General features: G+C 44.0%; 2 protein-coding genes across 9 annotated transcripts; both read right to left on the bottom strand.

The window, feature by feature from the left end:
- Positions 1–46,756: 46,756 nt before the first annotated feature.
- On the bottom strand, positions 46,757–178,142 carry ATP13A3 (ATPase 13A3). Of its 6 annotated transcripts, XM_030215582.1 has the most exons (34): positions 164,246–164,333; positions 162,770–162,841; positions 160,491–160,588; positions 158,743–158,916; positions 156,818–157,003; positions 154,333–154,403; positions 152,358–152,438; positions 145,244–145,313; positions 144,338–144,472; positions 137,961–138,033; positions 134,986–135,117; positions 125,214–125,390; positions 123,687–123,844; positions 122,356–122,544; positions 121,757–121,818; positions 120,126–120,276; positions 115,844–115,960; positions 113,839–113,856; positions 111,782–111,935; positions 111,578–111,698; positions 104,890–105,014; positions 98,417–98,592; positions 96,385–96,504; positions 96,193–96,272; positions 93,252–93,294; positions 79,590–79,699; positions 78,168–78,264; positions 75,213–75,285; positions 72,909–73,086; positions 67,649–67,836; positions 66,856–66,944; positions 58,756–58,836; positions 51,391–51,480; positions 46,757–47,693 (listed from the first exon to the last, which is right to left on the bottom strand). In XM_030215582.1, exons 3-34 carry the CDS (start codon positions 160,536–160,538, stop codon positions 47,496–47,498), a joined length of 3,765 nt encoding a protein of 1,254 aa, XP_030071442.1. In that variant the 5' UTR covers positions 160,539–160,588; positions 162,770–162,841; positions 164,246–164,333; the 3' UTR covers positions 46,757–47,495. The 6 variants fall into 6 exon arrangements, with proteins under 6 accessions (XP_030071442.1, XP_030071443.1, XP_030071441.1 ...); XM_030215583.1 differs by lacking the exons at positions 162,770–162,841; positions 164,246–164,333 and adding an exon at positions 178,063–178,142; XM_030215581.1 differs by lacking the exons at positions 162,770–162,841; positions 164,246–164,333 and adding an exon at positions 177,644–177,922.
- Positions 178,143–228,466: 50,324 nt separating this feature from the next.
- On the bottom strand, positions 228,467–269,425 carry TMEM44 (transmembrane protein 44). Of its 3 annotated transcripts, none has more exons than XM_030216957.1 (11): positions 269,108–269,425; positions 265,604–265,730; positions 261,868–261,961; positions 257,722–257,888; positions 255,577–255,663; positions 252,288–252,458; positions 245,450–245,605; positions 243,542–243,640; positions 237,583–237,747; positions 230,501–230,533; positions 228,467–228,841 (listed from the first exon to the last, which is right to left on the bottom strand). In XM_030216957.1, exons 1-11 carry the CDS (start codon positions 269,347–269,349, stop codon positions 228,629–228,631), a joined length of 1,554 nt encoding a protein of 517 aa, XP_030072817.1. In that variant the 5' UTR covers positions 269,350–269,425; the 3' UTR covers positions 228,467–228,628. The 3 variants fall into 3 exon arrangements, with proteins under 3 accessions (XP_030072817.1, XP_030072819.1, XP_030072818.1); XM_030216959.1 differs by lacking the exon at positions 269,108–269,425 and adding an exon at positions 268,360–268,465; XM_030216958.1 differs by lacking the exon at positions 230,501–230,533.
- Positions 269,426–269,629: the final 204 nt, after the last annotated feature.

The raw sequence follows: 269,629 nt of genomic DNA, 5'->3' as shown, positions 1-269,629 counted from the left end.
CAGTGGTGTGCACCCGGGGTGGACCGCCCCCCCCCCCCCCCCCTTCCTACGCCACTGCATCTGAATCATGTTACCCCTGTTTCTCCTTTCCTCCAAGGTATACATGTTCAGGTCAGCAATGCAAATCCCATACCATTTTCGTAGCTTTTCTTTGCACTGCTTCCAGTCTTTTTACATCTTTAGCAAGATACAGTCTCCAAAACTGAACACAATACTCCAAGTGGGGCCTCACCAATGACTTGTAGAGGGGCATCAACACCTCCTTTCTTCTGCTGGTTATGCCCCTCTCTATGCAGCCTAGCATCCTTCTGGCCATGGCCGTCGCCTTGTCACATTGTTTCTTCACCTTTAGATCCTCAGACACCAACACCCCAAGGTCTGTCTCCTGAGTCAAGCTTAGTAATCTCTCCCCTCCTATCTGGTATCTCTCTTTTTCCGCAGAAGTCTTGCAAGGTCACTGCTTGAACTCTCAGCAGCCATTTTGAATCAGCAGTGGGAGCAAAAGAGGTCTACAGTCACACCAGACAGGAAAGAGGGGGCTCTTTCCTGCCCCAAAGGGGCCACTAGACCACCAGTGCACTACAGTAAGGGAGGGGAGGAGAGGGGAGGGGTAGTGAATGGAGTCATGTGGGTGGAGGGAGGCTGGAAAATTGGGGAGGGGATATAAATGGGAGGAGAGGGGGGGGGTCAAAGTAACAGGGGGCGGGGTTGGGGTATGACAGGGTGTGTACGGTAGGGCAGGGTGTGACAGGGGGGCGGGGCATGTGTCCTCTTTTTCCTTAGGGCAAATGTGATAAACTTAGTCACAGGGTAACTGCAGTCAGAAAGCCTCTGTCCTGTTCACTTTTTCCAGTTGGGGAGTTGGAAACATGAAATCAGGTGGTTACATTTTATCTTCCCCATCCATTCCTTGTATACAGCTACTGATTAATGTTTTACTGTGGTTTGTTTAATGTGGTGTTGGTTTTTATTTTGCTTTCTGTACATCGCTTTCAGAATGTTTAGTACCTGTGGGTCAAAAACTGAAATGAACCCCACTTAATTCCAAATTCTGTTGTCTGACACATTTCTAATCCATTCCCCCCACTTCTGTCTCCCCAATGCACAAATTGTTCAGTTATTTAATTATTCTCCTCTCTGGGACAGTATCAAAGGCTTTGCTGAAATCTAAATACTACTACTACTACTACTTATCATTTCTATAGCAGCGCTGTACACTTGAACATGAAGAGACAGTCCCTGCTCGACAGAGCTTACAATCTAATTAGGACAGACAAACAGGACAAACAAGAGATAAGGGAATATTAAAGTAAGGATGATAAAATAAGGGTTCTGAACAAGTGAATAAGGGTTAGGAGTTAAAAGCAGCATCAAAAAGGTGGGTTTTTAGCTTAGATTTGAAGACGGCCAGAGAAGGAGCTTGATGTAATCACAGCCAGCGCTTGTTCCCCTTTTAATTTTCTGGTCCCTCAATCCAAGAAAACTCTCAGATTTCTCTAACACAATCCCCCTCTGATAAAACCATAAGAACATAAGAATGTCCATACTGGGTCAGACCAATAGTCCATCTAGCCCAGTATCCTGTTTCTAACAGTGGCCAAACAAGGTCACAAGGACCTGGCAGAAAACCCAAATGGTGCAACACTCCCTACTACAAATCCCAGGGCAAGCAGTTGCTTCCCATGTCTGTCTCAATAGCAGTCTATGGACTTTTCCTCCAGGAATTAGTCTAAACCTTTTTTAAACCCAGATATGCTAAGTGCTGTTACCACATCCTCTGGCAAAGAGTTCCAGAGCTTAACTGTTCGTTGAGTGAAAAATATTTCCTCCTATTTGTTTTAAAAGTATTTCCATGTAACTTCCTCAAGTGTCCCCTAGTCTTTGTACTTTTGGAACAAATAAAAAATCGATTACTTCTACTCATTCTACACCACTCAGGATTTTGTAGACCTCAGTCGTATCACCCCTCATCTGTCTCTTCCAAGATGAAGAGCTCTAACCTCTTTAGCCTTTCCTCATACGGTGAGCTGAGCTGATTCAGTCAATGGACACTCAGTTCTACATCTATGCGGATGATGTGCAGCTACTCATACCCATTGAACCTGACTTACCTACAGCCTTGAATAAACTGATTACTTGTCTATCATCAATTCAAAAATAGGCTAAACACAACAAACTTTGCCTGAACCCAAGTAAAACTGAGCTTCTCTGGGTCCCTAACACAAGTGGATACATACCTGACATCAAATTCCCTTTTGGGAAGTATGAACTCCCCCTCAAATCACAGTCAGGAACCTTGGAATACAGTTAGGTTCAACACTTACTCTGATTCCCCAAATCCAAGCAACTTTCAAGAGCTGCTTCTACTATTTGCGAAAGCTACGCTGCCTCCCTCCTTACATCGAGAAGGTAAATCTTATCCCAGTTGTGCTTGCCATGATAACATCAAGACTGGATTACTGCAATGCACTATACAATGGTCTGACTATAAAGGGCCTGCACCAGCTCCAGTTGATTCAGAAAGCAAGACTCATAGAAGGTTGCAAGCGACATGACCACATCACTCCATTTTTGCAAAAACTTTATTGGCTACCAGTACAATACAGGGCTAAATTTAAAACTCTATGTCTGATCTTCAAGGCCCTGAAAGTGAATGGCCCCGAGTATCTGAAGAATAGGATGATCCTCCACACACCGCCAAGGACACTAAGGTCCTCCCAAGGACTTTCACTAACTACACCCTCTCCAAAAAACATTACACAATGTGATACCCGCAAGCGAGCCTTCTCCGGAGTAGCCCCCACACTCTGGAATGCATTGCCTGAAAGGCTCCGCTTAACACAAGACTATCTCTATTTCAGGAAGCAGGTGAAAGCTTGACTCTTCAACCAAGCCTTTAATGGAAGAAGTAACTAACTTGTTAGTATCACTCACACACACAAGGATTGACTTGGGCTGCACATACTGCAGTGGGACATGTTCATCCACTCCTACCCTAGTTGAGATGATATTTAACCATCTCTCTGACCTCATGTACAGCTATCTTCAAATCAATCACCTTACTTTCTAACTCGTCCTACTTTCTTACTCAGTCTATATGTTACAACTTTGCCTTACCCGTCGCTATCAATTATAATGTTCTATTACGTATTGTGTTGACGTTGTAAATAGTATACCATGCCATACTTTGTATTGTTAGTTGAATATTTTCACTGCTGTAATTGCCTATTGCTCATGTTTGATCTATTCTTACTGTACATCGCCTTGAGTAAATTCCTTCAAAAAGGTGGTAAATAAATCCTAATAAATAAAAAATAAATACGAGAGGAGTTCCATCCCCTTTATCATTTTGGTCACTCTTCTTTGAACCTTTTCTAATTCCACTATATCTTTTTTGAGATTTGGTGACCAGAACTGAACGCAATACTCAAGGTGCGGACGCTGCCTTCCTGCCTCTGATTCTAGAACCCAATGAATGTGCCCCTGGAAAGTTACTACTTTCTCTTACCAGTGCAGCACAAGGCAGAACTGAACATTTCTAATACATCTGTCGGCACATAGCACATATGTTGTGCCTTATATTACAGACTGAACATATGTGCCATTATAATGTAACCCTGGTTTTTTTGTTTGCCTAGGCAACTGCCTGTGGATTGCCTCGTGGCGTGGGAACAAGCTCACAACCAATTTTACTGATTTCAGGACTGCACCTATTTGCAGGCTCAATGTGGCTTACATAGTACTGTCAAAGGCATTTGCCCAGTCGGTGGATAACAAATACAAAGTTTTATAGTGATCGTATGAGGTATTAGTGGAGGGTCGGAATGGATGAAGATTGCGTGTTGTCCTGTTCGATCATAGTCATGCTGTGTTGGTAGGTGAAGAGGGTTACGTGGGGTCGTTGGGGTAGGCCTTTTTGAAGAGGTTGGTTTTTAATGATTTCCTGAAGTTCAAGTGGTCGTGGATTGTTTTCACAGCTTTTGGGAGCCCATTCCATAGTTGTGCGCTTATGTAGGAGAAGCCGGCTGCGTAAGTTGTTTTGTATTTCAGTACTTTGCAATTTGGGTAGGTTTAGGTAGGATCTTGATGATCTGACTTTGTTTCTTATTGGTAAGTCTATAAGGTCTGTCATGTATCCTGGGACTATGCCGTACATGATTTTATGGACTAAGGTGCAGATTTTGAAGATGATCCATTCTTTGATTGGGAGTCAGTGCAACTTTTCTTGGAGGGGTTTGGCATTTTCGAAGCGTGTTTTGCCTGGCTGCTGTATTTTGGGCGGTCTGGAGGTTTTTTTATGAGTTGTTCTTTGCAGCCCGCGTAGATTCCGTTGCAATAATCTGCATGGCTTAGGACCATTGATTGTATTAGGTATCGAAAAGTTGCTCTTGGGAAGAAAGGTTTTAATCGTTTGAGCTTCCACATTGAATAGAACATTTTCTTTGTTACAGAGTTTACTTGGCTCTCGAGGGTAAGTTTGTGATCGAGTGTGACAGAGTATTTTCAAACTGTCCGAGGTAGGGAGGGTATGTCCTGGAGTATTTATGGTTGTGGGTTTGTATTTGTTATATGGAGAGGAGAGGATGAGGCAATGTGTATTTTCGGTGTTCAGTTTCAGTTGGAATGAGTTTGCCCAGGAGTCCATGATGTTCAGACTATCGTTGATTTTGTTGGTTATTTCTGTCAGATCATTAAACAAAGAGAACTTTAAACTGTAGCAAAGATATATGCAAAAGTCTCTCCCATATTTCACCCCTGTATTTCAGCAGTGTTTCACTCTTTCCAGAAGGTTAGACACTTGGATACAGCAGAGAATACGAGCACAAACCATGCAGAAAAGGGATTGAGTGCAGGTTTACCTCACATGGACTTACGTGGTCACACATTGCATTCAAATAAATGCATATGAGGTCATTAACTATGCCGTAGTGGTGCAAAAATAGAAAGTGGCTTTCGATATGTGGTTACAAAGTAGATTTTTTCACCAGATCCAGAGTAAGTGTAGCTCGATTTAACTCCGTGCCCGGTTTGCTTTCTGCACTGACACCCTCCCCTGACCCTTCCAGACCCAACAGACATTTCCTGGTGTCTAGGGCAACCCTCCCACCTGACCCTAGGGTCTAGGTCAACCACTCAACCCCCTTCCTCTACTTTTTTTTTTTAAATCCCTAATGTCCAGCACACCCCTCACCCATTACCCCTCCTTCCCACCATTAAACAAAAAAAACAAATTCCCTGGTGTCTAGTGGCACATTTCCCTCCCCCCGCCTGATGAGACTTTTTTTTTAAGTTCCTGGTGTCTAGTGGGGACTCCCCAACCTCTTATATGGCATCCTGGCCCCGCCCTGTTCATCCCAAAATGCACCTTGTAGGCAGGGCACCTCCATTTTGAAGATGATGGCGCCAATGCAGGAGTAAGTGAGCATCATTCCTGCCTCACTGAAGGAATGGATATGGAGGGGGGCCTGAGCAAGGGATCAGAGGATCTCCACTAGATACTGGGGACTTCAAAAAAACAAAACAAGTCAGGTCAGGTCAGGCGGGGGGGAAGAGAAGGGTTCCATTAGGCACCAGGGAATTTTTTTTTTCTTTAGTCAGGAGAGGGAGGATAATGGGTGGGAGTGCTCTAGACACCAGGGCAATTTTATGTCAGGAGGGGGCTATTATTATTATTATTTATTGCATTTGTATCCCACATTCCCCCACCTATTAGTCCTGTTATGGGGGTCCAGTGCAGGTCATGTCGAGGGAGGGGAGTGGGATCAGGTCAGATCAACCAGGATGGGAGGGGAGATCAAGCCAATGCTGACTGTTGCAGGGGCGTAGCTACGGGTGGGCCTGGATGGACCCAGGCCCACCCAGTTTAGCTTCAGGCCCGCCCACCCAGAGGCAGAGTCCGTGTCTACCCTCTCCCACCGCTGCCGCAGCCCGCAGCGCTTCATTTAATGCTGTCGGCGCTGCTGTTGCACCTCACAATCTCCCACCCCCGCGGCGGTGCTTACACTTCACTATGGCGCTGCCTGACAGCAACTCTACAGATGCGGCACTGACGGACGTCTTGCTCCTGGGCCTTCCGCGTCCCGCCTCCGTAAACAGGAAGTTACATCATCGCAGCAGAGGGACGGCCCCGGAGCAAGACGTCCGTCAGTGCCGCATCTGTAGAGTTGCTGTCAGGCAGCGCCATAGTGAAGTGTAAGCGCCGCCGCGGGGGTGGGAGATTGTGAGGTGCAACAGCAGCGCCGACAGCATGATTAAACCTGGAAGGGTTTCCTCTCACTTACAAAACATGACAAAACCGGCAGTTGAATTTAAAAGAGTGACAGGAAATCTTCTCAACAAAACCTTCTATGCCACCCTGGACTGGATGCCTTCGGGGGCAGGAAACTTTCTCTGCAGTGCCCAGGTAAAATTATATATATTATAAAATGGTAGTGGGCTTCTGGGTGGGGGTGGGCTCTGCAGTGCTCAGGCAAAAAAAAAAAACCTTTTGTTGGGCACCTGGGTAGGGATGGGGGATTGTGAAGAGCAAGGCTGATGCCATGCTAAAAGGAGGGATGTGGGGGTTAGGATTGGGCAGAGCTGATCCCGGGCTAGAGGGAAGGATGTGGAGGTAAGGAAGGGCTGATGCCAGACTAGAGGGAGAGATGGAGGGTGGAGGGAAGGGCAGGGCTGATGCTGGGCTAGAGGGAGGTTATTATTTAGTATTATCCCAAGAAATACTACTCATACCTATATACATAGTGCCCACCCATATTAGCTCTGGGCCCACCCAAAATGTCAGGTCTGGCTACGCCACTGGACTGTTGGCAACTTTTTTTTTTTAATGTCACCCTTCCTGTCAGTCCTGAGCTGTCAATTACTTCCACAATTGTATCATGACAGTAATTTGCATGCTCATTGCTTATAACATGCCACGGTAGGTTTTGCAAGCTAATTTCACAGTAGAGCTATGGCTCTACCATGAATCTTTTTGCATTGGCCCCTCAGTTCTCCTTAGCACAGTTCCTGCTGCCGGGTTCAGGTAGGATTAGCACCTCTCCTTAATGAGAAGAACACCAATGCTCTTTTCAATTAGTTATCACTTACAGTTTGCTGACACTCATGATGGAATAACCAGGGAGACTGGGCTCCAAATGATGATTTTCCGATTAGGCTCCTGTTAGATGTACCTGAATCCACACAATAGTCCTGCAGACTAGCACAATCTCTGACCACAAAATAATACTGGGAGTGGAAACCAGTCACAGAGCCTAGAAAGCTGCTGGACTGCTTCTGGTGAACCCCGTAACGGGGAACCGCTCCATTGCGGCCTCCTATAGAGAGAAGTAAAGGATAAAGAAAAAGAGGTGCTATTCAATCCAGCCAGAGAAGAAGGAAGCAGGGACTAAGGAGATGCCTAGAAGATCAGCCAAGTTAAAGCCTCCAACACTAGACACCCTTCTGGGGACAGCCAGATTTACATTGAGTCTATTAACAAACATAGGAAGTGGAGGAGTGGCCTAGTGGTTAGGGTGGTGGACTTTGGTCCTGGGGAACTGAGTTCGATTCCCACTTCAGGCACAGGGCAGCTCCTTGTGACTCTGGGCAAGTCACTTACCCTCCATTGCCCCATGTAAGCTGCATTGAGCCTGCCATGAGTGGGGAAAAGCGCAGGTGTACAAATGTTAACAAAAATAAAATAGATACTATTGGAGATTCTACATGGAATGTTGCTACTATTGGAGATTCTACATGGAATGTTGCTATTCCACTAGCAACATTCCATGTAGAAGCCTGCGCGGCCACATGGTGATCTGCAAGGGCCGACTTCTACATGGAATGTTGCTAGTGGAATAGCAACATTCCTTGTAGAATCTCAAATAGTCGCAACAGTGGAGGAGTGGCCTAGTGGTCAGGGTGGTGGACTTTGGTCCTGGGGAACCGAGGAACTGAGTTTGATTCCCGGCACAGGCAGCTCCTTGTGACTCTGGGCAAATCACTTAACCCTCCATTGCCCCATGTAACCACATTGAGCCTGCCATGAGTGGGAAAGCACAGGGTACAAATGTAACAAAAATAAAATAGATACTATTGGAGATTCTACATGGAATTTTGCTACTATTGGAGATTCTACATGGAATGTTGCTATTCCACTAGCAACATTCCATGTAGAAGGCTGCGCAGGCTTCTGTTTCTGTGAGTCTGACTGCGCGGCCACATTGAGCCTGCCGTGAGTGGGAAAGCGCGGGGTACAAATGTAACAACAAAAATAATAGAAGTTCAGAGAGGAGAAAATAAGAGCCTGCATCTATTTATGGATAAAATTCCTTTAAATAGTGGCCATGAAGCTTTGTCCCAGTTATCTGAACTCCAAATTTGAGTAAACCCTTCGTGGTTTTGAACAGATATCCATGTGTGAACCTTCATTGGTCGATAGAGATATAGTAACATGAGTAACATAGGAGATGACGGCAGAAAACAAATCTGCACTGTCCATCCAGTCTGCCCAACAAGATAAACTCATATCTTTTTGTGTATACCTGACCTTGATTTGTATCTGCCATTTTCAGGGCACAGACCGTAGAAGTCTGCCCAGCACTAGCCCCGCCTCCCACCACCGGCTCTGCCACCCAATCTCGGCTAAGCTTCTGAGGATCCATTCCTTCTGAACAGGATTCCTTTATGCTTATCCCACGCATGTTTGAATTCCGTTACCGTTTTCATTCGATGTGCTGAGTGTGCGAATTAAAGTACCAGCTGGCCTCCTTGCTTTTGCTAGTTCTGGCCCTGATCCCAAACCAGTCCAACAATTCTAAGTAACTTGTCCTGATGCTCACCAACCAACCTAGGGTTGCATACATAGACATTGCACTACAAATGTACCTCAGCCCTGCTCTGAAAAGATAAGCTCTGGGGGGGAAAGGATAACAGCTGAATCTGTTATCATTTAATCTTTAGTTTACTACTGAGAGAGTCAGAAAAGAGTTGGTTTAGTACTAAAGAGGTAACTATTCCCTGGCCACTAGTAAGAATATATAGCATAGAACTGAATCCCTGTGCTATTTCCTCCTAGTAGCCTAGTGGTTAGTGCAGCGGACTCTGATTCTGGGGAACTGAGTTCCATTCCCAGTGCAGCTCCTTGTGACTCTGGGCAAGTCACTTAACCCTCCATTGCCCCTGGTACAAAATAAGTACCTGAATGTATGTAAACCGCTTTGAATGTAGTTGCAAAATACCACAGAAAGGCGGTATATCAAGTCCCACTTCTCTTTCCCCCTTTCCCTTATGACATCACAATATCAGAAGTGAGCCAAGTATCGGGCAATCAAGCCATTGTGACATCACTAAAGAGGTTGGCTCTTATTGGTGGAATGAGTGGAGGAGTAGCCTAGTGGTCAGTGCAGTGGACTCTGATTCTGGGGAACTGGGTTCGATTCCCACTGCAGCTCCTTGTGACTCTGGGCAAGTCACTTAACCCTCCATTGCCCCAGGGATAAATAAGGAGGTATATCCTCCCATTTCCCTTTCCCTATTTGAGATTCTACATGGAATGTTGGTAGTGGAGGAGTAGCCTAGTGGTTAGTGTAGCAAACTTTAATCCTGGGGATATGGGTTCAATTCCCACTGCAGCTCCTTGTGACTCTGGGCAAGTCACTTAACCCTCCATTGCCCCTGGTAAAAAATAAGTACCTGAATATATGTAAACTGCTTTGAATGTAGTTGCAAAAATCTCAGAAAGGCAGTACATCAAGTCACAGTTCCCTTTCCTTAAAAATTTACTTTTAATATTTAAATTAAGATGATGCGGAATAAAAAAACCCACATTTTTCTTCCTGTCTCTCATCATCCCATCTCTCATTACATACGAAGCAATTTGATTGGTTCAAAGCAATCATATGACTATGCCAAGGGGATCCAGGCACAGACCGGTTCCAAAACAGTTAAACTTCAATTGTGTAACCAAATGCTCCACAGATCACTGCACTTCAATGTGGCTGAAAGTATTTGGTAATTCAACACAATTTCACCCAAGGCTGAATCTTTCATGTCTTGCTGCCTACGTAAGAACATTCAAGGTCATCTTACCATGCCAATATTAGCCTGTATATATGGCTTAACCTCATAGCTGACACAAAAATCCCTCTGATCTCAAGGAAGCAGTCTGTATTTCAATAATTTAGCACACGCCACAGTAAAGAGTCGAGAGTTGTCTGCCACAGCTGGAGATTCAATTTTTGAGGTGGCCTTTATTTATGTAGCATCTGACTCTGTCTCCGCTTTCTATATCTTTTCCAGAAATACACATTCCTTGCATGTTCTCAGCTGACCAGCTGCCATATGAGAAAGGCCAGCTTCACACAGTTCCAAACCATTTTAGTACAATGGCTCCGAATATCATGGAATACAGTATTTTTATTTATTTATTTATTGCATTTGTATCCCACATTTTCCCACCTATTTGCAGGCTCAATGTGGCTTACAATATTACAACATGACGTGGAGGGGCATAATGGAACAGAAACGCCTATCTCCATGGGCGTTCATCTCCGAGAACGGGTCCGTGAAGGGGCGGACCGAACCGTATTATCGATAAAAAATAGACGCCCATGTTTTATTCGCCAATGTGTGAGCTGGGCGTTTTTGCTTTTCAGCGATAATGGAAAAGGAAAGCGCCCAGCTCAAAAACGAATAAATCCAAGGCATTTGTTCGTGGGAGGGGCCAGGATTCGTAGTGCACTGGTCCCCCTCACATGCCAGGACACCAACCGGGCACCCTAGGGGGCACTTTTACAAAAACAAAAAAAAAGGTAAAAGAGCTCCCAGGTGCATAGCACCCTTCCCTTGTGTGTTGAGCCCCCCAAATCCCCCTCAAAACCCACTGCCCACAAGTCTACACCATTACTATAGCCCTAAGGGGTGAAGAGGGGCACCTACATGTGGGTACAGTGGGTTTGGGGGGGGTTGGACGACTAATAAGCATTAAGCAGCACAATTGTAACAGGTAGGGGGGATGGGCCTGGGTCCACCTGCCTGATGTCCACTGCACCCCCTAACAACTGCTCCAGGGACCTGCATACTGCTGCCTGGGAGGAGGGTATGACATTTGAGGGTGAAAATAAAAAGTTGTGAACCATCATTTTTTTGTGGTGGGAGGGGTTAGTGACCACTGGGGGAGTCAGGGGAGGTCATCCCCGATTCCCTCTGGGGGTAATCTGGTCATTTAGGGCACTTTTTGGGGCCTTATTCGTGAAAAAACAGGGTCCAGGAAAAGTGCCCTAAATTCTAGCTACAAACGCATCCATTATCGGCGAAGGGCGCCCATCTCTGTTCGGGTGATAACCACGCCCCAGTTCCGCCTTCGACACGCCTTCGACACGCCCCCGTCCACTTTGTCCGCATCCGCGATGGAGTGCAGTTGAAAGCGTCCCAAATTCGGCTTTTGATTATACCGCGTTATTCGTTTTTGTGAGATAAACGCCCATCTCCTGATTTAGGTCGGAACTTGGGCGTTTTTCTCGTTCGATTATAAGCTGGATAGTAACATAGTAGATGACGGCAGAAAAAGACCTGCATGGTCCATCCAGTCTGCCCAACAAGATAAACTCATATGTGTATACCTTACCTTGATTTGTACCTGCCTTTTTCAGGGCACAGACCGTACAAGTCTGCCCAGCAGTATTTCCCGCCTCCCAACCACCAGTCCCGCCTCCCATCACCGGCTCTGGCACGGACCGTATAAGTCTGCCCTCCACTATCCTCGCCTCCCAACCACAACCTCTCTTCCCCCACCTGCTCCGCCACCCAATTTCGGCTAAGCTTCTGAGGATCCATTCCTACTGCACAGGATTCCTTTATGCATATCCCCACGCATGTTTGAATTCCGTTACCGTTTTCATCTCCACCACCTCCCGCGGGAGGGCATTCCAAGCATCCGCCACCACAAGCATCATTAAAGAGTAGGGAACAATTAATTACCTACTGAATAAGTGTAGCAGAATGGATGTGATCAGTACAGTAAACAGTGAACAGTCAGAATATCAAGTGACTAGCGACGTGTTAGAATTCCTAGTATTGATTGTTAAGGTAAGTCTTGTTGAAAAGATCAGTTTTTAATGATTTCCGGAAGTTGATTAGGTCGTGAATAGTCTTCAGGTCAGGTGGCAGTGCATTCCACATCTGCGTGCCAATGTAGGAAAAGCTAGACGCATGCACTAACTTGTATTTTAGACCTTTACAGCTTGGAAAATGGAGTCCTAGGAACGTGCGCGATGATCTTTTAGCGTTTCAGGGTGGAAGATCAATAAGGTCTGACATGTAGGCCGGCGCGTTTCCGTGAATAACCTTTTGATAGCTGATGCCAACCAATGGCATTTTGTTCCCACATGCAGAAGATCAAACCTCCGGCGCTATTCTGAATAGCACCATAAAAATAGCGCCGGAAGAGCGCAGAACAACACCCTAATGCTCAAAGCTAATGAGATGCGTGCTGGTAGCTTTCAGCATTAGGGTGTTCGGTGGGTGGATTGTGCTTCGTGCACGTGCAGAAGAGTTCCGTGGTCAGCTCAGCTCCTGTGCGCATGCGCCTGGGCAAAAGCCGAACGTTGGCGTCTGTTTTCTGCAGCCTAAATGTAAGCGTTTTTAATTTTTTTTTTCTGGATGCTTGTATTTAGATGCAAGTAACAGACGCCAATGTGGTGTGCTTTAGTTTAGTTTGTTTTGTTTTAAAGCATGGCCACTTTAAATTTAGAAACAGGACAAGAACGCCAAGGTGTGCTTCACGTTCGGGTCTGCTGTTTCTTACAACCAGCGCTTAAAGGCTTGCACGGGCTTCCTTCTGCTTCCAAAAGCAATCAAAACTGGCAGATTTTGCAGAAAGAATCGTGAGAGAAGTGTGAGATCATGGGAAATCCTCTCTTCCAACACCCTTAACGCCTGCTCGGACCTGGCGTTATTTTCTACAGCGGTAAGGCACCTTTGTTTTGGGCGCTTTTTTTCTGATCATTTGAATACAAAATGACTTCATTTAAATGAGCTTGACTACATTTGCATGCTATCTGTGCTAATGCCTGGCACGCTCGTTGTTTGCCATGCTAGACCCCTCTGATCATTCTGCACTGGTAAATGCGGGCACTAGTATGGTGTTAATCAGGGCCGCCGAGAGGGGGTGCAGGGGGGACAAAATTCCCTGGGCCCGGGCCTCCAAGGGGGACTCGGTGCCGGGGTCAGGCCGCCGGAGCTGCAGTTCCCGGTCTCACCTGCCTGCCTCCTCAGCTCCGGGCCCCCTGCATTCGAAGCGACAGTCACAGATCGCCTCTCTTCTGGCCTTCCCTCCCTGTGTCCCGCCCTCATGGAAACCGGAAGTTACATCAGACGAGGGCGGGACACAGGGAGAGAAGGCCAGAAGAGAGGCGATCCGCGACTGCCGCCTTGAATGCAGGGGCTCAGAGCCGTGGAGGCAGGCAGATGAGACTGCGGACTGCAGCGGCAGGGGGAGTGACGGGGGGGAGCGGAGGCGGGGCGGCCTTGCCCCAGGCCTGGCCTAGTCTCTCAGTGGCCCTGGTGTTAATGGCACTCTAACGCCTACTTGTACTTTTGATCACTGGCACCAGAGTTATCAAGGAAACTGTGGCTTTGGAGCTATGTTAAATTGTCCAGCACGGATTGTTGTTGTTTGGTTTTATTTGTAAATGCGCAACATTTTGCCAAATAGAAAGAGGTTACTAATATCCACTGGACTAAAGAGCACAGCCTAGATATTGTCTCATTGCGGTGGCATTCTCAGATGAGAACCCAGGCAGACCGACTAGTGAAATGTAATACCTCAGCAGTGTTCCCACTACAGAGGAATGGCAAGGTTACGTCAGCCCCTGAGGTTTGTCTGGATCATCTGTAGCAAAGGGGAGGGTGTCAGAAATGAAGCACTGCTGATCTTGCAAGCATATGGTTTCTGCATCTCCAATATCCAAGGGCAAGACCCTGAGGAAAGGAGAATAATCATAGAGCAGATCACAATGCATTGTTATAGTATAATTCAGGTCCTGGGATCCCAAAATGCTTTTGTGATATAATTATTGTATCATGAAAATGATGTGTAAAATATGAGGAAGTAGATGAGAGCTCCGGTGTATTGACAGAGTGGGCGGGGCTAGGATGGATACTGGCACAGCGCCTACAAAGCAATTAATTCAGCACAGAAAGAGTGTAACAGAATAGGGAAGCTTGCCAGGTGCCCTTGGCCTGGATTGGCCGCTGTCGTGAACAGGATGCTGGGCTCGATGGACCCTTGGTCTTTTCCCAATATGGCATTACTTATGTACTTATGTAGGTATATACAGGTATAAAGGGCATTAGGGAAAGTTCTTTAAAGTTCTTTAACTCAGGGACGTAGCCAGGCCTCAAGGTGGGAGGAGGCCAGAGCCCAAGGTGGGGGGGGCACATTTTGGTCGCCGCCTCCCTCCGCCATCTCGCTGCCCTCCCCCTCCGACACCCACTGTCGCCGCTGTACATCTTGGCAAGCGGGGGTCCCAAACCCCCGCCAGCTGAAGACTTCCTTCAGCGCTGTTCTCCAGCACCACTGCATTGCCTGCCCCGCTTTCCCTCATGTCCAGCACGCTCCTTTTAGTGAAACTGAGCATGCTCAATTTCATTAAAGGGCGCGTGCCCGATGTGAGGGAAAGGGAGAGCAGGGCAGGCAGGCAACGCAGTAGCACCACCGCAGACCAGCGCCGGATGACGTTTTCAGCTGGCGGGGGTTAGGGACCCCCACCAGCCAACCAGGGGCCCAGAGCAATTTAGGGGGCCCCACCTAGCTGTGCCACTGGTCTACTACTGCCCTATTTCTGACCTTTAGTTTTATCTCTAAATTAGCTGAGAAGATAGTCTTCCAGTGACTCTTCCAGCATGTTGAACAAAGTCTTGCATCTATGTCAAACTGGATTCTGCCCAGAGCACAACACTACTACTACTACTACTACTACTACTATTTAGCATTTCTATAGCGCTACAAGGCATACGCAGCGCTGCACAAACATAGAAGAAAGACAGTCCCTGCTCAAAGAGCTTACAATCTAATAGACAAAAAATAAAGTAAGCAAATCAAATCAATTAATGTGAACGGGAAGGAAGAGAGGAGGGTAGGTGGAGGCGAGTGGTTACGAGTCAAAAGCAATGTTAAAGAGGTAGGCTTTCAGTCTAGATTTAAAGGTGGCCAAGGATGGGGCAAGACGTAGGGGCTCAGGAAGTTTATTCCAGGCGTAGGGTGCAGCGAGACAGAAGGCGCGAAGTCTGGAGTTGGCAGTAGTGGAGAAGGGAACAGATAAGAAGGATTTATCCATGGAGCGGAGTGCACAGGAAGGGGTGTAGGGAAGGACGAATGTGGAGAGATACTGGGGAGCAGCAGAGTGAGTACATTTATAGGTTAGTAGAAGAAGTTTGAACAGGAAGCGAAAACGGATAGGGAGCCAGTGAAGGGTCTTGAGGAGAGGGGTAGTATGGGTAAGCAACCCTGGCGGAAGACGAGACGGGCAGCAGAGTTTTGAACCGACTGGAGAGGGGAGAGGTGACTAAGTGGGAGGCCAGCAAGAAGCAGATTGCAGTAGTCTAAATGAGACGTGACAAGGGTGTGGATGAGGGTTTTGGTAGAGTGCTCGGAAAGAAAGGGGCGGATTTTACGGATGTTGTAAAGAAAGAAACGACAGGTCTTGGCAATCTGCTGGATATGAGCAGAGAAAGACTGTTTTGGCTGCATTATTACTGGAACTTCATAAGGCCTTTGATGATGTAAAGATTACCCTGGCAGTGTCCCTTGATCTGCCAGTGGCCCACAATTTATTACTTATACAACTAATGAACATTGGAATCGGTGGTGTTACTCTGCAATGCTTCAAATCTTTCCTTGCTAATCGTCAACCATCAGTTATCTTTTCAGGATTTATTTTCTATTCGGATTTCAGACATTTAGTGCTAGCTTTTGGTATGTGCAGGCTGTGAGGCTATGCAAGCCACCGTGCACTGGGGGGCAGTACGCCCACAAATGTTCCCTCTAAACAATCTGTGTATGAGGCTGTGAGCAGCTTCTTAGTCTACATACTGAGGATGTGCACAGCAAACGTTTTCAGTTTGATTCCTCTTCAGTCAATCATTTGTTTAGTTTTCCTTCGGATTCTGAATTATTCAGATCTGTTGACTCAGCTCTAGGGAGTTTCTGTTCAATTTTCAGCAAACATGCTTAAAACTTGATGGCAGGCATCTGTTACAGAGGAAGCAGCACTCGAAGACATCACGAGCAGCACAAAAATACAAAATGAAGACTGTAGGACACTAACAATGGCATGAAGACTCCAAACCACTATGATAAGGGCAAAACACAATCATTGATTGGAAGGCTCCAAGATAGTAGAAGTGGGAGAGGGGCACAGCAACACTAGCATTGGCGTGAGGACCCCGAATTCTCTGGGCTTGAGACAAAGAAGCACCAACACAGTTAGGTCATAGCTGGAAACTGAGCCCTTTGAGGGGTGCATGAAGGAGAATCCATGTGTCTCCATAGATGGATTTGCCTGGGAGAATTTGATCACATGGGTCTAGTTTCTGTCCCACTGCCAGAAAGATCCCATGAAAATGCTTAGGGCCCTTTCTTTCAAATCAAAAAAAGGTTGGAATGCAGCCTAAATACTCATCTATACTTCGTCAGGTTGTCACCAACTAGTTGCTATTGATCAGTCCCAAATACAGCTCCTGGTACACTAGGATTGTTAACATGTACGTGGGATAAACATAAAGGAATCCTGTTCAGAAGGAATGTAGCCTTGGGAGCTTAGCCGAGTTTAGGTGGCAGAGCCGGTGGTGGGAGGCGGGGTTAGTGGTTGGGAGGCGGGGATAATTCTGGGCAGACTTATGTGGTCTGTGCCGGAGTTGGTGGTTGGGAGGCGGGGATAGGGCTGGGCAGACTTATGCGGTCTGTGCCCTGAAGAGGACAGGTACAAATATAAAGTAGCACATATGAATTTATCTTGTTGGGCAGACTGGATGGACCGTGCAGGTCTTTTTCTGCCGTCATCTACTATGTCACTATCCTGCTTATAATCGAATGAGAAAAACGCCCAAGTTCCGACCTAAATCGGGAGATGGACGTTTATCTCACAAAACCGAATAAAGCGGTATAATCGAAAGCCGATTTTTGGACGTTTTCAACTGCAATCCGTCGCGGATGCGGACAAAGTTGATGGGGGCGTGTCAGAGGTGTGGCGAAGGCGGAACTGGGGCGTGGTTATCTGCCGAACAGAGATGGGCGCATTTCACCGATAATGGGAAAAAAGTATGCGTTTTTAGCTAGAATTTAGGACACTTTTCCTGGACCCTGTTTTTTTCACGAATAAGGCCCCAAAAAGTGCCCTAATGACCAGATGACCACTGGAGGGAATCGGGGATGACCTCCCCTGACTCCCCCAGTGGTCACTAACCCCCTCCCACCACAAAAAATGAAGTTTCCCAACTTTTATTTTCACCCTCAATGTCATACCCAGCTCCCTGGCAGCAGTATGCAGGTCACTGGAGGAGTTGTTAGGGGGGTGCAGTGGACTTCAGGCAGGTGGACCCAGGCCCATCCCCCCCTACCTGTTACAATTGTGCTGCTTAATGCTTATTAGTCGTCCAAACCCCCAAACCCACTGTACCCACATGTAGGTGCCCCCCTTCACCCCTTAGGGCTATAGTAATGGTGTAGACTTGTGGGCAGTGGGTTTTGAGGGGGATTTGGGGGGCTCAACACCCAAGGGAAGGGTGCTATGCACCTGGGAGCTCTTTTACCTTTTTGTTTGGTTTTGTAAAAGTGCCCCCTAGGGTGCCCGGTTGATGTCCTGGCATGTGAGGGGGACCAGTGCACTACGAATCCTGGCCCCTCCCACGAACAAATGCCTTGGATTTATTCGTTTTTGAGCTGGGCGCTTTTATTTTCCATTATCGCTGAAAAACAAAAACGCCCAGCTCACACATTGTTGAATAAAACATGGGCGTCTATTTTTTCCCAAAATACGGTTCGGTCCGCCCCTTCACGGACCCGTTCTTGGAGATAAACGCCCATGGAGATAGGCGTTTTCGTTCAATTATGCCCCTCTTGTAACATGTAAAATTAATATATATAAAAAAAACAGTGGACTGAAGACCTCGAACCACTACAAATGGTTAAAGCAGCACCAATATTGGCAGGAAGACCCCAGTGGAATGAGGCCAAAAGGTTTGGGCTTTTGTGTTCTACTGGAGGTGGGGGTGATCCCAAAGATTTGGTTTTCATAAAGCCCACAAATAAGAAACTCTACTTTCATTTGCTGTTGACATCTTACGTCAAGGATTAAACCATCGTCTCCATTTTTTTTTCTATAACCCTTGATTCTTCAACATCATTTGACACACTTGATCGGTCTTTCATGCTGCAGTGTTTAGAATCTGTAGGACGTACTGGTTCTTCTCCTGCTTTTCTGTGGGTATGTGTAGGTATGTTTTCAAGATTCATATACTCATCACCTTATCCCCTTGTGACTGGTGTACCCCAAGGCTCCATCCCGTTGGTGTTGCTTTTCAATATATATTTTGTACTCCCTTGCCAGCTGTTTTAAGAGTTGTGAAGTACAGTATTGGATGTATGTACATTTGATTGTTTATGCACCGATTTAGACTGCATGTCTGCTTTGATATGGACGGACACGAATAATCTTGCCTGGAACCTTTCCAAAATAGCTGTAAGTAGGTTACTTGCATAGGATACCCCCCTTTTGTGAACTTTCAGGATACTCAACTGTCAATTAGCTCTTTGAGCAGGGCCTGTCCTTTTATGTTAAATTGTACAGCGCTGCGTAACCCTAGCAGCGCTATAGAAATGTTAAGTAGTAGTAGTAGTAATTACGCAGAAGTTCTGCAGCTTGGGTGTTGCACCGTTATCCATGAAAAAACAGGTCACAGCTATTATTCACTGTTAATTTTTTCATTTACAAATGTTAGATCCGTTGTTCAGAGACTTGTCCTGATGGTTAGACTATTGTAATGCTTTATATTTATTTATTATTTGTAGCAGGTTCAGTGCGGCTTACAATGTGTGTGTACAAAGTATAACAGAGATAATACAATGTATGGGTACAAAGTATAAATAAACTTCCTGAGCCCCTACGTCTTGCCCCATCCACGGCCACCTTTAAATCTACCTCTTTAACATTGCTTTTGACTCGTAACCACTTGTAACCACTCGCCTCCACCTACCCTCCTCTCCTCCTTCCTGTACACATTAATTGATTTGATTTGCTTACTTTATTTTTTGTCTATTAGATTGTAAGCTCTTTGAGCAGGGACTGTCTGTCTTTCTTCTATGTTTGTGCAGCACTGCATACACTTTGTAGCGCTATAGAAATGCTAAATAGTAGTAAATAGTAGTAGTAGTAGGTAACATGTATGGGTACGAAGTATCGCATGGATAACACAATTGTATAGAGAAGGATAAGAGGGAGAGATGTAAGGGGAAGGAATGAGTCATAGTTAGTGTTAGTGGTGTGGATTAGGTTCGTGAATTAAGTTGGGTCGTTTGGGTAGGCTTTACAACTTGTTCAAAATGCATTAAGGCTTTACAACTTGTTCAAAATGCTGCCACGCAATTGGTGTAATTAAACTCTGGAATTTGTTGACAGCAAATGAGGTAAAGGCGGTTAGCTTAGCGGAGTTTTAAAAAGGTTTGGACGGCTTCCTAAAGGAAAAGTCCGCAGACCGTTATTAAATGGACTTGGGGAACATCCACTATTTTTGGGGATAAGCAGTTTAAAATGTTTTGTACTTTTTTGGGATCTTGCCAGGTATTTGTGATCTGGATTGGCCACTGTTGGAAACAGGATGCTGGGATCGATGGACCTTTGGTCTTTCCCAGTATGGCAATACTTATGTACTTATGAACACTCCATCATCATACATAGTCAAATCTTTACACTGGCTATCCATATGATATTAAATTTAAGATCTTAAACACTGATTCATGGAGCACTTCAGCATGGTGCCCCCCCCCCCCCCCCCCCCCCCCCCCCCCCCTTTGTCAGTATAATGCCAAAGATCTAACCAGCCCATTCTCTTAGATCAGATGGGAGACACCAACTCTCAATCAATTTTTAACCAAGATCTACTTTGCGGAGACCAGAGAGCATTGCAATTGTATGACCATTAGAATGGAACAAATTACCCTCATCACTCTGGTTGACAACAAACATGACAAATCTTTTGTCATAGTTGCATCGCAGAGGGAAGTAAAAAAAAATAATCGCCTGGCACTGAACATTTAAACGGGACCGCAAAAAACTCCAAATCATTTATGCAACCAGGCCCTATAGTGGACCGTGATAATCAGCAGTAGGTTTGTCGAATGAGCAAAGCATAATACTGTGAGTACGACTGGGTAGCCTACAAATTTGGGAGAAGGTTAAGTAAGGTCTGGAAGATGTTTCCTTTACTAGAAATAAGAAACCTTGTATAACTCGTATATATCAAAGTGGGAGCTCTCCTGTGAAGTGCGATTTGACAGGAGCCAACAGTAAGACTGTAGAGCTGTAAATATTGCCAGCAAAAATTGAACCTCGTTACCTTCCTCCCAAGATCAGCCTCTGGGGTTTCTGTGCTACTGACCCTTTGGTAACTGTTGTATAAAAGAAAGTGACTAAGCTTTCGGCTTTCTGTCTGTAGTTCTCTGGGAATTGCACAGTTATGAAAAGCTTTAAATCTTCTGGTCTCCTTTGAAGAAACCCTTGAGCAGTATTATGAAATGGAACATTTTACTATCCAGCAGTAGGCCAGTGCCCTTTGCCGGTAGTCTGTTCAAATGTTCTCACTGGAAGGAATGAAGAGATCCTTGGCAAGTCGTATTATAGAGATAAGCAAAAAAGCAGTATGACAGCCAAATGTCTCTTTCTCACCCACCCCTGCTTGTCACATGTCGGTCAGAAGGCGTGCTGAAGAACTCACAGATTCACAGGGCCAGTATAGCTGAGTGGGGAAGCCGTGTACTAGTGCTGTGGCTTCCACTGAACAACAGTACGAGCCGGCAGCTCACGGTCCGTGGCAGCAGGACCACAGTGGCTAGGTGGGAGAGAGAAGAAGCATTTCACGCAGGGCGGCCACTTCTCCTGCCTCCTCCCCTCATAGCAGAAGGAGCACAGAACAGTTTACCTCCCTGAAACTCCCCTTACTCTCTTTCACCACCTCCACATGGAGACAGCAGCTGCTGTGCACCCTGGACTCCAGACTCCATCACTGGTTACCAGTACAGAAAAGAGAAAAGGCCAGCTGCCAAGCTGTGAAAAACACAGGGTGAGGGAGGGCAGTTGATTTAGGGGAACTTTTACCAAGCTGCGTTAGGCTTACAGGCGCCTAATGCAGCAAAAATGGCCTGACACGGGACCCGCTAAGGACCCCCACTTTAGTTTTTTCATGTGCACGCGCTAACCGCACGATAAATATTTTTTTTAAGGGGGTGTGTCAGGAGAGGAGAGTTGGGTGTTCCTGCACTAACCAGTTAGCACATCTATGTTACTGCATGCTAACTGGGTAGACCACCTCTTCATTATTTTTGATTGGCACAACCAGGGGCGGACTGACGGCGAGCTGGGCCAATGGACAATAAGGATCTTGGGCCCCTAACCACCTAGCAAAAGTGATTAAGCTAGAAGGACCCTAGGGGAGAGTGGGCCCCCTACTGTTGTGGGCCCTCGGGCACTGCCCTACTGTCCCAGTGGTCATTCCACCCTTGGGCACACCTACTCAAGCACGGACGCAGAAATGCCTCCTGTTACTCAAGAAAAGACACACTGTACTACCCTACTACAGACTTTTCTAGAATTTCCTCTATAGGGCTTCCAATTAAGCACTTGAGAGATTGCAGACAATCCAGAATGCAGCAGTCCAGGTGGTTGCAAGTATGGGATGAAGACAGAGTGTTTGCAAGTATTAATGAGCTCCACTGTTACCATCATGGAGCAGGTGCAGATCAAGTGATGTCATTCTTCTTTAAAGTGCTTTAGACAGGAAATCTTTTGTTTCTCGGGGAAAGAATACAATGGTGTGACATCTGCTAGACTGTTGAGATCAAGTCAAGGACAGTCTACTGGATGTTTGTACTAGATTGCAGGTTACATAAGAAACCATAAGCCTTGCTAAACTAGGACAGACTGAAGGTCTATTCAAATATCAACATCCTGTTCCAACGGTGGCCAATCCAAGTCATAAGTACCCTGGCAAGATTCCAAAAACAGTACAATACATTTATGCTGCTTATCCTAGAAATAAGCAGTGGATTTTCCCCGAGTCCATCTTAATAATGGCTTATGTACTTTTGTTTGAGGAAATTAGCCAAATTTGTTTTAAACCCCGCTAAGCAAACTGCTTTTACCATATTCTCTGGCAACAAATTCCAGAGTTTAATTACACGTTGAGTGAAGAAATATTTTCTCTGATTTGTTTTAAAGTTACTACTTTGTAGCTTCATTGTGTGCCTCCAAGGTTGACATCTACCTGTTCCACTCCACTCATTATTTTATAGACCTCTGTCAGATCTCCTCTCAGCTGTCTTTTCTCCAGGCTGAAGAGAGCCCTAGCCACTTTATCCTTTCCTCATAGGGAAATCATCCCATCCCCTTTATCATTTTTGTCCCTGTTATCATTTTTGTTCCCCTTCTCTGTACCTTTTCTAATTCCACCTTTTTTGAGATGCAGTAACCAGAATTGCACAAAGTATTCAAGGTGCGGTCACACCATGGAGCGATACAAAGGCATTATAACTTCTTTTTTTTGTTACATTTGTACCCTGCGCTTTCCCACTCATGGCAGGCTCAATGCGGCTTACATGGGGCAATGGAGGGTTAAGTGACTTGCCCAGAGTCACAAGGAGCTGCCTGTGCCTGAAGTGGGAATCGAACTCAGTTCCTCAGGACCAAAGTCCGCCACCCTATCCACTAGGCCACTCCTCCACTGTTGCTACTATTTGAGATTCTACATGGAATGTTGCTATTCCACTAGAAGTCGGCCCTTGCAGATCACCAATGTGGCCGCGCAGGCTTCTGCTTCTGTGAGTCTGACGTCCTGCACGTCAGACTCACAGAAACAGAAGCCTGCACAGCCTTCTACATGGAATGTTGCTAGTGGAATAGCAACATTCCATGTAGAATCTCCAATAGTAGCAACATTCCATGTAGAATCTCCAATAGTAGCAACAGAACCTCAAATAGTAGCAACATTCCATGTAGAATCTCCAATAGTATCTATTTTATTTTTGTTACATTTGTACCCTGCGCTTTCCCACTCATGGCAGGCTCAATGCGGCTTACATGGGGCAATGGAGGGTTAAGTGACTTGCCCAGAGTCACAAGGAGCTGCCTGTGCCTGAAGTGGGAATCGAAGTCAGTTCTTCAGTTCCCCAGGACCAAAGTCCACCACCCTAACCACTAGGCCACTCCTCCACTCCACTTCTAATTTTTGTTTTCTATTCCTTTCCTAATAATACTTAACATTCTATTTGGTTTCTTTGCTGCTGCTGCACACTGAGCAGAGGGTTTCAAAGTATCATCAACGATGACACTTAGATCTTTTTTCTGGTCGGGGACTCCTAATGTAGAACCTTGCATCACGCAACGATAGGTTTCCTTTTTCCTGCATGCATCACTTTGCACTTGCGCACATTAAACGTCATCTGCCATTTGGATGCCCAGTCTGGTAAGGTCCTCTTGCAAGTTTTCACAATCCTCTTGTGATTTAACAATGAATAACTTTGTGTCATCAATAAATGTAATTACCTTACTAGTTATTTCCATGTCTAGATCATTTATAAATATGTTAAAAAGCAGTGGTCCCAGCACAGACACCTGGCCTTCTCCATTGGGAATGCTGACCATTTTACCCTACTCTCTTATTTTTTAACCAGCTTTTAATCCACAACAGGACATTGCCTCCTATCCCATGACTTTCTGATTTCCTCAGGAGGCTTTCAAGAGGTACTTGTCAACTGCCTTTTGAATATCCAGATACACAATATCGACCGGCTCACCTTTATCCACATGTATTCACCCCTTCAAAAAATTTAGCAGATCGGTAAGGCAAGATTTCTCTTGACTAAATCCGTGTTGGCTTTGACTCATTGCTCCATACTCATGTACATGCCCTGTAATCTTGTACTTTATAATAGTCTCTACCATTTTCCCCAGCACTGACGTTCATTCAGAATTGCTGGAGGTTCCCTGCATTCTCCATGATCTCAGCTACACTGTGGAACAGGCCTTCTGCTTACTTTCAGGAGAAAAACTGATCCCCAGCTTTCCACAAGAAATGAAAAGCTTTCCTCCCTCGCACGATAGGTCTTTCCTGTCCGTGTTGTCAGTGCAGAAGGGACAGACATTTGTTTGTATTATGTTTTTCTGTATGGCATTGCATATTTTTACAGGAATGCAGTCTAAAAGTTTTGTTCAAAAAAGCTGGAGGTGGTGTTAGGATAAAGAGAGTGCAGAGATGAGGAGAAAGGAAGAGGCTATGTGAGAGAGTACCAAATGTACTAATGGACAGTGAGTTGAATGAGAGAGAGAGGTGATGGAGTGTGGGGGGGGCGGGGGTATAACCAGTGGCATAACCAGACAGCCAACATTGGGTGGGCCTGAGCCCAAAGTGAGTGGGCACAACATTTTCTCTCTGCCCCCCCCCCCCACCATGCACCATCTCCCCCACCATGCACCATCTCTCCCTCTCCCCATACCCAACAATTTTACCTCTCCTCCCCCCCCCCCCCCCCCAATGCAGAGGGAGATGCAAGACAGCAGGAGGAGCCTAGCTTCCTGCTGTAGGGCTAATAAGGTCACAGCCGGTGTTAGGGGGTCTAACACCAGTCCTGAATAAGCTAATTAGCTAATAATTACTCTGGTTAGAGTTTATGGCTTGTCTCATCTGTTTGGAGTATGAGGGGAAAGTAAGATGGAGAATAAACCAATGGGAGAGGAAAAAACAGGGCCAGACTTCCCTTTGATCAATTGTGTTTTTTGCACACAATGCTCCCACTAAGCAATTTTGAACTAGATGGGAACAGTCCACCAGTGTTCCTACCAGTTGGGGACAGGACTCCTGTGCAGCTCAAAGCTGTTTAGTGGGAATCCACTTTTTTCAGCCCTACTTATGCAAGTGAGCCCCTGCGATGAGTCAGTACATTCTCCCACATGCCTCTGCATCTCTCTTGGGCTGCTACTGGAAGAAAGACATCCTCCTTTTTTAAAAAAACTTTTTCACTGAAGCAGAGGCCTCAAAATTATATCTCGCTGGAAAATAGTTAGTCACTCTCCTCCCTACCCTTCTGCTTCATATCATTATTTCTCCTAAATTCATGACGAAAAGAATGTATTTCCACCAAAAATAAATTATCTAAGTTGAAGTTTTGCTTTCTTTTCCTCAGGATCACCCTAGTCTTAGTCTCATTAATCAGCCTGAAAAGCGAAGCTAAGTGGACAATCCATGCATTTTTTCAGCACAGATAATTATCCTGGAAAATGATGATGTGTTTTTGCTGTAGCGGGCCAAGATCCCAAGGGTTCCAGAAACTATTTGAAGATCTTGAGAAAGTTGGTATTAAGGAAGAAGTAGGTTGTTTATTTCCCAAAGAGCCTTGAGTGATTTATCAGTCACATCCCTGGCCTCTGTTTAATTATACAGTGGGATATATTACAGCAGAGCTTCTGTTCTGAAGAAAATTGTTTGTGATTGTTTGATATCTTGAGTGCAAGTCTGAGGCCCAAAGATGGAATGAGAGTTGTTCACCCTTACAAGGCATCAACAACGTTCTGTCCAGAAGAGACAAACCCCTATTGCCATTTAAAATGTATGTTTCATATCCCTGAAGGATTTAAAAAATATATATAAATTTAAACAGAGAAATAGAACGCATGAATGTTCTGAAGACTTAAGTTTACGAAACAAGGTATATTGCTTGCACGTTTATACCTTATAACCTAATCATCCTGGTGCCTTGACTCCTACTGAAGAGCAGATGAGTGTAACATCATTAAGGGATCAAGTTATCATCACGGAATAGGCAGCCAAGCATAGAAAAATACAGAACAGTTCAGAGTCGAACTCCTAAGTTTTCATAAAGGTAACAAAACGGAATGATAGCGGATGACAACAGGGTTTGCTATTCTGCGCTGGCTAAGCTTGTAATGGGTTAAACCCATGTTGAGCTAGCTCTATGTGGTACAGATTTCAAAATTCAAATGGAACCTCATACGTGTACAGGGGAAGGAATTCAAGAACTGTATTTCAAGGAAAAGCCTCATTCCTCTGACCACTACTGGCTGGATTCTTTAAAGAGATAAATGCGCTGTTTCGTTCTGATTTATCTGCTTCCTTCTTTGATTCTCTTTGTACTGCTTTCGGTAAAGACACAAAGCAGCTTACAGATAATAAACTAAAACATAAATAAAGAAGAAAAGAAAAGGATCAATCAACAGTTAACTCAGAAGAGCTAAACCACTGTATGTCTTCCAAAATGCCCGACTGTAAAACCTCGTCTGAATTTTTTTTTAAAAAGAAGGTTCAGATGTAAGATCAATTGAAAAGGCATTTGACAGAGTACCTTATGAAAGATTCCAGAGGAAACTGGAGAGTCATGGGATAGGAGGCAGTGTTCTACTGTGGATTAAAAATTGGCTAAAAGATAGAAACGGAGAGTAGGGTTAATGGTCAGTATTCTCAATGGAGAAGGGTAGATAGTGGGATTCCGCAGGGGTCTGTGCTGGGACCGCTGCTTTTTAACATATTTAGAAATGATCTAGAGATGGGAGTAACTAGTGAGGTAATTAAATTTGCTGAGGACACAAATAGTTATTCAGAGTTGTTAAATCACAAGAGGATTGTGAAAAATTACAAGAGAACCTTACAAGACTGGGAGATTGGTCATCCGAATGTCAGATGACGTTTAAGGTGAGCAAGTGCAAAGTGATGCATGTGGTGTCATCATTGATGATACGTTGAGACCCTCTGCTCAGTGTGCAGCGGCAACTAAGAAAGCAAATACTACTATTACTACTACTATTAAACATTTCTATAGCGCTACTAGACTTACGCAGCGCTGTACAAATTAACATGAAAAGACAGTCCCTGCTCAACAGAGCTTACAATCTAAATTGGACAGACGAACAGACAGCTAGGGGTAGGGAAATTGCAGTGGTAGGGGTGATAAGTGAGGGTGTTGAGTAAGAGAGTCATGGTTAGGAGTCGAAAGCAGTAGCAAAGAGGTGGGCTTTAAGCCTAGACTTGAAGACAAATAGAGTGTTAGGTATTATTAGGAAAGGAATGGAAAACAAAAATGAGGACATTAATAATGCCTTTGTGTTGCTCCATGGTGCGACCGCACCTCGAATACTGTGTGCAATTCTGGTCACCGCATCTCAAGAAAGATATAGTGGAATTAGAAAAGGTACAGGGAAGGGTGACGAAAATGATAAAGGGATGGGATGACTTCCCTATGAGCAGAGCAGGTGGTGGAGATGAGGACTGTATCTTAATTCAAGAAAGCATGAGATAAGCACAGAGCTTAATAGCTGGTATGAACAGGCAAACTTAATAGGCCATATAGTCTTTATCTGCTATCATTTTCTGTTTCAGATCACAAAGTTCAAGAAAAGGCCTAGTAAGTCCAATTGTCTGTAATGCTCAGAAAGACATTTTAGCTGCAGAGGCAATTTGAGCTTGAGGATACAAACCTGAGTCAATATATACAGCAGTACTATGATGCCGTCCCTTAGCAGAGTGAATATTTCTGAACTATTAGGAAATAGAGAGGCAGGCAATTTCTTGGTGAGTCAAATTGCATTGCACTTGGAAAACAAATTAAGTTTATAGACTGACTACACATAAGGGGAAAGGGAAGGGATTTGATGTAATGCCTTTCTGTGGTACCATTACAGTGGTTCATATATATTATATATGGTAATTTTTTGTACCTGGGGTAATGGAGGGTTAGGTGACTCATGGTCACACGGAGCTGCAATGGGAATTGAATTCAGTTCCCCAGGATCAAAGTCTGATGCACTAACCACTAGGCTACTCCTCCACTAGCAACATTCCATGGAGAATCTGAAATAGGGAAAGGGAAATGGGAGGATATACCTCCTTATTTATCCCTGGGGCAATGGAGGGTTAAGTGACTTGCCCAGAGTCACATGGAGCAACAGTGGGAATTGAACCCAGTTCCCCTGGTTCTCAGGCCACTGCACTAACCATTAGGCTACTCCTATGTTCTGTTATAGAACACTAGAGAACCTGGCGTTAACCTGCCTAATATTTAAGGGACCCTTTTACAGAGATGCAATAAGTGCAACGCAGGCTTACCGCTTGCTCTTCTGGGACTACCACCGACCCAATGCGGCTGCCGGCGATAGTCCCACCCCAAGCGCGTGCCATTTCCAGGGAAAAAAGAAAACCCCTGGAATGGCTTGCGCGGCTGTAATCTGGCAGTAATCAGGCATTGCCGCGCACTTACCGGTTACCGCTGGGTTAGCATTGGGAGCCCTTATTGCCACCTCAGTGCATTGACCATTAGGTACTCTTCCACCCCATAACATAAGCAGTTATTCAAAGCTATTAAACTGGAGCCATGGGAACTTGTTGAAGCTACAAGCAGAAATCTTCATAGCTATATATGCTACATAAGTATTGTCATACTGGGAAAGACCAAAGGTCCATCGAGCCCAGCATCCTGTTTCCAAAAGTGGCCAATCCAGGTCACAAATACCCGGCAAGATCCCAAAAATGTACAAAACATTTTATACTGCTTATCCCAGAAATAGTGGATTTTCCCCAAGTCCATTTAATAACGGTCTACGGACTTTTCCTGTAGGAAGCCGGCCAAACCTTTTTAAAACTCCGCTAAGCTAACCACCTTTACCACATTCTCTGGCAACGAATTCCAGAGTTTAATTACACGTTGAGTGAAAAAAAAATTTCTCTAATTCATTTTAAATTTACTACATTGTAGCTTCATCGCATGCCCCCTAGTCCTAGTATTTTTGGAAAGCGTGAACAGACGCTTCACATCTACTAATTCTAGAGGACTGAATAAGTGTAGCTAAGGAAGCCATAAAGATATTAAAAAGGACAGGAATAAGAATTGATCCTTGAGGGGCTGGGGAAAAAATCTCAATAGCAATTCACCTTAAAAGAATGATTCATGAGGAAGGAGTAAAACCAATTTAGAACAGACCCTCCCAATTCTGCCAAATGTGAGCACGTCAGAGGATGATCTACACTTATGTCTAAGGGCACAACAATAGCAGCCTCTATCCTATCCTGATATAGCCAAGCCTCTTTTAATAGGACTGTCAGACGTGCCCTCCATAATATCACCTACCTGAGAATCTGACTGTCTCGGCTCAAGAATCTCATTCAAGAAGTCAGAAATCAGTTTTATTATAACATAACTTAACTCTTCCCCCTTTCGATTCCCTAATGTGTCTGTCACACTTGATCTTTACCACAATATCACTATGTATTTGTCATACCGGAACTGGCAACTGCCTTCACGGTACTATGTAAGCCACATTGCGCCTGAAAATGTGGGATACAAATGCAATAAATAATAATAATAATAATAATTATAGATGATTTTATTGCAAACCGCTGAGGAAGTTTTAATTGGATGAGCAGTCTAACAAATGTTTCATGAACTACATGCCAGTTTTTCAAGGATAAATAGATAAAGTGGTGCGGTAGCCATGTTAGTCCACTTTTAAAGGTAATAAGCATGATCAGCTTCAAATGTGATATATAAATCATTCAATGCACGCAAAGAAGGGCGCTATATTAGAGAGACAAGCCAGATGCTAAAGACGAGAATCATTTCAATGCCAACCAGGATGTTACCTCTGTGGGACAGCACTTTACAAAATCAGAACTCTGCATCCATGATTTTATGATGAGAATACTAAAAGCAGAAAATACTGGACACAATTTCAGCAAAAAATCTGCACTATAACGTCAATGATGAGCTGAACTCTCTTCAACACTTAATCAATATACAGTGTGGTATCCATCCTTTTTTTTCTTTTCTTTTCTTTCTTATTTTCAATTCAATTAATTCAAAGTGGAGAAAAAGACCTCAGCAGTCCTTGCATGGCGATGCTGTGCTTAATGTGCTCAAATGCCAGCGTTCTTTGGACTCCATTATAATCCTCGGTCTTAAAAAAACTCCACTTCTATGTAATAAAATATATGTAATACTCAATCGTGATATTACTTTCCTCAAATTATAATATTATAAATGTTACTTAGCTTTTAATCTTGCCCTACAGGGCTCTCCGTCTCGCTATATAATATAAGCTTCCTCAGGGGGCCAAGTAACTGTTGGCAAATCACGATACCTTACAACATGGCGTCTCTTACTCCTATAACACCGGCAGGACGTTTTAAGACAATCCAGGAACATAAGACCTTTGAAGTCAAAATGACGAAATATTTGTACCCTGCACTTTCCCACTCATGGCAGGCTCAATGAGGCTTACATATTATATACAGGTACTTATTTGTACCTGGGGCAATGGAGGGTTAAGTGACTTGCCCAGAGTCACAAGGAGCTGCCTGTGCCTGCAGTGGGAATTGAACCCAGTTCCCCAGGACCAAAGTCCACCACTCTAACCACTAGGCCACTCCTCCACTTGGGCTTGCTGCCCCACTATAAACCATAAACTTCTACTGCTTTGTCACCCTCTTATCTACCATCCATCTCTCCCTGTTTCTCATCTAACCCATCCCCTCCCTCTTCCTGAGAGACTGTCATTGGAATGAGTGGCCTATTTAGTGCTAGCTAGTGGGGATCCCAAGCTTTGCCAGCTGAAGACCTCCCCCCCCCCCCCCCCCCCCCCCCCCCCGATGGTGCTGAAAACATTGCTTTTCCACTTCAGCAGTCTAAGCTTCCTAAGCGGCTGATACTGGCCTCATCGCGGTGGGGGTGGGGGGAGAACACTTGGTGCCCACCCAAAATCTGCTGTCTGGCTACTACGCCCCTGATTGGAATGCTTTTGTGTTTCACTTTATATTCTGATATTTATCAACATTTGCTCATTTCTGATCTGAAGATGAAGGATTACCTTCAAAAGCCAATCAAAAAAATGTATTGTCAGTCCAATTAAAAAAAAGTATCATCTTATTTTTTTTCTACATTTTATTTCTATTTATTACCTTTAAAAATAAATGGTAAATTTGGTACAGAACAAAAACGTGTAATGTCCGAGGAGTCCAGTGAGGACTTTTCAAGGAGCAGACAAACTATGGCCTCTTTGCAACAGCTAGGGGAAACAGCCAGATACAGTCAACATCAACAATGTAATTGGATTCAGGCCCAGAGCCGGATTCTTAATACATTCAGCTGGCAGAGGATCAGCTGATGAAGTGGTCGGCTTCAGAGAAGTTATGATTTTTTTCCACGTCCAGTAAGGTTGTACGGTTGAACGGATGCCATGAACTTCTAAGATTTCTAATATATGAGGCCTCAGGCATTGGCCTAATCCCAATAGTACTAAAGAAAGGAATCGGTTTCCTCTTGTGCATTACGGGTAAGGCTGCCAGGTAGCCAGGTCATCTGACTGCGTAGGTGATTTTTTTTCAATGGAGCTAAGAATTCTGATCTAATCTTATAGGAATCCATTTGAAAAAAAAAAAGTCTGCAGAAGCATCGGGGAAATGCCTGTATCCTGTGTTGTTCAGGGGGACCAGAACATTTAGAAACCACCCCAAATTTATTTTAGGGTTGTTTGCATTCTTCGGCAGTGTATACCCTTTCCTTATATGCATGGCTCATGGAATTATTTCCAGCCCCTCTGTGCATGTGTCTGCATCAGTGAAGTCTCTCTGTCAGTCTTTTGACCTGGGAGGGCTCTTTGAATGCAGCAATACTGAACACTCTGTTTTGGAAAGAATAATAAAATGAAACCAAGTGTGTTATTTCAAACCATTTACAAGTCACTGTCAACATATTTAAAAGGATAAATTTTACAGTTTAACCTCAAGGTGCTTCTGCCCCACAGCAATACACAAAACCATTAAGAAAATTATAAGAGTCAGTCACTAGTAGAATTTACAAACAGAAAAATGAAATACACATCTGAATCACTAGAAGGCAGTGATAGGAGAGATTCCTTTTCTAATACGTGTTACTCCCTGGATAATTGAAAAACTATGGAAATTAAACATAGGTAACTGAAATTTTATGGGTAGATAGTGTTGATAAGCAATCCCCTATATTTTGATCTAAACCCATTTGAATCTAAGGGCCCTATTTACCAAGGTGCGTTAGTGTTTTTAGCATACCTACACTTAGCGTGCGCTAAACTTGTAGTCGCCTATGGGGATATTGTAGGCACGTACATGGTTAAAGCACATTAAAAGCATTAGTGCATCTATAACGCTGCTTAGTAAACTGGCCCTAAGTCTTTAAAAAATGGCAGATTTGTGCTCTGGGGATAATTATTGATTCTCCCTTTAGCAACAGCAACTCTGGTAACAACACCCCCCCTCCCTTTCGCAGCCCCTGCCACACTTGGAATCCCCTTCTCTTCCCCCCCCCCCCCCCCCCACCCCACCCAACTTCTCCTGATCTAGCAGCACCCCTGTCTTTATCCCCAAACTCTCACATCTTTCCCCACAGTCTACCACATTTCTCTCCCTCTCACTCCCGCTCTCTGCTCTGTATTCTCATCTCTCTTTTGCCTATCTAGCAACATCCCCTTCTCTCTTCTACCCTGCCCAGTGGCGTAGCTAAGGGTGGGCCTGGGCGGACACAGGCCCACCCATTCTTGCCTCAGGCCCACCCAGTCAGCAGCCCATGAGGCCCCCAAAAGTCTTCAGTTGCAGCGCCTCACTATTCTCTCGCCCTCTTCTCCACTTGTGGCCTGGCATCTGCCTGTCTCTCTACTCCCCTCCCAGTCTACCTCAGAGACTGCCGGTGGCATCCTGCACCGGCCCTGCAGGCTTCTCTCTATCATGTCCTGCCTTCAATGATGTCACGTCTTGGTAGAGAGAAGCCTGCAGGGCCAGCGCAGGTTGCCTATAGGAATTGCTACGGACAATGGCTCTGAGGTAGGACCGGGGCAGGGGTTCAGAAAGAAATGGGCAGACGTCGGGTCATTTAAAAAAAAAAAAAATACTATATTGTATGTATGTACAGGGGTAGGGGTGAGAAGGGCCCACCCAGGTTAACTCTGGGCCCACCCAAAATGTCAGGTCTCCCTACGCCCCTGACCCTGCCCATCAACATTCACACACTCTTCTCTTTTGTTCCCTAGCTGCCTTTCTCTTCCTTGACCAGCAACCTACTCCTCTCTGCCCAGCATCCCCTTCTCTCCAAATTTCTCCTCTGCTTCCCCTTCTATACCCAGCAGTATCCTACTTCTTAGCCCTAGGAGGCTGATCCATCCCACAGAAATCTCCTTTCTGCCCTCTTTACTGACAATGGCTGTGGCACTGTATACTGAACCTGTCCTTTTGCAAATTAGCAGTGGTGTTAGCTCCAGCACAGTGCTGAGGAGTATGCTAAGTTCTCTTCCTCAACTCCTACACGGCATACATAAGTACATAAGTAATGCCATACTGGGAAAAGACCAAGGGTCCATCGAGCCCAGCATCTTGTCCACGACAGCGGCCAATCCAGGCCAAGGGCACCTGGCAAGCTTCCCAAAAGTACAAACGTTCTATACATGTTATTCCTGGGATTTTGGATTTTTCCAAGTCCGTTTAGTAGCGGTTTATGGACTTGTCCTTTAGGAAACCGTCCAACCCCTTTTTAAACTCTGCTAAGCTAACCGCCTTCACCACATTTTCCGGCAATGAATTCCAGAGTTTAATTACACATTGGGTGAAGAAAAATTTTCTCCGATTTGTTTTAAATTTACTACACTGTAGTTTAATCGCATGCCCCCTAGTCCTAGTATTTTTGGAAAGCGTGAACAGACGCTTCACATCCACCTGTTCCACTCCACTCATTTTATATACCTATATCATGTCTCTCCTCAGCCGTCTCTTCTCCAAGCTGTATAGCCCTAGCCTCCTTAGTCTTTCTTCATAGGGAAGTTGTCCCATCCCCGCTATCATTTTAGTCGCCCTTCGCTGCACCTTTTCCAATACTACTATATCTTTCTTGAGATGCGGCGACCAGAATTGAACACAATACTCAAGGTGAGGTCGCACCATGGAGCGATACAATGGCATTATAACATCCTCACATCTACCAGTTTTACTGCACAGTTTTGATTGAGGGCTCAAAATGGTAGACTGAGCAGCTGAGGTATACTGGTTGCTCCACTCTTGCCCTGATACTGCAGGTAAAGTGCCTCCTCCTGCATTGCTTCTTGTGAAGGTGCACAATTTACACCCCCCCCCCCCCCCCAAAACCTACCAACGGCCTTTAGCCAGGCACAATAAACTGCTAGACTGCATCTTACTCGACAGCCTACCATGGATATCACAGATATGTAATGAATGGAACTCAGTCCCCCCCCTCTCCCCCCCCCCCCCCACCCAATCACCACCACAAACTGTGAATGTTGCCTCCACAGCAGACCCAACTAGCCTGTGGGGTCTGCTATAACTAGTATTGGAGTCTTAAGGGAACCAAGGTAAAAGCATTACTATATACTCTTTTTTTTTTTTTTGGTGCATTTTTTTTCTGCCCATTTGGACTTTCAGCTCAATCACGAACAATATTATAATCTGGCACCTTGAGCCTTCATTTGCAACTAGCTAGGGGATTCATTTCCCCGCCCTCTCCTCTGTAGCTCCTTTAACCCAATCACTGTAATGACAGCTCTGGGCCAGGGGCATGTAACCAAGGCCAATATTGGAACCTTGAACTCATCAACCCACAGCATCCCAGCCTTGGCCAACCTATGCAATGGATCAGATATAACTTGAGGAAGTGCTTGCTGTAACCTGGCATAAATATTTTCGAGTGACCATAAAGAAACGTTCTTAAAGGGCAACGGAATGTCATGTAGGAGACATCATTTTTCACTTTTCGTGGGCCATCTTGAAGCCATTGTATGAAGCCCTTCATCTTGTATTTCCAAGGAATGATTTTATGGAGGACGTCTTGGAGGTTCAGTAAAGAGAAATCTCGAGGAAAGTTCCCTGGTCTAGCATTTAGGTAACTCATTGCACAACGTATAAGATTAAGAGAAAGATTAGCTGAGAGAACCTTGAAAGATGTGCTGCTCCTGAAAAGAACCCATTTTAGAGGGTGGTAGGCTTATTTGAATGCATAATTCCCTAAGTTTACCTAGGTTGGTAAAAGTCCAAGCTGCAGTCGTTTGTATGGATTTTTGGGAGAATGTTCGAAGGTATAGTTGGGTAGAAATGTATGAAAATATTCAGAAGTGCTGTCAAACCCCAGATATGGGCGAAGAAAGGTCTAAAAACATTGGGACAGATTTGGGCGAACGGGGAATTCCGGGCATACAAGGAACTGCAGGAGGAATATGGATTAGAGGAAAGAGATCTAGTATATTACAATTGCCTCAGGAATTTTATTTTCAAGCGGGCAAGGGATGAGCTAGAGGTGGCCGAGACAGAATTGGAAAAAGCTATGAGAAGGGGAGGGGGTAGAGGTGGTATAACACGAATATATAGGGCTTTATTGTTGATCTCCTCCCCACAAGGCCTCTATACAAGGAGATGGGAGACAGAGCTCCAGGCGCATCAAACGGGAGAGTGGTGGGCAAGCAGCTATAGGCATTTGTTGAAGCCATCCATCACCCAGCCATTAGCCGAAAATGGATATAAGATCTTTTACTGGTGGTATTATACACCGGTGAGACTACAAAAGATTTACCCACTAATGTCAACAGATTGCTGGAGGGGCTGCGGGGGGAGAGGAACATTTTGGCACATCTGGTGGGAATGCCCAAAGGTTCAAAAATATTGGACAGAGATCGTGGGAAAGGTCAGAGAACTGATTAAGATAGACTACCCAAGACAAGCTGAGCATTGTCTTCTACACATACGCCCCGGGAAGACCCCAATACATTGTCATAAGCTGGCCATACAAGTATTCGGGGCGGCTAAAATGGCGCTGGCAAAAGCCTGGAAACAGAAGGAGACCCCAGCGATGCAGGTGGTGGAGGGTAGACTACACCATTTGTATCAAATGACGAAGCTGACTGCAATACGAAAGGGGCAACTCCAGAAGTTTCAAAAAATATGGCAGGTATATGAGCAGTGGAAAGGAATTTGAATATCAAAGCAAAATAAAACAGTAACAATAACAAACTGAAATATGACTGAGGATGGGGGACGGGAGGTGGGTGGGCTGGTAGGGGAAGGAAGGAGGGAAAGAAAAGGTCAAACGAAATATTTATGCTATATGTTGTTGCAATATGGTTGTTTAATGATTGCATCTGGATGATAGAACTGTACTGTTATATCTTTTTTGAAAATTAATTAAAAAAAAATTTTTTTTTAAAGAAGTGCTGTCAAACCAATATCAGAAATGAAGTACATCATTCACAAAAAAATATCCAGAAAAAAAAGTACAGTAAAAAGTGTGATGCTGGAACCACTGCATCAAAAAAAAAACCCAAATTCCATGAGACAATCTAACTGGATGTCCTCATGGGGAAAACCAGTCTTACATTCCCATGTACAGCTGTTTTGTTTCTCCACAGTAAACCACTCCTATTCAAATACTACTGTCCAGCATTCCCTGGAATTACCATCCTCCCCCCCCCCCCCCCGACTTCCAAACTAGAGTCAGCATGATCTCTGACCTAGCTCAATAATTAAAAGTCAGCACTGCATGAATTCTCATGACCTTGAGCAGGAATACTGTAATACCTCATCTTTGCTATGCAATTACTTTCCTGTGAAATCATGCTGTCTTGTCCAGCATTACAACTTTTTTTTCTCTGAATTATTTTGAATGCTTTTTGGGGCTTCAAGTTCAATCAAGACCATCCTTGGTGGGATTTTTCCTTTATTCTACATCCCCTTTCCAATTCACTTAGGTCAATCATTGTAGCAGCATTCCCTCTCATGTGGGATGAAAGGAAAAGGAACTTGATATACCGCCTTTCTGAGGTTTTTGCAACTACATTCAAAGTGGTTTACATATATTCAGGTACTTATTTTGTACAAGGGGCAATGGAGGGTTAAGTGACTTGCCCAGAAGCACCACAACCACTGCACTTGTGAGTTCAGCCCAGGCACTAGGGGGCCCTTTTATAGAATGGTGGTAAGCCCAACACGGGCTTACTGCTCGCTCTTCTGGGACTACCGCCGGCGGCCGTGTTGTCACCCCAAGCTCGTGCCATTTCTAGAGGAAAAAGAAAACCCCTGGAAATGGCTTGCACAGCGATAACCTGGGGGTAATCGGGCATCACAGTGCGCTGCCTGGTTACCACGAGGTTAGGGCGGGAGCCCTTATCATCACCTGAATGGGTAGCAGCAAAGGCTCCTCACCGCATGGCCACGCAGTAAGAGTTATCTCACCGTGTGGCCATTTTTTTTTTGAGGGGGGGGGTTACCGGCTACAGAAAAAAATGACCCTGGTACGTGGGAAAAATAGCCCCTACTGCTAGTGAGGGCCCTTTTTCCTGCAGCTTACTAAAGGACCCCTAGGTGTTGTCATTACATAATAAGTCTTCTCTCCAGTGAGGGCCAACTTAACCATCCATCAGTCCAGTGGCGTAGCGAGGGAGGCTGCCACCCGTGGCGGTTCGCCACTGCGCACCTCCCCCCTGGGTGCAGCATGACACCCACCCCTCAGCGCATCAACCCCCCCCCCCCCCCCCGAGTGCATTCTTGCCTGTGCCGTGTGCACGCCGCTGGGGTGGGTGTCAGTTCCGCTGGTTCCCTGCTCCCTCTGACCCGGAACAGGAAGTAACCTGTTCCAGGGCAGAGGGAGCAGAGAACCAGCGGAGCCGACACCCCCCCCCCCCCCCCCAGCGGCGTGCACCCGGGGCGGACCGCCCCCACCGCCCCGCCCTTGCTACGCCACTGCATCAGTCTAAGCCTTTGGTCTTCACACTCAGTCCTTGAGGGCCGCAATCAGGTTATGTTTTTAAGATAGTCCTAATAAATATGCATGAGAGACATATACAGACAGTGGAGGTAGTAGGCAGGCAAAGACATTGGGGTCCTTTTACTAAGATACCCATAGGAATATAATGAGCTTCTTATCATTTAGCGCACTCTAATCATTCGCACACCTTTCTAAAAGGACCCCATAGTGTTGTGACCAATTTTTGCAACATTTTTACATTGGGGCATTTTATTTTTTATCTGGACTAATTTAACTTTGCATTTTAAAATGTCTTATTCTCTTATGATGCTTTTTCTGTTACTGTTTTTAATGGTCTTGTACCAGGTTTTTCTGGCTAAAGCCGCATTAAAATTGTGCACCTCATCTTCACTATCCCAGCATGTGCCATGAAGTAGAAAGGTAGACTTGGGAAAGCCCACCTGCCCTTTCTTCCAAAAAGGGTAGCCATTGTAAAGAGTTCCTTAAAATTTGAGCGTTCTTATAAAGTTAAGAGAGTGATCAAACTAGGCACACCTGTTTCACCTCTTCAAAGCATCTCCCTAGTTGCTCCCATTTGGTTGGTTAAAAAAAAAAACCCTATGCCATAAATTGAATCTAGCAGCACGACCAAATAATTTCAAGAAGCCTGAGTACATCACAAACGCAATACTCTTAAATCACCATTAATAAAACCAAAGCAGGTATCTGTAACTTTGCTGCGTATGCCTTGTAGAGCTATAGAAATGATAAATAGTAGTAGAATATGCATTTAAATAGTCTCAAGGGAGTTTTTGGGGTCCTTTTACTAAGGTGCACCGCAAAGTGGCCTGCGCTAGTGTAGACGTGTGTAATGGACGCTCGCAGGTCCATTTTTCAGCGCACCTGCAAAAAAGGCCCCTTTTTTTGGGCCGAAAATGGACATGCGGCAAAATAAAAATTGGCGTGCATCCATTTTGGGCCTGAGACCTTACTGCCATTCATTGACTTAGCTGTACAGTCTCACATGTTAACCAGGCGGTAATCATCAGCATGCGTACAATGCTGATTACCGCCCGGTTAGCGTCGCACGCTGGAAATTTTCCAGCGCTCGTAGTGGACGCATGATAAAAAATGAAATTACTGCACGGGGTCAGATGGTAGCCGGGCAGTAGTTCCAAATTGGTGTGCGTTGGGTGCGCAAAGCTGCCTACGTGGCCTAGTAAAATGACCCCATAGTGACAGTAAATCTAGAACACAGACAAAATACAACCATTTTTAAAGATGATTCATGCACTACTGCAATAAACTTAGTTAACATAAGAGGAGACCATGATCACCATCCTATATAATAAAAATGCACCTCCAACATTCTGAAGCTGACTGCATGGCTGAGGCATTCCTGCTGTCTGTATCCATCTCCTGAATTGACATCACTTACTTCCGGGTTCGTCACAAGCAGAAGTGACCAATCACATGAGGTTTCTCGGCTTCAGAATGTTGGAGGTGCATTCTATTAAATAGGATTGGTCAGTTCCTTTCCTATATAATAAAAGGCACCTCCAACATTCTGAAGCTGACTGCATGGCTGAGGCATTCCTGCTCTCTGTATCCATCTCCTGAATTGACATCTCTTACTTCCGGGTTCGTCACAAGCAGAAGTGACCAATCACATGAGGTTTCTCGGCTTCAGAATGTTGGAGGTGCATTCTATTAAATAGGATTGGTCAGTTCCTTGAAGCACAGCCAGAGCTCAGCGTCCTGCACAGTAACGCTCAGACACCAGAGAGGGGGGGGAGGTATCTCTGTCACACACACACACACACTCTCTCTCTCACAGTCAATGTCTTTCTCTCACTCACACACTGTCTCTCACACACTCTATGTCTCACACTGTATCACATTCACTCTCTATGTGTCACACCGTCACTCACACACTCTCTTGGTCTCATACACTCAGTCTCACAGAGAGTCTGTGTCTCACACACACTCTCTCTCTCACACAGTCTCACATTCGCACTTGCACACACTCTCATTCTCACACACACACTCTCACCCAGACTCACTCTCTCTCACAAACACAGTCACTCTCACATACACTCTCTCAAACATACACGCTCCGAGGAAAACCTTGCTAGCGCCCGTTTCATTTGTGTCAGAAACGGGCCTTTTTTACTAGTTTTGTAATAAAATATCACTGCATGATAGCGATCCAAAACTAGGACATAGTTCTTGGTAAATTGCTGAGTGAGAGAGATGGTAATGTTAATGTAAAAACATACCCATAGGACAGAATATGAAATCCGATTGATGGGGAAACTGTGGTTGCAAAACACATTCAAAAAATAATGAAAACAAGAACGGTTGCTCATATGTTTTTATTTCAAATTGTATCAATCACAAATAATGGTTTTTGCAAGACTATTTACAAAGTTACATTTACAATAATGTATTTCTGCTTTTCAACAGCAGCAGTACTTTTTCAGTGAAAGATGCAGCCTCACAACCAGATTAAAGATGGAAAGTCTAATACCAAGGAATTAAAATAAGAGAGAGAGAGAAATAGATATTTTCTGATATGCAGAAAATACAGGTCCTTTGATACTCCTTTTACAAAGCCGCGCTTCCGATTAGCGTGCACTGAATGCAAGGAAGCCCCTGGGAATTGAATGGGCTTCTTCGCATTCAGCGTGCCGCTAATCAGCAGCACCACTTTGTAAAAAGAGTCCATGATTCTGGAACTGCAGAAAGCACAAAATAAAATACAACGCACCATCATAACAAGGTTTTAAAAGTGACTAAATGTGGCTACAAAAATTCACTGGGGGAAACAGTGTAACTTTCAACCTGCAACTTCCACTTCAAATTCAGCAAAACAGGAACGAGTCATGCTTCTCAAAACTGTTCCTGCTTCTGTTCGACCAGGGGTGTAGCTACGTGGGGCCACAGGGGCATGGGCCCCCTCAGACTTGGCCCTGGGCCCTTCTTCCCCCCGCCGCCGTCGGGTACCTGTGCTGGTGGTGATCCCAAACCCCCGCCAGCTGAAGTCCTCTTCAGCACCAGTCTCTGAGCCGGCGCGTTGCTGATCTGGATGGAAGGATTCTGTTTCTGAGTCGTCCTGACGTCCTGCACGTTCCTACGTGCAGATCCGGCCTGGAGACCGGCACTGAAGAGGACTTCGGCTGGCGGTCTGGATGGCTTCCTAAAGGAAAAGTCCATAGACCGTTATTAAATTAACTTGGGCAAAATCCACTTCTTATTTTTGGGATAAGCAGCATAAAATGTATTGAATTTTTGGGGGCTCTTGCCAGGTATTTGTGACCTGGATTGGCCACTGTTGGAAACAGGATGATGGGCTTGATGGACCTTTGTCTGTCCCAGTGTGGCAATACTTATGTGCAAACTTAACATCTTCAAGCATTATTTGCACCTTTCTTTTTTTTTTCCAGTAGAGTTTTAGTGGCATGAATGACCTACAGACTATCAATTCTAGTTAACAACTCTTTGTTTAACACATAACCCTGAGAGACACGTATATATTATCTCCATATAGTATCGCTTTCCTTTCACCATCACTCACCGTTGGACACGAAACCAGATATTGACCTTGCTCGTCTGGCCTCCAATTGGAATAAAGACTTATATGCTGATTTAAGAGAGGATACTCTGCGGTCCTTTCTAATCTCCATTAAGACTACTTCTTTAATGCAACACACTGGGAGATGCATTATAAGTTCGTCCATCGCCTTACTACTACTACTACTTGACATTTCTAAAGCGCTACTAGGGTTACGGCTTTACATATCACCCTGACGAGCGTTCCAGGCAGGGATTGCTGCTCAGGATTGCTGCCCCAAATGTTCTCAACAAGACATGTTTCTTGGGCACATGTTTTGGTTTTGCCCCAAAGTGCTGTCCTTTTGGCAACAATTAACAAACTACTTCAAGAAAATGTGGAACAGAACATTACGATGTGAACCTCAAATCCTTTTTTGGCTAATTTGGGTTACCTTCTCCCATAGTGCAAGGTATGCAGGGATTCCTGGCTAGGGGTCTTTTGATGGCTAAAAGAATCATATTTCTTCTATGGCTGTCTTCAGAAGCCCCATCATTGTCTCTTTGGAAACAACAGGTCTTATTCTTGCAGATGCAAAGATCTGAAGTTCAGGACTTTCAATCACCGAAAGGTATCCGATTCCAAAGGATCTAGGAAAGATTTTGGTCCAGTCTTACCGCATGAGCTCACATGTGAGGGGGGAATGGGTTGGTGGAAAAGCTGATTCTGTTTGGTGGGGGGTGGGGGTGGGGTTAAGTGATCTTGTTATATAAGCAGTTAAAACATTATGACTAAGCCTATGTACCGTACTGCTTCTGTTTAATAAACACAATTTAAACAATCTCTATATATTAAAAGAAGTAAAAACAAAAACATTTATTCCTTTGTCTCTGGATAAGCCAGTCTTTCCATTTCTGCACTAATATTTAATATGTACAAACTTTAACACACCACAATAGCACAAAGGCAGTTTGCTTTAGAACTGGAGCAGTGTTGCTGAGTTTTATAGCAGAAAAATGGAATAATGTTTAATAGAGGCCACAAAGTCAATTTGCAATCGGTCTTGTGACTGGCAGGAAGATAACGTACTTGGCTGGAAACTGTTTTCTGTGCTACCGCTTGCAAAATGGTTGAAAGCTCAGCACAGCAGAGGGTGCCCGAGACTATTAAGAGCATTGACATTATGAGGTGATCACTTGTTAAATGGCCAGAAAAAAATGGCTGCTTTGAGCGTGATGTCAAATAGTTTAATGGATATTGACCACAAGCCACACCAGGGGTAATTGAGGGACTTTGGCAGTAGCAAAAACCACAGTTTCCCTTTGAAAACTGTCTACAAGGTTTGCATCTGTTTTTTTTATTTTTATTTTTTTACAGGCTATAAAATAAAGGTAACACAATGCACACAGTTTCCTTCCTGCCAAACACCATCTTGCAACTTGTTAAACTATGATTTGTGGCGGGGGGGGGGGGGGGGTGGAATTTTCAACCAAGATAATAGATCCAAGTAATATAACTAAAGACTCATTTACCTGGCTAGATGCCTTTGAAAACAGTCTTATGCACGTTGTTAGTTTAGTAACTGTATAATTTCATTTCTTACTCGGAAAAAAATACAAAGGGCTGTCTTGGAAGGTAATGTGAATATAAATAAATTCTATGTTTCTACAACTTTCTCCGACACACACACACACACTAGAAAAAAAGGCAAATTCAAAAACAGATTTTAAAACAACTGTTAACAATCATATATTCAATCAGTATTTTTTTTTTTTTTTTAATGTGTGGTTCAGTAGCATCCAAAAGGCTTTAAGTTTCAAGTTTATTAAGATTTTCTACCCCGCCTCCCGGGTGCTTCATGAAGGCGGTTTACATTCTTATAAAAAGGAGAAAAGAATTGTACTTGACAAGAGACAGAGGAGCTCATTTTCAAAGACTTACAAAGTTGCATAGCAACCTATGGAACTTTGCAAGTCTAAGGGGTCGTTTTACTAAAGTGCACCAAAAAATGGCCTGTGCTGTTATAGGCACATATATTGGATGTGCACAGGTCCATTTTTCAGCTTGAGAGGGCTTAGGCTGAGGGTTAAAAAAAAAAAAAAAGTTAAATAATTTAAAACTCTCAGTCCTTGGATTATCTGGGTACTCTCTGATACCAAGGTTGGCCAGATCAACTTAATCAGGAATAAACTGGCAAGGTACTTGCCCTGCTACAGATCTTGTGCTGACAAGCAGCTTCCAGAATTTGGTGCGTCTCCTAGTTCTGATGGCCTCCAGGTGGTTGGTCCCTAGTGCAAGGGCTCATTTGGGACTTCCTCAGTAATCTCTGTAACAGACACACAGGACGTGGCAGTTGCAGAGTTTCAAAATCAGTCTCTACTTTTCTGCTCTCCTTATGGAAAGCTTGATTTGGTGGTCTATCCCCTAAACTCCTTTGAAAGAAATGGATCCCATTTGAACTGCAGTCATTTTAGAGAAAAACCTTGGTAGCTGGAATGTTCACCATTTCTAAAAGGACTTTGATCCAAATACAGCAACCCAGGTGCCATAAACAGCATTGTCATGGTGCTAGCTTAAGTGACCAAGTATAAGGTATGATGATATCTCACACAGAGCACCTCTGGTTCCACTGGCTGAACCAAAGTCTCATAGCATAAGTAGAAAACATCCAAATTGACTTTCTCAGTGAAGAATACCAGTGTGTGTGAACTGGCCAGGTCTTTTGGAAAACAACAGGCCTGTAGAGCAGTTCTTGCATGGTTCTGATGACATCTCAAAAGCACTCCAAGGTTGTCTGATTCTGCAAGAGCATAATTCCAGAGGCAACAGTACTTCAGTAAGCCATAGCCAAAGGATAGACTACTTAGATTTTTTTTGTGTGTGTGATCCTTCACAAGCATAATTCTCAAGAAAAAAAAGAAATTGGAATGTCATCCACCAAGTCTGCAGGCTCTGTCCTGACCCAGACAACCATGGTTTGCAGACCTAGTGTGGCTGTCTTCTTTCCCATTCCTGACCAGTTAACTCAAGACATGATCATGATGCCACTGTAGCTCCCTTTTGCCTTATAGTCCCTTAAAAGGTTCAACTATACAGGTAACAGGAGGGTTTTCTTTAGCAATTTTTTTTAAACACCTAAGAATTCAGCTTTGTTGGTGATTAGAGTGGGAAATCTCTGGGAAAATAGTTGCTAGGTTTCAGCCATGTCATTTATCCAGAGTATTCTCTATAGGTTTTTGGACAGGAGTTGGCCCTTCAGGGTCTGAGGGTCTTGCCTGCTATTATATCTTGTAGAAGGTGGATTCAGGGTCCCTCTTCTGTTCAAATAATTAACTCCCCTTAGTTTTCTAATGGAATGTACTGATGGTCTTCCTTTTGAACCTATCAAAAAGGGTGTCTTTGGCGGATCAGATTCCTAAGCAATTTGGCCTTATAAGCAGTCTGTTCAGCCCAGTGTGATTTGGAGTTATTGCAGTAAGTTGAGGCAATGACAGATTCCAATTTGTTTTTCTAGCATTTCATTTCCCTTTTGCCCTATATCATTCTGACCTATCGTGGTGGTCTCGCTATTCCATTTAAATCAGATTCTCTCCTAACCTTTTCTAAGGAAAAATATTGTAGGCTTGACAAACCTTCCTCAAATATCTGAAAGTGGCTAATCCCTTTATAGCGTTAGCTATCCTTTTAAGTTGGCACTCATTTATTTCATTTTACTTTTATTTATTATGACATTTATACCCCACATTAGCCCGAAATAGACTCAAGTTCACAGGGGAGAAGCAGTTATCAAATCATCTTTGTTCTGGTGGCTGAGGGGCAATCTCTTCGGTGTGCTTGCTGAAAGGCTACAAAACTGTGGGAGATCTTCAAGTTCATTTGAGAGCACAGAGTTCTTTCTGCATAATGCTCAGAATCTTTCAGAAGCATTTTTGTAAGGAAATCGCCTGGTCATTTTAACGTTCGTTATTAAACACTAGTTAAAAAAAAAAAAAAAAAAGGCCCGTTTCTGGAGCCAATGAAACGGGCGCTAGCAAGGCTTTCCTGTGGCCCCCCCCCCCCCCGTCGATGTGGGTGAATTGCTCCGCCTTCAACATCATAACGTTTGACACGAGGGCGGTGAATTGCTCCGCCTCCGCCCTCAACATCATAATGTTTGACGCGAGGGCGGGGCCCAGAGACTGTGATTTTCGAGGCTTCAGAGCTTCGAACATACGAACCTTGGCTTCAGTGACGTCAGCAGCCAATAGAACGTTGAGGGTGAGTTTTATATATATAGATTATATATTAGCTATGCTGACTCAGGAAGAGGCTGCCTTTGAGAGTTGGCATTTTTCAGAACAGTTTTGGCTTCTTCCAGATTTGGTTACAAAGCACTTGGGTACTTCTCATGCATCTAGGTTCAAGGATAAAGAAATTAGTTTCTTCTTACCTGTTACCACAGAAACTTTCACAGAAGGTTGCAGCTGCTTGCCTCTCGTTGTGAGAATTTCTCATATGTTGTATGGAAGGTTTACTGTATCTACATAAGCAGCTGGGGGACCCTTTATTTCTAATTCCTGCTGTGATCTGTTTTTCCCCTGGTGGAATTCTTAAGAGGCTGGGGATTGTTATATGATGCCATTGTACTCCCCCCTCCCTCCCCCCCCCCCCCCCCCCCCCCACACACCCCTGCTTTGATATTCAGACACTCGCAAATGTCTATCCTTCAACAGTTCTAAAGCATAGTGATGTCACTGAAACATGGTGGTCCCCGTCTCCATCCACTGGCAGCGTTATAAACCCTGGTCCAGCAGGATTCTCCATATGCACACCAACGCTACATCGTGAGAGCCTATTCTATAACAGCATCTAGATACCCAGATTCACTAGAATAGCCCAGTATTGGCACACCTTGCATTTATGCACCTGCAAAACACCAGCCACTGACCTGGCAGAACTGAGCACATAAATGAAGCAGGAACAAGTGGTGGGCATCTAAATCTAATTTTGGAATTTTGCTGAAAACGTCCAAAAATCAAGTGGCGAGCATGGAGATTTTCAAACCAGAAAAACATCTTTTTGTTTCGAAAATGGACATTTCCCAGGTGTTTTGTAGACCTTTTTCTACTCAGTATGTCTATCATTTTGGACCATTAAAAAAAATCATCCAAGGATAAAACACAAAAAAAACAAAACCACTTCAATCCCATTTTTTCTTCCAAGAACAGTAGTCACTTTAATGTACAGGTGAACTTCAAATGAATTTTGGTACGTGATGTCACAGTTATAAACAAGATAAGAACACGCAGCATAAGCAAGTCAACATTAAGATCCTGTTCTAAAAATGTATTTTTTGCTGATGTTTATAACATATGGTAGGGCGAATTAAAAAGTCAATATTACACAGATCAAATGTATTCCTGAGTCAGTGGCTGTTAAAAATAATCACAACCAATAGCACAAAATAAATACACATAAATAGAAAAATCTTTTCAAAGGATTAATTTCTTTTCTATTTTTACAAAAACATAAAATGCATAACAGTGACGAGCAATGTCCTTGGCTTTGATCACAAGCTTCCAATACTGTGTCTCTGCAGTCTTTGCCACTCAGCATACCACACTGCTGGAAACAAGCACTGTTACCAAAAACATGGGCACATTTTTAGTCACCCTGCTCTGGTTCATTCTGACCACTGTGCCAGTGCTGAAAAGGTTTTTGATAAATTAAATGCTTCTGCTTCAAGTACAACATGTGTGTTCTACAAGACTCTTTCAAAACTTGGAATTCAAAAAGTTAAAAGTCAGATATTACATATACAAACATTGTACAGTTCAATGTGTCTGTACTGGAATTCCAGATGCAAAATGTTTATGTTGAAGTAGTATCAAATAAGGACTTTCCCCCTGAATACCTAGGTTAAAAAAAAAACCACTTGGTTTGGATTAATTGCTACGTAACAGTGATGATCTGATACGAGCCATTTTGCTGGGGTATCATCTTGGCTTCCGTAGTAGTTCTCGGTTTGGGCGGCCACTCAGGATCAAACAACAGCTCTTGGGCCAAGTGCATATACTTGGCTTTTGGTGTCTTCTTTGTACAAGTGAAAAGGCAGGACAAGAATGAGCCTCCCCATCGGTCCACAGTCTCCTATAAGAAATGTGAAAAAGAAATGTGTGGTTATAACATTCAACAGTCAAGAGCAACAAATATTTACAGGACTGCAGAAGCTATTCCTGATATAATTTTTTTTTTTTTTTTTTTATTGGGGGGGGGGGGGGGGGGTGAGGAGATGAAATGGGCAATAATTATGCAACAAACTGTCAAAACAAAACAAACAATGATCCAGTCCTGTCCCAGTGAGCTCAAGGATTGGGAGTCAAGACAGTGCACCAAAAACACAGATGAACTGACACAAACAACTTAAATTGTGCTTTTATCACTGCAGCCTTATTCTGTATATGCATAAGCTAAATCCAACATGCAGTTACATCGGCTGGAGCATAGGGGGTTCACACACTAGAAAGGACTTGCACTTAATTAAATGATGTGTTCAGAAAGCAGAGTTACTTACCTGTAACAAAGGTTTCTCCATAGACAGGGGATGTCTCTGCCCGATCCTGCATGTCAGCATTTTCCTCTTGCTTAGCCTTTTGGCATACTGGGCACATGCAGGAGCTTCCCGTCTTGCCAGTTTTGTCTTCAAGCTGTTTGGGTAACTGCTAGTGGGGATGGAGGGCGGATAACTGTGGCTGCATTCACCTGCTGTCTATGAAGAGCCCCTGTTACAGGTAAGTAAATCCACTTTCTCTGGAGACAAGCAGATATGATGCAGGCACACTTTCTGGTGAGTTCCAAGCTGCAGTGAATGATGGATGGTTGGCCATTATCTCAGCAGGCAATATTCAATCTTCATACCGTGAGCCGATATGGCGTGTGAGGTCTGGCTTCGATGTTGCTGTTTGGCTGGATCCTTTTCTCTAAATTAGCTTGTTAAAATAAGTTCTTTTTCTTAATACAGGGCTTCTACTATCCTTGCCTCCATTCCACTGCACTGTTGCTTTGGTTTACTTAGCTAGAGGACAGCACCAACATAAAAGATCAGTCAGAGACTTCACCTGCAAGTATGCCTACATCTTCCCTGCTTGCCTCCGGAGAATGTTCAAGACAGCAGCTTACTTTACAAACACTAACACATACTACATGTATAACATGGGTGTTAACAGAGTTTAACAGCTAACATGCCACGTAGGTCAGCATACATTAACTGCCACATTAAACAACTAATCTAGATATTCCAAATATGAGGCATGCAATAGGTGGGGATTGTGCCTTGCAATTAATGTGAGTGTTATTTCTATGGGTAACTGCTAATGGTTCCAAAACCTGGTCCTGGAGGCACCCCAGCTACTCAAGTTTTCAGGACACCCACAATTAATATTCATGAGAGAGATTTGCATGAACTACCTCCACTGCATACAAATCTCTTTCATGAATATTCATTGTGGATATCCTGAAAACCTGACTGGCTGGGGTGTCTCCAGTACCAGGTTTGGGAACCACTGTTCTAGAGAGTCACCTCTAGAGATGTAGCTCATTGTATTCAGTTTCAGCTGTTAGCACATGGTAGTAACCAGTGCCCTCTGGCTGCTCTCCCCAAAGTGCTGGAAATACTACAGGTTCTTTTTTGCAGTTAGCAGGCAATAGGTGCAAATGCTTAAGCAGTCTAGTAAATAGGCCCCATAATGCCTTAAGTTATCTAGAGTCAATGCTCCAGAAATCTTACAGGGGTTGCCCTTCGGCATCAAGTGTGTGATTATACTGCTCATCTTCAGAGGAAAAGCATGTCCTTTATTTTTTTGTGTCAATTTACAAAATAAAACTGGCATACCTTGGAATCATGTTGCCAAACATTTACTCTAAAATGTTATGCAACAAGAAGGTATTTCATACTCAGTAGGGCCACTATTAATATCTAAATAGTTATGTTAGTTTCAATGCTAAAAAATGCAGGGTTATGCATTTGGACTGCAAAAACCCAAGAGAACAGTACAGGTAAGGAGGTAAAGCACTTTTGTGCATGAAAGTGCGGGACTTAGGTGCGATCGTATGTGATGTTAAGGTGGCCAATCAGGTAGAAAAGTTAAGATGCTCGTGTGCATAGGGAGAGGAATGGCCAATATTAAACAAAGGAGGTGGTGATGCCCCTGTATAAGACTCTGGTGAGACCTCACTTTAAATACTGTGTACAATTCTGGATACCGCACCAAAATAAGAGATACAAACAGGATGGATTCAGTCCAGAGGGTGGCTACTAAATTGGTTTGTTATAAAGTGTACAGGGACAGCGTAAAAATCTCAATATGTATTACTTTGGAAGAAAGGTGGGACAGGGGAGCTATGATAGAGGCGTTTCAATACTTATGTGGCACAAATGCACAGGAGGTGAGTCTCTTTCAATTGAAAGGAAGTTCTGGAATGAGGGGGCATAGGATGAAGGTGAAAGGGGGCAGACTCAGAAGAAACCTGAGGAAATACTTCTTCACAGAAAAGGTGGTGAATTCATGGAACAGCCTCCCAGTGGAGATGATAGAGAGGAAAACTATCTGAATTCAAGAAAGCTTGGGACAAGTACATAGGATTTGTAGGGAAAGGAGGGGAAAGTAAATTGCATGAATGTGCATAGGCCATGTGGTCTTTACCTGCCTTCATTTTTCTGTTTTTATTACTCCAATCACTGGGAGACTTTCCAGTTAGTTTACTTAGTATAAATATGACCCTCTACACACCTCCAAGGACACTAAGGTCCTCCTAAGGGATATCCCTAACCACACCCTCTCCAAAAGACAATGTGATACCCGCAAGCGAGCCTTTGAGTAGCCCCCACACTCTGGAATGCACTGACTGAAAGGCTCCGTTTAACACAAGACTATCTCTACTTCAGGAAGCAGGTGAAAGTTTAGCTCTTCAACCAGGCCTTTAATGGAAGAAGTAACTAACTTCTTAGTCTCACACACAAGGAGTGACACAAGCTGCACATACTGCAGCAGGACATGTTTAACAACTCCTATCCTAGCTGAAATAACATTTAATCATCTCTCTGACCTCATGTGCAACTTTCTTTAAATAAGTCACCTTACTTTCTAACTCTTCTTATTCTCTTACCTATCTATATGTTCCATCTTTGCTTATACCCTATGCAGTCTATTAAAATGTTCTATTACATATTGTGTTGACATTGTAAGTAGTATACTATGCCAAACTTTGTATTGTTATTTGAATGTTTTTACTGCTGTCATTGTCTATTGCTCATGTTTGGTTTATTCTTGCTGTACACCACTTTGAGTGAATTCTTTCAAAAAGGAGGAAAATAAATCCTAATAAATAAATTAACATCCATAAAACCTTACACAGTACTGCAACCCACCTGTTAAGCAATTCTGACTCTTGCCCAACAGCAAGTAAACTGTCCTACTATCAACTATAAAGTAAAAGATGCAAAGTCTCAATAATTTTTAATAGTTGTACTCTTGTGTTAATATTAATTGTTTTGTAATGCTTCTTCTTAATTTGTTACGTAAGCCGCATTGAACCTGAGCTTTTTGGGAAAATGCGGGATAGAAATGTCATAACAAAAAAATATATATCTCAAAGGCATTACTCAATTTAGCAGATGCTGTTGTAAGGAATATTGCTTAAGTAATACAACTATGTTGTTGAGATTTCAGTTTATAATAGAAGTTTTTAAAGAAAAGGGCTATTTTTTTTTTCCCAAAAAGGCAAAACCGTGTGTTTATCTTTCTTTCTTGTGATCACAGCGATTTAGAGTAAATCTGCCAATTCCAACCTGTTGTGGCTGAGAGATGGGATGCCGACACTCTCCTTGCTTGTCTCGGCTGAACACAAGCTTCCAAATGACCTTATCAAGGAACCAATTCTGTGAGACATTGCAATGGATGGAAGGAATTAAAAGAAATACCAATAATTCATCATTAACAAGCAAATCAATTTTTAAGTAGTGCTTATGCTACTGAAAGTAACATTGAAAAAAATGAGACAACTGGGTTCCACATACGGTGCCAGATTGATTTAAGGGGAGCTGTCTAGTCAGAAACAATGCACATAACCCCTCTTGGCTACTGAAACACAGAATATGGGCATAGAGGAAGATCAAAAAGTCCCTCTAGTCTGCCGATTTATACTAAGCATTGCAGTACCGCAGATCTCTAGCTTTACCTTCGCTTCCTTACAACAGAAGCTCTTCTGTTCTTATCCCATGTTCTTGATTCTTGCTAATACTGTTACTCCACCACCTCTGTTTCATGCATAAACCTCCCTTCCCACCTAGTAAAAATGTACTGCCAGTATTTAGCTCCGATCTCCCTATTCATTATATTAGAAAACTAGCTGCTCATAGTCAATTACCTTACAGAGGAGAATAAATATCTGAATTTCACCATCGATTTTCATATTAAGTATATATGCGGAACCCATCTCATTTTTACAAAAGTGACTTTAAGCAGAATGCAGTCATTCTAAATCTGAAGTTATATAGCAAAAAATTAACAACTTTGGTGTTCATTCGTTAGGAAAGGCTCTATTATAGTGATAATGTGAATATTCATCTTATTCAAAATGCTTACAATAAGGATTGCTTAATGTACATGAGCACAGTGAACATCTGTACTTCAAGGACTTTTAACATGATCACTAGGGTAATTATCAAGGTCTTATGGTCAAGCTAAACAATTTCTTTGCAAGAAAAAAAAAATCCTTTGTAAGCATTATGATTTTTAAGATTCACCAGATTTTTAATCATCACTTCAGAAATGCTTTTTGAATTATTTTGACCAGGTAGGATAATTTGTTGTGTTCATTTGCTGTGTTAATAAAAGCAAATTAAAATAAATGTTTGGGATCTAAAGGATTATTGCAGGTTTCAAAAATCAACATTAAGAGATTACTTGAAAACAGGATGAAGGTTTCTCATACTTTTTATTTGTTCATGTTTCATGATTCCTTTTATTATGACTAAAAGAAGGGTCATTGCTTAATTCAGTTAACATTGCATAAAAAATAAACAAAGAACACAATAAACAGAAAAACAGAAAAAGAAATGAAACTCAGAAGCCTGCACAAAACCTGTACTGCTAATATTAAATTGCTTTTTTAATTCTTTACAACAAGCTATGCAGGCTACAGTGCAGCAAGATCTCTGCATTCTTTGTTTAAAAGAAGCCTACGGTAAAACTGGGAACTTTTTTGAAGAACCTTTTCTCTCACTAGCTCTCTTCATAGGGCAGAAACGAAACCTAAAGTATGAACAGGACTGCCTTCTGTTCAGAACAGCTTGCCTAAAATCTCTCCCTCGCCTTCCTCACCCATCTCAGTGTTTTTCAGGTGCAGTCATAACTTCTTGCAGCTTTACCCCAATTAGATTATGTGGTCCTCATCGCAAAAGCCAGCACCTTGCCACTTTAGCTAAATACCTTGTATTTGTTTCTTCTTGTGCCTCTTGACTAGATTTTAAGCTCAGAGTAATACAACTGCCCATTTTATTCTCTGTACAGCAATTCATACATAACATGAACACAAACCTAGTGAAGGCCAATGTACCTTAGTCATTTTCATTACATTAGCAAGTTAATGGCCCAAGACCTGAAAATGAGTTTTGTGTTAATTTACAATCATTAAAGTTAGCATGTTAATGCTAACATCAAAAACTTAAATCAGATTCCTCTGATACTCTGTGCCTTACAGTTTGCCATGTCTCTTCTTATATGTGCACAGCTTCTACTTCTGACCCTTGTAAATTATGATGGACGACATTCATTCTGCCTCAAAAATCTGACGTAAAGTTAGAGCTACAAGCTCCGCAATAGATTTACTAAAGTGTGCTACATCGTTAGTACACACAATCACAGTGCCAGGAAAAACCCTACAATTGCAGGGAAGGGGGTAGGAATTCTCTGTCATCAACAGATACTAATGAAGAATAGGACACACCATTGATAATAATTCCCCAATACTGAAAATCAAACACATACAAAAAAATCCCATAAATCACACGGGAAACAAAATGAAGATTTTTGGCTTGAATACCCTTAGTAATTAGGTTCCATTAGATAAAATGGGATCCATGGTAAATTATGTGTGGTAATGCCTTTTAGTAAACCTAGCACTTAGTGTAAAATAAACAGAATAACATTTAGCTATTTGACTCAAGTGGTAACATCTGTTAATAGTGTTTTCTTTCTTAGTACTAATGTCAACAACACAACCTGGAGGTGAGTGGAAAGTCCATCTAGTTGCACCATCTAGCTGGATCATGTTAAAATAAGAACTAGACAGAAGTAATATCTATTAAAAAAAATAACACAACCCACATCAGAAGTTCACAGCCCCAAGGTAATGCTTAAAATCAAAGAACAAGATTTGAAAATTAGATTTATTTATAAATAAATGAGACTGCATTCATGGTGAGTGCTACAATAAAATGTTGCATGGTGCTTGCGTTCATGCAGTATTGTTTTGTTTGCAGTAAAGGTGCCAAAAGGGCAACGACATTTCATAATCTCTCTATATAAAATAGCTTGCTTTACAATGTTTATGAAAAACTGCATTCCAGCAATTAATACAATGCAGATACAGTCAGCCATCAATACAGGAAAACACTAAACATGTAAATATGAAAAGTTGATAAAATCCAATTTTATACTGACATGAAGTCTAAAGACAAAGACACGACAGTCACCCTTGTTGGCAAGCTACACAAACATCAACCTTCCAGGCAGACTGAGTTCTCTTGGGATGTTTGAGATGGAAATCTGCTATTGCTGAAACGGACACCAGCATTTGAATTAACCCATTAGTGCCCAAAATTCCCATACTAAAATCCCATATGAGAACGTTGGGCACTAATAGGTTAAAAGATGAGATGCAGCCATTTCAATCCAGGAAAATGAAATGTTGAATATGGAAGGTCAAGGAGAAATTAGGTCTTAACAGTTAATTTTCTTTCAATTAGTCCTTCCCACTAATTCAGAACCTGTGGGATAGTTGCGACTATCAACAAGCAGGTGGAGACAGAGAACTGAAAACTGAGCTGAGACCTCTCTCTTGGCATCCAGTCCAGCTCCTCAATATTTACATAGACAAGCAGTAACGAGAAACTCAGAATAAAAACAACCACTTTAAACAACTTGTAATCTAACACTAAACAGATAAGCAAACACCTGTGGACTTCTCTCATCTCTGGACAACTTGTACAGAACAAGGGATATGCAGGTATTTCACCCATTACCTTCACACCAACTGGGGAGTCCACGTGATGCGATGAGCTGAGCAGACGTGCAGTGCTGCAGCTCGTGGGCCTCAACCCCGTACTCTTAAAAATACTGCTCAAAAAACATTAATAAAATAGCCGCCGGCTACAGCATAACTGCATGGACAAATACCTGAACAAAACCCCGATTGGAATGGCGCTTCGGACCGGGAAAAAAGAGAAAGAAAAGGTTAAGTTGCCTGCCTCCGAGTCTAAAATGGCGGGCGAACCACAACAATGTGAACAAGCATTTTCGACGTCGCAACTGGAGCAACTAACAGCCGCGGTGGCGAAGGCCTGGCAGCCTCGGTGGGACACTGTTGAACAAAAAATAGACACTTTCCACGCTAAGTTGGAGGGACTGGAGACCCGCGCGGAAGATCTCTCTGTGCGGGTTTCGGCTTTAGAAGATGACTCACAGGCCTATAGCGTGGACATCCGCGAAATTAAACAACAGCTCCAGGAGCATTACGATAAACTGGAGGACTTAGAAAACCGCTCCAGGAGGAACAATGTGCGCATTGTAGGCATCTCGGAAAACATACCGGACAGAAATTTAGTGCCTTGGCTCACAGACTGGCTATCTAAAGAATTGGCCTTATCAGACTCCCTTGGGCCTTTAGTACTTGAGCGCGCACACCGCGTGGGACGCAAAACTGATAGTCAAAAGAGACCTCGTGTCATAGTGGCGCGAGTGCTCAACTACCGCTCTAAAATGGAAATACTGAATGGATTTAAGATTAGGAGGGGAGACTTAACACACGAGGGGCGCCCAGTTTTGATGTTTCAGGACTACTCCTTTGGCGTACAAGAGCAACGGAAAAAATTCCATCAGATACCTTCACACCAACTAAACATCTCAGAAGCTTTGGGCAGGCCTCTGAATACTGGGAAGGACTAATTTCTCCTTCCATTTCGTAGCTTCCCACTCACTATTCCTAAACCTGTGGGATGTTCAAAAGCAATCCCTAGAGTGGGTGGGAACTTGGAGCCGAAGCCCCAAAACTGGCTTCTGAGCATGCCGCAACGGCCACCCTGTAGTGTTTGGTAAAGGTATAGGGCCTCGACCATGACTCCATCTTGCAAATATCCGCCGGATACATTAAGGTAGTCTCCACCCAGGATGTCGTGTACATCTCCTAGAATGAACTTAGGCCTGAGTAGTCTGCTGCCCAGCAAGCAAATAAGCTGACCCGATAGTCTCCTTCAGCCATTTAGAAATTGTGGGCTTGGAAGCCAGGAGGCCAAGCCTCTGTTTACCAAAAAGCACAGTTTGTCCAATTTGTGAAACTCATTTGTGACTTCCAAATATCTAATGAGGATGCAATGCACATCGACAAGCTTCAAGGAAGAATACTGAGCCTCTTTATCCTCTCTGCAAAAGGACAGAAGCTTCACAGATTGGTCGAGATGAAATGCTGATATCACTTTTGGAATAAAGGAAGGAACCGTGCACAAGGAGACCCCGCCTCCAAAAAATAATCCCGACAAAAGAGAGTCTGAAGCTCCGAAACCCTATGTGCCAATGCAAAAGCCACTGTCTTTAGTATAAAATCTATCAAGGAAGCCTTCCAGAGTGGCCTCAAAAGGCGGCTTCTGAAGAGTCAGAAGGACTAAATTAAAGTTCCACTCTGGTCACAGCATACTCCAATTTGTAACCTTCTGTAAGAATATCCAGAACCCATTGGTCTGACATGATTTTGGTCCACTTCTCCTGAAACTCCTGAAGACATCCTCCCATCAGAAGAGAAAAGTGGACCGGCCTCATCACTGCAAAGCTCAGGAGACACTGGGTGCTCTAGCTGACAGAGGACAACTTCCTGTCTACACAAAAGGAAGATTGGCATGCCTGAAAGCGGGACTTCTGACCACATTGCTGATGACAAAGCAGGTACAGTCTGCTGTTTCAAAATCGAGATTGAGAGCCCCCTAAGGGCAGGTGACCAGAAGCTTTCGGGTTATCCTCTGGCAACTGCTGTGGCTTAGTTTCCCCTAGTTGTTTCACCAAGTTACCGAGATCTTCTCCAAATAGCCACTTGCCCCGAAAGGGCAGTTTACCTAGACATGACACTGATGCCACAACCAGAATTGCCGATGTGCCTTGACAAATGCATACTGCAGGCCTTAACCTGTAACGTCATAAATAGTATCCACCAAGTAGGCCTACTCAGCTTCCAGCTGGGTGTTATGGTGTCCATCTTGTGTTACCGACTACTAATGCCACTTTAGGCATGCTCTTGCCATGAACGAGATGCACACTGTCCCTTGAAGGCCCAAAGAGGCCACTTCAAAGGCTTGTTTCAGCGAGCCTTCTAGTTTCCTATCCTGTTGAACTTTTAGGGCAATGCCCCCTTCCACCAGCAAGCTGGTCTTCCCACTCTCAGCCCTGCATCTGGTAAGACCCATTCATCTGTAATCAGGGCCTGAAAGTCTAGATGCATTGGGAAGGCCTCAGGAGGACCTTTAAGTCACCTCATGATCAACGAAGATGGAACTCCTAACACCAAAGCAAAAGCTCCTCAACAGAGAGCACTGCTAGTGCCTCAGAAATAAAAGTACTGAGCTCCTCTTTATGAAACAACCTCAGTACTTTCAGATCATCCCCTGCCTTAGAAGGGAGCGCTCCCTCCTCCAACAGCTCCTTCAACAATGACTCCTCTGAATAGACCGCATCCATTAAGGAGGGAGAAGCAGAGATAGCCTCATCTGCCTACTCCTGGAGGTCTAAATGAGATCTCTTAGGAGTCAGAGGCTGACAGTGGGGCGAGAAACTGAAGCACGTTACAGCAATTCTGACTGTCCCTTTCTCAGTAAATAGGGCTGGCAAAAAAACAATATAAACTCCGGGGAAAAAAAAACAAAGATCCTGATGCAGCTGAATGCTCTGTTGGGCCCTGAGGCAGTAAAACGGCAGCTGTGCATGATCAGAGGTTGCTCCTCAATGCTAGTCAGCCATGACAAAATGGCACCCGTTACCACGCTCTCCTGCATCAAACTGCACACCAGCCCTGCTGGAGAGTGCAAAGATCAGGCATATTTGGATGATGTAACAAATCCGATGATGTGCTGCCGCCCACCGTTTCCTCAGAGTCCTACAGGATTATTAGAGAGTGTGCACACTAATACCCTGACACCAGCCGGAAGGGGGTCCCACAACAGAAACACTGCTTAACTGCCTCTGCAGGAGTTGCTTTTCACCCTGTCACAAGCGCAGCACAAAGTGTACCCAAGCAGTGAGTCAGGATCCCTCCCCTACACCAAGTAGAACTTGCAGCCCTCCGAGTGGTTCAGAGTCAAACTTACCACTGCTGGCTGCTCTCCCCAAGCTCACAGTCTCTACAAGTCTTACAACAGATGAGAAAGGATCAGGACTGATACTCTGTCTCATGCTCTCCAGCAAACCTCTTTCCCTCCTTTCCTTTTTTTTTTTTAAGATTGCTGTGCTGGAAAAGGAGAGCTCCACAGAAACAGGGGCGAGGTGAAGAGAAGGGAAAAGTAAATTTGCAGCCACCAGAGACAGGGACCTGAAGACCTCCGGATATGACTCTGCAGACTCAAGCCACCCACAAAACGCAACTGGGGACCAGTTGACCAGGAGGCATATTTTCAAAGCACTTAGCCTTCCAAAGTTCCATAGAAACCTATGGAACTTTGGAAGGCTAAGTGCTTTGAAAATGAGCCCGCAAGTAGACCAGGAGCAAAAAGTGTGTCTGTCCACCTGCTGGAGATAGAAAATACTGAGGAACAGGACTGGATGCCAAGAGAAATATGGTCTCAGCTCAGCTTTCAGTTCTCTATCTCCATCTACTGGTTGATGAACACAACTATCCTACAGATTCTGAAGTACTAGGAAGTTATGCAATGGAATGGTTAGTTTGAATTACTTACCTCCACTAATAAAGAAACAACCGAATTGACAACGATAAGGATCAGCATTCTGATACGCCATTCATATGGTACACAAACCAGCTTCAAAGAAAAGTTATTAAACAGTGTGAATTTATAAGTATGAAAATGATACATACTTCACTGCACAAATTACTTAATACAACTGGATAAATCTAAAGACAACGCACTAAAAATATGTTTTGTTGCTTCAAAACTAACACAGAACTAGACTTTTCACTAGGCTGGATGCAAGAAAGGTTCACCTGTGCCATTCCTCATTTGCAAAAAGCACCACAAAGCTACTGCAGGATCCAAGGACCTTTCATGAAGATCAAGAAATTTGGTTTAACTTGACTATTTTATTCTGAATTCTGGTAGATATGTGGCCATGAAACACTAATATCGCTAAACTCCTTATGTTTGCTGCTTTTCTACAGCAGGACAAGGTCCTGCGCCCTCTTGTTTAAGTAGCACATGTCCACTCAGCTATCTGTTGAATAAGATTTACTTTATCTTTTAGATCCTTATACATAGTAACATAGTAGATGACGGCAGAAAAAGACCTGCACTGTCCATCCAGTCTGCCCAACAAGATAACTCATATTTGCTGCTTTTTGTGTATACCCTACTTTGATTTGTACCTGTGCTCTTCAGGGCACAAACCGTATAAGTCTGCCCAGCACTATCCCCGCCTCCCAACCACCAGCCCTGCCTCCCAACCACCGGCTCTGGCACAGACCGTACAAGTCTGTCCAGCATTATCCCCGCCTCCCAACCACCAGTCCCGCTTCCCACCACCGGCTCTGGCACAGACCGTATAAGTCTGCCCAGCACTATCCCCGCCTCCCAACCACCAGCCCCGCCTCCCGATCTTGACTAAGCTCCTGAGGATCCATTCCTTCGGCACAGGATTCCTTTATGCTTATCCCACGCATGTTTGAATTCCGTTACCGTTTTCATTTCCACCACCTCCCGCGGGAGGGCATTCCAAGCATCCACTACTCTCTCCGTGAAAAAATACTTCCCGACATTTTTCTTGAGTCTGCCCCCCTTCAATCTCATTTCATGTCCTCTCGTTCTACCATCTTCCCATCTCCGGAAAAGGTTCGTTTGCGGATTAATACCTTTCAAATATTTGAACGGCTGTATCATATCACCCCTGTTTCTCCTTTCCTCCAGAGTATACATGTTTAGTTCAGCAAGTCTCTCCTCATACGTCTTGTAACGCAAATCCCATACCATTCTCGTAGTGATATGACTGGGGCCAGGGAAGTGTTGAATGGAGATGGGGGGGTCTTGATTAAGATGTGGGGAGAGCCAACTTGGGATCCGGGATGGGGGGGGGTGTCCAGCCTGTAACAGGGACAGCTCCACTGCAACATTTATCTATCTACAGTGGTCACTACCTCATTAAGTATGGTGCCTGATAGCACGAGTGCTCCCACTCTGTCTGGCAATGGATGTAACGCTGCGCCCTGTGTGCTAAATGCAGAACAGATGCGAGGCACACCCCCTGCATACTGCAAAGGCTTTGCTCTTTCAATGCATTCAGTTTTGCATATGGTGCACAATAAGTGCAAAAACTTACCACTCTCTAGTAATCATGCCTCACTGTGCCACTGCACAGTATGCTTTAGATTTTACTTTATTTGCTACTAATTACACTCCTAGAGACATAAAGAGGTATTGATCTGGTAGAAACTGTTACATCTGGGAAACAAAAATAGATTTTTCATTTAACAAGTTTGGAATCCGATTGGTTAAATTCATCCATTGGACTTTCTTCTGGATATTGGTAGCCAATTGGCTGGTTCTTATCATGCGTTTCCTGATACAATCCTTTATATACTCCTCTGCCATCCTCAGAGAGGGGATGTGGACAGAGTGCTGCTATAAGGTCTGGATGTGGAGAGTTGTGCCTGTTTGGGATTCTTTGCCAATCTTTTTGATGATATTGCTTGATTTGCAGAGTTAAAGGGAGGCTTTGGAACCCTGAAGACTTCCATTTTTGAACCTGTCTTTTCTCCCATGCCAAATATGATTCTGTTACGTTTTTAGAGCTATTTTGCTAACAGATAGCCAGACATTTTCAACCTCTTAAGTATAATTTCTTTTTAATGCTCTTTTTGGTTGAAAGAATAAAGATGATTTTTTTGGTATGTTAGGCACTCTCTCTATAACTGTGATTAAAAAAAAGTCTATAAACTTACCTCTTTTCTTTTTATAAAAATGTCTATTTTATGCTTTATTAGCCAACTAATGTATAGAAGGAACCAACAGACCCTACTTGTTAGATTTTTTTCCTTTAGGGGATATGCAATTGGGAAATGTTGAATAATGTAATCAGGAGGGGTTGGGAGGAATCAGGAAGGGGGTTTGTGCATATGGGTAGGGCCACTGCGGCAATATCCTGTTTATTTATTTTATTTGGGGTCGTATCACACTATCTAGAACTGCATGCAACACAGTGCCTCAGCAGTATGGCTCTACCCTGTGTGGTAAATGCAGGGCAGATGCTGGGCATGCTTCCTGCATTTACTGCATGGTAACTTTTGCTTTAACATGTAAGTGCTAAATCTTGTCATACTTTAGTAGAAGATTGCCAAAGTATCTAGTTTCTGTAAATAAGATTTTTCTTGGTCCTACAGTTTCATAGCAGTACCGCAACAAGAATCTTATCAAATAAAGAGAAACCTCTGTCTCATTTTCTGATCAGAATTTCCTGTATAAATGTATAATCCAGCTTGTGCCAGGCACTTTACATCTTAATCAGTTAACAGTCATCATTAAATAGTACCAGCAATTCTGACTAATGTAAAACATTCTTACTACCTCATTAATAGATTTCAATTCATTCCCTAAGTCAACTCTTCAGTTATAATTCACATAGAGGGGCATAATCAAACGGCGCCGGCGATCTATTTTGGTGGCGCCGCAACAGCTGGCCGGAACCGTATTATCGAATAAGATGGCCAGCCAACTTTTGTTTCGACAATACGGTTGGGGCCGGCCAAATGCCACAGATCGCCGGGTTTGAGATGGCCGACTTTGTTTTTCAGCGATAATGGAAACTGGAACCGGCCATCTCAAACCTGGCCAAATCCAAGGCATTTGGCCGTGGGAGGGGCCAGCATTCGTAGTGCACTGGTACTTCTGGATGTTTAGATCTTGCTGATCAGTTATGTCATGACTCACTTGTTCAGGAGTGCTGCACCCTGCGATACCGTCCCGAGAAACGCCCAAGAAAGACCTCACACAAATGTGTTTCCCCGAAAATAAGACACTGTCTTATATTTATTTTTCCTCCCCAAAACGCGCTAGGTCTTATTTTCGGGGGGATGTCTTATTTTCTGGGAAACATCGGTGGCCCCCCCCCCCCCACCCGAGGTCGCCGGGCCCCCCCTCCGTCACTCCCGGAACTAACCTGAAGCTCCTTTCACCTTCACAAGTTCGGATTCGGAGCAGCAAGCAGCAGTGCAGACCTCTCCTTCCTTCCATGTCCCGCCCTCGCCTGACGTTACGTTACGTCAGGCGAGAGCGGGACATGGAAGGAAGGCAAGGTCTGCCCTGCTGCACCGAATCCGAACTTGCGAAGGTGAAAGGAGCTTCAGGTTAGTTCCGGGAGCGACGGAGGGGGGGCGACCTCAGGTGGCTCTCGGCAGCCCTGCTTAAAAAAAAAAAGTTTGGTAGGTCTTACTTTTGGGGGGATGTCTTATATTTTAAATTTGCAGGAAAACCCCGGTAGGTCATATTTTCGGGGTAGGTCCTATTTTCGGGGAAACACGGTATGGCACTGAAAATTGCCCTGAGCTCCAGCTTGTTGATGTGAAAGTCTTTTCTTGCTTGGCCAGTTATCTTCAGTATGGTATATTGAGATGAGCTCCCCAGTTCTTGTTGAAGCATGTGCACTAAGTCTAATCTGGTACCAAGGACGAAGAAAGGGAAGGCCAGTAGTCAAACTGCTTGGGACCACCTACTTGCAAAGAGCAATACTTATTGCTACAAAAACAATTGTGTGAGCATGTAGCTTGATCCCACTGAAATTTTAATTCCCACCAAGCTCTTTGCATGTGGAGATAAGCAAACAGCACTACAATAACCATGAAGGCTATATGGCTCTGTCCTCATAAAAACAAGCAGACACTTCTATTGCTGAAGATACGTGTTGGATATCTATTAAACTGACATGTTCTATCTGGAGTCAGAAAACCTTGTTCTAGATTGTATTTGGTACGGCTTTTATGAAAAAAATGTCTGGGATGGTTGAAGATGATTTTTGGTAACTATAAGAAATCTCAGCAATTCTAAAAGTTAATCATTGCCTGAGGGGCTACAATGACCCTGAGACACAAGGTCCCCCTGTTATAAGCCAGTCATCCAGGTAGGGAAAAACATTAATCTTAGTGCTGCAAAATCAACTCAAACTACCAATAGGCACTCAGTAAACACTCCTGGAGCAGCAGACAGTAGTACTTTATATTATAAATAGCTAGAAATCAATGTAGTCTAAGGTGTTCCTATAATTTAGGTGCATCATACACATACAGGCATCTTTTAAAATCCAGTAAACACACCCCATCTCCCTTACTGAGAAATTCACAATCCTTCCCTAAGAAATTCATATTGAAATTTTCCTTTACCAGAAATCTGTTGAGGAAAACAGATCTAGAGTAAGGTAGAGATTTCCTGAAGTACTTTGAATAGAATCCCTCATTTGTTTGAGATAGAACTGGAATGCAGGAGAGACTAGCATTCTATCTGTAGACGTTTGACTGACTGAGGATTGATTGCATCAGCTGAGTAGCCGGAATTTGGCTGAAGCACAACCATCTTCCTTGCCAGTTCCTGTAAGAGATCAGGCAATCTCCCATGGGCCAAGCATGAGTGAACCAGCAAGAAAATGTGGTGCTTTCTGAACCCTTGCATCAAAAGGACAATTTCTTTACTTGAGGAAGCAGCTGAAGCTCGCCTCGTCCCTCTACCTAGACCTTTGAAATGCTGAGTCTGGCTGTCATCTGATACTTTCCTCATAGAAGGCTCATAAATAAACTGAGTGGCTTGGGGATGGGACCTGAGGTGTAAAATTGGATCAGAAACTGGTTGACTGTTAAGATAGCAGAGGGTGGTGGTGAATGGAATCTACTAAGAGGAAAGAAAGTTTGAGATCCTGATATACCACCTTTCAACATCTGTGAGGATATATCAAAGTGATTTAGAATTAACAACAAGTTGGAAAAGAAAAAGACATTATAATGAATCAAAGGAAAGAGTGCAGGGTCGTTGCTGTAATTCTGCATACCACCAGTGGCGAGTAGCAGAGTGCCTCAGGGATCGGTACTGGAGCCGATTGTATTCAACGTATTTGTAAGCGACATTGCCAAGCACTAGAAGGATTTGCCTTTGGGCAGATGACATAAAAAGATTTGCAACAGAGTAGACATCCTGGAGGGAGTAAACAACATGAGAAGCGATCTACAAAAACTAGAAGAAGGTGTAATGTTTGGCAGTTGAAATTTAATGCAAATAAGTGCAGAGTGAGACACTTGTATGAATAAGGAGGCAAAAGACTGACATGCATGGAACAGGAGAGGGACCTTGAGGTGATATTGTCTGAAGATCTCAAGGTAGAGAAAATGTGATGAAGCAATGGCCAAGCCAGAAAGATACTTGGCTGCATAGTGAGAGGCATTACCTGCAGAAGAAAGGAGGTGTTAATACTCCATGTTAAAGTAGTTGTTGACCTACTTGGAGCATTGTTTTGGAGGCCATAATCTCACTAAGGACATAAAAACTTAAGCAGTTCAGAGAAAGGTGAAAAAATGGTATGGGGTTTGTGCCAAAAGATGTATGAGACTTGAAGACCTGAATAGGTATACCCTAGAGGGAAAGGAAAGTGATAAGAGGAAATATGATACAGACGTTTATATACTTAAAAGGTATTAATATACAAATATTTTGTACAGACAGGTAGGTGGTAGAACTGGAGGACATGATGAGGTTGCAGGGTAGTAGTAACATCAGGAAAGGGTGGTGAATGCCTGGAATATCCTTCTGGTGGAGATGGTGGTGACAAACAGTGATGGAACTCAAAAATGACTGGGACACACACAGAGGATCCCTATATAGAAAGGGAATAGAATCAAGACAAAATGAAGGTGACCTTAGGACTGCTAATGTGTTATAATGGGCAGGAGCGATACTTAAGACAGCAACTGCGGTAGTCGGGAAGTAATACAAGTGTTGGGCAGACTTCTACGGTCTGTGTCCTGAAAATGGTAAGACAGACCAGGGTGGCCTGCAGTGAGCTTCAACAGCATCTCCAGTAGTTGGGAAATACAGCTAATCAGAATCAAGTACGGGTATTTTATATCACATTCATATCACATGCTATGAGTGCAGGTGCTGTCTCAGTGGGAGAGGGGAAGACATCATAAGGTTGAAATTAGCGAGTAAAATGATGTTAGCAATACTGAATCTCCATTACCCCAGCTGAAAAGGACTAAAATATAAATCAACATATGCATCCAGCTTCTCCTACATAAGCACACAACTATGGAATGTACTACCAAACATCATGAAAACAATGTACGACCTAACAAACTTCCAAAAATCACTAAAAACCAACCTGTTCAGAAAGGCATACCACAATGATCCATCCTAAATACCAGACAATGAAACTTATACCAGAACTGGACAAAACCGAACCCTCTATACCTGACTGCTTCATTTACTCTGTCACTTATGAACTTTAATGCAATACCACTTTGTATTTCCCATTCCTGGAATAGCGATCGCCATTACGGCATAATGTAAGACACATTGAGCCTGCAAATAGGTGGGGAAAATGTGGGGTACAAATGCAACAAATAAATAAATCTTGTATTCATAATGAATGTGACTATGCTGCAGCCATAATAATAATAATGTGTAGCATGGTTGATAGACTTAAGTTTTACCTTGCAGCACTTGGGTGCCGGTTTATTTGGAAAAAGCGACAATGTGGTGTTTAATTTTACATTTTATTCCATGGTTGGACCTCCAGCCCCCCCCCCCCCCCCCCCCAAAGCAAAGAGGTTACCTGGTGGTCCAATGAGACCCTACTAGCCGCCCCAACCCTGGTGGCCTACTGCCCCCCCAACCCCATACCTGGAAGCAGGAGGAGGGAATAGCACTCCCTTCTCTGCGAGCACCACCTCAAAATGTCGGTGCCTTTCCTGGTGCATCCTGGAATGCGCTGGGCAGGGCTTCATTACCATATAAGGGACAAACTCCTGGGCTGTGTTTGACAATTCTGGGCTGTTTTTTATTTCTTTTTTGACAGCCCAGACCTGTTAAACAACTTCTGCAGGAAAATTGTGCCTTGAATGAATGCCCAGGCACAATCCTCCCAGATGATCAACGTTAACCGTGCACATAAATTTGCATGCTATTAGTGTTGATCATAGGGACATTATTTCCCCAAACTGTTCCGATGCTAATTTTACAGTGCTGTTCAAAACAGTGCAGGGTTTTTGATCAATGGACCTCTAGCGTTCCAGCTTTTTCCAACCCTTAGGGACATCATCAGTTGTAGCATCATATGAGGTTCCAAAACAGAGTACGCGTACCTCCTATGAAGCCAAGAGGCCTATTTTTCTGTCATAAATTGGCACCTCATGAACCCTGGTTTAAGTCACTAGTCATGTCTTTCCTCCTCTTAAAAAAGGAGCTTAAGAAAAAAAAAAAAAACACTTTGGGGACTGAGACCAGGTTAACTTCTGTCCAATCACTATATGAGAAAAAATACTGAGGAGCTCCTGCAGAAACTCCTATGCATGCTCATAAAACTTTGCTACCTTGGCTCAGACCTCCAAAAAAAGAGCTACTTTATTTTGGAAATGGCAGATATCACTCACTTGGTGTGGCTGATTTAACTGCCCATCATAACCTTTAAAAAAAAAAAACACTTAACAAGCAACCCTTGGGTTGAGCTTTTAAGCAAATGTTGCAAGCACGATTCCAACCAAACTATTTCCAAGAGCCACTATTGGTGGTTAAGTCTAGCAGGCAGAAACTGCAGTTGCTCCCTCAATTTTGTGCTGGATAGAAAATGTTTCTCACCTCTAAAAAGCTGTCAATTGATGCAACTGGATGCAACATAATGAATAGGATCAAGGTATAAAGAGCCATCGCAGATATTACAAAAAGAACTGTTAAGACAAAAAAAAAAAGACACATTACAATTGGCAGACCACATACCTCAGCTGGGAGTACAAGTGAGGCTTATTATTAATTCACACTTTGGGGTGGGGGGTGTGCAATGAAGGAAGCATCAGCAGGCACAACAGCATGCCGAAGCAGAAGTGGAGGCACCTACCACGACATAATGCAGATTGTAGCATTTAACACAATCCATGTTAAACTTTATGCAGAGTAACACACTGCTTTTGCATGCAATACAGTTCATTAATTTGCTACACATTGTGCCCGATTTTTTGTAGTAAACAACACATGCAGAATTTCAAATAGGACACAGGGGAAGTCTCTTGAGAAGCCAAATCTTCTATTGTTGCCACTATTTGGGTTTCTGCCATGTACTTGTGATCTGGCTTGTTGGCCACAGAATACTTGGACCATTGGTCTGACCCAGAATGGCTATTCTTATGTTCTTAATACAATTTGGGTAAAGGGGATTACTCCATGTTATAAAATCAGCCTGACTGCTGTAGCCTGTGGTCCCCTGTAACAGTACACCAGTGCTGACTGCATATATTAATCCATACTTCTAGACAGCTACTGGGTAAAAGTTAGATAAGCAGTAATGTTGGCTACTCAATTAGTGGTTTTAACATTTGCATTTCTGACCAAATATGCACTGAAACGTGAAATGAAAAAGAGCCGGATACACACTTACAGTTTTTGTAGCAGGGCTGTCTAAAGGGTTTCCCTTTGGAAAATACAATTGCTACTATGAGGTACTGAAAACTGGAGATAAAAAAGAGAGTTGTGTTTTCATAATTCTGGATGTTGTGCTCATCAATGTGCGTGTTATTCATATCATGTGAAGAGTTGGTGAGGGAGCTGCTTGATAGATTACAGGCACTGGAAAAGAAAAATAAATAGTGCCTCAGTAACACATCGGGGTTCTCATTTTATCTTTTTCAATGTTACAAACCAATTTTATACCTAAGAAAAGAATTGCCACACAATCTGTATAAGCACTTTTTTATTGGGAAATATCCATAAGTTTTATGGGAAAACATTTTGATTTCTAGCTTGTGCCTTGGATTTAAAAATGCTACCCTCTCTGATGAACTTGGATTCAGGACCATTTGTATCCTGTACGGATGCAGGATTTTTGGAAAGGAAGAATAGTGGGCTGAGAGCCAGGAAAGTCAGGGTTCAAATCTCACTGCTGCTCCTTGTGACCTTTGGCAAGTCAATTACCCCGGATTCTATGTAGCACGACTTACGTTGTGCATGCAAAAACAGTCATATTCTGTATTTCTGCGCACAACTTAATTAGTAACTTAATTAGTTAATAAGTCTATCAGTGCCAATAATTGCCAATTAGTAAACAATTGACACTCATTGGCATTTAGAATTTACACACAGGACTAAGCCTATTTTATAACATGTTGCACATAAACTAAGTTGCATAGTTGAAAAGTAGGCGTGGCTACGGGTATTTCTAAAATCTACGCAACTTACAGAATACACCCGGTCCACACCTAATTTGGGCATCGGGATGTACACCAAGTTTTACTTGGTGAAACTGGCAGCGACTATATTTAGTCGCGTGGACCAATGCTTATTCTATAAAGTATGTCTAAATTAAGGTGTACTTTATAGAATACGCTCAGGTAAATTTCATAAACTTAGGGGCCCTTTTACGAAGTGGCAGTAGCCGTACCACCACACTGCTACTCACCACATCAGCCCTATGGCCAGGCTCACTCAGGAGCCCAGCGGTAGCTCCGGCTTCCAGCGAATGATTATAGTGCTAGAAAATACTTTTGTATTTTCTAGTGCAGAGGGCATGCTGCCTGGTTACTGCCAGAGTTCCTACCACTCCTAAATAGGAGGCGGAAAGGGCTCCCCCAGGAAACGGCCATGCGCCAATGCTTTAGCTTAGTGTACGGCCACTTCCTTCCAGGAAAAAAAAAAAAAACCAAAAAACACCTTTTACCAGCGGTGGTAAAAGGTGTCCTCAGAACGCGGCAAACCTATCTGATGTTTGGTAAAAGGACCCCTTAGTTTGTGAGTTCTCTCTACCGTACCTAGATGTAACTTGTGTTGAACTAAAACTTAAAAGCGTGAGCCAAATCCAACTAACTGAATAAGTACATCTATCCTGAAAATATAATTCATCATCTTAGGTTGAATGCTTTGAGAAGTAGTATGTACAGACAGCAATTTCACAAGTTTTTTTTTTGTGTACGAGTCATGCAAAAAAAAAAAAAAAAAAAGTTTATCTGGGTTGCCTACTTTGTAATTTTACTTAACTTTCTGTAAGCCACATTGTGCCTGCATGAGTGGGAAAATGTGGGATATAAGCGTACAATAAATAAATAAAAATAATCCTTCAAAAATGTAAGGGACAGGCTCAATTTTGGCATGGAACTAAAACCAGTGAAATTACATCGTTTGAAAATGAGTCTATTCAGAAAAATGAAGGACCCCCCCCCCCCCCCCCCCCCCAAAAAAAAAAAAAAAAAAAAAAAAATTGCCTAATGCATGTCTATGAGGGAAGCAGTTCTAGTAGCAGCAGTATAAACACAGCTACACTGAAACAGTGGTTAGATAGCTGTGAGATCATCCATCCACTAACACATGCAGAAGGGCTGGAAATAGTTCTATGGGGCATACTCTGCATTCTTTCTCCTGCTATATCCTTATCCCTGCTGGGCTGACTTAGGGGTCCTTTTACTAAAGGTGTGTTAAATGCTATGTAACCCATTATATTCCTATGGGCAGAATGGCATTTACCACACCTTAGTGATTTGGATGTGCATTTCATTTTCTCTCTTGTAAATTCTACTATGAAACCTAGTAAATGAACTTTTTATTTAATTTATTGCATTTGTATCCCACATTTTCCCACCTATTTGCAGGCTCAATGTGGCTTACAGATTTTGGTTATGACAATCATTCCATGATATCAGATACAATTAGTAAGGTACAAAGATTGGTAAGGGAAGAGTGAAGGAAGGTGTTAGGCAGGATAGAAGGTTGACTTTAATAACTGGGTGGATTGGTGAGGTATTTTTGTAAAGCTATGGGTTCTTTTTGTAGGCCTTGTTGAAGAGATGTGTCTTCAGAGATTTGCAGAAGTTAGATATTTCGTCGATTGCTTTCAGGGCTGTAGGTAATGCATTCCACAATTGCGTGCTCATGTATGAGAAGGTGGTGGCGTGTATCAGCTTGTATTTTAGTCCTTTACAGCTGGGGAAGTGCAGATTGAGAAATTTGCGGGATGATCTTATAGCGTTTCTGGGAGGCAAATCCACAAGGTTTAGCATGTAGGTTGGGGCATCTGCGTGAATGATTTTGTGTACAATCATGCAGATTTTGAACGCAACGCGTTCCTTGAGTGGGAGCCAGTGAAGTTTCTCTCTTAGGGGTTTTGCACTTTCATATTTAGTTTTTCCAAATATGAGTCTGGCGGCGGTATTCTGGGCTGTTTGGAGTTCTTTGATAGTCTGTTCTTTGCAGCCAGCGTACAGTGCATTACAGTAGTCCAGATGACTTATTACCATTGACTGTACCAAGGTACGGAAGATGTATCTCTGGAAGAAAGGTTTTACTCTTTTGAGTTTCCACATGGTGTGGAACATCTTTTTTTGTTGTGTTCTTCACGTGAGCATCGAGTGTGAGGTTTCGGTCGATGGTAACTCCAAGAAATTTTAGGTTTTGTGCGACGGGGAGAGAACAGTATGGTGTGGTTATAGTATAGTAGAGAATGACACAGGGATGGGGACCCACAGTAACAGAGGGGACGGGGACAAAACAAGCAAACATGCTGGCCACAACTAGCAAAATTTGCATGGGGGATCCTGTAAATTCCTACCAGCACATCTTCTAAGAAGACATCTTCTATTGCAGGAAGGACTGTGGAAGACAGGAGAGCTAGACTGAATCCTGAGATTGTTGATGACTTATTGATACACAGATTTAAAAAATCGTAATACTGCTTCATAGGGCATATTTCTCCCCCACTACGGCAAACAGAACAGGTTGTATTTTGTATGCCTGGACATTTTACCAGGGTGGATTAGGATTCCTTGGGGTAGTAGAAGTCAGCGATTGATGGGGCTGGAAGGGTAGAGGGTGGTGGTGAGGAGGGTTATTATAGTCATTCTTATTGTACACCGCCTTGAGTGAATTCCTTCAAAAAGGCAGTAAATAAATCCTAATAAATAAATAGTTGCCTGTTGTTATTGTTTTCTATTTGTGATTTATAAACAGTTGCACAGCATATTGTTCCTTTTTATACTTAAGCGTTCGAGGCTTCTGCAGATAAGGACAGAACCCGCGGGGACGGGGCAGGGACGGAGACAGAACCCGTGGGGACAGGGCAGGGACGGAGACAGTACCTGCGGGGACAGGGCGGGGATAGAGATAGAACCCGTGGGGATGGGGCAGGAACAGAGACAGTACCTGCGGGGACAGGGCGGGGATAGAGATAGAACCCGCGGGGATGGGGCAGGAACAGAGACAGTACCTGCGGGGACAGGGCGGGGATAGAGATAGAACCCGCGGGGATGGGGCAGGAACAGAGACAGAACCCACGGGAACAAATGTCCCCATGTCATTCTCCATAGCAACCATTAAGAAAACTATAAACAGAATGACATAGGGACAAAGTTTGTTCCCGTGAGTTCTGTCTCCGTTCCTGCCCCATCCCCAAGGGTTCCACTGTGACACCTGGTGACTATACCATGTAGTTTGCCAGTAGTTGTGTACCGGCTCCAAGTAGTGAAGAACTAATTATCTATTGCCTTGGGACAGTGGCACCCTATAGTTAAAATGTAAAAAAAGCATCCTTTGAAATCTGTTGCCAGCAACACCTAATGGTTTGATTATATCATACTCTGTTTCATTTTATTTTTCTTTCAAAAACAGAATGTTTGAAAACTGCTCCATTTAAAACCACCCCTCCCCTCTCTCTTTCAGGTAAGAGACAGACAACACAGACAAGCATCAAGCATATGTTATTTTTATGTATTTTCTGTTACCCACTCAGAACAGTGGATTATGAAAGATAAAAATATTTTTAAATAAGTGTGTGAATGTGCACATGCACATAGGAATTGGATAGAATTTCATGAGCCATGCTCTGGATGCTTTCCCCACCTTTTCTTAATTAAAGAAAAACATGCCAATATAGCACATCACATACATTAATGAAACAGTTATACTGCCCATACTACTTTTGGTATCATAGTGGAGGTTTTTATTTTATTTTTTACACCATGGCTTTTTAATGTATGTTTATAAGCTGTACTGATGCAAACTCACCTCTCTATATAAAACGCACCTCCAACATTCTAATGAAGCCTCAAGTTTCCCAACATTCTAAATGTGTCATGGTGTAGATCGCTTTTTCTCCATGAGTGTCTGCCCCGCCCTCGATCACAACGTGACCCCTTGGGATCTCCTGCTTCTTTTCAAAAACACCTTGACAGAGGGGGGGCCCCTGCCGCACACTCTCATTCTTTATCACACACACACTCTCACACAGACAGCCTCAAACTATGTCACACACACCCACACAGTCACTCTCACACACTCTCTCTCTCTCTCTCTCAAACATACACACTCCACTGAAAACCTTGCTAGTGCCCGTTTCATTGGTCTCAGAAACAGGCCTTTTTTACTAGTAAGTAAATAAACTTCAAGCATGAAGGAAGATAGTATGTTGTACACCCTCCTTGATATCTGTTGAAAAACAGTATAACATATTTTATTAAATAAATAAATGTTTGTTGAACCTGACTTTTCCAAAATACCTTTTCTCATTCCTAGTTTTTTTAAATATACAATATCTTACATATTACATTCTCAACTCACAATCCTCTGTCAGAAAAGGCTGCGCAGTAATAGTAACTTCTCTCCTACAAAAACAGCATAACAGGAGATTAACAAAATGTTTCTCTTTATAGGTTACTTACTCAGAGTCTGGCGTCCACGTTTCATACCAAGGTTGCTCCTTCACCCACAGGAAAGCTATTGTTTGGAAGCCAATGCAGATGATAATTTGACAGAGAACCGAAAGGAGCAGTGGACCTGAGATAAGACCTGATGGAGGCCTTTGTGCAACAAGCTCCTGCCAGGCTGAATTTAAACTCACTGCAATGAGATTCAAAAACTCATCAACAAGTGCTAGAGTTTCATTGGGATTCAAACATTCAATTTCAGATCAGTTGTATCTACTCCTCTATTTAAACATTCATGTGTTTTTTCTAAGTGCAATATGGCAACAGATACCAGTTATAGTTTACTGATGTGTTTAAATGCTGTATTTAGTGGACCAGATGTATGAAGCATTTTTCTAGTAGGCGAAGTGGGGAAAACGCCTTAGTACATCTGGCCTTGAATGATCTCCAACAGCATGGTATGAATCCAGAAGATATAACCAGAAATATGTAAGTTTTAGTAATCTAATTGTTATTTAAAACAAAGCCTCACAATATGTTCCAGAGTAAAAGAAAATATTCCAGTCTGTAAACCACTGCAACATTAGATATTTTTGAAGAGGAACCTGGCATTAAAAGTAATTATATTTTACTTAACCTGTTCCCAATTTATTTCATATAAATACTGTTTACTGTGCTGGAAATGTAAAGAGACATTGGTTTCATCTTTTTTTGGGGGGGGGGCGGGGAGCGTAGCATAGCAATTTCCTCACACTTCTTTGGACTTTCAGCTTAGTTTGAACCAGGGTTGGGTTTCAGCACCATGAACTACATTTACAATTCCCAGGCATTTTCTCCCACAGTTTACATCCCTCCTCCCAGCTCCTGTAGCCCAGTCATTATCAGTGGCTATGAACCAAGGCACCCTCCAGAATCCTATGACTAGGTGTTATTGCCCTAGTAACATTCCCCGTTCTAGCCTGCTAGGGGTACAAAAAAAAAAAAAACACCTAGAAATTGAGTCATCTATTTTACGTATACTCAGCAAAACAGACTGGGATAAAAATGCGTCAATCAGCATCCAGGGCTGACTGGGCATTCACTTTTCCTGCCTACTGTCCTAACCTGGAGCGTTATACGTCCATTATGATAGCTTCAAACTGTTCCCGTCCTGCTCCCCACCTTCCTTTATGTATTCTGGGTCTTTTCTATGTCTGCCTCTATACCCCTTGTTTTTATTATTGTAAAATGCTTTGTTATTTTTTTAAATAAAAGGGAGGTAGATCAAGTTAATAAAATAAACATATGAAAATCATTTCATTTGTCACTACTGACAGCACATGTCTCTTTGTGACTACAAATACATACAGTACATGTAATAACTAAGACAATACCTGATTAGTCACAGTCATGAATCATATGACCTGCCATATGTAACTAATCAGGATGATTCTTTGAAGGAAGTATTTTGTTCCCTAAAGAAAGCAAAGAAAAACTTTTGTTGCCAACCAAGGCAGTAGGGAGTGGAGGGGTTAAGGCCAAATAAGTTGTGATCACAGACTGTTACTGCTGGGAGCTGCAGCCACAGGAAACTCAGACTTAAAAGCTGTATTCCCTCAAGACTAAATGGAGTCAAAAATGGATCTGTCCAGTTGCAAAGATCCTTCACATGGGCAGAAAATAAAATTTTGCTTTCATAAGTCCATAAAACTTCTACTTTATACAAAAGAGCTGTGTCTTATTGCAATGCATGTTGCTATTTCTACTTACTGCCAAAAAACACCATCTGCATTGCCTCTTTTCAAGCAGGGAAGACAACAGCAACAGATACCCAAGTTCCTCTCAGTGAGGCTTTTTATAACCTGAAGTCAAAGCTCTGTCAATTCAGAGCATAATGGACTAAATTATCAGTAGCTATGTTTTGAATATGAACTGTGCTGTGAGGAATCCAGTTTTCCAAAGATGATTTTTAAAAATCTGCAGTCAACACATTAAGAATATGTCTTGGGTCAATCCATTCAATACCTATTTTCTTGACATGGAATAGGTAATAGCAGATAAGGGCCTGATCTGTTGCTCCCATCTGCTGCCTGCAGGATATCACTCCTCACCTAACAGTGTAGTTTTCCTTTTAAGTACTCGACCATCCTTGGCAGACGAACAAGTTTCCATCAACATCCAGGCCTCCTCCCACAACCACTTCCCTTACCTAACCCTCTTCTCTATATGGCTTTCACTGCTGCCTTTTCCACCTAGTCCAAGCATGCTTAAATTCTGCTGGTAGGCTACTCTGAAGCATCCATCATCATAGCTTACACAAGTTACTGTAGCAATACTCACTAGTGAAGACAATCACAAGGATAATTGCCAGGTCAATGAAGAGGAACTGGAAGTCTCCTAAATTGCTGAGGATCTACAAAACAATTAAAGGCTCAAATCACAAAAAATACAGGGGCAACTGATGTGCTTTCAGCAAATCACTAGGTACTTACAGAATATCTTTCACATATGCCATAAATTCATTTTGAACACAGATTTATATAATTTCTTTTTCTGACACAGAAGTTCCATCTTGCCCATCTTGCATCTAGGATCTAGCGTCAGGAGCCTTCACTTGCAACTACCAGGATTTTTCAGGTTTCATTTTTATTTTACATACTACATATCAAAATAACTTCTAGGCTGTTTATACTATCAAGCTTATTTTTGAAAGAGGACGCCCATCTTTCGACATAAATCGCAAGATGGGCGTCCTTCTCACAGGGTCGCCCAAATCGGCATAATCAAAAGCCGATTTTGGGCGTCAACTGCTTTCCGTCACGGGGACGACCAAAGTTCCCAAGGGCATGTCGGAGGCGTAGCAAAGGTGGGACTTGGGCGTGCCTAACACATGGGCATCCTCAACCCATAATAGAAAAAAAGAAGGGCATCCCTGACGAGCACCTGGACGACTTTACTTGGTCCTTTTTTTATTACGACCAAGCCACGAAAAGGTGTCCGAATTGACCAGATGACCATCAGAAGGAATTGGGGATGACCTCCCCTTACTCCCCCAGTGGTCACTAACCCCCTCCCACCCTCAAATAATTCTTTAAAATTATTTTTTGTCAGCCTCTATGCCAGCCTCAAATGTCATGCTGGAGCAGTGTTAGTGGGTGCAGTGCACTTCAGGCAGGCGGACCCAGGCCCATCGCTCCTACCTGTTACACTTGTGGTGGTAAATGTGAGCCCTCCAAAACCCACCACAAACCCACTGTACCCACATCTAGGTGCCCCCCCCTTCACCCATAAGGGCTATGGTAATGGTGTACAGTGGTGGGTAGTGGGTTTTGGTGGGCTCAGCACACACGGTAAGGGAGCTATGCACCTGGGAGCAATTTCTGAAGTCCACTGCAGTGCCCCCCCTAGGGTGCCCGGTTGGTGTCCTGGCATGTGAGGGGGGACCAGTGCACTACAAATGCTGGCTCCTCCTACGACCAAAGGGCTTGGATTTGGTCGTTTCTGAGATGGGCATCCTCAGTTTCCATTATCGCCGAAAATCAGAAACGACCGAGTCTAAGGACGACCATCTCTAAGGTCAACCTAAATTTCCAGATTTGGGCGTCCCCGACCGTATTATTGAAACGAAAGATGGACGTCCATCTTGTTTCGATAATCCAGGTTTCCCCGCCCCTTCACGGGGACGTCCTGCGAGGACGTCCTCAGAAAAACTTGAGCGTCCCCTTCAATTATGCCCCTCCATATTTACCATATAACCTAGTCTAGTCACTGCAGTGAGGGTGCTGGGCAGGAAAATTATCTTAGAATCATGGCCCTGAATCTGGTCAATAGGTTTCAACCTCAAGCAATGACTTCCTTCCCTCCTCTCCCCTTCCCTGGTTGCTGTGAATACTACCTCTGCGGCACCCAGGGGACCTTCTGCATGGCAGTGCACAGTACTGCTACCAGAGCCAGCCCCTTGCTCTCATTTTAGTAGCATGCAACCAGTTAATATTCAACCATTAACAGGCAACCTTTTTAAAATGCAAACTGCAGAATTAGGCCCCGATATTCAATGCCAGACCATATCCAGGCACTGGCACTGAATATCTGGGTCCGACTGCAAAATAACACACCCCCTAGGATTTATGCAGGTCCAAGCTGATATTCAGCTGGGACCTACAAAAAGGAATCAGTCATTTCTCCCCCACCTGCACCCCTGTTCTGATCCCCCTCCCTTCCACCTCAAAGAACAGCAGTATCACGAGGCTGATACTAGAGTTCTCAGTAACCATTCTGAGATCATCATTGCTCCTGCCCTTGGGACCCTATGATACTTGCAAATAGGCACAGGTGGGGTGGAATTGGGAGGAAGGGGGAGCACTGCTGTTTGGGAGGAGTGGGGCCGGGAGGTAGGGGATCAGAACAAAATCAAAAGGGGAGTGGCATCATCGGATCAGTGACCTGAAGGTTACATGGGTGCCGGCCTAAATTCAGTGCCAGCACCTGCATAGCTAAGCGACCAAAGTTAGCACAGCCTTTTGTGCAGTCATAGTTTGTCGTTTGTATGCAGTGGCACTAAATATTGCTAGAACCTACATAGATCTAGTCCTTAGTGGAATGCAGGGTATGGTACAAGAGGAAACTGTGTTTAAGCTGCTGGGAAATAGTGATCATAACATGATCAAATCTGAGTCGATATCTGGCGTGAAGTCACTAAGGAAATCTACTGTAGCAGCATTTAATTTTCGACAAAATGAGGAAAATGGTTAAAAAGAAGCTAAAACGGTCAGACACAAAGGTTAAGACTTGAAAGCAGGCATGGACATTGTTTAAAAATACCATCGTGGAAGCCCAGACCAGATGTATTCTACGTACTAAGAAAGACGGGAAGAGGAGAAAACGACAGCCAGCATGGTTAAAAGGTGAAGTGAAAGAGGCTTTTAGAGCCAAAAGAGCATCCTTCAAAGAATGGAAAAAGGATACGAATGAAGAAAATAAGAAACAATATAAGCACTGTCAAATTAGATGCAAAGCATTGATCATGAAGGCTAAAAGAGAATATGAAGAAAAACTTGCCACAGAGGCAAAAACTCATAACAACAAATTTTTTCAGGTACATCATAGGCAGAAAGCCCGTGAAGGAATCCATGGGACCCTTAGATAAAGAAGGAGCAAAAGGGGTACTCAGGGAGGACAAGGCCATAGCGGAGAAACTGAATGACATGCCATGAAAAGGCTGCAATGATCATTAAACTCAGGACACATATGATAAACATATTAACAAGTTCAATGTCTGCAGATAAATATACTCACAGAATACAGCAGAGTAACACTGAAATACTGGATAATGCTGTACAGAGCCATGTACTTAAACACACAGAAGGAAGTTATTAAAGCAGCACGTCCTTCCCTGTGAAAACAAATACTTACAGATCACTCTGAATATTCAAACCCGTAATTATATCCAGCTTAGCCAACAAAATTATACAGCACAATGAAATATTTTCTTGAAAGAGTCTATAGAGTCATACCAAATTATTCATAAAATAAAATGTGTTTTTCTATTGTTTCATCTTCTAAGCTGGACCCTTGTGTGTATCTGCACATAGGACTTCAGAACTATTTTGTCATCTCAGGACAGTCAATTTTCAATAGGTTTAGATGCCCAAATTAGACATCTAAGTCATTCCCTTTGAAAACTGACTAGGACCAAAACCTCAAATTTCAGAGGCTATAATTCACTAGTGCATTAAAAAGTAGATGGCTACTAATGTGTGCTAACTAGTTAATATACATTAATGTGATTTAATCTGTGTTAAATAATATAAGCCCCATTGCTCTCAATGAGACTTACATACTAACTATGTCCTTAACTCAAGTTAATGCATATTAACAGGTTGATTCACATTAGCAAACAGAGCCCTTATCTTCCTAATAAAGCAAATAGATTCATAGGCCTAAATTTAGGTGAATTTTCTACCCAAAGCCTAGGCTCCTAAATTAAAGTTCTGAAAAACTCCCTGTAGTCCTGTAGAGGACAGTTCCGAAATGCTATTGTTCCCCACGTCACTCTCCTTCCAAATTATTATATTTTTAAATAAAGCTCCTGCTGGAAGGTACAGCACGCGTATAAATCCGATGAAGGTACTAATCAAACTCAAAAGTTGTGGGTAAAATGGCTGTTTATGTGCATCACACCATTTGAATATTATGTTTCCCCACCCACCACCCTCAGACAATGTGGGTAAAAAGCATGTATGCTGTTTCACAGGGCATATACTTTTGCTCACTGGGAATAAAGGGTGGGATTAGGCCAGGGCAGGGGAAAGAATGCACAGTGATTTCATTTTCAAGTTACATGTACTTTGAACCTACCCCCAGGTGCAAAGTATGCGGATATGAAAGTACCAATAATATACAAACCACCCAAATTTTCAAAGGAACTCTGCAACAAGCTCCCTTTGAAAATTTGTATATGCAGACTTGCAAGCAATGTATCTGCAGACCTGCAAGTTGCTATCAGGGTTTCATTATTGTTCTCCATATATTTTGCTTTAAAGAAAACAAACAAAAAAAAAACATGGAGAGGGGTGCTTTGAAATCTTTCCTTAAAGATTTATAATTCAGATTTCTACAAATTCTGACTTACAAATCCATTAATTATAAAGCCTGTGGGGATAGTATAAGCAGTGGGAGATATGCAGAAGAAAAAAAAGATTCTCATTGACACATTACCTAATAAGGTTTGGCACACATGATATACTGGGAGTCCTGGAGGTGAAAGGTGATGCCACAGAAGCTTCAAGTTCAGACAGTGATATGCCACTGTGTGCCCTCTTCAGTGCCTACCAGTTCAAAAATGGTAAAAGAATAATGTCTGCTGAGTAGACATCCCATTTTTGATGTTTCAAGAGAGGATTTGCAAACTAGGAATCAAAATTCATGTGAAATACTACCAAAAGATGTACTTTCAAATATATAGTTATTTTTCCCACGTATTCTGGGGCTTGCTTTTAGGTTGACTAATACTCAACTGGTTCTCTGTGAAGTGAAATAAGCCCCTCCAGGAACACACTGCTCCATATGCAGGGGACTCTGAATGCTTTTGAAAAGTGCATGCTGTCCTGACATGCGACCAGCAGAATTATTCAAAAGATATTTTCTCCTTTTGTAATTGTATTATAATTAACATGATACACCTTCCAGGATCATCTAAACATAAGGTCACTAGTCAGCAGCTCGCTGTCTGTTTAAATCTAACTGGAAGAATTATTTGGTTATCTGCATGTGGTCAAACCAACCCACCAAATATGTGCTCCTAAACTTAACTGGATAAACTAACTATTTAAGACAGCTTTGCACATGGTCCAACCTCACTGCATAAAATTAACTGGATAGCACAGAATATCAGCACTTTCTAGTTAACTTTTAGCTCCAAACCCAGAAATGCCTTCTAGTTTCCCTACTCCCAACCTGAAACCTTTTGGCCAGCGATCTTGATAGCCAGCTAAACGTAGCTCCAAATTTTCAAGCCAAGCCATTTCTGCACTTAACTCCAAAGTTAAATAACTATATAAATGGTTATGAATACCAGCCCCAACATTTAAAAGTACTGTATTAAAAGCGCCTGGGGAATAAATACTCTTTCCATACTTAAAAATTGGGTAATACAGACATAAATCATTCTAGTACCAAATGTCAGAATTAATACACCATTCATTGACACATTACCACATAACTAATATTTTAGTATCACAGTTCTCAAAATGATTAAGAAATCTCAAAGTTATATAAATTACAATGAAAACACTTAAGAATAAATACTGGTATTGAAAATATGTCACTCATTGAACAAAAACTGCAATACATTGGCAAAATAAGCCAACCATTTTGCCACCATTTCTTTTTCATGCTAGCAGTAACTACACATCCTGATTTCCAGTTTAAAAAAAAAAATTAGAAAATGCAGTTTGATTTTAACTGGGTATCAAACAGTGCCAGCTACTGGCTGAAGTGAGTAGAAAACCAACATCCATGTAATGTTTAAAAATGTTTCTCCCAGTAAATTTGTTATAAGGTACTAAAACATGAAGAAACATTGATAGTAAAGTTAACTAGCATTTAGGAAAAATGTTTAGTGCAGCACCTCCCTCTTGCCCGCCCCCCCCCCTCCCCCGATCCAACGCTTGTAACAGGACAATTCTGTTGTCTAGTCTACAGAAAACTTCAGGCACACAAATGGGTGATGTCACTGCACAGCACCAGGACAGCTCAGAACTAGTTTAAGCTTAGCATGCTTGGCCCTTCCAATGTGCAGCAGTCCCCTCTGTCCCCTCATTTAGTTCCATAGCTCGAGAAGTTAACACAGCTCTCAGGATCATCAGAAGGATTGTGTACCTGATTCATCCTGCTGACACACACTGTCCACTACAGGTAAGAAACTCTGCTTATTCCACTAACAGGATGTAATCAGGCTTACACAGTGACAACTTATAAGCTCAGCCTTGCTCAACTATTTAGGCAATTTTGTTCATTATTCGTGAGCGGCTCAGATGAAGCAAGAGTTGCACAGATCAGGACAAATTGGTCAGTGCTGTTTCACTAAATGCACTCTCTGATGAGCGACTGGTCCGAGCTGTAGCGGAAAGTTTGAAGCAAGGACCAAGTAGCTGCTTTGCATACGCTGTCCAGCAAAGCAGATTTCAAGAGAACTATGGTAGCGGTGTTTAATCTACTGGTTAAAGGGAGGGAAAGAGAGCAGAACTAGATTCAGAAGCTAGCCAATTAACTATGGTTCAGTGGAACAACTGTGAGGATTCTGATGGATTCTGTTTCTTAAGGTAAGCTAGAGCCCATTTGTAGTCCAGAGTGTGCAGGCTTTTCTCATAGATGTTTCTGCGGTTTAGAATTAAATGTGAGCAGCACTATTTCTTCATTTACATGAGAGGCTGACCATCTTTGGCAGGAATTTAAGATGAGTATACAGCGGAACTACTTTATTATGATAAAACCGAGTGTAAGGTTCATACTTGACTAAGGCTTCTTCTAGCCAAGGTAACTTATGAGAAAAACTACCTTCCAATTCAGATAACAAAGACGAGGATTCCATGGGCTCAAATGAAGGGTTCATGAGATGAGGCCCTCTCTATGGGAACATGATAGGTTGGATGTGCACCAAGATGTACTCTGATAAAGGATATTTATAGCCTTAGATGAAAAAAAAAAAAGACAGTTTACGTAGTGTAATATTTTATTTATTTGTTACATTTGTATCCCACATTTTCCCACCTATTTGCAGGCTCAATGTGGCTTACATAGTACCGTAAAGGCATACGGTAATTCCGGTATGAACAAATACAAAGTGATATTATGGTAGAATAAGGTTCATGTGTGACAGACACATTAGGGGATCTTAGAGAGGAAGAGTTATTTTATGTCCATTACGAGCTTTGGTTTCGTTGTGTTGCAGGGAGTCAGGCTTTTAAGTTGGGTTGGTGGAGTATGCCTTTTTGAACAGGTTTGTTTTTAGTGATTTCCGGACGTTTAGGTGGTCATATGTTATTTTTATGACTTTTGGCAGTGCGTTCCATAGTTGTGCGCTTATATAGGAAAAGCTGGATGCATAAGTTGATTTGTATTTGAATCCTTTGCAGCTTGGGTAGTGGAGATTTAGGTATGTTCGTGCTGATCCTGTTGTGTTTCTGGTTGGCAGGTCTATGAGGTCTGTCATGTATCCCGGGGCTTCACCGTAGATAATTTTATGAACCAGGGTGCAGATTTTGAAAGCAATACGTTCTTTGATTGGGAGCCAGTGCAGTTTTTCTCGGAGGGGTTTGGCACTTTCAAAACGCATTTTTCCAAATATAAGCATGGCTGCTGTGTTTTGAGCGGTCTGAAGTTTCTTTATGATTTGGTTATTTGATAACAAATGGGATTTTGACCCTTTGTTAAATCTTAGTCAAGCATCTTAGCCTAAAGACTACAGCAATGGGCTTTTAACTGTGCCATAAAAAGGTGGTGTATTAAATCCCATTACCCTTTATCTTTACCATTAAAACACATATGCACGTCTGATGGAAGGCTTTTGTGCTACCATCAAGATGCCTTAAATCTGACACAACAAATAAACATTAGTATAACCCTCAACATAACACCTAAAATATTTAACAAAGTCCAAACATAGCAACTTGATTTTCTGTCTTGATTAGAACTAATAGAATAGAATATGGGCAAATACTTAAGAGGGAATAAAAGATTGCTAGCAATTTCAGACGACTGATGTGGAGCAATCTTTAGGCTTTCAACCAGGCTCACTCTGTGAAACGACAGCCAAGATGTGCTCCTCAGTAGATGGAAGCAGCTCTTAGGACAATGTTCCAGTGGTGCAAAAGGGATACACTTCATCTGAATGATTTCAGACATGTACCACAATGCAACATATAAATGGGCTTTTGCTGTAGTATTTCCATTGTTATGCAACTCTTTACCCTAGGAGATTAGGTTGGTTATAGATTATAACTTTTTGTAGGCAGGTGAAAGTAAAGTTTTTAATGAATATCTATGAAGGGGAAGGATCTCTATATAGGAATGGTGGAAGATTTATTGGATGATTTCAGTTGAGAACCGATGGTTTAATGTGGAATATGGAATTGTGGATGTGCTGAGAGGAGGTGGAACGAGAGAACTTTTGTACTGATATTATAAAACATGCAATATTCAGTAAAATTTTAAATCACTGTGACCTTTACAAGTAGTGGCATCTGCAAAATTTAATAAATTAAAGAAATGCACTTGATGCCTAACGCATGCCAGAATGAGTACTGGCGAAAGAACGCATAGTGTTCAGACAATACAGTCCAAAAGGAAGGCAGCTACTTGGGTTGAACAGTAGCAATTTACTTTGCTATCTCACTCCTGACTTGGTCTTGCATGAGGTTGACACTGAGCTTGAACTGAGCATAGATGGGAGTGTCGGCATTGGCAGTTGAAGCATGCCACTAACTTCCTCGCTACTCGGGCAGGCTGCTTTAGCTGGTGAGGCTTAGGCATGCCCACCAGATGCCACAATTTTGTAGGGAGTCTTAAAGTATGCTGTAGCTCCCCTGCGAGTTCACTGTGGTGTACTGGGGCACTACAGTACACGGTTTGGGAATCACTGGTACAAGGAATTTAAGGTAGCACTTACCAGTCACTGCTCAATAGGCTACAAAAACACATGCTATACACCTCTGGAATGATTTTTTTTCCCCGTGTTTGGACTAGGCCAAACCACAGACCTTAACAATTTGCTTGCTTTCAGCTGTGGCTGGTCTTGAGTTTGAATCTGAAAAGCTTATGAGCTACCAGAGAGCTCCAGGACATCAGTGGCAATCTGAAACCAGTTCTGGTTTTACCTCCACTGCATGCAATGAGGATAAAACTAGGGACTGCTAGGCCTTGTCCCTGAATGACCTGAATCTGACAGTTAGATTTGCTTCCTATAACATTAATTTGATCTCGGCTGCATTCCTTGCCAGGTTGTAGTAACAAGTGGCACGTCTTGCTATTTTACTTCCACTATATATTGGTGTTTTAAGCCAGTGTAATATCCATGTTCTGGGTATGGGATTATGATCTGAGCCTAAACAGATCAGACACCTTGAATGGGTGTTGAAGTTCTGGGCCTTTCTTGCCTATCAAGGACAAGGGAAAAACTATATTTTACATCTTGCTCGGCAAAGTAGGAAAAAAACAAAAAGGAGGGGACCGAGGAGACTACTGCACAAGGGAAGGGTTATGCATGCTCAGAAATCTATCCTACATGTCTGATTACATCCTGTTAGGATGCCTTAGGCAGAACATCAGTCCTCTAACTAAGCCTTTGTCCTTAATCACAACCTGAATGTTTTCTCCTTTAACCCGGGCCATGGTTAAGTGCCCCATCCACAGTGCTACTACTCCACAACTTAATCTGCCACTATATGCAGGCTGAATTCCTACAAGTGTACTAAGGAGAGATGGACATAAAAACATAATAGCCCTGTCTAGTCATCCCAATGTCCATCAAACCCAGCATCTTGTCTCTAACAGTGGCCAGTCCAAGTAACCAGCAGATCCCTAAAAGTAGATCTATTTCTCAGAGCTCATTTCCATGTATGAGCAACAATTCTTCTAAGTTTACCTGGCTAATAATTTTTTTTGTGGCCTTTCCCTCCAGGAACTTGTGCAACCTCTTAAATCCTGCTATGTTAGCTGCCTTGACCACATACTCTAACAACAGAGTCCACAGTTTAAACACTGCATGACATTTGTTTTTTTTTTTTTGCTTCAATTTGTTTTCCATCTGCTGGTCATTAGTTTCATGGAATGTCCTATTGTTTGTGTTATTTAAAAAAAATTAAACAATCTTTTCTCTATTTAAATGATCCACCCCACCCAAAGATGAATTTTTAAACCATAATCCCCCCCCCCCCCCCCCTCACTCATTTTTTCTTCAAGCTGAAGCACCCTAACCTTTTTAGCCTTTCTTCACATCTCCTTTTTGAAACGGGATGGCCAGAACTTCACACAGTACTCAAGGTGCAGTTGCATGAGGGACCTATACAGAGGCATAACAATATTCTCACTTTTGTTCTCCAACCTCGTTTGAATAATCTCTAACACTCTATGTATTTATTTAGCACCCACGGCACAATGAGCTGAAAATTTCAAAGTACTGTTGACAATGACTCTGAGATCTTTATCTTGGGTAATGACTTAACTCAGCATTTTGTTCCTGTAGTTGGGATTATGTTTTCCCTGTGTGTTATTCTTGCACTCACCCAAATTAAATTTAATTTACCATTTAGATGCCCAATCTCACCAGAACCTTCTGCAAATCCTCAAGCCTATGGCATTTTAAAGACAAATTTGATCATCTCACTCATCACTCCTATCTCCAGATAGACTTTGATCAGTGTCTTCTGAAAATCTAAATATACTATATCAACTGGCTTACCATTATTCCACTTGTTTATTTACAGCTTCAGAAAAATCTAATAAATTGGTAAGGGAAGACTTGCCTTTGCGGAATCCATTCCCATTAAGCCGTGTCTGTCTCTATGGTCAGTATTTCCTAACATCCTTCCAAAGCTCAAATGTTTTAAGACTATTTGGCTAGATGATTTGCAGACAAAAGGAAATCAATGAGTTAGGGCATTAGGGCAATTTTAAAAAGCCATTTATTCAGGTAAGCTGGCTGTCTGAAAATTGCCCACCTTTTCCTGGGTTAAAGTATGCAGGTTTGGAGGAAGGGTTAGGTTGGAGGGAGGCAACGATGTGCAAAATGGTAAAATTATGTATAATCATACCTGATAATTTTCTTTCCATTAATCATAGCTGATCAATCCATAGACTGGTGGGTTGTGTCCATCTACCAGCAGGTGGAGATAGAGAGCAAACTTTTGCCTCCCTATATGTGGTCATGTGCTGCCGGAAACTCCTCAGTATGTCGATATCAAAGCTCCATCCGCAGGACTCAGCACTTAGAGAATTACACCCACGAAGGGACACTCTGCCCAGCTCACCACCGCCGAAACGGGGGAGGGGAATTAACCCAGCTCATCCCCACACAAGTGGGGGAGGGGAATCCGTCCAGCTCATCCCCGCGGAGCGGGGGAGGGACACCACACCCGCCGATGCGGGGGGATCTGGCTTATCCTGCAACCGCAACCGCGGGAGGAGCTGACTGACCCGAACACCGCCGAAGCGGGAGGGGTACAAAACTGCCCTACAGCCGCACGAAGCGGGAGGGAGTGCCGGCAGAATTATAAGTCTCAATCCAGCCCCGTAAAACGGAGGGGAGAGGAATGCAGCAGCTCACTGTAACACAAACTCGTCTTAACTCTTGAAGAATCCAAGTGAAAAAACTTGAACACGAAGTCTTTCTGAAGTAACTGAAGAGTAAACTTGAACCTGAAATGCAACCAGAATAAAACAATACAGATATCTGGGAGGGGCTATGGATTGATCAGCTATGATTAATGGAAAGAAAATTATCAGGTATGATTATACATAATTTTACCTTCCATATCATCAAGCTGATCAATCCATAGACTGGTGGGATGTACCGAAGCAGTACTCACCCAGGGCGGGACATAGAAATCCCTGACCGCAACACTGAAGCTCCAAACCGGGCCTCCGCCCGAGCAGCCACAGTCAAGCGGTAATGCTTGGAGAATGTATGGGCCGAAGCCCAAGTTGCCGCCTTGCATATCTCTTCCAAGGAGACGGAACCGGCCTCTGCCATCGAGGCCGCCTGAGCTCTTGTGGAGTGAGCCTTCAGCTGGATAGGCGGCACCTTCCCTGCGGCCACATAAGCCGCTGCAATGGCTTCCTTGACCCATCTTGCCACTGTAGGCTTAGCAGCCTGCAGACCCCTACGAGGACCTGCAAACAGGACAAACAGATGATCCGATTTCCGGAAATCATTGGTCACTTCCAAGTATCTGATGATGACTCGTCTCACATCCAGATATTTAAGAGCAGAGTACTCCTCTGGGTAGTCCTCCCTACGAAAGGAAGGGAGACAGAGCTGCTGATTCACATGGAAGCGAGAAACAATCTTGGGCAGAAAGGAAGGCACTGTGCGAATAGTCACTCCTGCCTCAGTGAACTGCAGAAAAGGCTCTCGACATGAGAGCGCCTGGAGCTCGGAAACTCTTCTGGCTGAAGTGATAGCCACCAAAAAGACTGCTTTCAACGTCAGGTCTTTCAGAGATGCCCTCGACAAGGGTTCAAACGGCGGCTTCTGCAATGCTCTTAGCACTAGGTTGAGATTCCACGCAGGCACCACTGAGTGCAGAGGAGGGCGCAGGTGATTAACTCCCTTGAGAAAGCGCACCACATCTGGCTGGGAAGCCAGGGAAGCACCCTTCAGGCGGCCCCTGAAGCAAGCCAGAGCCGCTACCTGGACCTTAAGGGAACTGAGCGACAGGCCTTTGTCCAGACCTTCTTGCAGGAACGCCAACACTGAAGAAATTGGAGCAGTGAAGGGAGAAAGTGAGCCTGCATCACACCACGCTGCAAAGATACGCCAAACCCTGGCGTAAGCAGTAGAAGTAGAGCGTTTCCTCGCTCTCAGCATAGTGGCGATGACCTTGTCTGAGAAGCCCTTCTTCCTCAGACGCTGCCGCTCAATAGCCAGGCCGTAAGACCAAAGGGGGAGGGATCCTCCATCACCACGGGACCCTGATGTAACAGGCCCTGCTCCACTGGCAGCCGCAGAGGATCGTCGATTGAGAGCCTGATCAAGTCCGCATACCAGGGACGTCTGGGCCAATCCGGACCCACCAGGATTATCCTGCCGGGATGTCTTGCCACCCGGTCTAGGACCCTGCCCAACATGGGCCAGGGTGGGAACACATAGAGAAGCTCTTGTGTCGGCCATTGTTGGAGAAGAGCATCTACTCCCAGGGATCGAGGGTCCCGTCCTCTGCTGAAGAAGCGCGGCACTTGGCAATTGGCCGATGACGCCATCAGATCTAGGCTCGGCTGGCCCCAGCGCTTCGTGATGTCCAAGAACGCCTGAGCAGATAGCTGCCACTCTCCGGGCTCCAAGGTATGGCGACTGAGAAAGTCCGCCTTGACATTCATGACTCCGGCAATGTGGGCCGCTGACAGCTGTTCCAGGTTCGCTTCCGCCCACTGGCATAGACTCATAGCCTCCTTGGCTAGAGGGGCGCTCTTGGTACCTCCCTGGCGGTTGACATAGGCCACAGCCGTGGCATTGTCCGACAGTACCCGTACAGGCTTCAGCACCAGTACCGGGATGAACTCCAAAAGCGCCAACCGAATGGCTCTGAGTTCCAGGAGGTTGATAGACCACTTCGCCTCTGCAGGAGACCAGAGCCCCTGCGCTGTCCTTCCCAAGCAGTGGGCTCCCCAGCCCGACAATGAGGCGTCCGTCGTGACGACAATCCACTCTGGGGTCACCAGAGGCATTCCTGCAGACAACTTGTCTGCCTGCATCCACCAGCTCAGCGCCTTGCGCACTGCTGGATCCAAGGGAAGACGCACCGCATAATCCTCCGACATCGGAGTCCAGCGCTGCAGCAGAGAGTGTTGTAGTGGTCTCATATGAGCCCTGGCCCAGGGCACTACTTCCATCGTGGCCGTCATAGAGCCCAACAGCTGCACATAGTCCCAAGCCCGAAGAGGAGAGGCTACCAGGAACTGGTCCACCTGAGCCTGAAGTTTGACAATCCGATTGTCTGGCAGGAACACTCTGCCCACTTGGGTGTCGAATCGAACTCCCAGATACTCCAGGGACTGAGTCGGGCGCAGCTGGCTCTTCTCCCAGTTGATGATCCATCCCAGGGAGCTCAAAAGAGCAACTACCCGGTCCACAGCTTTGCCGCACTCTGCATAAGAGGGGGCTCGGATCAACCAGTCGTCCAGATAAGGATGGACTTGTACTCCTTCCTTTCGCAGGAAGGCCGCTATGACCACCATTACTTTGGAAAAGGTCCGCGGAGCAGTAGCCAACCCGAACGGGAGGGCTCTGAACTGGAAGTGTCGGCCCAGGACTGCAAAACGCAGAAAGCGTTGATGAGGAGGCCAGATGGGAATATGCAGGTACGCTTCCTTGATGTCCAAGGAAGCCAGGTACTCCCCTGCCTTCACTGCCGCTATAACAGAGCGGAGAGTCTCCATGCGAAAGTGCCGCACTTTCAAGGCCCGATTGACCCCTTTGAGGTCGAGGATAGGCCGGACAGAACCTCCTTTCTTTGGTACCACAAAGTAAATGGAGTAACGCCCCTTGCCAAGCTGACTTTCTGGCACCGGAACGACCGCACCCAGGCGGATCAGATTGTCCAAAGTCTGCTGCACTGCCACAGCTTTGACCGGAGACTTGCAGGGAGAGAGTACAAACCCGTCTCTTAAGGGTCGGCAGAACTCTAGCTTGTAGCCGTCTCTGATGACTTCCAGCACCCAAGCGTCTGAAGTTATTGTGGTCCACTCGCCCAGAAACGAGGACAGCCGTCCTCCAATCTGCACTGGGGCGTGGACCAAGACCCCGTCATTGGGTACGAGACCCTGGGGGAGGACCGGAGGGAGCACCTCCGGGACGGCGGTCTCTGCGAAAGGAACGCTGCTTGGGGGAGAAATGCCTCTTAAAGGAAGAGGGGGCAGAAGAACCCGACCTGCCCGGGCGGTACCGACGGGCTTCCTGAAACCGTCCTCTGGAGGTACCGGGACGAGCACTAGCCCGAGCCCTGACCTCTGGTAACTTCTTGCCCTTAGATGTGCCGAGATCGGTCACGATTTTGTCCAGCTCGACCCCAAAGAGCAGCTTGCCTTTAAAAGGCAACCTAGCCAGGCGGGATTTAGAGGCGTGGTCAGCAGACCAATGTTTCAGCCAAAGCCACCGCCGCGCAGAGACTGTCTGAGCCATGCCTTTAGCTGAGGCTCTCAAGACATCATACAGCAAGTCTGCCACATAGGCTAAGCCCGATTCCAGGGCTGGCCAATCATCCCTCAAGGAATGATCCGAGGGGGAAGCCCGCTGCACCATAGTCAGGCACGCCCTGGCCACATAGGAGCCGCAAACTGAGGCCTGCAAACTTAAAGCAGCCGCCTCAAAGGACGACCTTAAGGCCGCCTCCAATCTCCTGTCTTGGGCGTCCTTTAGGGCCGTGCCACCTTCCACCGGCAATGCCGTTTTCTTAGTCACCGCAGTGATTAAAGAATCCACGGTAGGCCACAGATAGGCCTCACGTTCACTCACAGCCAAAGGATAGAGGCGGGACATAGCCCTAGCCACTTTAAGGCTCGCTTCTGGGACATCCCATTGAGCCGAAATTAAGGTGTGCATGGCATCATGCACGTGGAAGGTTCTAGGCGGGCGCTTCGTCCCCAGCATAATGGCAGAGCCAACAGGGGCTGAGGGAGAGACTTCCTCCGGAGAGGAAATCTTCAAAGTGTCCATGGCCTGTAACAACAGGTTGGGCAAATCCTCTGGGCGAAAAAGCCGCGCTGCAGAGGGGTCATCCGCTCCATCCGAGCGTGGATCCGTCTCCTCCAAGGAATCCGCAAAGGACCGTTGGGAGACCTCAGACACGCTGCCCTCATCTACATCGGAGGAGACAAATTCCTCCAAGGCCTGGGAATCAACCCGAGGGCGTTTACCTCTGGGAACCTCAACCTCTTTACCAGACGAGGGAGCGGGGGCAGCGTTGTGCATGAGGAAGGCCTGATGCAGCAGCAAAACAAACTCGGGGGAGAAACCCCCCAGACTGTGCACTTCCGCAGCCTGGGCAACAGCCCTAGGCGCACTCTCAACCGGCGCTCGCAACAGCGGGGGAGAGGCCTGCTGCGCATCCAAAATGGCGTCCGGCGCGAAACTCCGCGAAGGAGCCGCGCGGGAAGAACGGCTCTTAACTTTAGCCGCTTCTGTGCCGTCGCCCAAATTAAGGGCGTTCATGGCATTAATGTCTCCAACCTCAAGGGCGGCCCAAGAAGAAGCCGTCCGAGCCGCGTGGCCGGCCAAAATGGCGGAGGCGAGGAGCGGGGGATGGGCGTTTATGGCGGGAAAAACCGCCACGCCGGAGGAAGGACCGGGACATTCATCGGTCACGAAACTGCCACCCAACAAGGGCGAATCAGGCTTTAAGACCCCCGCATCCCCTCTAGAAGCGCTCAAGCGACCCGGGGAGCGACCCTTTGCGCCCTCGCCCTCCGACGCCATGTGCCACGAGGAGAAGAATCGGGGAACCCCCGCCCGCTATAAAAAGGTAAAATTACCTGCTGTCCGCTCCGAGTTGTAACGACCTGGTGTCCCAGTGAGTAGCTGCAATAGACGCTTAAATAAACGTCGAAATAAACGCCTTTAAAGACGTTTAAAATTTTTTTTTTTTTTTTTTTTTTTAACGGAGCCAGCGGGAGGGGGGAGAAAAGGAGGGACCTGGCACCACCAGGTTTGCACTTGCTCAAAAGAGCCCTCAACCCCAGGCACTCAACAAAACCTAAAAATTAGGCTTGGAGGCCTAGCCAGAGCTGCTGCTGCTGTGTGTGACCACCACCTGCTGAGATAGAGAACATACTGGGGAGTTTCCGGCAGCACATGACCACATATAGGGAGGCAAAAGTTTGCTCTCTATCTCCACCTGCTGGTAGATGGACACAACCCACCAGTCTATGGATTGATCAGCTTGATGATATGGAATTTGAATTTTCAAACCTATGCTTTTTTTTTTTTTTTAAGGGAAAAATGTGCAAATATGTACAGGTACTTTGCAGACAGTTTTCAATGGGAAAGTATATTCATCCTTTCCCTCTGAAAACTGATAAAAAGCCCGTAAATAAAAATACCAGAGCACTATATAGCTGTGCAGGAGTTAAACTGCCCCACACATGTAAAATTACAATAATGGCAGGGACGTATATGGAAGAAGGGGGTGAGGAGGTGCAGACCTCACTTGTGAAAGTGGAAAAGGAGGAGCTGTTATCAAATGGGAGGTATGGCAATTTGTGCTTGTGATTTGTAATGTTGCCTTAAGGCACTCTTTCCCTTTCATGGTAATTTCCCTGTTTAGCCACCAGGTGGTATCTGTCCTCTGCACTATAGCTGTAGCAGAGGTTTGTTTTCCTTTTAAAGCTAAAAAGAAAACAAACCTTCCCCCAAAGAAAAGAGGAAAACCTCTGAGGGGAACACTAACCTGTAATGCCATTGGTCAAACACCCTTAGGGCCAATGTGCTATACCCTGATTTGCCCTGAAGCCCAAGATCTAGCTGGAATCCTCCAGTCTCAGAGTGGAGGGGGTAGACCGCTGCACTGAGACCCAGTTCAAATCCTTTGAGCAGTTACTTTTCCTGATCTCCTCAGGTATTACCTTAAGTGTTTAGTTAGCTTTAAAACAGAATCCTTGCCACTTTACCTGTTACTGTTTAAAACTTTTACTGTTCTATTTTCTTGTGATAATAAACCTATTAGTTTGTTAGCTCTGTTGTCCTGGACTGACTTAAGAATCCTGGCAGTTTGTGTTCTCGGTCTGAGAGTGTTTTCTGGGAAGTGTGAGACCCTAGGATGTGGCCCCCATGTCCCTAGAAACCACTGGGAAAATAAAGTGGGTGGGAGAGTTGCCCAGAGACCAGCGGGACCCAGCAGGCAGGTGAAGGGTATACCAGTGTAGGCATATGTACATAAGTGCAAGCAGGCCTGGGCAGTGCTGAGTAGGACCCTCCAGGCGACCACAGGATTAACCCAAGGTGGGTGCTAGAAGTAGCGCTCAAGCATTACATGACAGGAGGCAGTGGCAATAGATGAAGGGGGTTCGGGGGGGGGGGGGGAGGAAGAGATGTATTGTTTCAGTACAAAGTGCTAAACTCTCCCCTTATGGCACTAAACAGATTTCTCAGAAAAGAAATGCAAAACTTACCCCACAATCATTTGCACCATCTCCACACATTCCAACATAATAACTATAAAACATAAAAATAAGTTTCAACAATTCTCATTCCTCAAATGTTTCCCAATACATTCCTTGGATTCTGTTCCCTTAATAACTGCTTTTATATAAAAATCAATATGTAACCTATCTACAGCAATTTCACAAAATAATTTTATACTTGTAAAGCTAGTTGTTGAAGATTAAATATTTAAAACTTGTCTGCAGAAATTTACAATGGCTAAACAGAAGTTGAAGACTCCTAAAATTCCACCATCAACACCAACAAAAGGAATGTTTAAAAAAAAACAACCCCACACATATTCACCCAGATTACAAAAGCCCAAACATTTCAAGATCTAGGTTCAACACATGATCCCTGGACAATTTTGATCATCAGTGTTGAAGAGGGTCATGCTGTCTCCCTGTATAACTGCATAGGTGTGTTTTCCATGACAAGCATCCACTAGTCATTTGCAGAGACACAAAACTGGCATTAGCAGCAATAATTTTGGAAATTATTTTCATCCAAAATTCTAGACATTGTGGTCATATTTAATGATGACAACCAGCATCAATGGAGGTAGTCCAAGGAAGGAGGAGCCTCCAGAGTAATCACAGTTTATTGAAGGACCTGACTTGGCTAAGTTCTGGCTACAGCCTGCATCAGGGGTCATCATGATCTCAAAAGATCAAAAAGGACAGCAATCACGTGGTGTTAGTGGGGTATTGGTCCTTCAATAAATTTGGAAGTGTGATTACTCTAGTGGCTCCTTCCTTAAGACTACCTCTGCTTGTGCTAGTTGTTTACATTATTGTGGAGATTTTCCTCTCTCTATCTCTCTCTCTCTTCTGCATATTTAATGATGACCCCGGTGTACCAACCATGTATTTTCCGCACTCCCACTCTGGTTGCTGACTGAGTTCAATCGGCCATCTCCTGAGTTTGCAAATTCCACCACACTGCACACAATGAGCATGCTCAAGAGCTGATAAGAAGCTATGCCGTAGATAAGCATAACATTCTGAAACACTTTCTTCCCAAAAGGCCCCCAAGGTCCTCACCTGCCTCCCCAGAGGTATCAAGGAGTGAGTCTTCATACTCTTGTCACTTAAGAGTGAATTTGACCACCGTGGAACAATGCAGAAGCTGGAGCTTCTCGAATCCCTTCCGGACTCTGTACATATAGAGTCAACTTTTTGTTTACTGTACAAAAAGGTGTGTGTAAGGGGGGGGGGGGGGGGGAGTCTTTCACATCTCCATCTGTACCAGCTTCATCTATGCAGACTGTCACAGGCTCCTTTGGGAGGAATCATCAAGCTGGAGGATGTCTAATGTGTCTGCCCCAGGCTCATCCTCAGTCTTCAACTCAAATGGGATGGACTTGACCATCTCCCTCACAAAATCAAAGAATGAGAGCTCCTCTAGGGAAGACTTCTGTCTTTCATATGGTAAGGAGAGGTCTGAGGGAAGACCAAGGGACCCATCCTCTGAGAAGACCTCTGGGTGCTTCCTCAGACACCCAGGAGTGCTCAGATGTACTCCCCTGGAGACATATGAGTCACTGCCTGCCTCAAACAACTGACCTAAATGAAGACAAACTACTTCACATTACTTCTCATGATGCAAACTGAAGGAGGACCTGAAGACAAGTCTGTATTGCTACATGGAATAAATAAGACTGACAAGGTACCACATAGTGGGAGTATTCCTGTGCGTGCTCCGTTGGAATGATATTACCGTCACATAAAAATATAATCATCCTGCTTGTACTCAGAGAATAACATTTTCCAGCACTGGTTTTATTTCTATGAAACTCACTTCCACATGAAACTAGGCTACTGGCACATATTTTAGTTTTTCTGAACCAGACCAAAGCCTGATTTTCAGACAAGTTTTTGACAATACCTAAAGACTTAGGCGTTTGAGTAAGTGGCTGGTGGGTTTTGGGTGTTGTGAGTAGAGATAATGACATTTTGTATGTAATATTGTTGCTCTGTTGATTGTCGCTTTGAGGTCATAGCATCTGCTAAATTTAATAAATGAAATTAAATGAATAAAGGTGATGACATCTCCTTGATGACTTTGGGGGTCTTTTACTAAGCCGCAGTAGAAATCAGCCAGTGGTACACGCCAAGATGCCCACAGGAATATAATGGGCATCTCTGTGTTTATTGCCAGCTGATTTCTACCACAAGCTAAAAATGCTACCGTGGCTTAGTAAAAGACCCCCTTTGGTTTTAAGCTATTAGGTTTTATTTTTGATCATTATGGTTTAAATGTTGAAAGTAGATCACTTTGTATTGTATGAATTTCATAAGGCAGTATATACAATTTTATAAATAAAGCCTATTTTAACAAGTAAAGTTCTACTTTACCTTTCAAATGGGTCTGTAATTAGAATTATTATGACTGAATAAAACCCACCCGTGATATATGGAATGGTTTCCTATCAGAACCAATGTTACATGGTTAAAAGAACAGTGGAACTGGACCACTGGACCAGCCAGCTGCCATTCCTGCCTAATCCTAGTTCTTTCCACTAATGAAATAAAACATATTTCTGCAACATTTTTAATCAGTAAGGTTATTTGCCCTAGTGGAGGAGTAGCCTAGTGGATAGTGCAGTGGACTTTGAACCTGGGGAACTGGGTTCAATTCCCACTGCAGCTCCTCGTGACTCTGGGCAAGTCACTTAACCCTCCATTGCCCTAGGTACAAATAAGTACCTGTATATACTATGTAAACCTCGTTGAATGTAATTGGAAAACCCACAGAAAGGCAGTTTATCAAGTCCCATTCCCTTTCCATATAAAGTTTTGAAAGAATGACTGGCACTATTTTTTCTTATAAGATATTTGTAGGTCAATTCAGTACATGGATAATACAGCCACATATCATCTTGAAAATTTCAAGTAATAAAATACTTACTCCACAGTTTGCAAAGCTTCAACAAGCTGAGTTTTTTGATCAGGTGCCATGCGGGCAAACACAGTACCATGCAGCATCAGCTAGAAAAATAGCACATTTCTTAGTAATATCATTCACAATGTCAAATAGTTTAGAATCAGCAACTTAATTATTAAGAATAATAATATACGAGTATCGCACAAGATTACAAACCTTGGGAACCAAGTCTGGAAAATGTTCCAGGATCACAGCAAAGGACTTGCCATTCATTGCAAAATGATACTTCATCTGATGTTCTTCTAGACTTTCATTCACTAATTTGGATGGGATATCCTACATAAATAAATATGTCCAAAACCATTAGATATACTCCAAGGAATTATGCACCAAAAATTTGAAATTATGCAAAAGCAACCACCTTTTTTTAAATATAAAATATTTAACAACAATATTTCAACATTCACAGAAACATGAATAGGTACTTTAATACATTCTAAACGAAAAGGAATACTTCTGGAAGCAAATAGGCATATACCCTGTTCAATTTCTACATGCAGTCACAAAACACACATCCACCATATACATACATATACGTGGTTGAAATGAAAATTTTGCATTCAACGGTCCCATCACAATAACACAATAATAAAACCTTATGCTGGACTGAGTGCAGATTTGGTAGAAAACCAATTTTAAGTAGCATAGAATAAAGGTTCCTTTTAATAAAACCTTTGTGTGTTTATTATTTCTCTGCAGTAGCTCCTTTCTCTTTCCCCATCAGCTTGCTGCCTCTCCCTAGTCTGTGTATTGGCTGTTCTTCTCTCATCCTCTCTCCAACATGCTTTTTCCTCCTTCCCCAGCTCATCCCCTTCAATATTCTGTCCCTCAGCTCACACCACGTCCCTTCACAAACTGTCTCAGCTCATTTCCCCAGCCAATGCATTCCCTTACAGCAACCGAACTACTGCAAGAAAACAAAACCCGACTTGAATCTGAAATCCAAGCACAGAGACAACTAGTTGGCTTCATTTTACTGAATCATAGTCTATTTATATAAACCATGCTCATGTACTAAGAATGGTAGTATATTCAATTTTGCAACAAATAGCTGTAAACTTGCTCACAAGGAGCAGTCCGTAAGCAGTCAGGGATTGCTCATCCCAGTCCAAGTTCATTTTACTTATAGGCAGCTCTGTGAGTGCTTAGAATTTAAGCTTACAGCATGTCATTAGAACTTTTTTAAAATAATGCTACTTCCTTTAGTTTGTATTATTTGGGGGAGGCTGAAACTTCTGCCTAGCAAAGCAATACTGCAGAGTCTGCAGAAGCAGAGCTATCTCTTAGTAGAACAGGCTTTCTTTCCCCTTTATCTCTTTCATATATCAGTCATCATCTTCCTGCTATCTATATCAGATGCAACATGCATCAATGAGTTTCTTCTTAAGTCCTCATAATAAGTCTTATCAAACAACCTTGAAAAATTAAGAGCCTCTAATCTTTCTTGGTCATGTCAAAATAGCTTTGTTGACATGTCGAGCAGGGCACGTCACTCACAGGAATCCAGTTGCCGCAGGCCAAACTGATGTCAACACCCTGTACTGCACTCATCATTCTGCACTACAGACCACCACTTGCTCAAATTCTTTAAATGATCACAGGTAGCACTGAGCTCTTTCAGCTCTTATAAAATTAGGTCACACCTAAAAGTATGTGCAGTGCAAGTAGATATGTATTTGTAGAGTAGGAATGCTGAGAACAGAAGTCTGGGCAGCGTGGACAGAGTGACAATTTGCTCTAAAATATGCCTATATTTTATGTGCTAACATTTAGAACTGCTATCAAACAAGTGTAAATATCTGCATCGCTAAAACAGGGATGATTTCTGTAGACTTTGTGCTAGTATTTTATAAAGACACAAAGGTGCCCGTCATAAAATAGGTGACTTCCTGCCAATTAATCTAATCACCCTCCACGTGCCTTTGTATATTTGCTGAGGGATTATGAACCCTTATTCTAGAATAAAATTACCACATTCAGATACAATAGACAGCTGTTTGGAAGATAATTTCACGTTACATTCACTGAACAGCAGACATACACACTCTAATCCGTTTTTATCACTTACTCTTACAGTACATAAAAGTTTGAACTCTGCTGCCTGCTACATAGAAGGAAATCTTTAGGAGGATTTATTTCCAATGCTAAAAGCTGCTCATGCAAAAGAAGTCCAGTGGCTAACAAATACCTCTGAATGGATGGAAAGTAAATTGTTGTGTCTGGTAAGTGGATCCGCATAATGCCAGTTTATTTTGGCAGCGTGCCCATCCTTAGGAGGTAAAGCTTCAGCGATAATGACCTTGTGCTGAGGTAAAATCATTCCAGAGTCTCGAGCCACAGAGATAGCAGTTAACATATTATCACCTATTAAAGAGGAAGTGAGTTAAACTAAAAATAGCAAACAAAAAAAAAAAAATATATATATATATATATATATATCAAAATATATATTAGCACAAGCAAAATGACTACTGAGAAATTATTTGTCTCTTTTTCTTTTCAACTAAAGTCCTCTCAGCTTACTTGAATTTTGGAGTAGCCACCTAGTGGTTAGTGCAGCAGACTTTGAACATGGGGAACAGGGTTCCATTCCCACTGCAGCTCCCCATGACTCTGGGCAAGTCACTTAACTTTCCAATGCCCCAAGTACAAATAAGTATATACTATATACCTGTATACACTATGTAAACCACTTTGAATGTAGGTGCAAAAACCACAGAAAGGCAGTATATCAAGTCCCATTCCCTTTCCCCTTAGTAAAACACATTTCTGTATGAAATGCATTGGGCTTGCAAGCTACATACACAGACTAAAAGTACCCACCCCCAACCTAAATGGTATAATATACATAACATAACAGTAGCCATACTGGGTCAGACCAATGGTCCATCTAGCCCAGTATCCTGTTTTTCAAACAGTGGCCAAACCAGGTCACAAGTACCTGGTAGAAACCTAAATCGTGGCAGCACTCCATACTACAAATCCCAGGGCAAGCAGTTGCTTCCCACGTCTGTCTCAATAGCAGACTATGGACTTTTCCTCCAGGAATTTGTCCAACCTCTTTTAAACCCAGATACACTAACCACTGTTTGTTTTTATATAGAAGAATACTGCTTGCAATTGTGCTACTGACTTAACTGTGTTTCAGCTTAAGAGAAACAGCCACATTTGGGTAAAAAGAGGGACAGAGACTGCCCTGAATTAAATATGTTCTGTAAAATGTGATACTGATTAACTGACTTTGAAGTGTGAAAGGAAAGGGGATGTGATTTGATATACCGTCTTCCAGTGGTTACAATCAAAGCGGTTTACATATTGTCTATTCTTTGTACTCTTTGCAATATATTTTTTTTTAAATTGTGTATTTTCTTAACTTTCTGTAAGCCACATTGTGCCTGCACGAGTTGGAAAATGTGGGATACAAATGAACCATAAATAAATAAATATACAGGTACTTATTGTGTACCTGAGACAATGGAGATTTAAATGAATTGCCCAGAGTCACAAGGAACTGCAGTGGGAATTGAACCTGGTTCCCCTAGTTCTCGAGCTGCAGCACTAACCATTAGGCTACTCCTCCACACAGGATATATAAAGATAAAGCAGCACCATAACTACATCACATTTGATTGCTATTTGTATAAGAGACAAAGCTACCATTTCCTTCTCTCAGACTGTCTGAACATTTATTTCAACTTCAGTCGCTAAAAAATGTAAACTGTTCAGTGACTCCTAAGCTACACAAATAGGGAGACACGTTAATGAGGTTTTTTATTTTTTATTTTTTTTTGGGGGGGGGGCGGGAGTCTATAAAGGGTGCTGCCAAGTCTTCTGTGTTGCACTGGAGTTTGCTACTGACACACAACCTGTCAAGCACAGCAAAATGTGAAGCTTCACGGCACATCTGTCTCTCTGAGGTTTACCACTACTAAACATTTTTAACATGCTTCTAGGCATGTGCAACAATTCAGGGAGAGGAGTAGCAGCCTAGCGGTTAATGTAGTGGCCCAATTCCCACTGCAGCTCTTGCAACTCTGGGCAACTCACTTAACCCTCCCATTGCCCCAAGTACAAAATAAGTATCTGAATATGTAAACTGATTTGATTGTAACTACAGAAAGGCAGTATATCAAATCCCATCCAAAGGCTACCCATGGTCCATGGAGGTTTTCGTTTTTTTCATAAAAGTCACCTAGGGTGCCTGAAACAATGCCACATTTCTCAAATTTATAGTATTCTCTCAATGAAAGATGATTAATTCACAGCTCATGTTGAGTATCCTTTTTCCTGAACTGGGGCAGGCGAATACAATTCTTACATATAATGGCAGACAACTTACAGGATACTTAAAGGGGCATGTTCGATACGACGTCTAAGTCCAACTTTGAACGTTTTGCAATAAACGCCCAAAATCTGAATAGCAAAGAAGGTCATTTTCAAAAAAGAAAAATGTCTATCTTTTGTTTTCGAAAAAAGAAGGTTCTGTGTTTGCATGTTTTATTTTTTGGTCCATTTTCGAAAGAAAAAGAAAAGAAAATTGTCCAAGTGCAAAACGAACAAAATCAAGCCATTGGGATGTAGGAGGAGCCAGCATTTTTAGTACACTGGTCCCCCTGACATCCCAGAAAAGCAATAGGGCACCCTAGGGGGCACCTGCAGTGGACTTCATCAAATGCTCCCAGGTACACGTCTGACCATTGCTCCCTTACCTTGTCTGCTGAGCCCCCCAAAACCAATTACCACCAACTGTACACCACTACCGTAGCCCTTAGGGGTGAAGGGGGCACCTATATGTGGGTTCAGTGGGTTTCTGGTGCGTTTTGGAGGGCTCACAGTTTCCTCCACAAGTGTAACAGGTAGGGGGAGGTAGAAGCCTGGGTCTACCTGTCTGCAGTGCACTGCACCCACCACTAGACTACTCCAGGGACCTGCATGCTGTTCTAATGGACCCGAGTATAACATCTGAGGATGGCACAGAGGCTGGCAAGTAATGTTTTTCATTACATTTTGGGGGGATAGGAGGAGGTTAGTGACCACTGGGGGAATAAAGGGAGGTCATCCGGTTATTTAGGGCACCTTTCTGTGCCTTATTATAAAAACAGATCTAGCTCAAAAAGTCTTAGTTTTAGTCCTGGACGTTTTTGTTTTCTTCCATTATGGCTAAAAAACGTCTTATGTCTTAGAAACAACCAAGTCCCACCCTGAACACGCCCCTGATAAGCCCCCTTGAGATCTGGATGCACTTCTGATGGACTTTTTAAAAAAACGTCTAAAAATTGGTTTTGAAAATTCTGATTTGGACATTTTTGTGAGAAAAACGTCCAAATGCTGCTTTATACCACTTTTTAGACGTTTTTCTGTTTTGAAAATGAGCCCACATAGTAACATAGTAAAACAGTGGCAGATAAAGTCGCCAGAAAAAATAAAATCTCCAATTGCTTTTAGTACCATATTATTGTTAAGATGTACTTCTGCTCACTGAGTAGCTGCTTTTCACATACTTGGAATACTTTTAGTAAAACTACTCATAACAAAGTAGCAATATCAGGAAATTCATAGTTTGGATGATTCAGATGGTAATTAACACAAACAAACGAATAAAGGTCTCCATCTCATCCTGACATTTAATTCCTAAGGCATTATTAGTGCTTATACAGCAGACGCCTATATAGCACATAAGAGAATTTCCCATCCATGAGAATGTTTTCTGCAACTGACATTGTCCAAGTTGATTTATGTATATAAGATAAATCCTTCACCCACAAATGAGCCAGAAGGTGAAATGTGCAGTTCATGGAAAGTTACAGAATTGGCTTTTTCTCTCCCTTCCTTTGCACATGCATTGCTTTGTTTCAGCGCTTTGGATAGCCAAGTGACAAGCTGACTCAATCTGACCCTGACCTAGGCCATTTCTTCCCAAACCATTGAGCTTTACCTTGCAAATTTTGTGGTTGTACTTGATATGCTTGAATTAGCATGTAGTCTCTTCTGTGATCTGGTAATTTTGGAATTCTCATGCTTATCATTGGACCTATACAATCCATGATCATCAGACTATCTAAGAATAACACTGAAATATTTGGCTTTTTAACAACTGGAAAATCGAATATATGTAAGCTAGATTTTAATGCTAAGAGATTTATTTCCTAACAGAAAACAACAGGTCTAAGTTGCCTTTAAACTGATATTCAATTAGGTAATGTAGATGTTTTGGCATTAAATATAATTTTCTATTGTATTATCACTGCATGAGTAAAAGTTCTTCTTGTAAAGAAGAAATATGGCAAACATTCACTAGAATGAAAAAGTTTCAGACATGGACATCAGTCAGGGAAATCTTAGTCACGTCTCATTTTAGGAAAGACTATCAGTCATTCCAAAAGGCAGTTTCTTTTTAAGCAGGTCTACCTATTTCTTGGAGTTATCTGGTTTTATGATTCAGCTGCGAGTACTTCCTGAGGTTAATGGATTCACAACTAGGAACTTATAAAGGTCACATCAATAACATTTATAGCATGATAATCACCGATAGGGCATTTTCTTTTGAACCTGATGTTTTCTCGTGCTCTTTGCAGCTTCCAAATCAAATCAGAATCAAACTCATTGTAGCAGAGCAAATGAACATCAATTAGCCCAAACATTTTAGGCTGTAGATGTACCCACTGGGTAAATTCGAATACCAGGGTCCTCCACTACCTAATTGTTGTTTGTTAAAAGGTTTGATATACCGCCATTTCACAATAAAAACATTAAAAAAGTGAAACAAGTAACGCAAATTAAAATAGGAAAAGTCGCACTCATACTTGTGCATCTGAGTATATTCCCCCAAACCTTTTCCTACCAGTCCCTTTATCTTCCCAAATACCTTATGCGCGCAAGGCAGCACGTTAAGTGCTAAAGCATTACTGCAAGGGGACTTACACATGGGCAAGCCACGGAAGTGTTGCTAAGTATAACATCTGTTATGCACTTAGGTATGTCAACCTATGCTAGCCATTGACCTGGCGTGAACTGGTCATGTCTAAAGTCTGGCATGGCAAAGCAGCTTTACGTTAGCATTCTATAAGTGTTTAGGCACACCCAGATGCCATTATAGAACTGGTATTCAGCACCCACCATAATGGTGCCTAAATCAAGGCACCAAGTTATAAAATTGAACCCAGTGCTTTTTGTAACAACTAACTATGGCTGCATCATGCAGGCTACACTAGCCTTTTTGAAAGTCTGATGCAATCGTGTTATCATTTTCTGCCCATTGGACTTATTTTCCTCTCTTGGCCCAAAAGTGTTTCACATTGCTGACTCTTCATTTCTCCTACCCCCACAGTTGCCATTAGCACTATGCTTTGTGTCCATCCAGAGTATGTTTAAATTCTGTCAAGAGTTTTGGGTGCCATTATCTTGGGTCAGTAGGCTATTCCAGGCATCTACCATTCAGGAAAATGCTAAGGACCACTCTTCCTTCCTCCTGAACTCCCCCGCCTGTAAATTACCCGCCTATAATGTTGCCCTGGTCCTCCTTTCCTCGCAAGTCTTCACAAACTGAAAAAAGTACAAGCCAAAAGAAAACCCTACCAGGAAATTCCCATCCTCTCCCTGCTGCCCACAAAAAAAAAAGAAAGCCTCTCTGGCCAGGGATACTCTCTTGCTATCCCAATAGGAAATATTTTTTTAAGACAGCAGGGAGGACAAGCAGGGGATTTCCTGGTAGGTTTTCTTTCAGTTTGGTGTTTTTGTGATTACTATTATTTTCTTAATCTGCTAGAAACTCAAAAAAAAGGGGGGGGGGTCACATTTTGGACAAGCAATTTACAGGAAGGGAGGAAACAGTTATGGGACAATTGTCAACTCTTTAAAATATTTTTAACATTCAGGCAAGGAGGTCGGCCCTGGAATACATAATATTTTTCAGGTCTAGCACAGCAAATAACCAAGTCACCCCATCTGCCACAGACAGAATTTAGTGTCAGCAGGGACCCAGCCCCACCGGTATAGGCAGAACCAAAAGACCCTGACCCGATTAGAGGACCAGGCAGTGGGTGTAAGGGGTAGGAGGGAAGATAGAATGAAAAGAGGGAGGAAATGGTGAGGAAGATGTTCATCAGACTAGCGTCTCTCAGCTATTCACTCACAACCCATCAAATTTCCAAATATGTATACAAATCACACACTCAGTGAGATATACCCCACCTACCCTCTCACTCATTTCAAACACGCCTCTTTGCAATGCTTAGAGCATGCAGTCTTCAATCTGTTTGATTTTAATTTCCCTTTAGTCCAGTTCACTCAGTGACAAACCAAGGCCAGTGGCCATAGAAAAATAAGCCAGCAGATGTCACTATAAGCAGAGACTGGGACCCCAAAGACTCCCTCACATCATAAACAGCAGTAGTGCTGCACACGTTAAAAGAAAAACATATTTGATGTACAACCTGTGAAATATTCAGAAAAAAAAATAATACAAGTTCTTCTTACCTAGAAAATGAAAACTGAGGGATGGAGGTGGAAGTATGTGTTTTAGCATGATAAAATAGGAAATGCATTTATAACTCATTTTTGGAGTAGTTTGAATAAACTGAGGAAAGAAAGGAGAGGTAAAAGTCAAGGTAGCAAGAGAAGAAGTAACATACATTTATAATCTAGAAGAGAATGCATTCTAACCTGTAACCATCACAGTGCGAATGTTGGCTTTACTTAAATCTTCAAGAACAGCAGGAGTTTCTTGCTTCAATTTATTTTGCATTATGATTAAGCCCAAAAAGTCCATGTTATTTTCAACAGCATCTCTGTAGCCAGAGAGAGAGAGAGAGAGAGATTATTTCTAGGTTAACAGCCTTAAAGAAAAAGGTTACTTTGCTTTGAGACGGTGACTGCTGGAACACAAAACAACTGATTGACACTAATCTACCAAAGTGACTGAGTTTATTAGAAGCAATTTCCCCTAGAAACATAGCAAGGCAATAATTCAATTACACTCTGTTCTGAGGCAGTACTGGGACCACTGTTTCACCTCTCTTCACACCCACTATGTTATCCAAGTACGTCAATGAGGCCATCTCGTCCCATAACTATACTATTCTCTTCCCTTTTGAATCCAAACTACTTGAATGTGCTATCTTGACTTTCTTTCATCTCAAGCTAGATCCACTACAGTTTGGCTTTTGCCCTCTACATTCTACAGAAAACAGCCCTTGCCAAAGTCTCTAGTGAGCTGTTCCTAGCCAGATCCAAGGGACTTTACTCAATTCTGATTCTTCTTAACCTGCTTGCTGCTTTCAACACTACTGATCACCACCTACTTCTTGATATACTGTCCTCAACTGCAGTGTCTTGGTTTGCTTATCTCTCCTTTCAAACTTTGTGTATGCTCTGGTAGATCCTCCTCTACTGCTATCCCACAATCAAGTCGGTGGAACCTTTTTCTTTTCTCTCCCTATGCTTAATCCCAGAGCCTGATCTCCTCCCATGGGTTTCAGTACCATCTCCCAGATCAGAAATTTCACCAGGAATCCAAGCACAACCCTCAAAGATCAAGGAGGCCCAACCAAGTACTGAAGTCGCACCAAGGACTAAAAGAAATACAACTGATATTAAAAAAAAAAAAGAACATTTTAGTTGGTTTCCTGCAAAATTGATAATAGAATCTAGAATATTTTATTCCTAATCTAATGTTAGAGGATGTTGTCTTTGAAGGTGGAGAAAGTCTATTTTGATCTATCACCACCATAGCCCTTCTTAAGAAATTCAGCAAAGTTCTTCGATGACAAGATGTGGCAAAGATGCAGAGGTCTGGACCTCATGACTCTTAAATGATCAAAAATTGGAGGAGGAGATGGGCTCTATTCAATAATGTTATATGTTATCACACTGTTCTTTGAAGGGGGAATAAAAACACACACACATACTGTTGCAGAGTAAGAATTCAGCACATCGCAACATCGGTGCTAACTGCTACTGATGATGTTGGTGCCACTCACAGAGGAGTGGAGAAGATCATTGGCATCAATCTCCACCTCCTCAGAGCTATATTAAAGCCAGCTTGGAGAGGGATCTCTGCACAGCGCTCTGGTTTTCCTTATAAAGGTACAATGATGTTTTCAGAACACAGTTTCTACCTCTGGAGGCAGGCCTCTGCCACTTGAGAAACATCACAAGGATTATTTCTTTAGCACTCCAAATGTCTTACAGCTTTGTGTATCTATGCTGAAGTTATTGTTTAGAGGATTTAGGAAACTACTTTTCTTTCACAGAAGCCCAATTAAAACTGCTAGAAAATTTATCCTTAACTTTTGGGGAGCTGTGTTCTTTGCTCGAGACATTTTGGTATAGCTCGAACAAACCCTGCACACAAACTCTCTCCAATACAGCAAACAATGCTTGTGGGTGTCTATGATTCACATTTTACGATCATATAAAAGGACATCTTTTAAAACCAGACTTTCTGTCTGACATGTCAGCCACAAACTGAAAAAGAAACTAAACTACGACGGAGAGGAAAATCACGTTTTCACTGACTGACAAGTCAAACCAATCTGATCACTATCACTGAAAAAAGAAAACTGGACTACCATTAACAGACACCGACATCAATGTGAGAACACCTGCGCAGGCTCAGAAAGCTTTTTAAGAGTGCACTGGGCTTTGGAAACTTAACTCTTGCGCAGTCATCGAGTGATGTCACCAACTATATGGCTGTGGAGATCCTTGATGTACACAGAGAATTAAAATTGCAAACATGATCTGGTCTGGTTACAGATAAGCTACGGAGCACTTTTGAATATACAGTAATGAAAAAAGGATTGTGAACTGCCTAGGTCCCAACTTAAAACTTGGTAAGAGAAATATAAACTTCACTGAATAAAACACTCATATAAAAGGATATTTTTATTTATTTATTTAAAGATTCAACAGTATCCTTTTGTGAATCCTTCATTTAGTAGCTGATGGCACCTCTTTGAGCAGAAAATAACTTGAACACTTCTCATTTCTGTGATCAACGTCTTACATTATTCCCCAAAGAATTCTGGTCAATTCCTTCATATAGAACTGTGTGAGCTCTGTAACATGTAAGATTTTTGTTGAATGAATAAAGAAATATAAATCTGTCTGCATTATTTATCCAAAAGAATTTTCCTTCTCTTACCAGCTTGTAGATTAACAAAACGTTTTGTCTTCCCTGATAATTTTCTTTCCTTTAGTCGCAACAGATTAATGCAGATTCTTTGGGTTGTGACCATCTACCAGCAGATGGAGAAGTGTTCTCTGTCTTACAGCAGTGTTTCCTAAGTCCAGTCCTGGAGTACCCCTTACCAGTCATGTTTTCAGGACATCCACAATGAATATGCATAAACTTGATTTGCATACATTGCCTCCGTTATATGCACATCTTATACTTACAACTCCTCTATCTCCTCTTGTGGGTCATGTGAGTTCTCCTATAGACCCTTACATCTCTTCCTTAGATTCGGCATCTCTGTTGTTGGAGGAGTTAATCGAGTTCTTTGGCAGGGAGTCCCAGTGGAGACAGGAAAATTCCTCTTCCGGAAACAAATAGTCTCCATATCTGGGTTGTCTGGCCCAGATGAGGGAGTCAGTCCTGTACCAAGTGGGATGACATTGGTAGATGCTTGGAATATAGTTCTCGCACTGACCTATTTCTTCAGGTTTTATGGATAACAATTCTTCCTTTTCTAAGGGAACTGTTGCTATGATGGGAGAACATGAGGATAGACTTAACCATATGAAGAAAATCATGCATAAGTTGGAATCACACCCACAGCTGCATCAGAAACTGTGTGGCTCATATTAAGGACAGTTTGGTTTTACACTGTCAAGCTAAGCATTTTGAGAATTCTTTGAGATCTAGTAATCTTAGATTCCTTAATTCTCCAAAACCCCACCTGCTACCTTTAGAGTTGATTTAAAAATATTTTTTCTGAAATTTTGAATTTTTCTGATGTGTCTCTCTCTAAATTGTATTATTTGCCAAATAGAAACTCCTGGGGGGGGAGGGAGGTGGCTGGGGGAGAACATGGCCAGAATTTTAGACTCCGGATACTCTGGATGTTTCTGCCTACATTTTTTTTTTAAGAGTCTTCTCACATTATAATCAGTAGGGACAATCTTCTAGTTCAATTCCTCAAAGAACATTTAATTTTAATCATGAAGCAGAACCTTGCAGAGTGCAAGATTCAACTGCGGCCACCTTGTTGGGCAGACTGGATGGATTGTGCAGATCTTTAACTGCCGACAGTTACTATGATTAAAATTCTGAAAGCATATTTTCTGCAAAAGGATTCACTACTTCATGGCCAAAGATTGTTTCTTTTTCCTGTCTACCATGCTACTCAAGTGAGGAGAAGGGTACTCCTTCAGTTAAGGCTTTGTGCAATGGCCATAGGGGCTACTTCTCACATTCCCCTACAAAGGTATGGTTTTGTCTTCAGGGAATCAGAGATGTTTCTGTGGAGTTAACACAAAGAATTTCCTATAGGATAAGAATGTTCAAATATTTAAACTGGATTTGTATACTGACTAAGTGAGGAGGATTGAGTTTGGTAACAGGAGATATTGATAGGTTGGGGCCTTCAGGTTCTCCCCCTCCCCCCCCCCCCTAGACTAATTAGGATTGTTTTATTTCTCCCTTCCACCCTTCTTTTCTTTCTTTCTTCTTTCAATAATGGAGGCTATGTGATACTGGAAAATTTCTTTACCCTAAGACCCACAAACTTCACTATATAGTTAGAATACTTGAATGAAAAGACCTTAGTGTCACCGAGGTCTTTCCTCCTTATAAGTAATCTAACTACATGGTGAAGCTTGTGGGTCTTAGGGTAAGGAGTATTTGTGGTGTTCATGTTTGTTGCCTAAGTCCTGGTTCTATTGTGTTGGAATATTGGAAAGTTTGCCTTTTCTTTTTTTATAATTTTTATATTACTATTTCTTGAATTGCTTGAGATTTCATATAATTAATGAATTCCAAATATTTTATTAAAAAATAAAAATAAATTTAAAGACACAATTGTGTCTTATCTTCTCCAGCTTTAAAATAATCCATAAAGATTATCGGGCAAAGAACACTGCTTTATGTAAGTGCTATCATGCTATTATTCTAACACAACAAAGAAAGAGTAACATACTTAAGGTCTTACTCTTTAATCTGGATTAAAGAGAAAGACCTGAAAAGCCAAACATACAGAATTCCCTTTCAATATCTTGACTATAAAGTCAAAAATCCTATACTAAACTTAGATTGTAGTTTAAGTTAAGAATAGACATTCAACCACCTTCTACCCTCACCACAATTACTCGCAGATAAAACAGCTACCTATGATTTTAGGGAAATGGAATGAATAGACTGACAATTTAAGAACATGAAATGTGCTACACTGGGTCTAGTGGGCCCAACATCCAGACTCCGATAGTGGACAAGTTCCCAACTCCCCAAATGGATCCATTCCTTGTTGCTCATTCCCAATGATAAGTAGTGGATTTTGCCAAGTCTATATGACTAACAGTTTATAGATTTTTTTTTTTTTGGTAAATTGTCCAAACCCTCTGGCAACAAATTTGATAGCCTGATGCACCAACTGAAAAATCTTCCAGCCATGAAGTTTCATACAGCATCCTTTTGTCTTAGTACCATTTTGAAGGATGAACAATCTAATTCTTAATTTTATAGTGCTCTATCATTATCTCCTCTCAGACAACTGTAAGTGAAAGACCTGTAACCCGTTTAGCCTTTCTTCTTAAGGCAGCTACTCCTCGCCTTTTATCAACTTCTCTAGGGACTGCATGCAATACTCAAGGTGCTGTCACAGCACGGACCTACATAGAGGCAACATGATGAACATCAATTTGTTCTCCATTCTTTTCTGATTAAATACCTAACATTCTCATTGAGTCTTTGGCTGTGCTGTATAAATCAGTTGAGGATATCTATGTATTGCCCACAATAACTACAAAATGGGATTCTTTTTCTGTGAGGCAACTTGGAAACTAGTATTACATACCTATATAGGTAGGATTAATTCTCTGTGCATACCACTTTGCATTTGTCCATATTTAATGTCATTGGCAATTTAAACACCCTGCCCTACAGCTGTGCAAAGTCCTCAAACTCCTCAAACTTTGTATGACTTTTACAACTATGAATAAATGTCATCTATAACAGTGTTTCCCCAAGTCCGGTACCGGAGAACCCCTTCCCAATCAGGTTTTCAGGATATCCACAATGAATATGCACGAAAGAGGTTTGCATATAATGGAGGCATTGTATGCAAATCAAGTTCATGCATATTCATTGTGGCTATCCAAACCCGACTGGTAAGGGGTAACTCCAGGACTGGACTTGGGAAACACGGATCTAGAATATCACCTCATCAATCGCTCTCTGTTCCAAGATCATTTACAAATATGTCAAATTTCCCTTCCTCTTGGTGTTTGGCCAGTGCAACACTAGAAAAGCAATCTATAATTTTCATGGTGAGAGTGACGCCATCTTATCCTTGGGGAAAATCTCTGATATTTCCTTTGTATTTATGAAATTGGCACTTGGTTATTATATGTTCCATAGTTTGTTCCCAATGGCCGCAACCATGTTCTGCTGAAGATCTTAATTTTCATTATTTATGAGGTATCCAGATCCTATATAATAATTCTCACCTCCAACGTTCTGTGCCTGGGACCGTGGCTCCCTAGGCTGGAGGTGGTCTGCTAGGCAGACACGCACTGATGTCACTGATGTCATGACAGCTGATTCCAAGGGGAGGAGTAGGGAAACACGCGCAACGTGTTTCCCTACTCCTCCCCCTGCCTCGGAATCATCTGTCACCCCCTGTGCTACGGCCCCCTCGCCTCCCCCCCGGACCGCCGAAAACCGTGACGTAAGATGCATGCAGAGGAACTTCCAGAGAAGATGAGGAAGGAACGCGAAGGGCACAACAACACTTCGGCTGTCGGGGGGTTGGGTCCCCCCCCCCCGTCAGCACAGGTAGTACACAACAGCAGCGGGGGCAGTTTTCAGCGGTCCGGGGGGGGGGGGGGCGGAATTGCCTGCCTAGGGCCCGTTTCCTTGCCTACAGAAACGGGCCTTTTTTACTAGTCTACCATAAAGAAAGATATCCATAGTCCCATGAGAGATCAAATCTAGGGACCCTCCATGTTGTGTTTCCATGCTACTTGTCCAGAATGGGTTATATGACTTTACTACACAAATATAAACCATAAATACCATATCAACTCTCCTTAAGTCAGATCTGACTAACTACATTCTTGAAATAACAGAGTATTCAGAGTAAGTCAATGCTACTAAACAGCAGGGGGGAAAATACCCTGTGCTCTTTCTTACCTATTAACATTTTGAACTTTGTGCCAAGAAAGCTTTGATTCCAGTCGTCTGTGTGCAAGTGCAATCACTCGGAAACCTTGTTTAGTATATTCCTCCAAGACTTCCGCAAAATCAATAGGAACTGAAATAAAAAAAAGGTCAATTAGTATTACACTATTTCTTAAATATTTTTGTTGCTTCTGAATGCTTAGTAATTTTCCTTACCTGTTGCTGGCTTGCACAAGCTAGCAACTACCTCAGGTGCTCCTTTCACATACGCATCCATCCTTTTCTCCCCTAGAACTTTTGCTACAACACCCATCCGTTGTAATGCTGAAGAAAAGGGAAACTGACGCACAATTCCAATTTCATACGTGGCCTGTACAAAAGTAGAAAAAATGAAAGCAAAGACCAAGAAATCAAAAGTTCTACACTTCTCCAATGACCGCCTAGTTTCAGCTGACAAACCCCCTTAACAGCATGTCCCGTTGTCTCCAAAAAAAGGCAGCAAATGTGAAAAATTTAAATTAACACTTTAGCAATAGAAATGGATTTTTAGAATACTGCCTATGTGCAAATAAAATACTTACACAGTATGTCTAGGCAAGTAACTAAAAGCAGGTTGAGGTGGCTTTCCTGAGGGAGTGGGGGTTGGCACAGAGTTTTGCAACTACACAGATAGTTTTCAATTTTAAGTATGAGCGTATCTTACCTCAGGGGAAAAACATATGAGCTAAAAGCAGGTCTAGATGTGTTAAACATAGTTGAATACCTATAATGGATATTCTCAGCGGACAGCAGGATCATCCTACAGCCACACTGATGTTAACATTATCAGGATGCACTGAAGCTGGATTAGCTCTCCTGAGCTCAAAAAACTCTGAAAAGGTTTGGAGGTTACATAGATATTCCTACATCTAGTGTACAACAGTTACCAGTAGTCTATTTATGAAGCACACTTCAACTCAGATGAGGTGGGATGGGAAACGTGGTTGTAGGATGAGCTTTCCACAGAGAACATCCATTACAGGTATGCAACTTTGTTTGCTACTTTACATGCAAAATACAGCAGTTGTCTTTTGTGAGCTAAGGGCACTATGTGATTTTGTGTAGAACTGCCTGAGTTCTGCTTTGTATATCCAGCAGCTGTTACAAGCTCTTAATCATGAAGTGGAACTTGTGCTAGATTAAACTCTGGCCACCCTGTTGGGCAGACTGGATGAACCATGCAGGTCTTTATCTGCCAACATTTACTATGTTACTACGTATGCTTGGCATAGAAAAAGAAATGGAAAAGGGATAGAATTTGATATACCACCTTTGGAGGAGTGGCCTAGTGGTTAGGGTGGTGGACTTTGGTCCTGAGGAACTGAGTTCGATTCCCGGCCCAGGCAGCTCCTTGTGACTTTGGGCAAGTCACTTAACCCTCCATTGCCTGCCGCATTGAGCCTGCCATGAGTGGGAAAAAGTGCGGGGTACAAATTTAAAAAAAAAAAAAAAAAATGAAAGCGGTTTACATTTTTGTACCTGGGGCAATGAAGGGTTAAGTGACTTGCCTACAGTCACAAGGAGCGGCAGTGGGAATCAAACCGAGTTCCCTAAGCTGTCAGGCCACTCCACTCTGAGTATGATGATCAAAAGACACTGAGTACACATATGATGGTTCCCAGACAAACTCCACTGATAACTGCTGGGAATGGTTTGGAATTGTTTTCATTTCCAATGAATATCATTAAGATGCACATGTGTTTGCGCATGCACCCTACGGGGAACATGGTATGTAAAGAAGGTGCACTATTACCAGTGGATAACATTTGATTCAAACAGCCTCTCTGTAATAATCACCCCATAGGTCAGCTCTGATATTCAACCTACAGAACATGAAACTGGCTTGGGTTTTTGTTGGGTTTTTTTTTTGGGGGGGGGGGGGGGGGGGGGAGGGGAGGGGAGGGGTGTCTCTATTTTTTTCTTCTAGCTCAGATGGAACCACACCTGGAATCCTAGCACCTGAGCCTTCATTTGCAACTATCGGGGAAAGTTCCTCTGTTTTTAATAAATCTTCCTTCCCACTGTTTACAGTGTGATCATTGCTGACCAATACCTGGGTTTGGAATTTTTTGATTTATTAATCACTCCTTCTAAGTAAGGCTTCAGGTGGCATATAAAAATGCTACTGAAGTGTTAAAAATAACTAACTAAATAAATAAATAACTTGGAAAAAAGCAAAAATGTTAAGCAGCACATCAGACAGGTCATTAAGAAAGGCATAATTTTTAACTTACCGAGAGCTCAAACAATTCCTGCAAAAGAAACATTGAGAAAAGATCTTCAAAATTCCAAGAAAAATTGACACTTGCTAACATGTTCAATCTATATACTTGATATTCTGAAATACATTTTTCTCGGATCATACATAAAATATGGGTAAGGACAATTCTACCCAGCTCCTGAAAGCATCTCGCCCTTACCAAGATAAAGTATGTACTTGGATCAACAATGTGCTTACTTTCACCGAGGTAAAAAGATGGGCCTGAAGTAGTTTGCGTTGGGGGAGGGAGAGATAAATTAGCTTAGATTACTTTTTCAAATCTATGCATATTTTCAAGGGAAAAAGGTACCCACAAAAGAAGTAGGTGCAAATCTGTGTGTGCTTTTTCTTACGCACTTTTCAAAGGGAAAGTACGGAAAACAGATCTTACCTACTAAATTTCTTTCCATTAGTCCCAAGGGATCAATCCACAAATGTCAAATGTATGAATGTTCGCATGTGTGTTGCCATCAAAATTCAAGCAAATTAAATGTCAAATGTATGTATGTTCGCGTATCATATTTTAAGTTTGAGCCAGGGCATCAAAACTTTCCTTTCTGGGGCCAAGGATGATGTAGAGCAGTAATTGTCAACCTTTTTCATTTTTCAGCACACTGACAAGGTGCAAGAATTGTTGAGGCACACCATCAGTTTTTTTTTAAGGATATAATATATATTATTTCAAGAGTATTAAGATTACATAAGTACATAAGTATTGCCATACTGGGAAAGACCAAAGATCCATCAAACCCAGCATCCTGTTTCCAACAGTGGCCAATCCAGATCACAAATACCCGGCAAGATCCCAAAAATGTACAAAACATTTTATACTGCTTATCCCAGAAATAGTGGATTTTCCCCAAGTCCATTTAATAACGGTCTATGGACTTTTCCTTTAGGAAGCCGTCCAAACCTTTCTTAAACTCCGCTAAGCTAACCGCCTTTACCACATTCTCTGTCAATGAATTCCAGAGTTTAATTACACGTTGAGTGAAGAAAAATTTTCTCCGATTCGTTTGAAGTTCAATAATTTTTAATCATTGTGTTACCTTTATAGTTGGAATATTTTTTATTGAAGATGCAAATTGGCCATCATGTTTCTAATACCTCTCGAAGTGTAGCAAACTGCACTATGGTAGCTGCTGCATTTGCAGGAAACACCTGGTAGCAACTCTAAGGCACATCCCCTGCTTGTACCACACCAACTTTAATAGGTATTTCCAAGTTAGGTTTTAATGAAGCAGTTGATGCAGCAAAAGGGGAGAGAGTAACCCTCAAAGAGCAGAAGGTACAACTCTAGCCACTTTTCTGGTCATACTGGATGTGCATGCTGATCTTCATCTATCATCATTTACTATGAGCTATACAACAGTTAATGTGGCTCTACTCTGACTTAGCATGCAACACCTATCACAGCTTAGTAAATAGGTCCCAATGTTAGCAGTGAGTCATAAAATGGACAGTTTTCAAAAAGTTTCTGTAGATTTAGAGTTTATTGGTACTGTTACCTATAGACTTTGTACCACTTCTCAAACGGAAGGTGCAAGTTTCCATTTCGTCTTGCAGATCAGTCCAGAATCTTGTGTTTTATGTCCCATCTACCAGGAGTTGGAGATAGAGGTAAGGTCAAAGCTCTGGTCTTGTAAGCTACTGTCCAGCTGCTTCCAAACAACATACCTCTATCTCCAGCAGGTGGATGAACATCTGTACAGCTCCTGTTTTTTTTTTTTTCCTGTGAATGCTTGCCCCTAGCTGGTTTTCACAGGCACAAACTGTCAGTGTGCTGAAAAATGAAAAAGGTTGACAATTACTGCTCTACATCATCCTTGGCCCCAGAAAGGAAAGTTTTGATGCCCTGGCTCAAACTTAGAATATGATACGCGAACATACATACATTTGACATTTAATTTGCTTGAATTTTGATGGCAACACACATGCATAAAAAGTAGTAATTCAGTTTGCTATGTTTTAAAACTCACCATTTCTTCATTTTCAGTAAGTTTAGGCTCAGAAATTAGCTGCTTTGGTGGTTTTACAACAGTAGGCATGATCTGATTATGAAGAGCTGTTTCTTCCTCCGTTGCCTCCTCAAGAATCTAGAAAGAAAATAGTATAGAACATTAACGGGGCAATTTTCCAGAGGATTTGCAAATGTAAATGGGTATTTACCAACAGAAAAAGGCCTGGCTTGCTCCGGAGGGAGTACATCAACAAAGCTAGACAGCTGCCTCACCGAGTTCCGAAAGTGCACGCTCGTGAAGAGCTGGTATGATTGAATTTTGGCGGCGAGCATAGCGGCCTGATACGTCTTCCTCACAAAAGAATTAAGAGTCCTAGCTTCTCTGCCTGGGGGCGCCGAAGCATAGTCTCTAGTACTCCTGGCTCTCTTGAGGGCGGAATCCACCACCATAGAATTGTGGGGTAACTGAGACCTTATCAATCCAGGTTCACTGTGGATCTGATACTGGGATTCAACTTTCTTCGGGATCACGGGGCCAGCAGAGGGACCGACCAGTTCTGCATAAGGACTTCCTTCAGTACCTTATACAGAGGAACTGTTACAGCCTCTTTAGGTGGAGAACAATAGTCCAGGACTTCGAGCATCTCATCCTCCACAGGGAAGGGAATAACCGTAGTCATTTCCCCGGACAAAAGAGGAAAAGGATAGACTCTCTGGTGGAGGGGAAGGTTCAGAGGGAATCCCATAGGACTCATCAGAAGAAAAGTACCTGGGATCCTCCTCTGATTCCCACGAACACTCTTGTTCAGTATCGGATAAGACCTCTCTTAAGGTACTCCAAGACTCAGCCTGCCTCGACGGCAAAAAAACGACATCCTCGATGGCGGCTGAGAGGCCGACGCCCGCTCTGACTGCAGCGAAGCTTCCTCCACCGACGTCGAAGGGGAGTCCACCTGGGTGGCAGCCGATGCCATAGGCAGCACCTGGGCCAGGGACCTCACCGTAGAAGGGCCAGACACCGTTGCAGCAGATGGTACAGAAGGCGCAAGCACCCCCGACACCGAAGCTGACTGACGTAGCAGTCCTTCCAGAAGTTCTGGAAACAAGCCCCGGGTGTGCTCGCCGAGAGCCGCCATCGGAGAAGGCTGTGGGGTCGGTGGAACAAGTGGTGTCAGAATCTGTCGAGGCTCGGGAGCAGGTACCGGGCTGCTAGAAGACCGACGCATCTGTACCTCCTGTATAGAGGGGGCGTGATCCTCTCTGCGCCGACGCTTCTCAGGTGCCCACTCTCTCAACGCCCCGGAGCTCCCGACACCATGAGTTGAAAAACGATGACAGTTCTTCTTCGCCTTCGCTCGACGCCCGTCATCGAGACTCCTCAGTACCGATGAGGACGTGGAATCCTCACGTCTCCTCAGGGCTGGGTCCGACAAAGGTCGAACCCGGGGGGCCTGCATATCAGGAGGCCCCGAGGGAGGTGGAGACCCACTCGACGCCTCACTGCTCCCAGCGCGAGCTGGTCTATCAGCAGCCGTTACCTCTGCTCCCGACGTCGATGCCGCCGACCTCGGTACCAATGTCTAAGGACCGACCGAGCCCCAAAAAGCTTTTCTCGTTGGACTTCTCGAGACGCTTCGGTCCGTTTCTTCATACGAAAGACACAGACTACAAGCGGCTGGGCTATGGTCGGGCCCAAGGAAATGGATACACCAGGCGTGAGTATCGGTACCCGAGATGGTCCGGTTGCACAAAGTACAACATTTGAAGCCGCTGGGTGTCTTCGATGACATCGAAGGAAAAACGGCTTTGGCGACATCAAAAGACACGATTGTGCCTTTAAAAAGAAAAAGTGGGCACAAAAGAAAGGAAAGAACCCGACCGCGCAGCCTAAAGCCGACCGCATCAAAAAGATAGCTTAGAAAAGGACTAAAACTAAGAAAGAACTACGGGGATATATATATATTTTTTTTGAAATGACTTAAAATAAAATAGAAAAACAGACAAAAAAAGTTGTCAGACTCTGTTTCTGGGTCAAAACGAGGAGAACATGAAAAATCCTGTCACCTCATCACGGACAAAAAAAAGAACTAAAAAGGCACGCACACGCGACGGGTGGGAAGTCGTTCGCGCACCAGAAGACTCTGGCAAAACTTTTATATATGTTTTGCTTGAAAAAAATTGCCATTTCCTGGGCCGACGCGGACGTCGACCCACATATGAGAACAAGCAGCCTGCTTGTCCTCAGAGAATTAAATTTTTAACAGGTTTTAGCATATGATGCCAACATATACAGTGGGGGAAATAAGTATTTGATCCCTTGCTGATTTTGTAAGTTTGCCCACTGACAAAGACATGAGCAGCCCATAATTGAAGGGTAGGTTATTGGTAACAGTGAGAGATAGCACATCACAAATTAAATCCGGAAAATCACATTGTGGAAAGTATATGAATTTATTTGCATTCTGCAGAGGGAAATAAGTATTTGATCCCCCACCAACCAGTAAGAGATCTGGCCCCTACAGACCAGGTAGATGCTCCAAATCAACTCGTTACCTGCATGACAGACAGCTGTCGGCAATGGTCACCTGTATGAAAGACACCTGTCCACAGACTCAGTGAATCAGTCAGACTCTAACCTCTACAAAATGGCCAAGAGCAAGGAGCTGTCTAAGGATGTCAGGGACAAGATCATACACCTGCACAAGGCTGGAATGGGCTACAAAACCATCAGTAAGACGCTGGGCGAGAAGGAGACAACTGTTGGTGCCATAGTAAGAAAATGGAAGAAGTACAAAATGACTGTCAATCGACAAAGATCTGGGGCTCCACGCAAAATCTCACCTCGTGGGGTATCCTTGATCATGAGGAAGGTTAGAAATCAGCCTACAACTACAAGGGGGGAACTTGTCAATGATCTCAAGGCAGCTGGGACCACTGTCACCACGAAAACCATTGGTAACACATTACGACATAACGGATTGCAATCCTGCAGTGCCCGCAAGGTCCCCCTGCTCCGGAAGGCACATGTGACGGCCCGTCTGAAGATTGCCAGTGAACACCTGGATGATGCCGAGAGTGATTGGGAGAAGGTGCTGTGGTCAGATGAGACAAAAATTGAGCTCTTTGGCATGAACTCAACTCGCCGTGTTTGGAGGAAGAGAAATGCTGCCTATGACCCAAAGAACACCGTCCCCACTGTCAAGCATGGAGGTGGAAATGTTATGTTTTGGGGGTGTTTCTCTGCTAAGGGCACAGGACTACTTCACCGCATCAATGGGAGAATGGATGGGGCCATGTACCGTACAATTCTGAGTGACAACCTCCTTCCCTCCGCCAGGGCCTTAAAAATGGGTCGTGGCTGGGTCTTCCAGCACGACAATGACCCAAAACATACAGCCAAGGCAACAAAGGCTCAGGAAGAAGCACATTAGGGTCATGGAGTGGCCTAGCCAGTCACCAGACCTTAATCCCATTGAAAACTTATGGAGGGAGCTGAAGCTGCGAGTTGCCAAGCGACAGCCCAGAACTCTTAATGATTTAGAGATGATCTGCAAAGAGGAGTGGACCAAAATTCCTCCTGACGTGTGCAAACCTCATCATCAACTACAGAAGACGTCTGACCGCTGTGCTTGCCAACAAGGGTTTTGCCACCAAGTATTAGGTCTTGTTTGCCAGAGGGATTAAATACTTATTTCCCTCTGCAGAATGCAAATAAATTCATATACTTTCCACAATGTGATTTTCCGGATTTAATTTGTGATGTGCTATCTCTCACTGTTACCAATAACCTACCCTTCAATTATGGGCTGCTCATGTCTTTGTCAGTGGGCAAACTTACAAAATCAGCAAGGGATCAAATACTTATTTCCCCCACTGTATTAATCTTTTGTAGCCTATGAACGAGTATGCTGCCTTAGGTCTTCACAGAAAGCTTTGTTGGCTATCCATGAAATTTCAGAGACAAAGTTAAATTGTACAAAGAAGAGAGCATTCAGGATGGTTCTGTCATCATTGTGGAATGCCCTGCTAATGGATATCCACTTAAGAGGTGAATTACCCACACTTTACCAAAATCGCCAAGACATAGCTGTTTACACAAGACTTTGGCTGAATTGTTATTTATTACATTTGTACCCCGCGCCACACATGGCATTGCTTAAATATCTTAATTATTTGCTATGTTATTTGCACCGGTATGTATTTTACTGAGCATTGTTTTCTGAAAGTTTCAGTAACTCCAGGAACTACAATTTCATTACACTAAAATTTCAAATCAAAAGCAAAACCAAAAAGTACCTTACCCATGCAATGGCTTCAAACATTTTCAAGTCAAGTGGATCTCCTGAAAGCACCCCTTCAATTTTTGTAAGTGAATGACAAGTTGCCATGCAGGCAATAAACTGAGACCTCATCAGGCTCTCGCTGCAAGCCTTTTCTTCGGGTACAAGGAAACTAAAAGAACGGAAGCATGTTTATTAGTTCTGTTCTTATTACATCTTAAAAAATAAACTTAACTGCTCTACAGAGTTCAGTATTGCCCTCTATCACCACCTGCTGGCAGATGGACACAACCCACTTGTCTCTGGATTCATTTGTTTGATAAGGAAATATATTTAAAACTTGATAAATGTTTAATAAAGAAATGCATAACTGACAATTGTCAGTAAAAGGAAAACTGGAAGAGAAAATGATGCAAGCTTGCACCCTTTTCTGAGAATTAAAACAGTAAGGGTAATTTAGAAGAAAGTGTCTCCATTCATCCTTACAACAGTACACCAAAAGAAGGCCCACTGTGAGTAGAAACTGTAAAACATTCAAGATACTATGCCAGAAGTAAAAGCACCATAACAAAACTCAGAACCGAGAACACAACCCTATCACAGTTGCACTATCAGGATGCACGTTTAATGCATTGCTTTAGTAGAGAACATTAATGATGAATTCATGTCAAACATTTCACTGGCTATCCTAAGATTTTAGAATAGGTTACCTCTAACATAGTCATAAATAGATTTAATGAGATTTTGGCAAGCTTTGAAGATCTGTTTTAGTCATTCCCTCAATAAGAAATTTCCTAATCCCTTATTGGTCCTGTTTGTCTGTCTTAAATAGATTATAAGCTCTGTCGAGCAGGGACTGTCTCATACATGTTTGGTATACAGTGCTACATATGTCTAGTAGTGCCATAGAAACAAGTAGTAGTACTAGTAGATTTATGACTCTCTGCAAATAATTTAGGTTTTCAACTGGGTAATTTGAGATGTTTGTTAACTTACTGCGATGGCTTATTCTGTTGGTTAGAATGCAATTTGTATTTTTGGATTACTGTACAATATAGTCTTCTACAAAGCAGAGAGTTGCATGGGGACAGAAATTTCACCCATCCCCAATGGAATTAACCAGTATCCACCCACACCCGCTAAGAAGCATTCCATCCCCACAAATTAATCTCCTCCATCCTCACCCATACCTGAGGGAGTCGAGAATATTATTTACTTGCTCACAGCCCTCTGTTTCCTCCCACCTCCAACAGACTCTCGTGGGTTTTTTTGGAAGGTATTCACTATTAAACCAATGAGTGTTCTAAGCATCAGTCTGGTGTTCCAGCTGCCTCTCTGGCATTCCATAGCCTCATTCTGGTGCTCCAACTGCCTCTCCATACATTCCAAGCCTCATTCTGGTGCTCCAGTTGCCTCTCTCAGTGCATTGTAAGCCTCATTCTGAAGTCACCAGAGAATTTAACTACACACTCCTGCTGGAATCCTACAGCAACTTCTTCTATTACTTATGGGAATCCTGCAGGTTTTGCGAGATTTACACAATCCCCATTCCCATGCAGCTCTCTACTACAAAGCCCTTACAGAAAGGAGACTAGTAAAAATTGTTTTTCTTCAGCAAATCAAGTCCTGCATATTAAAAACAATATCCTCACCAGGCATTTTCTACTCTTTGGATGCCCCAGAGGTCCAAGCCATCTTCTGTTAGAGTGCCAGTCTAAAAATAAATTAAGGTGACAGGATGAGAATCTATGCTACTTATTCATCAAAACCAGCAATCTGTGCACTGCGAACAAACCCAGTTCAAAAGGACATTTTGTTCAAAGGCCTAATTAATCAGAATTTTGCTACATGGCTTTTGGAATATTCACTTACATTGTATATATGCTTTAATTTGGGCCCCACACATCAAAATTATTCTCCTTATTAGCTATGGACGACATCTTGCTAAACATGACACTTCACTAAAGTTTAGCACATGCTACCAGACATTAGGCTAAAGTGACACACTAATGTCCATGCTAAGCTTCAGTAAAAGGGCCCCTTAGTTTTTGGGGACACAAGATCCCTGTGAATACAATGCAGGCTGTACATACCACTGTACAGAAAACCATATAAATACAATATGAAAATTTACAACCTTTTACATATCGCTACATTACTTTTTACTCTTAAAATTCTTTCCAACTTTTATTATTTTTAATGTATACTACTACCTATACATAAGGCTGAAAAAGAATTTTAAAACCATCACCTTATCAAAACAAAAAAGATTCAGTTGTCCACAAATATTGATCCTCTGAGGACTGATGCAGAAGATGCCAATTTTCTTTAGACGCCTCTGTGCATATACAATCCCAGCAGTCATTGCAGCAGGAAGTGCTGGAGGTACAGTAATAGTAATGATGTCAAGAGATTCAATGATGATTATGCTAGCCGGAACCTAAATTTACAAAGGTTAGAAAAAAAAAATTACCACTACCCATGAAACAAGACTGAAGACCTATTTTATGGTTATATTTTAATTGATAACTCAAACCGTGCACAAAGAAAAAAATAAAAGAGAGAGGGTAGACAAAATGTCTACCCAAGCAGCAGGTTTATTAATAAAACAATTCCAAAAGTACAAAGTTGTATAATAAATACTTTACACAGTCCTGCATTTCAGTGCTAATGCACCTTCTTCAGGAATCAAATGAAAAATCTCAGCCACTGTTATCTCCGCTGTCCAAAGTCGGAGATGGCGGCACGGCCCTGTCCACCATCTTGGCCTCGTTATTCCGGGCTTTCTCCTCGGGGTCTCTCCGGACTGATTTTGAAGCCATCCACTGCACTAATTACAACCCCTGCTTTCACGAGGGCTGTCTGCTTGCTCAGAATGAAATATCTCTCTCCACACCGGAGGGAAAGGTTTTTACAGTGTGCAGATGATTCGGGTGCTCCGGAGCAGCTCTCCCTTACGTCCTCGCTACTCCATAAACCAACCGGAAGTCCAAGCATTTTTATTTAAACTGCTTCCATTGATGGCAACAGAGACAAGTGAAGTTGTGTCATTCCCACACCATTTTGGTGCATGCTCAAACACTTTGGCTTTAATATGAGAGTAATCCCAAATAGCAACATCTAGGCTAGAAATAAAGTTAAAATATTCCTGAAACTCATAATAGGGCTTTTTTCCCACCTTTTTAAAGGAAAACACTGGAAAACATCCAAAATTGTGCCATTCAGGATGTGATGATAACTGGTATGCAGTCAGATTTTTGCATGTTATTGTACCCTAGTAAAAGGGCCCTTACATTTGTAAAGCTTAATGTGCGTTAACAGACATTAATGCACACTAAATGCTGTGAATCCCATTTTATACCTATGGCCTATGTGGCACCTGGCGCATGTGAACGTCCGTTAGCGAACGCTAAGCATTAGCAACAGGGCCCTATAAGTCCCTGAGGTCTGAAGCTGCCAAATTAAACTGAACAGACCAATTCAGGGTCAAATTGTGAAGGAGGCATTCAGAGTGACCAAATAATGGTCTGTGGACAACATTTGAAAAGAGGCTTGTCTTTTAAAACACTTTTAAACACTTACCTTATTTATTATGCTGTTGACAACTGTGTAAAGAAACCCGATGCCTGCCACTACGACAAGACAAAGCAGAAAAAGGTAGGCATCTCTGTAGAGCTTAAAGTCAGTTGGTTTTGGATACAGTATGGAACGGACAAGCTGCCCTTTCGAAGTACTGAATCCTATAAAACATTATAAAATAAATAGATTAATATTCTACATCAGGAACAATACAGAGAAATCTCCAGTGATCTGCTATACATCTGGAAATGTGAGGTCCCGTTATTAGCAAGAGACAATGTCAGTGAAGATGTGGTATCTTTCTTCACCACTAAAAGCACTAAAGCAAATGAGGCAAGCTGATTTTTCATTTCACCGTTTCTAAACTCTGATAAAAATATTTCCTTTGCCTCTATCGCTGAAAGCCTTTTGATTTTAATAGTTATTTTGTTTTCCCCAGATACAAACAAGTAAATTAAGGAGTAGCCAATTTCTTGACTTCTCAACTACTTTTTAACATTAGACTTTAATGACCCCTCCTCCAAGAAAGTCCAACAAAATTTTATCTGTAGAAATCTGAGCAAATTGTACAAAGAAAACCGACAACCCAGTGGATTCACCAAAATGGAGGTTGAATCCTTACCTATAGCAACACATATCCTTGCTACAAGTAACTAAAGGTGGACTTGAATGCCAAAGAAGGACCCAAGGTAACAAACACAGTAATTGTTAATTTAGCTTGAGATCCTGATATACCACCTTTCAACATCCATCAGGATGTATCAACATGATTTAGAATTAAAAGTGGTTGGAAAGGGAAAATTACAATGCATTAAAGGAAAAGGGAAGAATGCAGTGTTGCTGGGGTAATTCTGGATCCTACCACCTCCCCTTCGCCAAAAGTTAGGATGAACAGATGTGTTTTTAAGGCTGCCTTAAAGCGAGTATGGTTTAATCTCCCCTTTGAGTGGAGAGCAAGCTCCAATCTAAGGAACCATAAAATGAAAAAGCAGAGTGTCTCGTCATATCTAATCAAAACAGTAGTAAATTGTCATCAGGGAGTATCTGTCCGGGAACACTAATGTAACGGATTTAGTCAATTACTGGTTTTCTCCAGAAGCCAAAAAGATGTAGTGAAACCTGACACACACTTAACAATATAGCTATTGTACTGTTTCCACTGGCTTATTAACTGCAAGCATTCTGTTGGTGAGGACTTGCTGATGATTCAAAAAACTTTGAGAGAGATAAATACAATTTCATTCTAATCTCATGGTGCAAAAGTGATAATATTTTTTCTGACAATTATCTTTGCTATCTTTTAGGTGCATTCACTCGGAGTTTTATATGCCAAACCATAACTGCAGGCAACCAATTGCTGCTCAAGCCACCACATTTTGCAAAGCAGCTTCAAAGATCTGTGATTTTCATTCTGAACCACCTCATTTGATCAAAATTCAGATGTATAGAATTCTAAAGGGTAGACAACAATGGTCTTCAAAAACATAAAAATGCCAAAAATAGATTTACAAAGCATTGAAAATTCTTTACCTGTTCTAACTACTATGGCTTTGACAAGTTCCCCAGTATAAAAGCGAGTCTGGATAACATTGGTTCCGCAGAACAAAGTATGCCGCTTGTGTGTTTCTGGGTAGTATACTTCTTCTGTCCCCTTTGAGTCCAGAATAGGGTTTGGTAAATTGGTCTTTGTTACTGGAACACTCTCACCTGAGGGGGGAGAAAATATTGAATAAAGCCCTTAGGTAGCTCTCCAGTATCAATAATTAAACTATACATTGAACAGATGGACTTACCTGCTGATAGGCAGCTTTATGAAGATCAGTAATGGACAGCAACCCAACTTATCAGAAAATATTTAAAGTATATGATTTTTAAATACTGGGAGAACAAACTATAAAACTTATTTCCACCAACATAAAAGTAGCTAATTTGAAAACCTGAGCTTTAATACATAAAAACTCTTCTGTTGTTTAAGGGATATATATATATATGCAGAGTCATTAAAACTTTCTTTTTAAATGTTAAATTCAAAAAGTGTATTCCGTACAATAGCTTTAGAAGTGTTGTACATAAGACTACAGAGAGGGGCATAATCGAACGGAAACGCCTATCTCCATGGGCGTTTATCTCCGAGAACGGGTCCGTGAAGGGGCGGACCGAACCTATTTTTGAAAAACATGGACGTTTATCTTTTTTTGAGCTGGGCGTTTTTGTTTTTCAGCGATAATGGAAACCGAAAGCGCCCAGCTCAAAAACGAATAACTCCAAGACATTTATTCGTGGGAGGGGCCAGGATTCGTACTGCACTGGTCCCCCTCACATGCCAGGACACCAACCGGGCACCCTAGGGGGCACTTTTACAAAAAAAAAACAAAAGGTAAAAGAGCTCCCAGGTACATAGCACCCTTCCCTTGTGTGTTGAGCCCCCCAAATCCCCCTCAAAACCCAAGGCCCACAAGTCTACACCATTACTATAGCCCTAAGGGGTGAAGGGGGGCACCTACATGTGGGTACAGTGGGTTTGGGGGGCGGTTCGGAGGGCTCCCATTTACCAGCACAAGTGTAACAGGTGGGGGAAGGATGGGCCTGGGTCCACCTGCCTGAAGTCCACTGCACCCCCTAATAACTGCTCCAGTGACCTGCATACTGCTGCCAGGGAGGTGGGTATGACATTTGAGGGTGAAAATAAAAAGTTGTGAAACGGCATATTTTGTGGTGGGAGGGGGTTTGTGACCACTGGGGGAGTCAGGGGAGGTCATCCCCGATTCCCTCCAGTGGTCATCTGGTCATTTAGGGCACTTTTTGGGGCCTTATTCGTGAAAAAACAGGGTCCAGGAAAAGTGCCCTAAATTCTCGCTAAAAACGCATATTTTTTTTCCATTATCGGCGAAAGGCGCCCATCTCTGATCGGCCGATAACCACGCCCCAGTTCCGCCTTCGACACGCCCCCATCAACTTTGTCCGCATCCACGACGGAGTGCAGTTGAAAACGTCCAAATTCGGCTTTCGATTATACCGCTTTATTCGTTTTTGTGAGATAAACGTCTATCTCCCGATTTGGGTCACAATATAGGCGTTTTTCTCTTTCGATTATAAGCAGGTTAGTGACCTAAACTACTATAGTTTTTTTGTATTTAAGTTTGCCAGCTTCCAGCATCGGATCGTTACAGATTATTAAAAACGCTGCAGTCCGCTTTGTGTCAGGTTAGTCACGTTTTCAACCTATCACCCCAGTCCTTAAATAACTACATTGGTTACCGATTTGTGAGAGAATTAATTTTGAAATGCTGCTTCTACATAAAGCTTTGAAAAAGGAATCGTCTTTTATCTATAGCAGGCCTCACATTTTCTTAGGATCTAGGAGCCAGACTTGGTGTGACTGAAATTATTTATTTGTGCTCAGAGATGAATGCAAAGCTATTAATTACAGTAGTAGGGAAGGAGAAGATAAGAGGCTACTTACTACTCTCCCACTGCCCATCCACATGCAATAGATGTGGTAATGGAAGATGGGCTTTCGGGCTCATTACAACACTGAGCACAGGGTATGATACATACCTGTAGCAGGTGTTCTCCGAGGACAGCAGGCTGATTGTTCTCACGACTGGGTGACGTCCGCGGCAGCCCCCACCAACCGGAAAGAAGCTTCGCGGGACGGTCGGCACGCAGGGCACGCCCACCGCGCATGCGCGGCCGTCTTCCCGCCCGTGCGCGACCGCTCCCGCCAGTTGAATGACTAGCAAAAGATGAAACACACAACTCCAAAGGGGAGGAGGGAGGGTAGGTGAGAACAATCAGCCTGCTGTCCTCGGAGAACACCTGCTACAGGTATGTATCATACCCTATCTCCGAGGACAAGCAGGCTGCTTGTTCTCACGACTGGGGTATCCCTAGCTCTCAGGCTCACTCAAAACAAGAACCCAGGTCAATGGAACCTCGCAACGGCGAGGAAACAACAGAAATTGACCTACGAAGAACAACTAACTGAGAGTGCAGCCTGACCAGAATAAATTCGGGTCCTGGAGGGTGGAGTTGGATTTACACCCCAAACAGATTCTGCAGCACCGACTGCCCGAACCGACTGTCGCGTCGGGTATCCTGCTGGAGGCAGTAATGTGATGTGAATGTGTGGACAGATGACCACGTCGCAGCCTTGCAAATCTCTTCAATAGTGGCTGACTTCAAGTGGGCCACTGATGCTGCCATGGCTCTAACACTATGAGCCGTGACATGACCCTCAAGAGTCAGCCCAGCCTGGGCGTAAGTGAAGGAAATGCAATCTGCTAGCCAATTAGAGATGGTGCGTTTCCCGACAGCGACCCCTAGCCTGTTAGGGTCGAAGAAATAAACAATTGGGCGGACTGTCTGTTGGGCTGTGTCCGCTCCAAGTAGAAGGCCAATGCTCTCTTGCAGTCCAATGTGTGCAACTGACGTTCAGCAGGGCGGGTATGCGGCCTGGGGAAGAATGTTGGCAAGACAATTGACTGGTTAAGATGGAACTCCGACACCACCTTCGGCAGGAACTTTGGGTGGGTGCGGAGCACTACTCTGTTGTGATGAAATTTGGTATATGGAGCATGAGCTACTAGGGCTTGAAGCTCACTGACCCTACGAGCTGAAGTAACTGCCACCAAGAAAATGACCTTCCAGGTCAAGTACTTCAGATGGCAGGTATTCAGTGGCTCAAAAGGAGGTTTCATCAGCTGGGTGAGGACGACGTTGAGATCCCATGACACAGTAGGAGGCTTGATAGGGGGCTTTGACAAAAGCAAGCCTCTCATGAATCGAACGACTAAAGGCTCTCCAGAGATGGCTTTACCTTCCACACGATAATGGTAAGCACTAATCGCACTAAGGTGATTCCTTACTGAGTTGGTCTTGAGGCCAGACTCTGATAAGTGCAGAAGGTATTCAAGCAGGTTCTGTGCAGGGCAAGAACGAGGTTCTAGGGCCTTGCTCTCACACCACACGACAAACCTCCTCCACTTGAAAAAGTAACTCTTTTTAGTGGAATCCTTCCTAGAGGCAAGTAAGACCCGGGAGACACCCTCAGACAGACCCAACGCAGTGAAGTCTACGCCCTCAACATCCAGGCCGTGAGAGCCAGAGACTGAAGGTTGGGGTGCAGTAACGCTCCGTTGTTCTGCGAAATGAGAGTCGGAAAACACTCCAATCTCCACGGTTCTTCTGAGGACAACTCCAGAAGAAGAGGGAACCAGATCTGACGGGGCCAAAAGGGCGCTATCAGAATCATGGTGCCGCGGTCTTGCTTGAGCTTCAGTAAGGTCTTCCCCACCAAAGGTATGGGAGGATAAGCATACAGGAGGTCGGTCCCCCAATGGAGGAGAAAGGCATCCGACGCTAGCCTGCCGTGTGCCTGAAGTCTGGAACAGAACAGAGGCAGCTTGTGGTTGGTCTGAGAGGCGAAAAGGTCCACCGAGGGGGTGCCCCACGCTCGGAAGATCTTGCGTACCACTCTGGCATGGAGCGACCACTCGTGGGGTTGCATGACTCTGCTCAGTCTGTCGGCCAGACTGTTGTTTACGCCTGCCAGGTACGTGGCTTGGAGGAGCATGCCGAACCGGCACGCCCAACGCCACATCCCGACGGCCTCCTGGCACAGGGGGCGAGATCCGGTGCCCCCCTGCATGTTGACGTAATACATTGCAACCTGATTGTCTGTCCGAATTTGGATAATTTGGCAGGACAGCCGAACTCTGAAAGCCTTCAGTGCGTTCCAGATCGCTCGGAGCTCCAGGAGGTTGATCTGCAGATCCTTTTCCTGGAGGGACCACAGACCCTGGGTGTGAAGCCCATCGACATGGGCTCCCCACCCCAGGCGAGATGCATCCGTCGTCAGCACTTTCACGGGCTGCGGAATTTGGAATGGACGTCCCAGGGTCAAATTGGTCCGGATGGTCCACCAGAGCAGTGAAGTGCGGCAACTGGTGGAGAGGCGGATGACATCTTCTAGATTCCCGGTGGCTTGGAACCACTGGGAAGCTAGGGTCCATTGAGCAGATCTCATGTGAAGACGAGCCATGGGAGTCACATGAACTGTGGAGGCCATATGACCCAGAAGTCTCAACATCTGTCGAGCTGTGATCTGCTGAGACGCTCTGGTCTGCGAAGCCAGGGCCAAGAGGTTGGTGGCCCTCGCTTCGGGAAGGTAGGCCTGAGCCGTCTGGGAATTCAGCAGCGCTCCTATGAATTCCAGAGACTGAGTTGGCTGGAGATGGGACTTTGGGTAATTTATCACAAACCCCAGCAGCTCCAGAAGTTGAATAGTGCACTGCATGGACCGGAGGGCTCCTGCCTCCGAGGTGTTCTTGACCAGCCAATCGTCGAGATATGGGAACACGTGCACTCCCAGCTTGCGTAGGTAGGCCGCTACCACCACGAGGCACTTGGTAAACACTCGTGGGGCAGAGGCGAGCCCAAAGGGCAGCACACAATACTGAAAGTGCCGTGCGCCCAGGCGGAATCTGAGATACTGTCTGTGAGCTGGCAGTATCGGTATGTGAGTATATGCGTCCTTTAAATCCAGGGAACATAGCCAATCGTTTTTCTGAATCATTGGCAGAAGGGTGCCCAAGGAAAGCATCCTGAACTTTTCTTTGACCAGGAATTTGTTCAGGCCTCTCAGGTCTAGGATGGGACGCATCCCCCCTGTTTTCTTTTCCACAAGGAAGTACCTGGAATAGAATCCCTGCCCTTCCTGCCCGGGTGGTACGGGCTCGACCGCACTGGCGCTGAGAAGGGCGGAGAGTTCCTCTGCAAGTACCTGCTTGTGATGGGAGCTGAAAGACTGAGCTCCCGGGGGACAATTTGGAGGCAGGGAGGCCAAATTCAGGGCGTATCCGCACCGCACTATTTGGAGAACCCACTGGTCGGAGGTTATGAGAGGCCACCTTTGGTGAAAGAATTTTAACCTCCCTCCAACCGGCAGATCGTCCGGTACGGACACTTGTAGGGCGGCTATGTTCCCGTGGATCCAGTCAAAAGCCCGTCCCCGGCTTTTGCTGTGGAGGCGCAGGGGGCTGCTTAGGCGCACGCTGTTGACGAGAATGAGCGCGCTGGGGCTGTCCCTGTGCCTGACGAGGCCTTCGGGCCGGCTGGTTGTACCTACGCTTCGCAAAAGAATAGGGTGCAGCCTGCCGGGCCCGGGAAAAACGTCCACCTGTGGAGGTGGATGCTGAAGGCGCCCGGTGGGAGAGCTTGTCGAGAGCGGTTTCCCGCTGATGCAGTTGGTCCACCATCTGCTCGACCTTCTCACCGAAAATGTTATCCCCCCGGCAAGGGACGTCAGCCAGTCTCTGCTGGGTGCGGTTGTCCAGGTCAGAGGCACGCAGCCATGAGAGCCTGCGCATCACTATACCTTGGGCCGCAGCACGAGATGCCACGTCACAGGTGTCAAAAATACCCCTGGACAGGAACTTTCTGCACGCCTTCAGCTGCCTGACCACCTCCTGATAAGGCCTGGACTGCTCCGGCGGGAGCTTCTCGACCAGGTCCGCCAGCTGTTGCACATTGGTCCGCATGTGGATGCTCATATAGAGCAGGTATGACTGGATGCGGGTCACGAGCATGGAGGATTGGTAGGCCTTCCTCCCAAACGAGTCCAGAGTGCGAGACTCCCGCCCCGGGGGAGCCGAGGCGGTATCCCTCGAACTCCGTGCCCTCTTGAGAGCAGAATCCACGACCGCTGAGTCATGGGGCAATTGGGGCCGCATGAGCTCTGGGTCAGAGTGGATCCTGTACTGGGACTCTGCTTTCTTGGGAATGGTGGGGTTAGTTAATGGTCGCACCCAGTTCCGGAGCAGCGTCTCCTTCAGGACATTGTGCAGCGGCACCGTGGAGGACTCTCTAGGTGGTGATGGATAGTCGAGGACCTCGAGCATCTCGGCCCTCGGCTCTTCCACAGAGACCACGAGGAAGGGAATGCTGATAGACATATCCCGCACAAAGGAGGCAAAGGAGAGACTCTCAGGAGGTGAGAGCTTCCTCTCCGGTGAAGGCGTGGGGTCCGAGGGAAGGCCCGTAGACTCCTCTGAGGAGAAATATCTAGGGTCCTCCTCTTCCCCCCACGAGTCCTCATCCTCGGTATCAGACATTAGCTCATGTAGCTGAGTCCTGTACCGGGCCCGGCTCGACGTCGAGGCACCGAGGTCTCAGTGTCGTCGAGCGGTGGACTCCCGCGCCGGCGGGGACGGAGCTCCCTCCATCGACGTCGACGGGGACTCCACCTGCGTGGGGGTCGAGACCGGCACCGCAAGCGGCGGCGGTGTCGACAGCCCCGGCGCCGGGCTAGAGCTCGCCGGCGCCACAGTCATCGGCGCCGAGGGCGCAAGCACCCCCGGCGCCGGCACAGCCTGGCGCATCAGCCCTTCCAGGATCCCCGGAAGGATGGCTCTGAGGCACTCGTCCAGGCCCGCTGCCGGGAAAGGCGGTGGGGCCGGTAAGGGTGTCGGTGCCGGAAGCTGCTGGGGGCCAGGAGACGGCACCGAGGTGCCGGAACCCCGACGCGTCGGTACCTCCACAACCGACGGAGACCTCTCCTCACGACGATGACGCTTCGGCGGCGTCTCCTCTCCGACATCGGGATGCACCGAAGGCGACCGGTGACGACGCTTCTTGTCTTTCTTCCGATGCACGTCACCGGCGCCGGAGGGCATGGAGGAGGAGGAGGTCGATCCCCCTCGGTCTCGAGGTACCGGGTCAGACAGGGTTCGGTCCCGCGGCCCACGAGCTGAGGGCGTGACCGGGGCCGACTGCCCACGCGGCCTCTCACCCCCACTCTCACCGGAAGACCGGCGGGCCGACGGGACCTGTTCTCCTGGGGTCGCTGCCATCGGTGCCGATGTCTCGGGCGTCGATACCGATGCCTTCGAGGTCGACGTCGAGGGGCCGGCGCAAGTTCCAAAAAGACGGTCCCGCAGAACTTGCCTCGCAACCTGAGTCCGTTTCCGGAGACCGAGACACAAGGAACACGACTTGAGATTGTGCTCCGGCCCGAGGCACTGGAGGCACCAAGCGTGGGTGTCGGTCTGCGAGATCGGCCGGCCGCAGCGACCACACTTTTTAAATCCACTCGGGACCTTCGAGGACATCGACGGAAAAATCGCGTCGGCGAAGTCAAAGTCGTCAATGGTGGCTAAAATCACACCACGAAAACAAACGACCGAGCGGCCACTAGGCCGCAATGTGGCGTCCCCGCTGGAAGCGAGGGAAAAAAAAGGGAGCGCGTGTCCCACACGCGCAGGGTTTCTTTTTTTTTTTTTTTTTTTAAAGGAAACCGGGCGGTAACTAAAACCGATAAACAAAGTTAGAAAAAAGCACGATCAGCGTATACGCGATCGAACGATCCGGCGGCTGAACAGAGAGAGCGCAAAACACGACTCTCTCCAGGCGCGGAAAAAAAGGAACTGGCGGGAGCGGTCGCGCACGGGCGGGAAGACGGCCGCGCATGCGCGGTGGGCGTGCCCTGCGTGCCGACCGTCCCGCGAAGCTTCTTTCCGGTTGGTGGGGGCTGCCACGGACGTCACCCAGTCGTGAGAACAAGCAGCCTGCTTGTCCTCGGAGAATCTTTCCTTACACTTTGTAATTTCATCCACCTTAGCCATGACAAAGGTCAGGAAGTCTCTCTCACCCTTAACGCTGCCTCTGATCTGATTGATCATATTCTTTTGAATCGCTTGGAATCCAAGGTGGAAGCAGCTTGACGCGTGGCTGTGCTGGAGTGTAGTGTATGCCGGAAGGCAGCCAGACACGGAGAGAATGCACAGAATTCTGAGCAGTTTGCAGGGGTAGGGAATTCTGCATTATGCAGTAGCACAGAATTCCCCCAGGAGTAATCTATCTATGGAATTAGATATTTCAGCTGTAGTGAAAAAAAAATTCTTCAGCTTGAGACCGATAACAGGCAATTCGCACTCTTATGGATCAGAAGTCAATACGTCTACTACTCCTACACTCTTAGGTGTTCTCATGCCTTAATTACTGTGATTTATTTATTTATTGCATTTGTATCCCACATTATCCCACCTCTTTGCAGGTTCAATGTGGCTTACAATACGTCATGGATACTGGAAATAGAAGAGAATATACATTTGGTTTGACAGAGGGTTTTGGGTTACATGGTGGTGAAATACATGATTGTGTTAAAGCAAGGCACGTTATAAGACATAAGATTCATTACTGCAGGGTATCAATCATTCTCAAATTTGAAGATTACAACTGATCCTACTTCTTTATGGTGCAAAATAATTCAATCACAATGTTCCCTTTCTATACTGTGAGCACTGGTTGCCCATTTCATATCATACCCCTTCCAAAATAATTACTATGGCTCATCAAGTGTTTCATTCTGGCCAGCCCACATTCTTTTCTAATCATCTAATCCTCCAGAGCTTGTCTTAAGGTAGGCCCGGGGAAGGACTACAGGTGGTCAGGTGGGGTGGCATAGTATGTTCGCAAAGCGGTGAAGGGGGAAGTTTCAGCAGAAACCAAAGATCCTGGTTTTGGTTAGGCTCTAAAATAAAGATGATACTTGGATACTTCAGTTCAGCCCTGTGCTATATTGATTTAACATGTTGGCTTACTAATTAAGATGCCGACTAGTGCACATTATAATTTTAATGAGATTGAGGGGAGCAGTCAAAGGGCTTGGCTTATGCCACCAGCAAAGTTTGGTCATCTGAGATGAAGTGCTGCACTTGAACTCAGATGATCCCTTTGCCCCTTGTGTTGTATTTTCACATTGGTCCTGAGCTAGCGTAAAGATGCAGTGTTAAGTGAAGAGCAAAAAGCTATGCTGAATTTTAATGCAGTTTTTTCTACATTGGAAGCAATTTATTTATTTTATTTATTACATTTGTACCCCGCGCTTTCCCACACATGGCAGGGTCAGTGCGGCTTACATAGTAACAATATAAAGAATTACAAAGTCGTAAAAAAAAGAATGTACAGTTTATAGTAAACGCAAGATTAATGGGGTTAACGGATAAGTAAGTTGAGCATGGGAGGAACTGAGTGCAGAAGGAAATGAGCATAGGGAATTACTAATTCACCCGTTTTGCATGCTCACCGTGTTATCCTTTAGCACAGGGCAAGATTTTCCCATGTTAGAAACTTTTTATATTGGGGAGTAAGACTAGCATGAGAAACATTTTGACTGAATCAATGTGCTGAAGCATAACGCAGGCCTACAGATATCAAACTGAAAATCATTCTAAGTTAAATATGCAGAGAAAAAGAATGTTGCTGATACATAGGCTTTTTAGGCAATAGTTGACTACTTTACCTGTTAACATGCTTTCATTTACAATGCAAGTACCACTGACAAGGACTGCATCGCAAGGCATGATCATTCCATTAGATGGGATCACAATGACATCTCCAGGCACTAGGTCTGTGGAAAGGATCTCTTCGATTTCTACAAGACAAATTTGGCTACATAAGTACATTAGTGTACTTCATTACATTATTATTAGAGAGCAGGGCTCCAAAGATACATGCAGCAGGTTGCAAATGGTGAGAAAAATAACCCCTCTAGCTGACAGCAGGTATGGCTAACAATGCATGGCAACAGCACTGAGATAGACACAGGGGAAGCCACTGCTTGCCCTGGGATTGGTAACATGGAATGTTGCTACTGTTTGGGTTTCTGCCAGGTACTTGTGACCTGGATTGGCCACTGTTGGAAGCAGGATACTGAGCTAGATGGACCATTGGTCTGATCCAGTATGGCTATTCTTTTGGATATTGAACACACTTATTCCTGCAGTAATCTTATTCAGGGCCAGTTCCGGAGTGGGTGGTGCTCCAGGCAAGCAGGGGCCTTCTCCCCATGTCTTCTACCCTGCTACAGTCTTCCAAAACAGAGAGGGTGGGCTGGGTTGCATACAGCAGTCCAGGTTTGTGTGCGCATGCGCACTCAGGATGGAGGGTGTAGATTAGGTCAGTAAGGGGCCATGTTGTACTCCCAGTTCACACACAGAGTTCCTGGTGGCACACCTCTTCACAAAATACTTCAGATGATTGCACTATGCCCTACAGCCATCCCTGATCCTGCTACTACTAATCATTTCTATAGTGCAACTAGACATACGCAGCTCTGTACACATTATATGCAGGTACTTTCTCTGTCCCTAGAGGGCTCACAATCTAAGTTTTGGTACCTGAGGCAATGGAAGGTTAAGTGACTTGCCCAGAGTCACAAGGAGCTGCAGTGGGAATCAAACCCAGTTCCCCAGGATCAAAGTCCGCTGCACTAACCGCTAGGCACTCCTCTGTGCCAGCTTTTGGAACCAGAATCAAGAGGAAAGGGGAGGCAGCAGGACTGCTACATAAACAGAAAATGTGCATGCACACACTCCTATCCTAGCATATTCCATTAGCTCTGCATTCTATAGCTCATGGCCAACTAGCTCAATGCAGGAAGTTAGAGATGCAGAAAAGAGGACCAAGAAAGAGAATGAGAGGCTGAAACAAGAAGGTACAGGGCATAAGAGCCACAAAGGAGGAAAATGATGGACTTCCTTAAAGCAAATAGGGAGAGTTGGGAAGATCAAGCAAGAAATTATAGAAAAGCGAGGCAAACCAAAAAAAAAAAAAAAAAAAACACAAACAAAATATGCAAGATAGGGATAAACATAGATGTGTTGGAGGGCAGCAAAATGAAAAGGCAGTGAAAGAAATAATGGCAAATATATGGAAGGGGAAGGAGAGAGAAAGTTGAAAACAAAGACAATGAAGAAAAGGATTCAAAAAACAGGCAAGAGGAAAAATTACAAGCCTTATAACAAAGGCAACCGGCAAAGATCGGAAAAAAAAAAATCTTTTTTTAATAGTTTTGCAATATTTGGTTTATGCTTTAGGTCTACTTCCTTGTTCTAAGTCCTGCATTTTTATCATATATACACTATATTTTATGTTTTAATTTGTAATCCATCAAGAGAAAGTAAATTCAGATTGTTGGTCTATAAAAGAATAATAATGGAATGGAATAATGGAAATTTAGTACAATATTTACAATTATCAGCATAATAATTGACAAGTGCCCTTCTCTACAGTTGAAATAAGATGGTTAAAATACCTTATCAAAACTACTACATTTATTTTTATTTTTGGAGCCCTGTTTGACAACTTAAGTTCTACCACCAGCACATCTCTCACTGCAGTTTCTACTACCAATACCACACCTTAAAGAGCCAAGGGTTGGCAGTACACTATGTTGTGACACAAGAACCCAGAAGCAAAATATTCAGATTGAGAACTCGGTGCTTTGTGGTTAACTTAATTCTCTATATATAAAAGGCACCACCAACGTTCTAAATGAAGCCTCCAGCCGGAAGTGTGAAGGGGGAGAGATATCCGGTTTCCCCATGAGTGTCTGCCCCGCCCTCGCTCTCTCTGTAACACAAACAGTGAAGGAAAACACAGCAAAGCACGAAATCAAATCGCTCTCTCTGTAACAGTGAAGGACTCAGAGGGGGGAGGGGAGAGAGGGCAGAAGCCCTCACTATCTCTGTAACACAAACACAGCAGAGCAGGAAACTTAACACTGAAGGACTCGACTCTGAGGGGGGAGGGGACAGAGAGGACAGACAGCACAGGGGAAGGGAGAGAGGGCAGAGGGCAGGGACACACACACTCCCACATGCACACAGAAGAAAACCTTGCTAGCCCCCGTTTCATTTGCATCAGAAACGGGGCTTTTTTACTAGTATTCTAATCAATTCCCTTGTTCAATTCAGAGGCATTAACAGCACCACCAGGGAGGATATGTCTATCCCAACTGCCTAGAAGAAAAACATCTGTAGTGGTCAAAAGAGAACAAAAAGAAAAGGCCATCATAAAATAGGTAACAAGGTCAAACTATCCAAAAATAGTAGTAGAAGGGAGTAACTAGGCTCAAGAATTTGAAGAGCTCTTGCTAAACCCAAGTCTGGAAAAATGCCTCTCATATCGCAATACACTGCAATCAAGCTGTGCAAACTTTCAGACATGATTAAGCAAGTACTTTCTAAGGGTGAATCTGGTTTCCCATCAGTTTAAAGGTAGCAGAACTTGACTTAAACAAGTAGCAGCACACGAGTGAATCTTCACCATTCTAGTATGTGCCTTTTCTGACTCAGAAAAAAATAATGAGCTGCAATAAAGGAAGAAAGAAACCCAGATGACGAGGGAAAAAAAAGCTTGAGAAGAGTGTCTTCAAAATTAGTTTATATATATATTTTTTTTAACTCTGAAGAACATGCGTTTTATGCATCTTACCTTCATTGGCTCGGCAAACAGAGACTCTGACAATACTGTGAGCTGCTACCATATCATGTAACATGACATATTGCTGGAAGAGAAAAAAAAATGTATATATTAACACAGTACTACCAATAAGCTATAAATGTGCCATACACACTGTCCACCTTAATATGACTGCTTCTACTCTATACGGTTACCCTAATAACGCATTTTTATAGCATTATATAATAATCTAGCTATAAAAATGCACTGATGTCCAATGCTATTAAGTAGGCCTCAATCTCAGCACTTGTTAATGTACACAGTGCATTTTCATAACAAGGTCCCTCAGTGAAAAAGAGATGCATATTGCCATTTCAATACAGAGTTTTCCCATTTTGTTTCGTGCACTTGTAGCAACTCATGTGACTAAATTTGAAGTGACCAGGTACAAAGTAAGTACCTGTATATAACATGTAAACTGTTTTTTGATGGTAACCACAGAAAGACGGTTTAATCAATCCCATCCCCTTTTCTCCTTTACCAGCTTTATTTTGTTTTGATTTTTAGCTATGAAGTTTAAAAGCAACTAGTAAGGTCCTATCCCAGCAGGGCCTGAAAAGTCATGTTATTTCTGCTCAGCTGGTAGTTTCAACGTTAGCAGTGGATAACCTCAATTAGAAGCTGTATTTTTAACCCAGGAACTACAGCAATACTGAGAACAAAATACAGGCTGAAACAATAGACTCCTTAATCCACCTAGCAATAGTGACTTTGAACGCCCCCTCACTCTTATTGCACCCTCCAATTAAAACAAAAAGATGAGCCAAAAACCAGAATGCTTCAGTTCTATACAAGTACGCTTTTAGTGCTTGCCTAACATCCAGCTGATAGCACAGTTTTTGTTCTTCTGATACTCTGGCCTCTCCCAACACAGGCAATGCTATAGATTGGTTGAGATGAAAGGCCATCACTACCTTAGGGAGGGAGGGAGGGAGGAATGCATGAACCACTTTCTTCCATTGTCTTAGATGCAACTAATTTGCCCAAGGTCAAACAGCAACAGCGGGATCTGAACCCTAGCTTCACCAGGTTTCAGCCCACTATTCTAACCAGGCTACTCTTCCACTCCAACTTTTGGACACTGCTAACAGTTCATGTACAACCTTGACACCCCTTCCCTTCTGCTTTACTGGTAATGATTCCAGGATATACAAACTGGCAGACAAGCTATAGACTCTGCATTCTGGGGAAGGAGAGGGGGGAAATCATAGATGTTAGCTGGGAAGCAAGCTTGACTTAGAGCTTCTATTCTCATGCTGGTGATGTCTAAAGCAATGCTGCTGTTAACAAGATGGAGCCAAGCTCTGATTGTGTCATTTTTTGCACTTGGAATAAAGCAGCAGTAGAAGTAAGGGCCTAAAGCATGATGTCATGGTCTTCGAAAGGTCCTTAGCCTTCCTCATTGTAGCAATCAATGCAGGCAGTATGAAAAAACTGTCCCCTTGAAACCTTATATTTGGTACATTTGTATCCCACATTTTCCCACCTATTTGCAGGTTCAATGTTGCTTACATAGTACCGTAAACGGCGTTAGCCGATTCCGGTATGAACTAATACAAGTATGAACAATTACAAGGTGATATTGTGGTAGAAAGAGGTACATGTGTGGTAAATACAATTGGGGGAACATTAGAGAGGGAGAGGAAGAGTTAGGATATGTCCATTATGGTCTTTGGTTTCGTTATGTCGCAGGTATCCAGGTTTTTTATGTTGGGTCGGTGGGATATGCTTTTCTGAACAGGTCTGTTTTTAGTGCTTTCCGGAAGTTTAGGTGGTCGACTGTAGTTTTTACTACTTTTGGTAGCGCGTTACATAGTTGTGCGCTTAAGTAGGAAAAGCTGGATGCATAAGTGGATTTGTATTTGAGTCCTTTGCTGCTTGGGTAGTGGAGGTTTAGGTATGATCATGCTGATTTCCTAGTGTTTCTGGTTGGCAGGTCAATGAGGTCCGTCATGTATCCCGGTGCCTCTTCGTAAATAATTTTACGAACTGTCGTGAAGATTTTGAAAGTAATACGTTCTTTAATTGGAAGCCAGTGCAGTTCTTCTCATAGTGGTTTGGCGTTGTCAAAATGCGTTTTTCCAGATAAAAGCCTAGCTGCTGTGTTTTGGTCGGTTTGAAGTTTCTTTATGATTTGTTCTTTGCATCTCACATAAATTCCATTGCAGTAGTCTGCATGGCTTAGTACCATTGACTGTATCAGGTTGCAAAATATTTCCCTCGGGAAGAATGGTTTCATGCCTTTGAGTTTCCACATTGAGAAAAACATTTTCTTTATGGTGGATTTCACTTGGGTCTCTAGTGAGAGATTTCGGTCGATTGCTACTCTAAGAATTTTCAGGCTGAGATAGGGAGGGTGTATCCTGGGGTGTTTGTAAAACTGTACATCGCTGCGTAACCCTAGTAGCGCTTTAGAAATGTTAAGTAGTAGTAGTGTTAATGTTTGTAGGTTTGTAAGTGTTGTATTGGGATGAGATGAGGCAGTGTGTTTTTTCTGTGTTGAGTTTTAGTTGGAATGCATTTGCCCATGAGTTTGTGATGTTTACACTGAGCTTAATTTCATTGGTGATTTCTGCCAGATCATGCTTGTAGGGGATGTAGAGTATAACATCATCGGCATAGATAAATGGGTTAAGGCCTTGGCTAGTGGGGCCATCATGAGGTTGAAGAGGATCGGTGATAGTGGTGATCCTTGCGGTATTCCACAATCTGGTTTCCAGGGTGACCATATGTTTATGCTTGATTTCACTTGATATGATCTGGTGGTTAGAAAACCCTTGATCCAACTGAGAGTGTTACCACCGATACCGAAGTAGTCTAGGAGTCTCAGCAGTATGTTATGGTTAATCATGTCGAACGCACTAGACATGTCAAATTGGAGGAGAATGCTTTTGCCTATTGCTATCTCCTGCTTGAATTTAGTTAGGAGAGTACTGTTTCGGTGCTGTGTTGGGGTCGAAATCCTGATTGTGACTCATGTAGTATGGTGAATTTGTTTATGTAGTCACTAAGTTGTTTGGACACCAGTCCTTCCATTAGTTTGACTATTAATGGGATAGATGCTGCTGGGCAGTAGTTGGTGATGTCGTTTGTTTGTTTTTTCTTGGCGTCTTTTGGTATTGGGGTGAGCAGGATGAAAAAATTATGTTCTTACTTGATAATTTTCTTTTCTTTAATCATGCCAGACCAGTCCAGACTAATGGGTTGTGTCCATCTACCAGCGGAAGGAGACAGAGAAAATAGTTCCAAGCAAACCGCCCCTTAAGGGTATCGTGCAGCCTGGAATGTTCAGTATTTTGAATAGCCAAGCAATGGTGCTCTGAACTCTAGAAGAAATCACAGTTAATACCAAACAGGCAAACTCTTGGAGCCAATATGCATAACCTCACTGTTCCTGCTTGGCGAAAGGCAACTGCAACCTCGCCTCACAGTAAAATAAGCGGGAGGGAATGGTCCAACTGTGCTTGCTCAAGCACATAGAGATCTACCCCTGGATCCGGGGAAAGAACTCTATGATGCCAAGTACCAGGAGTCATACAGAGCTGGCACAACAACAAGTGGCAGGAGATTGAATAGAGAAGATGAAGTAGGCAGTGCTGTAGGACATCCCAGCGTATTGAAGTGTCGTGGAACAGCCAGGGATACCTAAAGGAAACAACACTCTGACAGACTTTAGCCACGGAGGGTATCTGGACTGGTCTGAAATGATTAAAGAAAATAAAATTATCAGGTAAGAACATAAATTTTCCTTTCTAGTCATCTATACCAGACTAGTCCAGACTAATGGGATGTAGCAAAGCAGTTTCCCAAAGAGGGAGGGAGTAAAGAAGAACGCAGAAAGTTGAAAAATCAACAAAGCTATACACACAGCAAAAAACTGATCAGCAGAAAAGGATTCGAATATCCGAACCACCAGGCTACCAAAATGGAACAGAGTTAGACACTAGAAAAGGAACTGAAGCCGTAGGACATAAAACAAACGTCCTGAGCAAAAGAAAAATTACGTATCCCTGTCCTGAGAGTAGTAAAAGCAGCAGCAAAAGATACTCATGCCAAAGGACCCCCTTGGAAGGAAGGCAACAGTCGTATCCGAGCAATAAGGAGAAGAACTGTCTCTCCTAGACCAGGATCCACTGTGCCCCACACTGTGACCTGCAGAGAAAGAACTACACTCAACATGTGACAATGGAGCTGCGTTCAACATGCAGAGATGAAAGGTTGCAGAATAAGCAGCGAAGGAACTTCACTGAACATGACATGACATGATAGAGCTGTCCTCAACATACAGCGATGGAGCTAAAGCCAATCTGGAACTGTGGAACTGTGCCAAGCATGCAGCGATGGAGCTGGTGCCCAACATGGAACGGTGGAGCTGCATGGAATAATGAAGCCGCGCTCAACATAGAGCGATGGTGCAGCGCTCAACATGCAGCGGCACAATACCCTTAAGGGGCGGTTTACTTGGAACTATTTTCTCTGTCTCCTTCCACTGGTAGATGGACACAACCCATTAGTCTGGACTGGTCTGGTATAGACAAGGAAGTAGCCTTTTTCTTTACGGAAAATACCCTGCTGAAGTATGAAGTTTAAGTGGGATGTGAGATCTGTTATGAAGCGGTGGGGGGGCAGATTGTATTAGGTAGCTGGGACAGATGTCCAATTGACAGTGGCTGTTGGAGTATCTTTTAATCGCCTGGGTAACTGTGTCGACGCTGAGGGGAGCAAAATTTGACCATATTCTGTCCGCAGCGTATTTGCCAGGGATCGGGTCTACACCATTAATGAAGTTTTCTATGTCCGTGTTGTCCTGAGGTAGAGTTTTGCGTAGGTTTACAATTTTTTCATTGAAATATTTAGCAAGGTTGTCTGCAGTTGGGATGTCAGTGTTGGTTGTGATGACCGGCGTTGTGTCTAGTAATTTGTTCACAAGATGGTACAGTTTCTTTGTATTTTTGTAGTCCGGACCAATTTTAGTTTTGTAGTACGACCTTTTGGTCTGTCTTATTGTGTATTTGTATTTCCTTTGTGTTTGTTTCCATGTGTTGAATGTATGTTTGTCTTTTATTTTTTTCCATGCGCGTTCCAGTTTCCTTAATTGTGTTTTTAATTTTTCCAGTTCTTCGTTGAACCATGGTATCATGTCTGCGTGACGTTCTTGTTTGTAAGGGTGCTATTTCATCTAGTATATGTCTGCATCTTTTGTCCCATTCTGAGAGGTAGTGTATGGAATCTGTGCTGTCCAATCATTATTGTATATCTTTTGCCAGAAAGTATCCGTGTCTATTTGGCCTCTCGTGGTGTGGGTTGTGTGTTCTCGTGTGTGGGGAGAACCCCTTTTCTGCCATTTTAAGGATAGGTTTAGTTTGTAATGGTTGGTCCATGGTGTTTCTGTTCAACTAGTTCGTGTAATGGTTAGGTTCTGATCAGTGGACAATTTGTATGAGATGAGGTTGAGAGTATGACCCTTCGCATGGGTTGTTTGCACGTGTGGCCATGTAAGATCACATAAATGAAGGCATTCTCGTGCGTTGGTAGAGTGTGGGTCTTCTAGGTGAAGGTTAATGTCTCCTAATACTAGTATATTGGAGTTGGATACACGTATATTTGAAACGAAGTCCATGAAGTCTGCTTGGCTTTCGTTCCAGTTGCATGGTGGTCTGTAAAACAGGACACAATTTAGGTGGTCGAGCAGGGTTTTATGGTGGATTCTGATTGAGGCTATTTTGAGGTGGGTTGCTATAGATTCTGCAGTGGTTTCAATAGTGATGTGGTCGGTATATTAGCGCTATACCCCCTCTCCTCTCTTTTCTGGTCCAGTGAGTGATTTTATATTCAGGAAGACATAGGTTTAAGATGATAGGGTCCTCCTGATCATGGATCCAGGTTTCAGTAATGAAGAGTAGATCAAGTTTTGCTGACATGATCCAGTCTGTTATTATTATTGTTTTATTATGGATCTGGCGTTGACGTAGCCTACTTGAAGTTTTCGGTATGGGTCTTCTGCGTTCAGTGTTATGTGGACTTTTTTTAGTTGTCGTTTCTTGGTTTGTGAGGGTTTTTATGACCTTTCTTTCCTTTTTTTTTCAAGTTGTACACATGTTGGTGTTTTTCCTTTGTTTTGTTTATTGTTGGTTTGGTGTGGTGTGTCTGGTCAGCATTTGATGATTGAATAGTATGGGTATATTGTTGATTTCTTCGAGTGGGGTGGTTAGTGTTAGGTGGATCAAAGATAAGGAGTAGATTGCTAGGAGTAGTTTGGCGGTCTTTTAGGAACTAAGTTTCTTTAAGCAGTTTGATACAGGCATTTCGTCAACAGCTCTAACAAATATATGCGAACAAACGGCACTTACCTTTTTGATGGTGTACAAAGAGCTACCGATGGATATCAGAGACATGATCACAATAGCTAATGCATAGTAATAATATTCATCTGTAGTCCACAAAATAACACTGAACAGTTGGAAAATGTAGAAAGGATTGAGAACCTGAAGACAAACGAACACAGGTCAACTCAAAACTGGAGCTCACTATTATTACAGAGATAGAGCATTCACTACCTGTAACTGAGCATCAATATGACAAAGTACCCTGTGAATTCATTCCAGCCTATTTTAGAGAACAGGAGATGAGGATATGAATGGCTCAACAGAAAAGTTGCAAGGATATAGGCCTGTCCCCTGTTGTTTAAGTGCAGCAATACATGACTGATTTATAAATAAATCTTGTTATGTGGTCACTGTGTAATTCAAAGAACTATCATGTAATGCCAAAAACATCCTAATTGTCGTTGTAGGAGACAAAAGTGAGGCAAACACAAAGCAGGCATAGAAGCAAATATACACTTATCACCCAAGCTCAGTTTTACTCAGTTTTTATTCGACATAAATTGTCATTAAGCAACTAACTAAAAAAAAAAAAGTTATCACACACCATAATAGCGCTAGTATCTAAAGAGTCCAATTTCATTTTAATTTGGAAGATACACTGCTCTGATAAAAGGGGCAAAGCTCTCAACCTTTCACACTGCAAATTATATTTTTCATTGTACTGTTTTTATCTTTGTCTTTTATGAATCTGAAAGGTTCTTTTTGGCCTGGTTATTATATTATTTTCAACTTTTAAAGTGTTCAATATGCTGGTTTAAGAGCCACAAGGGGTTAGTTCCATACTACTCTTCCACAAACATGAAAATACGATGAACTTGCATGAATTCATATAAATAAAAACTATTACAATTTAAATTATGTAAAATTTACCTCCTTAATGAGAAGCTTAAAAATGGAAGGCACTTTCACGTCAATCTCATTTATGCCAAAGAACAATTTTCTGCATTGAGGACAAAAGCAATAAGGTTAATCCTAGGTCTCAAATGACGTAAATTGATTGATATACTGATTAGCAAATCCAAGATTTTAAAGCAGCCTACAGATTATTACATTTAATTCTACAAAGAAATCACTTATTTTCAGGCCAGATACTGCTACTGTAAATGCTTTAATTAAAACAGAGTAAAACTACCAGCTTGATAAGACAGCGGAACCTATAAAGCGAATGCTACATACCTGTAGAAGGTATTCTCCGAGGACAGCAGGCTGATTGTTCTCACTGATGGGTGACGTCCACGGCAGCCCCTCCAATCGGAAACTTCACTAGCAAAGTCCTTTGCTAGCCCTCGCGCGCCCGCGCACACCGCGCATGCGCGGCCGTCTTCCCGCCCGAAACCGGCTCGAGCCGGCCAGTCCAGTATGTAGCAAGACAATACACTTCAAGGGAAGACACAACTCCAAAGGGGAGGCGGGCGGGTTTGTGAGAACAATCAGCCTGCTGTCCTCGGAGAATACCTTCTACAGGTATGTAGCATTCGCTTTCTCCGAGGACAAGCAGGCTGCTTGTTCTCACTGATGGGGTATCCCTAGCCCCCAGGCTCACTCAAAACAACAACATTGGTCAATTGGGCCTCGCAACGGCGAGGACATAACTGAGATTGACCTAAAAAATTTACCAACTAACTGAGAGTGTAGCCTGGAACAGAACAAACAGGGCCCTCGGGGGGTGGAGTTGGATCCTAAAGCCCAAACAGGTTCTGAAGAACTGACTGCCCGAACCGACTGTCACGTCGGGTATCCTGCTGCAGGCAGTAATGAGATGTGAATGTGTGGACAGATGACCACGTCGCAGCTTTGCAAATTTCCTCCATGGTGGCTGACTTCAAGTGGGCTACCGACGCTGCCATGGCTCTAACATTATGAGCCGTGACATGACCCTCAAGAGCCAGCCCAGCCTGGGCGTAAGTGAAGGAAATGCAATCTGCTAGCCAATTGGATATGGTGCGTTTCCCTACAGCCACTCCCCTCTTGTTGGGATCAAAAGAAACAAACAATTGGGCGGACTGTCTGTGGGGCTGTGTCCGCTCCAGATAGAAGGCCAATGCTCTCTTGCAGTCCAATGTGTGCAGCTGACGTTCAGCAGGGCAGGAATGAGGACGGGGAAAGAATGTTGGCAAGACAATTGACTGGTTCAGATGGAACTCCGACACAACCTTTGGCAGAAACTTAGGGTGAGTGCGGAGGACTACTCTGTTGTGATGAAATTTGGTGTAAGGGGCCTGGGCTACCAGGGCCTGAAGCTCACTGACTCTACGAGCCGAGGTAACTGCCACCAAGAAAATGACCTTCCAGGTCAAGTACTTCGATGGCAGGAATTCAGTGGCTCGAAAGGAGGTTTCATCAGCTGGGTGAGAACGACATTGAGATCCCATGACACTGTAGGAGGCTTGACAGGGGGCTTTGACAAAAGCAAACCTCTCATGAAGCGAACAACTAAAGGCTGTCCTGAGATCGGCTTACCTTCCACTTGGTAATGGTATGCACTGATTGCACTAAGGTGAACCCTTACGGAGTTGGTCTTCAGACCAGACTCAGACAAGTGGAGAAGGTATTCAAGCAGGGTCTGTGTAGGACAAGAGCGAGGATCTAGGGCCTTGCTGTCACACCAGACGGCAAACCTCCTCCAATGAAAGAAGTAACTTCTCTTAGTGGAGTCTTTCCTGGAAGCAAGCAAGATGCGGGAGACACCCTCTGGCAGACCCAAAGAGGCAAAGTCTACGCCCTCAACATCCAGGCCGTGAGAGCCAGGGACTGGAGGTTGGGATGCAGAAGAGCCCCTTCGTCCTGCGTGATGAGGGTCGGAAAACACTCCAATCTCCACGGTTCTTCGGAGGATAACTCCAGAAGAAGAGGGAACCAGATCTGACGCGGCCAAAAGGGAGCAATCAGAATCATGGTGCCTCGGTCTTGCTTGAGTTTCAACAAAGTCTTCCCCACCAGAGGAATGGGAGGATAAGCATACAGCAGACCTTCCCCCCAATCCAGGAGGAAGGCATCCGACGCCAGTCTGCCGTGGGCCTGAAGCCTGGAACAGAACTGAGGGACCTTGTGGTTCACTTGAGATGCGAAGAGATCCACCAGGGGGGTGCCCCACGCCTGGAAGATCTGTCGCACCACACGGGAATTGAGCGACCACTCGTGAGGTTGCATAATCCTGCTCAACCTGTCGGCCAGACTGTTGTTTACGCCTGCCAGATATGTGGCTTGGAGCACCATGCCTTGACGGCGAGCCCAGAGCCACATGCTGACGGCTTCCTGACACAGGGGGCGAGATCCGGTGCCCCCCTGCTTGTTGACATAGTACATGGCAACCTGATTGTCTGTCTGAATTTGGATAATTTGGTGGGACAGCCGATCTCTGAAAGCCTTCAGAGCGTTCCAGATCGCTCGCAACTCCAGAAGATTGATCTGTAGATCGCTTTCTTGGAGGGACCACCTTCCTTGGGTGTGAAGCCCATCGACATGAGCTCCCCATCCCAGGAGAGACGCATCCGTGGTCAGCACTTTTTGAGGCTGAGGAATTTGGAAGGGACGTCCCAGAGTCAAATTGGAGCAAATCGTCCACCAATACAGGGATTCGAGAAAACTCGTGGACAGGTGGATCACGTCCTCTAGACCCCCGGCGGCCTGATACCACTGGGAGGCTAGGGTCCATTGAGCAGATCTCATGTGAAGGCGGGCCATGGGAGTCACATGAACTGTGGAAGCCATGTGGCCCAGCAATCTCAACATCTGCCGAGCTGTGATCTGCTGGGACGCTCGCACCCGCGAGACGAGGGACAACAAGTTGTTGGCCCTCGCCTCTGGGAGATAGGCGCGAGCCGTCCGAGAATCCAGCAGGGCTCCGATGAATTTGAGTTTCTGCACTGGGAGAAGATGGGACTTTGGGTAATTTATCACAAACCCCAGTAGCTCCAGGAGGCGAATAGTCATCTGCATGGACTGCAGGGCTCCTGCCTCGGATGTGTTCTTCACCAGCCAATCGTCGAGATATGGGAACACGTGCACCCCCAGCCTGCGAAGCGCCGCTGCTACCACAGCTAGGCACTTTGTGAACACCCTGGGCGCAGAGGCGAGCCCAAAGGGTAGCACACAGTACTGGAAGTGGCGTGCGCCCAGCTGAAATCGCAGATACTGTCTGTGAGCTGGCAGTATCGGGATGTGTGTGTAGGCATCCTTCAAGTCCAGAGAGCATAGCCAATCGTTTTGCTGAATCATGGGGAGAAGGGTGCCCAGGGAAAGCATCCTGAACTTTTCTTTTACGAGATATTTGTTCAGGGCCCTTAGGTCTAGGATGGGACGCATCCCCCCTGTTTTCTTTTCCACAAGGAAGTACCTGGAATAGAACCCCAGCCCTTCTTGCCCGGATGGCACGGGCTCGACCGCATTGGCGCTGAGAAGGGCGGAGAGTTCCTCTGCAAGTACCTGCTTGTGCTGGAAGCTGTAGGACTGAGCTCCCGGTGGACAATTTGGAGGTTGTGAGGCCAAATTGAGGGTGTATCCTTGCCGGACTATTTGGAGAACCCACTGATCGGAGGTTATGAGAGGCCACCTTTGGTGAAAAGCTTTCAACCTCCCTCCGACAGGCAGGTCGCCCGGCACTGACACTTGGATGTCGGCTATGCTCTGCTGGAGCCAGTCAAAAGCTCGCCCCTTGCTTTTGCTGGGGAGCCGCGGGGCCTTGCTGATTCGCACGCTGCTGACGAGAGCGAGCGCGCTGGGGCTTAGCCTGGGCCGCAGGCTGTCGGGAAGGAGGATTGTACCTACGCTTGCCAGAAGTATAGGGAACAGTCTTCCTTCCCCCGAAAAATCGTCTACCTGTAGAGGTAGAAGCTGAAGGCTGCCGGCGGGCGAACTTGTCGAATGCGGTGTCCCGCTGGTGGAGAGACTCTACCACCTGCTCGACTTTTTCGCCAAAAATGTTATCCGCACGGCAAGGCGAGTCCGCAATCCGCTGCTGGATTCTATTCTCCAGGTCGGCGGCACGCAGCCATGAGAGCCTGCGCATCACCACACCTTGAGCAGCGGCCCTGGACGCAACATCAAAAGTGTCATAAACTCCTCTGGCCAGGAATTTTCTGCACGCCTTCAGCTGCCTGACCACCTCCTGAAAAGGCTTGGCTTGCTCAGGGGAAGAGCATCAACCAAGCCCGCCAACTGCCGCACATTATTCCGCATGTGTATGCTCGTGTAGAGCTGGTAAGACTGGATCTTGGACACGAGCATAGAGGAATGGTAGGCCTTCCTCCCAAAGGAGTCTAAGGTTCTAGCGTCCTTGCCCGGGGGCGCCGAAGCATGTTCCCTAGAACTCTTAGCCTTCTTTAGGGCCAAATCCACAACTCCAGAGTCATGAGGCAACTGAGTGCGCATCAGCTCTGGGTCCCCATGGATCCGGTACTGGGACTCGATCTTCTTGGGAATGTGGGGATTAGTTAATGGCTTGGTCCAGTTCGCAAGCAATGTCTTCTTCAGGACATGGTGCAAGGGAACAGTGGACGCTTCCTTAGGTGGAGAAGGATAGTCCAGGAGCTCAAACATTTCAGCCCTGGGCTCGTCCTCCACAACCACCGGGAAGGGGATGGCCGTAGACATCTCCCGGACAAAGGAGGCAAAAGACAGACTCTCGGGAGGAGAAAGCTGTCTCTCAGGAGAGGGAGTGGGATCAGACGGAAGACCCTCAGACTCCTCGTCAGAGAAATATCTGGGATCTTCCTCTTCCTCCCACGAGGCCTCACCCTCGGTGTCAGACACAAGTTCACGGACCTGTGTCTGCAACCTCGCCCTGCTCGACTCCGTGGAACCCCGTCCACGATGGGGGCGTCGAGAGGTAGACTCCCTCGCCCGCATCGGCGAAGCTCCCTCCGCCGACGTAGTCGGGGAGCCTTCCTGGGAGGTGGCCGCGGTCGGTACCGCACGCGGTACCGACGTCGGGGACCTCAACCTGGGCGATGGGCCAGCCGGCGCCACGCTCGACGGTACCGGTGGCGCAAGCACCGCCGGTACCGGAGGGGTAGGGCGCAACAGCTCTCCCAGAATCTCTGGGAGAACGGCCCGGAGGCTCTCGTTTAGAGCGGCTGCAGAGAAAGGCTGAGAGGTCGATGCAGGCGTCGACGTCAGTACCTGTTCCGGGCGTGGAGGCTGTTCCGGGCTGTCCAGAGCGGAGCGCATCGACACCTCCTGAACAGAGGGTGAGCGGTCCTCTCGGTGCCGATGCCTGCTGGGTGCCGAATCCCTCGGCGACCCAGAGCTCTCGGTGCCGACACGGGGAGGAGACCGGTGTCGATGCTTCTTCGATTTCTTCCGAAGCATGTCACCGGAGCTCCCCGGCACCGACGAGGAGGACGTCGAATCCATCCGTCGCTTCCTCGGGGCCGAGACTGAAGAAGGTCGATCTCGGGGGGGCTGTACCGCAGGAGCCCTCAGGGTAGGCGGAGACCCACCCGAGGGCTCACCGCCACCAGCAGGGGAATGGACAGCCCTCACCTGCACTCCACCCGATGCACCACCGTCCGACGACATCAGCAGACGAGGTCCTGGTACCACCGACGTCGATGCAGCTATCCGATGTCTCGGCGCCGATGCAGAGGCCCGATGCCTCGATGCACTCGATGCAGGGGCGGCCGAGGAAGAAGGTCTGGACGCTGACGACGTCGATGCACTCGAAGATCCCGGTGCCGATGCCGACGAAGAGCCCGAGAACAACACGTTCCACTGGGCTAGTCTCGCTACCTGAGTCCGCCTTTGAAGCAGGGAACACAGACTGCAGTTCTGAGGGCGGTGCTCGGCCCCCAGACACTGAAGACACGACGAGTGTCGATCAGTGAGCGAGATAACCCGGGCGCACTGGGTGCACTTCTTGAAGCCGCTGGAAGGCTTCGATGTCATGGGCGGAAAAATCACGCCGGCGAAATCAAAAGCCGAAATGGCGAAATTTGAAGCACCAAATTTAGAGGGAGAAAAAATCTCGACCGAGGCCGAAAAGAGGCCTACCCCGACGACGAAAGAAAACTTACCGGGGCAAAAAAGCTGGAAGTACGGGGAGGATTTACACGAAACCCGGCGGGGGGTTTCCGGAGCACTTCCCGACTAGGACAAAGCTTTCCCGAAGGAAAAAAAACACGTTCAAAACAAATTGGACGCGCGAGGTCGACTTTCCGGGGCTCGACACGGCGAAAACACGACCGTACCGAGTGCGGACAAAAGAAGACTGGCCGGCTCGAGCCGGTTTCGGGCGGGAAGACGGCCGCGCATGCGCGGTGCGCGCGGGCGCGCGAGGGCTAGCAAAGGACTTTGCTAGTGAAGTTTCCGATTGGAGGGGCTGCCGTGGACGTCACCCATCAGTGAGAACAAGCAGCCTGCTTGTCCTCGGAGAAAACACTTTATCCAAATGTCAAGATGATGTTTTCTTTATTTTTATTTCCTGACATCACAGGGCAACTTAAGCAAGATGCATTTAAAGGTATAAGGTAGTCAAAAATGTCTACTGTAAGTTAGAAATTCTTCCATTTTCAGTTGGTGTATGGGAGTCAGCAGTCCTTTGATGAATTTCTTTCATAGGGAAGGGAGCAAACTACAGTCGAAGTTTTTGAGACTCCTTTCTTGGCCGTATTCAAATCTAGGCTTAAAGACCACCTTTTTGAGGCTGCTTTTAACGCCTATTCACTTGTTCCATACCCATGTCTATAAGTAATTCCCATATCCCTTATTTGTCCTGTCTGTCTGTCTTCATTAGATTGTAGCTCTGTTGAGCAGGGACTGTCTCTTACATGTTTAGTGTACAGCGCTGTGCATATCTACTAGCACTATTGAAAATAAGAAGTAGTGGTAGGGATATCAATAACACGATAAAATTACTGACTTTTGAACCTGTGATGTCACCAGAATGCCTAGATGGATTTAGAGCTTTATCTCGCTTTACATACTTACCTTAGATTGATGCTTTGGAGCTATCGAACATGAAATGCTAGTACATAGTAATCATTACCTGTAGTCATGCACCTCTCTGCTTAGTCCTTTACTGAGCTCTTCATGTACTAAGCAGCAAGAGAATCCCTCATCCAGTCCCCTAAAGAAAACAGATTAACTATTTGTAGTTTGAACTCTCAATATTTCTCCCATGGTTTCATATCCTGCCACAATGAAAGCAACCAACAGTTTAGGAACCAGCAATAGGAGGAATGGGATAAGAAAAATACAGGTTTCATATTAAACATTCTACATATTGTTCTGCAAAGGACTCACGTTGCTGGGTATCGAGACCTGTTGAGTACCACCCCAAAACATCTTTGGCATTCTGCAAGTTAGAAACCTGCCCCAGCTACAAACCATCCATCCTGTATGAAAGCCAAGTTTTATTAAAGTCCAAATTAACTGAAATGGAACATACCAGAAAACCAAGAGTTGACAAAAGTGAATATGGTGAACATTAACTTATATGCCTACTACTATATTGTGTATTTGTATTTTACCGAACCGGCGCCTGCCTCTACGGTATTGTGTAAGCTACATTGAGCCTGCAACTAAGTGGGAAAATGTGGGGTATAAATGTGTTAAATAAATAAATAAAAATTAACTGAGAGTCTTCTATTTTGTGGGCAATTGTAAAGCAGGAATTTTAGTTAGTCTTGATGCATTATTTACAGTCTATAGTGCACTATAGGCTCCTGAGCAATGAATCAACACCAGCATCACCTACACAAAGGTACTTGTCAGCATACAAGCTTCCCATAGGGTTCTTAACTATTCTCCTTCTTACTTTTAAAATCTTTTGGTGTTACTGGATGAAGCTGGTGAAAGGCTTAAGGCAGTCAATGGCATAATGTTGCTGTGGGCCCAGAGAGTTCAAAGCTAACAAATTAAATTTCAGCAGTTTAAAAAAACAACAACTGAACCATAGATCATAAATTCATCTATGGAAATAGGGTAGGTTCCAAGTGACTTGAGAAGGAAAGTATAACACCACGCCACAAGATGGAGACAAAGAAATGGAAACGACAAAACTTTTAATCTGTCTTCAGTGTATGTAAAACCATGGGAAAAGCACTGAAAAAGAAGCGTGCAATTCCTCCGAGGCCAATAGATACTAGGATCCAAGGCCTAAAAACCTTAATTGATCTCTAATAAGATGATCACTGCAGTAGATTAGGGCAGTGGTTTCCAAACCTGTCCTTGAGAACTACCAGCTCAGTCAGGTCTTCAGGATACCCACAACGCATATGCACAAGATATGTAGGCAGTGGGGGAAACACATGCAAGGGTGCTGAATTTGTGGAACGGCCTCCTGGCGCGAAGTGGTGGTGATGAAAACCAGTATCTGAATTCAAGAGAGCTTGGTACAAAGAGTGACAGGGAAAGAATATGGCATGGATAGGCAGACGACAAGCCATGTGGCCTTTACCTACATCTTCTCTGTTTCTATGTATATTTATAACAGATATCACTGAAACCTCACTGAGGCTTGCAGTAGGTGCAGCTTACCTGGTTCTGTGGACAACTTTAGACATTGTTTCACATTTCCAGGAGAAGTAGACATCAAAACTGACAGAATTTAAGCAGGTTTTGAATAAACACAAACTAACGTCATTGGTAGACTTTGAAGGGGTAGGGCAGAAATCTGTGGAAGCATAGTGGGCATATACAAATGGACAGAAACCTAGAAGATGTCTGAAGATAATGTTCAGTTGCTCCACTTAAACTGAACATTATCTTCAGACATCTTCTAGGTTTCTGCAACATGAACACCTTGTGGATTTCAAGACAGCCCACACCATAGAACCATGACCAATAAATTCAACTTAAGAATTTCAACCATACACTGGAGCTGAATTTAAGAAAAGTAATGCACTACACCAAATGAAAAATAACAAATATGGAAAGACAAAATAATTTACTTTGCCCATAAATTCTGGCTGTAAATATTCAGAACATACAGAACTGAGATACATAGAAACAAAACTTACTTCAAAAAGGCAAATGTTTGGCTCAAGTCATTCCAGAAGTATTTCAAACTGTGATGTGTGAAATAGCGAATCTGTAAGTCAAAGATTGACAAGATTTAACTAAATGATAACAGGGAGTTCAAAGAATTCCTAATTATGAGGAGGAGGAGAAAGAGGAGAAGTCAATATGTGCTCCATTTCAACCCTCTTCCTGGTTGCTACAGCATCACTGGAGAAAGCGAAGATCCTTACATTTAGCATGTATTCTCCAAGGACAGCAGGCTTCATATTCTCATAACACTAAGGAAAATAAAGAACGAGCTTGAAAAAGGCCCAAATAAAGGAGCCACAAGAAAAAATAGCCGGAAGGCACTTAATAGCTCTCAAGAACCAGGCAAGTGAGGAGAGGACAAAAAAGAGCACACCTTCTCCTCACCCACTGGAGAGAATATAGAAGCCCGTTTGTCCTCAGAGATTAGATTTAACTGAAAACACAAATGAGAGAACTACCCAAATAGAGGTGAGGAAATGCATTTGAAAGGATAATTAGTATCTGGAAATGTGAATGTACCTGTTAATTTCCTTTCCTCTAGTCTTGCCAGACTAATCCAGATGAATGGATTATGTCCCCTTGCCAGGGTGCCAGAGAAAAACAGCTGAGAGCAGACTTCACTCCTCTTACAGGGATCTGATTTCTGCCTGCAGCTTCTCAGTAATCTATATCAATTATGTTTTTGATTTCCAATTCACTGACAAAGCCAAATCTGGAGCACTCAAATCATTAGTTCATTGTTACTAACCCAAGAATGAGACTTCCATAAACCAAGGAAACAACTACCTTCAAAGTGGGGCACAACATAACTATTAGCTTTCTGAAATTGTCAGTCTGAACTGCTCTAGAAGGACTCAAGAGAAGGAAATTAACAGGTAAGCCCAAATTTCTGAACTTGTTCCAGTTGCATGCTATACCAAAATTTTTACCAAGATATTAAAACACTCCATTATCAATCGATACATAACTGAGAACTCATCGATTGACCCCTGAGGAAGGCTGTTATAGCCGAAACACGGGCCGTGTTGGGTCCAAATAAAATTTTCATTGGAGCATCTTATCCTGGTGTGGTGACTGATCACTTGAAACTGGTTCCTTTCCACCCTGTTACTGCTGTGTTCTGTCCTTGTGGAGAGTGTGAACCCCATTTGTCTTTTCATCTATGGAGCTGGGTATGACATTTGAGGCTGGCAAAAAAATGCATTTACATTTTTTTTGGGGGTGGGAGGGGGTTGGTGACCACTGGGGGAGTAAGGGGAGGCGATCCTCGATTCCCTCCGTGGTCATCTGGTCAGTTGGGGCACCTTTTCGAGGCTTGGTCGTAAACAAAGAGGGGTCAAGTCGGCCAAATGCTCGTCAGGGCCGGCCTTCTTTTTTCCATTATCAGCCAAGGCCGGCCATCTGTTAACCAAGCCCCTGTCCCGACTTCGGTACACTGCCGACACCTGCGACGGAAAGAAGTTGAAGCCGGCCAAAATCGGCTTTCGATTATACCGATTTGGCCGGCATTAGGAGAAAGCCCGCCATCTCCCGATTTGTGTCGGAAGATGGCCGACCTTCTCCTTCGAAAATAAGCAGGATAGTAACATAGTAGATGACGGCTGAGAAACACCTGTACGGTCCATGCAAGTCTGCCCAACAAGACAAACTCATATGTGCTACTTTATGTGTATACCTGACCTTGATTTGTATCTGCCATTTTCAGGGCATAGACCGTAGAAAGTCTGTAGACACAGAGATATACTTTCCTTTATATTTACCCAAGGAGACCAACCTCTGCCCCAAGATTTAAGAGATGCTACCCTATAAACCTTGAGAGAGAGGGCTAAACCCGGGTTCCAAAAAGTAGTTATGCATACTCGACTCCCTGAAGGAAAGAATCCTATCTGCAAGAGCAGTGAGGGAGCATCTGCCTATCTTCCAGAGCCAAACTCTGCCTTCTGTAAGAGTTGTCGGTTTATCTTCACCCAAATCTCTTGTAAAGGAAGGTGGCTGAAGAAATAGATCCCTCAAGGGAAACAGTTACTCAGAGGCCTCACACTTCAACATATGTCTCCTATGTGGTGCTCTTTTGCCCCACCAAAGGCTGTATCACCTGATAAGTATCCTTGCTATGTTGCCCTGTTCTCACAACAGCCAATGATGTAAAAGAGAATGGACAGGATCTTCCAGAACAAAAACCAGAAGATGGGATCAGGGCACATCCAGACTCCCAGCAGAATCATGCGAAGAATAAAGTGTTCTCCCCTCTTTTGTGCCCAGCTTCTCTCTTCCAAACAACTTCTCCATTGGGGCAATATCCCTTTTTGTGGAAGCAATCTCCCTCTGTCTGCTAAATCAGCTCTCTCCTCCTCTTGTCCCAGTCAGTTAAATTCTCTAGCACCCCAAACAAATTCAGAACAAAATGCACCCCGTGGATTAAGCAACACTTTGGAAGCAGAAAGCACTATCTACCTCTTGTAACTGAGCTTGTGGACACATCTGCAGCTGGTCTTCACTCTCCTGAGCAGGGCTCTCGGGCAAGTGAACAGTGTGACCATTTGCCACCTTGTCAACTGAAGATTCTGGATCCTGAAATGGGTTGTTTCCTGGGGAAAGCAGAATACGAACCCTCGCACAAAACCATATCCTGAATTCATCCTAAACACAGAAACAAAACATTTTAAAAACACTTTTCAGTGGCTTATTCTTATCTAACGCTCAGTTGTATTTTCACTGATCATTGATGCTTTTAATTGGCCAAAACATGATCTTCTGAAAGACTACTTTCATTTAAAGATCTTATAAATCGCTGTTGTCAATTAACAAAAACCCTGAACAAACTGAGAAAAGAAATTAAATAATAGTTTAAGTAAAGAGCAAAAAACTGCCAGGTCTATAGTCAGTGTTAATCAATCTGCTGATCTGGTATATTGATTGATCTGGATTCTTCTGGATTCTGCTGAATGTTAGAGAAATGTGAAGGGAGACAGTAAAGCAAAGTTCTAAAAAGGAGAAATACATGGCTGCTGGCTGATGCAAGACTTGAAACTAATTTTATCATTTCAAAATCATTTGCAGGTAAGTGGTATTCTGGCAAAGGATGGGTTGTGTATGCAAGAACAGCTTTCTAATAGCAATGAAGGAATCAAAAGCAAGTAGCAGAACTGAAGCAAGCAAAATAATCCTTGGTAAGTGGGAGACAATAGTGTAGCGCACCAGTAAAAATCTGACAGACCTTACAGTCCTCATCTGATATATTCTAGATTTCCTCCACAACAAACATTTCACTGTTTCTAAAGCAAGTCAAAAGTTCTCAGTTTTAGGCTTTTGCATAAAGAAGGTTGTTTGCTTTGACAAAGAATTAAGCAACAGAATTTCCAACCCACTATAACTGCAGAGCCTTAAAATCTGCCATGGGATCTCTCAAGCACAAAAATTAGGAGAAACAGCAGGAAACCACTCGAGTGCATATTCTTTCAACATATCTGGCTGGCTGGGCTCTCCAGGAAATTCTAGATTCAGCAGACAAGTATGAACTTAGGCCAAAAATATTTACTGATAAACTTTTACATAATGTAAATGTGTGCAGAACACCAAAGGAAACAAGTCGAAATGGGTCCACTTGCCAGATGGCCATCTTTTCATCTGCTGTTCTATTTCTTGCACAGTGTTTGTTCTAGACCAATATCAACATAAAAACAGTAGGACGCTTTCTTCTTTACTATCTTACAGGACGGAGGGAACATGGAACCAACATTTTTTCAGACTTTATGAACATTGCATTTCCAATTCTTACATAAAATGGCACGGTACGTGAACGATTTCATATTAGGGGGAGAAAAGGCTCATCCTCATCCATGTAAAATGCTAGGGTTTACAAATCACACATTTTTCATGTTATCACTACAGCCTTCGCCAAATTTTCCAAAGCTAAAGTACGTGCAAATTTCTGCTCTGAAAATGATACCATAAGAACTATGTGCTCATGTTTACACCAGCTTTTCAGTCTGCTCAAATTTTTGGGATTAATTTACACACATATGCATAAACTTTTGAAAGAATGCACATAAGTGAAAAGCTCAATCTAAACCCATCACAGTTGGTAAAATTACATGTACGTGCTTTTACCTGCAAATCTGCAAGTATTTTATAGAAGCTCATGTCTGCAAGTGAAGTGTTCTACTTTTGAAAATAACTTTGGTTTTACAGTTACTATTAGAATTATTACTAATTTCCTTTCTATTTTTACTGTCCTATTTTGTCTGAGGTTCATTATTTCAACATCTTTTTAACTTATGCTATACATTTGATTTTTATCATAATATCATCACCGCTTTGTTTTTCCAGTTTTCCACCAGTCCAACAAGTATAACACATTCAATCTAGCACAGACTTACAGTTGTTCTCAGCAGCACCACATCACAGTCTTTCAGGGTAGCTCTAGCACAAGTTGCTTTCACACGCCATTTAGGCATCCAGTAAAGGAGGAGGAGGAGGAAGCCACCGGTACAAAACACCCCTACGGCAACTAAAACTAGCTTCCAGTGACACAGATTATAACCATAAATCTCCTGCAGGGAAACAGGAAAATAAATAATGAACAATGATATCCTTAATTACTTTGGCTAAGGAAAGCAGTCAAATTAACAAAAAAAAAAAATGGAGGGAAGCCAGCTTATTACACTTTGCAGGCATTTCTTTTAAAAATATTTTAGATCTTATTCTTGAAGTCACCTAAAATGTTAAAAGTGTAACAAGCTGTTCCCCCCCCCCCCCCCAGTTTTTTCCTAACTTGACTGCTCTTGACATCTACTAAAAATTTTCAAGAAAACTGCTCAGACACAAAATTATGAAACATGAATTTACAAATAAAATTCATGTCCACTTCTTATTCTGCTGGCTAATTACAGCCTCATATGACATATTAAAATCCTCCCCCCGCCAAAAAGGAACACATTTCCCACGTACTAATAGTATCTGTTTCAGAAACTATATTTTCACATCATAACACATCCTTGCAAACTTAAAGAGTACCTCTGCCTGTCTGACTTAAGTGGTAGGGTAGCTGTTTTAGTCCACTTTTAAAGGTGATAAAAATAAAATAAAACATAGAAAAGAAAAAAAGATTATATATTTTTATTGGACTAACTTAATACATTTTTTGATTAGTTTTTGAAGGTAACTCTTCTTCAGATCAGAAATGCAATGTTTATCCAACTTTTTAAAAAAAGGTATCTTATTTTCTTTTCTCTGTTTTATTTTATTTCTATTTGTTTGTTACCCGTCTGACTTAGGAAAGTAAAGGTTGAAATGCCACAATAGGCAACACCCTAAACCCCACCACAGAAAGTCTATTTTAAATCTGTGATGAGTCATTCAAAAAATAAGGATTCTAGCCCCAGAAGACTAACTTCATCAAGATTAGAAAAGCACCTCGAGATGGAAGAATCTGACGTGAGATTTTACAAGAACAATAAACCTATTTGTTAGAAAAGTGCAGTATAGATAATCCAAAGAGACAAAAACAAATCAAATCCAGGGGCCATGCTGGGCAACAGAGTCCTTTAGGGCCAATTTCCTCTACCCTTGGGAACCAAACTTAGTTGGAATCTGAGTCCACACCCATGGGTCCAGTATTAGATGGTGCTACAATTGCAGTGAAAAACACCAAAGGCCACAATAAATATGCATTAGTCAAACAGATCTCAAGCAGATTCATTGTAGAAATCTTGAAAACTCAACTAGGCTATGGCCCTCAAGGACTGTGGTTGCCCACCTCTGGTCTAAGGAAATTTTGACACAACATTTGTGATTATAACTGGAATCAAAATCTTTGAGGACAAGTCTTTCTCAGGAAGTTAACCCAGCTGTTGATGGCAATTTCCTACTCTACCAGCAGTTAGATCACAATTCGCTAATCAGACTATTTTCTGAAGGATGGAACAGTGCCAATCCCCCCAAGTGAGTCAAACTCATCTGTTTCATGTGGGCAGAAAGACAACATGAGATCAGAAGCCTTCTAATGCAAAAGCTATAATTAATTGAGCTGGGTAATTTCCCAAACTGATATGCAAGCTTCTAACCGCAAACTTTCTAGTACTGTTAGATCATTAAGATATAACAGATCAGAAAACCAGTTACCTACCATCTCATCCTCCTCATCTTTGTTGATCTTCTTGTCTTCCTTCTCCATATTTACCAAGATCTGAAACTTCTACCAAACCTCAAGACACTTGGAGACACCTAAAAGGGGAAAAAAAAAACAGCTGCTGAAGCTATTTATAACTAGAGAGTTTGTCTTGTATAGTCGCAGTCTTTCAGCATTAGAAGAAACAACCGGCACTTCATTTAATGTCACAACTAGAAAAAGCAAGGATAAATGATGGCATATGAACAAGGGAAGTTAAATGTGAAATTGAAACACCTCTAAAAAGATAACCATCATTATCACACTATTTGTAGACACATATTTGCCTATGCTTTATACTGTTTTATAGCTTTTCTGCTACTGTAATCCTTTCCATTCAGACTGTGATGTTGCAATATAGCATCACAAGGATGTCAGGAATTTAGAAACCATGCAGGTCAATCTTAGTGCTTCAGTTTTGGGATTTTTTTTTTTTAAACACTGCAGTATCACAGATTTAATATATAATACCTGCAGTTTTCAAAATCAGAATAAATTATATTGGTGCGTGCTGGAACAAAACCCTCCAAAAACTTTCACTGATTCATATAAATTAGTAATGCTAGCTAGAATTGCTCAAAACATCAAATTGTCCTCTCCTGGGTCTTCTTTGCCCAAGTATGCTGTATTCCTTATACATTGATTTTCAATAGTATATGTTATATCCAATGCTGTCTTCTCAAATACCTTTGTAAGTCCACTGCTCATGCTCACACCTTCCATGTGTGAAACAGATGAGAAACAGTATCATACATAGTAACATAGTAGATGACGGCAGAAAAACATAGTAACTTACAGCAGATAAAGACCTGTACAGCCCATCTAATCTGCCCAACAAGATAAACTCATTTTACATGGTATGTGATACTTTATACCAGAGTTTGATTTATCCTTGCCAGTTTGCCCAGTACTATTCTTGCACTAAGTTCTGAGGCTAACGGTCAAAACCCCTTAAAATTTACACTCCAGCCCATCCATATCTATTCAGTCACGATCAGGGCATAGACTGTAGAAGTCTGCCAAACATCGGTTTTGCTTCCCAATTACCGGCGTCGCCACCTAATCTCCACTAAGATTCAATGGATCCATTCCTTCTAAACAGGATTCCTTTGTGTTTATCCCACGCATGTTTGAATCTCATTACCGTTTTCATCTCCACCAACTCCCGCGGGAGGGCATTCCATATATCTACCACCCTCTCTATGGAAAAAATACTTCCTGACATTACTCCCAAGTCTGGCCCCCTTCAACCTCAATTCATGTCCGCTAGTTCTACCGCCTTCCCGTCTCCGAAAAAGGATCATTTATGGATTAACACCTTTCAAATATATGAACATTTGTATCATGTCACCCCTGTTTCTCCCTTTCTCCAAGGTATACATGTTCAGGTCGGCAAGTCTCTCCTCATACGGTTTGCAACGCAAATCCCATACCATTTTTGTAGCTTCTCTTTGCACCGCTTTCAGTCTTTTTACATCTTTAGCAAGATACGGCCTCCAAAACTGAACACAATACTCCAAGTGGGGCCTCACCAACGACTTGTACTCTATACATAAATGTTGGAGAAGCTAAGCAGTTTTAAAAGTATTATGACATAATGTGTCGCAGGAAATGAAGTAACAACCAGAAGATTATTACAGATGTACACGATTTTTCAGGCTAGAAGAGCAAGGGGGTTATTTTTGCATTACCTTGTTGGCTAAGATAAATGGCTAACTTACTAATATTTACTGTGCCCACATTTCAGTCTCTTTGTAGCTAAGATGATACCTTCCTGACCTTTCAGTTGAGATTGAGAACTTGTATAACATGATTCCACTGAAGATACATTTTGACCAGCGTTTTATCAAACTTTCTGTGGCCTCGCCCCTATTGTTGCAGACCCAGAAAGTATGTAATCCCCAAAGGTGTGGACTAATATTTGTATGGACCACCTGTCCAGCTAACGACCCCAAATGCAGGTTTTATGACTTCATTTGGGGTTGTGATCCACAGTTTGGAAAGCCCTGGTTTAAATTCTGGCCAAACCAGGAGGATTTAAACTTCTCAAACAAAAGAAACATTACTAAAGGCATGCAATCAGAAAAAATGTCATTTCATTTTGCTTTGTTTGTATTGTTACCTTTTATTTTGTAACCCTTAACAGCGCATGTTACTCAGGAATAACATGCACTAAATGAAATTGCGTGATAATCACAAAACAAAATACAAACATGCACATTCCTATTCATCAGCACCTGCAATTAATGTTAAATGCGTAGGTCCATGCTGGCAAGAGGTGAACACAATGGCAATTCACTACAGCTGTCCTGAAAGAAATGAGAGGATGAAGCCAGAGCTGCTGGGGAAATGTTCAATATTATAACTGAAACAGCAAACTGTTCTAAACCACGTTCAAGACAAAGGCTATTCATTCAACAATGCACAACAGGAATCTGGCCCCCTTCCAGTCTGAGAATACTGGAGCATTCAGCTAAAAGTGTGTATGACTTATGTATTACATAATTTACTAAATACCACTGAAAACAGAATAGTCCGATGACTTACACTTACTACTGCATTATTAGATCTCTAACAGACATAATATTTTTCTGCATGCCCAAGTCTCATATCCTACATTTTGCTTTACTTCTTCCACAACAAACTGAAGGTCACTAGAAATTCTACAGCTCAGACTGTGGGCAATTACTGTTGGGAAAGGCTGCCCTACAGGCTGCCAAAGTGGACCATCTAGTGCTTCATTCTGAAACTTTTATGGCTACATTTTAACGTGTTTAGAGTATGAGAACTGTATGAATAAACATTTTTACCTGTGTAAAAAGTGCATGCAAAGGTAAGAACAAACCAATTTTGGTATTGCAATGCAATGCAATGAGTGGGACCCAAACACACATATTCTAAGTGTTAAGTTTTTTGACTGCAGTCATGGTTTTACATTTCTATAGTTACTCCACAAAATACAGACTTGTAAATACCACTGCAAGAAGTGAATGCATTCCTTTCCATGTTTTCCACCCCTCCTACCAATGAATGCCCCATTGAAAAAAAAAATGTACCCCTGTACAAGACCAGCCAGCCAGACACCAAACAGTGTTAAAAACAATGGCAAAATAAATGTTACCTGTTTATATAGCTATATGCACTTCCATACTGTAAACTGTGTTCAAAATAAGCCTAGTGTGAGCAACAATCACAAGACATTTAAATAATCAATTGGTGTTTTCAGATACAAGTCTCCACCCAAAAACAGTTTACCATCTACTGTGCACTGGAAGCAACAGACAGTATCTTGCCCAAGGTCAAATAAGACCCCCCACCTCCATCTTTCCATAGAAATTATCTAAGATGTCTCAGCCAAAATCTGCAACAGAAAATGCCTCTTCTAAAGTCTCTCACGTTGTAGTCCCACGGTATTTACCTCTGTAGAAACATTTTATCGGTTACCTCAATGTACGCTAGAGAAATGCTGCAACTTAAGCTCAGAAGCGGGAAACTTTAAAGAACTTGAACAGCTGTTTTCTGCCATCATATTTTCCAGCCTAAAAACAAGATACTGCCCTAATTTCACTAGACCTTTTCACTGTTGCTGTCACAGATGCTATACAGTTGCTAACTGAACCCTAAATTGAACTCATCATAAATGAAGCATTGGGTTTTTTTTTATTTTTAAGGCTAAAGTTTTATAATGATGAAAATGAACAAAAATGACTTACCAGCAGTAGCCTATCAACAGGACACTCCAATTCTTTTTGTTATCAATGGTTAAGTGAGGTGGTTCTTAATAACAGAGACCCTATCAGCAGGGGGAAGTCCTGCCAATGAACTATTTTGTCTAAAATCTCTGGAACAAAAAAAAAAGGAGGTCTCTGGAGGGCTCAGCAGACTTCTTTATCAAAAGATTAAGATATCAAAGTAATTTGGCACTGTTTACTTTGGAACAATTGTAAACTCCAATTGGACCTTCACAGAGGATGTGCCTTCAGCCACTAGACTAGTGACATGGGCGTATGGCTCATTGTATTCAACACACACAAAACAACTCACTGGGGTCTTAGGACACCAACCCATGTACATGCAGAAGCCCTGATGTTATCAACATGGCAAAAACTCTATAGGATATTAAGCTCCTGACCAAACCCTTCCTCCTATTTACAACCTTTAACAGGGCACGTCTTTAAACTATGGTTAAATGAAAAAAAAAAATCAAAGGGAGACATGCAAGCTCATTTTCAAAGCACTTAGCCTCCCAAAGTTCCATAGAAACCTATGGAACTTAGCCTCCCAAAGTGCTTTGAAAATATGCCTCTAAATGGCCATCACATCTATTGTGAGCCCTAAATTTTACTAATTTGAAGAACAAAATTAGATCTCAATTTAATATTTTAGCACCTCTGAATTACAAGCATAAATTGGTGATTAAGAAATTAAAAACCATTAGCTAAGAAATAAAAAAGAAAACAAACAGAACTAGAACCTCCTGCTGTGCAACATGAGAAAAATTTATTCCTCAACAAAAGGGTCATGTCATTTCAAACTAGTTTATCAAACATATAAACGGCGAGTGACCGTACTCACTCGCAAATGCGCAGTAGACTTCCCTCTCTGTCCCGCCCCCGCGTCAATACATGATGATGGGGTTCGGGACAGAGAGGGAAACTGCGCGAAGGGGAGGGAGCCGCCGAGGTTGCCACCGCTGCCGCCATCCCTCCACCCGGCCCGTTTCTTCGCTATTCAACTTACATCTCCGGAGCAGGCAGATCAGCTGAGCTGCCGTTGGCCTTCCTTCCCTGCCTGTGTCCCGCCCTCGCCGATGTTACGTCACACGAGGGCGGGACACAGGCAGAGAAGGAAGGCCGACAGGAGCTCAGCTGATCTGCCTGCTCCGGAGATGTAAGTTGAATAGCGAAGAGAAGGGCCGGGTGGAGGGGTGGCGGCGGCGGCAACTCGGGGGGGGGGGGGGGTACCGGCGGCGGCGGCGAACTTGGGGGGAGGGGGCAGCGGTGACCCAATAGCCCCTTTTAACGGGCTCAACGGCTAGTACTACTATAACTAGATTGAGATTCTCCCATATTTCTTCCAAACTTATTTTACAAAATCTTAGTATTCCATAACAATGCTAAGTGATCACATAAGGAACAGACTTATACGGTCTGTGCCGGGGCTGGTGGTTGGGCTGCGGGATTTGTGCTGGGCAGACTTATACGGTCTGTGCCAGAGCTGGTGGTGGGAGGCGGGACTGGTAGTTGGGAGACGGGGATAGTGCTGGGCAGACTTATAGGGTCTGTGCCAGAGCTGGTGGTTGGGAGGCGGGGATAGGGCTGGCCAGACTTATACGGTCTGTGCACTGAAGAGGACAGTACAAATAAAAAAGTAGCACATATGAATTTATCTTCTTGGGCAGACTGGATGGACCATGCAGGTCTTCTTCTGCCGTCATCTACTATGTTTATGTTTACATAAAAATGCTCAAACAAAAAAGAAGAAACACTTCTCAAAAAGGTCCAGGACGTGGGAGTTAAGTCCAGCACTACCTGGTTTTTTAGACATCTGAACCTTTGTCAAGAAAGATTCAGTCACAAAACTCTAGTCCACAAACAGGGCTTGGAGAATCTCTCAATTCCCCGAATACAATAGTCGGATGCCTGTATTTCCAGTTAGTAAGAAGGGCACTATATTGAATTCCCACGACCAATCTTTTCTGGAAAAGAGGACGTGTACTGCCACCAATTCTTTAGGGCATCCACATATATGACAAGTCTAAAAAGAGGCACCCTAGGCTGGAGCCAGATTTACGTATAGACTAAACAGGCTACAGCATAAGGCCTCACATTGGGCTCAATCGTCACTAATGTGAAAAACTAAACCTAAAATTTTACTTTCTATTTAATCAGGAGGACCCTTAAATATTACAACGTAGGAGCCACAATCCCTGGGATGCTATCATATCGTGCTCAGACTTCTGCATGGAAATCAAAGCGTATTCCATAATAATGCGTATAACTTACTTAAGAAGCTAATCAGTGATAATTAGATGTTAACAAGCAATTATCAGCACTAGTTGGCATTAATTAGAATTTGGGCGCACTATCCACTAAGCACATTCTGCAAAGCGGTGCACGCAAATTCTAATATGCGCTGCCAAAAGGGGATGTGGCTATGGGCGTGGAATGGATGGGTCGTGGGCTTTCCAGAAAACTATGTGCAGGGTTATAGAATACACCTGCTCTGTGCCTAACTTAGACTCTGTTTATGTCAAGTTTTACTTGCTGTAATTGGCTGCACCTGGAGTTAGGCGCTATCATGGCCATTCAGCGTATTCTATATACTGTGCAGAAATTTAGGCTTATTCTATAAAATACGCCTAAATTAAAGGCATACTGTATAGAATGTGCTTAGGCAAATTTTATTTCGGTGCTGAATTTTCAGGTGCGATATATAGAATCTAGTCCAATAAGTATAAATCCAGCCCTGCCCTGGGCTCACCATCAACCTGCAAATAAAAAGGAGGATGGCCTTAGACATATGCCCCTAGATTCTATATAGGTTGCCCAAATATGGAAAATCTAAATTTGAAAGCGCAAAACCCCTCCAAGAAAACCTACACTGGCTACCAATCAAGGAACGCATCGCTTTCAAGATTTGTACCTTTGTTCACAGAATAATACATGGTCTAGCCCCGAGCTATATGTCTGAACTAATCAACTTACCAATTAGAAACACAATTGAATCAGCCAGAACGTACTTAACTCTTCCCTTCCCAAGTTGTAAAAGCCTAAAGTATAAATCAATATACGTGTCAAGTTTCTCTTATATATGCACACAGCTCTAGAATTCTCTACCAAAACGCCTGAAATCTACTAATAATCATCTAGAATTGCGAAAAAAAACTAAAAACTCACCTAAGGCATACCCCACAGTATCTGACATAAACACCGAATAATGAAATAGGGCATTTTAATCAAACAATGGACAGTTTTCAACCCCGACGAATGATCACACCTTAACATTTTGTCTGAATCACCCCAATCTATTTACCGATACTTCTTTACTGTAATAGTACCCCATACTGTATTTGTTCACACTGGAGTCTGTAACCACCTCTCCGGAACAATGTAAGCCACTTTGAGCCTACTAATAAGTGGGAAAAGGTGGGATACAAATGTAACAAATAAATAAAATAAATTTGGGCATAGGGTGTAGATTCTAGAGCTGCACGTAAACCAATTAGAAAATTAGCTGCTAAATTATTGGGAGTAAATTGGTACTTAGGTAATAATTAGTTACACACAGATCTGCCCTAGACCCTATAACAACATGTGCACCTAAATTTCATAGCACGCAACGGGAGTTTGGCCATAGGTGTTCCCAGAAATTAGGCGGTGTTACATAATATCAGCATTTGCTTGCCTAACTGCCATGAGATGGGGCACAAGAATTCACACCAGCTTTTAGCAGTTGTTAGTCCTTGCGCCATGCTACTATGCTGTTATCAATGGTTAAGTGAAATGGTCTCCATTTTAATATGCTGTGCGCTGGTGACTAATGTAAGGTTTTACTGCTGTACAAAACCTTTTCCTGCATCAGGTGCACAGAAAGATAAGAGCAGATGTCTTAACTGTGCACTTCTGTCTGTGCTAGCCGTAACCAGGCTTACGTCTATTTCAGAAGGATGAGTTACGGTGGTGTGGAAAAGAGGGAGGGAATAGTTACCATTACTACAACAGCACGCTGCCACCGCCCCCCCCCCCCCCCCCCCCCCCCCCACCACCACCACCACCAAACAGCAGTGCTAAGCATCTTAGAAAAAATGTTCCCGATGCCCTCACAGCTTCAAAACAGACCTGGCATAGGAGCTACATAAAAGATTTTTTAAAAGGAAGAACAGCAGATATCTTCAGTTACCAGAGAACTAACACTGTTAATTTTGGGAAATTTCCTTTGTTAGTTTTTATAAGTTGTGCCTCCATTGGCAGACTAGCTACCTTATTACAATGTGTCCATTTATGCCATCCAAAATACTGATGAATAAAAAAAAACAACATAGAACAGGGTAACAGAATGTCTGCAACTACAAAGAAAGCTTGAAAACTTAGTTGACTAACCAACCATTAACGATAAGAACATAAGCCAGCTCTGTGGGTGCTGAGCATCCTCAAAATTGAGCAAGCTCCTTCATTTCTGTTCTGGGAGGGGTAATTTTATTGTGTTCAGCACCCCCCCCCCCCCACCCCAATCATGTTGAAATGTTGGCACCTATAAGTATGACATAATAGTTTCATGAATACATGGAAATTTTACAAGTACAACAGCAAAATTTAACAAAGCATTCTACTCAATACCCATTTTATCACTTCCCATCTTGAGCTTTCTATGAGAATACAGGCTTTTGTTTCTGTTTAGGCTTAAGAAAAACCATTGTGTATAGTATGCACCAAACCAAAAGTATAGTTATATGTACCATATAAACACTTTTATATTTTACAAGCAGTAACAGAAACCCGCTCCAGCTTAAGATTAAAACATGTTTGTTTTATATGGATATAAATATCTATATCTTCAAGTTTGTGGTTTTTATTAATTTTACAATGCATTTACAGTACTTAACATTCTTATATATTGTCCAAAAATAAGAATGCAGCTTCTAACACCAATTATAAGGTAGATTTTTATATCACTCCTTGTATTTATAATACTTCTGAATTCCAACTGAGGTAGCAACACATTGTTCACCCCTACTCTTTCCACTTTTCCCTCCTTAGCTATTTCCCTTTCTCTTTTACGACATTGTTTGTTTGCTGAATTGTTGTATGTTTTTATAAACTGTTGTACGCCACATTGAGCCTGCCCATGGGTGGGAATATTGTGGGATATAAATGCTATAAATAAATAAATAAATAATTATTATTATAACATGCTAAGGACATAACAAGTTTTTGGTAACTGACAGAAAACAAAACACAGAAATCTAAGGTATACACAGTTCCAATTATTCAACAGTTTCTTGAAAAGCATGTGGGAACAGAGGGGAGGAGGAGACCACGGACACGCAATGTGAAAAGTAAAATTTACAAGGATGACATGAAAAACTCAGAACAATAGCAGCCAGTAAGTTTGTTTAAATCATAATTGGTCAACAACTTGAACGATGTAGTGGAGTGCATAAGAAAAATGAACTAATGCAGCATTCAGGTTATGGACTGTTTTATGATTTAAAGAGTTTGCTAGCTACTATTGGCATCAGATTAGTTGTTTTCACTAAGTTGATCATATAGCAAAGATATTTATCTGTAGCAGGTATTCTCCGAGGACAGCAGGCCATATATTCTCACATATAGGTAACGTAGTTCACACTGCCCGGTCCAGAGCTTGTAACAAACTTTTCAGAGCTTTCTGAACAAGGGTCCAACTATGAATGTGCGACTACCTTCCCACCCACCGCGAAGGCGTGGTACTAACAGCACAATACTATAGAATATTATAAAAAAATAAAACTCCAAGGCGAGGTGGGAGTGTAAGTGAGAATATATGGCCTGCTAGTCCTCGGAGAATACCTGTTACAGGTAAGTATCTTCCCTTTCTCCGAGGACAAGCAGGCCCATAATTCTCACATGTGGAAATCCCTAGATACCAGGCTCACTGAAAGCAACAACCATTGGTCAACTGAACCTCGTGAAGGCGCAGTCAAAACACAGATTAACCTGAAACTATATACAACTGTGCGAGAGTGCAGCCTGGAACAGAATTAAACAGGCCTGGGTGGGTGGAGCTGGGGTTTTACCAAGTACTTGGGTTTCTGCCACTGTTTGGATACTGGGCTAGATGGACCACTGGTCTGACCCAGTATGGCTACTCTTATGTTCTTATGATTCTAGACCCAAACAAATTCTGCAGAACTGTCTAGCCAAACAGACTGTCGTGTCAAGTATGGCAATCAAAGCAGTAGCGAGATGTGAATGGGTGGACTGAAGACCACATCACAGCCTTGCAAATTTCTTCTATGGAGGCCGACAGCAAGTGGGCTACCAATGCAGCCATGACTCTGACACTGTGAGCCTTGACATGGCCCTCAAGGGTCAGCCCAGTCTGCGCATAAGTGAAGAAAATGCAATCTGTCAGCCAATTAAACATGGAGTGTTTCCCGATGGCAACTCCCATCCTGCTGAAATCAAAAGAAACAAAAAGCTGGCCTGTCTGTAGGGCCTAGTCTGCTCCAAGTAAAAGGCCAATGCTCGCCTGCAGTCCTATGCACTATGCTCTTGCTAAAATGGGCATAAGATCTGGGAAAGAGTGTTGGCAAGACAATTGACTGATTCAGATGGAACTCCCAACATAGCCTTTGGCAGGAAAATAGGGTGTGTACGGAGGATTACTCTGTTGTGATGAAACTTGGTATAAGGTGCATCCACTACTAGTGCCTGAAGCTCACCAACTCTGCAGTAGGTTTTCATATTAAAAGCCATAGTTTTAGCTATATTACGCATTAAGGAATATACTGTACATACATATAAATTTATAATTGTTTTGAAATTCTGCTGCTTCCGAATTTTGAAATCTCGGCCATGACCACTGAATAACTTGCACGTGCCATCCCTCTTGCTGCTGCTCTGCATGGCTATCAGCCTGTGGTGAGGTCTCCGATGCCAGTGCTTCATGTTGCCTCGGCGTTGATCAACATCTGCGTCAGCACCCCCTCTACGCTGGTGGAGAAAGTTTCGCCGGAGTTCAGGCTGGAACCAACACTTCAGTACCCCTCTCCTGGACATAGTTGCTCCTTGTTGAGGAGGGCTCGGTCTCAGCCCTCCCATGAGGAGTTTCTTACTGACACTGATGAGTAGCAACTCATGGGAGTCAGATGAGGACTCATGGTACTTCTCAGAGGAAGAGTCCTATGGCATCCCATCTGATCGCTTCCCTCCAAAGGAAAGGAGAAAATCTACACCCAAGAGCCTTTCCTTCCCATCTTTTGTCAAGGAAATGGCGGTTGCCATTCCAATTCCTTTGGAAGTGGAAGACAAGTCCAGGGCTAAGATATTCAAGGTCCTGGACTATGAGATCTTAAAAGAGCATTCAAGTGAAGAACTGGGTCCCCTCCGTCAGTCCCTGTCCTCTCTAAAATGATTGACACTACGTACCGGATTCATTTTTCCCCTGGCTTTTCAAGCAGCAAGGCTTTGGAAGGATCTTGTTAAATTGTACTAATTTCCCCAATTGTTAAGAAATTTATTTTACAAGAGGGTTAGTAATTTTGTGTTAGTGATATTTTATGAGCAATATGGTCACCAATTTGATGAGCTACAATGTATTACACTAGAACAATTGCAGCATTCTGCTCACAGGGGAGATTTTGGGCGTCTGTTACGTCAATCTGAACAACACTGAATTTTTTTCTTTAATTCTGTTGAGGCTCATGGACTGAACATAACAGTTGAATGGTGTGTGTTCTTCTGATTGGATTAGATCTGCAAGTGGATTGGATATCCTTGGGTCAAAGAAGTGGAGCTTCATGTTGGCGATTTTGTCAGTTAAAGCTTGCTGAATTATAGTAAACAGTGGTCATGACACAGGACAATTACCCCGACGCAGCTTTAGTGAAATGGGGATTGCCTGTGGGAATTGGGGACTCACTAGCAGCAGATATGAAGGCATGCAGTTTGAAGACAGTATGAGATAAATTGACTGGAATATTCATCTGTTTGGGATTATAGTGACTGTGATTTGGTTTTTCTAACCTGTGGATGTACATGTGGTTTTTACTCTGTTTGGGAATTAAATAGATCGATGTACACTATAGTAAGTGGAGTTTTTTTCTGATCTGCGATGGTATGCTATGCTCAACGCCTTCAACTTTTGGTGGCTTGAGTGGTAACACCGAGATGTTTTTTCTTCACTTTTTTTGGAGTGTGCAGATCAAGCAGTTCCCGTTTCAGAGTTAATCCACATGTTGGATATATAGGGTTTTTTTGGTGTAGATTTTTGGGTTTAGAGATATTTTGTGTCAGGTTTATATAAATTCCCAGAGGTTGTTCTGGCTTCTTGATCTTTGTGACCCACTCAGAACTGTAATGTGATAGCGGGATACAAGTCAGAAATGTAACATAATGTAACCTTCACATATAAACAATTAGAAGGGCTGGGAGGGACACTAGGGAACTGATAAGCAGAGATAACCACTATCTGCACACTTGTCTGTTGGAAAAAAGAAGGATAAAGTAGCAAAGAATATTGTTAAAGCATCTAAAAATGTCCACAAATCAAATTCAAAGCTAATAAACCTATAAAATACAAATGTTTATTATTATACAGAGCAGGTTCATCTCAACAGTAAGTGCTACCTGCGCATAGCAATGTGAAACATCCCAGTCCAATTCCCTAATCGGATCTTATGCTTCTCAGGCTGGATGGGGATACTGACGGGCAGGATTCAAATCCCTCTGGGATGGGGGAGGGTGGGGAGAGAGAGAGAGAGAGAGAGAAGGAGAGGCAGCTAACAGTCACTGTTTACAGGTGACACCTAATGGGCAGACTTATGGCCCATGGCTGCAGGGTTCCACAAAATACACCTGGTACATGGCCTTTACTCTGGAGTATCTCTCGGGGAAATTTAAAATAAGGGGAAAATCCTATCCCAGCCTCAGATTAAAGTGAGCTGGAAATACAACGAAGCAGAGAGAACGGTCACAATTTCCAGATAGCAAGAAAACCAGTCCTACCCGTTACTAATAGTATATTGGATAAATGGCATACGTCACACTTCTGCTACTGTCACAAAGGGTGAGACAAAGGGATAATGTATCCTATAATAGAAGATGGGAACAAACAGTTCCTGCAAGCAGTACAGTAGCAGTTAGATTTCAGATAAAGCAAATGAAATTAACAGAAAATGCCAAACGTGAAGACAAAGTAATGACATAAAAAGCTTTGAAAAGAAATGGCCAAAGCAGTCACGTTTCTGAAATGTGTTGTTTAGTTTACTGATCCTAAATGGATGGCTGTTAAAAGTACACTTAGCAGACAAACACTAGGCATGCTGCCTGCAGGTAGCCTGCAGCACTTCCCTGGAACAGCAGGAATGCTAGCACTTTTGTGCCACTGTCACTTTAAATCCCACCCCTAGGTCATGCCACATTTTAAGGCTAGCCAGCAGAGAAAACTGAAGCAGGGCCATCAGTTGTGGCCTTTGTCCTTAGTTCACTGAGATTACAGATGCTTATTTTTGTTTTTTTGTGTTCCAAGTTCACCATAACCACTCATGATGATAATAATTAGCTAAGGCTGGTTGCTTAAAATTGCCTCTCTCTTCTAAATGGCACGAGTACTTGCAATGTAGCAAACTACAAATTCTGCCAGCATATAACCACAAGACCAGACAGTTACCCACATGGGAAAAACATTCAGCATAAAGGGATTCTTCACATGCTCTTCCTCAAATGTATATTCAATGCAGAAAATGTGAAGGAAGACAAGAATCGACTCTCACAGATACCATCTCAAATACTACAAAAAAAAATCTGTAGATGACCCTTTTTTCATAACCCGGGCCTTGGTCAGAGTACTAAGAGGTAACTTTAAAACAACCCAGGTACGTTAAGACATTTGAAATTAAGATGCTAAAATACTGCGGCACTCACCTGACAGAACTTAAGAATCTGATTACATCAGTGACATAGCTAAAGGTGGGCAGAGGGCCGCCTAAAAATCGGCACACTCTTGCTACGGCTGGTAGAGATCCCCAAGATCCATCAGCTGAAGACTTCCTCCTCCAGTGGCCAGAACTCAGGGGGGTACAGTAATGGGAAGCAGGGGAGGCACAGTAAGTATGTCTGATGTTTCCTAACCTCTTTGGAATGATTGTAGGTTTTCTATTATTTTATGGAGTTCCTTTCTATTTTATCCTATGCTATGGGTGACATTCCGCAATATCTCCATTTGGATTCACAGCGGATTACAATCCAGAAAAAAAAGCATCCTAGTCAAGTGCAATTATATTACATAAAAAAAGCAGAAAAACAGATAGAAATCAGACCTAAATTAGCAGATTAAAAAAATCATACCTAAATTAATACCAACAGAAGAAAACATATGAGCTTTCAGGCGTATCCTAAATACTGCTAATCATTTCTACAGTGCTACTAGACTCACGCAGCACTGTACACATTATATGCGGGTACTTTCTCTGTCCCTAGAGGGCTCACAATCTAAGTTTTGGTACCTGGGGCAATGGAAGGTTAAGTGACTTGCCCAAGGTCACAAGGAGCTGCAGTGGGAATTGAACCCAGGTCGCCAGAATCAAAGCCCACCGCACTAAACATTAGGCTACTCCTTCACAAAGTCGATCTTACAAAACTTGACATCGCATTCCAAACCTTAGCGGCTAAATATTTGAAAGAAGACTCCAATATTTTTTTTAGCTTAACCCCTCTGCAGCTTGGAATGTCATAATGAAAGCTTGAGCAAATCAAAAGGACTTGCTAGATCTTAGTAAAAGACAATGACTTGTTATTCCAACCACACTGTGGCCAGCAAGGGATTTAAAAACAAAGCATTCAATCTTTAAAAACATATAAAAGAGGAAACTGGAAGCCAATGGAGCTCTCTAAGCAAAAGAGATACTCTCTCAAATTTGCTCGGTCTAAAAATTAACCTCATGACGTTTTTTTACAGCAGCTGCAATCTCTTCCAACAGCCTTCCAGCAATACCTCCATGTAAAGAATTGCAATAGTCCAGGTATGGCAACAAAACTGACTAGGCAATGATTTAAAGCTTTGAATACTGAGAATAGAAAGAATAGCTCTAAACTGTCAAAGCCCAAAATTAAACTTTTTAACAAGGGAATTGACCCGATCTTCCAAAGCAATTTTAAAATCTAATATGTAAACCTCACTGATTTGGTTTATCAATTAAGTGGTATATCAAATTTTCAATAAACAAACTTCTCTCAAGCTCAAAAGCTGGCAACAGTATTGCTGGGCCAACACCACGCCCCCCTCCCATATGCAAGTGATGAGCACTGGCGGCAGCCCAACACTGTCGCTGGCTGCCAACCTTGGGAGAAGTTTTGGATGCTGTGTCCACCCACTTTGGACACCTGACTATGCTACTATATCATATTATAAACTATAAAATTACACTGCTTTGTCAACTTCTACTTACCTATCCACTTCTTTCTCACTCCTCTCTCTCCCCCAACCTCTTCCCTGAGACTGTCACTGCAATACTTTCACCTATATATTTTGACTGCCTTCTTTTGCTCATACAGCGTTTTTTGAGGGGATACTGAGTACCAGCACCTTTTCCATTGTCTGCTAAAATTGACCCATGGACCCCAAGGTTTAAATAAAAGCGCTCAGGCTCTACACACCAATTTGCCTTGTGATAGTTTCTGTGACTGGCTATTGTGGGGTGTGTCCCTCTGTGATCACCCAACCCTTGAAGGGTGGCCAGGCATTTGAGTACCGGCATCTTTTTGCTAGAAAAAATGCAATACCTGACCCGAAAAAGGTGGTTCGCTCTACCTTGGAAAACTTGTCAAAAATGTTGTTATTCCAATTAAAAATGTATCACTTTAGTTTCCTTTTTTATTTCTATTATCTTCAAAGTGGCCTAACAGCTTCTACAGTACTTTATCGAAGGACTGTCCTATAATGATCTCTAGAAACAACCACTATGCACAAGCCATCATGTCATAGAACCTGAAAACCACTGTATGCCTCAGGTTACTTTCTTTGTATGTTCTGAGTACTGTTGAGGAAACAGTACTGAGATCTAAGGAACAGTAACCAACCCATCACTACAAGCCAAAAGAAGTGTGAAAATAAGTCTGAGGCACAAAGGAAAATGCAACTACAGGAAACTCATGTACTTGTACACTATAGTAGACCTTAATGTAGCCCTTAAAGTAATATCTATCTAGCCTAAAATATTCCTTAAACGTCCAGAGAGCACATTTCACAGAGAAAAACAAAATACTCCAATCACTAAGAGTAATTTGTCAGAATACAAGGCACATATACCTCTCCCCTCGTGGCGGGTACAACACTTATTTTGAAATCTACAGGAAACCTAGACCACAGTAACATAGTAGATGACGGCAGAAAAAGACCTGCACGGTCCATCCAGTCTGCCCAACAAGACAAACTCATATGTGCTACTTTGTGAGTATACCTTACCTTGATTTGTAACTGTACTCCAAACACACAGTGGATCACTGGTAGAGGCAGCACTGAAAACAGGCTGCCTCCGGCCAGTCCCACCGGGACTTTTCTGCTGTGCCCGGCCTCTCTGAGGTCATTTTCTTTGGGCAGGACATGGCACAGGAAAGGCCCTGACAGGGCCAGCTGGAGACAGCACTGGCACACATGGGTCCTAATATGACCTTTTCAAAAATTCATATATATATATATTAGTAACACAGTAGATGACGGCAGAAAAAGACCTGCATGGTCCATCCAGTCTGCCCAACAAGACAAACTCATATGTGCTACTTTGTGAGTATACCTTACCTTGATTTGCATCTGTCCTTTTCAGGGCACAGACCGTGCAAGTCTGCCCAGCACTAGCCCCACCTCCCAACATCTACAATCTGAATTCATACAAGTTTAAGGCCACTCTCACCGGTTTGGACGTGGTCTAGGTCTACCTGCCGGGCAACGAGCATGCACCGACCCTGGCACCTGAAGGGTCGGGCACAGCAGGGAGACTGATCTGTCAAGAGCCAGCAAACCTTAAAAAAAGGATCGACGTGTCACTTGAGGGCGGCAGCTGCAGCAACAATGTGACCCTACGCAAGCAGGGGGGCGCCGAGAGGGTGAAATGGCCCTTCAGAAAGGAGGTTTGTGAGAAGCCCGGCGGCGGCGAGGGGGCAACTGAGGAAGTTCTTTGCTTCTGCTTTTCACCTCGTCAGAGCCTGTGCGGACACATTCTAGGAAGGCTTAAGACGCTAATTACAGGTCTTCACAGGAGACCTAAAGACGGGAGGGGGTTTTTTGTGGAAGGCAACCTTCAAACATAATAGGTCCAAACGAGAAGGAAAAAGAGCGAGGAGGGGACAGGAGGAACCTCGACGTGGTCGGCCATCTCTCCACCTCCCCGCTCCTTTCCCGAGACTACTCACCCGCCACCACCACACACACGTGTCTCAGGAGAGGGAACAGCCGCAGCCGGCTCACCATCACCTGAGCGCCATCGGTCTCCTCCCTCCTCCACACCGCCTCAAACCGGCTTCCCAACGTCACCGGCAGAGAAACAAGATCCGCGGTGAGGGAGGAGCAGCAGCAGCACCGTCCGGGATCCCGCCGGCTACCGAGAGAGACAGCAACGCGCACACGCGGCGGCGGCGGCAGCCAGGCTGCTTCACGCGCTCGTCGTACACACAGACACAGCACAGCAGCTGGATGGATGGAGACGGGGAAGGGGCAGGATGTGACGTCACTCGCCCAACGAGTCCCTCTCTCGGCGCGCGCACTGCCGCTGCTGCTGGATCAGTCGGACCGAGGCGAGCCGCTTTCTCGCGCCACCTCAAACGTCACTCACCTGTTATTATGTCAGGTGAGAGAGTGGCGCGCGCTCAGTCCTGGTAGGTACCTCGGCGCGTGGCCCGCCGTCGTCGCTAGGGTGACAGAGTTCAAGTTCAGAGCGACTGTAAGGAAAGGGGATGGCTGAGCCGCTGCCCCTTCTTCCCGCCTCCTCCTCCTTCCCCCCCCCCCCCCCCTTAGTAAACCGTTCCTAGCCGACTCTGTCTCTTCCTCACACTTGTGTGTGTGAGAGACTATTTGGGTGAGCTCGTGGTGTGTCTACACAGTTCACCTTCGTAGACGCACGTTTCCCGCCATCTCAAAGGCCAGTCTGGAAAGAGCTGGTGGGAGGGAGGCTATTGACAATTTGGACTTTTCTGACCGAAAGTAAAGGGAGAATGTCTGATCTTTTAAAGCTGTACCTAGCAAAAAAAAAAAAGGCAATTAAAACTGCACTTACGCTTTTAAGTTCTGTGAAAGTGATTTTTGTAAAATAAATGAGTAGCTTTTTTGAAAGAATTGAGGCAAAGTGGTTTACTCAGCCTGCGGTGAGACCTCTGGCAGTGCCGCTTGTGGTCTCGGCGTCGACTACCACCCGTGTTGGCACACCCTCGATGTCGGTGGAGTCAAGGCAGGAGCCAACATCTCGACTCCCCAATCGGGGTCATGGTATCCCTAAGTCGAGACGGGCTTGGTCTCAGCCCTCCCATGAGGAAATTTTGGCTGACACCAACGAGGCGCACTCATGGGACTCAGAAAAGGATCCATGGTACTTCTCGAAGGAGGAAGCCTATGGCATCCCATCTGATCCCTCCTCTCCACAGGAAAGGAACAAGTCGCCACCTAAGAGCCTTTCCTTCCCTTCTTTTGGAAAGGAGATTGCAGCTGCTGTCCCAATTCCTTTGGAAGTCGAGGACAACCGTAGGGCTAAGATGTTCGAGTTCCTGGACTACAACTCTGCTCCTAGAGAGGCTGTGACGATCCCAGTTTACAAGATCTTACAGGACATTCAAGTGAAGAACTGGGAGTCCCCTCTGTTGGTTCCTTTCCTCCGCAAGAAGATTGACATCATGTACCCGATTCAGTCTTCCCCTGGGTTTCACAGGCCCCAGTTGCCTCATTTTTATTTAAATTTTTAAAAAATTCATTCTTATATCCCACAATTATCCAAAAACAAGTTTCAGTTCAATGTGGCTTACATTAAACATTTAGGAGAGATTACAGTGTTGTATTATAATAGTATGGAGCATGGGGAACCTTCCATTGAACAGAGGTTACAGTTTTGTATTACATTTACAGATTGTTTGGATCATGGGGAACCTTAGTAGCAAGTGTGGTTAACCATAAAATTTCTTGAAAATATATGTTTTTAATTCTTTTCTGAACTGTTCAAAATTCTGCTGAACGACTAATATTCCACCAGTGTCATTATGCTGATATTAGCCTTCTCAAGTCACTTCACTGGCTTCCTATCCGTTTCCACATACAGTTCAAACTCCTCTTATTGACCTATAAGTGCATTCACTCTGCAGCTCCTCAGTACCTCTCCACTCTCCCTACATTCCTCCCCGGGAACTCCGTTCACTGGGTAAATCTCTCTTATCTGCACCTTCTCCTCCACTGCTAACTCCAGATTCCGTTCCTTTTATCTTGCTGCACCATGTGCTTGGAATAGACTTCCTGAGCCGGTACGTCAAGCTCCATCTCTGGCCGTCTTCAAATCTAAGCTAAAAGCCCACCTTTTTGATGCTGCTTTTAACTCCTAACCCTTATTCACTTGTTCAGAACCCTTATTTTATCATCCTCACTTTAATATTCCCTTATCTCTTATTTGTCCCGTTTGTCCTAATTAGATTGTAAGCTCTGTCGAGCAGGGACTGTCTCTTCATGTTCAAGTGTACAGCGCTGCGTACGTCTAGTAGCGCTATAGAAATGATAAGTAGTAGTAGTAGTAACTGAAGGTAGTTTGTTATTTTTCCTATGACTTTGGGTTGTGAGTTCCACCATTTGGAGCTCAGGTAACTAAATCCAGCTGAGTAGATAGATTTGTATATTGTGTTTCTGCAGTTGGGTAAGTATAGTAGTAGGTAACCCATTGATTCTGGACTTGTATAGTAGTTTCAGTATTGAGATCTTGTTTTCTAATTAGGTGGTGTATTGGTGTTTTAGAGCTCGGTGTAATATTTACCTTGCTACCTTTTCACGTATAAGGTTGTGGCTCTTTGAGTCCTGGGAGTTAATGCTGTTATGTTATGGTATGGTAAGGTTCCGAGCGTGTTATTTGCACAAGTTTGTGCATAGTGTTTTGCAGTGTGTTGGCCTTACTGAGGTGACATCAAACTTTAATATAATTTTAGTTTGTCATAGCTTTCAACAGAGTATTTAGAACATTTTGCAGGATCTGATTTGTAATGAAGTGGTTGCTTTTTAGCAGACTTGTGTCTGATCAAGTTTAAATTATGAGGCACTGTCTGTTGAGGGGTCTTTAAATAATTGTTAGTATGTGTGTAACACCCCATGGAATGGCTATTACTAGAGTGATAGATTTTTCCAGAGCCCTGAGGAGCTGGAGGGTAGGATGTCCTTGGGTGGGAGGAAGCCCAGCCCAAGGGATGTAGTTTTGAAATAAAATGCAGAGAAATAGTGCCCTGTTACTGAAGAGTGACAGGGGGAGGAGATAAAGCTGAAGTTATGCCCTTTAATGGGTCTTTGATTGCCTACGGGTTTTTGGTTGCTTGCAGGTTTGAGTTGCCTGTACATCTCCTTTTATTGTCCTGGGAGAGAGAGGAGTCCTAACATTGGGGAGATCCACTGGCTGTGAGAGGCAGGTTGTGGATCCAATAAATGGCAACCAGAAGACAATATGCTATGGGTGGGTAGAAGAGGGCCCAGCACGGGAGCAGGGGACCAGAGCCTGGGAAAGCTCATCCCAGAGCCAGGGTGGCCCAAAGGTGGGGTCACTGCTTGAGGAGAGTCAGATCAAGGTGGGTCATAGCCCATAAAAGTAAATCAAGGTAAAAAAAAAAAAAGAGGAGTTCAACCTTTGGGGATAATATCTCTCTAAAGGATAGGCATAGACAGGAGAAGCTATAAATACCTGTAAGCATAATATTACGTAACATAGGTGCCCGGTATAAGAGGCTTGGAGAGGCTAAGCTCCCCCCTGCTGCAGCAGAATGGATCAGCTGTGGAGTCCAGCTGCTCTGAGGGGACTAAATTGTTGATTTACCTCCAGCCTCACAGCAGGAGCTGCAGTGAAAGCCCTCTAGCAGTTGTAGAAATTGGTTTATGGTTTGTTTACCTTACTGCTGGGAAAGCAGGGGGGGTTGGCTGGAGGTGTCCTGGGTTGCCAGGGAGATATTTAACGAGGATGACTTCCTGACCTGCACTGAGGACAGATAGCAGCAGAACGGATACTGGGCCAGCCTGATCAGAAAAAGTCACCAGACAACAAAGGTAGAAAAGATCATTTTATTTTCATTATAGTGTTTGGAATATGTCCACTTCGAGAATCAGGTGCTCAACATTAAAAGTTTATATTTATTTACTTATTTATGGCATTTTATCCCACATTAAACATGAATTAGGGTGTTTTGTGGCTCTACATGAGAATTGTGATATGATCTCTTGTTTCATATTGTTGACAGTCTGCATTTTCCGTATGGGTGGTATATTAGTGTATTAGGTCTGCCCAGTGTAATATTTATGGTACAGTAAGGTTCTGAGTGTGTTTTTGGACAAAGTAGTGCATAGTGTTTTGCAGTTGAGCGATTGTGGTTAGAATATGCTTTGAGCAACCACTTTATTCTTTGACATATGATACATATCTAATATCTAAATTTAATAAAAGGTATTAATTGTGACTTTTATTTTTATTTATTTATTTTTTTCTGCATGTTATCAGACAATTATGGATTTAAGCTCCACCCCTGGCCCCACCCCTAACCCCGCCCCTTTAACCTCCCCAAACAGTTGGGCCACCGACCATCTATGATTACATATCCTGTAAATATAATTCAGGGAAGAAGTGGAAAAGTAAACCAAGGTAGAGAAGAGGAGTACAGCCTTTGGGAATAACAGATAATATGTCTGTTGCCATTTGCCTGTTGAAGAGTTCAAATAACAAGTTTGCTTTTGTTTGAGACTTTTTGAGTACTCTTGTTTGTGGGAGAGCAGGAGCTGAGGGAACCGATCAGCTCTAGAGGATAAAGCATAGCCTCTCAAACCTCCAGATCACCATTCCAGATCATTGACCCACTCCCAGGCTCGACTGCATGTGTGCTGGAACTGATGGGTGAGGGGAGATTGTCCCTGAATGTGGAACTGAACTCTGTTTTGTGGCCCAGGGCCGGAGCTAGTGCATGAGTGAGGCCCAGGCTACATGAGGTTTAGTGTTAGTAAGTACTTGAAATAATTGAGTTTAAAATTTGTAAACATATCATTCATATTGACAGTAATGCCTTTATGTGCAGCTAAGTACATATTAGACCTTCCTCAGGTCTCTGTCCCTTCACCATCATGCCAAAATTATACTTTAAATGCACTATGAGAAAAATGTCACTCATTAGCCTTCAATCTAACTCACTAGGGTGATGTTAGCCTTTTTGAACTAATGTAAGCCACATTGAGCCTGCCCATGGGCGGGAAAGTGTGGGATATAAATGCCATAAATAAATCTCACTCTTTGGGATGAGCCATCCTTGGCATCTCTAATCTAGCAGCTTCTTTACCAGCCTCCCCTGCCAACCTAGCTGCTTGTAGCAAAAAAAAACAGCACAAGGGTGCAGAGCTGCTTTCTAGGCTATTGCTAATGGCTGCACCAGTCCATCCCCTTCTCACATGGAAGAAAGATAGAGAAAATGCTGGATGGAAAGTGTGGAAAGAGGGAATACACTGGAAGTAGATGCTGGCTGGAAGTGGGCAGAAACAGAGGGAAACTGGCTGAAGCGGAGGAGATGCTGCATGGATAGGGAGAGGGAGGGGAGATGTTAGATATAAGAGGGAAGAAAGGATACATGGTGGCTGGAAAAGAGAGACTGGCAGGAAGGGGGTGAGGGGGGAACACTAGCTGGAAAGGGTGGAAACAGAAGGAGAGATGCTGGATGGAAAGGGTGGAGAAAGAGGAAGAAGCTACTAGATGGAATGGAGAGTAGGGAGGGCATATCTTGCATGGAAAGTGGGTGGAGAAGGTAGATGCTGGATAGAGAGGAGAAGTACTGAATAGAAAGGGGAGAAAGAAAAGGCAGATGTTGGATAGATGAGGTGAAAATAGGGGAGATGCTGAATGGAATGGAGAGAGACAATCTGAATTGGAAGAAGGAAGTGAAATTCTGGATGGAACGGGGTAGAAACAGTGAGTAGATGCAGGATGGAAGGGGACAAGATGCTAAGGGTGGATGTGGAGGGGAGAGAAGAGACACTGGATGGAAGTAGGATAGAGAAAAGAGGGGAGATGCTGAATGGAAGAGGATGAGAATAGTGAAAATGGGAAATAAGAGGAAGAAGAAGGGGAATAGGAGAGCTGGAGTGAGAGAAAGAGATGGAAAGCTGTAGATGTATTTAAGAAAAGAGAAATTGAAGACTGGATAGTAAGAATATATCTGTACTGAGAGGCAGAAAAAGAGATGGAATAAAACTGAAAGGAAAAGATCAATGTTGCAGATGGATGTAGTGGAAAAGATGAAGAAGATCAGAGGATACTGAAAAATGACAAAAGGACAGGAATCTCTGTTAAGAGAGTTAAGAGAAGACAGGAAAGTAGAAATCAAGGACTGGGACCAACACAATTAGAAAAATTAAATGGCCAGACAACAAAGGCTACATATCATGCACACATGGGCGGATGCATTTAAGCTAAAACTCAATGCAGAAAAAAAACAATGCCTAATACCTCGCAACACACAACACGGACAAATTCACCAAAACTGAATCTCCCGATCTCGGACACCCTAAAAATTCTTGGAGTTACCATTGACCGACACCTAACACTTGAGAGTCATGCGAAAAACACAACCAAGAAGATGTTCCACTCAATGTGGAAATTAAAAAGAGTAAGACCTTTCTTCCCAAGAAGCGTCTTCCGCAACCTGGTACAATCAATGGTACTCAGTCATCTAGATTACTGCAATGCACTCTACGCTGGATGCAAAGAGCAAATAATCAAGAAACTTCAGACAGCTCAGAACACTGCAGCTAGACTCATGTTCGGTAAAAGAAAATACGAAAGTGCTAAACCCCTACAAGAAAAACTACACTGGCTCCCACTCAAAGAACGTATCACATTCAAAATTCATAAAATTATTCATGGAGACGCACCAGCCTACATATCAGACCTGATAGACTTACCACCCAGGAATGCTAAAAAATCATCCCGTACATTCCTTAATCTTCACTTCCCAAACTGTAAAGGTCTTAAATACAAACTAACACATGCGTCAACCTTTTCCTACCTGAGCACACAATTCTGGAATGCGCTGCCACGCAACTTAAAAACGATGTATGAACTAGCTAACTTCCGAATTCTACTGAAGACCCATCTCTTTAACAAAGCATACAACAAGGATTAACAAATATGAACTCCTGTACACATATCCAGAACTGCATTGACAATATTTGCTTCCTAACTTCTATCATGTTTTTCGTTAACATGTTACCCAAGATCCTTCTGCCATTACTAAATGTATATTTTCTTATATAATTCTTATATATTTCTTAAATAATAATATTATATCTGCTTGTTAAATTACTATCATGCCTTATCATCATCATGTTACCAAAGACCCTGTTGTTATTACTAAATGCATATTTTCTCATGTATTTCTACTATTCATGATGTATTGTAAGCCATATTGAGCCTGCAAAGAGGTGGGAAAATGTGGGATACAAATGCAACAAATAAATAAATAAATAAAATTTAGGGTAAAGTAGTGTGGTAACTGTGTTAACCTACTATAGAGGTTAATAAATAAATAATATTTTAAAAATAGAAAATAGTGAAACATTTATTGAACTAGCTTTCAGAGGCCAAAACCCCCTTCCTCAAGAAAGGACAGCATACTATTAAATTAATCCAATAAAAAGGTTGCACATTTTTTTGTTTGTTTTGTTTCTTAATTTCAAATGTGATTACAATATGTCAATTTTTGACATTTACATCTATCTTTATATTTTGCACAGAGCAAGGGGGCATGCATCACTGCTTCTCTTTATCTAGTTGTATTGTGTGCAATGTCTGGCGTCTTGGGAGTTCAGTTTAATTTTTGTCTACATATTTCCATCTTTATTTTGTTATTACTTAGACTTGGTGAGTTTCTGTTTGTGTATGAAACAGATCAAATATTCTTTTAGCACTGAATGTCATTTCTTTATAATATCACCAAAGTTCGTCCCTTCATTTCTGAGCACACTACAAAAACCCTTATCCGCATGCTTATCACCTCTTGCTAAGACTACTGCAACTTGCTTCTCACAGGTCTCCCACTAAGCCATCTCTCCCCTTCAATCTGCTCAAAATTCAGCTGCACAACTTACATTCCACCAGTGTCGCTATGCTCATATTAGCTCTCTCCTCAAGTCACTTCATTGGCTCCCTATGTTTCCGCATACAGTTCAAACTCCTCTTATTGACTTCAAGTGTATTCACTCTACAGCTTGTCAGTACCTCTCCACTCTTATCTCTCCCTACACTTCTCCCTAGGAACTCCATTCATTGGGTAAATCTCTCTTATCTGTACCCCTCTCTTCCACTGCCAACTCCAGACTCCATTCCTTTTATCTTGCTGCACCATATGCCTGGAATAGACTTCCTGAGCCAGTATGTCAAGCTCCATCTCTGGCCAGCTTCAGATCTAGGCCAAAAGCCCACCTCTTTGAGGCTGCTTTTTACTCTTAACCCCTATTCACTTGTTCAGTACCCATGTCTGTTTTACCATTCCCACCTTCCCTTATCCCTGTTTGTCTGTCCTGATTATGTTGTAAACTCTGTGGAGCAGGGACAAGTGTACAGCGCTGCATATGTCTTGTAACACTGTAGAAATGATAAGTAGTAGTTGAAAGTCTGTGAAGGATCAATCTGTTGTTATTAGGTTTGTTTAGTTTTCCAGTTGGTGCACTGATATTTTAGTACCTACTGCAGTGTTTACAGTGCTGGCTTCCGTATCCCTGCCAGCAACACACTGGGGAGGGGGGGGGGGGGAGTTGCCCCCTCAGTCCACCTCTGTGTAACTGATTCAAGAAAGCACTTCTGCCTGACCAACTCCTTAGTCAGTTATGTTGAAATGCTGCTTTAGCATTTGGAATTTTGACTTGTTTGAAGAAAAAAAAAAAAGGAAAGCACTCTAGTTTACTTTCAGCATTCCAGTATCAAAAATTCTTAGTGGATTCAGTGTTCTTTGAAGAAGGTGGGTGTTGGAGCCTCATTATGCTTGTAGCTTGCCTTCCTCAGCATTTGTGACAAAGGCTTCTTTCTCAGTGCTCAGCAAATTGATTTAAAACTCTTATGTACTGCTTGCAAGCTTCAGAGAAGCTATCAAAGTGGGTTAGAACAAGTAAAAACACAGAAAATACACACCTCCCCCCAAAAAAAACACTCTGACCCCAAACCCCCTTACCACCCCCATCCAAACTGGCAGTGGAAAAATGTCCTTAGAATGTGAACAGTCCTCTTGGTCAGAAAACAACTAAGGGATAAATATTCAGCCGGCATTATTGAATATCAGTTATTCCCGGATATTCAATGCTGGGCCATATCTGAGCTTCAGCATTGAATATTCAGTTTCTGCAACGCTGGCTAAGACATAGCCAGTTAAGTCGATATTCCAAGTTTCCAGGTTTATTAAAAGAACTTTCTATTCTGCCCATAAAAGCATGTCTGAGTGGCTTATGTTCTGAAAAAGAGAAAGGGGAGTGCAAAGACAAAACTATTACAATGGGGAGAGGGGGTAGAACTACACAAATAAAAGGAAAGAGTGGTGAGGGAGTACAGTAGGAAGTTGTTCTGGGGGCAGTGATGGGGGGTCACCAACCCCTGCCAGCTAAGGCGTTTGATCCCGCGCTGGGCTAACATTGCTGACGCCCTGTCCTGTTTTTCAGGGCCGTGCACACTCGTTTTAATGAAACTGAGCATGCTCGTGCATGCTCATTTTCATTAAAACGAGCATGCATGGCGCTGAAAGCAGGACAAAGGCGCCAGGCAATGTAGGAGCAGCGCAGGACAAACGCTTTAGCCAAGGTACCTTCCAACGGCAGTGGTGGTGGGGGGAGCGCGGCAGAAGCAGTACCTTCCAGCGGCAGCAAGGAGGCAGAAGCGGTGGCAGGAGGGTGGCAGCAGGGAGGCGGGCCAAAATATGCCCCCCCACCCAACTTGGGCTCTGGCCCCCCCCTCCCGTCGAAGGTCTTTATTCATGCACAGCTTAATAATGAGCACAAGTCCTCCCACCCACTCAAAACCTCTACCATTATGCTACCATTTACCATATTCTGTTACGTCTGTTCTCCCACTGAGCTGCTCTGCCTGTTTTCATGTACTTTGTGTATCTCTTCTATTAGGATTTTCTAGAAATTGTTAAAATAATAACAGGGGGGTCTGGCCTGATGTCTCAGTTGAGGTGCCATATATGGAGGGACTTGAGTTCCATTTCCACCTTAGGATTTCCACACCCCAAGTCACTCAGCAATCAGGATTGAGAATCTAGTGGCGAGAGCGCTCACAGCTCCTTGGGGAGGGGAGGGGAGGAACCATAATCATCACAGCACAATAATACCTAATGGCTATATTTAGAAAGGAGCCCTAGTGCATGGCCCACAGCTGAGGATTTCACTACAATGTCTGGACTACAATAAATAGGGAAGGGGGTACGGGAGAAATATCCCTACGTAGTTGTGAATGAAGGCTCATGGCTTTGGATCCCAGCCTACATTTTGACTGATTAAAAAAATGTTACAGATCATTCCGTAACCCAAAACAAAGGAGGTTACCTCCTTTATGATAGGAGAGTTATTATACTTTCTGGGATCTTCTTGATCTCCCAGTAATATGTGACTGAAAAAAATAAAACTTATAAAGATGGGCTAAAAATAATTCAATTAAATCAAAGACATTTTGGTGGAAGCAAAAAAAAAGGTGTGAGAGGCAGGTTAAAAAGTAGCTGGCAAGTGGATTTGCAAACAACAAATTAACTAGAACTTCAACCTATTGTAATCATGTTGCCTTGGAAACATTTTCAGAGGGCATGCTGAATTAACTCATTTTGGGGCCCTTATACTAAGATGTGTTAGGCACTTAAGCACACCTAACAGCTTAAAATGGTATACTACGGGACATGCTTATTCATCCTGCGTTAACTTTAAAATCTGCATGCGCTAACTGCATGCTAAAAAATATATTTTTGAGGGGGCGTGTCAGGGGCGGAGAGTGTGTGTTCCTGTGCTAAACAGCGCAACTACATCACCACATGATAATTGGTTAATGCAGGAATACCATATGGTGGTAATTGCTCAGGCGGTAAATTTTTAAAAATGGTCACACATTAATGGCAACATTAGCACATGGCAATTAAAACAAACAATAGAAAATCAGCCATTTTAAGACTGGTAAAAATGGCCTTAGCACTTGGGAAAGACCCGCATAAATGCTCACCAATGCCAATTTTTACCGCAACTTAGTAAAAGGACCCCCTTTATCATTATTTCTTTTTCAATTATAACATTGGTAGTATAACGGTCATCTTTTGCTTGCTGGCAAAGCACAGAAAACTGTTGAAGGAATCCTCATGGATCCTGCAAAAAGCATCTGTAACCCTGTTTTTCAGTGGCGTATGCTGTTTGCTTTTAACTTTCATTTTTCAAACTATTTTACCAAGATAACTTAAATGATTCCAATTTGAGGTTATTTTAAAAATTGGAGAAGGGCTCTTACAAAAATTGCACTGCTGAATGCACACATAAAAAATTAGTGCACCTAAAACGTTCTTGCATTTGTGCAGACTGTGCATAAGTGTAGTTATAATGTCTATATTTATTTTATAAAATACACAGATACACAGCTGAAGGCATATTTCAGAAAGAACATAGAAATTGGAATTTAAATGTCCAACAGAATCTGCTGATGTAGAGCTTGTTCTAAATACTTGCAGAAATGATAAAGGGGATGGAACTCGCGTATGAGGAAAGGCTTAAAAGGTTAAGGCTCTTCAGCTTGGAGACAAGATGGCTGAGAGGGAGATATGAAAAATTCTGAGTAGAGTGGAACAGGTAGACATGAATCACTTGTTTACTCTTTCAAAAAGTGCAGAGACTAGAGGATACTCCTTGAAGTTACATGGAAATACTTTTTAAACGTATAAGAAGAAATATTTTTTTCACTCAATGAATAGTTAAGCTGTGGAACTTGTTACTGGAGGATGTAATAACAGTAGTTAGCGTATCTGGGTTGAGTGCAGCAGCGGCTAAGAAAGCAAACAGAATGTTAGGTATTATTAGGGAAGGAACAGAAAACAAAAAATGAGGACATTATAATGCCTTTGTATCACTCCATGGTGCGACCGCACCTTGAATACTGTGTGCAGTTCTGGTCACTGCATCTCAAAAAAGATACAATTGAATTAGAAAAGGTACAGAGAAGGGCAACCAAAATGATAAAGGGGATGGGGTGACTTCCTTATGAGGAAAGGCTAAAGTGGCTAGGGCTCTTCAGCTTGGAGAAAAGACGGCTGAAGAGAGCTATGATAGAGATCTATAAAATAATGAGTGGAATGGGTGAATTGCTTGTTTACTCTTTCCAAAAATACTAGGACTAGGGGGCATGCAATGAAGCTACAAAGTAGTAAATTTAAAACGAATCGGAGAAAATCTTTCTTCTCTCAACGTGTAATTAAACTCTGGAATTCATTGCCAGAGAATATGGTAAAGGTGGTTAGCTTAGCGGAGTATAAAAAGGGCCTGGATGGCTTCCTAAAGGAAAAGTCCATAGTCCATTATTAAGATGGATTTGGGAAAAAATCCACTGCTTATTTCTAGGATAAGCAGTATAAAATATATTGTACTACTTTGGGATGTTGCCAGGTACTTGTGACCTGGATTGGCCACTGTTTGAAGCAGGATGCTGGGCTTGATGGACCTTTGGTCTGTCCCAGTATGGTAACGCTTATGTTCTTATTATTGGTCTGACCTAGTATGTTCTTAGCAGCATTATAGAAGCTGGCCACTATAAGACAGCTCTTCTATTACAGCCCATGGCATTATAGGCTTGAATGGGATGAAGCATCTTTTTGTGACAATTACACCACAACTGGTACCACTTCTACATAAAAATGTTCAAACACCAGTTAATATGAGGTAGCTTGGTAGCAATTCATGGCAAGAAGGATTAGAAACAAGGCTTTTTCATTTCACAGGATGAAATAAAAAGCTGGTTGTTGTTTGGTCTTATGGTGGTTTCAATCATTTTACTTGCGGCATTCGTTAGACTTATAGAAAACTTTTTTTTTAAATCCTTCATGTGTGCCAAAGCTATGAAACAGATCATACCTGAGAACAGTGACTGTCAGACCATGAGTCATAATTGGCTCTTAAATCGTGGAAGTGGGTCCAAAACCCAGCTCCGTTAAGAAATTCAAGATCAAAGATCAAAACAAAAGAACAGTTTGTTCACTGTTTTTAACTTGGAAAGCAAACAAGCTAGATATAAATTGCATCATGGTTGAACATAACCTTCTGCACCAGTGGCGTAGCCACAGGCGGGCCTGGGTGGGCCGGGGCCCACCCAATTAGGGCTCAGGCCCACCCAACTGTAGCACACGTATTAGCGGTAGCAGGTGGGGATCCCAAGCTCCGCCAGCAGAAGGCTTCCCTCTGATGGTAATAAAAACGCTATTCTCCAGGATACCAGCACCTGCGCATGCTCAGTTTTCAGCGTGTGCCTGCTGCAGACTGCTAAGGTGGAAAGAAGCGTTTTCCCGCCAACTGAGATTTTTTTTTTTGGTGGTGGGTGAAGGGGAGAACACTTGGTGCCCACCCACTTCTTGCCTAGGCCCACCCAAAATCTGTTGTCTGGCTACACCCCTGTTCTGCACAAGGCTCTGAGACAGACCACGTTAATCACCATAACCTCAAGTTATAGCTTCCTTCAGAAGCAATAATTACTTCCATTTGTATTAAATCCATTTTACCGTTGCACAGCTGCCACAATATAATTCAGTAGGAGAAGTCTCCATAAACTAGAGGAATTACAGCTTCACAACTGTCAGGAAGTTTGAATCCTAAAAAGCAGGCCACTGCAAATATTGATTTGAACTGATTGCATTTTGGTTTGGAAAAATGCTTAGGTTTGTCTCCAAACTCAATATCAAGAGACTGAGCCAGGCCTGGAGCAGAATTGTCATCGCTGCTGCCGCCGCTCCCCCCAAAATTGTCATCACCACGCTGCAGCCGCCGTCCCCCCCCCCTCTCCGTTCGCCCACCCAAAGTACTTGGCTGGCCCCGCCAGATGCAGGGAGCGTGGATCCTTCTTCTGCCCAGCATTGCCTGCCCCTCGGCTGCTTTCCTCAGGTCGCACATGCTCAGCCTCAAAACTGAGCTTGCGTGGCCTGAGGGCCCAGCAGTTGCTAGGCAGGCAATGCAAGGGGGGCTTGGCACCTGAGTTTTCTCTCTCCTGCTCCTGTGGGGACAGATCACCTGGGTCCAGTCAGGAGCAGGAGAGAGAGAGAGACCCCTGCGCCGGGCCAGGGGAATCTTGCCCCCCCCCCCCCCTCAGCAGCTATGCTTGATATAACTGGTACCTATGAAGTTTTCAGCATAGCCTACTCTCTGGCTGGTTATGTAGAAGTGCAAATTTAAAGGAGATCTGATGAAATGCAGTCCTGTTAAACACAGGCTCGTACTGAAAATATGGTATAGGCAGGAGACCAAACAAAAACGTTATTAGGCACACCTACAGTGTGAAGAGTCTCATAATGTCTCATAATCCTTCTTTCTTCAGAATGTAGGGTAAAAAGTCAACCATGCCCCTAAGTACCCTAAATACTCGCATTTTCTTTTTTAGCTTGGCCGTTTCCTTTTGCTTCTTGAGTCTTCCAGCTCACTGGGAACTGGTCTTTACGGTTCTATGAGCTTTCATTTACAACTCACCTATTTATACCTTCCTCCTAACAGCCAGTCTACAGCCAGGGACCAATGACCATGGGTCATGGATCTGATATAGCACCATAGCTCATTTGGGAGGGAAGTTAATGCAGACAGAAGGTCTAGTCACTAGGGGCCCCCTTTACTAAGCCGCGTAGGCGCCTACGTGAGCTCAACGCACTGCAAAATAGACTTACCGCTCAACTACTGCGTGGCTCTTGTGGTAATTTCATTTTTGGCGCTCGTCTGATATGTGTGAAAAATATTTTTTATTTTCAGGCACGCATAGCGGACACACGCCAAGTGGCATCTGACTTGCGTAGGTCATTACCGCCCAAATTCTTTACCGCTAGTTCTATGGCTGGCGGTAAGGTCAGAGACCCAAATGGACACACAGCAATTTTGATTTTGCTGCACTTCCATTTTCAGGGGGGGGGGGGAGGAGAGGCCTTTTTTTACAGACACGCTGAAAAATGATTCTGCTTGTGCCCCAAACCCGCACCTAGGCTATCGCAAGCCACTTTTCAGCGTGCCTTTGTAAAAGGATCCCTAGGTGTTACTGTTCAGACTTTCTAGCACCAGTGCTGCCTCTGTATCTTCCCTGATCTGTGGGGAGAAGCCATGTTGCAAATTATATCAACTTCACCAGATCCAGTTATTGGGAATGACACTTGTCATGGAATATATTTGCATAATTGAAAATGGCCAGTCGTGGTTAACTCCATAGTCACTTGGTGGGTCCTGCCTAGCAGTAAGCTTGCTTTTTTTTTTTTTTTTGGCACCTATGCATCTGCCATTGTAAAGGCAACTTCCAGCCTGCTAGCTGTGTTCCTATCTACCTGCAAGCTAGGACATGACGGTTTCCAGGGAGTCTGTGACCCCCACAAAGCCCAGAGGTCACATAGTTCTCAGAAAATGACACACAGACCAACCACAAAAATAGTGGGATCATCCATTTGGGGCTGTCCTTTGGTAGGTGAAACAGGATTAGGGGACATGCAAGGAATCTACTAAGTAGCAAATTTAAAGCAAACTGGAGAAAATATTTCTTCATTCAACGTGTAATTAAATTCTAGAATTTGTTGCCAGAGAATGTGGTAAAAGCAGTTAGCTTAGCAGATTTTAAAAAAGGTTTGGATAATTTCCTAAACGTCCATAAGCCAGTATTAAGATGGACTTGGGAAATTCCACTGCTTATTTCTAGGCTAAGCAGCATAAAATCTGGTTTACTGTTCTGGGATCTTGCCAAGTACTTGTGTTGGAAACAGGATACTGGGCTTAATGGACCTTCAGTCTGTCCAAGTATGGCAACACTTATGTTCCTATATTTTGCAAAATATATATATACCCAGAGATGCAGCACATTCAGCCTCCCAAAGCTAGCATATAACATCAAGACTGGATTACTGCAATGCTCAGTGGTCTGACTACAAAGGGCCTGCACCAGCTCCAGTTGATTCAGAATGCAGCAGCAAGACTCATAGAAGGTTGCAAGCGACATTTATTTTTGTTACATTTGTACCCCGTGCTTTCCCACTCATGGCAGGCTCAATGCGGTAGGCAATGGAGAGTTAAGTGACTTGCCCAGAGTCACATCACTCCATTTTTGCAAAAACTTCATTGGCTACCAGTACATTACAGGGCTAAATTTAAAACTCTATGTCTGACCTTCAAGGCCCTGAAAGGAAATGGCCCTGAGTACCTGAAAAATAGGATGATCCCGCCACACACCGCCAAGGACACTAAGGTCCTCCCAAGGATTTTCACTAACTACACCCTCTCCAAAAGACATTACACGATGTGATACCCGAAAGTGAGCCTTCTCCGGAGTAGCCCCCAAACTCTGGAATGCACTGCCTGAAATGCTGCGCTTAACACAAGACTATCTCTACTTCAGGAAGCAGGTGAAAGCTTGGCTCTTCAACCAAGCCTTTACTGGAAGAACTTAGTCTCACTCACACACACAAGGAGTGACTCAGGCTGCATATACTACAGCAGGACATGTTTATCCACTCCTACCCTAGCTGAGTTAATATTTAACCATTTCTCTGACCTCATGTGCAACTTTCTTTAAATCAGTCACCTTACTTTCTAATTCTTCCTACTTTCTTACCTATCTATATGTTGCTTTACCCTTCACTATCAGTTATAATGTTCTATTACGTATTGTGTTGACATTGTAAATAGTATACCATGCCATACTTTGTATTGTTTTTAAATATTTTTACTGCTGTAATTGTCCATTGCTCATGTTTGATTTATTCTTACTGTACACCGCCTTGAGTGAATTCCTTCAAAAAGGCGGTAAATAAATCCTAATAATAAATAAATAATAAATATTCAAATCAATAACCTAAACTGTTTGTCTACCTTTATAGTCTGGACAGGTTGGCCCAGGTCCACCACATTTTGCAGGCGATGAGCTATTATGTAATTGCAGCAGGCACCTACACATTCTCCCAAGGGAGATTGGAGGTTGACTGAAGATACTGCTTGTCCCATGGGGGACACTGCTGGCATGTACAACTGGAGTGCACAGAGCCTAGGTCCTAGGTCCTGTTATTAAAATGTTATTACTATGGGTCAATGTTAGCAGGAAAGAGAAAAAGTGTCAGTTCTCAGTACCACCTACCCCTATAAAATGCCCTGACAGACATTTTGAACCCCTTATGTATAATTTCTTTCCAACATCCATTGGATTGAAAAGAAAAAGCAAATGGATTTTTTTTTTTTTAATAAACCTACCTAATCGAGATTTATTTTAACTAGCCAGTGTCCTGGCCACAGGATACTGTCAGAAGTGGGACTGAGTCAAAATGCAGGTCTGGTCAGCTGTGCTTCTTGGTCATGACAAGATTTTCTGGTACATTCTATGCCCATCTCGTCTCAAGCTGAGTCTGTGTAACCAATTAGAACCCAGGACACTGACCTGCTAACCAATAGTATTGAAGAATATTGCAACATTTTGGCTCTTTGAGGGGACTGGGGAGAATATGGAACCTCAGCCCCATTTTGAATTAAGGCAGTAGGATTAATCCTTTCTGTTCTGGTTTCCACAACCTGCAAAACATTGGAAGGGTCGTATCACCTGCAAGTTAGCTCGAGAGAAGGGATTACAAGAGACACATAGAGGGGCATAATCAAACGGGGCGCCCAAGTTTTCCTGAGGGCGTCCACGCAGGACGTCCCCGCGAAGGGGCGGGGAAACCCGTATTATCGAAAAAAGATGGGTGGCCATCTTTCGTTTCGATAATACTGTTGAGGACGCCCAAATCTCAACATTTAGGTCGACCTTAGAGATGGTCGATTTAAATGTTGAGATGGTCGTCCCCGGTTTTCGTCCATAATGGAAACCGAGGACGCCCATCTCAAAAATGACCAAATCCAACTATTTGGTCATGGGAGGAGCCAGCATTCATAGTGCACTGGTCCCCCTGACATGCCAGGACACCAACCGGGCACCCTAGGGGGCACTGCAGTGGACTAACTGATGCACTAACTGAACGGAAAAAGCCCTTCCCTTACCGATCCCTTAGCGATTCAGAAAGGAACGGGCATCCATGAAGGAAAATGAGCTGCTCGCTGTTAGCTCATTTGCACACGATTTCCTTCCTAAGGATTGGAAGCCAGTGCAGAGCAGCCAAGCATTATGCGTGGCTGCTCTGTGCATGCCAAAGACGGCTTCATACATGCAGACAAGCTGCGTGTATAATAGCCATCTACAACCTTAAAAAAACACAAGTCCAGGTGAAAACGTCCAAGTGCTCTTCAGGGACGTCTTCTTTTTTTTTTTTTTAGTATGGGTGAAGGACGTCCAAAATGTGGATGTTTCTGTGAGATGGACATCCATGCCTTTGCTATTCCTCCGACACCCCCTTTATTTATTTATTTATTTATTTGGATTTTGGATCACAAGTAGCAGCAGTGGGATTTGAATCGGCCACCTCTGGATTGTAAGACCAGTGCTCTAACCACTAGGCCACTCCCCGGAAATTTGGCCATCCCTGGGGGGGGGGGGGGGCAGTTCAGGACATCCAAAATGTTTGAAAGAAAGACGTCCATGCCTTCACTATGCCTCCGCTGACACACACACACCTCCCCTCCCAGGGACCTGCATACTGCTGCGATGTACATAAGTACATAAGTAGTGCCATACTGGGAAAGACCAAAGGTCCATCTAGCCCAGCATCCTGTCACCGACAGTGGCCAATCCAGGTCAAGGGCACCTGGCACGCTCCCCAAACGTAAAAACATTCCAGACAAGTTATACCTAAAAATGAGGAATTTTTCCAGTCCATTTAATAGCGGTCTATGGACTTGTCCTTTAGGAATCTATCTAACCCCTTTTTAAACTCCGTCAAGCTAACCGCCCGTACCACGTTCTCCGGCAATGAATTCCAGAGTCTAATTACACGTTGGGTGAAGAAAAATTTTCTCCGATTCGTTTTAAATTTACCACACTGTAGCTTCAACTCATGCCCTCTAGTCCTAGTATTTTTGGATAGCGTGAACAGTCGCTTCACATCCACCCGATCCATTCCACTCATTATTTTATACACTTCTATCATATCTCCCCTCAGCCGTCTCTTCTCCAAGCTGAAAAGCCCTAGCCTTCTCAGCCTCTCTTCATAGGAAAGTCGTCCCATCCCCACTATCATTTTCGTCGCCCTTCGCTGTACCTTTTCCAATTCTACTATATCTTTTTTGAGATACGGAGACCAGTACTGAACACAATACTCCAGGTGCGGTCGCACCATGGAGCGATACAACGGCATTATAACATCCGCACACCTGGACTCCATACCCTTCTTAATAACACCCAACATTCTATTCGCTTTCCTAGCCGCAGCAGCACACTGAGCAGAAGGTTTCAGCGATGGACCCGAGTATATTTGAGGCTGGCCAAAAAACTTTTTAAAGTTATTTTTTCAGGGTGGGAGGGGGTTAGTCACCACTGGGGGAGTCAGGGGAGGTCATCCCCGATTCCCTCTGGTGGTCATCTGGTCAGTTCGGACACCTTTTTGAGGATTGGTCGTAAGAAAAAATGGACCAAGTAAAGTTGGCCAAGTGCTCATCAAGGACGCCCTTCTTTTTTCCATTATCACTCGAGGACGCCCATCTGTTAGGCATGCTCCAGTCCCGCCTTCCGTATGCCTCTGACACGCCCCCGAAAACTTTGGTCATCTCCGCGATGGGAAGCAGTTGGGGACGCCCAAAATCGACTTTCGATTATGCCGATTTGGGTGACCCTGAGAGAAGGACGCCCATCTCCCGATTTGTGTCGAAAGATGGGCACCCTTTTCTTTTGAAAATAAGCCTGATAGATTCCCTAAGGGGAGATATGATAGAAGGCTATAAAATACTGAGTTGAGTGGAATGGGTAGACATGAATTGCTTGTTTACTCTTTCCAAAAATACTAGAACTAGGGTGTATGCAATGAAGCTACTAAGCAGTAAATGTATAACAAATTGGAGACAATATTTCTTCAATCAATGTGTAATTAAAGTCTGGAATTCATTGCCAGAGAATGTGGTAAGAGTGGTTAGCATAGCAGAGTTTTAAAAAAGGTTTGGACAATTTAATAAAAGAAAGGTCCATAAGCCATTATTAAGATGGATTTTGGAAAATTCTCTGCTTATTTCTGGGATAAGCAGCATAAAATCTGCTTTTCTCTTTTGGGATCTTGCCAGGTTCTTGCGACCTGGATTGGCCACTGTCGGAAACAGGATACTGGACTTGATTGACAATATTTATGTTATGATCATACACTCTTCATAAACCAATCAGGTCCCATTTGAGATAAAGTACTTTGAGATACTATTCTAAATATGATTGTCACCCCACCCCCCTCCCCATGCAGCCTCCCTCCACCTCTTCAGGGTTCAATGAGTAATTGTGATGGAGATGCTTTAATGAATGAGCTAATGACCCATGAAAGGTACTATCTTTTGCTGTGTATGGATATAGCTTTCTTTTAAACACGTGGTCATCTGAGAGCACGCTTGTGGTTTTTAGTCTTGGGACAGAGGTGACATTCTAATTCACAGCAGTCCTATAAGTTCAGTTAATTAATTGAAAATGTCAGAACAGTTGTAATGTGTATACATTTAAAGTGTTTCCAAGTACTGAAAACATTTGGCAGCATCAGTGGAAAGACCAGTCGGGATGGAAGTCTGTGTATTGCTTGGAAACACAGAAATGCTGTCTCTCTCAGTTGGCTGTGATGATCCACAAGTGGGGCTCAAAGGATGGCTTCCAATCTGATCTGATAAATTATTTGCCAGAGTTTGGTGAGTGTTACTTAAAATAGCCTCTTCACTTTGAGAAACAAGGGGTGCTTTGAAGGAGTTCCAGACTTGTGCTCAGAACTCCAAGGGGTCCTTTTACTAAAGGCTGATCATCCTATTTTCTACCTATGAGCCACTTGCAGTGGCGTACCAAGGTAGAGGCGGTCCGCCTGTGGGCTCCGAGTTCGCTACGCTAACTTCGCTGGTTCGCTGCAGCTCCCTCCCTCTGCCCCGGAACAGGTTACTTCCTGTTCCGGGGCAGAGGGAGCTGCAGTGAACCAGCGAAGTTAGCATAGCGAACTCGGAGCCCACAGGCGCACGCCACAGCACCCCCCCCAGTGGCGTGCACCCGGGGGGAGTGTCATTTCGCCAGGGGGGGTGTCATTTTGCGGGGGGCGCTGCACCCGGGGAGGGCGCATCGGTGATCTGCCCCAGGTGTCATCGAGGGTAGGACCGCCACTGGCCACTTGGCAACTTAGCAGCGCTAAACTTTAGCAAAAGGGCCCCTGAATATGTTCAAAATGGATGGAACCCCTAAAGCAAAGTCCTTTTTGACTCATAAGATATTCTGGGTGGGAGACAGGTTTACTGAACACTAATATGTAAGATCTGCAGTGTTCATCTTCACATTCTGTTCCCTGAAAAGTTGGCTGAATCCATGTCACTGTAACATCTCTGTGACCCTGTACTCACATGCTGTAGCTCCAGTTTGCAGAGTGGCGTGTGCGGTGCTGTCCTTTGTACATGAGACCTGGAAACCTGGCAAGGCTCAGAGGAAGTGGGAAGTTACAGGCCATGGAACACTCTGACCTTTCATGCTGGATTAAAGTTATTTAGCTCAGGTGTTGCAATAAATGATAGAAATATTCACATCTACCCTGAGTCCCAACTAACCTTAGTTGTGGAGATGTTTATTTAAAAAAAATATTCTGCAAAGATCTCCACAAACTGTAAGAGTGAAAGTAATTTACTGCCAAGAAAAGGTTTTATATTTCCTTCTTTAAACAGTGTAGCTCCATTTTTTTTGTGACTTCTAAATCTTACATTACTTCTAGTTTGGAAACATGAAATTGTTTTCTCTTCAAAAGGTAAAAGTCTTTCTATAGCTGCTAGAGGTTCTCTGGGATAGCACACTGGTCCCTTAAATGAGGCATGTAAAGTATTTCTCCTCTGTTTACAGGGAATGGTCACCGCACCTCAAAAAAGATATAGTGGAATTGGAAAAGGTGCAGAGAAGGGCAGCAGAGATGATTAAGGGGATGGGACGACTTTCCTATGAGGAAAGGCTAAAGTGGCTGGGGCTCTTCAGCTTGGAGAAAAGACGGCTGAGGGGTGATATGATAGAGGTATATAAAATAATGAGTGGAGTGGAAAGGATAGATATGGAGCGTCTGTTTACACTTTCCAATAATACTAGGACAAGGGGGCATGCGATGAAGCTGGAGTGCAGTAAGTTTAAAACAAATAAGAGAAAATATTTCTTTACTCAGCGCGTAATTCGACTCTGGAATTCGTTGCCGGAGAATGTGGTTAAGGCGGTTAGCTTAGCAGAGTTTTAAAAGGTTTGGACGGCTTCCTGAAAGAAAAGGCCATAGAATGTTATTAAAGGAACTTAGGGAAAAAATCCACTATTCCTGGGACAAGCAGTACAAAATGCTTTGCTCCGTGGATCTTGTCGGATGATTGTGACCTGGATTGGCCACTGTTGGAGACAGGGTGCTGGGCTAGATGGACCTTTGGTCTGTCCCACTGTGGCGATGCTTATGTCTTACATCACAATTTATACTTCATGCAGAAAAATATAGAAAGCAGATGTTGATCAATGAGAAAAGGGATTGCATGAGAAAAGGCGGCTGAGGGGTGATATGATAGAGGTATATAAAATAATGAGTGGAGTGGAAAAGATAGATATGGAGCGTCTGTTTACGCTCTCCAATAATACTAGGACAAGGGGGCATGCGATGAAGCTGGAGTGCAGTAAGTTTAAAACAAATAAGAGAATAGTTTTCTTTACTGAGCGCGTAATTCGACTCCGGAATTCGTTGCCGGAGAATGTGGTTAAGGCGGTTAGCTTAGCAGAGTTTTAAAAGGTTTGGACGGCTTCCTGAAAGAAAAGGCCATAGAATGTTATTAAAGGAACTTAGGGAAAAAATCCACTATTCCTGGGACAAGCAGTACAAAATGCTTTGCTCCGTGGATCTTGTCGGGTGATTGTGACCTGGATTGGCCACTGTCAGAGACAGGGTACTGGGCTAGATGGACCTTTGGTCTGTCCCAGTGTGGCGATGCTTATGTCTTATGTCGGGAATCACTGATATGAGTTCAAAGTCAAGGGCCCCAAGCAAACGTGTTTGGAGAAGATATTCCCTCCCAGACTGTAAGATCCAAGGGGGCTCACTCTCCGAGAATCTGGAAATCCACCAGGAGCAGCAGGGGCGGGGGGGGGGCAGTCTCCTCTTTTCACATCTTCCTGCCTTTCTTGCTTCCTTCTCCCACCCCACACCACCTCACCCAGGAGGGGGGAGGCTGAGGAGAAGAAAGGTTGAGAAGGACATAAACAGACTTTGTAAATACTGTTTGCGTCTTGCATCTGCCAAAGTTATTGTTTCGGCTGTTATTACTGGCCCCGTTAATTTCCTAAAGAAAATTTAAAGTACATTTGTTGGTTCAGGACGCCACAGTGGCATTTAAAAGAAGCTTCTACAGCACAGCAGCGCTTCTAGTTTCTTTGTGGCTCTGCATCATTTATCGGCATCTATGTTGTCTTAAGCAAGATTCTATCCTTTTACTGATTGACTTACATATTATTGACGTTTGTTTCTATACAAGACCCCTGATGCAGGTGGTTTAGCCGAAAAACGGACCGTGTGGGGGCTGCTTAATAAAGTATTGATTTGATGCCCCCTGTTCTTGAAGGTTCCTTGTGCATTTTTGACTTTGGAGACTGCCTATGGCTTCCTGGCTTCAGTCGCTCCAGGCTCTGGTCCCAAAGCAAATAATCCTTTATGTGAACTGTCCCCTTTACAGTATCTGAGCATATGCCAGGGCCACTTATATCTGTTCTGTCCTCTGACAGCCTTGCACTAGTTTATAATGTGATTCTAAAATGTGTGTAATGCTTTCACTGTTATTCTCATTTCTAAGGACTTTCACTGCTGCAGTTTCCACTGCAAAGATATGGAAGCAATGCATTGTGTGTAATGTAGTTCACAGGTGATGCAGCCACACTTGCTTATCTGTACAAGAACTGGTATCATTGGTTGTGCTACTGCCTAGACCTCTTTTCTCTTTCAGCCAAGCTTGGATCCTGTGTCTACCTGCTATCATTTCCTGGTCAGTCTTACTATCTCTGTCCTGAGAGGTCAGCCAAGTATATGACCTTTCCCTCCAATCGACAGCCGTCCTCTAGGACCACCTCTTGCTACCCGATGGCAGGCTCTGTCCCTATTGGTCTTTACCTGCTCCTCCCTGAGCCTGTGTGAGGCTTCAAGACCTCTTTGTCCCTTCAGCCATGAGGCATTCACCATCTTGCTACAGACAGCACTGTCCTGCTGAAACTCCATGCAATGAACTTGGTTTTTTACCTTGAAAATATCTCCTCCCTAATGAGATATCTCACGTTCCAGTCACCCAGCTCTGAGATACTTCTATCTGCTCAACTATTTCTCACCTCCAACTACTGAAACAGCTCTCAGAATTACGGAGTCTCTGTGCCCTGGGGCAGCACTTCTGAACATCTGACTGTGAGTAAATTATCTGTGACTTATTCAAATAAAAGAGACTTCAGAAAAATAATAGAGACTTCAGGTGTGTTCTGGTGTGCCAAGGTTATACTCCAAGATATTGAGACTTTAAGTTAACAAGCCTCAAGAGTTTTGACAATATCATGTTTTCTTTGTATATAATTATTGATATAAGGACTTTCCCTACTAGTCTCTCATGCCTTCCCTTGCCTGCTTTGGATCTGTTACTCTGTTTTTAGCCTTTTCTAAGCTGACAGATCCACTGCTGTATAAATGTATGTGTTTAGGTCAACTGGAAAATGAACCCAGCACTTGTGCCATAAAAACACCAATGAACACCCTCGTGAAATCATATTGAGAGACTGAATTATCTAAAAAAAACTATTTAGCAATCTCTTAATTAAATCCTGACCTTAACAGTGTTTGGAGATACTGAACTTTAGGGTGCCAGGAGAAATCTTGCTTGAAATATCAGCAAATGGTTTCTAGTTCCAACTACTGGCTGTACTGAGAGCACAGGAGCAAGGATCTGCTACCCTTGGACTTCATTTGCATATTAATCAAGAACTTGCTCTAAACTGTATGTTCTGAATTGTTCTACGAGACATGGAAAACTGGAAATTTCAAACCAAAGTTAAATTACATTTGTGACAATTTATTGCTTGATGGTGATGGTGCTGCCGCCAAATTATGAAACGTATTTATCAGTTCATCCTAAGAGATAAAGTAGGAGACAGTAAGGACCTCTGCAGGTTGACAACTGCAACTCTGTGGATTCTTCTGTGGTGCCTCTGAGTACGCCTAAATTAAAGTGTATGTTATAGAATGTGCTTAGGTGAATTTTATTTTAGCACCAAATTTTTAGACATGATTTATAGAATCTAGTCTTATATGACTGAACATCCCTAAGTTTGGGACTCACCCACTTGAGTGACTGACTCAATCCTGTTTGCAGATGAAAACATAATATTGCTCACTTGCAATGGATGTTTTCTGTAGACAGCAAGATTGATAAGGAACATGCAATGCCTCCCAGCTCACCAAGAAACTGAGTAGATGATTTAACTGCTGTGCACAGAAACGACTGCAGCATGTTCAGAACATCACACTAAAATTCTAAACCAGGGGTGACAATGTTCTGGGCCCGCGGACAATAAGGGCCATGGGACCCTAACCACCTATCAAAAGTGATTAAATTAGATGGAAGCTAGGAGATAATGACCCTTGGGCACTGCCCTATTGTTCCAATGGTCAGTCCACCCCTGTTCTGAACTATGAGAGAACAGTTATGTCTTCTTGTTGTCAGATGACATCACCCACTTGTGTGCTTTCTCAATCCTGCTGTCCATAGAAATCACCTACCCCTGGTGAGCAACATTGCTTTTTGTAGAGTGACTGGCTAATGTTAACAGAGGTAATTCTGATAATTGTAGAGCCTGAGCGAGCCACACAGAATATAAAATTGTGTTCCATAGTGATGATGTCTGTGTTCTTTCCTAATCTTCTGTTATGCTGTATTTATAGACTGACTTCCTTCAGGGAATTCAACCCAAAGGTGATCTCACTTCTGAATAATTCAAACATGCATAACAATTTTGGAATGTATTCTGGGTTTAAGATCGACCACACATAGGGCTGAGCCACTAACATCTATGAAAATGTTTTTAACAAGCTTGGAAAAACACAGTATCCTAGTCACAAACTGAAAGATATACATGGCAAACCCAAGCTAAAACCAGATTGGCACACTGTGCACATCACAATTTCCCACACATTGGAGAGCAGCCCAGGGGTCATTGGGCAGGAGAACTGTGGGCCATGGAGGCTGATCATGTCCTTGGAAACGGGAGGGAAGATGTGAGGAGTCACAGGTACAGAACAGGCAATTGCAATCTGGGATGTTGGGGGAGTGATGCCATCACTCAGGCAGGGAATAGGTGAATGTTTGCTGACTCACAACAATGTGGAAAAAAACAAAAGGGAACCTCTACACTCACACCACACTGGAGAAGCAGAGGTGGTTTGAAAAGTATGGTGCTAATAGCCTCCATCGCCCACGTTTGCTTCTGATCATCAGCCCATAAGTTATAACCTGAGGCAATGGAGGGTTAAGTGACAGGCCCAAGGTCACAAGGAACAGCATAGGGATTTGAACCCTTCATGTATTTGATATAAATTCTCAAGTGTTTCGCATCTTACTGCAGGAAACGAATCTGGCATTTTCCAGGTCAGCTAAAGAAGAGGAAAAAGAGGAAACTAAATAGATCAGTGTTGCAAGTTTACTCCCTATCTACTTGGTTAAACGTTTCAATGGATTACTCACAGGTATCAATGGAACTATTTAAAGCGTTTAGAATGTTTTGGAAATTACAATGAGTAAGAACCTGTTTTTCTTCAGTTGCTTATCGCCTGTTGGTACAATGTTCAGTTCTTTATCTTTATATTCTGGTTTGAGAAGTAAGATATTACATAAATTACAACTATTACAGAACACGGCGGTGCGGTTGATTTTTCGATTAAGAAAATATAATAGTGTTTCAGCTTACTTTAGAGTTACATATACCAGCTAGTAAACAAATGGTGGAACTCCTTACCACCCAAAATAAGAAATATACAGGGATAAACTAAATTCCTATTCAAACAAACCCTCACAAAGAGCGACCATATCTCAAACAATTAATTATTACCTGAATTGGTTATTACTCTATTTACCATTAACTTTCTCTTTGCTTCATGTACAATTTCTTGTTCATAATAGATTTTCTAAATGTTAAACATCCATAGCTATCCCAGTATCTTTATGATACTGTATTGTAAAATTGGATTCTTACAACAAATTACTTTCTTATGCATTATTCTTTGTTATGTATTCTAGACTGTTTATTGTAAGCCACATTGAACTCAAACTTGTTTGGGGTAATGTGGGATATAAATGTCACAAATAAATATATGGCCTATTTAGAAGGGCTTTAAAATAATTTCTATTTCAAAAATTCCTGACTTGAGCAATAAGGAGATTGTATTGTTTCTGAATTTCATGTATGTGTATAGCTACACCTTTTGTTATGAAATTACATCTCCTGTTCTTCAAGGCCCTGAAAGGAAATGGCCCTGAGTATCTGAAGAATAGGATGATCCTCCACACACCACCAAGGACACTAAAGGACTTTCACTAACTACACCCTCTCCAAAAGACATTACACGATGTGGTACCCGCAAGTGAGCCTTCTCCAGAGTAGCCCCCACACTCTGGAATGCATTGCCTGAAAGGCTGCGCTTAACACAAGACTACCTCTACTTCAGGAAGCAGGTGAAAGCTTGGCTCTTCAACCAAGCCTTTAATGGAAGAAGTAACTAACTTGTTAGTCTCACTCATACACACAAGGATTGACTTGGGCTGCACATACTGCAGCGGGACATGTTTATCCACTCCTACCCTAGCTGAGATGATATTTAACCATCTCTCTGACCTCACTTGCAACTTTCTTCAAATCAAATCACCTTACTTTCTAATTCTTCCTACTTTCTTACTCATCTATATGTTACAACTTTGCCTTACCCTTCACTACCAATTATAATGTTCTAGTACATATTGTGTTGTCATTGCAAGTAGTATACCATGCCATACTTTGTATTGTTGTTCGAATATTTTTACTGCTCAAATTGCCTATTGCTCATGTTTGATCTATTTTTACTGTACACCGCCTTGAGTGAATTCCTTCAAAAAAGCGGTAAATAAATCCTAATAAATAATAAACATTTAATATTCTGATCGATTTGTAAGATACATTGAACCTCACAGCTAAGAAATGAGTAATGTAATGCAATAAACAAGATGAGAAAGGTACACTCCTTTTTGGGGTATCTAGAAGTCCTGAGTGCATTCATTGTGACGGCAAAACTGCATGTGTGCATTGCAATGTGCAGTCAAATGGACTGACGCAGCTTCCCTAGTTTCTAGCTCTAGACCTGGCTTTTCTTCCTGCTCCAGGATGGGCTGAAGGCTGATCCAGCTACAAGCCTTGCTTTCAGCTCCAGGACACAGTAAAGAACCAGCCAAACTGAGAGGGGTGACTCAGACTGCTGAAGGAGTGAGTCAAAGGGTATTGCCTCTCTGTTAACAGTGAAGGAGTAGCTTTATGGCTCTTGCCCTCTAGACAAAGGTTCCCAGGGTGAGAAATTAGTTCCATGGAGGAGTTTGAGTCTAGCTGGGATTTTTGTGTATGCTGCTGATATTGTTAGATAGGTTAGATTTGCATGCAGTGGAGGCAGAGCATGCAAATCTCTCTCATGTATATTTATTGTGGGTATCCTGAAAACCTGACTGGCTGGGGTACCTCCAGGATCAGTTTGGGAAGTACTGGTTTAAGGAGTGTAGAGACTATTTTGTTTTCTTTTTAATTTTCAAATAAGATTTTATAATCACATTAAAAAAAAAAAGTTTGACCAAGAGGTGCTGGAAGACCTTGCTAAGACCAGTTGGCTACTGCTAAGATAGTAAAATATTTTTGGTCTATTCCAATCCCAGCATAGCCTCACTTCACTGCTTATTCCTGGGATAAGTAGCCCAGAACCCATTACTCTTTTGGGATCCTGTCAGGTACTTCTGACCTAGATCGACTACTGTTGGAAACTGGATACTAGGCTTGGTGGACCTTCAGTCTCTCCCAGTAAGGCAATGTTTATTTTATATACTTAATTTTCTATGTTATGTACTTATGAACTATAGAACAATATAATTGTAATGAATTGATTTTATTTATATCCACCTCCATATCCCCCTCATCTCCTGGTCCACCTGAGCTCAAGGGCGAGTTACAAAAACAATTAGCATTTACTATAATCAGTTGCCATAAGTAATACACAACAGACCACAGGCCTGAATGAAAAGAGTTTTCAAGCATGACTACAAAAGCTTATGTATACAAACTCCAGAAGGAAGTTCTCTTTGACCCAATGCAAATACCATGGTCAGCATTAGCAGTAAATTTGAGGAACTGAGATCATACTCCACATAACGGACTTTTGAAGAATGGAATAGGCTACCATGTGATATTAGGAAAATACCATCATATCCAGTGGTGTGCTGGAGCAGGCTCTCACAGGCTCGCAAGAGCCGGTTGTTAAGTTTTTAAGAATTTTGGGAGCCGGTTGTTAAAGTAGGGCCCTCCATGGCTACTTTAACAACTGGCTCCCACAATGTGGGCTTGGGCCCCCTGCTGAATTCTCTTTTACTTTGCTGGTGGGGATGCTGAGCCCTGCCAGCCAAGTAAATAGACTACTACTGCTCCCCGCTCCTTGTTTCCAGCTCTGAGCAGCAGGCTGGGACTTCTCCAGCATGTGTGAGAAGTTTCAGCATGCTGCTCAGAGCAAGACGTTGGGAGTGGTGGCAGTCCATTTATTGGTTGCCAGCAAAGGTATGCCTAGCGTGCCCACACGAAGGGGGGGAGGAGAGAGAGGCAAGTGTTGGTCCCCCCCCCCCCCTCCACCCGGCCATCCCTGGCCCTTCCAACTGCAGAGCTGGCTATGTCCGGAGAAAGAGCCTGTTGTTAAAAATTTACCAGCACACCCCTGATCATATCTGGCCTTTAGGAGGGCATGAAAAAGTTATTTGTTTCCCAGATTTTAAACTTTTGATTCCATGTGCTTTTATCTTAAATGGCAATTTGAGTATATAATTTTTTAAGTAAATAAATGATACCCTGGCTTAGGAGTGAGGTGCTTTACTTCCACAGTGTGCCCAACATTAACCCATTTGGAGACACAGAGCTAATACATATCAAACGTTTGTAACAATAGTTCATATTTTGCAGAGACCAAATCACATGGCTTAATATAACATTAACTTTTCTCTATAATACATTCAATAGTACTCAAACCTTGTACTTTAGTATTGGCCAAATAACTTAGCGGTGATCCAAAACTGCCTCCATTATCATGCTACCCAAGATCCTTTTACTATTACTAAATGTATATTTTCTTATATAATTTCTTATATATTTCTTATTATGTTTGCTTGTTAAAATACTATCATGTTCCATCATTATCATATTACCCAAAAACCTTCTGTTATCACTAAATGTACACTCTCTCATGTATTTCCACTACTCATGATGTATTGTAAGCCACATTGAGCCTGCAAAGAGGTGGGAAAATGTGGGATACAAATGCAATAAATAGATAAATAAATGGCAACACCAGTAATTTGGAAGCAAAGCCAGTGCTGGGCAGATTTCTATGGTCTGTGCCCTGAAAATGGCAAGGACGAATCAAGATCAAGTATATATATGTAGTATCACATCCTACCTTATACTATGAGTTTATCTTGTTGGGCAGACTAGATTTATTTGCTGCATTTGTATCCCACATTTCCCCACCTATTTGCAGGCTCAGTGTGGCTTACAGAGTTCCATCATGGCGATCGCCATTCCGGAGTGAGAGATACAAGCAGTGGCGTAGCTACGTGGGGCCTGAGGGGGCCCGGGCCCCCGCAGATTCGCCCCTGGCCCCCTGCCGACGACCCCCCTCCCGCCACCAACCCTCCCCCACCATCGCCGCCAGCCCCGCTACCGCATGATTTACCTTGATTGCTGGCGGGGCTGCCCAAACCCCGCCAGCCAAGAGTGTTCTTCAGCACTGGAGTTAGTAAACTCCGGCGCCTTCATTCAAGGAAGTTCGTCTGAAGGATCAGCTGGTTTTGACGCCTTACGTCCTGCACCGTGCATGTAGCCCCGTGCAGGACGTAAATGCGTCAAAACCAGCTGATCCTTCAGACGAACTTCCTTGAATGAAGGCGCCGGAGTTTACTAACTCCAGCGCTGAAGAACACTCTTGGCTGGCGGGGTTTGGGCAGCCCCGCCAGCAAACAAGGTACTTCATGGGGCGGCCGGCGATGGCGGCCGAGGGTTGGTAGCGGGAGGGGGGGGAGTTTAAGAGTGTCGGCGCGATCGAGCGGGGGAAGGGGGGTTGCCGGAGGGGGGGAGGCGGCTTAACAGTGCCCCCCCATCTCGGGCTCTGGCCCCCCCCTCCTGGCAAGGTCTGGCTACGCCCCTGGTAATTACACAAAAATCATGAGTGACTTTTATCCCTGGAAGATTTATTCTTATTATTCAATAGTAATAGTAATCTCTCCCCTTATTAAATCATGGTCTTGTTACTCAAAGTTTGCCTCTTTATACTTGGTCAGTGAAAACATGATCTTTAGTTAAAGGCCAGAAAAAGGAAAGCAGCTGGCAGACAAATGCATTTCTTTTGAGGTATCCTACTTAGAATGAGTAATTGAAATGGTCAGAATGATGGTACTGTACTATATTGTATCATTTATTTCCTGGTACTGCTGATTGATACATGGTTCATCGTGTACTCTGCACCTAGATGTTCCCATACTACCTGACCTGAACAATGTCATGGATCCTCAATTGCGCCATCATGGCCTCTCCTTCCCGGTGACTCATATTACGATGGACACTGGCTTGTGACATCTTTCTAGGAATTGGCAGATGGAGAAAGCTATTTACAAAGGACTCAGTCATCAGAAAAATTCACAGGAGTATGGGGGGGGGGGGGGGGGGGGAGACTGCTGTGATTTCACCATGCTTCCCCTACAACCTGAATTACAGTTCTATGTGTGTGCAAGGCTCATTTTCAAAGCACATAGATTTACAGTTATATAGGTTACTATTGGGCTCATTTTTGAAAGAGGAGAACATCCAACAAGTGTCATAAAGCAACATTTGGACGGGTTTCTTCTCAAAACATCAAAATTCGAAACCTGTTTTGCAGACGTCTATCTATGCATTTGGTCTCCAGTGCGTTCAAATCATAATGGGCCTGTCAGGGGCGATTTGAAAGCAGGCTTAGGGCGTGCCTAACACTTGGACGTTTTACAGCCATAATGGAACAAAACCAAAATGTCTAGGGTGAAAACTTCAATGTTTTTTAATCTAGACCTATTCTTCCAATCCTATATAATAAAATGCACCTCCTACGTTCTGAAGCCGAGAAAGTGAAGCCTTCAAGCCTTGAAGCATTCCTGCAATGTTCCAGAACTACGTGTCGATTGAGGAGATGGAGCCTTACAGAGCTTGAACGGCATGTGAGCATAATCTATAAACTACATCATTTACAGAAACATGCTAACCGTGTGGTTTTTAGGTGCTGATTTCTAATGCGTCATTTATAGAATTTGACCCTAAAGGACTAAGTGGCCTTTATAGAATAGGGCTTAACATGGATTCTTGTGCCCAACTATGGGTCTGAGGACTTCATGCCTATTGAAACTTGGTGTAAATCCTCATGCCCGATAATGGAAAAAAGAAAGCCGGCCCTAATGAGCATTTGGCCGACTTTACTTGGTCCCATTTTGTTAACGACCAAGCCTCAAAAAGATGCCCCAACTGACCAGATGACCACTAGAGGGAATCGGAGATCCCCCAGTGGTCACCAACCCCCTCCCACCAAAAAAAAAATTAAAAAACATTTTTTTGCCAGCCTCAAATGTCATACCCAGCTCCATGAGGAGCCTTCCAACCCCCCCCCCCCAAAAGCCAATGTACCCACATGTAGGTGCCCCCTTCATCCCTAAGGGCTATGGTAGTGGTGTACAGTTGTGGGGAGTGGGTTTTGGGGGGGGATTTGGGGGGGCTCAGCACACAAGATAAGGGAGGTATGCACCTGGGAGCAATTCTTGAAGTCCTCTGCAGTGCCCCCTAGGGTGCCCAGTTGGTGTCCTGGCATGTGAGGGGGACCAGTGCACTACAAATGCTGGCTCCTCCCATAACCAAATGCCTTGGATTTGGCCGGGTTTGAGATGGCTGCCATTAGTTTCCATTATTGCTGAAAACCAATGCCGGCCATCTCTAAAGCCGGCCCAAATGTTGAGATTTGGCCGGCTCCAACCATATTATCGAAATGAAACATGGCCGGCCATCTTGTTTCGATAATACAGTTGGGACGCCGCTTTATGGGACCGACCTTGAAGATGGCTGCCCTTATAGATGGCCGGCCCCGTTCGATTATGCCCCTCCATGTTACTAACAATTATTGACACTAATTGGCACTAATTGAAATTTGCACATGCATGTTTATAGCCACCATTGTATAAAGATGCGCACATACATTTTTCTATGTGGATTCAAAAATAGGCGTGGCTATGGAAGGGACATAGGTGGGTCAGAAGTGTTCCTGGAATTTGCACGCACTGTTACAGAATAAGGTCGATCCGGCCTAATTTACGCACAGGGATGTACATCAGGATTTGCTTGGTGTAAATCCTTGTGGCCAAAATTCAGCATGGATCCCTACGCCCAACTCGGAATGCCTTTTATAAAATAGTGCTTAGCGCTCATTTTGTTGATGCTGATTTTTTGGTGCCATATACAGAATCTAGCCATAAGTGCTTAATGCAGTTTAGTAAATCAGCTTCATTGCATCGAAGTATAATATCTGAATCTCAAATCCAGTTTGGCTGGTACAAATATTTGGCTTTCTTCAACCTACTGTAACTTTTCCTTGCCTAGATCTTAAGCGTTCAAAGGTAAATATAGATTCATTTGCTTCCACTTGTAAATCAAGCAAAATAAAATGTCAGGGAAGGATCATTGTACACCAGGGAACTATCTTATCAGAGGGAAATAAAAATATTCTTTTGGTAAATTAATTTTGTTTAGTTAAGATAAGCATATGATGTTCCGTAATCAGTCAAAATAGCTTCAAGGAGCACATTGTCTCTCACTGCTTTCCTCCAGGAGATTTAGCAACTCAGGAGACCGAGGGAGCCTGGAACCTCTTTCAAGGTTGAAGTTCATGTCCATTTATAGAAGGATTTCTTTTCTTGGCTACTTTTGTCTACATTGTCTTTGCACTCATCATCCGTAGAGAGGATGGGCTGGACGTTCCTTTTGCTTGATCTGTAATCACTAACCTTTCACCCCTGATAAGATTACATCATCTGCATGAGACAGGCTCAAACCCTTTGGCAACAGGAGATTCTATCAGTCACCTCTGACACTGGAATGAACTCTAATGGGCTGTAGGGTTAGAACCCATACACACAAATGCTCTTCGCTAAGTGACAGCAAACATTTGGTTGGACTATTGCCCGGAAGCCTGTAGTTTTACATTTTTAAACATGGTAAAACAGTAGTGAAGAAAATGTGACTGAAGGGTAATGCATTTGATACACCTCCTTTCTATAGTACAACAAAAGCAGCTTTCTAGGTCCCATGTGGGCTCATATGCTAAATTTTGTACCCAGGGCAATGGAAGGTTAAGTGACTTACCCAGGGTCATCAGGAGCTGCAGTGGGAATTAGTTAAAGGAAAGAAAACAGAGAGTAGGGTTAAATGGTCAGTATTCTCAATGCAGAAGGGTAGATAGCAGGGGCGTAGCTACGGGTGCCCACCCAATTTCAGCTCTGGCCCGCCCACCTACTCTTCCTCAAGGCCCGCGCCAGCCCCAGCTCCCATTGCCGGCCACTGCTGCTTTTCCTGATGAGCAGCAAGGCCGGCGCTACAAAAAGAAGAAGCGCTCAGCTGACTGAGCTGAGCGCCAACGCTAACGCGACAAGAAAAATTTTTTTTTTTAAACGCGGCATCGCAGGCAGCCTCGAAGCATTGGCTGCTGGCTCTGCAGGCTCCTCCCATCTCTTACGTCACTGCCCCTGGAGTGAAGCAGGGGCAGTGACGTAAGAGACGGGAGGAGCTTGCAGAGCCAGCAGCCAATGCTTCGAGGCTGCCTGTGGTGCCGCGTTTTTTAAAAAACATTTTTTCTCGTCGTTAGCATTGGTGCTCAGCTCAGTCAGCTGAGCGCTTCTTCTTTTTGTAGCGCCGGCCCTGCTGCTCATCAGGAAAAGCAGCAGTGGCTGGCAATGGGAGCTGGGGCTGGTGGGCCTGAATCAGGAGAGGGAAAACGGATGGCAGGATGGGGAGAAAGAGGGAAAACGGAAGGATGGGGAGAGAAAGAGGGAAAACAGATGAGAGGATGGCAGAGAAAGAGGGAAAACGGAAGGATGGGGAGAGAAAGAGGGAAAACAGATGGGAGGATGGCAGAGAAAGAGGGAAAATGGAAGGATGGGGAGAGAAAGAGGGAAAACAGATGGGAGGATGGCAGAGAACGAGGGAAAATGGAAGGATGGGAAGAGAAAGAGGGAAAACAGATGGGAGGATGGCAGAGAAAGAGGGGAAACGGAAGGATGGGGAGAGAAAGAGGGAAAACGGAAGGATGGCATAGAAAGAGGGAAAACAGACGGAAGGATGACAGAGAAAGAGGGAAAACAGACGGAAGGATGGGGAGAGAAAGAGGAAAAACAGATGGGAGGATGGCAGAGAAAGAGGGAAAACGGAAGGATGGGGAGAGAAAGAGGAAAAACAGATGGGAGGATGGCAGAGAAAGAGGGAAAACGGAAGGATGGGAAGAGAAAGAGGGAAAACAGATGGGAGGATGGCAGAGAAAGAGGGGAAACGGAAGGATGGGGAGAGAAAGAGGGAAAACGGAAGGATGGCAGAGAAAGAGGGAAAACAGACGGAAGGATGGCAGAGAAAGAGGGAAAACAGATGGAAGGATGGGGAGAGAAAGAGGGAAAACAGATGGGAGGATGGCAGAGAAAGAGGGAAAACGGAAGGATGGGGAGAGAAAGAGGGAAAACAGATGGAAGGATGGCAGAGAAAGAGGGAAAACAGATGGAAGGATGGGGAGAGAAAGAGGGAAAACGGAAGGATAGGGAGAGAAAGAGGGGAGATGGATGAAAGAGAAAAAGGGGAGAGACTGGAAGGATGTGGAGAGAGAAGTGACACTGAACAGAAAAGGGTGGAGGGAGAGAGACATTAGATGGAAGGATCAGGAGAGAGGGTAGATGGGTAGAAGGATGGGGAGAGAAAGGGAAGACGCTGGATGGAAGGGTAGGGAGAAAGAGGTGACACGATGGAAGGATGCAGAAAGAAAGAGGGGAGACTATTGGAAGGATGGGGAGAGAGAGGGGAGACACTGGAAAGATGGGGAGAGAAAGAGGAGAGCTGCTGCATGGAAAGGGGGAGTAGTGAAAGATTGGAGAATAAGAGGAAGGGGCATGGGGAGAACAAGGGTGAGAAAAAGATGAAAAGCCATAAGTAGATGAAGGAAATTAAAGAATGGATAGTAAGAATGAATTAAATCTGGACACAGAGAGAGGCAGAAAAATATTGAAGAAAGCAAAGAAAAAGGAGAGAAAATGACAAATGCCCAGGAAACCCTGGCAGAAGAGTTAAGCGAAAACAAAGGAAAGCAGAATCTAGAGACTGGGAGCAACACAATGAGAAAAAGTAAATGGCCATACAACAAAGGTAAAGAAAATAATTTTATTTTTAATTTAGAATAAAGTAATATGGTGTTAATAAAGTTTCAGAGACCAATACTTCCTTCCTTAGGTCAGGCGAGGATACCGTAACAGCATTATACTGACCTGAGGCAGGAGGTTTTGGCCTCTGAAAGATCACTGAAAAGGATTAGGCTATTAAATAAATTGTCTGAAATCTGATGCACTGAAAAGCAGCACTTTACCCTGTTTGACAAATGCATCTGAGTGTGACTAAATTTTGCTGGGGGTGGGGTAGAGAGAAAATTTTGTGCCCACCCACTTTGGGTTCAGGCCCACCCAAAATTGGCAGTCTGGCTACGCCACTGGTAGATAGTGGGGTTCCTCAGGGGTCTTTGCTGGGACCACTACTTTTTAACATATTTAACATATCTCATCTGCACGCAACCTCGGAGTCATCTTCGACTCCTCCCTCTCCTTCTCTGCGCATATCCAGCAGATAGCCAAGACCTGTCGCTTCTTTCTCTATAACATCAGCAAAATTCGTCCTTTCCTCTCTGAGCACACCACCCGAACTCTCGTCCACTCTCTCATTACCTCTCGCCTGGACTACTGCAACCTACTCCTCGCTGGCCTCCCACTCAGCCATCTATCCCCCCTTCAATCCGTTCAGAACTCTGCTGCACATCTTATCTTCCGCATGGACCGATATGCTCATATCACCCCTCTCCTCAAGTCACTTCACTGGCTTCCGACCAGGTACCGCATACAGTTCAAGCTTCTCCTACTAACCTACAAATGCACTCAATCTGGAGCCCCTCATTACCTCTCTACCCTTATCTCCCCTTACGCTCCTACCCGAAACCTCTGCTCACAGGACAAATCCCTCTTCTCTGTACCCTTCTCCACCACCGCCAATTCCAGGCTCCGCCCTTTCTGCCTTGCCTCTCCCTATGCTTGGAATAAACTTCCTGAGCCCATACGCCAAGCCCCCTCCCTGCCCATCTTCAAATCCTTGCTCAAAGTCCACCTCTTCAATGTCGCCTTCGGCACCTAACCATTATACCTCTATTCAGTAAATCTAGACTGCCCCAACTAGACATTTCGTCCTTTAGATTGTAAGCTCCTTTGAGCAAAGACTGTCCTTCTTTGTTAAACTGTACAGCGCTGCGTAACCCTAGTAGCGCTTTAGAAGTGTTAAGTAGTAGTAGTAGTAGTTATAAATGATCTAGAGATGGGAGTAGCTAGTGAGGTAATTAAATTTGTTGATGACACAAAGTTATTCGAAGTTGTTAAATCGCAAGAGGATTGTGAAAAATTACAAGAGGACCTTACTAGACTGGGTGTCTAAACGGCAGGTGACATTTAATGTGAGCAAGTGCAAAGTGATGCATGTGGGAAAGAGGAACCTGAACTATAGTTACGTATTGCAAGGTTCCACGTTAGGAGTCACCGACCAAGAAAGCTTGGCGTCGTTGTTGATAATACATTGAAATCCTCTGCTTAGTGTGCTGTGGTGGCTAAGAAAGCAAACAGAATGTTAGGTATTATTAGGAAAGGAATGGAAAACAAAAGTGAGGATGTTATAATGCCTTTGTATCGCTCCATGGTGCGATCACACCTCAAATATTGTGTTCAATTATGGTCACCGCATCTCAATAAAGATATAGTGGAATTAGAAAAGGTGCAGAGAAGGGCGATGAAAATGATAAAGGCTAAAGCGGCTAGGGCTCTTCAGCTTGGAGAAAAGGCGGCTGAGGTGCATGATTCATGCCTAAAATTTACACATGGCCTGAAAAAGGGGGCATGGAAATGGGACAGTCATAGGCGTTTTGGGGCACAATGGGAGCTTGGTTTGAGTTACGTGCGTAATTACAGAATGAGGTTGCTCTGTACGTAAATTACGGCATGGGCATTTCCACCACATTTTCGTTCTTGCAAATGGTGGTGCTTAACTTTACAAGTGACCATAACGCTTAAGCATAAGAACATAAGAGTAGCCATACTGGGTCAGACCAATGGTCCATCTAGCCCAATATGTCACCAAACCCCTACTGTACCCACCTATAGGTGCCCCATCACCTATAAGGGCTATTGTAGTGGTGTGCATTGGGGGGGGGGGGGGATAGTGGGTTTTGGAAGGCCCAGGGGGCAAGATAAGAGAACAAAGGTGAGATGTGTACCTGGGAGCATTTTTATGAAGTGCCCTCTAGGGTGCCCCATTGCTCTCCTTTGATGTCTGGGGGACCAGTCTACTAAAAATGCTGTCTCCTTCTACATCTCAATGGCATGAATCTCTACAGTTTGCACCTATTATTATTATTATTTTTTTTAATGGACCAAAAAACAAAATGTCCAAATCACAAAACCTTATTCAAAACAGTATTTAAAAAAAACAACAAAAAAAAGATGTTTTTCTTTTGTGAAAATGACCTTCTTTCCTATTCAGATTCTGGATGTTTTCTGCAAAACATCCAAAATCAGACTTAGACGTCATATCAAAAATGGCCCTCCATGTGTTTATTCTTCTTTTTAACCTAGGTGGACCCTGGGCCAGGCAAAAGCTATATATAAAGGTGAAAAGAAAGTGAGTTGGAAAGTTTCCCTTTCCCAGGAAGGTTCTGAAGCTGTCATATTCCAGGTCTTTCAGCCTCAAAGTATAAACCTTTCCTTTTCTGTTGGAAATCACACTTGTGATTTTCCCCCTCTCGAGGAGCCTCAATAAACAGATTGGGAAAAAGCTATCTCATTGCATCATGTATCTAATACTAGTTCATTTTTAAAGAGGCTGTTTACTTTTGCCAAATTAAAGTCAACTAAGCTTAAATGCTCTCTATGGGGTTATAATGTTGAGGTAGATCTTATCTATTATTGGCAAACATGGGAGAGGGCAAAACAGAGAAAAGCAGTCTGGAACAATGCTCTCCCGCGGGAGCTGGTGGAGACGAAAATGGTAATGGAATTCAAACATGCTTGGGATAAACACAAAGGAATCCTGTTTAGAAGGAATGGATCCACGGAATCTTAGCAGAGATTGGGTGGCGACGCCAGTACATAAGTACATAAGTAATGCCACACTGGGAAAAGACCAAGGGTCCATCAAGCCCAGCATCCCGTCCCCAACAGCGGCCAATCCAGGCCAAGGGCACCTGGCGAGCTTCCCAAACGAACAAACATTCTATACATGTTATTCCTGCAATTGTGGATTTTTCCCAAGTCCATTTAGTAGCGGTTTATGGACTTGTCCTTTAGGAAACCGTCTAACCCCTTTTTAAACTCTGCTAAGCTAACAGCCTTCACCACGTTCTCCGGCAACGAATTCCAGAGTTTAATTATGCGTTGGGTGAAGAAACATTTTCTCCGATTTGTTTTAAATTTACTACACTGTAGTTTCATCGCATGCCCCCTAGTCCTAGTATTTTTGGAAAGCGCGAACAGACGCTTCACATCCACCTATTCCACTCCACACATTATTTTATATACCTCTATCATGTCTCCCCTCAGCCGTCTCTTCTCCAAGCTGAAAAGCCCTAGCCTCCTTAGTCTTTCTTCATAGGGCAGTCGTCCCATCCCCGCTATCATTTTAGTCGCCCTTTGCTGCACCTTTTCCAATTCCACTATATCTTTCTTGAGATGCGGCGACCAGAATTGAACACAATACTCAAGGTGCAGTTGCACCATGGAGCGATATAAAGGCATTATAACATCCTCACACTTGTTTTCCATACCTTTCCTAATAATACCCAACATTGGGAAACAAAATGGGAGCTGGGCAGACTTCTACGGTCTACGCCCTGATCATGACTGAATAGATAGGGATGGGCTGGAGTGTACATTTTAAGGGGCTCCAGAAATTTAGTACAAGAATAGTGCTGGGTAGACTTCTACGTTCTGTGCCCTGAGAAAGGCAAGGACAAATCAAACTTTGGTATACATATAAAGTATCTTGTTGGGCAGACTGGATGGACCGTACAGGTCTTTATCTGCCATCATTTACTATGTTACTCTTTGGGGTTCTACATGGAATTGACAAAACCGAACTTTCTTACACATGACTGCTTCAACCACTCTATCACTAATGAAAATGTTCGAACTACCTTGCTACCTCTCATGCTGAATTGAATTCTCTATATTTGACTGTTTAACGTAAGTTATAGAGTAGTTAGGCGGTAATTTATAGAGTAAGTTAAACAGTCAAATATAGAGAATTCAATTCAGCATGAGAGGTAGCAAGGTAGTTCGAACATATGAAGATATGAAGTTTGTATTTCTCATTCTGGAAATGGCGATCGCCACTATGGCATAATGTAAGCCACATTGAGCCTGCAAATAGGTGGGAAAATGTGGGATACAAATGCAACAAACAAATAAATAAATAAATAAATATTGCTACTAATTGGGATTCCGGAATCTTGTAACTCTTTAGGATTCCAGAATCTTCAGAACTTTTAGTACAAGAACAGTGCTGGGTAGACTTCTACGGTCTGTGCCCTGAGAAAGGCAAGGACAAATCAAACTCAGGTATACATATAAAGTATTTCATACCATGTAAAATAAATTTGTCTTGTTGGGCAGACTGGATGGACCGTACAGGTCTTTATCTGCCGTCACTTACTATGTTACTGTGTTACTCTTTGGGGTTCTACATGGAATGTTGCTACTAATTGGGATTCTGGAATCTTGTAACTCTTTAGGATTCCAGAATCTTCAGAACTTTTAGTACAAGAACAGTGCTGGGCAGACTTCTACAGTCTGTGCCCTGAGAAAGTCAAGGACAAATCAAACTCGGGTATAAAGTATCACATACCATGTAAAATGAGTTTATCTTGTTGGGCAGACTGGATGGACTGTTCAGGTCTTTATCTGCCGTCATTTACTATGTTACTATGTTAAATGGTAAAGATTTGGAGGGGGAAACCATCAGGCTAGGGACTTGAAAATTAATTGGGGGAGGGGAGGGGGAGGCTAAAGTTTGTCTATGGCATCCAGTACTCTTGCACTGGTCCTGCATGGCCTATTAATGCTGGCTAGGGGAAATTCTGTTGCAGAAGCACACCCAGCACACCTGTATTAAATTGCTTTAGGGGACCTTTTACTAAGGTGCACCAAAAAATGGGCTGCAATAGTGTAGGCGTGTGTTTTGGGCGCGTGCAGATCCATTTTTCAGCGCGCCTGTAAAACAAAACCTTTTTTAAAATTTTGCCGAAAATGGACGTGCGGCAAAATAAAAATTGGCGCTTGTCCATTTTGGGTCTGAGACCTTACCGCCAGCCATTGACTTAGCGGTAAGATCTCACACGGTAACCGTGTGGTAATTGTCTACGCTCGTAGAATGACGATTACCACCCCGGTTTTTGCCGCGTTCCAGAAAATAAAAATGATTTTCCGGCGCACATAGCGGATGTGCGTCAAAAATGAAATTACCGCAAGGGCCACGCGGTAGCTGGGCGGTAACTCAAAACTGACGTGCATTGGGCGCACGTAGGCACCTACGCAGCTTAGTAAAAGGGCCCTTAAGTTAACAGAACTTTTGCAAGAATAATCCTAGTGACATAATCCATAAACGAGACTCAGAGCCACCACCAATTTCCAACGCCCGGTCAAAGCTACATTGACCACTGCTTTTGAACTTCTGATTGTGACTGATCTAAGTGCACTGGTGAACACAGTCTGACTGTTGTCTTATCGTGTAAAAATAGAAATCCCATACTCTCTTATCTGAAAAGGAAAAAGCAATATAGTGAAAGAATTTCCTCTCTATTGTGCTTACAATCTTTCATTGTCTGCTTGTCCAGATTTCATAGCTTAGCACAAGCAATTAATTTTGTGTTTGTCTGCTAGAAATATGAACTCTCAGACTGATGTGATCGATCTTTCAGGACAGAGCTGCAGTCTAAGGCACATCTGTTCAGAGAATTATCTTCAGGGCACTTCTTTAACACAAAACCTCTTCCAACTGAAAACACAGAACCTAAAAGCAAGTTTCAATATTCAGAAAGTTTGACCTGTTGCGCTAATGTAGGTTTTTTTTCTAGTTAAAATCTACATGTAATGAATCTTGACCAGCAGAAGAAAAGAGGTTTTAATACCCCTGAATAAGACGTTGGTGAGACCCCACCTGGAGTATTGTGTTCAGTTTTGGAGGCCGTATCTTGCGAAGGATGTTAAAAAAAAATGGAAGCGGTGCAAAGAAAAGCTACGAGGATGGTATGGGATTTGCATTACAAGACGTATGAGGAGAGACTTGTTGACCTGACCATGTATACCCTGGAGGAAAGGAGAAACAGGGGTGATATGATACAGACATTCAAATATTTGAAAGGTATTAATCTGCAAACGAACCTTTTCCAGAGAGGGGAAGGCGGTAGAACTAGAGGACATGAAATGAGATTGAAGGGGGGCAGACTGAAGAAAAATGTCAGGAAGTATTTTTTCACGGAGAGAGTGGTGGATGCTTGGAATGCCCTCCCGCGGGAGGTGCTGGAGAGGAAAACGGTAACAGAATTCAAACATGCGTGGGATAAACATAAAGGAATCCTCCTCAGAAGGAAGGGATCCCCAGAAGCTTTGCTGGTGGTGGGAGGCAGGGCTGGTGGTTGGGGGGTGGGGATAGTGCTGGGCAGACTTATACGGTCTGTGCCCTGAAAAAGACAGGTACAAATCAAGGTAAGGTATACACAAAAAATGGCACATGTGAGTTTATCTTGTTGGGCAGACTGGGTGGACCGTGCAGGTCTTTTTCTGCCGTCATCTACTATGTTACTATCTACATAGTGCTCAGCCAATGGCTTCCATTTTCGACCACTCTTTTCAATTTCAGTCCCAAGCAGCTGTAAGTCCTCTTATTTCTCAGGCCGAAACCCAGGACTAATCTTTCTGTGAACAGGCAGGTGAGGAAAGAGGGACATGCAGATGGGGCAGCTCTCCAGTTGGGGCTATTTAATTTAGGGATGTCAAATGCTATTAACAGTTTAATAATAAGTGCCGGTAGTGGAAAGAATGGATTCAGCATTACCTCCAATGCTAGTTTCATTAACGCAAGTGCTAATGTAGCTGATAACTGGAAGTGGAACCATTAATTACACCTCCAGAGCTATTCCACTTTCTATTCTACAGGAAGGGGTAGATTCAAGAAACACTGGCAAACGTTAGGTGCCAAGATGATATACATTAAGCTTGAATTCTATAATGATGGTTCCACAGTAGCCTAATGGTTAGTGTAGTGGGCTTTGACCCTGGCAACCTGGGTTCAAGTCCCACTGCAGCTCTTTATGACCTTGGGCGAGTCACTTAACCCTCCATTGCCCCAGGACGTCAGAAACAGAAGGAAGCCTTGCGCGGGAAGAAGAGGACCTCAGCTGGCAGGGTTTGGGGTCCCCCACCAGCAAAGGTAGACGACGGTGGGAGGGGAGGGTCCAGAGGGTGGCGGCGGCGGGGTTGGCAATGGCGGGGAGGGGGTCGGCAGCGCCGGAGGGGGGGGTTAAAATGTGCCCCCTCCCGCCAAAGTCTGGCTATGCCCCTGGCCCCAGGTACAAAGATAGATTGTGAGCCCCTAGGGACAAAGTACCTACATAATAAAGTGTACAGCACTGTGTGGGCTCCTTTTACCAAGCGGCGGTAAGCCCAACGCGGGCTTACCGCTCGCTATACAGGAAATACCACCAGGCTACCACAGCAGCCCGGTGGTACTTCCCACCCCTAGCATGCCGTCATTTCTGTCGCTACAAAAATGTATTTATTTTTGTAGCACCAGAGTGTACCCAGCGGTAATCGGGCAGTGTAAATCCTGGCGCACAGGTTGACTGCACTTCCACCGAATTCTATAACAGAGCACGGAACAGTTTGGAATGTCCCTGATCTGTCCATGCCCCTCCCACGGCCACACCCCCATTTGGGTTGTGCGCTGCCGGATTTGCACCACCTGTGTTATAGAATAGTGCGCAGTGAGTTGCATGTGCAAATCTCAATTGATTGTTTGCATCCAATTATTAATTGCCTGTAAACCAATCGAGTTGTACGCACAACTTTCAGTGACCTTTACAGAATCTGGGGTTTGTGTTTGATGCTCTCAATTGTTATCCCCTTAACTGACCAAGAATCTCATTAGCTGGAAATGGTGTTCAATAGCCAAATGAAACAATGCTGGACACAGTAGGCATCCCTACCATGTCCAACTATAAACTGAAAACAAGTCACAGAAGCACCAAGAGCCTAAGGAAAATGGGGCACAATTCTTTATTCACAACTGTTGATATTCCAAAATGGACCCGACACGGGCCGTGTTTCGGCACCTGGTGCCTGCGTCGGGGGTCTGGTTTGTTTCAAAGATCAAAACTTCTTTCTTATAAAGTTGGATAGTAATCCATACATGATCAAGGAAAGTTATACTTGTTGTGTCAGGAAAGACGAGTCCCTTCGTATCGAATTCGAAGAGCAAACTATAAACTGAAAACAGGGTGGACAGGTCTTCATTAATGAGTAACTGGACCTTGGAAGATGAGAAGAGAGCAGAAATCCACCCCATAAACTCAGCCAGTAGATGTACCTTTTTTTAGTATAGTAATTTCCGCCACCATGCTCTATCAAATGCTTTGCTTGCATCCAATGCTACCACATCACTCATTAACTGCTACCCTGGCACCCACCAACCATCCTTGTTCAGCCAACTGTAATACGTTGAACATTAGTAGCCATACCCAGGGGTGTAGCCAGACAACAGATTTTGGGTGGGCACCAAGTGTTCTCCCCTCCCCCCCAAAAAATATCTTGGCTGGTGGGAAAACGCTTCTTTCCACCTTGGCAGCAGGAATGCACTGAAAACTGAGCATGCGCAGGTGCTGGTGTTATGGAGAGTAGTGTTTCCATTACCATCAGGGGGAAATCTTCAGCTGGTGGAGCTTGGGATTCCCACCAGTCACCAGTAAACATGTGCTACTGTTGGGTGGGCCTGAGCCCACCCAAGCCCACCTGTGGCTACGCCACTGGCCATATCACCATGAATGAAACCCATTTAAGCTGGCCGAATGAGAGAGGGAAGCAAATCCTACAGCCTGTTTTGGAGAATTTTAGCCAGTAACTTCATGTCAACATTGAAGGAAACCGGGCCTCCACATTGTCATCCTCTCCTTGCTTCTTAGCTAAGAACACAATCATTGCATCTAACCTTTTGACTTTCAGTTTCTATCTTTACCTACCTCGGCTACTGTATGTACAACAAAGATCTTCATGACTGCTCAGATTTCCATTTTTGAAAATTCTTATCCTCAATGTGGGTAAAATTCTATGCGCTGTGGTTTAAGAGAGGGATTCAGCCTGTCGCAATTCTATTCCAAGCTTATACCCTAGCCACTGAAAGAGTCCAAACACTTGGAATACACTTTCATGGAGATTTGTCTGGAGCGTAATGTTCCAGACTTTCAGAAAACATACCTGTTTAAAAGTTACATATCTCTATATATAAAAGGCACCACCAACGTTCTATGAAGCCTGCAGCCGGAAGTGTGAAGGGGGAGAGATATCCGGTTTCCCCATGAGTGTCTGCCCCGCCCTCGCTCTCTCTGTAACACAAACAGTGAAGGAAAACACAGCAAAGCACGAAATCAAATCGCTCTCTCTGTAACAGTGAAGGACTCAGAGGGGGGAGGGGAGAGAGGGCAGAGGGCAGGGACACACACACACTCCCACATGCACACAGAAGAAAACCTTGCTAGCCCCCGTTTCATTTGCATCAGAAACGGGGCTTTTTTACTAGTAAGTACATAAGTATTGCCATCCTGGGACAGTCAAAGGTCCATCGAGCCCAGCATCCTGTTTCCAACAGTGGCCAACCCAGATCACAAATACCTGGCAAGATCCCAAAAAGAACAAAACATTTTATACTGCTTATCCCAGAAAAAAATGTTTCCAAATAGCAGTACTAATTAGTGGTCTAATTTTAATAGTACTGACATCTAATGTCTAGATGTAGGCATAATTTGCTTTTGATGTTTTCGGTGTTTGGATATTTGATTGTGATTTTATTAAATCCCTGCTTAGGATTGTAGACATAGGCAGGACATAAGTGAAATAGATGACATTAAAATCTCCTGCAGCAGTGTTTCCCAACCCAGTCAAAAAAGCTATAATGAATACGCATGAAAGAGATTGGCATACAAGAGAGGCAGCGCTGGAAAGGCTGGTCTTGTGCACATTCATTGTGGATCTTGTGGAATCCTGATTAGCTGGGTGTATCTCGAGGACTGGGTTGAGATCCTCTGCTCTCGTGTGCTCGGGTTTCTCACCAATCCTTTTGTTTTGCCTCCACTTTTTTTTGTTTTGTTTTGCATAGTATGTTCCCTTCTGTGTACCAACTTTGATTATCTCATTACCACCCCCACCCCTCCCCCCTCCCAGCACTCAAGCAAACCTTAGAACATTTTCCCTGGTGGCATCTTTAGTAGCTATAGAAATGCTAAATAGTAGTAGTAGTAGTATCATATCTATGTTAGTTGAATGTTCTAATGATGCTTCTTAGGTGTATCATTAGTATTATGCTAACATTGTATTGTATCTCTGGTATTTGAATTCCAGTGCTGTTAAATTTGTTTTATACTTATGTTGAATAGGGTCTCTCTATAGTTGACGACCCAATGTATGTCACAATCCAATTTATTACTCAGGAACCTTCATGCAAGATCATAAATTATTCTTCTTTACCATGTATGTACACACATGCTATATATATATATATACCATGATCTGTTCCATATACGTTATGTTCCATCTATGCTACCGTGTATGTATGCACCTTAACATAGTAACATAGTAAATGACGGCAGATAAAGACCTGAATGGTCCATCCAGTCTGCCCAACAAGATAAACTCATTTTACACAGTATGTGATACTTTAAATGTACCAGGACACAAATGTTGGTTCAGAGATGAAAAGCAACAGAGGGAAAGAGGAAAATAAAAGACATTTGCTATGTTGATTTTCGTCTACCTACAAGGTAAGATTAGGGAACCCTATTATTCTTGGTTGTGTAATTGACTGTCAGCTCATTGTACTTGATGCCGCTTACTTGTCTGCTATCGCTTATGCTTTCTGTCTGCTCTATTTCTACAGGTTCCTCCAGTTATATTGCGCAATACCTTTTGTAACTCTGTTACCCGGAAATGGCAACCGCCATAACGGCAAATGTAAGCCACATTGAGCCTGCAAATTGGTGGGAAAATGTGGGATACAAATGCTACAAATAAATAAATAAATACTGTTTCACGGTAGTTCCATTATTAGGTTTCAATTTATTGTTTTCAGGTTTACCCCATTTATTCTGTTTATGTTTATTCTTGGTTATTTTACTATTGTTATGCTGTTAACAAAATTGTAAGTTTTATGTTAAATTGTACCTGCTGTACACCGCTTTGGGTGAATCTCTTCATAAAGGTGGTTAATAAATCCCAATAAATAAATAAAATCCATTCTCTACAACCGGTTACCTCTTCTTTCTGATCACATCTGTATTCCTCTCTGTCTCCTTCATGTAACCTATTCATTAGCTTTGTCTCCAGCTTCCAACTTGCCTTTATATCATGTCGCTGGATTCGACCTGTGCGTTGTGTGACTTGTCTCATGATCATGTTTGCCAACACTTTGGTTAGAAGACTCTACACAAGTTAAATAACAAACGAAATGAAGTGTACTTAAGAAAATGAACGACTGAAAATGTCTGACATTTATTATTTATTTCATTCAATCTTTTTTTTTACATGTGATTACAACAGAAAGCACTCAATGTAACATCAAAATTAAACAAGCAACAATTCAGTCGATTTTCAGTAGAAATGGACTGGGGAAGCTTTTCCAGCCATGCACCATCCTACGCTGTCATGGTTTAAACATTCAAGTCTTCTCCTACCCTCCTTCGAGTTAAAGTTACCAGTAGGACTTCACGTACAAAATGTGGCAGTTTGAGGTGCTTTTCCTATAGGATATATTTCAGCAACATTACTAATCTGTCTTCTAAATGTCTCCTACACTAGCTGACCTGATGCATCAACACTTCTCAATGTTAACATATGGGTCAATAATACAACATATGGCAGATATGTTTAATAAGATGTAATTTTCCTTTACTAGTCTGCTGGCTTTCAAGGCCACTTCACTGCTTTCCATGGAACCACATATAGATTGTCCCTCTTTACCATTCCCACCCTCACCCTCCTTTAACCAATTTTCACACAAATCTGCTGCTTTTTGGCAGTCTGTGCTGTAGAGGTGTTATAATTAAATACAATGAAATAAGAGATACCTAGAGATACCATTCTGAGGATATTATTTCATCTGTGACACAAATTAGACTTCAATCAGGTTGCCCAGTATTGAGCATTAACCCAATATCCAATCTAGAACCTCATTTATTTTCAATGTCCGAGAGACATTGCAGAATAAGTTAACCAAACACTTTTAGATGTAATGAAGAAGTAGCCTTCCTAGATATATTTCAAGCACATGGCATGATCTATCTGTAGACGTATGCACAGAAGAACAAAAACCATTGCAGACTTGCAATCACACAGGAAACAGCAAAGGTGACTCAAAAAGGAGGACTGGACAATGCTCTTGAGTTAAGAGTTTGTTGAACAATCTACAGATTCATGATATATCTGTACCCAAAGAGAAGAACAGAGTAGATGCACATTTGTTGAGACTCAAGAACTTAAAATATGTACATATACCTTATAGAAGGGGAGAGACAGAATAAAAAGCGACATTCAAAAACAAAGGCAAGCATTTTAGAAACTCTAGAACATGGGTCATGATTTGAGGCTGGAGAGAGGGTAGGTTCAACCACAACTTAAGAAAACATTTCTTCACAGACAAGGTGGTTGTGAAGGAGTCTGTGGGATGCTGACACTTTCCCTTAATGACACTCCTTCACAGTTTCAAAAGCACCTTAAAACTTACAGGCCCACCCAGGGGGGAAGTGACATGGGAAGGGCAGAGCCAGAAGGGCATGGCCCAGGAAATATAAATGCTCAGGGCACAGCTAGGTTGGGGAGACCCAAAGGGAAGCAGCAACACCTGACTACATACATCTTCACCACATATCTGTGAACTGCAACCGCAACAGTCAGGCAGGCCAAGTTCAACTTGGGACCTTGCAGACTTGTATCATTGGCCCAGCCACATGAAGGCCAGCCTAAGTTATTTGCTAAAGACTGTACAGGTAACTCTGGGGACCAGGCCAGACTCAAGTGGAGTGGTCTGCCTTGCTGAGAGACAGTTGTTATGCCCACTGTGGCCCTGCAAGAGCAGGCCACGAGAGGACATTCATACATCTAAGGACTAGTTTTGTATGAATTAAACAGAACGCCTACGTGACATCTTTAATAAATATTATTTCTGTTCATCTTAACCTACTGTGTGGCTCCATTTTATCCAGGCTCCGGGCCTGCCCTTGTTCATGTTACCACAGTAGTGAATGAAAGAAAACAGATGGCCAGGGAAGGCAAAGCTGGTAATATAATTTAAAACAGAAAGGCATTGGACGAGCACAGAGGAGTCTTAGTGATGAAGATGCTGAGGTAAAGCAAAAGGCCATGGAAGGTCTACAGAACTGCATCAATAAGAGAAAATGAACATACTGAACGGACCGGGCAGTTTGTAGCTACTGTCAGGTTGTAAGCTTTTCAGTTATTTTTATATCAGAAAATAGTTTGGTGTTTCTGAAGCTGTTGGTGTTATTCTAGACTTACAAGTTGACCACAAGATGAAATAAGCTATCTGGACACAGGAGAACAAGAAAATGAAATGTCCTGTCTCAAATCTGAGTGGTAGATAAGAACAGGAGACATAACGAGCAGCAATCTTAATATAACTGGCGTCATTAACACCCACTGGTGTGGGGCTCCAGAATTAAACCATGGACTATAAAAACACCACTAATTCCTACAAAATCTAGCTGGTAGTGAAACCAGAGCTTATGAAGTTGTGCAAATAGAGCCTTAGTCCCTTTTTTTCACCAGAACAGATGAGAAACCTTTGTTGATGACTTTTTCTTATGTTGTCTTTGGTTTAGAAATCATACCATACCTACTGCGACTCAAGTGTAGCCAGAGTGTAAGATACTGCAAACTTTATCTGCACAATGAAGATTGTCAGTCCTCTACAGAATGACTGTGCTTGTGGGACCACCTTCTGTTGAGATCTGGCCTGCCAAGGAGGTGTTTTCTTCATGCATCCAAAAGTCAGCTGGAAGTTCTGCAGCGTTAGCATTGGACATGGAGGTCTCACTGAATACTGAGCTGTCGTTTGGCTGGATGCTTGGCATTTCAGCTCTGCCTTCCATCAAAGGGTGATCCAAGTCTTCAAAGTCCCACTGTGAACCAAAATGATTTTCTTGTAATACAAATTAATGTTACTCAACCCACTCTCACGGGAGGCTCTTCAAAGCCTTCTTTTCAGTCATACAAGACCATATGTAATGATATGTTTAACTTACTAGTGCCAAAAACCAAATAGCATGCATGAATCAGTCTTCTTATGGTGCCCCCTTAAAATCATCCCTACTAAAGGGATACTTTTATAAGAAGAAACTTATGTGAGAAGTCCAAACGGTGTCTATTTAAGCCTATGTTATAAAGGCAACCAAAAACCACCAAAATATCTGTCACTACACCTCTGAAAAATATTTATGGGCCATCATTTATGAAATCCTCCTTAATTCTTTATAGAAAAATTCAGAACATAATCATAGGGCCTTCAAGGTGAGTGAAAAGATATTCTGAATACGTGAATACCAAAAAATTGTTTTCTTATCAATTGTCGACTTAATTCAACATCTACGTGTCCAAATCAAGTGAAATTAGATATATCTTATCTTAAACAATGAAATCAAATGAATGGTCAACGTTCACAGACAGCACCTTCCTGATCAGCTTATAGAAACATCATAACCAAACTGGCAAGAGTTTCTGCTTATTATACTGGAGAGCACATTTTTTTAAATGTGGGGGTTATGAAGCTCTGCATTGACTTTTCTGCATTGCACCCCACCCCACCCCACCCCACCCCACCCAGCGAGAATCAAATGCACATACATTACTTCACGTGAAAGACACATGTAACTCACTGGATGTGAAGAATCTCCAGACCTCAATTTCAACACCTGGACTCCTGTGACCTGACCTGGCTTGCATATGACTCGCCCAATTATGTTCTGGTCTGGCTTTCTACCACTACATGGCTCACAGGTTGAAGGACTGAATGGGAAACATTCTGAGACTGCTTACAAGGAGGGTGTGCTCAGGCTTTCCAAAATTTTGGATCAAATATCCTCATGGCTTTAATGAGCATTGCATCCTACATCTTACTTTGCAAAACTGAATACAGGTAAATTTTGATTAAAACGTCTGTGAAATAATTTTGACATCTACCCCCTAATTCTATAAAAGTTACCAAAAATTGTGCCAGTAAACTTCGGCTTGTGCCTAACTTGTGCACACAATCTAATTGAATAATGAACTAATTAGGACCAATAATTACCTTTTTAACAACTTAGTCCTAGATTCAGAATCATCCTTAAAATGTAATATGTAATCTTGCACGTACATTTTTTGCTGTTAATATTCATAATTGCGCACGCAGGTTGTAGAATACTGCCAGTCATGCCTGTAACTTAATTGCTTAGGGACACTTTTACTAAACCACTCTACCGATTCCCGGTGCGGCAATGCCGACAAAGCTCATTCACTTTGAATAGGCCACATCGTTATTGCTGCACGGGAATTGCTAGCGCGGTTTGGTAAAAGAGGCCTCTAATTAGGTATGAATTGACACTAACAGCCAATAATTGGTGGTTGTTGTTAATTGACCTGATTTGCAGTTAGCGCTTAACTACACTTAAGCACAATTCCAGTGGTTCCCAAACCTGGTCCTGAAGACATTCAGGCCACTCAGGTTTTCAGGATATCCACAATGAATATAAATAAGAGATTTGCATGCATTCTCAGACCTAAAACATAGCAAGTTTCCATACCTGTTCTAAGTTTAAGGCTTCCAAAACTGTTTGCTGTGGAACAAGAAGAGAGGGAAGAGAAGAGTTGAAATAGTTTTGTCATCACCCAAGTGCAGATCAATCCCCTGTGGTTAGTACACATTCATCACTGCCAAGTTAAGCAGGAAGGGGTTTCATAAGCAGGAAAGGAGAACTCGGCAGCTGAGGGCACAAGTCATCGGGAGCAACTCACACATGTACACACTGCAGGCCGCAAGCCGTTTATTAACAGCAGTCGTGCATTATCAGCTTTAGAGCTCAACAGGTTTGTGTGTAAAGTGACGTTTACAAGATTCCTTTCTTATCATCCAAATATCACTGTTCCTACCCCAGAGGAGACTGAGTGGCTTTAGAACTGTACATTTGTAACAGGGTGTGTGACAGCCTGAAAATGCTCCACCTCTCCGCATCTTGCTAGCATTGGGTTGGCAACAGTGATACATTCTGAAATGATAGGGGAAGAATCCTTTCATTTCATATATCATCCTCAAATGACTGCCAATGTATCTGCCAACCCAACAACATTTTTATTTATTTATTTGTTGCATTTGTACCCCACATTTTCCCACCTATTTGCAGGCTCAATGTGGCTTACATAGTACCGTCAAAGGCGTTTGCCCAGTCGGTTGATAACAAACACAAGGTTGTATAGTGATCACAGGAGGTATATGTGGAGGGTCGGAAGGGATGACGATTGCGCATTCACCAACCTAATATAATCTGTAAGGCTGTACCACTGTGCCCACCAACCCAACATTATCCTCAAATGACTGCCAATGCATGCATCAACCCAACATCATCCTCAAATGACTGCCAATGCATGCACCAACCCAACATCATCCTCAAATGACTGCCAATGCATGCATCAACCCAACATCATCCTCAAATGACTGCCAATGCATGCATCAACCCAACATCATCCTCAAATGACTGCCAATGCATGCATCAACCCAACATTATCCTCAAATGACTGCCAATGCATGCATCAACCCAACATCATCCTCAAATGACTGCCAATGCATGCACCAACCCAACATCATCCTCAAATGACTGCCAATGCATGCATCAACCCAACATCATCCTCAAATGACTGCCAATGCATGCACCAACCTAACATCATCCTCAAATGACTGCCAATGCATGCACCAACCCATCCACACCTGTATGGTAGACCTACCAACACATCATCATCTGTGCCAGCGCATCTACCAACCCAACATTGTCAGAGTACCCACAAAACCAGCTACATGAGCTGGGGACCCCGTGGAAGGAATGATATGGATGAGAGAGCCTTGTTGGCAATTTTCTCTCCAAATGTCTCCTTGAGTCAAGGACTTAATATTTCAAGACAACAGCTGTGGAGTGATCACAACCCTGTGTATCGATTGATTTATACACGGTGAATACCAGTTTGACTTCAATGATTTTCTACTCTTTATTTAGTCAAGAACTGGTTCTTACTGCTGCCCCGGTCCTACCTGAAGGGCCCTGGTGGTCTAGTGGTCTCTGAGGGGGGAAGGAGCAAGTTCTTTCCTGCCCGCTGCGCTGCCCCTATTTCCCCACCTGCTGGTGTTGCCGTGTTTTCAAAATGGTGGCCGAGACTTCCCACAATAGTCTTGCGTGTCTCGACAGTCTTGCGAGACTTCCGCAGGGAGTCTCGGCCACCATTTTTAAAGTACGGTGGTGCCGGGCAAGGGGAATAGCAGCAGCACAACGGGCAGGAAAGAACATGCCCCCCCCCCCCCCCCGCAAAGGCCACTAGCTCACCAGCGACTCACCTTTACAGGTAGGACCGGGGAAGACTGCAGTGTGCAGCAGGCATCCAGGCAGAGCCTCTGGATACCCCACAGCCTCTAGGCCCTCGGGCACTGCCCGGCTGCCCGAATGGTCAAGTCTGCCTCTGCATGGGACTCACAAAGCGGACTCGCAAAATGGTAACAGAATTCAAAAATGCGTGGGATAAACATAAAGTACATAAGTACATAAGTATTGCCATACTGGGAAAGACCAAAGGCTCATCAAGCCCAGCATCCTGTTTCCAACAGTGGCCAATCCAGGTCACAAATACCCGGCAAGATTCCAAAAAAGTACAAAACATTTTATACTGCTTATCCCAGAAATAGTGGATTTTCCCCAAGTCCATTTAATAATGGTCTATGGACTTTTCCTTTAGGAAGTCGTCCAAACCTTTTTTAAACTCTGCTAAGCTAACCACCTTTACCACATTCTCTGGCAACGAATTCCAGAGTTTAATTACACGTTGAGTGAAGAAAAACTTTCTCCGATTCGTTTTAAATTTACTACATTGTAGCTTCATCGCATGCCCCCTAGTCCTAGTATTTTTGGAAAGCGTGAACAGACGCTTCACATCTACCCGTTCAACTCCACTCATTATTTTATAGACCTCTATCCTGTTCAGAAGGAATGGATCCTCAGAAGCTTAGCGGAGATTGGGTGGCAGAGCCGGTGGTGGGAGGCGGGGCTAGTGGTTGGGAGGTGGGGCTAGTGCTGGGCAGACTTCTACGGTCTGTGCCCTGAACATGGCACATACAAATCAAGGTCAGGTATACACATAAAGTAGCACATATGAGCTTATCTTGTTGGGCAGACTGGATGGACTGTGCAGGTCTTTCTCTGCCGTCATCTACTATCCACCTTATAATTGAAAGAGAAAAACGCCTAGATTTCCACCCAAATCGGGAGATAGACGTTTATCTCACAAAAACGAATAAATCGGTATAATGGAAAGCCGATTTTGGACGTTTTCATCTGCACTCCATCGCGGAAGCGTACAAAGTTGAGGGGGGCGTGTCGGAGGCGTGGCGAAGGTGGAACTGGGGCGTGGTTATCGGCCGAGGAGAGATGGGTGCCTTTCGCCAATAATGGAAAAAAAGTATGCGTTTGTAGCTAGAATTTAGGGCACTCTTCCTGGACCCTGTTTTTCCACGAATAGGGCCCCAAAAAGTGCCCTAAATGACCAGATTACCACCGGAGGGAATCGGGGATGACCTCCCCTGACTCCCCCAGTGGTCACTAACCCCCTCCCACCACAAAAAATGATGTTTCACAACTTTTTATTTTCACCCTCAAATGTCATACCCACCTCCCTGGCAGCAGTATGCAGGTCCCTGGAGCAGTTGTTAGGGGGTGCAGTGGACTTCAGGCAGGTGGACCCAGGCCCATCCCCCCTACCTGTTACAATTGTGCTGCTTAATGCTTAGTCGTCCAACCCCCCCCCCCCCCAAACCCACTGTACCCACATGTAGGTGCCCCCCTTCACCCCTTAGGGCTATAGTAATGGTGTAGACTTGTGGGCAGTGGGTTTTGAGGGGGATTTGGGGGGCTCAACACCCAAGGGAAGGGTGCTATGCACCTGGGAGCTCTTTTACCTTTTTTTTTTTTTTGTAACAGTGCCCCCTAGGGTGCCCGGTTGGTGTCCTGGCATGTAAGGGGGACCAGTGCACTACGACTCCTGGCCCCTCCCACGAACAAATGCCTTGGATTTATTTGTTTTTGAGCTGGGCGCTTTCATTTTCCATTATCACTGAAAAACAAAAACGCCCAGCTCACAAATTGTCGAATAAAACATGGACGTCTATTTTTTTCGAAAATACGGTTCGGTCCGCCCCTTCACGGATCCGTTCTCGGAGATAAACGCCCATGGAGATAGACGTTTTCATTTGATTATGCCCCTCTATGTATGTTACAAAGAACAATGTGGTCGCACTCACCACCTGCTATTTAGGAGGCAGTAAGTGCTCCCAAGTTAAAACCACATTATCCAGTTAGCATGCACTAATCGGAATGTGCTAGCTGGATAATCCTTCCACGCCCACTCCCTGTGCACGACACGCCCCTCCTGAAAAAATTGTTAAACAATTAAATAATACTCTATTACCACATGCTGACAGGCAAATTACTGCAAAACACTTTAATGCATTTGCGGTAAGCCTTTTTTTCCCACATTAAGTGCATATTAGCACTTAACACAGTTCGGTTAAAAAGGCCCCTTGAGTCCTTCTAACGTGATTAGAATTCCCCCGTGCAGCTTTTGCAACTTTTTTTGCAGCAAGCCACAGAATGAGAGTTAACACTTTAAATGTTCATCGCAGATCTCAAAACTCTCCTCTAACAAGGTCTGCACACAAACCACAGGAACACAGAAGAAGTTAGCAGAATGCTCCTTTTCTGGAGAAATTTGGTTTCTGTGCAAAGCTGGCTCCAGTCATTAATTCTGCAGTTCTCAACGTCAGCGAGCAGCCTGCTTCTGTGCAGTAAACCCTTCTTGTCCAGCATCTCTTTCTAGACATTTTCACATTAAAGATGCTGTCCTTATAGACTTATGATCCTTCCTGCTCTCTGATGCCTGCCATATGAGTTGCATCACAAAACTACCTGGCTGACAGAGACCATCACTGAGCTACGAAAAACTGTATTCTATTTTTGAGGAAGGAGGTAGTTGTTAAAAGCTGTGTCTCAGAGCATTACTCCATAGCTGGTAGTGGCACAAAAAAAAGGAAGCGCCTTCAATCTGAGGCATTTGCAAAGATGGTCTGGCTGCTTTACCACTTGAGACACAGGCACCAAATTCTGTCACAGCAATGTTGTTGGGCATTAGCTCAGGTTGTCTCTATTTGTAATTAAAACACTGCCTACATTTTCACAAGACTGGTATATTTGCTAAACAGAAGAGAATTCTTTTGAGAGATCACTCTTTTCTCCATAACTTGAGACTTCTCAGTTCACTTGCTCTCTTCTTGAGGAGTAGCCTAGTGGTTAGTGCAGTGGACTTTGATCCTGGGGAACTGAGTTCAATTCCCACTGCAGCTCCTTGTGACTCAGGGCAAGTCACTTAACCCTCCATTGCCCCTGGTACAAAATAAGTACCTGAATATATGTAAACCACTTTGAATGTAGTTGCAAAAACCTCAGAAAGGCGGTATATCAAGTCCCCTTTCCCTTTCTCTATTTGAGATTCTACATGGAATGTTGCTATTCCACGAGCAACATTCCATGTAGAAGCCTGCCCTTGCAGATCAGCAATACGGCCGCACAGGCTTCTGTTTCTGTGAGTCTGACGTCCTGCACGTATGTGCAGGACATTAGACAAACAGAAGCCTGCGCAGCTGCGTTGCTGATCTGCAAGGGCAGGCTTCTGCATGGAATGTTGCTAGTGGAGGAGAAGCCTAGTGGTTAGTGCAGTGGACTTTGATCCTGGGGAACTGAGTTCAATTCCCACTGCAGCTCCTTGTGCCTCTGGGCAAGTCACTTAACCTTCCATTGCCCCTGGTGCAAGTAAGTATCTGAATATACTATGTAAAGCAGCCGCAGGGCAGGCAATGCGGCAGAGAAGAGCGCTGGAGGAAGGCTTCTGCTGGCAGAGCTTAGGGACCCCCGCCAGTCAAGGTATATAGAGTTGTAGTGAGGGGGGGGCAGGGAGGTGGGGCAAAATGTGCCCCCCACTTTGGGCTCCCCTCCCCATTTTTGTGGTCTGGCTATGTGGCGGTCTGGGGGGGGCGGCAACAGCGGTTCTGGGGGGCCCCGACAGCAGTGGTCCTGAGGAAAGGGGCCGGCAGCAGCCGCCCTGCCCTGGGCCCAGCTCAGTCTCTCGGCAGCCCTAACATCACCACATCTGAGGAAGATCTCTCTGGCTCTTTCTCACATTCTCTTTGTTATTGGCCTCAATGCATTTCGGATTAAATTCTCCCGATGTCTTGAGAAACACACAGTCCTCCCGCTGATTGTGGTCTGCAGATCACAGGAACTTAAGCGAGTCTGATATTGTAACATACGATCAATATTTCTACGTGCCACAGGTTTCTCAGAAAGGCAGAATGAGCTCTTACTGACACAGTACAGAGGTTTCCCCCAACCCATCACTCCTGGCCCCAGTGGAATAAAAGAACACAGATTGCCCGATATTCAGAGTGATTCAAGTGGGTGGAAACGGCTCCAGCCCCTTAAATCGCTCTGGGTCACCTAATCCCTGAAATTCAGCAGCACTAAACCAGACGGTGCTGCTGAACATCACCTCTGACCACCCAAATATAGGCGCAATCATAGCTTTGAGAATTAGGGAGTTCGGTGGGAGGATTGTGCTTGATGCATGGGCAGAAAAGTTCAGTGGTAAGCTTAGCTCCTGCGTGCATGTTCCTGGTAAAAACATGAACGTGAAGCACACATTGGAGTCTGTTTTCTGCAGCCTAAATATAAGCATTTTTAGGTTTGTTTGTTTTTTCCCTGGATGCCAGATGCCTCTGTGTTCCCTAGAGCCTCTAGGCCCTCGGGCACTGCCCGGCTGCCCGAATGGTCAAGTCTGCCTCTGCATGGGACTCACAAAGTGGACTCGCAAAACGGTAACAGAATTCAAAAATGCGTGGGATAAACATAAAGTACATAAGTACATAATTATTGCCATACTGGGAAAGACCAAAGGTCCATCAAGCCCAGCATCCTGTTTCCAACAGTGGCCAATCCAGGTCACAAATACCCGGCAAGATCCCAAAAATGTACAAAACATTTTATACTGCTTATCCCAGAAATAGTGGATTTTCCCCAAGTCCATTTAATAACGGTCTATGGACTTTTCCTTTAGGAAGTCGGCCAAACCTTTTTTAAACTCCGCTAAGCTAACTGCCTTCACCACGTACTCCAGCAACAAATTCCAGAGTTTAATTACGCATTGGGTGAAGAAAAATTTCCTCCAATTTGTTTTAAATTTACTACACTGTAGTTTCATCGCATGCCCCCTATTCCTAGTATTTTTGGAAAGAGTGAACAGACGCTTCACATCCACCTGTTCCACTCCACTCCACTCATGTCTCCCCTCAGCGTCTCTTCTCCAAGCTGAAAAACCCTAGCCTCCTTAGTCTTTCTTCATAGGGAAGTCGTCCCATCCCCGCTATCATTTTAGTCGCCCTTCGCTGCACCTTTTCCAATTGTACTTAGCTAAGCTTTTTTTCCCATAGACACACAAAGATAGAAACCCAATAGTACACCTGGGCCATAGTATCACCGAAAGAGTTCCTGCCACAGTGAAATAACAGAAAGCGAGCAGCACATACCTCAAGTTCAGAGTCTACGGAAGAGATTTCAGAGGAGCTGGCAGAGGAGAAGCTGGTATCTATGAGCTGGACACGAGAGTCTGTAAGCGTGGGAGGTTCCCTGTGCAACATCCCTCCATCTTCAATCTGTCCATCTCCGGGCAGCCGCACTTTGCTCAGTTCTGCCTAAACACATCAGGAAGCAACACTTATCACCCAACATCTCAGCAGGAAAGGACTGAACACAAGGTCATCACTTATTCCTCCATTCAAATAATACTGCATCGATCAGTCCTTGAGGGTGGCAACTACACAACCTTTTTTGAAATTCATTTCTAAAATAAATAGCTTAGCACATTACAAACCAAACTTTTCTGTTGGCTGTATTCAATGCCAACAAACAGTGGATCCAAAAAAAAGTCCTCTCACAAATGGTGTTTTCCTAAACAAGGTCTTTTATTTTGAATCAATAAAAACAATCCGACACGATTCGTGTTTCGGCCGTAGAGGCCTGCGTCAGGGGTCTATTGATTTTCAATACAAAAATAATCTGGCAGAACAAATGACCAATAGTTATTTGCCTGCTTCCTGAGAAATCGCATACAATGTATCTCCGCACGAACCTTCTCTGTTGAACCTGGTTCGACAGAGACACATTGTATGTGATTTCTCAGGAAGCAGACAAATAACTATTGGTCATTTGTTCGGATCGTTTTTATTGATTCAAAATAAAAGACCTTGTTTAGGAAAACACCATTTGTGAGAGGACTCTTTTTGGATCCACTGTTTGTTGGTGTTGACTTTCGTTTCTCCTGCGGAGAGACCACCTTCTGTAGGTGTTGGCTGTATTCAATGGACAGCCTTCCTAATATTTAAAGGAAAAAATTAACCAAAGAACCCAGACACAAGTCTTTATTCTTCAAGGGTTAAGTGGAGAGAGTCCATCCTATATGATGCTTTATATTTAAATATTTATTAAACAATCAGTACAAATAGAAACTACCCTCATGTCACTAAAATTCCTTTGCTTTTCCTCCATCTCAAGACCTTCGATTTCTCACACACATTAACAACTAAGGGCTCCTGTAATCACAGCCCAAGACAGCACTGCAGAGCACATGGCATCCAATGACACTACCAACATGTAACAGAGCTTTTTCTTGGGGGATTCGAGTATGATGAAATAGATTTATTATTCCCTTTAACATTAAAAATATATTGAATTGCCACCTCTAACACATGAAGCGGTTACTGGAAGGACAACAAGAAAAAAAACTTATGGGGCAATATTCCGCCTGAGGTGGTAAGCAGCTCTTCCAGCAGCTGACCTAACCTCGGATATTCAATGATGGGCATGTATATCTCCTGGCATTCAATATCTTGAGTATGTCCATTGATCCGGAAGTTAACTGGGCACCAGCCAATATTCAAACCAATGCCCAGGTAACTTGGTGCAAAAGGTAATGTTAGTGGACTGGTATCACTGCTAACCAGCTAAATTGGTGATGATATTGAGAATATCCTCCTGGTCCAGAAGAGAGTATTAAGTGTTAAGTGGTAGAATGGAAAATAAAATGAAAAAGTGAACCAATGCTTTTCTTGCTGAATGGACAAGTCTAATCCTGTTTATTAATGAATGACCTGTCCAGAAGCCAGAAGGTGTTCAGCATGTCTAACCTATCTTGTAAATAAGGGAAAGAACATGGAACTGGGAATGATATACACCCTTAGCTTACATACCCCCCGGACCCCTGGCCACCAGAAATTAATATGGGCCAGCTCCAAGCAGAGTTCCTCGTTCTCATGTATTCATTCAAGGCAGTGTACAGTAAGAATAAATCAAACATGAGCAATAGACATTATAGAAGTAAAAATATTCAAATAACAATACAAAGTATGGCATAGTTACTACTTGCAATGTCAACACATTATGTAATAGAATATTTTAATTGACAGAGTGGGTTATAAGCAAAGATGGAACACATAGATAGGTACAAAAGAGTAAGAGGAGTTAAAAATAAGGAGACTAATTTAAAGAAAGGTGCACATGAGTAGAGAGATGGTTACATTTTATCTCAGCTAGGGTAGGTATGTAGGTAGGTAGAGACTTTAATGGAATTGATGAAGTTGTTGTTGAACTTTGCCCTGATTCTCCGATGACCTGCTGATGATAGCAGAATATTATCCATAGCTTGTGTCTTATGATCTACTAGTAAAAAAGGCCCGTTTCTGACACAAATGAAACGGGCGCTAGCAAGGTTTTCCTCGGAGTGTGTATGTTTGAGAGAGTGTATGTGAGAGTGACTGTAAGTGTGAGAGAGAGAGTGAATGTGCGAGTATGTTTGTGAGAGAGAGAGAGAGTCTGGGTGCGAGTGTGTGTGTGAGAATGAGAGTACGTGCAAGTGCGTACATGAGACACAGTGTGAGAGAGAGAGAGAGTGTGTTTCACACAGATACAGTGTGTGCGAGAGAGAGAGAGAGAGAGAGAGTGTGTGTGAGACACAGACTCTCTGTGAGACTGAGTGTATGAGACCAAGAGAGTGTGTGAGTGACTGTGTGAGACATAGAGTGTGTGAGAGACAGTGTGTGAGAGTGAAAGAGAGAAAGACATTGACTGTGAGAGAGAGTGTGTGTGTGACAGAGATACCTCCCCCCCCCCCCTCTCTGGTGTCAGGCCCCCCTCTCTCTCCCTCCCTCTCTCCCTCTCTCTGGTGTCAGGCCCCCCCTCTCTCTCTCTGGTGTCTGAGCATTACTGTGCAGGACGCTGAGCTCTGGCTGTTCTTCAAGGAAATGACCAATCCTATTTAATAGAATGCACCTCCAACATTCTGAAGCCTAGAAACCTCATGTGGTTGGTCACTTCTGCTTGTGATGAACCCGGAAGTACGAGATGTCAATTCAGGAGATGGATACAGAGAGCAGGAATGCCTCAGCCATGCAGTCAGCTTCAGAATGTTGGAGGTGCATTTTATTATATAGGATGATGTAAAACTGTTGACCTTTTAACCTACAATTTAATGGTTTTCTAATGAAAGGGTGAAAGTGCTTAGCAAGCTGAGCCAGTCGGGTGTTATTTTGCTGAGGTTAAGCGAATGCCGTGACTCCGCTCCCAAAAGCTTTTGCCATTTTCTAGTAATTCGTGTGAGTTATTCTTTCCCTTGACCCCATTCAGGTACAGAAAGTAAAAGCTGGGTGGCGTTCTCAAGCAAACATTGACACTCCATCCTAATTGCGCTCCTAGACCACCCCTAACCTACCTGGTCAAGTGTCACTGAATACCAGTGGCCGGCCAGCTCAGTGGGGTTTAACTGGGCAGGAGCCTCTCTTGCCTGGTTAAATCCTTTTGACTATCAACCCTTGAGTATTCAGCTCCCAATGCATAATACCTCATCCCTGCCTTTCTCACAGCCCCTGTGACTCCAAATTTGCACTTTAGACCTAGTGGACATGAGACAGCCCTCTATAAGTTACTGTTGGATAGCTCAGGTCACCCACTACTAACACACAATTGTAGGAACAAATGGGTCTGTAGTAAAATTAACATACTTTGTGCAAAGTACAAGATGTTTAAGGTCCTGTCAACTGTCAAGTGCACTTACATTCAGCCCCATGTCACACCAGGTTGCATCTTCCTTCAGATATTGTTTAAATAGCACTGAAGGGAAGATTAAGTCATCACAGAACCCAGAAAGCAGGACATGACCCCTGCAAAAACTCTGCTTTCTAAAATGCAGGTATATGTCTTGGGATGAAGCGGGGTGATATCACTGAGCCAGCAGGGTACTTAGCACTGGCCAATCACACTCCTTAGTTTCAGCCATGGACTCTCATGTACTCTCTGGCCCTGCCTTCAGAACAGTGCATTTTTTCTAGCAAATAAGGTGCCGGTACTCAAATGCCAGGCCACCCTTCAGAGGTGGGATGATCACTGAGGGACCCACCCCACAATAGCCAGGCCCCCTGCAACCAGTCACAGAATCTATGACAAGGCAGAATTGGTGTGTACAGCCTGAGCTCTTTCATTAAAACTTGGGGACCATGGGTCAATTTTAGCAGACAATGGAAAAGGTGCCGGTACTCAGTACCCCCAAGTACCCCCTCAAAAAAAGCCCTGCTTCAGAAACACTTTTTCTTATAGAGACCAAGCCAGAAACAGAAAGCTGATTGCAGATGTGTTTCCCTGTCCTTTAGATGCCAGCTAAGGAAAATATTTCCTGCCACAGGCTCCAACCCTGGAAGAATTAGAGAAAAACCAGTCTGGCAAAAACTGTATATAAGCAAGGCTTATTTGAAACCAGAGATCACCGTACAGTTCTTAAAACAAACTGAATGCTAATTATGCCTTGCTAATGTTTTACTATCCTACTCTTTCAGAAGACAGTCTGTGTCCTGAATAGACGAAGCCCAGCTGGAAGGTGGCAGGTCTTGCCCAGGCTCGACTGGGGACAAGCTGAGGGAGATGGAATCAAGTGCTGTGAAAGGTTTCCCTCTGCTGGTCAAATGGAAGAATGCATTACAACTTATAAGGGTGATCCTTCAGCCCACAAGGCTTTGCTGGAATTTGTCCGGTTTGGGAAGGAATGGTGGTAAAATGTCCTTAATGTTTTTTGGTAAAGGCATGCCTATGGCTTGGATAATTCTGACTTTCTGCCAAACCAGAAGCAGCCTGACTTGAGAGAGCAGAGGACAGCCATCACCGCTGTGGGCACAAAATCCAAGAAAAATAGTGGTTTTGATGTGGGGGGGGGGGGGGGGGGGGGGGACATTATTTAAGCTCCTGAGAATATCAACAGCGTTCAAAGCAAGGCACTCTGTAGCTGTTAATGCTTTACAAAAGCAAAATTCTGGCAGGTATCTGCTCAGCATTGTGCATGTGAGAACAAGTGTTCTTTACAGATTGCCCTAATGTATTTATTTAGATTTGGCTCATATCTTTTTTTTCAGTGGTAGCTCAAGGTGAGTTACATTCAGGTGGACTGGGTATTTCCTTGTCCCTGGAGGGCTCACAATCTAGTGTGTACCTGAGGTAATAAAGGTTAAGTGACTTGCCCAAGATCACAAGTAACAACAGTGGGATTTGAACTAGGTTCTACCTGTGGATGTCAAGACCAGTGCTCTAACCACTAGACCACTCCCCTCCTAATGGGCATGTGGGCCAAGTACTGCCAGGAGTTGGGACCAGGGAGCAGTGGCGTTTCTAGGGGCGCTGACACCCAGGGCGGATCGCCGATGCGCCCCGCCCCCCCCAGGGTGCAGCGACCCCCCCCTGGTGAAATAACCCCCCGGGTGCAGCGCGACCCCCTGGTGAAAGAACCCCTCCTAGGTGCACGCCGCTGGAAGGGGGGGGGGGTGCCGCGCGCCTGTCGGCTCTTCGTTTCCATGCTCCCTCTGCCCCCGGAACAGGAAGTAACCTGTTCTGGGGCAGAGGGAGCATGAAAACGAAGAGCCGACAGGCGCGCGGCACCCCCCCCAGCGGCGTGCACCCGGGGCGGACCGCCCCCACAGACCCCCCCCTTGGTACGCCACTGCCAGGGAGCCACAGGGATCCTTCTGGCTACTGGGGTTGGTAAGGGAAACGGAGAGAAAGAGATGGGCTGTGCTGGATGGCTGCTATGAAAATCAAATTTGATTGCAACACAAAATGGGGTTAGCAATGTGCTAGGGGAAAAAAAGGGAATATGTAAATATATCATGACCCACCCCCCCCATAAGAGAACTTTAGAAGCACCCACACAGCTGACTCATATAATAAGATTAATCAGATGGGATATTTACAACCTTCTCTTTGTGAAGTAGGGAAATTGAGAATATATTTGGGTTATAACATGATTTCATTTGACTCCTGACACTGAATAATTCATAAGACATATTCTGCTTTTGAAAATATGATTTGTCTTTTTCTGGACCAAGCATTCCGCTTGAACATATTCCATCACCCTCTCCAAGCCCCCCCCCCCCCCCCCCATAACTGCTGGTTTACCTTCTGAACCTGCTCGATGCTCAGCTCCATGTAGTGGCCGATTTCTGCTGCTTTGTGAAGGCTTCGAGGGTGTGAGACCACGTTAAGAGGCATCCAGCTCTAAAGAGAGAGAGAAAGAGAGAGAGAAAGAGAGAGAGAGAGAGAAAGAGAGAGAGAGAGAAAGAGAGAGCGAGGAACTCACCAACAGGAAATGCCATAGTCACCATTTTGAAAAATAAAAGAGATACCCCAGCTTTTTTTTTACAGCTCATTTGTTAAGTTCTTCTGAGGGAGGATGTGCTGCAGAACAATTTTAGGCAGTAGACTGTACTAGAGCCAGAATCGTAATTAGTACGGGGAACCCACCCACTCACAAACACCAGGACAGTTGTAAGGCATGAAAAATGGACTCACAAGAATGATTTCACTTTCAAGTAACCTGGAAAATAAAGCAAATCTTCTGGAGATATTGTCTGTTGACCCTGTAGAGGTGGCCGCTAGAGAATGACACGGGGATGGGGAACCGCAGTAACCACGGGGAGGGGGCAGAGCACGCAGGGACGGGGCGGGGACAGATCCCACGGGGATGGGGCAGGAATGGGGACAGAGCCCACAGGGACGGGGACAAACTTTGTCCCCGTGTCATTTTCTAGTTGGAAGGGTAGGGGGTGGTGGTGGGAAGGGGGGTTATTATAGCTGCTCATTGTTATTATTGTTTTCTCTTTGTAATTTATACACAACAGTTGCACAGCATATCAGTGGCGTACCAAGGGGAGGCGGTGGGGGCGGTCCGCCCCGGGTGCACGCCGCTGGGGGGGGGGGGGGTGCCGCGCGTCTGTCGGCAACACTCATTCCCTGCTCCCTCTGCCCCAGAACGGGTTACTTCCTGTTCCGGGGCAGAGGGAGCAGGGAATGAGCGAAGCCGACAGGCGCGCGGCACCCCCCAGCAGGTAAAGATGCACCCGGGGGGGGGTGTCGTTTCGCCGGGGGGGAGGTGTCCGTCATTTCGCCGCTGGGGGGGGTGCCGCGCGTCTGTCGGCAATGCTGGTTCCCTGCTCCCTCTGCCCCGGAACAGGAAGTAACCCGTTCCGGGGCAGAGGGAGCAGGGAACGAGCGTTGCCGACAGATGCGCGGCACCCCCCCCCCCCCCCCCCCCAGCAGGCAAAGATGCACCCGGTGGGGGGGTGTCCGTCATTTCACTGGGGGGGGGTCGCGCTGCACCCGGGGGGGGGGCGCATCGGCGATCTGCCCCGGGTGTCAGCCACCCTAGGAACGCCACTGCAGCATATTGTTCCTTTTTTATACTTCAATAAAAAGATTTAAATATAAAATCATAAGTGTTCAAGGCTTCTGCAGATGAGGACAGAGCCCACGGGGACAGAACCTGCGGGGACGGGGCAGGGATGGAGACGGGGCCTGCGGGGATGGGGCAGGGACGGAGACAGAACCCATAGGGGCGGGGCGGAGAAAGGGACAAACTTTGTCCCCGTGTCATTCTGTAGTGGCCACCTCAGAGAGAAGGAAGGGGCTTAGCTTCCATAGTACAGAGGGTAGCATGTGTTCCTTTTGCTTTTCCTTTCAGCTCCATCAGAACCAGTGCTGGAATTCTGGCACTGTGGACCTTCATTCTCAACCCTGCATAGATTCCCCCCCCCCCCCCCCCCCCCAACACACACACTGTTCCTAGCCTGGTAACTGCAGCCTTACACTAGGGCTTCTTCCAGAACCATGTATCATGGGCTCCGAGTCCTATCCCTCCCCCCCCCCCCCCCCCCCGGAGCTGCAAGCACTATCATCGCAGTTTCCCCACCCCTGGCCAACCCAGGGTGCAGAAGACCTGATCCAGGAATCCTAGCATTGTCACTGAAGGAGCAGATCTGCCTCGAGCATGGCATGAAGCCGGTCTTTCCCTAGACAAGGGAGCTGCACCTTTTCCTGCCCTGTGTCCTTGCCCTTGTCCCCATCGTCCTCTTCTTCCTCTTCCTGTGCAAGGAGAATCTGTGCATCGGAGATGTCAGGTGTATTCACCACAAGCCCCAGCTGCTGCATCAGCATGTTTTTCATCATACAGGACAGGACGATAATCTGAAGTGCGTGAGTTAAAGGTAAAGACTCCTTAAAGAGATCAGCATGAGTCACACAGGAACACCACCGTAAAAACCCTTCATAAATTCCAGCAAAATAGTCAGAAATCCAGCCATAACTGGTTTAGCTAGATATCTGTAGAAGCATCTACTGTAATAACTGGAAACTATCTGATTCATGTAGATCTAACTGGAACTGAGTGGCGGAGTGGAGGAGTGGCCTAGTGGTTAGGGTGGTGGACTTTGGTCCTGGGGAACTGAGGAACTGAGTTCGATTCCCACCATTTTAGGCACAGGCAGCTCCTTGTGACTCTGGGCAAGTCACTTAACCCTCCATTGCCCCGTGTAAGCCGCATTGAGCCTGCCATGAGTGGGAAAGTGCAGGGTACAAATGTAACAAAAATAAAATAGATACCATTGGAGATTCTACATGGAATGTTGCTACTATTGGAGATTCTACATGGAATGTTGCTATTCCACTAGCAACATTCCATGTAGAAGGCTGCGCAGACTTCTGTTTCTGTGAGTCTGACGTCCTGCACATACGTGCAGGACGTCAGACTCGCAGAAGCCTGCGCGGCCACATTGGTGATCTGCAAGGGCCGACTTCTACATGGAATGTTGCTAGTGGAATAGCAACATTCCATGTAGAATCTCAAATAGTCGCAACAGCGGAGGAGTGGCCTAGTGGTTAGGGTGGTGGACTTTGGTCCTGGGGAACTGAGTTGGATTCCCACTTCAGGCACAGGCAGCTCCTTGTGACTCTGGGGAAGTCACTTAACCCTCCATTGCCCCATGTAAGCCGCATTGAGCCTGCCATGAGTGGGAAAGTGCGGGGTACAAATGTAACAAAAAAAATAAAAAAAATAAAAACTGCCAAAGGTCCATTTTGCCAAGTGTCCCGTCTCCTACAGTGGGAGGTATTGGATGCTTACAGGAAGTATGCTAGAGTAAGCATAGCTCACCAACCAGCCTAAAGGACAGCAGCCCACAGAACAGTGATTAGGAAACTGATGCTTCACCTACAGATCCATTGTACAGTGACCGGGATACTGCTGTGTTCACTTACCAGCCTACACAATGCCTGCCACCAGTGTATCCAGGACACTGCTGTGTTCTTCTACAGCCCTACAGAAAGGCTGCCCACTTCTGGGATTGCAAACAAATGCCCCATCAAAACTGGGAACTGGCTGGTTCACTCATATCTACTAAGAGCGATGAAAAAAAAGGCGATTTTCAATGTCCAGGAATCGTCCTGGTGGATACTTACTTCTGGTGTCCCACACAGATCAGATCTGTCATCACCACTGTTTAATTTTTTCTTGCAACCTTGAGCAAGTTTTCTTGAACAATGAAGGCCATACCTTCAAAATGTACACTGATGACATCCAAGCAGCACTTCCACTTCAAATATAGATGAGGCTGTCTCGATAGTGAGTAAATGTTTCTAGGCTGTTCAGTTACAGACGAATGGTATTCGTATTCATGTATGTCTTAATCCTTCTGAATGCGAGATTCTACGCATGAATCAGTCTGTTTCACCCACTTAATTGACGACCGCACTTCGGGAGACAAATATACAAAACCCTGTACTATCTTATACAGATGATATATTTCTTTTGAGCACGGCTTTACCTAGTTGGGATAGTACTTTAGATTCTATCAAATATTATATCCCTTTGATAGATAATTGGGCTACAAGTCATATCTTGAAATTAAATAAACAGAAGACGAAAGTACTTTGGTTTGGAGATGTGGAGGGGCATAATTGAATGCCAATGCCTATCTCCATGGGCGTCTATATCCAAAAACGAGTACGTGAAGAGGCGGGACAGACCAAATTTTCGAAAAAATGGACATTTTTCAGCTGGGCGTTGGTTTTTTTTAGCGATAATGGAAACTAAAAATGCCCAGCTCAAAAACATCCTAATCCAAGCCATTTGGTCATGGGAGGGGCCACGATTCGTAGTACACTCGCCCCCCTGACATGCCAGGACACCAACTGGGCACCCTAAAGGTCAGTGCGGTGAACTTCAGACAACGCTTCCACATGCATAGCTCCCTTACCACGGGTGCTGAGCCCCCAACCCCCCTCCCCTAAAACCCACTACCCACAAATGTACAACACTACCATAGCTCTTAGGGGTGAAGGGGGCACCTACATGTGGGTACAGTGGGTTTTGCAGACCTCCCATTTACCAGCACAAGTGTTACAGGTAGGGGGGGATGGGCCTGGGTCTGCCTGGCTGAAGTGCACTGCGGTACACACTAAAAGTGCTCCAGGGACCTGCATACACGCAGGCCTCTAGGACTTGTTGCTGCTATATAGCATTGGCACACCAGTTGACACCAAAAATGTCCTTTATTGGAATAAGCACGCTTACTCACAGTTAACTGCAAATTAGAGGTTGTGCCCCACTAGCAACGAGTCTCCCTGGTACTGAGATGAGCAGTAAGTCAGAGCTGGCAGAATGCTGTACAATGCCCTCTTTCAGCCACATTCAAGGTAAGAACTAAGTTCTGTAGCGTGGCTAACACGTGAAAGAGATCTAAAACTGGCTTACAAAAATGGCCACTACCTCATGGACTACCAGAAACAAAACAGGGCACACTCTGACCCAGTAAGCAGGGGGAAAAGCACCATGGGAGTAGAGCCTACCAACTACCAACATCGTGAGCATTTGCCACAAGCTAGTGGAATCACGGAGCCCAATACCCTACACCCACCACAATGCATTGCTGATGTGACTCTGCAGTGCCCTTAACAGAAAAGGTGTCACACCACCCGAGAGCCACATCAGAACCAGGGAAAGGCTGTCACAGGATAGAACACATTCTGCTGTCATGGAGGTGGGTAGGGCATTTGAGGCTGGCATAGAAGCTGGAAAAATGTTTGTAAAGTAGGTTTTTTTTGGTGGGAGGGGGTTAGTGACCACTGGGGGAGTCCGGGGAGGTCATCCCCAATTCCCTCCAGTGGTTATCTGGTCAGTTGGGGCACTTTTTTGGGACCTGTTCATGAAAAAAAAGGGTCCAAAAAATGTGACCCAAAATCGCGGTAAAAACACCTTTTTTTTTCGATTATCAGCTAAAGACACCCATTTTTCCTCAGCCGATAACCACGCCCCAGTTCCGCCTTCACCACGCCTCCAACACACCCCCATCAACTTTACCCATTTCCGCAACGGATTGCAGTTGGAAACGCCCAAAATCGGCTTTCGATTATACCGATTTGGGCGCCCACGGGAGAAAGACGCCCATCTCCTGATTTGGGTCGCAATATAGGCGTTTTTCTCTTTCGATTATAAGCTGGATAGTCAAACTTCCAAATACAATTATTACATTATTTTCAGGGGAGGTGTTAAATATTGAGGACCATTCTAGAGTGTTAGGTGTAATTCTGGATTCGACTTTGTCTTTTGAGAAACAAATTAATACTCTCAGTAGACGTTTTTATAAGCTTCGATAGCTTCAGGCAATAAGATCTTCATTAATGAAAGATGATTTTAGATCTGCTGCTCAGGCTGACTTTCTGCCACAATTGGATTACTCTAATTCACTTTATTCTTGTGTTTCAGTGAAGCAGTTAAAATGCCAACAGTAGATGCAAAATACAGCTATTAGATTGATTAGTGGGATTGGGTGCTTCAATAACGATGCCTCTCATCTATCAAGATTTTCATTGGCTAACAATATATTGACTTTAGGGAAAGGAAAGGTACTTGATATACTGCCTTCCTGTGGTTTCTGCAACTACATATAAAGTGGTTTACGTGGAGGGGCATCATTGAAAGGGACGCCCAAGTTTTGTTGAGGACGTCCTCGCAAAACATCCCGATGGAGGGGCGGGGAAACCCGTATTATCGAAACATGATGGACGTCCATCTTTCGTTTCAATAATACGGTCAGGGACGCCCAAATCTGGAAATTTTGGTCATCCTTAGAGATGGTCGTCCCTAGACTTGGTCGTTTCTGTTTTTCAGTGATAATGGAAACCAAGGACACTCATCTCAGAAACGACCAAATGCAAGCCCTTTGGTCATGGGAGGAGCCAGCATTTGTAGTGCACTGGTCCCCCTGACATGCCAGGACACCAACTGGGCACCCTAGGGGGCACTGCAGTGGACTTCATAAAATGCTCCCAGGAACATAGCTCCCTTACCTTGTCTGCTGAGCCCCCCAAACCCCCCATAAAACCCACTCCCCACAACTGTACACCACTACCATAGCCCTTATGGCTGAAGGGGGGCACCTAGATGTGGGTACAGTGGGTTTATGGTGGGTTTTGGAGGGCTCGCTGTTTCCTCCACAAACGTAGGGAGGGGGATGGGCCTAGGTCCGCCTGCCTGAAGTGCACTGCACCCACTAAAACTGCTCCAGGTACCTGCATACTACTGTGATGGAGCTGAGTATGACATCTGAGGCTGGCAAAAAATATTTTTAAGATGTTTTTTTAGGGTGGGAGGGGGTTAGTGACCACAGGGGGAGTAAGGGGAGGACATCCCCAATTCTCTCCAGTGGTCATCTGGTCATTTCGACCACCTTTCTGTGCCTTGGTCGTAAGAAAAACAGGACCAAGTAAAGTCATCCAAGTGTTCGTCAGGGACGCCCTTTTTTTTTCCATTATGGGTCGAGGACATCCATGTGTTAGGCATGCCCAAGTCCCGCCTTTGCTATGCCTCCGAAACGCCCCCTTGAAATTTGGCTGTCCCTGCGACGGAGTGCAGTTGGGGACGTCCAAAATTGGCTTTTGATTATTCCGATTTTGAAGACCCTGTGAGAAGGACGTCCAACTTCCGATTTGTGTTGAAAGATGGGCGTCCTTCTCTTTCGAAAATGAGCCCAATAGTATATACGGTTACTTATTTGTACCTGGGGCAATGGAGGATTAAGTGACTTGCTCAAAAGACGCACCCCACACTACCGCAGGCCACGTTTTACTGTGATTTTGTAACAGGACCCTCTAGTACTTTAATCTCAAATTACAGGTCAATTGCCTCTGTACCACTTTTCTGTAAATTGATGGAAGGATTGGTAGCTTATTAGCCTTCAGATTATCCAGAGCTCTATAGCATTTATTTGCGTATTTTAGAGCCTCTGACGCAGCCATGATTTAGGTGAAACACGGCCTCTATCGGGCAGTTTGAATTTTTGATGTTTCAATAAATATTTGGTTTGACTTTCTGCCTGGTCTGCTTGTTTGCTGTCATCACCTTGGACTTTGCAAATTGTTTTCCCTGCTGTTTCTCAGTACAATCATTGATCCCGAGCATGTTAGACTATTGTAGTTTCATATACTTGGGATTCCCTAAACAATTACTGAAGTCTATTCAGAATATGGCACGCCACCTGATATACGTTTTTTAAAAAGTATGATACTGTATCTCAGTATTTCCTAAAGAGTCACTGGCTTCCGGTCTACTACTACTACTACTTATCATTTCTATAGCGCTACTAGACGTACGCAGCGCTGTACACTGGACATGAAGAAAAAGTCCCTGCTCGACAGAGCTTACAATCTAATTAGGACAGACAAACAGGACAAATAAGGAATAAGGACAAAGAGTAGCAAGATTCCGGAATCCCAAAGAGTAGCAAGATTCTGGAATCCCAAAGAGTAGCAAAGATTCCGGAATCCCAAAGACTACTACTACTACTTATCATTTCTATAGCGCTACTAGATGTACGCAGCGCTGTACACTGGACATGAAGAGACAGTCCCTGCTTGACAGAGCTTACAATCTAATTAGGACAGACAAACAGGACAAATAAGGGATAAGGACAAAGAGTAGCAAGATTCCGGAATCCCAAAGAGTAGCAAGATTCTGGAATCCCAAAGAGTAGCAAAGATTCCGGAATCCCAAAGACTACTACTACTACTTATCATTTCTATAGCGCTACTAGATGTACGCAGCACTGTACACTGGACATGAAGAGAGAGCCCCTGCTTGACAGAGCTTACAATCTAATTAGGACAGACAAACAGGACAAATAAGAGATAAGAGAATTACTCAAGGTGGGAATGATAAAACAGACATGGGTCTATGCTAGAGTTTTGATTAAGTTTTACTGCCTTATTTATAAAGCAATTTATGGGGTTAGCCCCACTGTATTGGTTAACTCATTTCGTTTTCTTGCACAAATCTAGGGCTACTAGATCAACAACCCTATTTACTTTCCTTTCTTTAAAAATCATGAAAAGAACTAGGTTATTAGATAACATTCTTTCATTCCAAGCAGCTCATTTTAGTAAAGACATTCAGATCCCTTTGCTCACCAACTCAAGCTACTTTCAGTTTCAAAAATATATTACAACTTACCTATTTAGAAAATTTGTTTTGCAATCTAATAACTAGCTTGGATTAGGTCTGGGGTTTTTTCCCCCTCTCTTAGATTGAAACGTGTATGTAAATTTGCTATTCATACTCTGTAATTCCAGGAAATGTCCAGCTTCTTTTACATTGGGATCCGCTATGAACCAAGAGGTATTATTAGCAGAATACAAGCCATATCGTTAACATTAAATGTTAATGCAAAACCTCCTGGGTTTGGATTCAGATGTCTACATTTGGTCCCAGCACTGTTGCCATCGGTGGAACTTTCTGTTGCAAGAAATAGAGTGGTCCTGAAAAAACCTCACGCATGACCGTATTTCTTGTCCAGTTTTCTAGATAAGGAAAGGATACAGCGACGTCAAGGGCCGCAGAGCCCAGAGCGAAGAGGAACCATGGTATAGCCCTCACAAAGTACTCAGTCTGGTGGTCATGGGCCATAACAGCAACAGCATAGAGGACGCTGGCCAGGACAGAGAAGAAGTATGCCAACAGCTGCATCACTGGAAACACCTTTCCCCGCCACTGATCAACCAAGGAGAGATCCAGTGCTATTACATGTTCCATAAGTTATCAATACCTTCCCCTAACACTGATAAACCAAGGGAAGGCAGTGTTATCATACATTCTATATATTATCACATCAACACCCCATTCTCATCCCTAGTCAACCAAGGAGAGATCCAGTGCTATTACATGTTCTATATGTGACCATCTCTGGGAAAAGGTGACTAAAGTCAACAAAAACAAACAAAACAAAGGGGGGGGGGGGTTAATGAATTCTGTTAGAGCAAATAATTAGCAATACAACAATCCAAACCCCATCCTCATATGTTTAAAAAAAAAAGTTACAGTTCAAACATGGAACCTTTTCAGACTGCTTATGGACCCATGACATGAAAAATGGGCCATTCTTAAATTTTGGATCTGTTACTTTAGTCACCCTTTCCCAATGACAGTGACATATATCAATACCTATATATTATCACATCAACACCCCATTCTCATCCCTAGTCAACCAAGGAGAGATCCAGTGCTATTACGTGTTCTATAGGTTATCAATACCTTCCCCTAACACTGATAAACCAAGGGAAGGCAGTGTTATCATACATTCTATATATTATCACATCAACACCCCACTCCCACCTCCAGTCAACCTTCCCCTGGCACTGAAAAACCAAGGAAAGACAATGTTATCATATGTACTTTAAGTTATCACACTGATATATCTATATCTTATCATACCAACACCCTATTCCCACCCCTGGTCAACCAAGAAAATATCCAGAGCTATTACATGTTCTATATACTATCAACACTTTCCCCTGGCACTGATAAACCAAGGAAAGACAAAGTTATCATATATACTATACTAGTAAAAAAAAGGCCCGTTTCTGAGAGCAATGAAACGGGCGCTAGCAAGGTTTTCATCGAAGTGTGTATGTGTGAGAGTGAGTGTGTGAGAGACAGAGTGAATGTGCGAGTGTGTGTGTGTGTGTGAGAGAGAGTGAGACTGTTTGTGTGAGAGTGTGTGTTCAAGACAGAGAGTGTGCCGCAGGGGTCCCCCCTCCGTGTGTTGGCGTCCTTCCCGCTCCCCCCCTGTGTTTCCTTTTCCCATATCCTTCTTGTCCCCCTCCCCCCTCCCAGCCTCAGGGTCCTGGCCTCCCCCCCCTCCCCCCCCCGGCCTGCAGGATCGTGGGCCCTCTGGCGGCGTTTTTCTGCATCGTAGTGTGTATGTTTGAGAGAGTGTGTGTGAGAGTGAGTGTGTGAGAGACTGAATGTGCGAGTGTGTGTATGACAGAGTGAGAGTGTGTATGGAGTGTTTGTGCGAGAATGTGAGTGTGTGTGTGAGAGGGAATCCCAGCTTCAGGGTGTTGGCCCCCCCTCCCTTGGCCTTTCAGGATGGTGGTCCCTCCGTCGGCCAGCGTTTTTCCCCCCTCCCCCTTTCCTGCCCTCCCCCTTCCCTCCTCGCAGGTTCAGGTTCGAGTGCCCCCCCTTCCAGTGCCTTTCAGGGTCGTGGCGCTCCCTCCGACTGAAGCTGTCTCCCTTCCTGGCACATTCAGGCAGGCAGGCAGGCAGGCAGGCTGGCTCTCTGTGTGTGTCAGACGTTCAGGCTGCCTGCCTGCGTCGCTCCCTCCGTGTCTCGGAGTTTGTGAAGGGCGATGGGAGTCCTGCGGAGTTGGGAAATGGCTGCCGAGGGGCAAGGGAGTCAGATCGCGTGTCGCCGATGCTTGCGTCCCCGCCTGCCTCCGTCCGACGTTGTGCGGGTGATGTTAGTCCTCCAGAGGTGGGAAATGTCCGCCGAGGGTCAGAGGGAGATGGTGTTTGGCCGATTGTCATAGCGCCGCCCTCAACATCATGACGTTATGACGCAAGGGCAGGCCAGACACTCCAGGCCAAACCGGATATCTCTGGCGCCTCAAGTTTCCGGCTTGAGGCTTCATGGAACGTTGGAGGTGCCTTTTATTATATAGAGATGTTGTCATATCAGCACCTCTTTGTCCCTGTTTCTGCCCCAACACTGATCAACCAAGGAGAGACCCAAAGTTGTTAAATATTCTATATATCATATCAACACTTCCTCACCCAACTACCACCATTCCGCTAAAGCGAGACCCAGAATTTTCCTATGTTTAATATTTTATGAACTACCAGCTAGAAAAGGTTGTGCCTTACACACCTCAAGAGAAACCAAGCGTTATCACGTGTTACACACTGTCCTTTGAAATGCCTCAGCACCGATCAGCCACACAGAGACCCAATCCTGTCCTGCTAAGCCCAAGTTAGCAGCATTGTTCTGGACCCCTGTGTATTCCAGACATAGAGAATCTGTCACTTTCCTGATACAGTACTTTCTTGCTATTCGTGCATTCTGTCTTTGCGATTTCACTTACCCACGGCGACGTGCTTTGAGATCACAATTCGTGCTGCATTGTTTGCGTATTGGCGGATATACGTGTTACAAAAGAGCCTTCTTTGCTTTCACTTTTCTCATTTTGGCGTTTGCTTCTGGTAATGGCCACCAAGTGTCCAGGAAGCGAGTTGCAAGCTACCAATCCTATATGGTTTTCCACAGCGGGAACCTAAGCCCCTAACTCCCATCGAGTCTATTATTTGCTATCTGTGGTTTTTTTTTTTTAGAAACATAGGTAAACCTGGAACCAATCCCCTATTTTCCCATAGTGGCAATAGTTCGGTAGTCACAATTTTGAGGTTTGCAAAGTTTTCCAAGAACCATACCATCATGAATAGCAAGAATGCACTGTACAGTGAAATGTTCACGTAAGAGTTCACTTTAAGAAGAATCCTCAATCGATCAGCCCTGTTAGTACAGCCACAGCATAAGTGCAATTTGGGTGGAGCATGGGGGAAGTGCCCCTCCCCCAAATGACCCACATGCTGATGCTGAACTAGCTGTTCTGCCCTCCCCCCCCCCCCACACTACTATGACCTCCCTACTGATATCATAGCTACAGCATACCAACATATACACATCACTCATCAAACTATGAGAGAGCGTTCAACCCTCCCCCCAAGAAGGCTCCAAATGTTTGCCACACTTAGAAGAAATTAACGTAAACCCAACCATTCTGTTTTCGTAAAGCTCTATTAGGAAATGCAGTTGTATTTTGTGTGAACTTACTACTTTCTTGATCAGAGGATACCTGGCTGTCCACGAGATAACCACTGCGGCCATTCCCAGGGAGAAACCCATGATCTCAGTACTTTCCTAAACAGAGGAGAAAGTGTAAGATTGCAGCATACAAAGAAACTCGGAGTGGAGGAGAAGCCTAATGGTTGGTGCAGGGGGCTGAGAACCAAGTTCAATTCCTACCGTAGCTTTACCTTTCTAACACCCTTACCTGTGAGTGCTGGTCTGATGGCATCTTTGAATGTGTTGCTTTTGATTGCTGTAGAAGTGATTGCCCAATGTTCTGAGCTATGTGTGTGGCACTTTTGCACTGCACCAGCTGTTTGGGGTGGTAGGGTGGGCATCATGAATTTAATCTACTACTTTCTGTGGTACAGCCAAAGCAGTTTAGTGGGCTCACAATCTATGTTTTGTATCTGGGGCAGAGGAGGGTTAGGTGCGTGCACCTCTTTATAGAATACGTCTAAAAAGATGTGCACATAAATTTTAATTATTGCCAATTAGTGCTGATAATGATCAGGCCTGATTGGCTGGTTATTCTATTAAGTTGCACATGCAAATTGAGCACGCATCCAAATCGAAATGTGCAACTCAAAGCGCCATATATAGAATCGGAGGGTTTGGGCACGCAGTATCACAGAATAGCATGTAGGTAGATCTGCTAAGCCCAAATTAGTGTCAATTAACATCAATAATCGATTGTTAATGGCTAGTTAACTAATTAGGGGACACTCAAGCTCTGAAACCCTTTGCCGGAGGATGTGGTAACGGCTGCTAGAATATCTGGGTTCAAAAAAGGTTTGGACAAGTTCCTGGAGGAAATGTCCATAGTCTGTTACTGAGATGGACATGGGGGAAGCCACTGCTTGCCCCGGAACTGGTAGCATGGAATGTTGCTACTATTTGGTTTTCTGCCAGGTACTTGTAACCTGGATTGGCCACGGAAACAGGATGCTGGGCTTGATGGCCCTTCGGTCTGTCCCAGTATGGCAACACTTATGTACTTACTAGCTGTTAAGCCCGTAAAAACGGGCGAGTATTGCAGCCCTCCTCTCTCCCCTGGCCTCACCCCGTCCAGCGATCCTCCCCCCATATCCAGCGACCCTCCTTTTTCCCTTGGCCTCCCCCCCCCCCCATGTCCAGCAACCCTCCTCTGTGCCCTGCTCTCACCTCAAGTCCAGCAACCATGGCCTCTCCCACCTGCCCTCCCCCCATGTCCAGCTACCCTCATTGTCGCCGCTCCCTCCCCCCTCCATGCCGGGCCCCCTGCACTGACCTGCGCCTCTCACCTCCGTGTGAAAGCGCTACAGGCAGCAGCAGATCGCTCTGCTGCTGCCTGCAGTGCTTCCACATGGAGGTGAGAGGCGCTGTCAGGTCAGTGCAGGGGGCCTGATACAGAGGGGGCAGGAGCGGCGGCGGGGATGGGGGGAGGGTGGAGGTTGTTTCGCGCGATGTTCCTTTCCAGGCGGCAGTGGCGGCATCCGACAATTCAACTCCGTTTCCCTCTCTGTTCCGCCCTCTGACGTCATGACGTCTTGACACGAGGGCGGGACAGAGAGGGAAGTCTGTACTGCGCATTTGCAAGTGAGTATGGTCACTTTCCGTTTATATGTTTGATGTGCTTGGGATTCTGAATGAAATCTTGCTACACTTTGAAATTCTGCATGGAATCTTGTTATTCTTTAGAATTCTAGAATCTTGCTACTCTTTGGGGTTCTGCATGGAATGTTGCTACTATTTGATTTTCTGCCAGGTACTTGTGACCTAGATTGGTCACTGTTGGAAGCAGGATACTGGACTAGATGGGGCCCAGTATGGCTATTCTTATGTTCTTATGGAAAGTAGGAGCAATGACATCACCTCTTACATCAGAACAACTGGACATACCGTTCGACTACCTGACTTTCCATGAGTGCTAATGGAAGGGTGAAATAGCTGCGGCCAGCCTACATTACAGAAACTTGCTTGATTTGACTTGGAATGCAGGAAATGACGAATGAGATGCGGAGGCTGTGAAACTGACCATTTCAGCAACACCAAATGCTCCATACCCATAACTATGAAGTCTCTGATCTATATCTGGGGAAATGGAGTTGAAATACAGACCTGGAAGAGAGATTTGCAGATGAAAGTTACCTGAAGTACCGTCCCAAGAAGTCTCCTCTGTGGTCCACGACGGCCCTCAGAGACACGTAAAGGTAAAACACCAGCTGTCATGAAATAAGCAGCCCCCACTGAGAGAGGAATAGACAGGGCAAACAAGCTGGTCCTGTACATTCTCCGTTTTCTGGCATGAGCACGACCTGTAGTAAACATGTATTTATTTATTTATTTATTTATTTATTTATTTATTTATTTATTTATTTATTTATTTTACAGCATCTATATCCCACATTTTCCCACCCAAGGGTAGGCCCAATGTGGCTTAGAGTAATTTACAAAAGCATACATCAAATCTTCAACAAACAGTCAACGGCATTGTAGGGAAAGGGACAAGTGAGTAATAGCAGAGGTGGGAAAATATGGATAGAAAATAGAATTCAATAGGTAGCGGTGCGGGGCGGGTCAAGACCCTAAGCCTTTCCGAATAAGTAGGTCTTAAGGTATCTTTTGAAGGTCGGATGATCAGGGATAACTTTCACAAATTTAGGTAGACCATTCCACAGTTGTGCGCTAATATAGGAAAAAGTGGAGGCGTAAGTGGTTTTATACTTGAGGCCACTGTAGATTGGGTAGCTGATCTGTGAGAGTTTCGAGGTGGTAAGCTGACAAGGGCGTCCATATACGCAGGGGCATCACCATAGAGAATTTTAAATGTTATTCGGTCCTTTACAGGGAGCCAGTGCAGTTTCTCACGCAGTGGCCTTGAGCTTTCAATCCTTGATTTACCATAAATGAGCCTAGTTTGCAATTGTTTCAGGAGAATGTCTTTGCACCCTGCATATATCCCATTACAGTAATCAAGGCGGCTAAGGACTAAAGACTGAGTTAAACCTCGAAATGCTTCCCTAGGTATGTTAACCTTTTCAGAGACTTAATCCGTCAAAGCCTCTCAATACAGTCCATTCATATCAAACTGCCAATTCAAGAAATAATGGGACCTAGGGTTCACCGTGAAAATCTATGTGTATATGGAAAGACAGGGGAAAAAATGTCTCATATGTCACCATGTTAACACCCCACTACTCTCTTCAGGGTGATTTTTTTTTTTTTTTTGTTACATTTTGTACCCCGCACTTTCCCATTCATGGCAGGCTCAATGTGGCTTACATATTGAATACAGGTACTTATTTGTACCTGGGGCAATGGAGGGTTAAGTGACTTGCCCAGAGGTCACAAGGAGCTGCCTGTGCCTGAAGTGGGAATCGAACTCAGTTCCTCAGGACCAAAGTCCACCACCCTAACCACTAGGCCACTCCTCCACTGTTGCTACTATTTGAGATTCTACATGGAATGTTGCTATTCCACTAGCAACATTCCATGTAGAAGTCGACCCTTGCAGATCACCAATGTGGCCGCGCAGGCTTCTGCTTCTGTGAGTCTGAATTCCTGCAGATACGTGCAGGATGTCAGACTCACAGAAACAGAAGCCTGCGCAGCCTTCTACATGGAATGTTGCTAGTGGAATAGCAACATTCCATGTAGAATGTCCAATAGTAGCAACATTCCATGTAGAATCTCCAATAGTATCTATTTTATTTTTGTTACATTTGTACCCTGCGCTTTCCCACTCATGGCAGGCTCAATGCGGCTTACATGGGGCAATGGAGGGTTAAGTGACTTGCCCAGAGTCACAAGGAGCTGCCTGTGCCTGAAGTGGGAATTGAAATCAGTTCCTCAGTTCCTCAGGACCAAAGTCCACCACCCTAACCGCTAGGCCACTCCTCCACTTGAAAACCCCTTTTGGCAATTATTCTAATCATTGACAACCCCCCCCCCCCTCCATCTATACAATATATGACTGCAATGTGATTGCTATTTTAATAATAATTGATCCCGTCAAAGCAATTTATATTATACTGAGTGACTAATGGTAAGTTTGAAAAATAACACAGGACAACATTTATCTTTTTGGCTCACTAAGTCCCAGTGGACTTCTTCCTTTGGCCTGGCATTTTCCTCAGGCCCCTTTGAGCCCCTGGCTGCATTGAAACTGGAGCTAGTATTTGGTGCCATTAACTTTATTAGAAATGATCCAGGGATACCTTCCCTACTTTATATTCTTCTCAATTCTCTTAACACAACAGCTGTAGCAAAGTCCTCAGGGTGAACCATGTACCAAAGCTTCTTCCTACCATCGGGGGTCATTACAGCTTGACAACTGAGACCTCTCCTTTGCCCCCACCCAGTCACAGGGGCTTTGAATCCTACCCTCAGCTGGACCAGAGAACGGAAGCCCAGACCCGAGAATCAAACCCACGTCCCTCCGTACAGCACAGGGTTGACAGCTGACCCTTAGACTTTAACGAGGATTTTATGAGGGAGGTAACCGGATGTCTCTGTGATCATCAAGATTTTTCCACCCGGTCTTTTAACCTCTTAGGGGGAATTCTGTATTCGGTGGCCCTCCCATTCAATTCAAGGAGTAACACCCAGGGCTGTAGCCATGCGCTGCTGGTATGGCTGGACAGGGCACATGGAAGGCAGGGCTGCCAAAACTGCGCCCCATCCATTGGCCTCCATTGCTCGGCCATGACATGGTGGTCAAGGCGGGAACACTTAGGGGTGTGCCGCACAGGGCGTATTTCCGGGTTGCTACACTACGTGTAATACCATAACTCCAAGAATTCTGTAGGATGGCATTAACTCTGGAATACACTAGTGAGGAACCTGAGGTACTCAAAGCAAAAAAGGATTCAACTACATGGAAATAAGGTACCATCACTTGGACTGCTCAAGAACTGCCAAAGTTCAAAGCCTAATCAAACAAACCCAGTAACACTGTCTTATAGCCATAGTAATTGGTGTCAACAATGGATTGTCTTCTCTAGTCTAACAGTGATTAATACCTTCTTACTATGAGCCTATGGAGCTCATTTTCAAAGCGCTTAAGTGCTTTGAAAATACACCTCCGCATGAACTTACTAGTGGATAATGGTTTTCATTCTACAATTTATAAGTTGTAGAGATCATGTGTTAAAGTTGGTAAGCCTGCATTGTACACTAGGAGTGACTGAATTCTCGCTGATGTATTAAACTGGACGAAAGGACTGTTGTTTTATTTCCACACAGGCATCCCGTAAAAATGCAATCCAAAGAGACAGATCTCATCCTGCAGGGAGTCACAATAATTTGGCTTAGTGGGGCTCACGGGAACTAGGGACAAGGGCAGACTAGGCAGTAAGGAAGTCTGATGTGTCAAACATTTTCCCTTGATGCGACATCTTTGACAAACAAAGCTTACCATTTCTAACAAACAGTTTGTCGATGCCTGAATTTGTTATCCAAGGATAAGGTCTTGTTCAGTTCTGCATTCAAATGCTCCTCCATCATTCTGTTAAAGAATTAACATACCCCCCCCCCCCCCCACGACCACCACCACCACCACCACACCTCACTGGTTATTATATCTGGGAAAGCCTGCATTTTTTTTGTTACATTTGTACCCCGCGCTTTCCCACTCATGGCAGGCTCAATGCGGCTTACATGGGCCAATGGAGGGTTAAGTGACTTACCCAGAGTCACAAGGAGCTGCCTGTGCCTGAAGTGGGAATCAAACTCAGTTCCCCAGGACCAAAGTCCACCACCCTAACCACTAGGCCACTCCTCCACTGTTGCTACTATTTGAGATTCTACATGGAATGTTGCTATTCCACTAGCAACATTCCATGTAGAAGTCGGCCCTTGCAGATCACCAATGTGGCCACGCAGGCTTCTGCTTCTGTGAGTCTGACGTCCTGCACGTACGTGCAGGACGTCAGACTCACAGAAACAGAAGCCTGTGCAGCCTTCTACATGGAATGTTCCATGTAGAATCTCCATGTAGAACATTCCATGTAGAATCTCCAATAGTAGCAACATTCCATGTAGAATCTCCAATAGTATCTATTTTATTTTTGTTACATTTGTACATTTTGTTACATGGGGCAATGGAGGGTTAAGTGACTTGCCCAGAGTCACAAGGAGCTGCCTGTGACTGAAGTGGGAATCCAACTCAGTTCCTCAGGACCAAAGTCCACCACCCTAACCACTAGGCCACATTTTCTTTCTGCAACACCCTCCCTCTGACAGCAGGAAAAGGCTCGCAAACAGCTGCTGGAACTGAGTACTGCAGACTCCTACCTGATTTAGATCTGAGTCGGAAACCACAGACAGGGAAGAGAGTCAGAATAAAGTTAATAACATCGATGAGTGCCATGTAGCCTCCAGTGAAAACCTGCAAAACAACCCAAGATGCACTGTTTGTTGGAGACCATGCAAATGGAGGTACTATGTACATGGAGCACTTATATATTATGGGGTCATAGGGAAAAGGTTTCGCAGGGGGAGGGGAAGAGGGGGCTGGATCAGGGGGACGGATTGAACCAGGGAGATCAGATCAGTGTGGAGGGTGCTCAGAAGAATGGAGATTAGGAGAACTGTAGTGGGGGAATGGGGAGAGGAGGGGGTGGGAACAGCTCAGCAACCCAGCGGCCGTGACATGGAAGGTAATGTGAGTACTAGCCAGGGGTGTGCTGGTAAATTTTTAACAACAGGCTCTTTCTCCGGACGTAGCCAGCTCTGCAGTTGGAAGGGCCAGGGGTGGCTGGGGGGGGAGGGGGAGCAACACTTGCCTCTCTATCCTCCCTCCCTTCGTGCGGGCATGCTAGGCATACCTTTTTGCTGGCAGCCAATAAATGGACTGCCACCACTCCCAACGTCTTGCACTGGGCAGCATGCTGAAACTTCTCACACATGCTGGAGAAGTCCCAGCCTGCTGCTCAGAGCTGGAAACAAGGAGCTGGGAGCAGCAGCAGTCTACTTACTTGGCTGGCAGGGCTCAGCATCCCCACCAGCAAAGTAAAAGAGAATTCAGCAGGGGGCCCAAGTCCACATTTTGGGAGCCAGTTGTTAAAGTAGCCATGGAGGGCCCTACTTTAACAACCGGCTCCCAAAATTCTTAAAAACTTAACAACCGGCTCTTGCGAGCCTGCTCCAGCACACCACTGGTACTAGCCAATGTTCAGTGCCAGCACCTACATAGCTAGGTGGCCAAAGATAGGACAGCCTTTTGTATGGTCTAATCTGGCTACTTAGCTACGTGGGTGCTGACACTGAATATGGCCCTGGCCTACGTAAGTGCTGGGTCCTCCCAGACTCTGCCTCCAGGCCGCCTCTCCATTGCCTGATTTTGACATAGGTGATTAGAGCCACTGAATATCAGCAGCTGCCCATCAACTGGTTTAAGCAGGCAAGGAGCCTCTGCTGCCCATTTAAACCACATTGAATATTTATTTTTATTTTATTTTTGTTACATTTGTACCCCGAGCTTTCCCACTCATGGCAGGCTCAATGTGGCTTACATGGGGCAATGGAGGGTTAAGTGATTTGCCCAGAGTCACAAGGAGCTGTCTGTGCCTGAAGTGGGAATCGAACTCAGTTCCTCAATTCCCCAGGACCAGAGTCCACCACCCTAACCACTAGGCCACTCCTCCACTGTTGCTACTAACTATTTGAGATTCTACATGGAATGTTGCTAGTGGAATAGCAACATTCCATGTAGAATCTCCAATAGTATCTATTTTATTTTTGTTACATTTGTACCCCGAGCTTTCCCACTCATGGCAGGCTCAATAAAGCTTACATGGGGCAATGGAGGGTTAAGTGACTTGCCCAGAGTCACAAGGAGCTGCCTGTGCCTGAAGTGGGAATCGAACTCAGTTCCCCAGGACCAAAGTCCACCACCCTAACTACTAGGCCACTCAACCCATATGTAGATTTCACCCATGATTCTTTACATGTTACTTAAAAACCTTTTACACTTAGCAAGTGGTGACTATAATGTGACTATTTCTCATTAATCTATCTTCACTGTTAAGGCTTGAAAAGGGTTACAAGTCAAACATTGCAGGGTCATTTTTATATAGCCTTGTACCTAATTTTTGAAAAAGAATAAGTAGGCACATATTTCATCTTTGAAAATAGCCAATGGGTGCAAAGAACTTCAGCCCTTTGCATCTGTTTTTTTCGGCAAACAGATTCTTGCTGGAAAACATTACATTAAAATATCTGTATTCTGCAATGGCCTATTTAGTTCGCTGTGGATTGAATGGTAAACTCTAGGCCATCCATAGGAATTTTAAAATAATATATCACCTAAAATTTATCGAGAACATACTTTTTATTTTCATACCATGTAATCACTATTCATCCTAATTTCAGAAGGTAAAGTATTTCATATCAACGGGGCTTGGTAACCTAAAGAGGATGATAACGGTTTAAAAAGTTTCACATTCTTAATACTTGGAAAGCGAAGCATAAACAATTTTTGTAGGGAATAAACCAGGTGGGTCCGAAAATCTAATCTACATGTGACGTAGACATGCTTCCCTCCCCACTCTCCCACATACTTTCAGCCAGGCTGCCTGAGGGCTATTTTCAAATCAGCCATTGCCCAGATAAATGGCTTTGAAAATGATCCTCTCTCTAAGCTTTACAGGCTAGTTGACGGATGCCTCAAGACAAGGTGTAACTCGCCATGAACTCCTGTTGGAGAGGCGTGAGCTAAATCAGTGGCGTAGCCAAGGGTGGGCCTGGGTGGGTACAGGCCCACCCATTCTTGCCTCTGGCCCACCCAGTCAGCAGCCCATGAGGCCTCCAAACCTCTTCAGTGGCAACCCCTCTCTACTCTCTCTCTCTTCCTCTTCTCTACTCGTGGCCTAGCATCTGCCCATCTCTCTCTAGAACCACCCTCTCCTGGTCTACCTCAGAGCTACTGCTGGCAATTCCTATAGGCATCCTGTACCAGCCCTGCAGGCTTCTCTCTATCATGTCCTGCCCTCAATGATATCAATTCTTGTTTCTTTGGTGGGGACGTGGTAGAGAGAGGCCTGCAGGGCGGTGCAGGTTGCTTATAGGAATTGCAATGACCAACGGCTCTGAGGCAGAACCGGGGAGGAGGTTCAGAGAGAAATGGGCAGGCGCTGGGTCATTAAAAAAAAACCAACTATATTGTATGCATGTACAGGGGTAGGGATGGGGGTTGGAAGGGCCCACCCAAGTTAACTCTGGGCCCACCCAAAATGGCCCAGAGCTGCTAAATACATAAAATAAGATGTTTGTTTACCCACTCTGTTTCCAAGGCCCCTCGTGCCACAGATAGCGGAACAGACCTCTTTAGGCAGGGCTGGTGGTTGGGAGATGGGGATAGTGCTGGGCAGACTTATATGGTCTGTGCCACAGCCGGTGGTGGGAGGCGGGGCTGGTGGTTGGGAGGCGGGATAGTGCTGGGCAGACTTATACGGTCTGTGCCAGAGCTGGTGGTTGGGAGGCGGGGATAGTGCTGGGCAGACTTATACGGTCTGTGCCAGAGCTGGTGGTGGGAGGCGGGGCTGGTGGTTGGGAGGCGGGGATAGTGCTGGGCAGACTTATACGGTCTATGCCAGAGCTGGTGGTGGGTGGCAGGGCGGGTGGTTGGGAGGCGGGGATAGTGCTGGACAGACTTCTACGGTCTATGCCAGAGCTGGTGGTGGGTGGCAGGGCGGGTGGTTGGGAGGCGGGGATAGTGCTGGGCAGACTTATACGGTCTATGCCAGAGCTGGTGGTGGGTGGCAGGGCGGGTGGTTGGGAGGCGGGGATAGTGCTGGGCAGACTTCTACGGTCTATGCCAGAGCTGGTGGTGGGTGGCAGGGCGGGTGGTTGGGAGGCGGGGATAGTGCTGGGCAGACTTATACGGTCTGTGCCCTGAAAAAGACAGGTACAAATCAAGGTAAGGTATACGCAAAAAATGGCACATGTGAGTTTATCTTGGGCAGACTGGGTGGACCGTGCAGGTCTTTTTCTGCCGTCATCTACTATGTTACTTTATCCTCCCGCATACCTGAATGGTGAGTTGCTTTGAGAGAACTGCCCCAATGGTATTACACATGCTGCCCACAAAGCAATAAATGATCCACGCCACTGATTCCTTCTGTCGCCATTTCCTTCTCAACTGTATGTAAAAGAGCCTGCAAGAGAAAAAGACAGCCAGAACTTATTGCTGTCTAACCAGGGACCTTTGTGAAGAATATAATCAACTAACCAGGGGCTGTGCAGGTCAGTGAATTTTTTTTTTGCTACATTTGTACCCCGCACTTTCCCCGCGCTTTCCCACTCATGGCAGGCTCAATGCGGCTTACATGGGGTAATGGAGGGTTAAGTGACTTGCCCAGAGTCACAAGGAGCTGCCTGTGCCGGGAATCGAACTCAGTTCCTCAGGACCAAAGTCCACCACCCTAACCACTAGGCCACTCCTCCACTCTTGCTACTATTTGAGATTCTACATGGAATGTTGCTATTCCACTAGCAACATTCCATGTAGAAGTCGGCCCTTGCAGATCACCAATGTAGCCGCGCAGGCTTCTGCTTCTGTGAGTCTGACGTCCTGCACGTACGTGCAGGACGTCAGACTCACAGAAACTGAAGCCTGCGCAGCCTTCTACATGGAATGTTGCTAGTGGAATAGCAACATTCCATGTAGAATCTCCAATAGTAGCAACATTCCATGTAGAATCTCCAATAGTATCTATTTTATTTTTGTTACATTTGTACCCTGCGCTTTCCCACTCATGGCAGGCTCAATGCGGCTTACATGGGGCAATGGAGGGTTAAGTGACTTGCCCAGAGTCACAAGGAGCTGCCTGTGCTGGGAATCGAACTCAGTTCCTCATAGCCTCTCTCCTATTTGCATATAATACAGAAACAGTAGCAACGATAACCGTGCTGGATTATCCCTATTGTTATAGGAGCCTTAAGAAGAGATATGTTAAGGCTGGACTGATTTCCGGATTACCTTGAAAAGCTAATCAAATACGTATTGTTAGCCCAATAAAAAAAAAAAGATATCGTCTTATTTTCTTGTCATCGTTTTGACTTATTTCTATTTTTTTTACCTTTAACAATGATATCTATCTACAAATAATGGGCACTGCAATGGGCACCAGGACAGCACCCCAATATGCCAACCTTTTTATGGCTGAGCTGAAAGAGACATTTCTGAATACACACCAGACCAAACCTCTAAAATACTACCGGTACATCGATGACATTTTTATGATTTGGACGGAGGGTGAAGAAACTCTGAAACAATTTTATTCTGCCTTCAATACATACCATCCTACAATCAGATTCAAAATTGACTACTCCCCAGAAAAAGTCAATTTTTTGGACACCACGGTCTCAATCAGTGATGGCTGTATACAAACATCTATATACAAGAAACCCACAGACAGATGCAGCTACCTCCACAACTCCAGCTTCCATCCTTCACATACAAAAAGATCCATCATTTACAGCCAAGCCCCAAGATACCACAATATCTGCTCTGACCCAGGGGACAGAGACAGACACCTTAAAAGCCTGACTGCATCCTTCAAACAGAAAGGCTACAACCCCAAAATAATCTCCAAGAATATTGCCTCCTCCCTCAAAACACCCAGGGAGAATCTGTTACAGTACAAGGAGGAAAAAATCCACAGACAGAATTCCCCTTGTAGTGACATACAATCCAGAGCTGGAAAAACTGAGGAAAATCATAAGAGATCTACAACCTATACTCCAGGAGGATGAATTACTGAAAGAGATATTCCCATCCCCACCAGTACTGGCCTTCCGACAACCACCCAACTTAAAACACAAGCTAATCAGAAGTAAACTTCCATTGCAGACTGAAAAGGAACAGAAGGGCACACGTCCCTGTAATTTATCCAGTTGCAAACTATGCCAAAATATTTCACAGGACCCCACAGTTACCCACAAAGGAAAGATATTCAACATAAAGGGATCTTTCACTTGCTCATCTTCCAATGTGGTATATATCATTCAGTGTAAAAAATGTAACGAAGGATGCTATATTGGAGAAACAGGCCAGATGCTTAAGACAAGATTCAATTTACATAGACATCACATGAACAATACAGCCAGTAGGGCCCCCACCCCGGTGGGACAGCACTTCACAGAACCAGGACACTGTACCAGTGATTTCACAGTGAGAATACTGAAAGGTAACTTTAAAACCATACAAGAACGTAAGACCTTTGAAGTCAGAATGATTGAATATTTTAACACCCAACAGAAAGGACTTAACAAGGATCTGGGGTTCCTAACCCATTATAAACCATAAAGCTGTATGTCTCTGTTGATCACCCCACCCCTCACCTATCCACACCCATCCTGTTAGAATATCAATGATATGCTTTGATGTCCCCATGCATACCTCCGACCCACCCTGTCAGACTGTCATAGTAATGCTTGAATGTTTTCACTTATATATACTATCTGCTACCACATTTGCTTATTTCCGATCTGACGAAGAAAGGCAACCTTCAAAAGCTAATCAAGAATGTATTAAGTTATGTCCAATAAAAAAGGTATCATCTTATTTTTTGTCTCCATGTTTTATTTTGTTTGATTTCTATTGATAACCTTAAGAGTGAACTAACACGGCTACCACACTCCTCTACTTTTTTTACCTTTAAAAGTGGACTAACCCAGCTACCACATCACTTTCCAAAACCTTGACATTTCAGATTTGACAACAGCACACTTACAAAAAAACAGTTTTGCTGGGTTCAATCAAGCTATGTTTTACCACCATACCTGGATAATCCCTAACCGTCTGGATGACACTTGAATTCTCCAGTGATACCAGACAAAACTTTGTTTGTGCTATGCAAAATATATAAATAATTATTCTAAGAACATTGCAAAAGAATGAAAAAGTGCTTGTGGACCTTTCTGCTTGAGGGCTGGCAAAACAAATACCGAAAGCTTCTGCCCCAGGCTGCTTTTTATCCTCCTGTTCAAAGAAAGCCTTTCCTGGCTGGGGCAACTGATCCCCAGCCTCGTCCTAAGGAGACTAGATGCAAGGCCACCCTTCCAGGAAAATAACACCCTGCTCCTAGCCAGGCTTGCTTAGGTTTCAGTGACCCCCCAGCCCAGTCCTAGGACTCCCCAGCCAGCCTTCTTTTCAAGATATCCACTATGAATATGCATGAGATAGACCTGCAAAGTCTGAAATGTAAAAGAACGTGAGCCCACGATGGAGCCTCAGGTTAACCAGTGAATTAATGGTTCTTCCGGTGAATAAAATCTACTCATAGGATGAATGAGAGGCAAGCATTTTATTCTAAGATCATTCATGTTATTTTGGTCGAATGACTTTCTTCTTAGGGGGGGGGGGGGGGGGTTGGGAAGGGCTGTAACTTTCTCTACTGCCACCAATATATCCTGCACATGACCGAGTTCCCTTGTGCCTTTACACATGGGTAAAAGCCCAAATCATTCATGACCACAGTCCACAAGTCCCAGCAGGAAAGTGAAACTTAATAAGCTGCGCCTGATTTACAGTGCATGCGACGTGATCCAGAATAAAGAAGCGATAATCCAGAGTCCGAAAGAGATGCAAACTTTCTCATCGGCGAAACAGTTGATCAGGTAATCCCAGTTCCACAAGGAGTCCCCTGGGGAAGTCCCATTGCCGGGGTCCCGCATGGCCCCGGTAAGATCGCGCAGTGTCCCGGGGGGGGGGGGGGGTGGGTTCGGGTCTACACAGAGCCGATCAAGAGACTGCAGAGCGGCCCGGAGCATCCATGTGCCGGCCGCCCAGTCCCTGCAGCCCGGGGAGAGGAGAAGAGAACGTGGCGCGGCTCGGCTCGGCTCGGCTCGGTTCGGTTCTTGATCGTTGCAGCAGGAAGGCGAATGCTGCTGCTGCGCCCTGCACAAACTCCCCCTGTGGGCTGGCTCAGCAGGGAAGTGGCCACAGGTTACAAAAACTGGCCCGACCACATTCTTAGACAGCAGCCAGCCAGGAAGATGCTGCTGGCTTTTGCAATGCGGAAAAGCAGGCAAATGGCCCATTGTTTTCCTG

This window comes from Microcaecilia unicolor, chromosome 10 (assembly GCF_901765095.1).
Source record: "Microcaecilia unicolor chromosome 10, aMicUni1.1, whole genome shotgun sequence".
NCBI lineage: Eukaryota > Metazoa > Chordata > Amphibia > Gymnophiona > Siphonopidae > Microcaecilia > Microcaecilia unicolor.
Note: the sequence above shows the minus strand (reverse complement) of the source record. Positions and strands in the feature narration are given on the sequence as shown.

Excerpts from the sequence above, each read along its gene's own strand:
- ATP13A3 (XM_030215583.1), bottom strand. The coding sequence starts at position 160,538 with ATGGAGAAGGAAGACAAGAAGATCAACAAAGATGAGGAGGATGAGATG. Across the intron at positions 138,034-144,337 it reads CTTTGTACACCATCAAAAAG|CAATATGTCATGTTACATGA; the intron begins GTAAGTGCCGTT and ends TTTCTCTTCCAG. Across the intron at positions 75,286-78,167 it reads GTGTTACTCTGCTGTATTCT|ATCCTCAGCAATTTAGGAGA; the intron begins GTGAGTATATTT and ends ATTGTTTTGTAG.
- TMEM44 (XM_030216957.1), bottom strand. The coding sequence starts at position 269,349 with ATGCTCCGGGCCGCTCTGCAGTCTCTTGATCGGCTCTGTGTAGACCCG. Across the intron at positions 265,731-269,107 it reads TGGATCACGTCGCATGCACT|GCTCTTTTACATACAGTTGA; the intron begins GTAAATCAGGCG and ends TTTCTCTTGCAG. Across the intron at positions 252,459-255,576 it reads ATCCTCTGATCAAGAAAGTA|TGGCGGGGAAAGGTGTTTCC; the intron begins GTAAGTTCACAC and ends TTGGTTGATCAG.